At 39.6% G+C, this 240,074-nt stretch overlaps 3 protein-coding genes across 7 annotated transcripts; 1 reads left to right on the top strand and 2 right to left on the bottom strand.

Annotated features, from left to right (window-relative positions):
• The first annotated feature begins 35,497 nt into the window (after positions 1-35,497).
• LOC104024861 (oncostatin-M-specific receptor subunit beta) lies at positions 35,498-59,140 on the top strand. The gene is made up of 17 exons (XM_075726551.1): positions 35,498-35,570; positions 38,740-38,903; positions 41,576-41,735; positions 43,309-43,590; positions 44,197-44,326; positions 45,685-45,842; positions 48,067-48,203; positions 49,414-49,573; positions 50,047-50,123; positions 50,551-50,785; positions 51,410-51,592; positions 52,777-52,878; positions 53,323-53,502; positions 55,224-55,388; positions 56,940-57,018; positions 57,296-57,368; positions 58,369-59,140. Exons 1-17 carry the CDS (start codon positions 35,498-35,500, stop codon positions 58,816-58,818), a joined length of 2,808 nt encoding a protein of 935 aa, XP_075582666.1. The 3' UTR covers positions 58,819-59,140.
• Positions 59,141-64,503: 5,363 nt separating this feature from the next.
• Positions 64,504-156,738, bottom strand: RICTOR (RPTOR independent companion of MTOR complex 2). The gene is made up of 38 exons (XM_075725892.1): positions 156,691-156,738; positions 156,482-156,529; positions 138,452-138,549; positions 126,391-126,455; positions 120,964-121,095; positions 119,866-119,929; positions 115,404-115,530; positions 114,265-114,434; positions 113,949-114,016; positions 112,923-112,990; positions 109,671-109,753; positions 108,812-108,899; positions 107,496-107,586; positions 107,293-107,359; positions 107,107-107,187; positions 105,149-105,249; positions 102,472-102,634; positions 101,966-102,067; positions 99,469-99,515; positions 97,057-97,192; positions 96,280-96,479; positions 95,136-95,262; positions 89,137-89,301; positions 88,605-88,681; positions 88,409-88,487; positions 87,451-87,560; positions 84,741-84,828; positions 83,870-83,962; positions 82,874-82,980; positions 81,978-82,207; positions 80,166-81,195; positions 76,485-76,662; positions 75,159-75,243; positions 73,547-73,780; positions 69,972-70,124; positions 69,126-69,249; positions 68,079-68,217; positions 64,504-66,673 (listed from the first exon to the last, which is right to left on the bottom strand). The coding sequence occupies exons 3-38, from the start codon at positions 138,533-138,535 to the stop codon at positions 66,599-66,601; spliced, it is 5,031 nt and encodes a 1,676-aa protein (XP_075582007.1). The 5' UTR covers positions 138,536-138,549; positions 156,482-156,529; positions 156,691-156,738; the 3' UTR covers positions 64,504-66,598.
• An 11,694-nt stretch (positions 156,739-168,432) lies between these two features.
• On the bottom strand, positions 168,433-212,261 carry FYB1 (FYN binding protein 1). Of its 5 annotated transcripts, none has more exons than XM_075726486.1 (18): positions 211,093-212,261; positions 194,610-194,790; positions 192,081-192,130; positions 190,947-190,966; positions 190,113-190,159; positions 188,521-188,638; positions 186,664-186,820; positions 184,307-184,451; positions 181,415-181,443; positions 180,175-180,244; positions 179,482-179,622; positions 178,775-178,806; positions 177,655-177,724; positions 176,147-176,252; positions 175,678-175,840; positions 171,149-171,182; positions 169,980-170,011; positions 168,433-169,197 (listed from the first exon to the last, which is right to left on the bottom strand). In XM_075726486.1, exons 1-18 carry the CDS (start codon positions 212,207-212,209, stop codon positions 169,175-169,177), a joined length of 2,535 nt encoding a protein of 844 aa, XP_075582601.1. In that variant the 5' UTR covers positions 212,210-212,261; the 3' UTR covers positions 168,433-169,174. The 5 variants fall into 5 exon arrangements, with proteins under 5 accessions (XP_075582601.1, XP_075582600.1, XP_075582602.1 ...); XM_075726485.1 differs by having other exon boundaries at positions 177,616-177,724; XM_075726487.1 differs by having other exon boundaries at positions 190,947-190,967; positions 192,073-192,130.
• Positions 212,262-240,074: the final 27,813 nt, after the last annotated feature.

Here is a 240,074-nt window from a genome sequence, read left to right on the forward strand (position 1 = left end):
ACAAGACTGGCCCCAAAACAGAGCCCTGGGGAACACTGCTTCTGACCGGTCACCAACTAAGAGAGACTGACAAGCTATAGAAAGGTACCTCAAAAAGTCTTTGATTGGTGGTGGAAATACCTTATACTGAGGGAGTTATTAGACCATCATATGGCCATTCAAAGCAGCCTAGAACATGGATCCACTCACCTCTTACTCCCAAAGGATTTGAATGTAACCTGCAAGCCATTTACAGATACCCATGGTAGTAATAACAACCTAATGGTTTATTCACAATATGCTAACCTGGGGGGGATTCAAATGACACAAGAAAAGCAACACAGATGAGATCTTTTGGTATCCTTAGATTGTGACTGGTGATTGTAACAGATGAAGACATATTTTAGCCAAAATACAAATCTTGCATCAGTGAAACCTGGGTCACAGAAAGTTAAGAAATGTAAGCGTTTTTAACCCATTAGGTCACACAGGTTTTGAAGTTTGAATATAATCCTGCAGAACAAAACCTTTCTGGATATAATGAATCTCTTTAAAATTGTTAGTTCAAATACTCCAGGTGTTGGTCCCACTGTTTGCTGCTTATACTAAAACATCTTTATTTTCTACTGTCTCTCATCCATTTTTTCCTCCTTGCCTAACATTCACACAACTACACTCCATTTTCACTGAGATATGCTGAGATATCCACCATTAGGTAAGCTATTGGGCAAATTTCATAGTAGCTTTCAAGGCATTTTATTACTGCACGTTGCCACAAAGAAAGCGTGCAGCTATGGGCAACCACAACAGAGTTATTGTGATCCTCTGATCCCTTCCTGTGACTCAAAATGAGCCAAAACCAGGGCAACCACAAACTCTTCAAAGTACATCTAAGCATCCACTAGGCACTCAAAGGATTAACGATGTCAACTACACAAGAAAAAAATAACTTGTCTCTCACCATTCCTCTTCTCCTCCCACATAGGATGTTTGGGATAGCTGCAAGATAACATTCACTGAGGCCAAAACAGAAAAACCGATATTGTAAAGTTGTCATTCATGTATTCTCATGTAGGGTTTTTGCATCCTTCAGAAAAATTTTTGGGTTAATAGAATCAGTGAGAAAGCAGATTCTTGATTTCTTCTCTATGTCTGCTAGGAATAAGAACAAACTATTATACATGTAAAGTTATGAGTTGGTAACTGGAAGGTCATTCAGTGTCTGGGACAAGAGACAGAAGTTGATAGTGAAGCAGTGGATCAGTAACGATACACAAAGGATTGCCCTATCTGATCAGAAAATCACATGGAGTAACAAAGAAAAGAGGAGAAAGATGTTGAGAGGAAGTGAAAGAAGAGCATATTCTACATGATTGTGTCATCAGCAAGTAAGACTCGGTGTTTCCATTATGTCATTAGATTTATCAGCTAAGTTTTGAGTCATAAACCATGGTAGAAAACCTCCAGTAATCATGAGTTCCCTGGCATAATCTCGATGTACCACATACCATAGAAACTGAAGAACAATTCCTAGTGGAGACAGAGAATGATCCAAGGCCCACTACCTAATCAGTAAAAACAAGCTCACTGTGTGACCCATTTAGTAGAATAAACCCAGATATACTAATAATTTGTCCAGTTGTTTTAATTGATATTTAATTCACCATATTGCTCATAGATCTTTCCAACCTTAAACTGTTTGCTGGTAAACTTGATAGCACTCTTAACCTTCTCAGAAATCCACTACATTTCCCACACTCTTCTGATATAACACCACCTAGTCTCTCAAGTCAATAACCTAGGAATTAACATTGACCACCCTCTCCTGTGTCTTTACCTGCAGGTTAGGTCTAAATTTTAAGCATGCTTTCCACATAACACTTCTACAACTTAGCCTCTTCTAGCTATATAGCTAGCTAAAACTCTTCTGAAGACTCCTGTCTCCCATGTCAGCCACTAAGAAATTCCCCTTTCCAGCCTTGCACAGCTTGACCTGCTCATATCTATCAAGTATTCTATTGCCACCATTTTGTCTTTGTCTTTCGTTTTGGCTCATTACCTTTCTTTCTGTACCACACCCCTGACCTCCCTTCTTTGTGATATCAAATATCTTTTCTTTCAAGGCCTTTCATGGACTAACCCAAGCATAGACAACCTTGCTGACCCTTAAACTAGAGGGCTAGGAACCACAAGACACTCACCATATCCCTCAGAGAGCTGTGTGGAGAAAGAGTATAGTTCTACAAAGATGACAGTGGCTCCCCAGGAGACCCACAATTCTGTCTGTGGTTTGGGGTTGAGCTGGGTCCTAGCATTATCTCACAGTGCCAGCTTCAGAAACCCTTGCTGGCTTACTTTCTCCCACAGAGAGAAGCTGAGAATACTCAGCAGCCTGTTCCAGCCCAGCCCTGGTAACATGACATACACCTAGAATGGAAGCCATGCTTGAGCAGCTGAGAAATGCATGTAGTGTGTTTGCTTCCCCAGAGCACCTTCACACTCAATACCATAAGGCTGTTGAAATTTCAGCCATAGCTAGACTGTCATATAATCCTGCTACCATTACTTACCACATAACAAATATTGTTTCTTTGTGCTTCCCTTTCTTCATATAGTCATCAGCGGTCTTTAAAATTCCACAGCTGTTTGGAGTTCACATTTATTTTGTCCAATATTTGTGCAGGACCTGGCATAGAGGAGATTGAGGTTCCAGGAGAGAACTTCCTCAATAATTTAAACACTTACCTATTGTTGGCTTTTTCCATCAGGGTACCTTACCACTCAAACTCCAGAATATTTCCTCATGCGTCTTTCTGCATGTATCTCTTATGATTGCACTGCACAAAGTGTGTGGACACTGGTTCAGTAAAACTGGCTCAATAAAAATGCCTAAGTATTTGCTGTTCTAAAGCAGCATCACCTTGGTTCATACTTCTGTATGCACCCAGTTTCTTTCAGTTGCTATTGTCTCCTGTGGAATACTGCTGTTACTTTCCTTCTGGTCTAAACCTGCCAGAAACAGTTCTGTAGTGGTTGAAAGCACCACAAAAAGCTGGCATAGCTCTGGCAATTTTTAGAGTAGAAACAGAATGCTAACAGAATGCTACCAAAGCGGATCTAAACCAGCTCTTTCCTTAACCCCATGATGGGACAAGCAGATTATCCTGGAACAAGTTACAAACATGAGCTGCAAATGCTGATATGAACTGTGTGCTGCAATTCTTGGGATTTGTGCAGAATTAGCTTGTTAAGCAATTGCACTTCTAGGTCACAGCAGAGCCTGGCAGCAGAGAGCTAACACCAATGTGTCTGCACACAAAGGAGTAGGCCACATCACATTGAGATGCCTGAAGCTGCCCCATGCTATAGAAATAGATTGTAGTGAAGGGCTTACGTCTGCCACATAAAGGTTTTCATGGCCTCTCGCTCTCTTCAATACCCCTCTGTTGTGTTCAGCTTTTGTGCTTATCCTGTGTCTCAGAGCAGACAGGAGATGTTTTGCTTGCAGGCACTCAGCTCTCACTGTGGTGTTTACAGAGTGTTGGTAACTTCTGCAAGCCATTTTAGGAGTCGAAATCTACCAAAAAAAAAAAAAAAATGAAAGAAGGAAATGGATTTTTCCTACTATCCATTACTGCCTGGATGCTAATAGCTTTATCCTGCCAGTGGCTGAGAATCTCCTGGAAGGAAGTGAGTTCCCTCATTATTTTAATGTAATTTGAGTGCACTCAATGCCTTGCAAAGGCACTTGACACCTCACAGGAGCAGATGCTAAATGTTCAGTACATTAACCATCTGACTGTTACCCTCAACCTTTTTGATAATTGGGGTTATTTAAAATGCCACACACTGCTGCTCAAATATTGATAACTCCTATCCTGACCTCTTCTAAAGAATATAAATAACTCATTAATCATCACTTAGTTATCTTCTGCAAATAATGCATGAGATGGACACTTATCTTGAGCTTTTTATGTAAACAATATTCTCTGTCTGAGAAACTAGCAGTCTGCTACAACCTAATTTGGCAACAAGAAATTATTCCATTTAATGCTTACTAAGTATCTTCACAAAACTACCCAGGTAGTTCTTCTGAGTTTTTCCAAGCAAACCAGAATTTTTTCACTACTAGCCTCAGCTTTCTTTTTTATGGTAGATGGAGGAAGTATTGAGGGTATACTAATAATGTATTTTCAGAAATTTTTTCTTTTCCATGGGGAAAAAAGCTGACATTGAGGATTTCTTTAATGTTTGGTAAGTATTTGGAGACAGTGGTTTATTGGTATACAAAACATCTATAAACACACCCCTGTGGTATTCAAGAGGGCAGTAAGAATGAAATAAACTCTAATTTTCCCAAATTAGAAGCAGCCAAACTCTGTTCATCCTCAGATACACTTCTGCTTGGAAGGCAATGTACAAAAAATGAGAAAAGTATTTGTGTTGTTTTGTCCAGAAAGTACCTTGGAAGCTTTTCTATGTGGACTTTTACTTGGATGAGTACGAAAAATCATGAATCAGAAAAGCCACAAAAAGCAGTGAGATTCTCCCACATTAATCAATGCATCGATGTGTCAGTAAACATATGAGGCTGTGGAAATTTACAGGAATTCGCAGACCTTAAAATGCCTGAAAACTTTAATGCATTAACCTACTGCGCCACCTAGCCTTGCCTGGGGGACATCTTCTGCTGGAATCTGTTGTCATGGAACAGTGTATCAATCAAGAAGTGCATTTAAGTATTGAGTACACAGTGCAATGCTTCCCTGGGTAAAATACTCTAGTGTGAGAGTGATATTTTGCTAGCTTGTGTTTCTTGTCTTGGAAAGCTTTATAGCTAAATCAGAAAAGCTACCCATATAGAAAAAGACTTGATCTGCCAGCCCCTTACGTCAGCAGAGAAAAAAGCCATCGTACTGACAAGTGATACAAGTCCAAGCTTGTGTGTGGTCTATAGTCCAGTGCAAACACACCCTACATCAGCAGAAAAGCCACCAATTGGCAGCACTTTTTTTTTGTCAGGGAAGCAGTGTGCACAGTGAAGACGACAGAACTTTTCTCTAGTGTAAGTTGTATCACCAGCAGAGGCTTGCTGATATGACACTAGGGTTGGAATAGCTGGTGTAGAAATGCCCATAATCATAGAACCATTGGATCATAGAATCATAGAATCATTTAGGTTGGAAAAGACCTTTAAGATCATCAAGTCCAACCATTAACCTAACACTACCAAGTCTGCCACTAAACCAATTAAGGGTAGAGTAATAATTAATTTCATGTTTCCTGGCCTGGTGGCTGGTTTATTTTTTAATGAAGGTAAAACCAGGAATCACTAAGGTTGGAAAGGACCTCTAAAATCATCAGTCCAACCATCAACCCAACACCACCATGCCTACTAAACCATGTCCCAAAGTGCCACGTCTACATGTTTTTTAAACACCTCCAGGGATGGTGAATTCACCACCTCTCTGGGCAGCCTGTTCCAATGCTTGACGACTCTTTCCGTGAAGAAATTTCTCCTACTTTCCAGCCTAAACCTCCCTGATGCAACTTGAGGCCATTTCCTCTCATCCTATTGGTAGTTACTTGGGAGAAGAGACCAACACCCACCTCACTACAACCTCCTTTCAGGGAGTTGGAGAGAGTGATAAGGTCTCCCCTCAGCCTCCTCTTCTCCGGGCTAAACAACCCCAGTTCCCTCAGCCGCTCCTCATAAGACCTGTGCTCCACACCCTTCACCAGCCTTGTTGCCCTTCTCTGAACACGCTCCAGCACCTCAATGTCTTTCTTGTATTGAGGGGCCCAAAACTGGACACAGTATTCCAGGTGCGGCCTCACCAGTGCCGAGTACAGGGGGACAATCACCTCCCTGCTCCTGGTGGCCACACTATTCCTGATACAAGCCAGGATGCTGTTGGCCTTCTTGGCCACGTGGGCACACTGCTGGCTCATCTTCAGCCGGCTGTCAACCAACATCCCCAGGTCTTTTCCGCTGGGCAGCTTTCCGGCCACTCTTCCCCAAGCCTGGAGCATTGCATGGGGTTGTTGTGACCCAAGTGCAGGACCCGGCACTTGGCTTTGTTGAACCTCATACAGTTGGCCTCAGCCCATCGGTCCAGCCTGTCCAGATCCCTCCGCAGGGCCATCCTACCCTCCAGCAGATCGACACTCCCACCCAGTTTGGTGTCATCTGCAAACTCACTGAGGGTGCACTCAATCCCTTCATCCAGATCGTTGACAAAGATATTAAACAAGACTGGCCCCAAAACTAAGCCCTGTGGAATCTTGTGACTGGTTGCCAACTGGATTTAACTCCATTCACCACAACTCTCTGGGCTCGGCCATCCAGCCAGTTTTTTACCCAACAAAGAGTACACCTGTCCAGGCTATGAGCTGCCAGCTTCCCAAGGAGAATGCTGTGAGAGGTGGTGTCAAAGATTTTACTAAAGTCCAGGTAGATGACATCCACAGCATCTCCCTCATCTACTAGGCAGGTCACCTGGTCATAGAAGGAGATCAGGTTGGTCAAGCAGGACCTGCCTTTCATGAACCCATGCTGGCTAGGCCTGATCATCTGGTTGACCTGCACATGCCTGTTGAGCGCACTCAAGATGATCTGCTCCATAATCTTCCCCGGCACTGAGGTCAGGCCGGTAGTTGCCCGAATCCTTCTTCTGCCCCTTCTTATAGATGGGTGTCACACTGGCAAGCCTCCAGTCGTCTGGGACCTCCCCTGTTAACCAGGACTGCTGGTAGATGATGGAGAGTGGCTTGGCAAGTTCCTCCACCAGCTCCCTCAGTACTCTTGAGTGGATCACATTTGCTAACCTCAAGTCAAGCGGGACCTCCTCAGTTAGCCAGGGCTGCTGATAAAGGATGGAAAGTGGCTTGGTGAGCACTGCCACCAGCTCCCTCAGTACTCTTGGGTGGATCCCATCCAGCCCCATTGACTTGTGTGTGTCTAAGTGCTGTAGCAAGTCACTAACCATTTCCCCTTGGATTATGGGGGCTTTGTTCTGCTCCCTGTCCCTGTCTTCCAGCTCAGGGCGCTGGGTACCCAGAGAACAACTGGTCTTACTATTAAAGACTGAGGCAAAGAAGGCATTAAGTACCTCAGCCTTTTCCTCAGCCTTTGCCACTGTGTTTCCCCCCGCATCCAATAAAGGACAGAGATTCTCCTTAGTCCTCCTTTTGTTGTTAATGTAGTTGTAGAAACATTTTTATTGTCTTTTACTGCAGTAGCCAGATTAAGTTCCAGCTGGGCTTTGGCCCTTCTAATTTTCTCCCTGCATAGCCTCACGACATCCTTGTAGTCCTCCTGAGTGGCCTGCCCCTTCTTCCAAAGGTCATAAACTCTCCTTTTTTTTTCCTGACTTCCAGCCAAAGCTCTCTGTTCAGCCAGGCTGGTCTTCTTCCCTGCCGGCTCATCTTTCGGCACGTGGGAACAGCCTGCTCCTGCAACTTTAAGATTTCCTTCTTGAAGAATGTCATCCTTCCTGGACTCCTTTGCTCCTCAGGACTGCCTCCCAAGGGACTCTGTCAGCCAGTCTCCTAAACAGGCCGAAGTCTGCCCTCCGGAAGTCCAAGGTAGCAGTTCTGCTGACCCCCCTCCTTACTTCTCCAAGAATTGAAAACTCTATCATTTTGTGATCGCTGTGCCCAAAGCAGCCTCCAACCACCGCATCACCCACAAGTCCTTCTCTGTTCACAAACAACAGGTCCAGCGAGGCACCTTCCCTAGTTGGCTCACTCACCAGCTGTGTCAGGAAGTTATCTTCCACACATTCCAGGAACCTCCAAAAGTGTTTCCTCTTTGTTGTATTGTATTTCCAGCAGACATCTGGTAGGTTGAAGTCCCCCATGAGAACAAGGGCTAGCAATCATGAGACTTCTCCCAGGTGCTTATAGAATATTTTGCCTGCCTCTTTATCCTGGTTGGGCAGTCTATAACAGACTCTCACCATGGTATCTGTCTTCTTGGCCTCCCCCCTGATTCTTACCCATAAACACTCAACCCTATCATCACCATCACCAAGCCTAGACAAACAATACACTTCTCAACATACAGGCTACCCCACTGCCTCTCCCTCCTTGCCTATCCTTTCTGAAGAGTTTAGAGCCATCCATTGCAGCACTTCAGTTGTGCAACTCATCCCACCATGTTTCCTTGACAGCAACTATATCATAGTTTTTGTGCTGGACAATGGCTTCCAGCTCCTCTTGTTTGTTGCCCAGTCCCCTGAAGCCAGGACAATACTTGTGAGTATGCTCACAAACAGCTGTAATGACATATTCTTTGGGCTGTTCCTTCCAAAGTGTGCCTCCTCCCTAGTTAATGGTCATTAACTGGCACTATCAGCCACAGAGATCCTAACTCCTGGCACTCCACAGAGTTTCTGATTGTTTGGCACTCCCAGTTGACTACTTCAGGATGTGCTTCTAATGTGCCCTCTTCCACAAGCTAGACTTCCTCAGCCTGGCCTAGATGCACTGCTCAACACAACATTGGCTTTGCCACAGAGATTCTTTCATTCAGCATGGCAGGTAGGAAACACTGCACTAAATGTCAGCCATCAAACCACTGAGCCTAACCATCCAAAGAATCCAAGCTGCAATTTTCTTTAAATAATATAGCCAATATTTTATACATTATACTATGCATTCACATTATATTATCTTCTTTTGTGAATTTATGATTAATTTCTAATTGATTAACTACCTTATTCATTCACTAAATACACATTCAAGTTTCAACCAGTAATTGCACTATTCATGGTGTATGACTTTAATATCTGAGAATCTGCATTAGGTTTGTCATCTGGGATGTCTTAACACCTTATAAAGAAAGGACTCTGATTGTTGATGACGTATTTTGAGTTATACAGCATCTGAGAAAGCTTACCTGCCCTTCTAGAGCTTGATTCTGCTTTCCATGAACTTTCTACTGAACAAGACTTTCCAGGAACTTTTTACTGAACAAGACTTTCCAGGAACAATCTAAGCCAAGACATGGGACAAAACAAACTTCATTTTTTTCATTTATATCACCAAAGGTCTTAGAAAGCCCATTTCCAATTCATTTTATTGACTATTGTGAACTGATATATAAGTAGGTATACAAAGGTGGAGTTACCATTTGAAGATGCTGCTTTCAGTTGTTCACTCATTTGAAAAACTCAGTTGTGCTGGAATTTTCTATGCCAGTTGTCTGTTGTAGGCTGCTGTGTGTTTTTTTAACTTCAGCCCAAATGACTTACCAGTTTCTGAGAATGATATTTAAAGAAAATCTGGAGACTGTTTACAGCTGTTCCACTACCCCCAATGCTTGATACAGTGGAAATCACCACACTCATTTTAAATAACTAGCAGAGAGGCCTGAAATCATCTGGCTGCAGCAAGCCCATTTAGCCTGCTAGTTCAGATTTCTCAATTCAGTCTACAGTAGACATACCCTGAAACTGTGTGTAAATGAAATAATTCTTTTACGGGTTAGAATAGCATAGCATTAATTTGGGAAAGCAGAACACCTATGGAAACAACTGGTTTTTTGTAGCAAGCCAACACTCATCCTGTGAGAAACAGTCCTTTGCCTCAGTCTCATTTGTGTAACTATCTGGCAGAGAAGCATGCCTGTATTCCATCATCTCCTGTCAGTGGCTTGTTGTGTCCCAGAAGTCAGGAATGGCCTTAGGCTAGTCCCATGCCACCAGAGGGACTTTTGCAGACAAGTAAACTATGTGTCATCTCTTGCTAGCTGCTGTCTCCAACTGGAATGCTGGATTTTGCATCTGGAAGCATTACTGTTCATACACTGATATGGCCCCAGAGTTCATTCTTACATCCCTGATTTTTGCTCTGCAAATGCTGGGCAAAAAGGGACCTCATCCTACTCCATTACTGCCTTCTTTCCCCAATGCCTTGTCCGATTCTCCTCTGGTTACCCCAGTTTCATCTGTGCTGAATAATAATAGGTATCAACTAGTGCTCCTTTACTATTATTGGCTTCAGTGGGAAATACCAATGATTTCTCCATAAGATATTGGGCAGAAGAATTCTTATCTGTTCTTACATCAGAGTGAAAGTCCATAGCACAGCAACAATCCACAGGGAACCTTCTTCTCCTCCTTCCGGGTATGCCCAACTCCATTATACAATCACTCAAAAAGGGCTGTTGTATCTGGACATGAGAGACAGTTCTGTATACATGACCAGAATAAGTGCATGGAAGTCTAATGTAACCATAAAAGTCATCAAGTAGCCTTGCTACCACTATAACTAATGTTCTGATCACACAGACAGAAATCCTGGGCCCCTTTTTCATCCTAGTAAACTTTCTCACAGGAAAAAAATATGTATCCAGAATATTTGAGCACACAATCTCAATATAGACAGTGGAGCAACTACTTTGTTCCAGCACGCTGTGCTGTTTACTCTCCTATCCTGGAACGTCCCATCACACTCTCTATATTTTATTAGTCCAGCACTCCAAATATGGAATGAATTTTAACCAGTGACTCCCATGTAAGTAAAAATGTTTGCTCTTGATGTCTCTTTGTCCAGTTTACCACAAGATGGTAGCAGAGTTTCTCCTAAGAAAAACTAATCTGAAAATAATACTGTGTGTGTCTCAAATTTGGGACCCAGAGAGTGGGTGGTTTTGAGCTTAATCTCTTTGGGATGAACCAGTAAACCACACAGTCACCTAAAGAGGCTCTTAGGTAGAAGCTAATTCCCCCTCTGGAATCCCATCTAGGTATCCATCAACCTGAAAGTCTGAATACACTTGGCATCTCTTCATGCAAGTTCCCTGAGCACCTAGTCTTCCTATGCACAGAATTGTTTCAGTGTGAGGAGCCCACAGCCTGCACAAATACTTCCAAGGTCAAAATCTAGGTGGGGAAATTCCCAGGAAGTTAATTTCTCAGGGAATGACCATTGCATGTTGCACATACTTGTCCCTCACAGGAAGATGTTGAGGTCACCCTCTTTTAAAATGTGAAGGCACACAGTCCTTTTATAATAGCCTACTGACCAGAATGCTCAACCTCAAAGTAAAGAGAAGGACTCAATTCTCTCTTCAGCTGAAAGAAGTTCAAATACATGCTTGAACAATCCCAAAGAATGACTAAAGGCACAGAGCTAAGGGTGGTGTAAATGGAGACTGCCACTGCCCTCCAGTTAAGGATACATCATTGTACAGAAAGACACAGGAGCTCATGGGAATTGGAGAGGCAGCCTACTCGTGCCTCATGCAATCTGACAGGAAAGAATAATACTGGGAGATGAGCAGGTTAGAATTTATCTACTCAGAGGAGAAACTAGGACTTTTAAAGGTACTTAGAAGACGCTGCTCTAGACCCCAAACAACCTCAGGGGTAAATAAGTGCCTAAATGGTGTAAGTACTCATTAGTTAGTGATGAATCTTTTACTGTGCCCAGCTGAACCCAACTGCATTTCTAATACCACTAGAAAATTTTGGTAGCATTGGCATCTTTAGTTTCCAAGTAAGGTAAGGGGAGAAAAGGTGGGAGATAATTTAGATTAAATTGATGTACATAAATTTGGATTTTATGACATCATGGATAAGGACCATAAACAAAAAGATTATAGAGAATAATTTTTTTTAGCTTCTGAGCTGGGTTTGAATACTGCAGAATAACTAAGCTGGAGCCTTTCCATTTGACAATTGAGGGAAAATAAATATGGAAGATCTACAGAATAAGTGAACTTCATGTATCTCATGGGGAAATGGACCTTGTGAATAAAAGCAGAACTGAAATAATTAAGCAATATATAACCATGTATATACATATGTTGTTGTTTAAAACCACCCAGCAACCAAGCACCACACAGCCGCTCACTTGCCATCCCCTCAGTGGTGGGATGGGGGAGAGAACTGGAAGGGCAAGAGTAAGAAAACTCATGGGTTGAGATAATAACATTTTAATAATTGAAATAAAATAAAACAAAAAAACCATACTAATAATAATAATAATAATAATAATAATAATAATAATACAGTGAAAAGGAAAACAACAAAAAGAGGAACAAAACACAGGAAAAACAACTGATGCAACTGCTCACCACCTGCCAACCAATGTCCAGCCCTTCCCTGAGCAGCAATCACTGCCCCCCAACCAACTTCCCCCAGTTTATATACTGAACATGATGCCATATTATATGGAATAGCCCTTTGGCCAGTTTGGGTCAGCTGTCCTGGCTGTGCCCCCTCACAGCTTCTCACTGGCAGGACATGAGAAGCTGAAAAGTCCTTGACCAGTGTAAGCACTGCTTAGCAACAACTAAAACATCAGTGTGTTACCAGCATTATTCTCATACTAAATCCAAAACACAGCACTATGCCAGCTACTAGGAAGAAAATTAACTCTATCCCAGCCAAAACCAGGACAGTATCCACCCCATACTCTATACCATCTACTTCATGCCCAGGTCCCACACTTTCCAGTACACCCCAATTAATCACCACCACTTTCCCTGTATTTTGATGGATACACACAGGTATCATTTCCTTAGCCTATGGGCCTTCCCTCTAAAATGTCCGTTGAGTTCATTTAGTCCATGACTTTGGGCTCCATCTGTCATCACAGTCCCTCAGGGCAGGAGGGATGGTGTGTGGTGTTGGATTGCCGCATGCTGAAGACAGTTCCGGTTCCATTATCGGTGCACATTGCTCGGTTTCATCAAAGTTCATTCTTCATTTATCTAGGCGATTCTTACTGTAATATGTTGATAAGGCATAGAGCAACCATAAAAGTGATGGCATACAGTATTACATAGTAATTAATATTATACCATTCAGTTCATTGGCTGTTTTCACCCAAAATCAAATTCCATTGAGGTACACATTGGACTTCCCCATCCTTTCGCATTACCCACCAAGTGCACTCAGGTCCTTGAGGAAGAGCAATCCCATGGATGGGTTTGCCTTTGCCAGAGGCAGGAATAACCCAGACTGTCTCCCCCAGCATATTTTTTATGTGCACTACAGGGACTTTATCCTCTTCTACAGTACGTAAGGGTTTTGATTAAGCAGGGCCAGCTCGATTGGCAGATCCCCTAGTGTTGACTAACCAGGTGGCATGGGGCATGGGATGTGTTTCCAGCCATCCCGTGGTTGCTTCCACCACTGTAAGCACATGGCACTTGCCTTGGCAGGTTTGTGGGAGTGTGATATAATCAATCTGCCAGGCCTCCCCATATTTATATTTCAGCCATCATCCTCCATACCACAGAGGCTGTAACCGCTTGGCTTGCTTGATTGCAGTGCATGTTTCACATTCATGGATAACCTGTGCAATAGTGTCCATGGTCACGTCCACCCCTCGATCACAAGCCCATCTGTATATTGCATCTCTTTCTTGATGGCCTGAGGTGTCGTGGGCTCACCAAGTTGCCAATAGTTCACCCTTACTTTGCCAGTCCAGATCCACCTGAGCCACTTCAATCTTAGCAGCCTGATCCACCTGCTGGTTCTTTTGATGTTCCTCAGTGGCCCGACTTGTGGGTACGTGAACATCTACGTGACAAAGTTTTACAACCAGGTTCTCTACCCGGGCAGCGCTATCTTGCCACAATGCAGCAGCCCCAATGGGTTTGCCTCTGTGCTGCCAGTTGTTCTGCTTCCATTGCTGTAACTGCCTCCCCCCCGCCCCGGTCATTTGCCACCATCCATGAGTCAGTATAAAGTACTGGCCGTTTTTCTCGTTCAGCAATATCCAAAGCCAGCTGGAAGGCTTCCACCTCTGCAAGATGACTGGATTCACCTTCTCCTTCAGCAGTTTCTGCAACTTGTTGTATAGGACTCCATACAGCAGCCTTCCACCTCCGATGCTTTCCTACAAGACAACAGGACCCATCAGTGAACAGGGCATGTTGCTTCTCATTTTCTGGCAGTTTATTATACAGTGGGGCCTCTTCAGCATGCGTCACCTCCTCCTCTGGCAATATTCCAAAATCTTTGCCTTCTGGACAGTCCGTGATCACTTCCACGATTCCTGGGCAACTGGGGTTTCCTATTTGACCCCACTGTGTGATCAGTGTGGCCCACTTACTTCACGTAGCATCAGTGACATGATGTGTACAGGGGATCCTCCCTTTGAACAGCCAGCCCAGCACCCACAGTCAGGGTGCCAGCAGGAGCTGTGCTTCAGTACCAACCACTTCCGAAGCAGCTCGAACCCCTTTTTATGCTGCCAGTATCTCCTTCTCACTTGGAGTATAGCGGACCTCGGATCCTCTGTATCCCCAACTCCAAAACCCTAGGGGTCGACCTGGCATCTCCCCTGGTGCTTTCTGCCAGAGGCTCCAAGTAGGGCTGTTCTTCCCGGCTGAGGTCTACAGCATGTTTTTTACATCTTGGCCTGCCCGGACTGGCCCAAGGGCTACTGCATGAATTCTCTCTTGTTTAATTTGTTCAAAGGCTTGTTGTTGTTCTGGGCCCCATTTGAAATCATTCTTCTTCTGGGTCACATGATAGAGAGGGCTTACAATCAGACTGTAATTTGAAATACGCATTCGCCAAAAACCCACAACACCTAAAAAAGCTTGCGTTTCCTTTTTGCTAGTTGGTGGAGACATGGCTGTTATTTTGTTGGTGACATTGACTGGGATGTGACGACATCCATCTTGCCATTTGTCCTGGTTTTGGCTGGGATAGAGTTAATTTTCTTCCTAGCAGCAGGCATAGTGCTGTGTTTTGGATTTAGTAGGAGAAGAATGTTGATAACATGCTGATGTTTTTAGTTGTTGCTGAGTACTGCTTATGCTAGTCAAGGACTTTTTCAGTTTCCCATGCTCTGCCAGGCGCACAAGAAGCTGGGAGGGGGCACAGCCAGAATAGTTGATCCAAACTGACCCAAGGGCTATTCCATACCGTATGACGTCATGCTCAGTATATAAACTGGGGGGGGGTTGGCCAGGGAGCAGGGATCGCTGCTCGGGAACTGGCTGGGTATCGGTCGGTGGGTGGTGAGCAATTGCATTGTGCATCACTTGCTTCGTGTATCATTATTATTATTATCATTATTATACTGTTACTATTAGCATTACTATTTTACTTTATTTCAATTATTAAACTGTTCTTATCTCAACCCAGGAGTGTTTCTCACTCTTACTCCTCCGATTCTCTCCCCCATCCCATCGGGGTAGGGGGAGTGAGCGAGCGGCTGCGTGGTGCTTAGTTGCTGGCTGGTACTAAACCACGACAGTCCTTTTTATTCCTTTATTCCTAAAAATTGGATCTCCTGTGCAGGTCCCTTGACCTTACTTTGTTCTATGGCAAAACCAGCTTTCAGAAGAATTTGGACTATTTTCTTCCCTTTCTCAAAAACCTTTTCTGGGCTTCACCCCCATAGAATGATGTCATCAACGTACAGCAAATGTTCTGGAGCCTCATCCTGCTCTGGTGCAGTCTGGATCAGTCCATGGCAAATGGTGGGGCTGTGCTTCCACCCCTGGGGCAGTCGGTTCCAGGTGTACTGAACACCCCTCCAAGTGAAAGCAAACTGTGTCCTGCACTCTGCCGCCAAAGAGATTGAGAAAAATGCATTAGCAATATCATTTGTGGCATTCCACTTGGCTGCCTTTGACTCTAGTTCATATTGAAGTTCTAGGATGTCTGGCACAGCAGCACTCAGCGGCAGTGTGACTTCATTCAGGCCATGACAATCTATTGTTTGTCTCCACTCTCTCCATTAGACTTTTGCACTGGCCATATGGGACTGTTAAAGGGTGAGCGAGTCTTGCTGATCACTCCCTGGCTCTCCAGTCAATGAACCAGCTTATGGATGGGAATCAGGGAGTCTCAGTTGGTGCGATACTGCCATCGGTATCTGTTGTGGTGGTAATTGGCACCTGTTGTTCTTTGACCCTCAGCAACCCTGCAAGAGAAGGGTCCTCTGAGAGACCGGGCAAGGTGGACAGCTGTTTAATTTCCTCTGTCTCCAAGGCAGCTATACCAAAAGCCCACCGGTACCCTTTTGGGTCCTTGAAATACCCTCTCCTGAGGTAGTCTATGCCAAAGATGCATGGAGCCTCTGGGCCAGTCACAGTGGGGTGCTTTTGCCACTCATTCCCAGTTAGGCTCACTTCAGCTTCCAGTACAGTTAGCTGTTGGGATCCCCCTGTCACTCCAGAAATACAGATGGGTTCTGTCCCTGTATAGCTTGATGGCATTAGGGTGCACTGTGCACCAGTGTCCACTAGAGCCTTCTACTCCTGTGGGTCTGATGTGCCAGGCCATCGAATCCACACAGTCCAGTAAACCCAGTTGTCCCCTTCCTCCATCTGTCTGGAGGCAGGGCCCCTCTAATACTGGTCATAGTATTCGTTGTTCACTTCTTGTAAATGTGAATCAGAAGTCTCTTCATTAAGCTCAGAAGTAAGATCAGCCTTTCTACTCTGTATGGGGCACTGCCCACTGCAAACTGGAGCAGCAATTTTCCTGGAAGAACCCCTTTTTGTGATTGTTTTTCCTTGTACCTCATGTACCTGTGCCTTTATAGGGTCAAGGTAGATTTTCCATCCCACTTCCTCATGTCCCCTCTGTGGTCACGCAGTTAAAACTACAGGGTATCCCATGGTGTGTGCTCTCTATATTGTTTCTCTTGAGCAGAGGAACACCTAGTCCTAACAGCTGAGATATTGGTCCATACAGGTGGGGAGTAGGATCTATCCTCTTTGAGTTGCTGGGCCTTCCGGGACAGTTTCTCCACAGCCAAGACAAGGGAGGAAGAGAGACTTTCTCTGTATTGCCAGAGATAGCCAGCCAATTCATCCAGTTTGTCCACTCTGTCTTTCCAGGTCATTACTGTCAATGAGTTGGCACGCAATGATGGTGCACTCCGTATAACCTTCTGCCACATGGGTCACGTGCACCTGACTTCATCTGGATCTTTAGATAACTGCTTGTTGTTCAGGTCACTATAAATCACCAGCACAGCTAATTCCCTCAGGTACTGGATACCTCTCTCTCTGGCAGTCCACTTGCCTGGGTGACATATAACTTCTTCCTTGAAGGGATACCTTTCCTTCACACCTGACAGGAGTCGTCTCCAGAGGCTGAGGACTTGCGCCCCTTTTCCAATCGCTTTGTCAACGCCCCCTTCCCTAGAAAGGGATTCCAGCTGCTTGGCTTCCCTACCCTCTAATTCCAGGCTGCTGGCCCTGTAATGGAGCAGCCAGGTTATAATGTATTTGCCTGGACAACAGCTGAAATCTTTTCGCATATCTTGCAGCTCCCTCAGGGATAGAGACAGGGTGGTTACTGTCTTGTTTATGAGTTTTTTGTCTTTGTCCTCCTGTTCTTCTGGTGGCACTGCTTTAGATTAGTCTGCCTCCTCACCATTGAGACAGTATGCTTCTTCCTCCTGCTCCCTCTTAGGAGGAGCTTCTTCATCCCTTTCTAAACGAGCTGACTTCCACTTCCAAGATTTCTTCTTGTTTATGGGGATGACTGGTACTGGCATGGGTTGGTTCCCTGGTTTAGCTGCAGTGCCTGTTGCCCGGGTTGGAGTAACCGCAGTGCCTGTCACAGGGGTTGGAGTAGCTGCAGTGCCTGTTGGTTTGTTTTCCCTCTCTTTTCCCTGAGGGTGCTGCATAATACTGAGCAGTGTTTGGTTGCTACTCACCAGGGCCCAGCACAGTGTGATTAGTTGTGCCTCACTGGAATAACCATGGCTTTTTTTTTTTTCCCCCAAGCATTCTATCACTTCATCAGGATCCTGTAGTTGTTTGGGAGTGAAGTTCCAGATCATTGGAGGGGAGAAGTTCTCTAAGTACCTACCTGTATTCTCCCACATGCTGTGCCACCCATGACTGCCCAGCCTTGGTGCAGATGTCTGGATAATTTATTGAAATAGTTGTTTAAACCTAAACAAGACCTGAAACGTATTCAGGAGACACAGCAATAGAAGCATGCTGGTTTGAACATCCCAAGGATATTCAAAATTCTCGAGAGCTGGTGTAACTAGCCTGAAGGAGAAAGGGAGGGTGAAAGAATGGGGGAAAGCATGCCCCCCTCGCCCGCCCCATCTTCCCCACACATTGGGTCTCCGAGGGGAGAAAGTGAAGAGTGTCATTATTAATAATTTCCGACAGATGGCGCCCGAGGTACGGAGATAACAGCAATACCAACTACAAATACTAAATGAGTTTTTTTGACTAGGGACATTATCGTAAATCGATGTTACAAAGTATAGTAAGATGATAATCCCGATCCACCTCCCAGAGGCGATAAACAGCACCGCAGGGAATGCATACTGTGAGTGAGGAATTATGTAATACAACCACGTGCACAAATAAAACAGCATAGTGACCAGCGAATATGAAACTAATATAATGAATGCTTACAACAAATTTTTTTTTACATGCTCAGGTCAGATCTGCCATTATCTCAAACTCTTCGTGCCCCATGTTGGGCGCCAAAAAGGACTGCCATGGTTTAACCCCAGTTGGCAACCAAGAACCACCCAGCCGCTGGCTCACCCTCCCCGCCCCGGTGGGATGGGGGAGAGAAACGGAAGGGCAGGACTAAGGAAACTCATGGGTTGAGATAAGAACAGTTTAATAATTGAAACAAAATAAAACAAAATAAAATTATGACGGTGATGATGATGATGATGACAACGACGACGACGAAAATGATGATGATGATGATAATAATAATAATTTATTATTATTATTATTATTATTGCAGTGAAAAGGAAAACAACAAAAGGAGGAACAAAACCCAAGAAAATAAAATTGATGCAACTGCTCACCACCTGCCAACTAATGTCCAGCCCTTCCCCGAGCAGTGATCGCTGCCCCCCAACCAACTCCCCCCAGTTTATATACTGAGCATGACACCATATGGTATGGAATAGCCCTTTGGCCAGTTTGGGTCAGCTGTCCTGGCTGTGCCCCCTCACAGCTTTTTGTGCACCTGGCAGAGCACGGGAACCTGAAAAGTCCTTGACTAGCATAAGCAGTACTTAGCAACAACTAAAACATCAGTGTGTTATCAACAGTATTCTCATACTAAATCCAAAACACAGCACTATGGTAGCTACTAGGAAGAAAATTATCTCTATCCCAGCTGAAACCAGGACAACATAAAAAAGTGACTAGAGATTATGTATTAATTCTAATGTTGATATTTCCTCACATTTAATTGCTTTTTCATCTTAATAACAATTGTTTAACATAGGGATTTTTGTGCAATTATTAGCTAAGGCAAATAATAATTTTTTCTTCAGTAATCTCGTAATTTATTTATGCTACTTTGCTTTTCATTCTTTAGAACAAATCTACACTTGTTACATATTGACTGAGATCAGATTATACGTATGTAACACCTGCACCATCTCTTGTTAGGAACCACAATTATTACTTGATCAAGAGATATGCCTGGAGGAGACTGTTGGTGGAACCACACAAATTTGTGTACAATACACTGTAATTCAATACAAGCTCAAGCTTTGCCCTTTACAGCGACCTCGCACAGGCACAGTGGAAATGTCTATAAGAAGCTCAAAGCTTATTTGCGTGGGACACTCAGGATGCACCCGAAAACAAGTGCAGACAATTATATCATTCCTCCCTCCTATATTTTATGAGACAGTTCAGATTGGCAGCGAGGAATCCTAGCTTGACTCCAAGCTGAGAAGCCTACTGAGAAGCAAAGAATATTAGCTCAGTCCAACACTAATATGGCTATACATTTTCAATTATTTTCCTCTGCAGCTGTGGGATGACCAAAATTACTCCCAGAGGAACTCCATGGATACTGCTGAAAACCTCTTGGTATTCTGGCTGCACTAAACGGTACACCTGAAATTGCTCACTCCAGTGCAGTGCAGCTCAAGAATACTTCACTGTCCTTTACTCTGAAAGAGTATTTCTGCAACTACTGATTCTAAATAGAAATTGTTCCTGGCTGGGAATTAAATCTTGCATGAGGAACACCATATATGGAAAACAATGGTTTGCTTTACTTTGGTTTTGGAAGTTGCCACTGTGCAGTCAGAAAGCAGTTAGCGGTGGCTCACTGTTAAGAAGGAACAAGGTCTTGAGTGGAGTTGGAAAGATCTGTCCTGGCTGTCAGCAGTCAACAATCTGTCTGATAAAACAGAAGATGCCTAGGATTTCCAAATTACATGAAGCTAAGAAGGATCACAAGCACATCAGAAAACAGGATTAAGATTCAAAAGCATCTTGACAAATCAGAGAAATGGTGTCTCAATAGGGAAAGTGCAAGGTTGTAGTCTTAAGCAGAAATAATTGAACAAACAGGAAAGAAGAGTTGGCAAGATAAAATGATCTGTGGCTTACAGAACATCAGAGGTGGATCTTAAATAAACAAAGTTCTGCTTCTGAAGAAACAGCAAATACACAGACAGGTAGGAACAGAAGTGTCATCTGTAAGTAAATATGATGTTGATAAGGCTCCTGTTGGGAGTGCTGTGTCCTCCATTTCTTCTTTCAGAACCGGACTTCAAGACAGGTGTGAATAGCAGTGATCATGATCAGTGTTCTTTAAATCACCAAAAGAACTGAGCTTGTTTAGCCTAGAGAGGGCTGAAGGGGTCTTGTTATTAATCTTCAATATTTCAAAGGCTGCTGTAAAAGAGAAAAGTGTAGCTTGGTCTCTATTAGTTTGTAGGCAGACAGTGGTGGGTATAAAGAGCTAGGATTTCTGTTTTACATATGAGACAACTTTCTACCGCTAAGGGATAGTTAGGTCCTAGCCAGAGACTGCCTTGGAAGGCAGTGGAGTTTCTGGCAGTGGAAGTTTTTAAGAAAAACTTCTGGCAATCAGGATATGGGTGTGATTCATTCTGCTTTGGGGCTAAGGATAGCCTCTTTCATGCTATGTTAAATGCAAATTTACAACTGAAAGGACTTCAAGCTTTTTCATACAAATTAGTGGCTTTTAATAAGAGAGTCCACATCTCTAGTAAACTGTCCAGAAACTCATGCATATGATCATTAACTACCTGGAATCCAAAACTCTTGAAATACAGACTAATATTTCTGCTCTACTTTAAATAATATAGTAAGGGAAAGTCTTTCATTGCATTGGTTAATGAGGAACTTTTAACCACCCCATTTCTCTTGTTTCAAGTCTTTGATTCAGTGCCTAACAAATGGAATTCTTTTTTGTACATTCTGTTTGCAGATTTTTTTTTTGTTTTCCTTTGAAATGGTCCTGTTAATGCAGATAGCATTGTTCCAATGGCTTACTTTCTTCCGAAAAGGATTGAGAAAACAGAAAATTACCTTTTTATTACTCATAAGGGGCCCATTTACTGCTCCATATAAGTGAGTAGGGGTAACAATTATTAGTATACCAACATCAGTGGTAGATTTTGTAAATGCTGGAAGTAGATTATGTAACATTACAAGCACATTGTTGAACACAGATCTCAATAGAGAAAAAATTAGTTTTAGATGCCGAGAGGCTACAGAAACTTGATGTGTGAAAGGGGAAATATTCTATATTCTGTAGGTACAGCTGATACTAAAATATTGAAAATACATAGTTTAAATAAAGCAGTTCTAAAATTAGTATGGCTAAAGTTAAGAAAGTGAAAATGGAAATTCAAGCTTAATACTACCAGCAGCAGCCTCTCTTCTCTGCTAGTGAGTTAATTCATTTATCCCTTATTTATTTATTAATCAACTTACTTATCTGTTTATTTTAAAGTTGGGATTAAAATATCCTCCTGGTGTTCATGTCCAGTTATACCATACTGCACAGCAGCAAAAGCCGGAGGCAGTCTTTGGTCTGAAAACTGACAAGAGAATCAAAAAAAAAAGGAAATACTATTACTTTCAATTAATGAAGGAAAGCTGACTCATGGAGATTAAGTGGCATGACTATTTTTCTATTCAGAACCCTAGCCAAGCTATTCTTCCCTCTTAGGCCAGGTTATTTTCTCTGTCTAGCCAGCCATCAGCTAGGATTTGCAAAATATGCAAAAAATCTGAATATTTTCCCCTGACTTGTTTAATTTTTTTACCCCAGAATTCTGCACAGGTGAATTCTTCGTGAGTACAACCCTACATTGCCTGAGTTGTAGGCAGACAATGTGGAGTATTGCTAGCACAGGCATTTATATCAACAATCCCTGTCCAAAGGAAGACACAAAGATGCCCATGTGCGCACCCCCCCCACCTCACGCCTCTCTTGTTGCCTGCTGATTTGTCTGATACCTTTTATCTTCCAAACAGCATTGCTGCGGTTTTGCTAGTGTTATATATTCTGTGGACTTGCTGTTTAAAATCCAAATTTTGGTGTGTTGCCAGTTAATATTTCTTACACTAGTCCAATAGAATGCTGTAGTTTCCTTAATGGTAATCATTTCAGGACTTGCCTTCCTAAAGCAGAAGCTCAAAACTCTTCACATGAGTGTTGCTACTGATGAAACTTGCAAATATTTGTATCTGGAGAATGCAAAGAAAAAAAAGACATGACTAAAGGATGACGGATAATGGAGGCAGCCAACGGACACGGCAGTCTGTGCAGCAGTCTCCAGGCTCTGCCTGTAAATTGTCTTCATCTTATGGGAACTGGCTCTGCCTGTAAATTTTCTGGATCTTATGGGAACTTCTTCTGGGTCACTGGAGAACTCCTGGGAACTCTTTCAGGAACTTCAGGGTATCTACTGCTGCCAGGACAAGATAGCTGCAGGAGGCCTTGACTTCTAACAAGGTCTAACAACTCCTAATGAGTTCTGTCACCTATTCATGATAAAAAGGTTCTTTGAGCTCTTGTCTCCAGCTGACTGACTAGGGAGGATGCTAGAGACGCCTAGCTTAGTACAGCTCACCAGAACTCCCCGATTCTACAGGTACAAAAGCCTGAATCACCAACTGTGCTGAAGCAGGGACAGGCAGCATCTGTGTGCATTAGGTTGGGAAATGGAGACTCCCATGATAGCAAAGGCTGGAAGTTTGTGACTTCTGGCACCAGGAGGATGTCTCCTTCTCTGCCTGCAGATCTGCAACTACAGAATAGGCTCTGTGTCCTGGAAGCAGATGAGGGCCTGGGAACTGTTTAACAAAGCATCAGAAGAGCCAGCAGAGCCTAAGCATGTGGAGGGTGAGTCACAGCGGGAGGGTCCCTGCTATGGGGGATGGAGGCTCTTATCTGCTGACCTAACCTGCTGTTCAGGGAGGTCTTCTATTTGCTGGAGGCTTGGATCCAGGACATTGTGGAGAGACTGCTTAGGCTTCCCTGGCACTGAGACTAGTATCCCATGCTGATCTTCTATGTGGGCACCAATGGTACTGTGAGGGGAGATTCTGAGTCTATGAAGTGTGACCACCTGCCTCTGGAGGTTAGACCCAAGGGCAAGGAGGCTCAGGCAGTATCTCCTCAATCCTGACAGTGAAGGGGAAAGGTGCCCTCATTGAGTGGAGAATTCTGTAGGTCAATACATGTTTGCACAGCTAGTGTCAAGAGTAAGGAATCAGCTTTTATGACCAAGGGATGCTTGCTAAGCATTGAGGACTGCTAGGAGGAGATGAGAGCAACCTGACTAAGTGGAGCAAAAGAATATTTGCCGACAGGTTGGCCATCCTGACAAGAGCTTTAAACTAGGAATGATGAGGAGAGAGGTGATAACTGACAATGAAGTGAGGGAAGGTGGACTGGGTTAGCAACCAAAGGGTGCCCGCCCCAAGCTTATGCACACAAATAGGGAAGCTGAAAGGACACCATTATGGGGGAAGCTTTCACATTTTGGGGGGAATTATCACACCCGGGTGTCCACCTGAAGTGATGCTATGCTAATGAACAAACAGGAGGCATTAGAGAGCTCTGTGTGCTGAGGCAGGGCTATGATACTGCCTTTCATCAGCAGCAAGGAGACTGTAATACTGTGTCCCAGTTCAAGAGAGATGTTGAGAAACAGGAGAAGATATAGCAGAGGGGTATCAAGACTGTTAGTGACCTAGAGAACATGAACTAGAAGCCTGGTTAGTTTCCCAAAGAGGAGGCTAAGGGACCACCTAAAGGCAACCTACAACTACCTGAAAGACAGTTACAAAGCAGACAGGCAACTCTTCTTGGTGGTGGCAGGTGGCACAAGATAACATGAGGCAACAGTCACAAATTGTGGTCTGGGATGCTGCGGTTGGACATTAGGAAAACTTTGCCCCTAGGAAGAAAGTGCAGCGCTACAACAGGTCACCTAGGAAGGTTCTGAAATTGCCTTTCTTGGAGGCTTTCAAGACTTACCAGGCAGATGAAGTCCTCCTTTGAATGGGAGGACTGTTATGGCCCCTCTTGGTGTTGTGGATGGGCGATTTAGACCGCTTAAAGAACAACAGCCAAAAGTATCAGCGAAAGTGGCTTTATTGAAATAGATGCTGTAAAAGTGCAACTTAACAAAATTCAATGGCAAGGTTCACTCTATTACTTACTGCACAAAGGATGTAACAATGATTCAAAGTTACCAATACAAAAATCAAAGTTGCCAGTACAAAAATTTTAGTGCACTATAATACCAGGTTATGCGCAGCACTGGTCACTTACCAAAGATCTGCAGTTGGCAGGAGGTCTCTCTGCCTCAAGGAGCAACCTTGAGAGGTGTCCCAGCTAAGGGGAGATTGCCATGCAGCCAGCTGCTTATCAGGGAGAGCTCAAAGAAAGCTCACTTAGGCTGTCATATTCATGGAATAAAGTGGTTGGCTTGCAGTCAAATTACATGTAATGGGAAAGGTATGCATGAGACTCCTTGTACCCACAACTTTCTTTGTTCCTTGATAAATGAGTCTTGGAAATGCCACCTGCTATTCATGTGTTAATCGCATGATCAGTGTTCCAAGCTCACCATGTCACTCTGTTCCTTTGCAAGTTTTCAGAGAACAGATTGGAACTAGAGAAGTTCTTGGCCTGGTTACAGCTTAGGCCTTTACCTCCTTTGGAGCCTGTAGGCAACTACCACTAGTTTGGTTAAGGAGTTGAGTCCATCTGCCACACTTAGTCAGTTTGTTCAGGTACTTTTAGCCAGGCACAGAGACTTTGCAAGACGAACATACATAATTCAAAATAAAGCAGTTAGTTATTGGCTAACACACAGAAGAGCTAGCTAGGGTTTAATGAGCTATTAGACTAAGCATTAGATGTGCCACTCATGTTAAGCTACCCAGGAAGTCTTTGCTGGGCAGGCAGGTGTAAGTCAAAAGGGGAAGGGTCACTTCCCATGGCTCTCTGGAAAGGATTCCCAGCATTGCCAAGCTGCCACCTTCCACCAGCTCCATCAACACTGGTAACATGACACAATGATTCCCAGCTAGTCCCCAACTAGACTGGCTAGCTTGACCAGGCTTCCCCAGGTGATTTTTCCCTTTAGGATTATATACGTTTTCATGCTGGCACTTTCCCTCTGAAATCCCTGAACTACCAATGATCTCACGTCAACAGCCCTACTTCTGTCTGTACTTTCAACTTTCTTATCTCTCTACAGATGTTCTCACAGCTCTCTCATAGCAGTCTTGATCAAGGTTATGCAGCTATGGCATATCAGAGCTGGGCTGTGGATATATGTACAGAGGCAACTAAGCACCTCAGAGAGGTGGGTCAAAATTCAGAGCTGTAGTCACAGAGAAAGAGGGTCTCATGTTGGATTGGATGTCTTCTTCTAGTCCTTTCCAAACTACATTGCTATGATTTGGTATATAAAGAAATTGGGCACCTAACTTGGGACTTTAAATTCTGTAAACACTGTGACACTTGGCACATTGCAGTGCCAAGTTCTTTTGCAGATTTACCTTTGTTCTTTTCTTTCTGTTTGAGTTTTCCCGCCTCAAATATGAGAAATCTCAAATTTGCTTTTTGAAACACTTTCTGAGCAGGCATGAAAATTCCTTATAGACATTATTCAATAACTTGTTAGGTTTTTGGGTACTAATTAGTGCCTTGAACATTATTTCTAGACAGCAGTGAGTTCAAATGTTCATAAGTCTGGAGCACTCAAAGGATAAGCTATTACATTGTTCATTCTGGAACTTCTGGATTGTGTGGATCAGTGTGCAAAAGCAGCATCAGAGATTATTGCTGCTACCCAAGGAGAGGCAAGAGAGGGCTGAACATCTGTAATTCACAGGAGAGTTGAAATGATTCAGATAATGTTAAATATATAACAGATTTTAACAGGTATCTCCAGTAAAGGCCTAAAAGAAGAAACATTTTCAAACACAAAGGAGGGGGTTCAAAGCAGAAAAATGACTTATTATCTTTAAAATAGTATGTGCAAAAATTTTCCACACCTACATTAAAAGACAAAAAGGGGTGCAATGACACACCTTCAAATTACAAAGTGCTAGAACTAAGCTGTCTCAATCTATTCCCTTTAGTTTTCATTACATGATACTAAGCCATTTTTCCCATCAGATTCCCTAATGCACAAAATCCCCATGTTTTATCTATTGCATATTATTCAAATACTACTTTCAAATATAGAATTGCTAAATTTCCAGTAAGCTTTTCTAATTATGCTGTCTAAAAACATTAGAGGAAAGAACTTATTAGGATATTACAGAGAGTTGTTAATAAGCATAAAGGAAAAAAACCCAACAACAAAAAGCCCAAATTTTTGGCATCCAGTTTTAGACATCTGTGATTTACATTTTTGGTAAAACTAAGCAGTTAGATGACTTTCATGTACGTACTCCTCTGAGTTCTGACACGACAGTAAATGTCTGGTTCTAGTGCCTCCAGACCAGCACACAGGCAATGAAAAATGAGGAACTACTGACCTCTGTGAAAAGTTCAGTTTACATGACTCACGCAACATGCACAGGAACTCTGTGGAAGAAATGGATGTAATTGTTCAGACTAAAGTTCTGAAGAACAAAGCTATCCTTTGACTAGAAATCATTTGCTTGATTAGAAAGCAAAAGCATTATGAGAAAATGGAAAACGTTGACTAAAGAAGCAGGGCGTTACTCAACAGGGGAAGTATGAGGTATCACTGCAATACAAAGAGGCAGAGAACAGCTGGCTAGATGGCAATTCAGAAGAAAAGGATCAAAGTGCTTAAGTGGATCACAAGCAAAGTGTAAGCTGGCAGCAGTATGCTGTTATAAAAAAAGGCAAACTAGATATCAATACCGCCTGAAAGGCAGAACACTTCCCAGTCCACATCCTTCTGAAAAAAAGCAACGAAGCTTCATGAATTTGAGACAATCCAAAGGAGAGTGAGGAAAACAGTGTCTTAATAGGTATATTACATTTAACCTACAAACGTAGGTTAAGACGACCTTTTTTATGCAGAAGTGCTACAAACCAGAGAAACCTTCACCGCAAACACCCTGAAAAGGATAACACAGGTTTAAGCAAAACTGTCTCATGGCTACACCTGATGGAAGCAGAGACCCGGGCAGCTCGCAGCACACCCTGCCTCTCTGAATGTCTTACCAGGGCCTGTCAGATGGGGACCCGCGGATGAAGGTCAGGGCAGCAGACGCAGCAAACTCCTGATCTCCCTTCCTGCCTTACGGTCCCGCGATTTTGGGAGTGGAGCGCTTGACTTTGCGAGCCATAACCCCCCTTACCGCGGTGTCCGGGTGGGGTTGGGTCGGCCGGCGGCGCGCGAGGCGGTGGCGCCGCACCCGGCCGGTGACGGCCTCGCCCCCAGCGCTGCCGCAAGCCCCCGGCGGCCTCCTCGGCCCGCCCGCCCGGGTGGCCAGAGCCACCGGCCCCGTGCCTCGCCGCCAGACCACGGAGACACGGGAGCCCTGGGGCCGCGGCACCGGAGGCACGGATGTCTTGGAGACATCACTCCTACGTGCGGTTTCTGACCAAGTCGGGACTGGGAGGATCGCGACCGTGTGCATTGGCACGAAGTGACCGTTCTCTGCCCCTCACGGGCCTCTCAGGCTAACGCCGCCTGTGCTCCTCTCCCCGCTCGGCCCCTGTCCCCGGCTGGCCCCAGGCCCTGCGGCCCCTCCTCGCCCTGGGGGCAGCGGGGCGGCCCGGCCGCCGCCGCCCGACCTCCCCTCCGCGGGCGCCCGTTCCCTCGAGGAGGGGGCAGATGGCGGCAGGCGCTGCGGCGAGGAGGCGGGCCGGCCCGCGCCCTGCCTTTGGGAGGGCAGCCAAGGGAACCGGCCGCGCTTCCCGGAGCAGGGGGGGAAATTCCCGAGACGCTGCTCACCCGGCCTCCGGGAGGCGGGAGGAGGCGCCGCGCCGCCCGGCCCGGGGGTGGAGGCGGAGGCGGAGGCAGGGCCGCGCACGGCCGCGCCGCAGCTCTTCCCGGCACCGACCAGGGGGGCCGGCGCGTCCCGCTGCCCGCCCGGCGGGGACCCGTCTGCCCCGCGTTCCTGAGGGAGCTGCTCGGCGGCTGCAGGTGAGTTGCGCCGGTCTCTCCCCGTCGCGGCAGGGACGCCTCCGTCCACCTCCGCCACCCCGGCGCCTTTTTTGAAACGCTTCGTGGAGTTTTTACTTTGAGTTTTAGTCCTCCTGGTGACCGCTATGCCCTCGTCACCCTTCGCCTGCCCTTGAAGCCCCGTTTTTCCAGGCATCCCTCGGCACGGCGGGGGCGGGAGGGCTGCGGGAGGGAGCGGAGCCGGAGCCGGCGTCGGCACCTCGGCATCGTCGTCCGCGTCCTGCTCCTTCATCCTCCTCCTTCATCATCCTTCTTAGAATCATAGCATCGTTTAGGTTGGAAAAGACCTTTAAGATCATCCAGTCCAACCATTAACCTATACTACCAAGTCTACTCTAAACCAATCAAGGTAGACTAGACTTCTTCATCCTCCTCCTTCATCCTCCTCCTTCATCCTCCTCCTTCATAGTCCTCCTTCATAGTCCTCCTTCATCCTCCTCCTTCATCTTCCTCCTTCATCCTCCAGAGACAGACTGCCACGGCAGCACCTTCACTTACCTTTGAATTTAACGTGGTTTAGGACCTCACAACCTTCTCTGCTTTCAAGATGTCACTGCTTAACTGCAGCATAAATCTGCTGGTTTGACCTGAGCAAAAATTACTGAGGTGAGGGTACACCGTGGGATGAGGATGCTGCTCCTGCCAGGTAGTTAGGTTTGGTTTTAATGTCTGCTGTTGCTGCTACTTCGAGAAGGTGTTGACTTGCTCAGAAGTGCAAGCCCAGACCTTTAAAATCCAGCATCATACAAAGAAAAAGTGTTGCTCCTGCTTTCTTTTAAGCAGCTGAACCCTGTTGTTTAATCTCAAAACCATCGGAGTAAATGAGAATACATCATAAATTCAAGTGTGGTTTCTGCATTCTTTGGAGTTTGGCTATTTTTCTGGCATAACCTTTTTATCTCTCTTTTTATCTAAATACTGCATGCCTAGACCAGTCCCTATTCCGGCAGAGTAAACCGGATCCTAACCGTGTTACAAGTAGATCATGCGTGAAAACATGGTAAAATTACTCTTCCTGTTGGTATGACTCACACCACCACGTTAATGCTACTCCTTCCCTACAATTGTTAGCATTTGCTTTCTGATGGGGCAGGAGTTTGTTACATAGTTTATTGAGTACTTTACATTTTTAGACCCCATTTTTTGCTGTTTAATTGCTTTTTTGTTTGGATTCCAGCCTTCATGGGACCATGAAATACATAATGTTTTCCCGTTTTGGCAAAGCTCTTTAGAGAACCAACAGCATGCATCAAGAGCTTTCTATTTATCAAAAAACAGGAGATAAAACTATCCCTAAGTGATCAAATTATTACATGCCTATTAGACCTTAATTACAGAAATTCCTTTCTTCCATGTGTAGCCTTTTAAACCTGTTGCTCGCCCATTAGATCACAAGGGCTTATTAGGAGCTTTCAGTGTCTTATACACGGATGTATTTTTTGTGCTAAGTGTAATTGAAACCATCTTTAGAATTGCTTGGGAGAAGAGAGCCTCAGTACAAGGACTAAAGGAAGGGTTCATCCGCTTTAGAATTTGGTGTCTCAGCTGTTCATTTTTTTCAGAATTGTTGCAAATTAAATTTTCTATAAATAGTGTGATGTTTATTTTGAAGAGGGATCTATTTAGTTGTAGGATGCTTTGGCAGATGCTGCTTTACCAATACGCAATAGGTTTCCGAAGACTTGACACTGCTCCCTGTTTCAAGTAAAGCTGCCTCAGTTGGATGTCAGCTCTGCAATGTTGATTTTGCAAGGGATATCACATTGGGGACTGCAGGAATCAGGAGAGCACACACACACTTCAGTGCAGAGTCTTTGTACAAATCATTGACTTAGGGCATTCTAGCTCATTTTGGCACTTACCTAGTTATCTGTTTCTTTAAGAAGAAAAAACAAGTCTAGAGGATGAGTTAGTCTGCCTATGGTATGGCTTACTTTCTAGGGGTGCCTCTTTCTCTTTGGTGGCTGTGGAAGAAGTTTGTTAGGTTTTGGCACTAAACTCATCAGTTATGTTAGCAACCTTGTACTGCATGGTATGAACTTGAATTGTGATTCTTGTCCTCAGTCTGTCTGTCTATGAAGTAGAGGGAATGAGAACATAGGATGAAAAATTTGGTATAAATCCAAAGTAGTAGTAGTATTGTGTTTGCCTCACTGACAGTTCTCTTCCATGTTTGGTTTAGGAAAATCTGTTCGATCAGTAGTGTTTATGATTTGGTGTCCCTATGTAACACTCTCCTTTAAATGCATAAAGTTTTCTGGATCCTAGCAGCTAAAAACTTTCTTTTCCCAGCCTGTGTACAGGCTTTGGTTCATTTGAGGATGTGGGTTGCAACTGGCAGCTGTTTTAAATAAGCAAAGCAAAGGGCACTGAGAGAGAAAAGTTGTATGAAGTATGATTTGAAATATGCGGCTTTAGGAAGACTGATACAAAACAGATTGACTCTGTGGTCAGCTAATACTAGATGTTCATAGCAGGGGCTTCCTTTTCTAACAAACATATGTGGGTATTCCAGGCACTGCAGCAGTATGTGTACCGTATAGCTCCAACTCCCAGCCAATGACTCCTGAGCACTATGAGCCTGATCTTGAAAGAGGTTTCAGTTGAATTTTAGTGCTTTAATGCCTTTGAAGAGAGGTTTGACCAAATGTTTGTCTTAGGCATGTCTACCAGATGAATAATGGGGATTTCTTTTTCCTTGCATCCATGGCATCACGAAAGCATTGGCCTGGACAGGACTTCAGGGATCATCTAAGCCAGCCTTTTGTTCTGAAGGAGAAATAGTTTACCTGGAGATATTTATTTAGAGTATTCGCAGACTGCCTACTGAAGGAGATTTCATCTCTTCCCAAGGTAATTCGCTCCTGTGCCGTCTCCACTTCTTGAGTGACTGCTCTTTAATTGTCAGGTCTCTGAACAATTTCTGTTGCTGCTAAATATTATTGCAATTGCCACCAGGTCTCCAGAATGGTCCTGTTGTATTGATGTGTCTTATCAGTACTGAATTAATTTCAAGTTAGGCTGGGGAGTCCTGAATCCATTTGTATCTGTGCTGTCACACCCCAGCTTACATTTCTCCAACGGGAAGAATTAACAAGCAGACTATGTATTCATGAGTTAAAAAAATCTGTCAGTGATACAGGTTACAGACTGACAAGACTAAGCAAGTCTGCTTTATATCCTCCATAGATGTTGAATTTTTAGAAGGGTGAAGAATATACGGTAAAATGAAAAAGTTCTTGCTCGGGTAACTTCTGACAGATCATTTTGTGTCCAGCCATCCTCAATTTACGGCTTAGTATTATTCCCCATTTTATAGATCATTTCACAGTGTGTCCCAATAATCAGATTCATCACAGAAATTAGAACTGTAACTACTGTTGTTAATGATGGCAGAGAATGAGAGCTTAAGGGAGTGATTATTTCCTTCTGTTTGGCACTTACGAGGCCATATCGAAATTACTGTGTCCAGTTTTGGGCTCACAGTAAGACTGACAGACTGGACTGTGTCCAGCAGAGAGACACCCGGAGGCTTTGGAGGCTGGAGCACATGTAGTTGTCACTGAAAGAGCTGAGTTTGCTTAGCCTTGAGAAGAGAAAGGTAAGGGCAGCTCTAACTTGCAGTGCTTGCCTAACTAATGGGAAGTTACTGAGAAGACAGAGCTAAACATTTTGCAGCGGTGTACAGCAAAAGGGCAAGAAGAAATGGGCACAAATTGTAGCAAGGAAAATATAAGGAGAAAAATGAATATGTGAATTAAGGAGAATATAAGCAGGAAAAACTTTCACAGTAAGGGTGGTTAAGTACTGGTACAAGTTGCCCAGAGAAGTTGTGGAATCTTCATCCTTGGAGTTCTTCAGAACTCAGCTGGACAAACTGCTCTGTGATTCTGTAATCGATGAGACAAATGCCATTGCAAAACTATCTTAATGACAAAAGTAACTAGAAAGGACAAAGCATTCAAATTATGTGTCTGCAGTGCATATTCAAAATCATTGGCACGAGAGCTTCTTGTTCTCACCTCCAATTCATGGAAACAAAGTACACAGGCATTCCAGGTTGGAGCATGGTGACAAAACATGACTGCTTTTAGGCTTAAAAAAAAAGTCAGCAGTGATTCATTCTCAGATTAAGAACTCTGGCATGCTAGTGTGGTATTTATATCCTTTCAGACTGGCAAATCTGAACCAAGCTATTCACCAGAACAGTGGTTGTGATGGTCACTTTTCTTGTGGCATATGATAGTTGCTCACTGTTTCTCAGAGGTAGTACTTTGCTTCTTTCAGGGTGATGAATTATTTAAATACCTAAAAACCTTCCCTGGCTGCCTGTCTTCATTCCTTTTGTTGTTCAATTATTTTCACTTTTGGCAATGATATAGTTAATCTATTATAATTGTGGGTTTTTTTAAATTAAATTGATAATGTATTTTGTACAGCTGTTTTGATTCTCTTTTAATCTTTGTAACCAAGACACAGATTTTTAAATGATGATTTATAACAGTACTTAATTATTGATAATACAGAATAAGTGCTTGATATTAGTTGGTAGTAGTTACTGTATGTAATTAATTTGTTAGTCATAGGCAGAATTTTCTGCATAAAGATGATTTATGTCAAAATATTACTCATATATTAAAGACTGTATTTCTTTTTTCTTGAATAGTATTTCATTTACTGAAATTTACTTCATGTTCTCTTGTTAGAGAATTCCAGAACTTTTCCCATGAAAACTGGTCTGATAAAGTTGTGATACATATTACCACAATTTATTATACAGTATTAAACTAGATTACTAACATACTGGATAATAAAAAGCATTGTAGCTGTCCAAAATATGTTTATATTCTAATGGTCATTTATTACACTGCCCTTTAGTAGCGTACGGCATTTGTACTGTGCATCAGTAAGTGATCTAGGCTGTGTCATCAGTGAACCAACAGTGTAAATGACTGGAGAGAGAGAGTTAAATTAGATATTTATTTCAGTACAATATTTGAGAATGCCTTTTAAGAGCAGAAAAGAGTTTGGATTTGTTTTCCAAATAGGAAGTTATTTAAACAAATAGTCTCAGATGTCATGACTTCCACAATACTTTCCCACTGTATTTAATGTTGGATTTAAGTGATACATGACAAATAGGGCAAATAGCTTTGTGTCCAACCCCAAAGATGTTTACAAAATCAGGAGTGCTGTGGGGCCAGGTTTTTATCATGCTGATATAATTAAGTCAGGAGTTATGCCACCAAACCTAACTGGCCGCCCTTGTATTAAATTGGTCTTAGAGCAGAGAGTCAACTCTCTTAACTTTAAAGGCAGTTCAATTTTCAATCTTTTTTCTGGACAAGGGCATGTAAGATTTGGCTTTGTGTCTCAATATTCGTTTCATGTAATTCAAAAGAATAACAATCTACTGAGGAGTTACCAGATGTTTTAACATAACCTGCCTTGGATAGACTTCTTGTTTCACTTGCCACTCATTGCTCTATAACAAAGAGCCATTCTATTGTGTTTATTCCAGACAAAACATAAAATTAATTATTTTGCCTTTTAGATATTAAATTTGATCAGGTGATAAAAGAAGTCTAAACTTAGAAAATCTGTAAAGAAGCAGTTTCCATAAGTCAGTTCTTGAAACAGTCTATTAGTTGCATGTGAATTAGGCCTAGTTTTTCAAAAATATTTAGATCCTTTCTTCATGTTGATTTCACTGTTTTCCAAATACTTTTGAGGATATTGGTATAATGGCAAGAAAGACTGCAGAAGCCTATACATTAGGCAAGGCTCAGCTCTTAAATATGGGGTCTCCATGTGAAGCATTCGTGCTCACAAGGAAAAAGTTGGGGCACACTGCAGCAAGGCTGCTTGTTACGAGCGTTGAGCCCCAAGTTGCAGTGCTGCATGTAGGACTCTTCTGCATTTCCATGTGACCCTTAGAAATGGGGGGCGGGGGGGAAGTTTGAAATCTTTTCTTTTGATCCTTTGGAGAAATTCAGAGCTTCTCAAAACCAATGAATCTATGGCAGGGTCATTAAACTTAAAGTGTCTGCAGTTCTGAGGTATTAAATTGGAGATTTTCTGCCAGGAAGAAATTCTGAAGTGAATTCCTGGCCCTTCTGAAATCAGTAAATTTTCTGTCCTTGTCTTTAGTGGGGACAGAAGGTCATCCTGGTTATCTGTCCTGCTAAGCAGTTTCAACTTCTGTTATGGAAGCAGTGGCAGAAGACTCTTTATCAGTATTCTACACAGCTCCAGCAATGTAAAAAGTGGAAATTAAGATAGCTGTATCCACAGTCCTGTTCCTGTTGTTTGGACTCCTGTACCCTCTGTGCCTGAGTGCTTTTAACCATACTGCTGCTGGAGTCTGCAGGTGATTAATGTCTTACGAGATCTGACATACGATCAGTCCCTCAGGACTGGACTGTGCAAGTCAAACAGAGTTTCATCCTGTCACAATGTGAGTGTAAAAGCTGTAAAAAGAATGCTAGCTAGAGCTATGTGGTGCTTGAGATGACAGTCCTTCTAGGAATGGAACTTGCTAAGACTTTGATATGTGTATTTCAACTCCAGTCTAACTACAGCCCTCCACATAGTGTCCTGGGTGCTGGCAAAGGTCAAGACCATGCTTGCCAAAGTCTGCTGGATTCATCAGTCAGGCTCTAGGTGGAGTAGAAACCACAAGGCCTTTTGCACCTTTGATGCTTTTTTTTTCCCCCCTTGTTAGTATGGATATCGTGTTACTTTTGCATAAGGAAAGCCAAAATACATCAGGACAAACTTTTTTTTTAATATTCCTTAGAAGTAAGTGGAGGGAAAACTTTAAAGACACTGTGTGTTTTATTTGTTTAGATTAAATTGAACTTTTTGAGTGTGGTGTATTTTCCCCTATGCTGTAACCAGGGCCTAAAAACAAGAGGGCTTTTCATTCCTTATCTTTCTTTGTCCATGCTTCCTGATTTTCTCTTAAACTGCCTGGAGTCTGTGTGGTTGGGCTTTTATTTATTCACTCTTAAATACAGTAATATTATCTGGACTATTGTCTGGCATGCATTTCTCGTAAAAGAAACAAATAAATAGAAATGTCTTCTTTCCTGGTAAGTCTTGTGCAGGAAAAGGTGGATGAATGATGAATCACTTCATGGTTCTGGCAGTACTGCTCCCCCTGAGGACTTGCTACACTACATACTCAGAGCAAGGTAAATGTCTGAACATTTGCTTTTTTTATTTGCAAGCGATCTACAACAGCTGAAGCTTTTGACTTGCTCATTTGTAAGTCTCCTGTGATTAAGCAACATGTTAACATGCTTAATCAAATGATTCTCTTTGGTAAAGTGATGAAGCAACTTGTATAATTACTTTTTGTAACCCCATCATGCAAAATTGCCTGTTGAATCAATAACTTGCAATGATGTGAAGCCAGAGTGTATTTATTTGTCTGCTCCCCCTGTCTCATGTTTTGCATCTGTAGTCTGTCATGTTCAACTAATTTATTTCCTCTTTGACAACTTTTAATGCTTTTCTACCTCTTCACTTTCTCTTTTTTGTTTGTCTCACCCATGAAAACTTCAGCATTGCTGTTGGCTCTTTTCTGATTGTGCCACAAGACTCCAGGATCAGATTTTTATTTCTTACACTTCACATATGTATCCAATACAAAGAAAAAAGCAAATATGTGTATTCAGAGGGAACAAAGTTGATTATAAGTATAACTTTCCAGGAGGCTGTGTATTTTAAGGTGAAAGTACTGCTTACACACTTGGTGCTGGCAGTAGCATTGCATTGGGCATGACACCATTAAAAGAAAAGAAAGGAATGAATATTTTTAATTGACTTTTCTGTGACCACCATTAAGAAGGCAGAGCTTACCAGACTATAGTCTGCATTACAGAAGTTGTATCGCCTTAATTAAATTAGTGAAGGAGGCAGAGGGGTGGTTTGTTGTATAAATGTACTTGTTATCATACTGAAGGGGGTAATATATCTATTTCAGACTTTTTTGCGTCTCTTCAACCTTGAAATTCACGTGTTCACACTCCATTCACCCAAGATGCCAGTTCCTCAGTTTTGAGACTCTTATTACCAATGCCCCTAGAGTGGCAAAACTTTGTGATGCAGGCAAGTCCAAACACTTACTGCATTACAGTAACTTGGCCACTTGTTTTCACATGCAGTTGTTCAGGGATAAAATTAGTTTCTGCTGTCAATCATAAAGCTATTCATATAGTCTTGAGTTAGCTTTCAAGTTAAAACAAGTGTTAAGATGCCTTGATTATTTAAATTTGCTAGGAGGGGAAGATTATAACTGTGAATGCTACAAATATTTCTACATGTGTAAATTATACTACAAAAGTCTTTAAGTCCCACATTGTAACTCAGTGGTCTTCAAGATCTTGGGTATATCCTTAACTATATTGTTAGTTTATTGGTACTGTGTGTAAGCCCTGACTGGTGATGTAGACTGTCTTATGCCAGCCTCTGAGGAAAACAAAGTTGTGTGAGGTCTGAAGTAATATGTCATCTAACTAAAAGGAGATAGTGGAGGGACATTTGTACAGATGAAGAAAAACCCAGAAACTAATAAGACCTTTGTTTTTTTGTCAAGTTAATTAAGTGTAGCAGGTGAAGATATTCTCCATGGTGAGAAAAGGGATGAGGTTTTAGCTTGGACAAAAAGAGACAGATGTAGAGAGAGAAGCAAGCTCATCATCAATGCAGTAGGCATAGTAGTGACACTTGCAATTAGAATTGGCTAGAGAAGGAGCAGAGAAGAGGATAGGGAAATTCAGAAGATATGCAGATGTTTCTTTTAATGGTGCACCCTGAAAAAGGAAAGGGTTTCTGCCAACTGGCTGGCTTTTCTTTCAGGCATATTTGTTTCCTTCCCCTGGGAGTCAGTGGGTGAAGCACGTCTGGGAGAAATGCTGGAGGTGGCAGTTTTGTGAGAAGGAGCTGCTGAGGTCTCTCAATCCAGAATGTCCCTGAGGACTGTGGCTGTAGTGGGGCAGGAATGCCCAAAATGAGTTCTGTTTTATTAAAACATACAGTTATTTCTGTGATTTCTTTTCTGTGTCCTGGTCAGTATAAGCACTCTGACCCCATAACAAGGAGAAGCATCTTGGAAAGCAACTGTGGCAAAAGAAAAAGCCTAGTGACTTGGCCATTTCAGTTCCCTGGCTTCATTAACAACTGGATAAATATTAGGGTTTTTTTTGTTGTTTGTTTGTGTATTTTTCAGGAAGAAGAGAAGATACAGATCAGTGAGTGCCATATTTCATCTCTTCCAAGAGTTAGGGGGGTTTTGGGAGGGGTGACAGAGCAAGCATCTAAAAAGAGGGACCACGCATAAGGTGATCTGTAGTTTTCAGCAGGCCAGTCTTCTTAAGGGGCCTTTCCTTTCCTGACACCAAAAGGGACTTCAGTCTGACTTTTAAACTTTATTTTATTCTGGGAATTAACTCCAGACCGACGAAAGGGTGGAGGTGCCATTATAACTAGGTGTCTAGTTCCAGTAGAAGAATCCACAGCCCTGACTAAAGTACCTAAGCTCTGTGTAGAGAGACCAGGAATGTGCCTAATACTGGACTGTCATCTGAGCTAGCTAGTGGAGGGAAACTCTTAACCTATCCTATTCAAATACTTGATTTGCATTAACTAATTTAATCTTAATTAGGTCAGAGAGCAAAATTGAGCCTGTATTTTCTGCCCTAGTAATGAGACAGCTTATGGGGGTTGGGATTTCTTGGGATTTAGTCCCTGTTAATACATTATGTTGTTCCTCTTCATAAGATTGCCGGGGGAGGTTTAGGTTGGATATTAGGAAAAATTTCTTCACGGAAAGGGTAGTCAAGCATTGGAAGAGGCTGCCCAGAGAGGTGGTGGAGTCACCATCCCTGGAAGTGTTCAAAAAACGGGTAGATGTGGCACTCTGGGACATGGTTTAGTGTAGTCTACCCTTAATTGGTTTAGTGTGGACTTGGTAGTGTAGGTTAATGGTTGGACTGGATGATCTTAAAGGTCTTTTCCAACCTAAATGATTCTATGATTCTATGATTATAAACGGATGGATCAATATTCCCATAAAGTAGCTAGTAAATTGAGGTCATAAAGAAATTAAAGCGCATACCCAATGTCATGGTGGGGGGGCTATTGAATAGTTTCAGGAACCTCATTCTAGCCTGCTGATGCCTTAAGATGAAGGATTATCTGTGCTTTTGATATCAACAGCAGGGGTCTTGATCACTTTTTTTTCCCTTAGAGCTGTCTGGTGTGGAACCTATCTTACCTTTAACCACTGTTGTTTCAGATCTGCTTTGTAACTTAGCTAAACATTAACATTTATGTGTCCTTTTTGTAAATGTGTCCTAGAATCCACTGTGTATCCAGTAACACACCTTAACGTTTCCAAGGATTTGGCTCTTCAGCGGCTGCTGGTGGAATGGGATGTTGGCAAGTCAGCACATGATGCTGAGCTGGCAATGTCTTTTGAAATACAAGTCCGTCGAACAGATGAAACTACTACTGTGTGGACAGTAAGTGTATTTTAGAAAAAGATATATTAGTTATTTACAATATAAAAGAAGCTGAAGGAAAATCAATGTTCAGATGCATATGCAGGTAGCTTTGCTGTATAGGTTTATGATTTACAACATAGTATTTACAAAACTGTACTAGAAATACCTCCGTATTTCACTAGGTGCCAGACCTGGTCTAATGGTATGCCCAGTTCTTGTGCAAAAAAAAAAAAATTGTTCTGGTGAAGAAGTCTTTTCCACCTGTGCAGAATGTAGATATGCCTTGTATACCCTTATTGAGGGATTGTGGTGGGCAGACTTAAGAGATCTGATTTTGAAAGCCTCTGTTTGCCTTTCAAGGTGCAGATCCCATAAGCAGCCTCCCAGAAACATCCCTTCCATTGCTCCTAAAGGCAGTCTTTTTTGTAGCATGATTACTACCCTTCAGTGGGTACTGACTGACCATGAGTCACGTTGCTGCAACTCCTCTCACCTTATGAACCCAATAGTAGTCTCAGTATGAGCAAAGCCTTTTAAGCCCTGTACTTGGCCCTGTTAGCAGTGACGTTATACCCACCTCTTCCAGTTAAGGAAGAGGTAGTGATGTCTCTTTTGCAAAGTCCCTATCCTGCTAGTTTTGCTTAACACCTAAACCAACCAAATTTTCTGAAGAGGTGGAGATCATCCAAATCATAAGCTTAGGCCTGCTCCCAGTGCTTTCCCCAGTTTGTGACTTCAGTGTGAGAACTTTTGTCTCCAAAGAAAATGTCCTCTCCTTTGGATCTGACAAAATCTTTTGGGAACTAACGCATGTTTTAGGGATATTATTATCTATTATGAATCATCTGCTGATTGAACTATGGAAGAATATGAAATGCACATGTTAAAACTCAGTAAAACTGGAAAACTGCTCTAGCTCATTTAAAGCTGCTATTTGTGAGAAAGCACATAAAGCAGAGAAGGGCTTATTTTTCTGAAACCACAAGTCTATAAAATAAGGTGGGCACTGTTAAGAATCACAACTTACTCTGATCAGCCAAGTTGGTAGTATTTTTGTATTCCGAGTTGAAGAACCACATCTTCATTGCAGATGTTCAGAAGATTTTGACCACTTTGATAATGGGGTAGGATTTTTAACACCCCTTGAGTAGATCGAATCCTGAAGTCAGAAACTGAGGCCATATAGCTACAAACAATTCAGTGTTTCTTTGGAATATCTTTCCAACAAACTGTTATTAACTTGCTAGAAGAAAGAAAGATTTTTTCAAATTCAAGACACAGTTTATTCTGTTACTAATAATAAAAATGACAAGGAAAATAAACAGGGTATTTTGGATGTCACTACTACACAGGAATGTATTTGCTTCTGTGCTTTTCTGAAGAATGTGTACCAATAAAGAAACGCATGAGTCTGCTCATACCAAAGCTTGGACAGTCTGTATAAATTCCAAAGCAGTGACTACATTCGTCAGTGCTGTAACTGAGAAATTAAATTGTAAACTGATTGCAGAGTTTTTCTCAGAGTGGTGGTATTATGAAAGTGCAGGTGTTGCTGATGGAAAACAGTAATGGAGAACAGTTTTCTAGTTGTCAGTGTGAGCCAAGGCTCATATGAGCAGCACAGATCTATATGCTGAGAATCTGCCACAGTTGCTTTAAGAATTACTGAAATGTATGTTCTGTTCTAAAATGTATTCATAATTACAGGTAATTAATAGAATTTTTTGAGCCTTTTTTTTTTCTGCTTCTTATGGGCTCTCATGCCAGGGGAGATTCACACTTGGGGTTCATTTTCATCTGTCTGTCTGTGTGACTATATTGTGCCCTGGTTAGTTTGAGTTGCTGTGCCATGTATTGGTGCAGCTCATTTAGTGCCCAGGTGGGCCTTAGTAGCTACATGCTGAGAGAAATTTGTAGGATATCTTCTCTTAGAGAGCAGCAGAGCATTTTATACTTTTTGCTGTTTGTCTGCATTTGCATAACTCAATATAAAAATGTTTGCCAAATTACAGAGCATTTAGCTCTCATGATTTTTGAACTCCAGTTTATATTTTAGGCTGTTCTTCTGTTACCTTCATGGAGGTCTAACAGTTTTGGATATATTTTTTCACGTTTCTTGCATGTTCATATTACAGCAGTCAAGCATTTTGGGGAAGTCAGCAGGTATTTTCCTACTCTGCCTGTCACTGATGGCAGTACTGTCCACAGATGCTGTGCCTCAGGACTACAATGAGGTATCATCTGCATAAATCCTTACTGGCCAGTGCAGACTTCTGCTGTAATTCAGAGCCAGGGATATGTAACCCCGAGCATTAGACAAGGTGCATTTGCAGGCAGCAGCATCTGTGCATGCTACTACTCATGTAATAGCAGGCACAAATAACCCACTGAATGTCTCTGAGAGTGAATCCATTTCATGAGAAGCAAGGCCTGACTCACAACTGTGTCATCAGAATCAAGTACTCTTGCAGCACATCAGTCACTCCACCGCTGCCAGTACAGATTTGTAAGCAGTTACTTAGCTTACTTAGTTACTTAGTGTGATCTCAAGTGGGATTTCAGGGAGAGATTTTTCAAAAGCATTTTCATCCTTTGAGCTTTCTCTCTCTCTCATTGCTTTTGATTGTATTTCCAAAGTGTCTTCTCATCACTGTGTTTTCAATACTTTGCCTTCTGGCCTTTGTTTGTAGGAATTTCATAACGTCACACTTGATAAATCAGGAAAGTCTCTTCATTGGATATGGGATTCAGACTTACCTTTGGAGTGTATGCCACACTCGGTGAGAATCAGGAGCAAAGCAGAAGCATCAAAAATCTGGAGTCAGTGGAGTCTGTGGGAGACTGTCCTGGGTAAGCAAAACAAGACTTTGCAATATTGGTTTTATTTTTTCCAGTACAAAGCTAGATTGTAATTCACCAGTGACTGTAATGGTGAAGTCCAATTCAGGAGAGATGGTATCAAATCAAGAATCCATTCTGAATTCTTTAATCTCTAAGCACTAACCAACTCTTTTTTTGGGGGGGCAATAATAGCAATGCTTCAGCCATTGTTTCAATTTGCAAACTATCTTCCTAGGCTAGTAGACCAAAAGTTTTAGAGCTTTTTTTGCCCGCACATTAAAACAAAGCAGGACATAGAGTGGCATGGGATCTTGGATAGGCTCTAGTGTAGACTATCACCAGGTCAGATGCAGCCCTGGCCCAGACTGGGGGAGAGGAGAGGAAGCATGTAGATATGCCTACATCATCTGATGCAAGTGTTGCTTTTGTCTGAGGATCACAGCTTTGATTAGTACTAAAGAATCAGAGAGGAGCAAGTCAGCTCCTGATGTCACTTGGAATGAACTGTGAATTATATGAGAGTAAACAGGGAGTGAACCAATAATGTAATTAATGATATCACAAAAACTTTTTTTTTTCTCCCGATTACAGTGTCTTACTAGAACAGTTTGGTTTCCAGAGAATTTGGTTTAAACAAAATATGTACCTGCTTTAGAAAAAATTACTACAGTGATTTTGTAAAGAAATACTATTCTCGTTTGGAGCAGCAAGGGCTTTTAGTTATGGGAGACATCATAGATAGTAGAAGTTTCACAGGTCTGTATACTTGGATTGTGGCATGTAAATAGCCCATCTTCCTCACCTTATATAATCGGAAATAGGGTGCAAGACTCCCTTTCTTTCTCACCAACCTCAATCTTTGAGATTTTATTCTTTCAATTGAAATTTGCTAGGGATCAAAAATACTATTTCTTTGCCACAAACTGATCCTGCATTACAGACCTGATTTAAAGCTCTCTGAAAGATAGTGAGTCTAGACTTCCATCAGATTTTTGGATCAGATCTTGAGAGCATTTGATCTCCAAACTGTGCAAAAGCCTGTGAGTCACTTAAATCGCACTAAGTTTTGCATCCAGTGAGGAGTCCAACATTGAAAGCCATAGGAGTCTCATTCCAAGCTGAGTATCCCCTTACTGATCTGATTCATTCAATGTTGACCCCTTTTAGCTGAGCTCTGCTTGAGCTTCAGAACATGATGTTTTTCTAGTCCGCTACTTATAATCTTCAAAAGCAAGCATTTTGGCTATAAGCATCAGCCTGTTCATAGGTGCAGGAGGTAGTGTTCATCTGTAAGGGCAGTTCCTGAGTGCACACTCTTTGTTTCCCCTAAGTGAAAGGCAGTGAGATGGATTTAGTCTCTTAGGTAGTTTGTTGGACTACATTATATGTTTATGGCTTTAGGAGAAATAGAGGTATGTTTACATGTGAAGTTGATCTCTGTATGGGGAAGAATAGTAAATAAAATCCACGAATGGATAATACAACTATAGCAGATTTTTGTGTAAATGCTTGGTCATGTGTTCTGGTTGAAGGCTGCTGCCATGAGCAAATTTTGAAATGGTTTTTACGTATTAATTTGCAGGCCTGGACACTTCAAATACCAGTGGACCACAAATCTTTCCAAATGAAAAAATTGTAGAGGAAGGCTCTGACATCACTCTTTGTTGCATTGGAAGGAAAGGTCAAATCATTAAGAAATTCTTCCTAGGCGCAGCTCTTCATGTTTTCAATCACATAAACAGACAAGTTGGACTTCTCACTGTGAAAGATGTGGCACATCAAAAAGTGCCTCAGATCACTGTCTACTGTCAAGAGTCTTGCAATGAAGAGCAATGCTATGATCATACAGTTTTGTTTGTGGGTAGTAAGTGAATGCTTTATTACGGTTCTATTTTCCTCTTGCTATTAAGTCAAGAATGGCTGTGGGGAATGGGGGGAGAAAAAAAAAAGCTTGCTGTAAGTTGTCATTGTCCTGTCATGTCCAGCTAAACTGTTTAATGTCTGACTTCAGATCTGTACACTTGCATGTAGAAGGCATGAAAGAATAGCATTATATGTGTTCAGATTAATCTCATTAATTCATCCTAGGACAAGTGTCTGATTTTTAAATATACCTACCCATTTAGGAGTTCAGCTTCATTGTCTGTTTGCATGTGGTAAAAATTCAGCACAGTCCGCCTTTTGAAGGCTAGTAGCAATTTTTACAGATAGAAAACAATACAGATTAAATTAATGAATGTAAAAAATAACAACATACAGAAGAGTTTGGACTGCAATTAATTTATGGTGTTATCCTGATTTTCTCTGCAGAGTTGTCATTGAATAAGTATAATTGAAATAATAACATCTGTAGTAAACCAGACTTTGTACATATCCATTATTTCTAGTTTGTTAATACAGTAAAAAGGTTGATGACTTTTGCCTTGACTGCCGTACTGTTGGTGTTTTTTTGGTTATTCCCTCTGACAAGAACCACCTGATAGACCTAATGATTTTTCCTGCCAAACTCAAGATATGAGAACAGTAACATGTACTTGGAGCCAAGGAGGAGACACCTATCTTTATGGGCGTCATTCACCAAAATACACCTTGTCTGAAGAGTAAGTCTCCTCATTGTTATATTAACTCTGGCCTGTGCTGTACAGAACAGTCAAGTCCTTTCCTTTAAAGTCTGTGGAAATGTTTTTTATCCTTGTTGCAATTAGCTGCCTGCCTCTTCCCAGCTCACTGATCCACTTATTTAACAAAGTTTGAGCAGTGCAGAACTGCTCTGAATGACTATATATATATATATATATACTATATAATGACTATATATATCTCTATATCTATAACAAAGTAGCGGGTCCATCAGACCAGGTTCTGCTTGATAAAGCTTGTTCTAACCATTAGTTTGGGTTAATTTGTTTGGATCTCTTTCAGTAACTATGAAGACACCCTCCAATCAGGATATAGATAACTTAAAAGTATAATGTAATTATTGGGTAACACACATAGAGATAACTAGGATTTAATCAGCTGGTAGGCTGAGTATTAGTGTGTTCACAATCCATTGCCACTAATGCTTACTCAAACTGATGATTCCCAGCTAACCTTCAGTTAGCCTGATTAGCCTAATCTAGTTCTTTTTCTTTAGGATTTCATAACTTCACATGCTGGTGTTTTCCTTCTTGAGTCCTTGAGCTACTGATGAGCCTATCTCAAAAATCCTACTTCGGTCTATAATTCCTATAATTTCAGCTTTTGTATTTTTTTGTAAAATCTGTCTGCAGACTTTCTCATAGCTTGCTCTTAGCGGTCTGAGTCAAGGTTACACAGCTGTGGCGTATCAGGTCTGGCCATTGGCTTCTTGCTACAGAGGCATCTAAATGAGAGGGGAGGGGCTTTACAGCAGGGCCTGCAGAGAAGGGGAAACTCATAAAACAGGACAGATGCCTCATCACCACAACAATTTTCATCAAAAGACCTCTCAGAAGGCAGGTCATTGTTGTGTATACCTTAATGGTCTCTGCATCATTCACATCCATTAAGATACTGTGATGGTGATTTAAAAATGGAAGGTTAGAAGATGCACTTGAAATTACTGCTTCATTTAAAAGCATAATGGTAGACATGGGAATGGCTTAATTCCTGGCAAATAAGTCCCTAGTTTAGAATTTCCATGAGGAAATCACTAAAAACAATTTAGCTGTATCCTAAAAGGATAAAGTAAACTTAGCTGTATCTTAAAAGCATAAAGTAAACTTAGACTTGGAAGAAAACTTTCTTCTAATTGTAAGAATACCTATATTCATCCTACTTCAGGCTAGGGGAAGGAACTGGGTGGCTTCTTATAGTTCCCCTCATCCTTTCTTTTTATGATGCTGTATTCTAGTTGGGCATCAAAAATTTCAACATCTATGTCGATTGTACATTATGGAAAAATGTCTTTCTCTCTTTTCTCCCCCTTCTTTGATAGGTTTTCCCGAAAAACGATACCGTGCACAGTAAGCTGTTCTGAGCAGTGCTCGTGTTCTTGGGATATAGGCCAGCAGAGGCTCTGTAATATCACAGTGACTGTGGAAAACCCACTGGGAAAGAAAACTGCCATGGATGTTTTTGATGTAACTCACAGAAGTAAGGTCTTTTCTGTGCCTTTGTTGAGGTTTTTTTTGTTGCAGGCCTTGTCCTCCTTCTGATCGTAATACTTGAGTGCCCCAGTTTAAAGTATGGAAGTCCTTGATTTTTATCTTCACAGTTTTTATTAGTTATCTGTCCCTGTGCTATAGTTATCTGCTGTCTCTTCAGTTTCAGCTTTGCAAAGTTATGTTAACAGTAGAAAACAGCTTCACTCCAAAGGTTGGATTTGGTTATTGAAATGATCCCTTAATGCTTCAAAATCTGCTGCTTTACTGAAGCCCATTCGTAGCATAGGAAGCAACATGATACAAGGTTATAAAATAGGCAGTTCAAGAAAAATATCTGTGTAGGTTACTTGGGAATTCAGTTGTTTCTCCAAAATATTATTGCTGATGTTACTGTCTTTCCAAAATAAAATGGAGATGCACATTTTGAAAAGCGGGTAAATAAAATTACTAACACCTCTCCAAATGAGATGTGATACAGATGTAAGCAGCTATTGCCTGGAAAGAGCTGATAGTACTAACCTGTCTTGGTGTTAACATGGGACAGTAATGTCCACTGTGCTACTGTAAGGGAGGAGGAGTAGTTATGAGTGAAATAAAACAGGTTCTTCTGTGAGCGATAACTGATGGCTGTGGTTCCTTCTTCCCTATTGGTTGTGTCCTTTATCACAGTGTGTGCCAGGTCCCATAAGTTCCTATCTACTCCTGCCTTAAAACACCTGGGTATTTCCTGTGTCTTCAACAGTATTTCCAGTTATTCTTATGCCCTCTAGCCCTATCACATCCACCGTAGTGTCCTGTGGCCGCCTTACCTGTTTGAAGAAGCAGGAGGCAACATGCGCTTTGCTTACTTCTGAAGCTGACAGGCTGATGGTCGAGAGGTTGCTGGTGTAATTGCTGCATTCTGGCAGCACTTCCTTCCTCAGAGGCACTGATTACAGTTTTTCTAGACACGCTTTTTCATACGACTTGTAGGAACATATGTTAAATGCCTGTCTCTGTTAAATTTGTCTCAGAGAGGCATGAGAGTTAAAAAAGTTGATTATTTGATTGTTTGGGGGTGGAAGAAGTAGAGCAGGGAGAAAGTGGAGGAGTAAACTATCAGGTTGTAGTGAGACAACACAGTATTATAAACTAAGTTTTCATGGGCAATCAGGCTAAAATAGGTTACGTTCAATGTGCTAAGTACATTAAAGTTTTACTACAATTTTCTTTTTCCAGTTCTAGTGAGTGTGACAAGTTAAAGAAATTATGTATAGTATTTATGATGAGTTAACCTTTCAAATAGTGATTGCTCTGAAGTCCTTTATGTTTTCTCTGATCCTGGACATATTTACAGTAGAATTTGCCTTACTTAAAGGATGTCAGCAAGTAAAGCAAAACTGAAATCCATCATTTCCAATTCTGCATGTGGTAGCTGGGACCTTCTGTATCAAACACAAGTGCCTCTGAGTCTGGAAATCCTCCAATTGTAATTCATGGTCCATGAAGTTCTAGGATAATGGCCAAAGCTGTAAACATACTACTCACTCGCATTGCCATGTCTTCTTCCTTACAATTGGACTGATAATTTGGGAGAGTTTGAGATCTGCTGCTCTCACAGAATACTGCTTAACATAGCAGTGAAGGATCTCAGAAATCTTTTGGAAGAAGTTACATTGTCAGTGTTTACTAGAGGGTAACTACTGGCAGGAGTCAATGTATGAGTTGTAAATAAAATTTCTGGTGAAAAGGGTGGATTCTGCAGTGTAGAAATGTGGCAAACAGTACTCACCATGCTACATCAGGAGCCTTTTCCAGGCCCTGGATTAGAAAATTTTATGGGATTTGCCATAAAAGTCTCTGACTTTTTTTGTTTGTGATGTTCTAAAATATGTCCAAGTCAGCACAAGGGGCTCTTTAAATCTTGTATAACATTTACTTACATTTACATTCTGAAATTAATTTTTCTGATTTATATCTGCTTCAAGGCCAGGTGAGATGGGGCTTTGAGCAACCTGCTCTAGTGGGAGATGTCCCTTGGCAGGGGGGTTGGAACTAGATGATCTTTAAGGTCCCTTCCAACCCAAACCATTCTAGGATTCTATGATTCTCCTAGACTGGCAGAAAAAAATCTGTATTTCTTACTTGCTTTTACTACTCAGCTAAAATACCTTAAAATACTTTTGCATGTATTTTATATTTTACAAGAGCTAACCCAGATTTTCCATTGGCAGTTTATCCCGCTGCACCTTTCCAGCTGTGGGAAGAATGTACAGATACAGAAATCACATTATATTGGAAACATCCAAACAAAGGAATTGAACTGTTTTGTCAGACTGAAGTGCTCCAACCTGATGGGAAAGTAGAACTGGTATGAAACCTGAATTTCATACACAAAAACATAGCGAGTATCTTTTTGATGTGAAATTAAAAAATAATTCCCCACCAATATAAATACACTCTAAATCTTGTGAACATGTTGATGTGTCTGTTTTCTGGATTTTTTTGCTCCCAAGCTGTACACTGATGAGATCCATGTGGGCAGCCATTGCTGGCACTAATTCATACTCCCAACAGTTCCTATGATGCTGGCTGAAGTGTACAGTGTGACTGGTCTGCATATGTGGCTCTGTCCTCTGCTGGATGGGTTCTGAGATTTGTTGAAGGAAATTAAAATACTTATGGGCCTTATAATTGCTGTTAGCTATTGCTAATCTTGGTTTGTCATGTTTTTATTACCCATATCATCTTACATACAAATGGTGGAGAGGTGTGTTGAAGGCTTTTTTTATATTAATCCAGGAGCTTTCTGTGTACTATTGACTGTACTTGATGGTAGTGTTTCTAGTGAGGGAACCCTAGAACAGTTTTTCTTCCCATCCTCTTCCATCTCCTTGAAGATGTAGACTCTTTGTCTTGTTCCACCTCTTTCACAAATGGTGAGGCTGACTGACTCTTTGCATGCATACTCTGGTTTCTCTGTAGCCCTCTTCTTGTGAAGGCACCTTGCCTCTAGCATATTAAAAAGGCATTATGAAGATTGGGATCAAGCTGTGTTCTGTCTTAAGTATTGCTCAAGAGCTGTTGGATCACATGGCTGCTGCAGTTGACCATTGCAGGAGACAGTTTAGAGGAGAGGCTTAAAAGTGTGCTCACTTTTTGACTCTTAACAGAACTCACCCTGTCTCTTAGGAGGGAATGGGGGAAAAGGTTGGGGGAAAAAATGGAAAGAAAAGGTAGCTGTAGCTGCTGTACATGAACTGAGTAAGAGACCCAGATTCTGTGAGGATGAGGTCTCAGTAAATTCCCTCCTTGATGTAAAGAGGAGTCATTTGACAGGTTGTGAGTGACTCCTACTCAGACAGTTACACAGAGACGGCTTGCAGACCTCTTTTTGGATCTCCCAGTCTTTTGATCTTGTGCATATCTTTTTTTCCTTTACTATTTTCCATTATTATGTTTTCTGAGTCATGCTTAACTGGCTATTGTTGGATATAGGGGAAGAACTGTATTTTCAGACAAAAACCTCTTGCTAATGAAGCTGAACTGAGCTCTCATTGTTCTGTTTTTCCGTCTTGCAGCATAATAGTTCAGACAGACATCTGCATTATGCCAGCATCACCCTGGGTGGACTGCAGCCATACACTGAATACACAGCTAGAGTACACTGTGGAGCAGCTAAGCATTTCTGGAGGTGGAGTGAATGGAGCGAAGCCCGAACCATCAGAACAAAGGAAGCAAGTATGTCCAGCCTGTTGAGAAGGGAAGCTTGAAGGATGTTCTTCGCTTGCCACCTCTGTTTGGGCCTGTTGCACACATAAAAGTAGAAGCACACTAAACAAACTTTAAGAAGGTGGCTTCTTAAACAACTCTCATCCTACCTGCTAGTCTCTGCCATTTCACCCATTTCCAGTGGGAAATCCAGATGACTGGGAGGACGGACAGACTGAGTTACAGTGTTCTGGGAGGGCTGAAGGAACAGTGCAACTGGGAACTGCAAGCAAAGACAAGATTTTCTAGAGAAATGAACCAGGCATTCATTCAGAAAAAAAAATGAATGGAGAAAGACGTTAAAGGATAATGTTTTGACAAGACCTGGGAGTGATGGGGAAAAAAGGGTTTTGGGACTGGAATTCCTTCAAATGGGAGGAAGCAATTAAACAGTTTATCCTTTCTGCACGTAGAGCATTTTTGTTTTGCTGTATTTATTGCAGCTCCATCAGGGAAACTGGACATCTGGAAAGAAATTACACCAGTTCTGGGAGGGCGGAATGTGACCTTGTTCTGGAAGGTGAGACATCGGTACAGAAATGGAAACAAAACCCTTCATAAAGGGGTTGGAAAATCCTCCCATGAACTTGTAAACAAGTTTGTGTGCACTTCATAGCAATTCAGTATGAAAATGTCTTTAAGAATCTAAGACAAATATTATATATAACATATTTCAGAACATATGTAGCTGTATGATGCTGTGCTGTCCTGGCATTTCAGCCATATACTTCTGTTTTTCTAAGTATTATAACAAGACAAATCCCATTACTGAGATTTCTGCATTTCTGTTTCAACCAGTATATGTATGCATGTATGGAAACAAGTGTTTCTGTTTTTACAGGAATAATACATCCAATTAGTTGTTTAAAATTCTAAATGTTCCTCTCCTACTTTTTCAGCAAAATTTAATAAGTAATTGGTGTCTACCCCCATAACTTTTTCCCTAGCAAGCACCAAGTTTTCGAGCAAATGGAAGAAGCATTTCATATGAAGTAACCTGGGAAAAAGTAGAAGATGGCTCTAAGCCTGAAAGCATCTCCTTTTCATCAGTCTGCAATAGCACAAGGATTTCCATTGATAACCATTCCTATAGAATCAGTATCATGGCAAAGAACAATGTTAATTATTCACTTCCTTCAGTATTGATCATCCCTAGAGCTACAGGTAACAGTAGGAGTATTTGCAGTTAGATTGCCATTATGAGAGTTTTGTTTCTACCTATTTTAAGCACACTGATAATTTATCATTTGGGGGGAACAAATTAACCTGGCCTCACATCACTGTGTGATGTGTTAACTTACATCACTGCTATCTGGAAATTATTAATGGATTGTTGCCTACAGGGTGGTAACTGTATGTATATTAAGCTGAAGTGCCTTGATCCATCCCTTACAACAGGAAGTCTGTTTTGTACAGGCAGTCTCCACAGAGCAAAACACATTTAGCCTTAAACTAGGGCCTCAGGCCTGTGGCAGGTGCCGTGAAGGTGCAGCCAGTGCCTTGCAGGGAACTCTTGTGTGTGATTAGCCTCTTGTGACGTTCTGTTTATGACGCCAGGTTTCTGCAGTTGAGTTCTTGTTATGACTATATAGTAATAATCACTGGATGTTTTTTGAGCTGTCAGCTTTCAGCATACAAAGAAATCAGCTTTCAGCATGTGAAAGATCCCATATGCCTGATAGTGAAGGAACACGACTATTTTATTATTGTTTTAACAGCTTAGAATAGAAACTATATTGATCTTCATTTATGAATCTGAAATCTCATGCAGGAAAATAGTAAGAGACTCTGTTTTTTCATTCCTAGGCACTGAAGAGCTTAAAGAAGAACAGGTTAATGGTACAGATGATGGCATTTTTATTTCCTGGGAGCCCAGACATATCTATGATGGTTACATTATCGATTGGTGTAACTTTCCAATGTTGCAGCCTTGTGATTTGCAGTGGAAGAGATTTGGGCCCAACATTTCCAGTGCTCTGATCAACTCAGGTGAAAGCCGAACAATTTTTCTTTCTGATATCTGTGCAGCAATCTTTCATGCTGTGGGCATTAATTGAATTTAGGAACCAAATCCTGTGGAATATTGAAGTCTGTGCAGTGTAGGTGTAATTCTTCAAAGGCATGTGGCCTCATGTTTTGCCTAGCAAATGAATTAGACACCACAAATATGCCAGCACCATTAAGCCTTGGAAGTCAGCATAGCATTTTAGAAAAGTCAGCACAGTATTATAGAAAAAAACCTCTCCTGAGTAGCTTGTAGTAACATCTTGAAGGACGATGGTGAGGTTAATGAAGGAGTTAAAAATCTTTTAGCAAAAGAGATGCAAAATGGAGCTCTGCCATAACTGTAACATGGGTCAGAAGTTTAGACTTGAGCAATTTAACGTCCACGGTGCAGCTAGAAGTTTAGTGCTGTCAGTGTGCCACAAACAATGTGTCTCAGCACCAGTCTTTGCTTAGGAGCAGTTGTGTGTTTTTTATCCCAGTGGTGGCCATTAGACTTAAATCCTTTCTGGCTGTGTGAAAGTTGCTCTGATATACTTCCACAGCTGCAAGAATATAGCCTTCCTGGAGTCTCTTGAGCTGACAGTTCACTTTGGAATGAAACATGTTTCAACAAAATTTGACTGAATGCATTTCAATATGCAAGAAAGGAACCACACTTCAATTCATACAAACACATGGGAGCCTGCGTCCTTACTGAAGGAGAGTGTGGTAACACATGGAAAAAATGTCCGGTTCTTTAGTGGGTTGCACTTGGTTAATCCAAATGGGAGTGGTTGTCCGTGAGGATAACATGGAATCCTGATGCATATGTCCACATTAAACAGTCCAAAACACGACCTTTGCCTGTGCCAGGAATGGAAATGAAATTATCTTGCTCTTTGATGCATTTGGAGTCTGTTGTGCACTCATCTTGAATACTCTAGGGCAACAAAAATATATTAACCCCCCCCCCCCATTCTCTCCTTCAGACAGAATAAGTGTGTTCAATTCAAATTATACACACTAAGACTTGGTTTACTCTGTCTCCTTCAGTTGCTTTAATAGCACAATAGCACACAAAGATGATTTCTAATGGATTATAGACCTCTGTAGAAAGCAGTTAATTAAAAGTAAAACCAAAAGAGAAACCATAACCTATTTTTGTAATCAGTTCCTCTATTTTCTAGCTGCGTTTGTTCCGGGGGTGAGATACAACTTCCACATATATGGATCTGTTGCTAATATAGCCTCCTTACTGGAGAAGAAGACTGGTTATCTCAGGGAGCTACGTAAGTTGACAGCATATTTAGGGGTTGTGTATTTGCTAAATTCATCTGTCACAAACAGAAGAATGCCACAGCCTTCCTCCTGCAACTAGCTAAAAAGGTATTTGCCATGTTGTTTCTGTATTATCAGTGAAGCATTTAAAAGTTGTACAACAACACACTCAGCCCTACATCGAGGACATTTGACTAATGCAGTGACCAGGTAGAGTCCTTGTTAATTAGAATAGCTAAACAAACCTGTGATTAGCAGTCACTGTTTTGTGTATAATACGGACTGCATGAAGGCTCGGTAAAGTTGACAGTTTTTGTGGAGCACTTTGGCTTTGTTCAGCTTTTAAATACAAGTAAGATAGAAACACCACATGGGAATTTAGACATTTTTCAAGTGAAGAGGTGAACGTTCTTGAAGAATAATGGCAAGTTTAACTTGAATTTCCTTTCTTCCAGCTCCTCTGCTTGATCCTGTTGTGGAAAAAGTTGAACTGACTTTCAACGCAGTAACACTATCTTGGGATTCTTACTGCACAAATGAGTCACAGTCTGGTTTTGTAAGAGGCTACCATGTTTATGTGTCACCTGTACAAGAAGACTGCAGTTTGAAAGGATCCGAAAAACATGTTCTTCCAGGTAACTGACCTCTGGGATTTAGGAATCTGTGTTGTTGATATAGGTGGAAGACTTTATGGCTATTGCTGATACTGCAGCCTCTTAGAAAGTTCACATTAGGCAGGCAAATTGTCTCTTTAGGCAATATATAGATTTCAACACCTGTTGCTTTTGATTCCTCTCTAATGCTTGAGGTGCTAATGGGCGGAAGTGGGTCCTGGCTTTATACAGATTTATAGCCCTCATCCTGTTGTCCATAGCTCCTTTTAACTCCAGTGTGAGCTCCAGAAAAGATTCTTGCAGTACTGTAGGAGGAATCAAGTTTCTGCCTCTTGTGATCTGAGTTCTGGATGAATTTTGAAAACATCTGTTTGTGGTCTACTTGGATGAGAGTCATAGGAAGCACGTTAGTTTTACAAGGATTTGGGGTATTTTAGAAACAGATGGGATACAATTTATTTCCTTCAGAATTGGAGCACTGTGTAAATTCCCCATTTAAATTCTTTTATAGTGAAAGTATTTGTGGCTGTGCTCCACAGTGAAGTTTCTTCAGCAGAACTGAGCTGTGGGGTGGCACAAAGCCATGTTTAAACTTTTATATCTCATCTTCGTGCTCCACACTCAAAACTGCTCCAGATGACTTTGCTCCATTATAATTTTGAGATGTTTCCAACATGTTCAAGGATATTTTTTTTTTTCCTTGCCTCTTCTTCTAGTTGGGTAATGTCCTGTATCCAGCCGTTCTGCTGATCAGATGAGTAGCAGGTTGAAAGGCTTAGTTTGAACTGAAGGAGGCTTATGTGGGAGTTCCTGTCAGAACTAAACTAACCATAGAAGCATCATAATACTGCAAGTAATCCCAATTAGACTTCAGAATGTTTAAATTGAAGTTTTCCTGCTTCCCAGTTTGTCTGAGCTAGCAGACAAGGGGTGGGACTGGGAACAGGAGGATTAAGCTAACCCTTTTCTCCCTGCGGTCTGGAGTTGCACAATAGAGAGGCAAAGAGTTTTTTTCCGGCAGACATTCTTGCTTTCGATTCTCTTCAAAGAACTTGACCTAAGCCTGAGGGCTACAGGATTCCGGCAAAAAAGGAAATGCCAAAACCCAAATCATTCTGGTAAAAAGCTCTAGTAAAAGGAAATTAAAATGAACACTTGCAGCTTTTGACGGCAAGTTATTAGGTGGTCTGCCAGAGGATGGGCAATGCTGTGGACAGTCCGTTAGAAGGGATGTGAATTCAGCCCAGTGGCAATGAGTCACAATGCATCATCCTTCTCAGAAGAAAGTGGATTGCAAATGTTCTGTTATTTCAGTGGTGTAGCAGTCTCATCTAAGCTGATTTGTTAGATTTTCAGGAGACCTTATTGCAACCTTTCAATACTTAAAGGGAGCTTATAAGAATAGATGGAGAGAGACTTTTTACCAGTGCCTGTACTGATAGGACAAGGGGTAACCATTTTAAACTAAAAGAGGGCAGATTTAGATTAGACATAAGGAAGAAATTTTTTACTTTCAGAGTGGTGGGACACTGGAAGAGGTTGCCCAGAGAAGTTGTGGATGCCCTGTCCCTGGAAGTGTTCAAGGTCAGGTTGCATGGGGCTTTGAGCAACCTTGTCTAGTGAAAGGTGCCCCTGTCCATGGCAGAGAGGTTGGAACTAGATGATCTGTAAAGGTCTCTTCCAACCCAAACAATTCTGTGATTCTCTAATTCTGTGATTCTGTCTTATCTGTTTCATTTCAGATGATTCGGTGCTATGTAAATACACAATTGAAAACCCAGAAGAAAAGAGATACACCGTGAAACACCTATTGTCAAACACAAAATACAAACTAGTGGTTAAAGCATATACAGGTGGAGGAGAGACTCCCATTGTTAACTTTATATACATAGATACACCATTGAACTGTGAGTATTGGCCGTGGAAAATTTGTCTTCTAGCAGAAGGATAGGATGATTTAAACGTTTAGAATAGTCTTCCTTTCTCAAGGGAGAACATTTAATTCAATGTAACATGCACTTGAGAAAGGATCCAACTGAGAAACGAAATGTGCATACCAACATGGCATTTTGATACTGTTAAGTAGCTATGTATTTTTTATTTTAGAATGAAAATAACTTTACACCCTTATTTAAGTCTTACATCTTTCTGGGAAATAGCTTAATAAATGCATATTTGCATGACTAGTGAGTCCTGTTTGCTAGGATGCATTGAGGAATTGCATTTGGATTTAACTAGTTTTCTAATACAGGAAAAGCTACAGACCTGTGTGCAAACAGGCAATTTCTGTTTGGACTCTTGAACTTCTAATGTTGATTCTTATTCTCATCAGTCTTTAAATCCATTGCCAAGTTAACTCCTTCATAAGTCAATAAGAAGGGATTGTTGGGTTGAGCATTGGTGTTTCCTAGGTGGGCAGATTTGATCATCAAAGCAGAACAGGAAATCACTTGCCTGTAGTTCTGTTCCCTTGAAAATACCACTCACCAGTTGTGGTTTTAAACTTATGATCCAAATTGCAGATGCCTGGTATTGAAAAATTTGTTGGGGGTGGAGGTGAAGGGGTAGGAAAGGGTGAAGCATTGGCTCATGCAAGGAGCCTTCATGTTTTAGGCTAACTAGGAGAACAGTTTCTAAACCCTCATGGTACCCTCACAGAGGCAGTTCTGCCTCTTACACCCATGTTCCAGCTCTGATTAGCCAGCCTTCTCTTTTGCAGGCACAGACATTTGTACAGCCATGCAGGGAATCAAAATGGGGGCTTAATTAACCCAGAAAAGATAAAAGAAGAATGTAAAACCTGTCCATTCCCTGGTGTGGTGTGTAATAGGGACACACAAACCGCTGGCGCAGAGCAAGAGGGCACTGGCCAGGGCAGAGGGAGAGCGAACTAGTGCTCCCCCTCAGCCTGCTTATTATAGCCTCAAGTGTTCATGAAAAACATAGCCCAAGGCTGTGTCTCCCAACTAGAAGGAAATACTGAGATTCTTGTGTCAGCATAAATCCTAGGAGAACATGAACACTTGTGTAGTGTCTGTCATGGCTGTACAAATGATCCATCCATACCAGAGGTGCAGAGGTTCTGGCAATATCTCCTGGTAAAAATCTGTCATCTTTGGGGATCTGAGAGAAAACCTAAAACAAATAGTTAAGTGAGGTTATAATTGTCTTAACTTTTGGAAATTTAGCCTTATAGTTAAGATGCCAGCATGAGGGCAAATTAAAAGCAACCTAGTAATAATGCAATTTTGGTAAAGGAAATCAAGGTCCAAAGACTTAGTATCCCAGAACTTCCAGCCAAACTAGCTTGCAACCATGGACCATGCAGTTTTACTGTGGAGTTAGTGGCAGGTATCCCATGTGGGCTTGATGCTGTTTTTGTCCCAGAAACTCAGCCTATATTGACTTTAACAGGTGAGAAGTTGAAAACAAATTTTTAAAGTATTTTTCTTTCACAGCAAACATGCTGTACCTTCTAGTCCTGCTAGTGATAGTTCCAGCACTAGTAGCAACTATATGCCGCTGGAAGATCAAGTGGTAAGTTATAATGTATTTTTCTGTTGTAGAGAGAGAACATAACTACCATAATTCACAAACCACAGCTGCAGCTTGTTGCTTCCAGCCTGTTGTAAGGCCTCATTAATTTTTTCCTTTGGCTGCCCAACTGTGTGGATATTGTATTTGGCTTGCAGCATTTCTGAGACGCTCATCATCTGCTGCTGTTTCTGTACCCATCTACGTGTGGCTTCTGCTGGTAGAATATGCTTTGATGAGGGGAAAAAAAAGGTCATTTGTTTTGCTATCTTATTTACAGGGTGAAAGAGTGCTGCTGTCCTCTAATACCTAGTCCTAACAAGAGCAAAGTGCTGTCATTTAAAGAGTTTAAGGTAAGATCACTGAAAAGTTAGTATTTTTAATTTTTCCATTCTTTGATTAGTAAAGTTTCAGAAAAATATTTTTCTTGTGTTGACTACATTTAAAAATGAGTGACACTTATTTTACAGAAATTAACATAATTTACTATCATCATTTAGTGGAAAACTGTCCTTTTGATATTCATGTGACTCTGCAGTGATGAGTTTATATTCTGCAGTCTATTCCTGCAAAAAGTGAAAGCATACTGGAGAATAAATTAAACCTTTTGAGACAGCAGGTGATTCTTCCAGTCTTGCTGTTCAAAACCCAGCACTGTCTGAACACAGCAGAGCAGACCGCGCACTTCGCTGCAGCTTGTGCACCCTCGCTGCCCACTCCTCCTGCCCCACCCCTCCCTCTGCTGTAGGGCACAGCAGTGAAGCACTTGTGGGCCCTTGGGAGGATGCAGGGGGTTCTGCCAGGTCTGGCTGGGAGGAAAGGATGGGCCAAAGGCCTTCAACAACTTCTGTAGGCCCTTCGAACCGGGAGCTGCTGCTTCCATGCTGGGTGCAAGGGGGTCTCAAAACCAGGAGCAGGTCTTTACCCTGGCGCACGCGGAGCTGCTGCCGTTTCTGCTGCCAGTGTTCACTGAACACTAGCACCAGGGAGAAGAGTCTGTGCAACCTAACCGCCCGTGCTGCTGCCTTCCAGGTGCTGGTGGTTCACACTAAAAACTGCACGCATCAGAAACCTGGCAAAGTCTTGAAAGTAGAGGGACATGGTTCCTTCTTCAAATGTAGTCATATTGAACTTAAAAAAGAAATCTTTAAATAAATACTCTGATAAATTCCACATAAAATACAGCTTCTATTGAACACTGTATACATATGTTTTCCTTGAAATTCTGTTCACTTAATTGAAAATCCAAACTAAAAAAATTATACTATTAGAAGTGCTTGAAGTAATCACTCCCTTTCCTTTACTCTGGCTTCTTTCATTGAGCAAATTTTTTGGTTTGTGACTCTCTTGTAGATCAGTTCTGAGAAAGTACTGAAAATCAGTGACTGCATTCCTGACATGCTAGCAGTGGACAGTAAGGCCGAAGCCCAGAAGTTACATCCATGGAGCCAGTTGTCTTCCATGCCAACAGAAGATAAGATTGACAGCCAGAATTCTTCCTGGATTTACCCTAAAGAAAATGAAGAGAGAGACATTACACCCACACCTACACCTCAGACTCATACTTGGTTTGAAAATTTTGCTTATTCTTCTCATCTTGCAGTTGAATCTGACCGCTATCAAACACCAGAGACAATAGAAGCAAGCAAGCCAGAACTGTCAATAGTGCTGTACCAGCCACATTACTACTTTGATATTTTTAATCAAAATGCTGCCTCAACACTGAAAGAAACAGCTGGCAGAAAGACTGGTCTGAGATATGTTTCACAAACAGATGTGCACTGCCTAGGGAGGAGGCTTTGATGTGCTCTTCTCCATTGAGTCCATCCAGTGTTTGGTTACACAATATAAGTAAGAATTTCTAAACCCACAACTTCGCCTTTTGATGAAGGCTTTCACAAGCCCAACTGTCTTACTTCTGTTAATGCTGCAAAGCTCTTCTTTCAGCACTAGTTTAAAAATACTGACTTGTGCACAGGAATGATGCTTGGTATGGTTTCATCACAAGTTACAGGCATTATATAAGATTTACAGGCTGTTTTGTGGCCTGTGTTATGTAGAAGTTTAGATCACAGCAGTTCCTCATAGCCTGATGCAAAGAACTACTGTATTAAAAATTTATTCAGAAAGTAGACGAGCAAGTTAAAACAAGCGGGTAGGTGGTTGTGCTCAAGGAGTGTATTTCACCTGCAGTATTCTGTGTGTGCTTACTACGTGCTCTGGCCACCCCAGGCAGTGTGTATTGAGCAGCTGTGCGTTACCCGGCTTTGGAGTCTGCCTCAGCCCAGTAACACGGTGGGGGGGAGGGGGTTGTATTTTTCTCTCTCTCAGATGGTGCAAGGAATCAGCATGGTAGGATTACCTGCATTCAGTGTGGTGCATTACTGAAAGATTAGAAGGAACTGAAGGAGTGCTACCCTGTGCACCAAAAGCCAATGATCATCTTGCTTTTAGTTTACCTGTCTTCTAACTACACTTGGTGGGCAAAAGAGTACAGAAAACAGATTTTTATAGTACAGGCCCCTGTTAGTGGGCTGCCACTCCCATTTCTGGTCACTGGGGTGCCTCACTTCTGCCTTCTCTGCCTGGAAGATATGCCTACCTTTTAAAGTCTTAACCAAAATCCTCTTAACTAAACAAAGAAATGTGTAGAGTTAAGTGGAAGGGAACTGTTTTTCCAGCAGGACACACATGTTTGCAGAGGTGTTACATGGCACTGTCTCTCTGCTTGTGCACACAAACTGAATGTCTTTTGGCATTAACCCCTGCACTTAGGTAGCAAGCCGCAGCCAACCAGGTAAGCAAACATGGTAGTCAGATGCATAGGTGTATGAATCCCATTTTGCGAAGAACATCGTATTCAGGTTGCATATCACAGCTAGATCTTCCAACACTACTTTTGCATGTATTTAAAAAAAAAAAATATTATAATGCTCAGAATCCCTACAGGCAGCGGTGAATTTGGTCTTCCATTTTGATTTTAGAAATTGTACATTTATAATGAAGAAGAGTAGCTGGAATTGTATCTGAAAGTCTCATCAGATTGACCTCCGTAGTGCACAAGGAACCCTTTGGTTTTTCCTAATTATGATGCTGTCTGGAATCTTTCACAAATAAAAAAATTCAACTTAAGAGCACAGAAAGGAAAAATGAAATGTTTTTACAATTTGATCTTCAGCTAATTTGTTAAAATGCAGTTACTAGTCTTCCCTATGTTTAACTAGGTAATCACACTTCCTAAAATCTAAGCAGCTGCAGACAGAAATGAGTTTTGATACTGAATCACATCTAGGTTTTATATTGTTGTAATGTCCATGAGCTGTGTTGCACCAGGGTAACCAACAAGACCTGACACAGACTTTAGCTGAGACTGCCAGAGGGAGAAATCTTCAGGCAGGCAAAGGTGAGGTACAAAGGTACACACTCACAGATGGCTAATTGTGGTTAGAGTCAACGCACACTGTGCTGTGTCCACATGTAGGTTGCACAGCTTTTTTTAAAAAAAAAAAAAAAGCACTATGGTCCTTCATTTTGGCCATCAGATGGTGGGGTAAGGAAACATGGCTGGTCACCTTTAGCTGAACTGCAGTTCGGACAGAGAAAGGGAAGCAAGAGAGGAGGCTGATGCTGTTCGATGGAGACAGCCCAGAGAAACTTTTCCTGCCTTTACATTACTCTCCTTTGAGTTACAGTGAATTTGAAAGTTTGATAGCACAGTATCTTTACAACTTGGAACATTTCCTTCTCCAGAGTGTCTCATCACATCATATGGTACTTGTGTAGTTTAAAAGCTGTATTGCTGGAAAAAAGGCCAATAAACAGAAAACAGCTGTTTTGCTACTACCAAAATAAAACTTCCTAGCTGTGCATTTCAAAAAAATGCCTGTTTATTTAAAAAGGTTTGAAAGGTATCCTAAATCAAGAGTTACACATCTAAAGAATTCTGATACAGAAGTCAGTCAAAAAAGGCAGACTCTCCCACAAAACATTTTAAATTTCAACATGCTGCAGTTCCTCATGCCAGAGGAGAGCTGTAACAAAGCGCAAATTCCTACTTTTGGAAAAGCTGCTGTTGCTGGGGCTTGGCTGGAGTGATTCAGCCCCGGGAGCGAGCAGAGGGGTGTGCGTGCAGGGCAGGACGTAGCCAGCTGTGCCTTCCTGATGGTGGGGGAGACACCTGGGCCAGTGGACCTTCCCTGGTCTCTCCTGGGGGAGATCCTGGACTGATGAAACTTAAATTATCTGGAAGCAAGGAGATGCTTTACTGGGTACCAGATTGCTTGGTGAGGTGGTAAGAAGTTAGCTCCTCTCTACCTACAAACGTTCCTGCTTGCTGGCCCCAGCGGGTGGCCTTTCATGAAACCACCTCTGCTTAAAAGCACCCAAACAGAGGATTCCAAGGAGGATGACTTCGTGCCAGTCAAAAGGTACAGTCTGGGCACTAGAACTAAAGATTCAAAAAGTATTTTTGTGTGGGTGGGGAGGCATGTGTAATTTTTGTATTTAAGGCATGTCTTGCACTAATGGTTGAATGAGTTAAAACCTGTAAACTTCTGTCTTTTTTTTTTGTTGATAATTCAACTTTCACAGCTGTTGTTGAAATGCTAATACTTAAACCATCACATAATGGAAAATTATTAATACTCAGTATCAGTATGCTAATTTTTAAAATAAAAATGGTGTACAAACTATTAAAGAGTCCCCTTCTACAAGACATCTTACAAAGCATTAATGTAAAATATATTTTTGTCAAAAATACATTTTTTGGAAAGCTTCAGGTTGCTCTAGTTAATTAGTAACTTACAAATATAAATAAAATTCCAACCCATTTCCAGGGCTGAGAGGTATGTAAGAGACCAGAACAACTGCAAGAAGTTTAAGTACATTTTATTAACAATGCATCCCTTTGATAAGATTACGCTTCAGGAGGCTTTTAATGCCCATTGACATGAACTGTACACACTATACAAAAGAAGAAAAAAAAACATAAAACCACAAAAAAAAAAAATCAAGGTGGGCAATAGCATTTTGGGACAAGCCTCTGTTTAAATTATACACAGCTCAATGCAATATTCTTACGGAAAATATATAAATACTTTTTCTTTCTATGTTACAGGTATACAATATAAATCAGATTTCAATGTCTGTTCAGTGACCTACAAACACTAGAACCTCCAAATATGTAGCAGCGTATTACTAAATAAGAAAAGACCACACTGGACAGGGAGAGTAAGTCTTGAGATTTTCCTTGATCCCTTCCCTCCTCAGAATGTCAATTTAGATAATCTCTTGTAATGCAGTTTTAGGTATGCTGACAGCCCAGTGTTGGAACATTTTTTTCAATTAAATCTACAAAATGTCTGCCTTTTCCCCCCTTAGACACTGCATCTTGTGCTAAAACACCCTACTGAGTGGCAAAATGGCATGTTACACTTTTTGGCATAAATTACACTTCTCAAATAAAATAGTGTATTTTACAAAGCAACTCAAGCAAAATGTGCAATTTCTGCGTGCTGTGGCATTGCTATCCATCTATGTTACAAAAATAATCCAAAGAAAATCCACATTCTTTACTGAAAATACAAATCTGTTGAAAAAAACTATACAGGGAACCAGGATCAGCATTTAAACAAAAACCAATGAGATGGGGAAGCTTCTAGCGAAATACAAACATGGTTTCTAGCACATTCCCAAAGTTCTTCTACAGTTCTCAGATTTTACTCTCACCTAGTATACCTTTAATAAGCACGTAATAGAAGTGTAACTGAAAAAAAAAGTTATGGGACCTGCTTTCAGCTGGCTCCAGTGAAGCTCTGAGTAACATGGCTTCTGTGCAGCCCTGCCAGGAGGCGAGCAGAGACCTCAAAGATGTTCTGAAGCCTGGCAAGAATTCTTCCACTGCATTTGCTCAGCCTGAGCTCACATTCACTTTCAAGGTAACCCCAGCTTCCTGCAGTCCAAAAAAGCCAAATACCAAGTCCAGGACACAGACCATGAAAGTTGTTATAGGTTTTTTTCAGTCTCTCACTGCAAATTACAACTCGAATTCAAGACCACTACATGTGTTTCAAAATAAAATGATACAAAGATGAGCAGGATTCTCACTGCTGCCTTTTTAAATGTTTGTAAGGGCAGTTTACCTCAGTGTGCCAAGCCACCATGCCCTAAACTACCGAATACTTCAGCACTTCATTGTGTCTTGGGAAAAAACAACAAAACCCAGCAAGAGCACATTTAGGGTACGTATGTCAGGTCAAGTAAGAACCATCACATGAGCAAAAAGCAACTCTTTCAAATACAACATGCCAAGGGCCCAACATACAAGTTAGGCACCTCAAAGCCTGATCATCTCCAGCTCCAAGTGATGTCCACAACAGCTGGGAGCATTTGGCATCTCTGAATTTCAGACAGCTGAAAACGTTTCCCTCTCCAAAAGAACAGTTGCAGCAGCCAGCTTTGTCCTCCTCCCTGCTCAGTGGAGAGAAACAGGAAAGGAACTGGGAGCCCTTTAGCTAGCTTTCTGCCCTTTGGAAAGTGCTATCCCTTTCCACTGACTGTAAAAGGGGACTAAGAGAATTAGCCAGCTAATGTTGTAGACTAAATACGACTAGTTTCACAGCCAGCCCCTCCTTCCCACAAAGTCTTTTGCCTCAGAGCTGAGTATTTTCTGTTAGCATGTTGAATCATTCAGTTTTCTTTGCCACAGCAACCAAACTGTATTTGTACATAGTGTAAGTGAACGCTATATGCTTTACCATTTATTTGACAGCATCGCCAATCATTTGAATTGGAAAAATACAAAGCGGGTGGTCTGTCAGCTTCCCTTGCAAACCCTTCTAGGAGAAGTGGAAGGATTCTTTATTAGGGTTAATATAAGCACAATTTTTATTTACTACTGTTCTATTTTGAAGTTTTATCATGAAGCAAATAAAACCCCAAAATAAGAACTTTGAAAGGGATATTTTAAAAAAGAAATCTATAGAATTAGAAATTCAGTTTGTAATTAGGCCAATATCAAATTCCTTCAATAACAGCATCATTTGCCAATTAAAATGAAACATTAATATGAGCTTAACATAAATATGAAAATTAATTTTAGAAATGTTGTATGTTACGTACAGTACAGACTTTTACATCCTTGATGCATACTTGTTGAAATCTACTGACACTCATACACTTGGGGGCGGGGGGAAGGAAGGAAATCACATTTTATAACTGAATTTGCAGCAATAATTTGTACGTCAAGTCTCTGTTGTCATGGATCCCCACAGAAGCAAATACTTCAGAACACATAAGCATTTCAGGATGGAGATTCTTTCAAAAGTATATTGACATTGCTTTTGCTTACCTTTTTATAATCAGAGGCCTTCCTGTGGTGCTTTCTACATTAAGTGCTATGGGTTAAACTGGTAACAAATGAATGAAGTCTGGGTTTCTTTCTTTGTTTTTGTTTGTTTGTTTGTTTTTTAAATACAGGTGATAAAACTTGTTTATTTTGCTTTAACTGCAGAAAAATAACATGGAGTTGTTTGATGTAGCCCCATCTAGTTATTAAAACAAATCTCTCATACTCTAGCCTAACTGAGGTAGTGTTTGAAACTACTGTATAAGATATGCTAGCCCCGTTTTTGGGAAAACTACATTATTTCCTTTGGAGTTTATACCACTATTTGGTCTACTGTTACTGACATTTTGGTTTTACAGAAGCATGTATTTCCTATGACCAGAGAAGTCCAATAGTTACTGGTGTGGTATGTTTCCAGAGCATTTCAAACATGCCTTGACACACAGATACATTATTTGTGTCACTGACAACAGAAGAGTTGAATCAGTTTCTTTTTGTCCTTCTTTCAGTGGGAACTCATGAAAAGATAATCTCAGGAACTAAATGTGACTGTGAGCAGCAACGTACAGTCTGCTTTACCAGAACCTGATGGTATGCTCTGCACATAAGAACTCAGTGAAGTGATAGCTACAAAGCAGTGCTTGTATCGCAAGATGAAATTTCCAATAAGAACAAATAAATTCTACTTTTCACTAGGAACGTATTTTACTGTTCACAGGACTACTTACTGAAATCTTGAGTAGCATAGCTAGAACAGTTATGAGCATCAGGATAATTTCACTTATCTTAAGTATTAATCTGACAATTATAAAAAATGGTAGAAGTGAATGGATAAAAATACTTTCTACTTAGTACAGTCCAGCTGAATTATTCACCTATATCAAAATCAAAGGGTAACCCCTTCTGTTACAGGCATTCTAACAATGGTGGCCATGCTACTGTATATACACATTTGCATATATTTATATTACCTTTGTATAAAGGCTTCTGAATCTTTAGATCCATGGTAAAAGTGATGGGGATTCTTACTTTTTTTTTTTTTTAAGCTTGCACTCATTAATTTAGAAACTTCACTAGTAACACGATAGAGGCAACTATTTCAGTCATTAACAGTCACTGTATCATTCAACTTTTGCAACAAGTCTTAAATACCAGTATAAAATAGTAAGTACTGCTGCTCCAAAATTTGCTACTTAAGGCTTTTCACTACAATTATTAGTACTATCTGATGCTTGATCACTCATCCACTGAAAATTCAAATAAACCTTTGTTTTTATAAAAGGCTGTTTCCATGGAACTTTGAAAACACTCATATATGTCTTCTCATGAAAGCAGCAATGATTAAATGTCTTCAAGTTTAGTTTATACAGTATTCATTTATCTGATACAAATCATGCTTTTTAAAGGATTTTAGTTAAGAGTAAGACCAACATTCGTACTATATGAGCATGAGTGTAGAAACTGCAACACATGCATATCATTCAGGGAAAACAATCTGATTTCAGCATTTTAAGTTTAAATGATTTGTTATTTTTAAAATCAAAAACTGTAGTGAAAATCCTTAACTGGTTCAGATAAGGTACATGTACGTATATGTAATGAAATTGGAGAGACTGCTAACAAAATGACTTACAACTATAGCAATATTAAAATAACTTAAAGGAAACCTCAGATTCACAGAGGCTTTTCTTTCTGTCTGAAGTTACAAACCCCCAAGTAGTGTTATAAACAGTACAAAAACCAACAGAGAAGGGCTAACATTAATCCCCTGGTGTCCACGATTACAGCACAGCTCCCCATTGCTGGCAATGGAATGCACCCTCATCTCTCTGATTCCTGGTATCCAGGCTTTAAAAAGCAAGGCATCATTCTGCTTCTCTGGAACAGAATCAGAAGTCAATCAAAAAAGATGTCTCTGTATTTTGTCGGGTTTTTTTTTTGTTTTTATATTTATGGTAAAAAATGAAATGAAAACTTGTGGAGGTGTTCAGTGCTCGGCTCTTGCATATACTGGTAATTACTATTATTAAAACTATGGTAATGTTTAATAACTCCCCAAAGGGCTCAAAATACTGGGGCAGTAATTGGTTGAGGAAGAAAGTTTTCAGTTCAGTCTTCAGGTACCAGTAGCTTCTGGAACAGTCTAGACGATGATGCTCCAAGCTTTTTATCCAGTCAGTCAGAGGTTGTCTGAGGATTTCAGAAAGTCTATATGCAATGCACTGTGTAAGACAGAGGTCAGGATTCAGCTGATGTATCAATTACTGGCTGTTTTGATGGTGTTGCTAAAATAGCCTCTGCTTCTTCATGCATCTAAAAGACAGACAGATAAAGTACTAATGTTGTTAGAGATTCTACTAGAGAGGTATCATAAAATGGTTTCCTTTAAGACATATCTGAAAGCGTCTTCTATTCAGAACATGAAACCTACACCCAGCTTGCACATGTTGGTGCGTTCAAAGCATTCATAGAATCATAGAATCGTTTAGGTTGGAAAACACCTTTAAGATCATCAAGTCGAACCATTAACCCAACACTACCAAGTCCATCACCAAACCAATGAAGGGTAGAGTAGCATTTCATGTTTCCTGGCTTGGTGGCTGGATTATTTATAATGAAAGTAAAAACTAGGAATCATTAAGATTGCAAAGGACCTCTAAAACCATCATTCCAATCATCAACTCAACACCACTAAATCATTCCCGAAGTGCCATGTCTACCTGTTTTTTTGAACACCTCTATGGATGGTGACTCCACCACCTCTCTGGGCAGCCTGTTCCAATGCTTGACCACTCTTTCCGTAAAGAAATTTCTCCTAATTTCCAACCTAAACTTCCCCTGATGCAGCTTGAGGCCATTTCCTCTCATCCTATCGCTAACTACCTGGGAGAAGAGACCAACACCCACCTCACTGCAACCTCCTTTCAGGCAGTTGTAGAGAGCGATAAGGTCTCCCCTCAGCCTCCTCTTCTCCAGGCTAAACAACCCCAGTTCCCTCAGCCGCTCCTCATAAGACCTGTGCTCCACACCCTTCACCAGCTTTGTTGCCCTTCTCTGGACACGTTCCAGCACCTCAATGTCTTTCTTGTATTGAGGGGCCCAAAAACTGGACAGAGTATTTGAGGTGCGGCCTCACCAGTGCCAAGTACAGGGGGACAATCACCTCCCTGCTCCTGCTGGCCACACCATTCCCGATACAAGTCAGGATGCTGTTGGCCTTCTTGGCCACGTGGGCACACTGCTGGCTCATCTTCAGCCGGCTGTTGACCAGCACCCCCAGGTCCTTTTTGGCCAGGCAGCTTTGCAGCCACTCTTCCCCAAGCCTGTAGCGTTGCACGGGGTTGTTCTGACCCAAGTGCAGGACCTGGCATTTGGCCTTGTTAAACCTCTTACTGTTGGCCTCGGCCCATCAATCCAGCCTGTCCAGATCCCTCTGCAGGGCCATCCTACCCACGAGCAGATCGACACTCCCACCCAGTCTGGTGTCATCTGCAAACTTACTGAGGGCGCACTCAATCCCCTCATCCAGATAGTTGACAAAGATATTAAACAAGACTGGCCCCAAAACGGAGCCCTGGGGAACACTGCTTGCGACCAGCCGCCAACTGGATTTAACTCCATTCACCACTACCCTCTGGACTCGGCTACCCAACCAGTTTCTTACCCAGTGAAGAGTACACCCATCCAAGCCATGAGCTGCCAGCTTCCCTCCACTTACTTGCAAGAACTGTACATCTTGAAAGAGCTCCTGAATGAACCTTCGAGATGGAAGTCGAAATGTACAATGTGCTAACAAGTACGACACCTCTGAGTAAAGGCATATGTCATCAAATGCTTGAGGATACTTCTCCTTAATTCTGAAAAACAGAAAACCCGAAATTTTTTAAGTCTTGAACAGATTTCCATAATACTATAAAAATCTGTTCAATTAGATTTTGATTGTCATTGTTAACAAAGTAGAACTCTTCAATAACAGGCATTATAAATTCTGGATCTGACGAAGCAAGAAAATCAGAACAGACAACATTACTTTGTACCAAACTGGAAGAAATCTATATTAATGAGATGAAACAGAATATATAATTTGAAAGTTGTACAGAATTGCTGAGATCATCTAGTCTTAAAATAACAGATGCAGAAAGAGAACAGCGTATCTAAGAATTGGCATTCAGATGTACAGCAGTAATAAAATATACAGAAAAGCTAACTTAATTACCTGTAAGCATTTTCAAACTAAAATGAGCATTTCTGCATTTTCTTTTACAGTTGTATGTCAGTTTCCAATGTCACTAGCCCAGAAACCTACATGTTTTAATTATAAATTAGGTCCCTGGACTTATATTCCTGTATTTTAATATTATTTTTTCTATAAATTAAGTCCAGTAGTTGTACTGGTGCTCAAAGCAAGTGTTTCTCAAGAAGTTACTTTCAGTTTGTTATTCTGCTTATCTGATATATATTATTTGGCACAAGTAACAAAAAATAATTATCGTTTCTTTTTTAAAGATGCAGATATACTGGGTATGTACTGAAATATCACTACAATTGACCTACTGATTTTAAAAAAGACTAGGAAGAGTAAGAAATTAAGGAACTGAGCAAAAGCACTAAAATAAATTCTTTGCTGTGCTTTTATGTTACATTCAATCATATCTGCTTGACAATTTTTTCAGAAGTCAGAAATAAGGTTAATCACTATCCCAGAGATCTTAGGGAATACATACAACTAAATGTTGCTAAAATGTCTGAAATCTATGGAACTTACGTGAGGAGTCCGGTTTCATGGCCCTTAGTTCCTACTGAACTACTCAGATTGATCACTAAACGTAAGACTTCTTTCCGCAGAAGTATTCTGCACACTGGTGTATCATCTGGGATTGATTTTACTCCTGGGAAAACAAATTAAACAGTATGGAGTTTAAACAGAATAGTCTTTAATTGCGCTAATCTTATGCCACGTAAGTCTGTTTTAGCATTCCATAAACATACACACACGCATGCACGTGTATTTACATACATATTCTGAACTATCAACAAGGATCTCCACTGAAATGAAAACTTTAAAAAAATACTATTTTCAGGAATTTTAACACAGAAATATTTAAAAAAGGTAAACTACCATTTCATAAATGGAAAAACCTGTAAGATTCAATTATGGTGCTATCTCTACCATTAAATCACATTTTGGACTGGACAAGTGATTACCTGCTCTGTTTCTATCAGATGCTGGAGAAGTTAGCAACCAGCTACTTAAATTATGATAATTCAAAATGTAAAACACAAGCCTAAAAAAGAAATGTCTTTCTCTTTACAAAAATTCAGTAATTTTTTTTTTTTTTTAAAAACTAACACCAGTATGGGGGAAAAAGGCAATAAGGATGTTGGATACAGAGCTATTTAACAGCCTACAGAAATGCTGCATAGCAAAAGGAGAGGAGTTTAAAAGTGTGTTCTCCCACCTGGAGATGATTGTTGGTTTTATTTTTTTTTTTTTTAAATAATGAGCATTACTTTGTTGCACTATGTATAAATGAAATACTATTTTTCCACAATACCTAAAAAATACTTTAAGGGTTATAGTCTCTAATAATCACAAGGCTTTCAAACTTACCTAGTACAAGATCTGTACTCTTGGTACTGCTAGCTGAACCATGGGATACTGCATCACTACAGCCTGAAATTCCAGAAAATTTGGAGGAATGCACATCTAAGTGATTGTGTATGGTCTGCCCACACCAGTCAGTATATGGAATGTCTGAAAAATCTGACATAAACAAGGTATTGCATCTTCGTTATTCACATTTTTCCTCACTTCAAATGCTTTTCTTATTTTTCAACAATGGTAAGCATGCAAGACACTGATGCACTAAGTACTAGTGCATATAAACCAGCTGGAAACTAGATGTTGGATTTTGGACAAATCATATCAAAATGGCTAAAAATCACTTTTTTTGCATCTTAAAATACTCAGGTGAAAATACTCAACTCTTTTAGACACTGACAGAAGCCTAAAAACCATCATCACACATAGAGCTCTTCACAGAATCATAGAATGCTTTGGGTTGGAAGAGACCTGTCCTGGTTTTGGCTGGCATAGAGTTAATTTTCTTCCTAGTAGCTGGCATAGTGCTGTGTTTTGGATTTAGGATGAGAAGAATGCTGATAACACACTGATGTCTTAGTTGTTGCTAAGTACTGCTTATGCTAGTCAAGGACTTTTCAGCTTCCCATGCTCTGCCAGGTGCACAAAAAGCTGGGAGGGGGCACAGCCAGGACAGCTGACCCAAACTGGCCAAAGGGCTATTCCATACCATACGACGTCATGCTCAGTATAGAAACTGGGGGGGGTTGGCTAGGGGGCAGTGATTGCTGCTCAGGAACTGGCTGGGTATTGGTTGGTGGGTGGTGAGCAATTGCATTGTGCATCACTTCCTTTGTATATTATTATTATATTGTTATTATTATCATTACTATTTTACTTTATTTCAATTATTAAACTGTTCTTATCTCAACCCAGGAGTTTTTCTCACTCTTACTCCTCCGATTCTCTCTCCCATCCCACTGGGGCAGGTGGAGTGAGCAAGCAGCTGCATGGTGCTTAGTTGTTGGCTGGGGCTAAACCATGACAGGACCTTTAGAGATCATCCAGCCCAACCCCCCTGCAGTGAGCAGGGACAGCTTTAACCAGATCAGGTTGCTCAGAGCCCCGTCCAACCTGACCTGGAATGTTGCCAGGGATGGGGCCCCCACTGCCTCTCTGGGCAACCTGTTCCAGTGCTTCACCAACCTCATTGTAAAAAATTTCTTCCTTATATCCAGTCTAAATCTGTTCTTCTTTAGTTTAAAACCATTATTCCTTGTCCTGTCACAACAGGCCTTGCTAAAAAGATTCTCCCCATCCTTTCTATAGGCCCCTTTTTAAGTACTGAAAGGCTGCAATAAGGTCTCCTCGCAGCCTTCTCTTCTCCAGGCTGAACAACCCCATCTCTCTCAGCCTGTCCTTATGGAGAGGTGCTCCAGTCCTCAGAGGAGGTGGCCCTCCTCTGGACCCGCTCCAACAGGTCCATGCCTTTCCTGTGCTGAGGGGCTCCAGAGCTGGATGCAGTACTCCAGGTGATGTCTTACCAGAGCAGAGGGGCAGAATCACCTCCCTTGACCTGCTGGCTATGCTTCGTTTGATGCAGCCCAGAATACAGTTGGCTTTCTGGGCTGCAAGCGCACATTGTTGGCTCATGTCCAGCTTTTCATCCACCAGTACCCCCAAGTCCTTCTCCGCAGGGCTGTTCTCAATCCCTTCATCCCCCAGCCTGTATCGATACTGGGGGTTGCCCCAACCCAGGTGCAGGACCTTGCACTTGGCCTTGTTGAACCTCATGAGGTTCACACAGGTCCACCTCTCCAGCTTCTCCAGGTCCCTTTGGTGTGTCAAATGCACCACTCAGCTTGGTGTCATCTGCAAACTTGCTGAGGGTACGCTCAATCCCACTGTCCATGTCATTGATGAAGATGTTAAACAGCATTGATCCCAGTATGGACCCCTGAGGGACACCACTTGTCACTGGTCCCCATGTGGACATTGAGCCGTTGACCACTCCCCTCTGGATGTGACCATCCAGCCAATTCCTTATCCACTGAACGGTCCACCCATCAAATCCATATCTCCCCAATTTAGAGAGAAGGATGCTCTGAGGGACTGTGTCGAGCGCTTTACAGAAGTCCAGACAGATGACATTCGTTACTTTTCCCTTGTCCACTGATGGAGTCACTCCTTCATAGAAAGCCGCTAGGTTGGTCAGACAGGACTTGCCCTTGGTGAATCCATGCTGGCTGTCTTGAATCACCTCCCTGTCCTCCATGTGCTTCAGCATATCTTCTAGGAGGATCTGCTCCATGATCTTCCCAAGCACAGAGGTGAGGCTGACAGGTCGGTATTTCCCAGGGTCCTCCTTTCCACCTTTTGTAAAAATGGGTGCAATGTTCCCCTTTTTCCAGTCTCCAGGGACTTCACCTGACTCTTATTGACATATCCATGCTCAGTTTTATATAACATAATAAAGATGCTCCTGCATATGCAGGTGTTCATACAATTATCACAGGTGTTGCAACAAGGGCTCTGACTTTATCAACAGAAAGATGTGTCAAGTAAGATTCTTCTGGGAGGTCTCACTATCCACAGCCTTCGGCATTTTGGATTTAAAGAGATGAATATAAAATCCAAGTTTTTAATTTTGCACAGTTAACAGAACCACAGAAAAACACAGGTCTGAAGGGACTCCTGGAGATCACCTAGTTCAACCCGTTGCTCAAAGAAGGGTTCACCTCAAAATGAAATTAGGTTACACTGTGAAGAGTTTCCCCTTATGTTCAACTGAATTTCTATTCCTACAGCACATGTTTGCGGCCTCCTGTCTTTTGGCTGTGTGCCTCTGACAAGAGCCTGGCTCACCTGTAATCCCCTTATGCTACTTGAAGGCTACAGCTGGGATTTTATTTGCCATCCCTTCTCAATACTGAACTCAAGCTCAAACTCAATTCTCTGGGCCATTCCTCATATTTTGTATATCATCCCCCTTGCCAACGGTACTCTTTATGTGTTACTATCCGAATGTGTAACATTGTTGTAAAACATTGAAGATTCCTACTAAGCATCTATTACTGGATTATCTTTTTATTACAGACGTTGTAAAAAGGCATGCAACTGGAAGCTCTGCAGAAGAGGTTAGGAAAAAAAATTCTGAATCTGATCTGAATCTCAAAATACAAAGGAAGATGACTAAATCACAGAAATTACAGCTCAACTTCAACAGACTCCTCAGATTTCCTTCATTTTGTTTTGTGGTACAGACTTGCTTGAAAGTCAGACTTTGGATTAGTTTGACAGCAAGCACCAGTTTTCAGGACATGGATTTTAAGTCCTAAATAAAGTTTCAAATTTTATATTTTGATAAGCTCTTAGAAATATTTAAAAAACCATGCAGGCACCTAGTCATACTAACAGCACTAGAAATTGAAAAGCTGGAAATAACCATAGAAATACCACTAGTTGCAGTGAGCTTATTACAAAAAATTAATTTCAAGGTCAATAGTCAGTAAGAAAACACCCTTAAAGATTAATCAATTTTGAAGATGAACAAAATTCAGTATTTTCACTCAGTTTTATCACATTTCCCCACAAGGAACACTAACCTGTACGACTATAGGAAGAGTTCATTTTGTTGTTAGGCTGATAACCCAGTATTTGAATGCAGACACAGTAAAGGCAGTTTTCATCTGTGTGCTCCTGTAGCCCTGTATCCTCCGTATTTTCTAAAAACTGAGAAGCATCTGAACGGCTGGTATTCATTATTTCTGTGAGACTGATCTGCTGTCGGAGCATCTGAAAAGGGCTTTTGACAACATCACTTGTACCTGATGGAAGACCTGTAGATAAGCAATTAGATATCAGAGAAAAACAAAACCAAGTAAACAACATTATTTCAATTAAATTCCCCTTTTAAGCCCTTTAAGGCTGGGGAGGGTGTGTGTGTGTGAAGATCTAGAAACTTTTTTTGAGTGGTTAAGCTCCCAAGATTGTTAGCATTCAGAAAACAGACATCACATTTTAGTCCCAGCTTATCACATATAACAAAACATTGCAAAGGACAGAATTCAACCTCTCAACACACATACTGTAAGACGGTATGTGGTAAATCCTGCCATTATATCAACATTAGTAATACCCATGCAATACTAATACGTTACTAACTTTCATAGTGTCAAACAAGATTAATACAACAATATGCCAGATGTTTAAATGACACATGCACCAATGAACACAGAAACACAATTTTAAAAACTGTAACTTAGTGCCTGTAATAGGAAGAAACTACACTTAACAACGCAGTAACGAGCAGAAGACACTTCAGTGATACGCTCTTCCCTGGGTGGAAGATACCAACAAATACAGTTTTGAACAAGAGTTACTTTACACTGAAACTTAGCAAACTACAGAAACACACTTTCAGGAAAATCAGCTTTATATATGACATTAACACCACAAACAAAACAAACAACAACAAAAAAAATCAGTAAGGTGTGTCTATTTGGATGTTCAAAGTGCTTGTAATAACATTCCAGTTAACTAGGAGGCAAGACAACAGCTAACCTGTACTACTTTAGGACCAGTTTCAACGCTTCTTTTTCAGTTGTCATACTGAAAAGATACTATTGACACCCTACAGATTTCTGACTACTCTGGAGTAAAAAGGTAGTGCATTCCAGAACAAGCCAGGCATTGCAGAGCACGTGCAATTCTCTTGCACCATGTCCCATCACCTCTGCTGATCAACTGTCATGGAAACATGACAGAAAGACAAAACACACTTTCTGAAATACACACCTAACATCTTTATTGGTTCCTATAAATTCAAGTGTAACCAAAGGGATGTCAAAGCGTAACAGCTCAATATGTAGCATACATATTTTATCTTGGCTTAAATTGTGTTACTTTCTTTAATGCAGTATCACTACCAGTCTTTGATTAGTATTAGCTCGTATTATAATCGAGGATATGTGGACTCTCCTCCTTTGTTTATTAGAGCAGGACCAAGCTTATGTTGCTTTGAAGCAAACGCACATTATCTCAAACCAAACAAAACAGGGAATTAATGGCCTGCTATCCTGAATCCAGAACATGGGTCTCAAAACTTAACAGCTAAAAATAACCTCTTCTGTAAAGAAAAATCAACAAATAAACCAATGCCCCACCCAATGTACAAATAAACAACAGAAATGTACAGGAGAGGAACAAAAACAGTACCTCCTGCATCAGGTGCAAAGACCCTAGCTCCACGGTCATCAAATGGAGGTGTGGTTTTCTTCTGGAAATACGGAGTTTCCTTTATCTGGAATATTCAAGTGAAAACTCAAATTAGCACAGGTGATAATCATATACAAAGGAAAAACAGATTTTATGAGGCAATAATGTCCATTTTTTACTTCAGGAGAAAGATCTCATTAGAGGAGGAAGTTAGGAATGGGCTCCCGAGTACTAAAGAAAAGCCAAGGAGAAAAACATACATTTGCGAATGAACATTTTTAAGTAAGGCTTATGAGCAGTCAGTAAATGTTAAAACAGTGGTGACAGGCTGTAAGGAAACCAGTGACCCAGAAGTGGCGATTAATGACCTATCCATGATCACTCTACACCACTGTAGATCTCAGGAGAGCAGTGCAAAAACACCCAGGACATCTAAAATGTTGCCTGTAAGACGTTGTAGAGTCAAGAGAGAAGAAATGAAGCAACATAAAGATGCCACATAGACTGTGAAGGAGGAAAAGCAGTCATGTCAAAAGGGGGAATAGAAGCAGGTATGATGGAAAATCTTGCCTTTGCTCTAGCTTTAGTGATTTTTTGAGGTCAGTAAGAAAGTAATTTTGGTTTGAAAGACAAAGACTAAATAAACTAAAGATAAGGAAGCCCACTGATTTACCTTTGACATAGACCATGTCCTAGTTTTGACAATTAAATAACAGAATATTAAATTCTGTGATGCATCAATTTGTTAGATGGGAATGTGTTTTAACCAAGTAGAAAGAGGAAGCCAATTGGTAAAGACACTTAAAATAATCTGGTTTAACTTAAACATATATATATATATCTGTGAGGTTAAGTAAAGACAATATAAGTCAATGCTATGATGATACATATACAAATAAATTAATATTTAACCAAGATCATGATAGCAGAAAGTTAACTGTGATTAGGCACATCATTTATGGCTGACCAATGAACATACCAATTATTTGGCTAAAGAGGTATTAACAAATGTCTACAGACTGTGCTAATTTTAGTATAAAAGCTAGCTGTCAACTAAAAAACTTATGACAGCATATTTATGTTACCATTGTTTAACACTATTCTAACCTAGTCTGTGCCATTACTTGCCTAATAATACAAAACTAGTGATTTTCTGTGAACAGGGTTAAAAAATAAATTCTTGTTCTCCAAAATGCATTCCTTGAAAGTACCACATCTGTTTTTCTTCATTTCTCTAGAGCTGATCTATTCTGATGAGAATGCAACAGTTGACTACCTTTCAATATAAGAATGCAAATGAACCCTTGTAAGTTGTCACATACATACCTGAAATATTTCATTGATATCCACTGGGAGAGCAAGGCCAATGTAATCATCAGAGCTACCATACGTAGCATTAGAAACCATGGAGCGAACAGAAGAGGAACGCTGAAGTGTGTTTTGGTTAATAGGACTTAATAAATCTTCTTTATCTAATGAAGCATAACTTAAAGCTTTCATGAACCTGTAACATTGAAATAATAAATCACAATCTTGGTAAATCTCTCATTCTGGCACATTACAATTAAGAAGGACTGCTGACACAAAGACTATCCTCATCTTCCCATTGCAGAACCCAAAGCTTGCTACTCTGTCAAATTACAGCTATAGGCTCATTGTTTTCTCCTGTCTCACATTGCATGGTTTGGCAGTTCCTTGAGTAAAACTTTTTTCTTTGAAAGTCCTAGGACAGGGACTTGAAGGACAGCAGGATGGAACTTGTGCTTGATGGGCTGCCAACCCTGCAAACCCACAAATTTTCTCCAACCTACCAGGCTTCGAAGATTTACAGCCCAGACATGGTAAGTAAAGATTTAGGCTTTTAAACTGCTAACTGCCTCATTTTGAAATGTACCTATACACTGAGCATACTTTCCCTGGATATTCACAAACTCTGAGCTGAGCAGGCACATCCCTGCAAATGCAAAGCTTGAGCCTGCTAAGCTACCAGCCATGTAAGCAAGGAACATTTTTTTCCTGTACTGTAAAGGAAGTACCCGTTAGGTCACCCAAGCATGGAGGAAGAATTTGCTCAACATGAATGCACAAAGAACAAACTTGAACATGCGCAGCAAGCAGAGCTGACTGTGACAAGCAGCCCAAGAAACAAAGAAAGAAACAGGTTGGGAAAATGAGACAGGAGAGAGGAGGCTGGAGAACAGGTCTTCAGTGCTGATCAGAGTCCTGATCATGGAAATTTCACATTTGGCCATCTGTCATTTTACCTCTCATTGAAGATAAAATCCTATACAAGTTTTCTGCTAATCAACCTATGTAGATGGTCTACATGCAGTGGATTAAAGCTTCCTAGTAAAAAGAGACACACCTCAGGAACAGTAAATTTTTATTATATTACTGCATGTTACTATACATTGGGAGGTAAAGTACAGTAAACATTTGATTTCTTGCCTTTCTGCCTTAGAAGTAATTTTCTATCATTTTTTGTTTTAGATGGGCAATTAAAATTTCTTCTTATCCCTAGCAGGGTAACAGATTTATACTGAGGTAAAATTAAATTATCAAGGTTTGACCATGTAAGGTTCAAGACATTATTATGCAATGGGAATGCGCAGAACACAAATTATAGGGTATCAATAGTTTTCTTGCTACTAACTAATTCTGACCATTGTTAACGACAGTAGCAGTGGACTTTCAAGTTACACCAGGGGAGGTTTAGATTGGATTTTAGGAAAAAATTCTTCACTGAAAGGGTTGTCAAGCATTGGAACAGGCTGCCCAGGGAAGTGATGGAGTCACCATCCCTGGAGGTATTTAAAAGATGCGTAGATGTGGTGCTCAGGGATACGGCTTAGTGGTGGACTTGGCAGTGTTAGGTTAACAGTTGGACTTCGTGATCTTAAGGGTCTTTTCCAAGCTACATGATTCTAAAATCCAAGAAGTTACCAAGTGCATTAGTTACTTCATAATAAAGCATTCTACAACTACTCTCAAGATAAAATTCAAGTATTAATCCTAAACATTTGTCCCTGCTTTTCCTGGAAAAGCTAACAGATATATCATTAGTAGTGATAAACACTTTCACGAAAGCATGTCTGCAGGTGATCGGGTGAGAGCCATGATCAGGACTTGAGACATGCACCTTAACATTTTTGGCTGGTCTTTACAGACAGAGGTGGAAAATTTAGCCTCCCAGAATAAGTTATGCAAAGAAATAAGCTTTCCAGCCTTTTCAAGGTAAAGAACAACAATGCAAAAACCAATTTACAGCTGCTAGTTGCTATGAACACATGAATTTGTCAATGAAGCATGAATCAAAGAAATTTTTCTGAAGACTGACAGAAAAATAGCCTTGGCAGACAAAAAGGACAGAGTATTTCTTTCCAATTTATTGCTTAAACAGCAGTTAAGGACAATATTTAGCTGGAAGTAGTAGCATACTCTGAAATTAAAAGGACCACAATCATTCAGTGCAGACACTCAGCTGTAAGCAGTAAGAAAAACACATATACCAGTTAAAGCATAGTCCTTCCACTCAATTATATTACTAATCCAACACAATCTCTTGCAATATATATGCCTGCCATTTTTTATCCTTCTCAGAGATACGAGCACTCCACCCATTTCAGTTCAATATTAAACAGGTCAGCTCAAATCCTTCAGCCTAACCACTGATATGAGATCATGAACAGCTAAGCACCAGGAATACTGTTAGTATTACATTGCACGCAGAGTCTCAGGACACAAATCCACTGCAGCAAGGCTGCTTTGCGTATCAAGGGCACGACTGCAACAAATGGTACATTACTACAGCCACAACAGAACCTGTACTGCCAATGAAATGACACTGATTTGTTCCTGCATTAGCACAGGAAGCCAGTGACAGAGCAAGGAACAGCACTTCTGATTTCCAGGACAGTACAGCTTAACTACTGAATCACCCTTAATTTAATCAGCACACTCAGTCTAGTTCTAACTTAATCAAACAAAAGAAACAAAACCTATCTTTTATGGTACCTTTGCAGAATCATGTGAAAATATCAACACATGAATGTTGCTCTTAATTAGGACAAAAATGCATAGTAATAAACAGGCACTATATACACTCAGCTGGGTATGCAGAGAGCAGTTCAGCAACTGGGCATTTGCTGTTCTGCGCAGTAAGCAGATGACTGATGTACTGGTAGCTTCTCCCCTTTCTCTCATCTGAGAGAGGATGTTTAGGTAAGAACAGAGATAGAAAGGGTCTTTTCCCTTTCAATAGCAATGTGAAAATCCAACGCAGTAGCTAAAAGATGATTTGAAAGGAAAATTTTGGTAGAAGAGCTTTTAAGAGATAGTTGTTAAGTGACTTGTAGCTGCTGGAAACAGTGTCAATGTCACAAGCTAGGTAACTTATGTAACTATCCAATTAGTCTTCTCAAAAATAAAGAGGTGAAACTGCCATCTAAAAATAAACTCTGAATAAAATCTTTGCTCTGTTGTAGCAAAGAAGCCAAACTCACATTCCTATCAGTGGTATCAGTATCTCACCACTGGCCTAAATGCCACAGTGAACATGAATATAGCATATTGGCAGGAGCCCCTATCCTAAAACCTCACAAAATGACATTGGGAAAATTCTCTTCCGAAATACAGCTCTGATGACATGGGCAATTTTGTGTGATTGCAACTTCAGTAATGTTAGCAGTGTAACTGCATTTAAATATTAAAAAAGTTAAACAGGAAGCAAATGTGACAAACGGAAACATTTTCCTTTGTCACTAACAGCATTAAAAGGGTTGAGCACAGCTATGAAAGCTGGGCTTTTCTGACGCACTTACAAACTTGAGAATTCTCATTCTATTACATTATTCTCCTAATATCAATACTGCTTTCAGTAAAGTTATGAATCATCCTGCAACAGCTGTCACTTTTAGGTGAAGCTGAAAAAATATTAGAAAGATACTCTTCTTATTTAATTGCTTTTACAGCTTTGAAGAAAGAAATGAGCACGTAATAATCTCTTACCGGCTTGGGGTTAGCCTAGAATCCAGGCTGCCAGACTTCATGGTAATAGTGTCAGTAAACAGCACGTCCTTTGCTGGAGATGCTAGGGCTTCTGAATGAGACAGTGAAGGATGCATTCTCTGCTGTTGTAAGCGTTTTAGTGTAGCATAGCCAAAGGCATCTCGAGAACTTGTGTAGCTAAAGTTATAGTCAGCAAGACTTTTTATCGTAGCAAGAGAAGGTGCTTTAAGAGACTGGGCTCTTCGGGGAAGTGTATGAGAAGACCCTGGTGGTACGAGGGATACAGAGTTGGATTTTGAGAGAGGAAGGTGGTTAGACTGTGGTGTTGAACAGTGACTTGGTTTAACTGTTTTTGTGCTTACCACCGTACTCAAACTTCCACAGTCAGTATCTACATTTGTAGTGTCCACACCTACAGTCTCCCTCGAAGGGCTAGAGCTCATTGAGCTTATACCACTTGTTGTGGTATCTGTATTAAAACTTAAGCTACGACTCTTGAAATGTGTTTGCGCAGTACCATCTCCTATTAGCCTTTCTCTGCTTGTGTTTTCCCGGTGAATTTCATTTCCAAGACCTTTTGGCAGCTTCAGATCATTTTCTCCAATACTTGGGGTACTATCTGTATCTTCCATGTGCTTACTTCCAACAAAAGAAGTTTCTAATCGTAAAGTCTGGATTTTAGGAACTCTGAAAACAGGGTTGAATTCTTCCCCAGCAGGAAAGTCTATGCTACCAGAAGGTTCTGTTACTGTACGATTTCGCCTCAGGCCTGATTTACTGTCAGATGATGTCAGCTTTCCTCCTTTTGGATCACTGCTACTTCTGTGTTTTTTATTAGGTAGAGTAAGAGAGTTTAGAATGCGATTTTTGACAAGTCTACTAGAAGAAAAAAAAGGAAAGGGACTACGGTCTTTGTCCTTTGAAGGTCCAGGTCTGTCATAAAATATTTGTTCTGCATCTTCAGTAATATCTAGGAAGAACGTACTAGTGGAAGTACTACCAAAACGGTCATCCTCCATGATGAACATACCTGAAATTATATGAGACTTTGTCACTAAAAATGGACATTTCTTTAAAATGTATAAACTATGTTGTGAAAAAGTAAGCAATTCTGTAGAAGCCAAAGTGGGAGACTATGCAATTTACTGCAATCTTAAGTCAAAATTTTTTCTGCAGAACTTAGTAGTGTAAATTAAGTATCTTGAGGAGTATCTGAGCTGAAGGTCTCATTGCTTCAAAAGAAAAGCCATATTGTATTATTTCAGTGCAAATATCCAACTACTAAACTTAGCTCTCTTTTAATGATATCTAAATATGGTATATTCTTGGATTTAAATTCCAACTATCCATAGCAAATTTAGAATGTATTAGATACACAAAATATACAAGAATTTAAATGCAGCAATACTCTCTGTGTGTGTATATACACCCAGAACACAGGTATTTATATTCCAGAATATTCCTTTGAGGACAGCCAAGTAAATGTATTTTTGTACCTAAGCATGGAGATTTCTGCAGGGTATTAGAGCAAGCTGCCATGACTTGACATAAAAACTAGTAACTTACCCTGATGTTAAAATTTCTTGCTTCTACACAAAACGTAAACCTAAGACACTGTTCTCTTCCCTCTCACTTGTCTACAACTCTCTGAATGCATATAACTGTCCCTTTGCTTGCACTCTTCTTTCTTGCAAATAGCACCTTTACACCATTTGCCTGAACCTCATCCTGCCAAAAGGTTGGTAAGAACACCAAAATGCTGTTTTGTGGTGGGTTTTGGGGTGGTGGTTTGTTTGTTTTGTTATTACTTACTTGAGGGAGCAGATTCACTTTCACTATTATGCCTAGAACTGGTGGACTCAGAGTTCAAGCTAAGAGTGCTGGGTATAGAAGAAAGTTCGTTGCAGAGCTGCTCCATGTCATCAGGGACCACTGGCCAAGGCTGTCTACGACTGTGTCTCACTGCATCCCAGTTGTGATGCTTCAAAATATCACATCCTTGCTTAGTTTTGGCTATTAGACCAAGCACGTAGACACAGGTTCTGTATTTAATGTATATATAGAAAAAAGAGCAACAATAATAGCATCCAATTTAACTAAACTTATTTCTCTTTTGAAAGGAAACAGTTTCAAAACAATTCAACAGAAACTTCACAAAACTGCCAAGTAGCTTCTTGTTCATTTTCATTTGTAAATTAATGGAAGCTCAAGAAATGCACTAAAACATCCGAGAACAATACGCTATTAAAAAAAACCCTAATTTTACAAGAGCCTGATTACATAAAGTAGAAAAGTACCTTTGTTTTTAAAAAAATAAGAGGACAAACATTAATGCAGTAGCAATATTAGGCAAATGACCATCTATTTATGCTTTCAAAGATTCAAAAAAGATCTTGAATAAAAATGATGGAATAATAAATTGATTCCAACAGACATAAGTAGCAAATATTTTAACTGTTTTTTGAAAAAGGAGAAAAGCATTATGTATCTTTTTCATAGGTTTAATTTGCTTACTGCATGTTTCTTCAGACTTCCTATACAATTCTGCGATTGTATAGGACTGAGATTGATAACTCAGTCATCAATGATCTTTAATAACTGATTTCCAAGGGTGTGCAAAACTATATTCATGTAAATTATGTAAGGCTTTTTGAAAACCCATGGCAACTACCATCTGTAAGTTTTATGTATAAATCAGATACACATACCCTCTAACAGAGAGAACCTCACAATGCTGAGCAAGTGCCATTATATCAGGAATTACATTCTCCTCTTGAAGCAAGTTAAGACCCCAGTTTGATGATCCAATATTGCCCTGGAATAGAAGTTTGTCAAATAAGTTTTGATTTTGGTGTGATCTGCAGCACTATCAGTGTAAAGCTTTTGACATTTTTATTTGTTGGTAGTACAGTTTCAAACCACTTCTCAAAGCAATTAGAGATTTGAGCACCCTTTTTGGCATTTCCTAGTTGGGCAAATCCAAAAACGGACTCAGCACGCTATGTGTAATACCTAAAACTGTGCACAGTTAACTACTATGTACTCCTCATTTTACCAATTCTACTACAGCCAGCAGTATGATCTCGGTTTACTCATTTGACATTTCTCTTACACAGGCATTTTATGACATACCTACAATACCTTCCAGTAATAGCCACCTTGGACATATGTTCCAAAATAAACTTTGGGGAAGACAAGAAAGAAGCAGATGAACAGTTGAGGTGGCAAACCAAACTTAGATGTGTAGCGCTGAAAGGCACAGACATTAGGTTTTTACCTATCCCAAGCAGCAGGGGTGTCATGACTGTATATATTCACATACATCAACAGTGGCAGCCAACTTTCTTCCAGAAACACTGAATTTTGGACCACCACAGTAAATACATTAAAATCAGACCACAGCAACTTGTAACTACTGGTACCATACTAATGTTGTTGCTACATGTGGCAATCTGTTCTTTTTATTTGTTAAAAAAGAAAAAAGAAGACAGAGGGACTATTAAAAAAAAAGAATCAGAACAAAAAAGGTGCCGTGAACCATCTTCAACTGGAAGTCCAGTTAGGGTACAGAATGCCAACTTGGAAAAATCACACATTTTTTACGACAAAACCCCTAACTATTTTATGGGATTTTGCTTAGCTATTTCAGAATCAAGAGTCACAACAGAACTCAAACAACTCAAGTTTGTAAATCTATTACTAACCAAGGCCCAAAGGGCTGCTTTCAGCTGCTTAATTCCTTCCCACTTATCCAGCATTGGGGAACGAACAGTGTAACTTAGATCTGTAACAATACTCTGAAGGAGAAAAACAGAAGAAAAAAAACTCAGTTGAAAATGAAAAGGACACCTCAAACAGGTTGTCTTGCATTTTTAATAAAAGGTAAAGCACTAATTTGAAGTATGCACCCTAAAATGAACAGTGGTAGTTCTGGATTAATAAGCATAAATCAACAGCAATGGTAATGCAAGTAGAAAATTTTAACCTCACCACTGATTGCATCAAGTTAATTCAGATTTTATAAAGATAACAGATTAATCAGACTAACACACTGCAATATATAAGCCTTCTCAAACTTTTCAAGTATCATATTCAATTCATTACATCATCTTGCAAACCCACATTAAAAGTGAATTCATCTAAGCAACTATGAACTGGCTTAGGGTTTGTTTTACTTGCTTTTCAGAACATTAGAAAGGAGATTTTATTCCCTCATCTCCACGTTTTTGTATGCATAAAAGGATGGGCACAGTTTTACTTGTCACTATACAATTCACTCACAGACTGAAAAATCATTTCTACTGGTGAGTTGCTTTCCATTCTAAGACTTTGCTAGCCATTTTAAGAAAAATGTTGCAAGGTATTTCTCTGATATTTCAGTGTGAGGAAGGAATTGTACATGAGACTAGATGGCAAAGCCTGTCTTCACAACTTTTTGGCCCCATGTAACTTAAGACTTTCATAATCAACTTATTTTACAATGACTGTTTAAATGCCATCTCTTTTAAAACGTATTTTAAAAGGCTTACAGTACTCTTTAAAATCTTTCAAGTTATAAATAGTTATTATCCTCACCTGAGACTCCAATAAATGGCAGCCCGTTTTATGGTGCACCAGTTGGCCATAAAGGTGAACTGGCAGGTAGACGTGTGGTCGCTGTAATCTGGCAGAAAGAGAAATCATATGCTTTCTCAGCAATTACACTGCAGTGTAATGCAGTGAGTTACTCCAGAGTTTTTTCATTTGCAGAGGATTCTTTTGAAGAATTTAGAATAGTCTATTCCAGTTGGAAGGGACCTACAACAATCATCTAGTCCAACTGCCTGACCACTTCAGGGCTGACCAAAAGTTAGAGCATGTTAAGGGCATTGTCCAAATACTTCTTAAACACTGACAGGCTTGGAGCATCAACCACTTCTGTAGGACGCCTGTTCCAGTGTTTGACCACCCTCTCTGAACCATTCCCATGTGTCCTATCACTAGATACCAGGGAGAGCTCAGCACCTCCCTCTTCACGTCCCCTCCTTAGGAAGCTGTAGAGAGCAATGAGGTTGCTCCTTAGCCTCCTTTTCTCCAAACTAGACTAATTCAAAGTCCTTAGTCACTCCTCATAGGATATGCCTTCCAGCCCTTTCACCATCTTTGTTGCTCTCCTCTGGATGCATTCAAGGACCTTCACGTCCTCCTTAAATTCTGGGGCCCAGAACTGCACACAGCACTCAAGGTGGGGCTGCACCAACGCTGAATACAGCGGGATAATCACTTCTTTTGACCAGCTGGTCATGCTGTGTTTGATGCACCTCAAGATGTGGTTTGCTCTCTGGGCTCCCAGGGCACACTGCCGACTCACACTGAGCCTGCTGTCGACCAGCACCCCCAGATCCCTTTCTGCAGGGCTGCTCTCAAGTCACTCCGCTCCCAATTTATACTTGTGCCTAGCATTACTCCATCCTAGGTGCAGAATCTGGCATTTGGACTTGTTAAATTTCATCCCATTAATCATAGCCCAATGCTCCAACCTATCTAGATCCCTCTGCAAGGCCTCCTGTCCCTCAAGAGACTCAACACCGCCTCCCAGCTCGCATCATCAGCAAGCCCGCTAATGGTGCGTTTAACTCCTGCATCCAGATAGTTGATAAATATATTGAACAGAACTGGCCCTAGAATTGAGCCCTGAGGAACACCACTGGTGACTGGTCACCAGCCAGATGTAGCCCCATGCACTACAACCCTTTGAGCCCTGCCCTTCAGCCAGTTCTTCATCCAGCACACTGTGGACCTGCTCATCCCACAGTTGGACGACTTGTCCAGAAGGATGCTGTGAGGAACAGTATCAAAAGCCTTACTAAAATCCACAAAAACTACATCCACCGCGTTCCCTTCATCCACTAGGCGGGTGGTCTTATCATAGAAGGACATCAAATTAGTTGAACAGGACTTTCCCTTTGTGAACCCATTGACTGTGCCTGATGATTGCATTAGTGTGCCTTTCAAGAGTACCCAGTATAATCTTCTCCATAATTTTAACAGGAACTGAGGTTGGACTAACAGGTCTGTAGCTTCCTGGGTCTTACCTTAAGCCCTTTTTTGTAAATTTGAATAACGTTGGCTAGCTTCCAGTCAGCAGGGACAACCCCAGACTCCCAAGACCTTTGGTAGGTGATTGAGAGGGGTCCTGCCATAACATCCACTAGCTCCTTCAGTACTCTGGAATGAATCCCATCAGGCCCCATGGATTTGTGAACATTCAGCTGATACAGCTGGTCCCTTACAATTTCAGTATCCACAAATGGAAACTCACTGTTTCCACAGTTGTGGTCCTCTGACTCAGGGGATGGGACAGCCCAAGGTCTATCAGTATTATTAAAAACTGAGGCAAAAAAGCAGCCTCCACTTTTTCTTCATCCCTATTAATCAGGTGACCATCTTCAAGAAGTATAAGTCCAATGTTTTATTTAGATCTCTTCTTGCTATTAACATACTTAAAAAAGCCCTTCTTATCTGCCACGACACTGGCAAGTTTCCATTGTAATTGTGCTTTGACTTTTTGTGTCTTCTCCCCGCATACATGAACCACAGCTCTACAATCTTCCTGTGAAAGCCAGGACCTTGCTTCCAGAGATCATACAATTTCTTTTTCCTCTTGAGCTCCATGGGGAGCTCCCTGATCATCCAAGCTGGTCTTCTGCCCCACTTGCTTGACTTACGACACAATGGGACTGCCTGCTCCTGTGCTTCTAAAAGGTGGTTCTTAAAAGCTGAACAGCACTCATGGACTCCTAAGCTCTCAAAAGCAGATCCCCAGGGTACTCTGCTAAACAGTTACCTGAGTTTGCTCTCCTGAAGTCCAGGGTAGCAACTTTGCTGTCCTTTTTTCTCTTATTACACTGAAAATTTTATACTCAACCATTTCATGATCACTGAACAGCGTGTAGTCCTCCATCCCAGCACTCCTGCCATGGGACTCATTTCACCAAGTCTCGCTAAGACCAATGACATCGTAGCTCTGGGAACTGATCAATGCTCCCAGTTCATCCTGTTTGTTTCTCACACTGTGTGTGTTGGTGTACAAGCATTTCAGATATGTTCCTGAGCCCCCCATGCAAGCAGGAGTAGCGTAAATGTTCCCACTACCATTGCCACCCTCAGGGGATGTCATGCCAAACCTTGGCTTACCTACTGCAGTCCTGCTGGTATCCCCTTCCCCCACTGATTCTAGTTTAAAGCTCTCTCTCTCGATCAGTCCCACCAGCTTACGCCCAAAGACACATGTTCCCAAATTTACCTTTGGTTGCTCCGACGAACATAGTTATCACCATCAACAGGTTTGCGATATGTTGTAAGTGCTTCATTAAGTTGTTCTTCAATCAATTCAACATACTTTAGGTTATATTCCTAAAAGATGACAGACAAAGGTTGACACAGTACATTAAGTGGTTTATGTTTTTATAGTATGGTACTTTAAGGAAGGAATAGTTGAAGCGCTCCTTAGGAAAAACTGGATTTCTTTATGATCTGAAGGTGGGTCTCACCAAAATTACTGCAATTCATACATACAATGAGTTTGCAAGAGTCAACAATTGATTCCATAATTATTTCAGTGAATTTCTTAAAAAAGGAAGGAAAGAAGGAAATACTTTACATTTGACTTTTAATTTCAGTATTCCTAGAGGTGACAGCTTATAAGATAGTAAAAAAACCTGCCAACAGGAATGAGACCAAACATTTATAATCAATTATGAAAACAAAATAATGTATGAAGAGTTTTGTTCTAGTCATGACAATGATGCATTTTTCTTGATGGTGTTGTGTTCCTATTTAACTCCTGACAACATAAGCTAATTCGATCTTCACAAGCTCTAGATTTAACTTTAATTAGCAACAACCAGAGGTAACAGGTATCTTGAAAAGTAGTATTCCTTTACACACTTCCCTAAATAAGGTCTTACACAACAACCTACTTAGAAAGTTACTACACTCCTGAAATATTTGTTGAAATACCATCATTTTTATAAAAGGTCTGGGTAAATCAAAAGCATGCAAGTACAGAGGAGCTATGGAACTCTAAGTCCCTGTCAACCTTTTTCAGCAAAATCACGTCACTGAGACAATAAATATATTGGCATTAGCAATACACATTTATGAACATGCAATATTTTTAAGAATCTTTGACCTTCTAAAACCTGCATATCCACACCCGTCCTCCTCCTATTATCAAGCACACTTTTTATTCTTAGCATTACCTTTTGCCACTTCTCCATTTGTTTTGTTACATAACCTCTTTCATTTAGATACGAAAACCCCTTTGGGATGGACAGAAACCTGTAAAGTAACATCACACAGTCAGCACTCCACTTAAAACAAATCACATAACTTGAATAAAACAAAACACTTATTGGTTTCCACAGTGTAAAGTCAAACAGCATATTCAACATTTACCTTAGGAGCAGAAGCAAACCCTTGTCTCCAAGATGAGAAAGAGCCGGTTTCATTTGGATAAGGGCATGAAGATTGGCCTAAAATAATTAAAAATGCATAAGGAGTATCTGAGCACAATATAATTCTGAAAAATACATCAATTACAACAATCTGCCAGCAATGAAGCAGCAAGTTTTTCACAAAAGGGAGTATCAAACAGCACTAACCTCATCCTAGTATTATCCACTTTAGGTACCTTCTGTCATGAAATAGGTATTACTTCACAAAAAGTGTAATGATCAAAATAGCTGAATTAGTCTGAATTCATATTTAAAAGTAGGCATAATCCGGAAAGCTACATTTTCTTGTGTTAATACTGCAGTATTTTCAGCAAGGGGGTCCGTATACTATTATGAAGTCCATCAATGACAATCAAGAAAGGAAACAACCAGTAGCTTCTTGCATTCTTTTACTTTTCTACTGCGGGAGGGGGTGGGGAACAGCTTACAGAGTAGCGTAGCAAAATGAGGTTGAAAAGGGAAAGGATGCTCACCTTGTCTTCACATGCCTCATCTAGAATATCAAGTGCCTCAGAAGAAATAGTTTTATTTTTATCGTGTAACTGGGTTACCAGTAACTCAATCCCCCAGTTGCTGAAGAACTCTACATTGGCTCTCAGTAATACTCGTAAGTGTTTTGTTGCATACAACCTGCAGCTCTGCAAAAGTAAGGAAAATGCTTTTTTGAGTGGAAGAAAAATAGCTAACATAATTAACAGCTTATCACTTTTTAAACATACATTTAAATTACCATATTTTACAGCAAGTAGCTGTGATGCACACCTTACATATTAAAACTACAGTCTATTAGAGAGCTATTTGTATCTTATCAAATGGGAAATTTCAGTCTGAGATCACAAGTAACCTGGTCACTGCAAGTCTCCTTGGAAAGCCCCTATCAATTAGTCACTGTGATAGTACCACACAACGTCATCAGGATTAGCAGGAAAAGTACCTTGTAAATAGCCAGTGGAATTGCATATACTTTCATGCACGCAATGTTTTGCAAAAGACTTTAGCAACCAAATATTAGAACCTCTGGGGAATTTATTTTAAGAAATTTTAAATTCTTTCCCAGAAGTATCTGGTCTTGAAAACTTCTTTGAAAACCTTCTAAATAGAAAAATGTTATTTTCTGTAATAAGACAGTTTCCTGACACTTAGTTTACTACTATGAATTTCTCCAAGTGACAGCAGAGTGAAGCAAGTACCTTGTCAGTTCCTGTACTACTGTTCAAAACTTGCTAAATAAAGAGCATAACTGATTAGCACCATTTTCTATTATAAAAAGTGTACACAAAATAGAAGCAAACAGGCTTAATCTACAAGAATTTGCAGTGTTCTGGAGTAAGCACTGAATAACCCTAACAGGAAAGGTGTTATCTGTACTTTGACAGGCATAGCTGGAAAAGACAAAATCAGGTGCCCAAATCTTTCTTCAGGTCTTCAGTCCCTACACCTTTAAGACTATGATAGCTATAACTAAGTAAATTTTCTATATGTTAAAACAGAAACTATCTATGTTGGGATGCATGTGACTATCCATACTCCAAGAGATAGGCAAATTGACCCAGGTTGGACAGCACTGCCTACGTTAACAATATCCTCTGGATTGTTTTTTTTCCCTCCAGAAATACTTGGCAAACAGGACTTGAAAGAAAATGAGAGTAGGAAATGTGAACAGGCATAGTTCATTTGAAAAACCTTGTCCGATTATTTCAAGTATCATGTGCACATTTCTACTTATTCAATATACAGAGGCTTATTTTTTGGAGGGGAGGCAGGAATGACGTAACACACATACCAAGAAAGACTGTGGAACAGTGATTCGCAACTCTGACCTAGGCTGCACAAGCATTTTGAAATGGCTTGCATCCTGTTAGTGGTATGCCTTGTATGTAGAATAGATGACTAGCAGCATATTTATTAAAGATGAGAACAAGAGCTATTATGCCAAAATGATCACTTGATCTAGATGTTAAGCTTATAGAATAACACAATAATATGAAACCAGAATTCAGTGTCATGTAGTTCAAGTGTTAAAATCTGTCTATAAAGAATCGTTGTTACTGCTATAACTACATTGAGTGTGATACAGAGAACAAAAGATAATAATGTTCACTTCCTGAAATACTTCCTGAACATGAATTAATCTATCCAGAGAGCTATTACAGAATTAGAACAATTTTTCTGTTTGGAGAAGGAAAAGATACAAAGGAACTCATGATTCTGATGGGACAATAAAATGGCAAATAAAATTCACTAAAGATAGATTTGAAACGGTAAGATGAATTGAAAAATAATCCCAGCTTTACACACACAACAGGCTCTGAGCCAGCTCCTTCCACCCAGGGAAAAGATCTTGGGGCTAGTATTAGTTAGTTCTGTGGAAGCGTTAGATAGAAGTTCAATGGCAAGCAAAACCACTGAAAGTAAACAGAACAAAATGCATCAGCATTGCCACTAGATGACATCTTGGACACTGTGTACACTTCTGATCTTCCTACCATCATCAGAAAGAAAAAGAAGAACAATTAAAAAGGTGCGAAGAACAGCAGTTCAGGGTTTTAAGTAACTGAAGGTACGGAAAAGGGTCTTTACAACAAGGAATGACTCAACAGACCAAGACATTCAAACCTCAGGCCTGGGACAGCAAAACCACTGCATGCGTTTCCAACAGCTCTAAAGTCTTCAAGCAGGGCCAGAACCTCTGTGCAGCAAGATCACTATGAAGATCACCTGTATCCACCTCCCAGATCAGAGGGGCAAAGCCCAGCATTGCTTTCCAGACGAAGCAAAGTCCTGGCATGTTTTTACTTTTGATGAGAACTGATAGGAAAACCAGTGTAGAGGATATCTGAGGAAACAGACATTCCCCTCTTTCCCTCATGCATGAACTACGTCCAAAACCCAGATAAAGCCCTGTACTGAAGGGCTACTGAATCAGAAGATTCTTAGTTTTACTATAAAGGGCTTTGAGAACCTTGTAAGTGAAGAAACAAGCCAGAGGTCACTATGCTCAGCTGATTACATACAGCTCAGCATAGGTGCCAGTAGACGTAGTATAAGTCTACCCCTTAGCCACCTATAAAGGTAAAATTTTAGGTCATGAACTGTAGCACTTGAGTGCCGGAACACTGGCTACTCTGCTGTTTCTACCATGAACTGGCGGAAAGGCAGCTGAGGCAGTATTAATTTCCTTTAGCATGAATGACCAAAGCACACCTGGAAGTAGGTTAAGATGTGCTTCTGCTTCACTGACCTGCAAGGATATTGCTCTGTAAATGTTTTTGTTGTGTATAGTCACCCCAAAATGCTACTCTCACTTTCTAACGCTAAGCTGGCTACAGAAACTACTTTTCCTTGTTCAGAGACACTCATTAGCAAATGGCTAACAAACTTGCTTCACAGCTCTGGGTAGAGTGAAAAGGTTTAAAAGGTATATGAGGCTATAACTTCAGCTAACCCAAGAAAAAGAGCATCTTCAGCTTTTGAAATAAACAGATAAGGTACTTCATTAACAAACGTCTTGGGGAACTAAAATTTCTGAAGGGAAGAAGCCTTACTGGAGATCATCCTTCTCCCTTACAAAACAGTTTTTCATAGATTATGTCCAGTTCCATACATTTGCATTGCTTTTAAACAGAATTTAGAAGCCAGAAGCAGCATACAGAATAAAATTCACAATTGTCTTCTGGATTATGAATTAATACTCCTCCAGAGACTCACTATACAGGCTCCCCTCACCCTATAAGGTCCTCACCAGAAATCCTTGAAAAGGGAAGGTGGAAGGGCTTGTAAGTGCCTTATTTGAATTGAACTGCATGTTCATTTTTAATCTTAGGATTCACTTGTCCAAGGTGACAGAATGTCGGTTCTGGTAATATTTAAAAATACATTCTCCTTACAGGACAGAGTGGTGAGTGGTATAAACTGTGCCAAGTTTCAATTTTTTCCTATCATGCTTGCTAAATACAAAGGCGTAAATTCTCTTTTGCTGTTGACAATGCTGCTGTTTCAGAATTCCAGTCTGTAAAACCCAGAAAATGGCAGATACCTTTCCCTAACATCTAAACAGAGGTACTTCCAAATTACTCCTCAGCCAGTGGAACTGCTCATGCAAACACCCGTCAGTTCAATATTTCCATATTCTTTCAGGTATCTTATCCCTTTAGAATTGACAGCTGTTTCCACCTCACACGAACGTTTTAATTTCTGCAAGAGACTTGTAGTTTTGCCAATGGCAGTTGTTCAAAAGTACCACTTATACCACTAAGGATACAGTTAATACCAGATTAATCAAAAGGTTTTATCCTTTGGATTAGCTTTTTATGCTTTGATCTTCTGTTGGGAACATGAACACCAGAAACACTGAAGACAAGCGTTTTGTCCAAGAGATGATACTGGCAGTATTGTGTACACCAAGCATTATCAAAGGGTTCTTTGACAGGTCAACATTTTTGCCTTTTTGTCAAGCAGTACTCAGTGAAATTTTCTTTTCAAAATCCCATCGGTTCAGCTTCCACCATAAGAACATATGTGGTTGGGCACACGGTAAAACAGGAAAAGAATTTCTTAAGAAAGTAAATAAATTTTATCCAAATATGACATCATCTGTGGTTGATGCAAACGCAGACCTATTTCTGCTGGCTGAGACAGTCCATTCCATTTGTGATTTTCCTCTTTTAGATGAAATATAGAAAATATTTTCCTATGAATTCCAAGAATTCCAAGCAGGTCAACTAATTCAGGAAACAAAACACCCTGAAGTAGTTTTATCCATCCCTCAAAGTTCACTATGTTTCACAAAGGAAGTCAGACTCTATTTAAGAGGTTCAAACAGTACATTTTCCTTCTTTCTTAGTATCCTGGTAGTAAAAGATTAATTTACATTTGTGATGAACAAACAAGTTTTAATTTTCTTTATATTTCTTAAATGTGTTAATCAAATTCTTTTTTTTTTTTAAAAAAAGAAAATATTGAAGGGATTCTCATGGTATTGTAGTGTACAAAAATCAGGGGTCAGTCTCATCCAGTGCAACACTCAGCTCTAAATAGCAGAATTTAAGTCACAACACATCTCAGCTATGAACTTGCCTGGACATCGCTATGGTTAGAGACCTGCTATACCTGAATACACACCTAACTCTGATATTAAGGACTGCTGACCCATACTGTGTACATATGAGAAAGGTTACACTTTTACTTATAGAGTATGTCAGTGCTTGGCAGTTAGGAAGATATATACTAATAATTCCTATTCTCTTACATTTCAGGAGACTGCCAAAACCAGACAGTTAATCTCTGCTGTTTCCCTAGACAACGTTGCTAGATCCATGCATCAGTGTGAGACTGGGAAATGGAAGCATTAGAACGCAGTAGCCATAGGCTACTAACACAGGCCGAGTTCTTAAAACATCATGGATGTGAGAAGGTATCAGTGTATCTAGCAAAAAAGATCTCTAACTTTACAACTAATTATTTAGGTTTGAGCTCCAAAATTTGCATTCTTAAGTTTCCGAGCCTGTAGAATGTCTCTTAGCTTTCTCCAACGTCCTTGACACCTGTCAAGGTCTGGCATTAAATAGTCATGGTAATGCCAGCAACGAGATCATGATCTCTACTCCTTTTCACAATCCCAAATAGAACAGAACTGAAATGGGTAAACCTGGGGGCTCTACAAGCTTTCTTAATTTCTAAGGTGCCAGAGAGTGATGTCTATCTTATCAATGTCCAAAGTACAAGAAGTGTTTACTACCTAGGGTTCATTAAGCTGAACTACAAATAGATGGAAATTGTATTTTTGGCTATCGTCACTAAGAGCAGCAGTAGTTCTCAACTGCTTTCTTGCTCTGCATATGCTTGGGACAGTATGTTCAGACAGTATCTGCACCCCACTTCAAGCCAGTCTGCTTACAGCTTAGTCATACCTGTATCAGAGTTGAATACCTTCTGGGTTGTTTTTTTTTTTTTTTTGTGTGTGTGTGCGTGTGTCCCGCTAAGATTAAAAAGAAAGTAGAAAAGTATGTCTTTATAGAACATCTGCAAGGAGATCAACCTATCAGTACCTACGTAAAGCTTCTGGTGTAATTATCAAAACACTGTCTACCACTGGAAGGTTAACCTGTTTATTACTGCTAGAAATACACATTTCTGTTTGTGAAAACAATACCTTCATGACTGATTTACTGGCCTAGACAACTATGTTACACTTAGTTTATGCATTTAAAGACTTTAACCCCCTTCATACATGAGAGAAACCTCCATTTGAATGAGTTAATTTCTTGAGCACAAATACAATATATGGTGTGAAGTTCATGGCAAGTTCAAAAGCTACATGAGTAGGAGTTTTATTTCTCTGATTAAAAAAATAAAAAACTTTCTGGATATATAATAGCTTAAAAATTAAGTTACACACTGTCCTGGTTGTTTGAAAAACAAAATAAATGTCTAGTGGCAAATAACAATGGAAAATAAATTGAATCGAACTCACATCAGTAGCTGCTGTCAGGATTTTAGAAAGGATGACTCTTGCTAACCCATCTCTGCTGTAATCCAAACTAGAAACAGTCAATTTTAACAAGTGATCCTGGTTCTTCAAAGAACAAAGATTAAGAAGACTGGGGCATGGAAGAGAAGGGAGAAGAAAATAAAAATTAGTATTTAAACCCAAACGGATTTATTTATTCAATCAATAATCTAAACTCAAGTACTTTGAATTAGATTTTCATTTCTGTAAGCACAGAATACAAAGTAAGTTCTCATATGAAATGGAGTAACTTTAAACTGTTACAGCTGTTAGAGTCAAATGGGGACCAAATAATGCACTGAGCTGCAAGGGAAAAAAACCCAAACCAGCATTTTTTATAATTGCTCTGTAATAATTTTGTCAGCATACTTTAATTAGTGATTATGAGTACAGAAATTAATGTTCATGAAACCCTGTGAACAATTCCTCATTGTAAAACATTCTGTCTATAAAACTTGCCATAAGGTTAGTCCTATTAACTGTCTAGATTTTATTGTAAACCAAGTTTTCTGAAGCCCATAAAAAACTTGCATTCTAATAATCAATGAAAACAACTTAATTAAAAAAAGAGTACCTCAAAACACCTGAATTTTCACTTGATGTTTACTATCAAACTGTTATTAGCCACTAGCCAATTTACTCCCAAAGCAAGGTAAGTTTATTTGTACCTGAACAAAATTTTGAACTTCAGAGCTTCACTGGACTGAAGTTTAAGCACAACAGGCATCATCACATTTCACAAACAGTATGATACCTGCCAGTTTTTGGTGGTTTGTGTGGGTTTTGTTTTGGGTTGGTTTTTTTCCCCACCCTGTCTTTTCAGTACAGTATTATCCTTCCTGATACTGATTTCTGTCAGATAGGCATGGACACAAAGAAATAAGCTATTTTGTGACACAATCACCCATGCCTGTTCAGTTATGACAGATTAAAAGACCCCTTCTCAAAAAAACCCACTGAAAACCCCCACAACTGGAGACCTTTACTTGCAAGTAAATCAAAAGAACTTTAAAGTTTTCAGCCTTAGAGACAGTGGTCCTCATGCACAGTTTAGAATTTTCATAGCTATTACACCTGTAAACACAATTCAAACAATAAAAGCACTCACCACTGAAACACATTACATTTTTCAAGCATTTTCACTCCATGAGGGTGACAAGAGAGAGTACCAAAAAACAGAAAGTAGTGCTGGCTAAGGGTATTTAGTAACCCATTATTTTGAAGACTACGTTCAGGTTTCATTCCTGATGAAGAGTTGAGCCAATGTACAATATCTTTAACCAATTCCTCCAGGTAACCTTGTCCATCCTAACAAAACACAGAGTAATGGCATTTACTAGTAACAAAACTGGGTCTCTCTTCTTTACTGAAATCCATACTTTTAAATTCCTTAAAATGTACAAACACAGTACAGATACAAAACAGAAATGCTGGCTGGCAAACACAATTCAGGCTAAAGAAAAAGGTTCAAGGCAAATAAAAGGAGTTTAGCTTGGAGACATCTTAGGGCCAACTCTATTCTTTCCTGGAAAAGGACTGTTCAATGACATTTTCCTCTGGCCAGAGGCATAAAAGTCTTTAGCACACAACAAGAAAGCAGGTAGAGAAAGGAACGATTACATAGCAAAAATTAAAAACCCCCAAACCCTAACTTGCATTTAATAAAGTTGTATTTAATAAAACTCCTTCTTAAACACAGTCATCTTCCTCAGTGTCTCATCTGGACAATCAAGATTTTAAGTTATATTTATTAATTACACTAATCATTTTAGATTTAACACCCAAAGTCTACAGAAGTCTTTACTACAATTAAGGTTTTTCCTCTAAGTGGCATACATCAGCACTACTCATTCTACCTCCAGTCTTGTAGCTGAAAATTTCTTACCTCTTCTGATTCAAGAAGAAATTCAGTAAACTGACAACCCACCACAGTGAGCTGCTTAGCCTTGGCGTAGTCCAGATCCAGGCTGGCATAAAGTTTACTGCTAGGCTTGTAAAAATACAGCAATCTCCTTACAAACCTACAGAAAGTAAAAAAGAATTTGCTGTTTTTCAATATGACAAGCACAGTGTCACAGTACAAAATGATGATGGTAGAAAAGATATGTTATCACTAAATTATCTTATTGGCAACAAATTTTCAGAAGTTATGCAGCCATACTGTGTGTTATAAAGGGTTTTCTATGCCATGGCTTAAAATAAGCAAAGGAACTCAAAATCTCTATGCTCTTAGAAGCCGTAGCTTCCTTCTCATTCTCATGCTTATAATTTATTCTGCTGTGATTTATCCTGTGCTGAGTTTCAAAGACTATACTATCTAGACTTACAAAGATCTAAAAAAGAATCCATGACACGAGTTTTCCTCATCTATAATAGTTAACGCTACTGTGCAAAATACATTTTTGTGTTCTGCCAGGAAAAGGCCATATTTATTCAGCAACAGTATTTTAATTTGCCTAACTTAAGCATTTCTGAAGCATAACACAGTGATTGCAAATGCAGACTTTCACTTAGGCTTTTTGAAATCATGGTGAGTGATATAGCTTGAGTTTTTCATTGCAGGAATAAATCTTCAGCAAAGAACTCTTAGCCAAAAGATAAACACATATTTGTGCTCCAAAATAACACAGAGTGCTCTGTCTGAAGGTAGATATGTCAAGCATTAAGAAAACTTAACTAAAGTACTGCACCTTTAGTTTAAAAAAGTGAAAGCCACTATGCCCAACTCCAAATGCAGTACCAATTATAAAGGAAATCTGAGGACTTCTTTAAATTTTGTCACATGAAATGTATTTTATTCTGTGTTATTAGCAATAAACATATACTTATTAACACACACATTTATATGCGTGTGTGTATATATGTGTATAGTTCAGTGTGTATATTATGCATGCATATACATGTACATGTGTACACACATTGCATTAACTGTATCTCTATGAAATGAAAGAACCTGTATTAAAAAAATGTGGAATTTCACTTTAACAGCTGTAAGATCATCACAAGAAAACTAACATAAAAAAGTAAACTTATGGAAGGACAAATAAATGTACTTTATACTTCAAAAACAAAGTGTCTGAAAATTTTTTATGATCAGCAGTGAAACGAGAGAGATTTGGGGTGTAATTAGTTATAATTAAACAAGAGCAACAGCATTTTAAAGCCATTAAAGCATCTAACCCACAATTCTGCAGAAAGCATCAATGAACTGTAGAAATTTTACACTTACTCAAGCCTAGATTTTCTCAATTTATTTGGAATTAAATTATTTAGGCACTGAACAATGCTTGAGTGCAGCACAAAACCAGGGAACAGGAACACTGTCCCAGATAGGTAGGTGGAGAGGTGGCTGTGGGTGTCACAGCTGGGACTGCAGACATTGCTTTAGAGAAGCAAAGTCATAAACCACCAGATCTGGAAAATAATCCTTTTACCACAAAGTACAGATTGGCAATTAATTAGGGAATTAAAAAACAGAAAAAATACAAACACGAAATTAAAGCATGGCTATGATTACAATGGGACCTACCACTTATGCTGGAAACACTATGTAAAAGTAGCTCAATTACTTTAATAAGAATTTAAAATGGAGCAGCGTGAGCCTTTCAGCGTATGTTTTAGCTTTAGGTTTTTCCTCAAATTCATGTAGAAGTAGCTTTCCGTGCCTACAAATACAGAACTACTGTTCAAAATAATTTAATCACATCAATTTCTGAAATGCATGTTAAAAGGGACATCCAAGAACTAACAACACTATTACCACATGTGCACAAAAGTAATAAAAATTGTCTTAATGCCAACAGGCATGAAAGGAACCAGAGCTGTACTGTGTTTTAGGTTTTTTTCAAATAGCACATGCTTCCCTTGCCATTAATAGTAACTAGAAATAACTTCCTCTTGTTTTTTGATGAAAGCTGTAACTATGTAACTGTACAACTGTAGAACTATTCTGCCAAAATTTGTCAAGTGCTGACATGAAACACTAATGTATGAAATATCAAAGAGGTAATGCTTTAAGATTTAAAATGAAATAGGGTGTTTGCAAAGCTGGCATGATTCTTGTTAAGGGAATAAATATATGAAGTATCTGTGCACAGAAAATAAACCACTAAAGCTTAAGGACCTGTTTATTTAAAGCAAATATTGCAACCTAATTACCTAAATTTTAATTTTTGCTGCTTATCTGTAGATTAAGTTTTAGAAATGTGACATATCCAAGGAATAGTTTATTGCAGTATTAAAAACCTGTTTTTCCAAATGTCTTTCTTCAAAGGAAGTCTACATAATTTTTACATACCTGTGCAACTGTTCATCTTTATAGTTCCTCAGATTTACATTTGGCCACTAGAAAAACAGCAAATATAGCATTATATGAAACTTGTACATCAGTCCTGGATTAGTCACTAAAATTTACCCATTTCTATTACAGTTATATTTACCTAATAATTAGAAGTATAAGTTTTCTTACATCTAAGGTTACCTACAAAAACCTCTTATTTTATTGAAAGGCCCACACTTCTTGCTCCAAAAACTGTTTGATTTTTTCCTAGAGAAGGACAGGGAATGTCGGTTGCATACTACGTGTACAAGGCCACAATTCTAATGAAAACAGCAAACTATGAAAAGCTAATGAAAGAGAAACAATTTTGCTCAGTTTCTTCTCTGCAAATAATAAAAAAAAAATTATATGCATAACAGGGAAATCATTTTTTGTTGTTTTCACTATTAATCAGATTTGTTTTAAAAATAATAATTATTATGCTATATTAGATAGCTCACTTAAATACTGCTTATTAAAATGGTACTTAAACTCCTCTGTTGATGCTTCATAAAATGTTTTAAGAAGGATCAGATGAAGTCATAATACTCTCTTCTGGACCTATCCTTTCTTCCTATTATATTTGCCCCGGTTTTTACAGCCATCCATTGTCTGTATGGTTTCAGATTTATTTTTGTTGCTACTAGTAAGTATCTTCTTGGAAAGGATGGAAAAAAGTGCATTAAACATTCTTCTTTCCTACGCAATACAGCTCTACATTTCCAATTGGTATACTACTATTAAGACATATAGTGGACTAGTTAATGATTAGTAAAACTGACTACACTAGTAACAGTGCCAGATGAAGTATGAAACTCTACTGTCAACGACAAAGTCGCAATTCCTCCATCCTGACCACTGCCACTTTTGCTGCTCTCTTAGACAGCAAGCTAAGCAAGTAAAAAAGGCAGTGAGGGACCACATGAGATGCAAGTAGTGAGGTGGTTAGAAAGCTGATGCTTCACAACCACGAGGCTGTGACGGAGACAAGAGGTAGGTGAGTAGGCACATGAGATAGCAAAGTCCAAACACTGGAATCTGGATCCTGCTCATTCGAGGACTAAAGATGGACCACTCTGAAACATTATCTTAGTTTATGCTGGTGTTGGGCAGTTTTAACAGGAACGGAAGTGGTTAGAATAAGACCAGAAAACACACAAACTTCTCATTCTGAAAGACAGAAGTCCCTGATTTTGAGACATTAGCAACTGTTTGACAGGACAAATATACTGCTGGGGAGGTCTGAGATAGCAGGGAAACTGGCAGTTTAAACTAAATTTCAGGTAAAAAACCCCACCCACCTTAGTGGTCAACTACATAAAACTTCCATTGTTAAAGCACTACACAGACTAATTAACAGTGAGATTCTGAAAAACAGCTTCTTGATAATTAGTATCTTCAACACTGAATCAGATGTAAAAATATCTATGATTAATAATCATAGATAGGTAGTAATCCAGTAAATCTAGTATCTGCAGTGAAAAGCCTGTAAACAGTGAAATTTGGTGGAGCAATGCTACTGTCATGTACATATTCAGGTCTTTATACTAGACAGGTTCTTGCTCTCTCAAGTTTATCAGTCCCTAAAAAAAATAAATACTTCTTTTTTTTTCATTAAATATAATCTTGATGATGATTGTCACCATTAATCCTTTTTTGTACTTTCACCACCTTTATAACAACACAGTAAAGAAGACGACAGTAAGAAAACGTTACTTGGGGGTAACAACAGAAGGATGGCTTTGATGCACAGAATGACAGGAGCTATGTTGGTTGGAAGACGATACTGAGTACTTGCTAAGAAAATGTTCTTACTCAATAAGTAAGTTTTCTGCTTAAAAAAAGAGGCAGTCTCATAAATATTGTGCATTAAATATATTTAAGATAATGCTCTCCATGTCAGAGATATTTCCTTTATTTTGTAAAACAAAAAACAAATCAATATCGTAATGAACTTGATGCTACGGGAGTATTTGTATTAGTTTGAAACATACAATGAGATTGTATGCTACTGAAGTTTTCACATGTGGCTCGGTCTAAACATCTGAAGTTTGATCTATAACCCTCCACCCTTAACCTTCAGTTCAAGTTTTATATAAAAGTCTGCTATGAAACTGAACGAGGCAGTATCCCTGTGTAGTCTGGACTGAAGTCTAAAGTATTAGCACCTTTAAGTCATTATAGCTAATTCTGTAAAGTCTATTTCTATACAAATAAAGTTATATAAAATTTAATACAGGCTTATTAAGAAATCTGTGCATTTAACTGTAGTGTATTTTTGCATACAGTTTAAGGGTCATATACAAAAAGACTATATCAGCACTGATTAAACCCATGAGATCCTAATTTTCTGAAATAAAACAGATTATGGGATGTAGTATGGAATTAATATTAGAAAGTCAAAACTCACATGTGAAATGGAGATTTTTTTCCAAGCAATTTTGTAAAAATAGTATCACACCCTTTTTAAGCTCACCTTCAGTATGGTCCCTATTAGATTCCAATTCCAGTCAAGGTTCTCTTTATGATTGAGAACTTGGCTGTCTCGAAGATTCATTACAAGTGCTTCTTCTGTATCCTGGAATACAGACATGAAAAACTACAGTAAGTCTCCTTGCATTTTTTTCAGTCTTGTCACATGATATATTTACCATTCATGTAGCAATCATTAAAAGGGCTATACTCCACAGTAATTTGCATTTGAAAGTAAATTGCATGGTTATAGTACTGCATTAATAACCTAATGGTAAGAGACCACAATTGGTCCTAAAAAGCATTAAAAATTACAGTAATTTCACTCCTCAGTTTCTAGAAATGCAATGTAGTACCCACAAGTACCTACAAGACAAATTAAATGAAATACTACAAAGAAATCAAATAAATGGCTCTGAACTAGATGCGAGAGTGAAGCTTGGGAGGCAGGATCTAAGTCTCCAAAATACAAAGTCAAATTCAGTTCTGAAAAATCAGTAGTGGTAATACCTTTAAAATAAAGATGTCTTTCTGCACACGGTACTGATCCCTTTTTTGGTGCGTTGAGATTGCTTTCTGAATAATGTGATCTAAATGGAGGCTGTAAGGTTTAGGTCCTCTTTTCTTCATCTCATGAAAACGTTTTAAGCAGTTCAATGCGGCACTTGCTCGTCTAATAGAAAAAATACTATAATCATTATTTGGCAACTGTTATCCAACTAAGGAGCACCACTGCTACATCTTGAGTAAATAAACACAGCTCAAGAAAGAACTGACCAACAATTCTGAAGCAAATAAAAAGAAAATAATTTTCTTGACAGAATTTTTCATACATCCATAGACCTCAGTCTTGTACTGAAATTATACAGAAAATTATCTTTCAAAATGTCTAGTACTGAAGACTGAGCCTTACTGATAGTTTTTCTTCTACTCTGCAATTAGTGGTGTCTATCAAAGTTCACAGATGATATTGTAAAGTTTAAAGTTGATAAAGTATTGCAAGACATCACAGTAGATAACATTCTGCAGTAAAGTTGAGATTTGAGGGGGCTAGCTTCAGTTTTGACTAACTAAGTATTTCTTGTAAATTCTGGGGTTTTTTTTTTCCCCTAGAGGGTGGCAGGAGTATCAGTAGTATGTTTCCTGCTCCTTATATCTAAACAGTTCAGCAATAGCATGTAAGAAGTTTTGCCAGAAAAGATAGGAAGAAATAGGAATGACAGTTGGCAAGGGCAGAAACAGTTAATTACAAAATACTGGTAGCAGAAAAAACCCCAAACCTCCTGAGCAAATAAAATAAGGAAGTCTAAAAATGAGGAGGTAAGTTTACCTTTCTTCCCCATAAACAAAAATTCTCATAGGGTAGGAGAGTGTTTTTATTTCATATTATCTTCAAACAAATGAATACATTTGAATTTGGCCACTTATCTAAATTACCATAAATTTAACCCATAACAGGGTTTACACTTTTTCAGAGTATGAAACAACGCAGAGTATTGACCAAAACCAAGATCCCTGAATAAAAAAACCCCACTACTTCTACAGAATCACTTTCTTCCAGCAAAAATGGGAATTCTTGTTACTTTATCATGTATATCCACAAATGCCAAAAAGAAAAAAAAAAAAAAGCAGGTAATCCACAAACATATCCCTTCTCTTCTTCATCCTTCCTCTCCTCCCACAGCTTCAAATGAAACATCCTGTGACGGAGTCTCAGATATGCCTCTTTTCAAAAGTAAGTACGTTTTCACATATCAAAATCTCCTACTGACATATAAGACAAAACTAAAAAGCAGAAGAGCACTATATTTCTTGGGAGCACTCTACAAGCAGCATTTATCATTTCACAGTAGCAGTTCAGAAAGATTCTGTAATTTGTCACTGACAACACAATGAAAGACAAAATAGAAAGTTACAATACATTTATCAGAATACTGACATGACAAAGCAGATCAGGAATGGCAAAAGTAATTAATAAAAACATTTCCTGTAATTTACTATTAGGAAAAAACCCAACACACTCAATTTAAAAGGTCTTCTACAAAGAAATGCAAGTAAGAACATTAAGTTACAGAAACACATTTTAAGGACACGTGGATCTATCAAATTATTTGATTCCTTTCCTCAGGAGGTTTAAATTGCATGAATTACCCAGGAGATAGTATTTTGTGACAGAGCACTTCAGAGGTTAAATTGCAAGACAGTAGATGTACAGAGAAATACTAAAAAATAAGTAAAATAAAAAAGCCCATACGTTTTTAAAATCTCAAGATTCAGGTATTTCTAGTTCAAAGAGGAATAAAAACCTTCTATAAACATTTGTTTTTTGAGTCAGATACCTAAATACACCTGATTTGATTGGTACTATGACTGCCAAACAGTTCCCTAATACTGCTTAACTACATGCCACTGCCACTACAGAATGCTGCACGGAATTTAAAATTTCTGTTCATAGATTATTATATTTAAAATGGAACTGAAAGCAACTGGAATAATTCTAAGTGCAAACTTCAAAAGCACCAGAAAGTTTTAACATAATTACTATTGTTACAATCATCATTTTCTTCTGAAGACAAGAAGATTTAAAAAAAAAAAACAAAAAACCAAAAAAAACCCAAAAACAAAACCCACCACAAACAAAACACAAATAGCTACATGCCAATATTACTTTTTTTTGCTCTTGCTCACACTAATGACGACTCACTGACTTGGTCCATTACTATATAATTAGCTATAGATAAACAACAGAGTAAAAAAATTGGTACAGTCTTTTTTAGCTTTGAAAGCTTAATTGTATCAAAATGCCAAAAAAGAAGTGTGAAACAATGGAGAGGTCAAACACAGAACACGTCTGGGATTTTGCTTGGTCAAACAGTGCCTTAGAGTTCATTTAAGAAAAATTCTGTGTAAAAATCTTGCGATCTATGCAAAAGTGTTCTGAAATCCACTATCAAAAATTTCTTTCCAAATTTCTAAATTGTTACTGTAAATACTTTCAGAATGATGCGCTGGAAACTATTTCCCTAGTAAGTGTGACAGAGCATTTCTATATGCATGTGTTTGGTTTCAAATAAAGACAGCAGTGGCTTCAGCCACCAGAAAACTCATAATGTAGGTTTTCACTCAACTGTAGGGGAAAAAGGAGAAGTAAGTATTTTTGCTTTTAAGTGTAACTTAGAATTCTTACAGTCTTTTCTCTTTCATGATGTCAAAAGATGCTGCCATATTCATTAGCGTTGGTAGGCAGTGCAGGTGATGGCTGTGGGAATGAGGAAGAATGGTGTTTGCCTAAAAACCAACAAAAGACCAGTTAGAATAACTTAATTACAATATTTTCAGCCATCTCTTTAGGATCAACATTTGAAGAATCTAGCACTTTTCACAAGATTTTCACAAATGCATGACAAAAAAACCCTACCTTCTGCATAACATCAGAGCAATAACTGCATGTGCCATTTTGAGTATGTGATCTAATTAATCAATCTGAAATACAACTGGAAGTAACTTAAGACAATTTTAGGTTTCAAAGCCTTCTAATCTATATTGTTTGTATTGCTGGTTTTTTAAGTGGTAATATGCAAAAACATGCAAAGCATCACATATCCTTATGTCACGTGTATAAAGTACTAAAAAATCTAAAATCAGAAATACAATTTAAGCTGATGATTTCTATTAAAAACTTTCTGCACAAAAACCATAATGTGATTAATTAACATAACTTCCTAAGTTACTAGACATTTAAGTGCTTTTGTTTTGGGAACCATAGGTAGTTCTGCAAATATTTTTGGAAATTAAAGAATAATGAAGAAAATGAAATTGCTTCAATCTCTTAGAACTAAATAAAAGTAAAAATATTTGTTCAGTATTTTGATAAACAGTCATCTCTGACTAATGAATCATCTCTTCAGAAAACAAGAAAATACCTATGCTTTGCAGGATACTCAAACATCAGTAACAGTCACTCCCATTCAAAAGTATTCCAGAAATCAGAAAAATAGCATACGTTATTACAGATTCCCCTTTATTAACTACATGGCTGATTGAATACTCAAGAAATTCCACCAATTATTTAAACAAAAATCACTGAGGAGACTAAAGAATGGATTTGCTGTGCTTGTGACCCATGCTGCTGAGCTGGTATGTTATAAATCACTGTAGTAACAAGCAACCCTGTATCTGAAGATTGTGATCTTGTTTTCTGGAGCATTAAGCACAACTGAAATGAGTCAACAGTCTTAAGATGCAGACTATGCCTGATAACTCATATTCAAATTTTTGTAAGACAAAGTCACAATCTTAGCATCTCTTATAAAGTAGTTTATTTGGAAAAAAGATTTTAAAAAAACACAAGAAAACTGATCAAAAGGTGTTCTGCTGCATATGCTATCCTTGTCATCAAGAGAGTATGTGAAAATAAAAGAAATCTTTTGCAAGAAAGGTAAATCATATCATTTCACGTATGACTAACAGCTCCTCAGGAGGCTGAAAGGTAGCACTGGAGTGTATATGAAAACAGTAATATCATCTCTATACCAAAACCGTTTAGGTTAAGAGAGAGAAGCTACTGTATGCTAGGCAGAGGGAGGCAGAACAAAGCAAGGTCCCTTCAGCTTCTCTGTAGCAGGGGCTACCCACAATAGCACTGAAAGAGCACTCCACCAAGTCAGAGTTGCCTGAATGAATAGTATCAGGTGTCCCACATCAAGCTGAACATGAAAAAAGTTTCATCTGCCCTAGCCTGTGAGGCAGAAAACCGAACACACTGCCAGACTGCTACCCATCATTCTAAGAAAAGCAAAAATCAGCAATGGTACTTTTCCCAAACACAGTAACTGGCGGGCGAGTTTGAAGGACTCCAGCTTAAAAATACAACTGGCAAGAGGCAAGAAAGCGTACTGGTGAGAGTTTGAGAGCTGAGGACTATCCTTGGAGTAGAACTCCTAGCACTGTCAATACTTTCCAAACAGCCTTCCTGTTAATTCAGTTTCATATATGAAGTGCCAAAAGATGTGATGTAAATTAACCCCTTACTCTGATGAAAAGTAGATGTTTCAAGTTTGTAACACAAACTCAAAGCTATAATAGGAAATACCTATTCACAGCTAGCTACTCATACTACTTATTCTCAGAAAAAGTTTTGCTTACCATATGCAAAAGTTCTCCGAGAAGGATAGTTGCTCTAACAGATACATGGTCATCACTACTTGTGATCACTTCAACCAGACCCTTCAAAGAGTTAAAAAAAATTATTACAACATTTAATGTAACACATTTTAATGTTTATAGCAAAAAAGTAGCAAGCATCTATTCAAACTTGAAGTCATTTGTTACCTCTAGAAGTCCATTGGTAATAAAAGCTGAAAGCACTAAAGCCAAATAATTATCCATGAGATCAGGCCTAAGGAGAAAAAAAAGTACGGAAACAGTTTAGAAAATTCATTTCTTACTGTGTCTGCAAGAAAACAACATATATTTTGTCCGCAACACCACAAAACAAAACCAAGGGTCTAGACTAAGTTAAATTAAATGCTCACCTTGACCTGGCTCGATGGGGTAATATAGTTTTAGCTTCAGCTGCTACAAAGCCATCAGAAAGCCTCCAGCAGTCCTGAAACCTGCCTGGATCTAGAACAAGAAAATATGGACAATGGTAGCTATAACACTGGACTTCATAGTAGTATTTTAACAGTTGTCAGTAGGTAAATAATAGTTCTTGCCAACAAATATTATTTCACGTTTCAAATTACAGAAAATTTTGTCAGAAGGGATCTCTAAGAAGTCATCCAATCCACACTCCTGATCCAAGAAAGGCTAACTTCAAACCTAGGACAAAGATTGTATCTAAGTATCAACAAAACCAATGAAATTTCCCATCCATAAACACTTCACACTCGTTTTACAGAAAATATCATAACACCTAAAATTTTAAAATGTACATCCATATGTTGCAAAGCAGCAAGTTTGCAACAAAGAATGATTTGTTTACTTACAGACGTGGAACAAGGATTAAGCTTTTATAATCAACTGCATGACAAACATTTATAACCAGAGTTTGGAGAAGAGAATTGCTGTAACATTAAAGGCTGAAACCTCTTCCTTTTGGGCTCATACTTTTGCACTGTGAGGCAAAGCAGAGGATACTCTTGGGTTTACAAAGGAGTAATGCTAAAGATAAAAGATTAACTCTGCTAACTATAAAGACATGAAAAAACATACACCTGCCCTAGGAAAAGCCTACTAAAGTGCAGTGGAGATAGCTAGCAGACACACACTATAGAAAAGACTCTGTTTAATAACTTTTCTGTAACATTCATTAATACTTCTACATTACTAATTCTTCTAACAGTTCAAAGAAGTCCAATTTGTAGTAAGGCACCTACACAGTCTTTTGTGTAAATGCTCCATTATGCTCCACTGCTGATCTTTTATCAAACTTACAACACTTAACAGTTGGTAAAGGATTTTAAACAGGACTTCAGAGCACCCAGCAAATTCAACGATGAAACAGTTAATATTGACATAATTTACAATACAGAGGAGATGGTGAAGGGTTCAAATTTGAAGAAGGGTTCAAATTTGCAGAAGGGTTCAAATTTGCAGAAGAGCTTACGAGACAGAAGAGCTTACGAGACAGAAGAGCTTACGAGACAGAAGAGCTTACGAGACAGAAGAGCTTACGAGACAGAAGAGCTTACGAGACAGAAGAGCTTACGAGACAGAAGAGCTTACGAGACAGAAGAGCTTACGAGACAGAAGAGCTTACGAGACAGAAGAGCTTACGAGACAGAAGAGCTTACGAGACAGAAGAGCTTAGACAGAATTCTTATGTGGACTGGTTCTAAACACTTACCTACACTGAGAAGTGCCTCAATAAATTCTTCTGCGATAACAGGGAGAGGAAGGCGAAATATATCATAGAGCACTTCAAGCAGACCTCGCTACCACAAAAAAACAACCCAAAACAAAAAAAAGACACAACAGGAATTTTACAGATTTACAAAAATTGTCCTTTTGTTTACTGTTAATATTGAAGTTGAGATTTCTCTGTTTCTACTGAAGTTGAGATTTCTCTGTTTCTTTTGTTCTTTAAATTATTTGTTTGTCAATTTACTTTACCATTCTCTTCCTGCTTCAGTTTTTTATGCTAAAATTAGTGTATTTGTTTGTGTTCCTTTTTTTGATAACATGCTTATTTTCATAAACTGAAATAATCTGGAGAAGAGAAGAAGGGAAGGGGCTTGTTCACTTTAGAACTGTGCCTTATCGTCACTGTGAATTCTACAGCAGCTCAGGCTACTTGGATTACAGATTTTTAGAATAGTTACTGCTGCCATGATCAACTTCTTCATTTAACAGGCAATTGGGAAAAAACATTTTTATTTATCTCAGATTCAACTCTGATTGTTACGCTTTAAACTCATAACTGCAGCTACTGTGAACTTGCTTTGACTTGTGACCAGAGTAAAAGTTTATTTATGTGCTTTTCTCTCCTCCATTCCCTCCTCTCAGACATACAGGGTGCACTTTCATTCTCACAGGAATTTTATAATGGAATTATAGACTTGAACTTGGAGGTCAAATAAACTCAAGGGTAGTGGTCTCATAGCTGGAGTCTGTGTTTAAACCACTAAATTGTTAAAATGTCAAGAATATGTTAATTAAAATATCTAATATTATTCCTACATCAGTACTAAATATTTATCACCTACCCGTATTTCCATATTCGGTATACAGAGTACTCCAATAAGAGACTGAATCCCAGAATTTCCAGGTTTGCACAGGCTGATAATACCTAGAAAACATTAAATACATAATAATATACCCTCACAGAACAAAAAAAGCCTTAGATATATTGTTAAAATTGATTTCCAGTTTGAGTACAAGCACAGATGACAAAAATTACTAATCATGTTTTCATCTTTATACTGTAAACTCCTTTCTAATCAATATTTAACAAAACTTTCTAATCACTAAACTCCGTTTCCTCATTAAAAACCATAGCTACTTTTGCCCTTTCTACTGTGAACAGTATTTCCAAATTACCTGCAAAAATAACATTTACATGGAAGAAATGGCAGAAAGAAAAGACAAAATTGTCAATAAAGAACGAATCTTACACCTGAAAGATTTGCATCATCTTGGCAGAACTGTGAGAAGTTTCTCCATCAAAAGCTGTATCTTAACCTAAGAAATTATTCAGTTCCTTTTAATCTCAGGTGAATTCTAAACAGTAAGTTTAAACATACTTAGAATAACATTCTCTGTGCACCGTTTTAAACCATCTTTTCCCAAATGACCAGTGCTCATCTCCAGAGGTTTCAACACAATAGATTTAACTTTGCATAAAATCTCAGAGCCTCTCTTATAGTTTGGTCCTTTTACACTGTATTTTTAATATTTCAATATTAAAAGGGAAAACTTCCAAATTGTTTCTAAATGTTACAGAACCACCTAAAGCTTACACCGATTTTCAGCCTCAATTTATATAGTTTCTTCACTAAAAATGCAGCTGCAAAGACAGTAACCTTGCTCACTTCCTTGACCGCTTCTCTTCATGCTTCACAGAGTAAATTAAAACTTACAGAAACATGCTATCCAAAACTATCAAGTTTCTCCAAAACACAACTTTAAATGAACAAAATGTCCAGGTAGCCAAGAAGGCTGCCCAGGTGGCCAAGGCGGCCAACAGCATCCTGGCTTCTATCAGGAATAGTGTGGCCAGCAGGAGCAGGGAGGTGATTGTTCCCCTGTACTCGGCACTGGTGAGGCCGCACCTTCAATGCTGTGTCCAGTTTTGGGCCCCTCAATACAAGAAAGACACTGAGGTGCTGGAGCATGTTCAGAGAAGGGCAATGAAGCTGGTGAGGGGTCTGGAGCACAGGCCTGATGAGGAGCGGCTGAGGGAACTGGGGTTGTTTAGCCTGGAGAAGAGGAGGCTGAGGGGAGACCTTATTGCTCTCTACAACTCCCTGAAAGGAGGTTGTAGTGAGGTGGGTGTTGGTCTCTTCTCCCATGTAGTTAGCGATAGGATGAGAGGAAATGGGCTTAAGCTGCGCCAGGGGAGGTTTAGGTTGGAAATTAGGAAAAATTTCTTTACGGAAAGGGTGGTCAAGCATTGGAACAGGCTGCCCAGAGAAGTGGTGGAGTCACCATCCCTGGAAGTGTTCAAAAAATGGGTAGATGTGGCACTTTGGGACATGGTTTAGTCTAGTCTACCCTTGATTGGCTTAGAGTAGACTTGGTAGAGTAGGTTAATGGTTGGACTGGATGATCTTAAAGGTCTTTTCCAACCTAAACGATTCTATGATTCTACAAAGAATCCAGGTTTGCATACCTTTCTGTCTTAAACATCATAAACAAACCCCAAATGTCATTCTTTAAAAATTACTAAAAGATGAAAAATTTCACCTACTCATCTATTTATTTTCACTAATACAAATTTAACTTAAATGACATGTGCTTTATATGAACTTGAAGAAAGTCCTCAATTTCAAAACTTCCATGTCACAAAAACTTAAGAAATGCACTTGTGGCCACAGACACACTAAGGGCACTTAAATATGTTCCACAGTGCACCTCAGAGGCCTTTTCCAAGAGCTTATCGTGGCCACATTGCAAGTGCAACGCAGGAATAGATTTGGGTGCTGCATGCCCCGATTTTATCTCTAGGGACATGATCGCACATGAGGATAAAAGACATAGTAACCATCACCTGTGAAGAATAACCCAGTCTGGAAAATATAACCCAGTCTGGAAAATAAAGAGAGCAGAACAGTAGAACAGAGTAGATAGTACAGACAGGCAAAAAACCCACCCAAAAAGCCAAAACAAAAGCCAAGAACAACCTCAAACCTGGTTTAGCCACACGTCCTTTGGGAAGACTGACAATGTAAGGACATTTTTGTACTAAAAGTATTTAAGATGTTAGTCTCCTACATAACAAGTAATATAAAAAGGGATGAAGGTGTAACAGTGAGAGTGCCATGGCAAGTAACATATTCCATGACAACTGTTTCTTCAGTCACTTGAACTTTCAGGCATATGCTATTAGTTCTAAGTGTCTGAGTAAGGGAAGATGCAGCAACATTGCTACCAGAAATTGCTTCCTAGGAGTTTCAAAGTTGTCACAAACTTCCCAAGCTTCCTCCTCAAACAAGTGAGAATGAATGTGAGACACTTTTGAATACCTGGATATTAAATTAAGCTTACTAATCATTTTCAGAACATTAAAAAATAAAGCAAATAGTCTTACAATGAAAAAGGCTTTCTATACAGTCTGAATCTTTCCTAAGTTTAGCCTGTAAAACTCCTACCCAAAATTCTGGTAAATAGTTGTATCAACTGATTTAGTTTATTTGCAAGACACTGTCTTGACTAAAAGAATGAACAGTCCCTGAGGCAGTATCTTCATGTTAGATACTGTAATATTACAGAGAAAGGACTTAGAAAAATGCAAAAAAACTTCTTTTTCAATTTCAAAATGTCTCTTACATGAAAAATCCCAAACTACGTCCACGTGCAATTTCTCCTCAGCTATGGCACCTGGTAAAAGCAGGTACTAATGAAACTATTCTGTTGGTATCTCTTCACATAGGCAAAAAGATTTCTTATTTATAGTGGCAGAGCCATCTCAAAGGCAAATTCTTATGATACGATGTTATTTTCAACATCCTGTCACTCATCAAATGTCAAGTACCACCATCAAGTTACAACTTATTCGGGGGGGGGGGGGGTGGCGGCGCCGGCAGGGGAAGCTGCATTGTCAGTAGTTAGTGAAAGAAAACTGTGTGCATCCTCCAATTGTACAGTATCAAAACACTTCTTAGTAACATTGTAGGAAGGTACTGATAGAAATCAGAAACATCAAATGAGACAGATTCTGTGTTTAAACAAACCACTCATACTAGAAAGTAAAATTTCCCTTCCAGTCACCCAGCTTCAAACAAACAAAAAAGTCTTACCTGCCCATGATCGAAATGCTGCCACTATTCCCATTTTACTAGCTAGGAACCGTGCTTCTCTGTCCTCCCTGTCATTAAAACAACAAGTGGCACAATAGAGTTAATTACTATAAAACAGTGTTACTAACACAGCAAGTAAAAAGTAGCTAAATGGGATTTTAGATAGGGGGCAAAATGCAGAGTAAGAGAAATCTATGTATACATATATGTGTGTATATGTATTATGCAATGTGTATACACACACACAAAGATTAGAATTTTTAAGTACTGTTAGTTTTCCTTTTTTAGGGGAGTTTCCACAGTAGGAGGATAACATCACAAAGTAAACACCTGCATGTGGTCAGATGAATCACTCTGCGCCTCCACTGACAGTGAGTCTACAACAGGGATGTAAAGATTTGGACCTTATTCAGTTACCCAAACCTAAGCATCTAATGCCATTTGATAATTAAAAAACCTGAATAATTCAAGTTGGAAGCAATCTCAGGAGGCCTCTAGTCCAAACTCCTGCACAAAGAAGTTGTCAGCTACGAGACCAGACCAGGTTATACTCAAGGCTTTATCCAGTTGGGTCTTAGAAACTCTCAAGGATGAATGCTGCAGCAGGACCTCTCCAGACAGCTTGTTCCAGCACTTGACTGACCTCACAGAAAATTCTGCCCCCCTGCCCTTATATCAAGTTGGAACCTCTCTTGTTTTCATTTCTCTCTGTTGCTTCTTATCCTCCCACCTTTCACCACCATGAAGGACCCTGGCTACATCTTCTTGATAACATCTTCATAGGTATTAGAAAGGCTGCTTTTCAGGGGAGGGTGCCCCCCAATCTTCTCTTCTCCAGGCTAAAGAAGCCTTTTTAAATCTTAAATGCTTAACAGATTTTAGGAAGCAGCACTCTAACCTACTGTATTTAACTTCAAGTAGTTTCGTATTAGGTCATTGCTTTTATTTTCACTTTGGAAAGAAAAATAGTTTAATTCCAATACCATTAACATGACTGGTAGCACAAGTAGCAGCACTAACACTTACTTGAGTTGTCCTTCTGCTGTGTCTGGATTATGCCTGTAGTGAAAATCTGTGTAAGGAGCTAAAATTCGCTAAACAAAAGAAAGACATGCATTACTTTCACATGAGAATACAGTTAAAAGGGTCTTGCCCTTTCCTCAGTCCCACTCCAATCTGTCATGTTATTCCTGCTTTATAAATCATTACGCTCTTAGCCTAAAACGTTTTATTTTAAACATTTGGCACTAACACAGAGGGTGAAATCTGAGATGAAAATTAAACATTTTCATTAGTATACAGTGTTTAATTTCTGTCACTAAACAAGTAAAACTGAACCCACCTCTAATTCTACATCTGCTCGCACATACTGTCGGGTCTTTGGATGATTAATGAGGTGCAAAACTGTAGTTATCAGAGCTTCATTTATTCGGCTTAGCTGACAATCAATCACATTTTTCAAGATGGTACTTAAACCACCCCGAAGAGCCACCACCTCAGGATTCTGAAGTGCTAAACAAAGAAAAACACATCACTTTGGGCAGGGATAGGAAAAAAACATTTCACAGCTTCTAATATGACAAACTTATCTCTTTAGTACATGTATCTTTTCCTCCCTGAACACTGCTGAGGCACAGCTAAAGCTTTTAATGGAACTGAGTGACATTAGCAACGAATTGAGGTTTTGGATTAATTTGTCATGAACAAAATTACTGGTCAGTTAGTCACCACTGTGCAGCAATTTCTGAACTTATTTCCAACTAAGTTTCCATACAGTAGTTTCTGGATTTCCCCACAAAAAGATTTTCTGCTTCACTGGACTGACATGGATAAAATAATTATACTACAATATGAAAGAGTAACAGATTGTTTATTTCTTTAAAATAGAAGTTTGTATCTTGAAAACACTGCTGAAGTTATTTCTCATTGACTGATTTTGAAAAAACTTTAAAAATCAGCACACACATACAAGTATAGGGAGTTAGCATAAACTACTGTTCAGAAAGCCTTTACATGGACACAAATACCGACTTCCAGAAGCCAGCTAACAACAGTACCCACTGTAAAAACTTCTAAAGGAAGATGTTTTGTAGTTCTCTGAACTCTTGTACATTTGTTAGCATCTCATGTATGGATTCTCCCTACTTCCAATCCATTAGTTTTAGAAACATCAACTGCAGCAAGGAAATGTTTGTAAGGTAAATAAAAAATTGGCAAGTTGTAAATGAAGAACAGCACTGGTGACCTTCAGGTACTTCACTTAAGAGATTTTAAGTTAAAGTGATTTTGGTTTCTAGCAAACTAATGACTAAAATCCATGAAACTGACATTAAGAACATTTAGCATCTAATTCATTATTAAACAAATAGCCTTAATTATTTGAATACAATCTATTTAATACTAACCCACAGAAGAGAATCTCTTAGAAAACTGATGACAACCATCTCAAAATTTTTCTTAATTAGCTTTCAGTTATCTTACCTAGTTCACAGATAATGGCTATACATGCTCGAACCATTCTGTCTCTTTCTTGAAGACCATCATTTCCAACTGCTATCAACGAATTAGTAATAGAACTGGGGAACAATGAAGCATTCACAGTGATCATCTGCCAAAAATGAAAGAAAAAGCCCACTGATTTCTTCATAATATTTCTCTAAATAGAGTCACAGATTCACCAGCATTCTGTTTCCTAGATACAACCAGACCAACCACTCCATATATTACTTGGTTGTGTCTGGTGAATCCTCAGAAATGTTTCTTTTGTTCTTGAAGTTCTTTGTCAATTTACTTTACCATTCTCTTCCTGCTTCAGTTTTTTATTTTTGCAGTATTTCATCATAATAGGAAAGGGTTAAAAAGATGACCTGCAGAGAGAACTATGGCCACCTTTTTTGTATTTTTTCCCAAGAATTTATCAGCAAAGAATGCTATCCAGTTACACAGAGTAGATTACAAACTCTTCTAGAAGATTCATTCATACTGAGCAGATTCTTCAATTCCTATACAACTGTTTAATTAGGCAAGACTAACATCTCCTGTTTCGTAGAGAGATCCTTAGATTGCTGCAGACTACAAAAAAGGACAGACTACAAAAAAGGACAGTCAACAGAAGCTGTTATAGTATTTGGAAGGCAACTGTCAGTAACACCCCTAGATCCTCTTGCATAGTACCTGATCTTCCTAGAACTGCAGCGTAATTCAACTTCATCGTAAGTGATACAGCTATGGCACAGAAAAACCACACGCCCCCCTTAAACATGTTAAACTGAAAAGCAAAGATGAAAATAAGACCTGTGTCCATTAATCAAGTCATCTTCAATTAAAAAAAAAAAAAAGGGCAATACATTTGAGAGAATAGAACAACAGCTTTTAATAGCCCATGCTCATTTACACTACTGAAGAGATCCCGCACCATGGCAATCCTCAGCTGCTAGTTTAGGACAAGCAGAATTTACACCAGATTAAGGAGCAAAACCCTGTGCACACATTAAAGGCAAAAAACCCCACTCCAAAGCAACAACCAATGCCATCACTCCTCACCCTCCCCCAAATGAGGCTTTCACTACAAAGTCCAAGTAGCTGTTTGTTCACATTTTTTCATAGTTTGCGAAAATGAAATATACATATCCTCTATACTATGGAACATGAACATCACTAAACAGATGCATTACTAAGGAGGAAGTAGGGTTTTTTTGGTCTGTCTGACTGCTTAAAAGGGAACAATGTAATGTATTATAGCCAGCTCAACCATGTCACATTTTTTTCTACTAATAAATAGAAGTGAGATGTAAAAAAAATACTCAATATCCATCAAACACCTAAAAACTTAAGGCTAGTTTTCTAAGGTTTTGTTTAATATCCCTTTTGCTTCCAACAAAAGCAGGCTTATCTCCATTATTTTTCCAAAATTGTTTTGTCCTATATTCATTTTACAGCTCCCTTAGATGTCTTACAGATATTTGTTCTGACAAAAGGGATTAACTGTTTTACCTTCTTTGCAGAGGATGTTAAAATGAGATCAACCATTATGACAAATACATTGGAACACTTTAACAAGTTTATTTTTAAGATGTGTTTTTGAGAAACTTCTTGTCATACATTATGTTGTCACCCACAAAACAGGAAGCTTTAAGATAGGACTCTAAAGAAATAACAAACTCTGCCCCACCCACATGGTCTTTCACTTTTACAACAGCAAGAAGTAACAAGAATTAGCAATAGAATGGGTCTACCAATCCAGTCTACAAAATTATAACCTTTTTTCCCACTGATATTGACATGTACTTAGTATGAGGACACAAGCAGCCTCTTAAGGCTCTTCTGCTCCATTGTTTTCTTTGGTTTTAAGACATGAGAAGGAAAGATTTCTTTCTTTTAATATTCAATTCCGAGTACGTTAGTAGAATAAATACAAACTTTTGCATTTGCTTTGACTCTGCTCTAGGTATTGAAATACAGTTCTAAAGACCAAGGACAGGTGATGCAAGGCTACTTACAAGCAGCTACGATGAAATAACAAAGACTATGTATTTGATCTCTAAAGATTCCTTTAAAAAAGACAAAGACAGACTGCGGTTCATATTGTACCTAACCCTGACTTCTGCTTTGAAAATAAAACATCCTGCCTATTAAATTATAAAAAAAAAAATGGTCCTGTTGACTTCTATTGGATGGAAAAACGCTTTCTGAAGCAACTTTATGTCATCTTTTTCACAGCTGAAGACACTGCTAAATTGCAAAGCTCTTACTAGGAAATGTGGAGGTGACTACAGTCAACAGACAATGATCCCTCAAAGCCTTAAAAAAAAAAATCAGAAACAAAGTTTAAAAAGTTTAAAGTTGTTTTTCTTTTCTCTTCCTACACTACTTGAACCTGCACATTTTTTAAAGCAAGTTTATCATTAAGTCCCTTTTATAAATTCATAAAACAGGATGAATATTTTATAATTTGTTCTTCTACTCTATGAAAAGGAAAAGAAGAAAGTGAGAGAATGTTTTAAAGTTTTATATCTATGCTATTCTTACACAGGCATTTTTGCTATCAAAAATGACATTAAAGAATTGCATCCAGACTTTGAAGCTGAAAATAATAGTTCTATGATGCTGGTGGAACGCAGTTCAGCTCTTCCATGGCTCACAGTAAATTCCCTCCTGCACAAATGAATTAATTCTTGTTGTTTTATTTGCCATTCATTCTCCTCGGAATCCTGGTATCAAACCACTGAGTCTGATACTGAGGAAGATGAAGAGAGATGGGAGAAGGGCAAGAGCAGGGTAACAAAAAGACAGTGTGAAAATACAGGATGTGCCATTCAGGACGTGTGTCACAGCACTCCTTCTGAGAGTTTCTCAAATACTGACTGCTCTATGCCAATGCATGCTTAACTGCTGTAGCCCAGACAGGACATGAAGAAGGTGTTAACTTTACTGGTAGCCACATCAGGTGGCTTTTTGTTTGTCTGAGATTGTCTTTTAAGAAACGAGGATAGCAAAAGACATTAGGAAACATCTTTCATGAACATAGCTCCCAGCATCAAAGAACCATCAGCATCCCTGTCCAGCATGTACATTCCATGCATCTGCATCTCATGCACAGCATCCTTGTACAATGATAGAGAAAAAGCACTGGTGGTCAGCAGCGTGACTTTTTCATGCTTATCTTGCAGGATCATTTTTTCAAATCAAACTAATGGATTTACTTCTCTTACTTCCTCTTGTTTCTTTCAAGCAAGACAGAAGTCTTTGCACAACTAGGAAATGCTCAAAAAAGCCCAGGAATAATGAGTACAAATTTCAGACCCAAATAAAACCAATTCATTATAAATGTGTTTCCATTCCATCTTCTGATTTAAGTTATTCTGGCTCTATATTGAAGTGCTTTTTTAAAAACAATTTAGCAAAGAACTTTTATAAATTCTGACTTCCTTAACGATCCATTCCTTTGTGGTTGTGGTTTTTGTTTGTTTGGGTTTGGGCATTGTTTTTAAGCTTTAAAACTATTTTTGGCGCATATTGTCTCTTCTCTAAGACAGAAAACAAGTGAATTCATTATAAGAAAAGAAATTGCGTATCAAACTTCTATATTTTCAATCTAAATATAGATATATTAAAAAATGCATATACACACAAAACAGATTAAACACACATAGTGCTTCTCGGGAACCATTCTTCCAAGTACTTCAAAATTTACTCAAGTCTTTGGTAGTTTTCCTAAGATGCCCAGTAGAATTAGAAGAATATAAGCATGACAAAGAATAGTAAAGTCCAGTACAAACGCAGAATACTACATTGCCTGAAAAAAAAAAAAAAACTTTAGTGGCTGTATATGCCAATTTCTCTAGGATGAACTTGAAAATGCAGCTACCACAGCTTCAAACATCTCACATCCATTGGTACACAGTACAGTAACCACTACAGACTTTCTATGTCTTATTGTGTATCTGAGAAAAGAGCTATGGATAGCATCAACCTCTATGGATAAAGCAATAAGGCTAGAAGCATTCCTTCAACTGATTATTCCAGCTACAGCAATTTTCCTCATTTCTCAAGTGGCAGAAAATTTCCCATCTTCGATTCACAGATGCGTAAACACACTATACAATAAACTTAAATCATTAGATGAAACTTAGTAATATGGTTCTTATACTCTTGCATTCATCATTTGGTAAGTTTTTCTTGTCCAGTATGATCTCTATCAAAGGAAAACTAGCAGGATTTTTCTAGCCCACTTGAGATTCTCAGTGTTAAGAGATTAAAATCAAAACAAGTCTCAGCACTACCCTGCCTTCTCTCTTTTGAATGATCACCTATAATTTCTTCTCGCATGATAAAGTAAGGTAAGGTATTAGACACTGTGTGAAAAAAATTGCTAATGGAGAAAACCAGGAGTCAGCAAAACTGACTGGCACAGCTGGTAAGACCACATATAGTTAGATTTTACCTTTCTGACTAATCGAAGTGCTTGTGTTCTTTCTACTTCATTACTCTGCTGTATGTCAATGCACCTAAAATAAGTTAAAAAACACATTTTGTTTATAACACTTTCACCTTAACTGTTAACATCTTGCATTAGTATTTATGCAATTGAATAAACAGAAGAAAAAGAGTATTATGACTGTTTAAAAATTCTGCCTTTCAGCAAGCATACTCATTACAATTGGTCAATTAGCTTCAGTTTATTTTTTTCAGTTATCTTCATTTTAATTAAATCACTAGAATGTTCTCAAATATACAATGGCAAGGCATAACAGCTTTGATAAATATTTTGAGCTAGCTGCATTTGTGATTTCAAGTGAGACTAAACAAAGTATTTGTAATGTTTCACATCAATGTTTTGTGTGTGTTCTCAGATCAGAAGAGTCCTTTTGCTCCAACAAAATTAAACAGCACACTAAAACTGACTGTGTGTATATTTATAAACAGAAACACACACATCTGTATGAGTATATTAAAGCCAACAAGATTTTAACAAAGTAAGCACTAGAAATGCTAATATTTACATCTACGCATCTTGCTGATCTTACTATGTCATTGTTAGTTTGCCCTTTGGCATTCTTCTGTTGTGTCATGGGTTATACTTATACCACAAATTCCTGTGCATGAACTACTTTTTAGCCCTGACTTTGTACTAGGGGCTCCGAAGCAATATGACAGTACAAAGAATCAGAACAACTCCCATAGAACAACTTAAGACATGAAAATTGCTGATGTTTCAACCTTCTAGTAACACCAGATTAATTTATAATTAGATTAGTTTATAATCATAAACTAATGGCATTTGTAATTGAAAAACACATAAATTTTTTAGATTACTCATAGTATATCATATGTTAGGATAGCATTTTATTGGATTAGCTGGTGTGATGTAGTATCCTATTTTTAAAGGACTTTATTCATATTGATGAAAAATGGCTTTTATAAAACTATGTATCAAGAATGGAAGAGGATATGAAAACACCTTTTCTCACCTGTCTCAACCATGAAAAGGCAAGTGATTTACAGTTGTACACTTTACAGCAAGAAGGAAGAGAAAAATTACCTGGCTATCAAGTAATCCACTTTCAACTTTAGCACCTTCTGGAGAATATTGGAGTCTCGAATGAGATAGCGGAGGGCTCGCAATCCTGCTGCTCGCACCTCTTTTGCTTCATTTAGTAAAGCTAACCGCAGACTACAATGAAGGAAACAAAGAGGACAAACATTTACTTAGCAGCAGGTAGACTTCATCTGACATGCAGGTACTACCTACTCATTCAGGTAGTATATAAACTACCTATATATAAATAAAAAGTGTTTTTTAAAAAAGAAAATGTTCTGCATTAATTTTGTCTTTGAGAGATTCACCTGTACAGCCTAGAAGGCAAACCTTCACCCCACCAGCATATGTAGACAATATATTAATCTGAAAAAGCCACAAACCGTTGTTTTTCCCCAAAGAACAGCTTGTACATCCATGAAGTGATATATCACCAAGACCTGTATATGACTTGTTATTTGACAAAACAGCTGAGCACGATATTAGTCCAAGAAAATTAACAGGTAGAGAGCATTTCCTCCTCTGCCTGACTGCCAAGCCTTAAGTATAAGTCCTCAAAACAATGTCTTGGCACCTAGTAAAGACAAATTTGCACCTGAATTATAAGCACCACTTAGTAAAGATGTTATGTTGCCACAGAATCATAGAATCGTCTAGGTTGGAAAAGACCTTTAAGATCATCCAGTCCAACCATTAACCTACTCTACCAAGCCCACCTAAACCAATCAAGGGTAGACTAGACTAAACCATATCCCGAAGTGCCACATCTACATGTTTTTTGAACACCTCCAGGGATGGTGACTCCACCACCTCTCTCAGCAGCCTCTTCCAATGCTTGACAACCCTTTCCGTAAAGAAAGTTTTCCTAATAGCCAATCTAAACGTCCCCTGATGCACCTTGAGCCCATTTCCTCTCATCCTATCGCTAGCTACTTGGGAGAAGAGACCAACACCCACCTCACTACTACCTCCTTTCAGGGAGTTGGAGAGAGCGATAAGGTCTCCCCTCAGCCTCCTCTTCTCCAGGCTAAACAACCCCAGTTCCCTCAGCCGCTCCTCATAAGACTTGTTCTCCAGACCCTTCACCAGCCTTGTTGCCCGTCTCTGAACACGCTCCAGCACCTCAATGTCTTTCTTGTATTGAGGGGCCCAAAACTGGACACAGCATTGAAGGTGCGGCCTCACCAGTGCCGAGTACAGGGGAACAATCACCTCCCTGCTCCTGCTGGCCACAGCATTCCTGATGCAAGCCAGGATGCTGTTGGCCGCCTTGGCCACCTGGCCATGTTATATTCCTCTAAAAAAAAAAAGCTGTACCAGAGGAGAGATTTGTTTCCAAACTCATTCAAGAAAAGCAGACAAGTAACTCTTCAATTGTACTGAGTAAATAATAGGTATTCTTTAGATCATGATCACTTTTTTTCTAGTTTTGCAGCTTTGCAGAGATGGAAGTCTGAGAGATGAGCACATAAGACCCAGTTCTACTCAACAGTGTTTTTTCTATTTGGACTTTTACCTCACAGTTTAGAATTGGTTTGGATATGCCAGTTTAAGACACTTCAACAGAGTTTCCTTTTAGGGCAGAAGTTACTTATTACTCATGCAAACAGTGTTGTTGCTATCCATGACATTTCTTACTAGGACAGCCAAATACAAAATCTGGATTTTTTTCCCCCCTCAGCACTATCTTTAAATAGTGAGAATGCAATGAAAATATACAGCTAGCCAGAAAGATACAGACCTAAAATAAAGGCCATAAAGATCCATAAAGGTTCAATGAAAGCAATGATATATGAAAGGCTGAACAAAAATATCCCCATAAAAAAAAACCCCTAAACAAAACCACTCACCAGTCAATGACTGAACTGCAAAACCCTGAGAGAAACCTGACCATATAAAGACAATGAAGATACGCTAAAGCAGGCAGAAAACAAAATACGTAGGAAAACCTATGTGCGTATGTCTGTATCTGTCTATGTGTTCTGACTTCTCAGCTGTACCACAAGGAAAAAACTTGAAAAATTACAATTGGACCCACTGGATAACCCAAAAGGAAAAGGAGAAGGAATGAAGCAAATAAGAGACTGACAGAGGTATGACAGAAACAAGTATTTTCTTCACAGTAAGTCACTGCTTTAGAGATCTGCATGAAGATTCCTATCTTAAGGTCTTTTTTATTATACAAAATAAATACAATTTAGACTAAGAAGTGAAAATGATGGAAGAACTGGAGGAAATCTACCGGTAAGTATTGTTAGCGGCCTATTAAGCTTCACATCTAGGTGTTTGGAAAGAACATTAACATGAACTATCTGCACATATTTGCTAGCACTGAATTATAAATGGTAGTGGTCAAAATGGAGACAAGACAATAAACAAGGTCTATACAAAAAGGATTGCAAAGGGCATCCAGAGGACTGTTTATGATCTTAACACAAAATCACATTGAAATAAAACTGTCTAGCCATGTGAAGCACCCAGTAGAGTTTACACAAACTATATTCTACTCATCTTTTGAAAGACTTGGAAGGAGTTATTACAATAGTGTATAAAAAGGCACAAGGTGTTGCTGAAAATTGTGTTAAGGGATATAAAGAGATTATAGAGTGATGAAAAGTAGTTTCATAAATCAAAACCTGAGAAGATGAATTCAGAGAGGAAGGTAAATGGAAGATTTTTTATCCGGACAATTTTATCCAGGTTCACAATCTCCTTTTGTAGGCAGTATTCAGTATTTAGCAGAAATACAGAGGGCAACATAGTTTATATTAATAAGAATAGGATAGGGACATAGTTTATATTAATAAGAATAGGATAGGGTTATGATAAAACTTCAAGGGAACTTAAAAATTATCTGTATGCATAGTTAACAAGATGAAGAAAACTAAAGACTGTTAGACGTGACATCAAGACAAAAAAAGTGTTATAAACCCTTGCTGTAAGATTTTAAAATAGACATCAGATCAAGAAAATAATTTTGGTACACACACTCCACGTGCATCTGTGGCTGAAAGTGCCAAAAAGACATCATGATTGTGTAAGAGAAAAGTAAGCGCAATACTACTTGCCCCAGTATTTTAAGTGTCACTGCAGAAATGAAAATAACTTCCTAAAACAGCAGGCTGATAAAGAGGTATGGAAGAACTAATGAAAGATGGAATAAGAGAGGGTATTCACTACCTATTACAGGATTATTCTCGCACTTCTTCTAAAGCATCTCAACCATTTACTACAGAAAGATAACCACGGTTTTGACAAATCTCTGTTTGATCCAGCCAGGTAATCACGAATATTCTGAATTTTGCTTTTACGGCCAAAGCCTCTTGGCACATTACTAAAAGACCTCAAAAGTTTCTGAGGCCTACCAACACTCCATTTTCTTCATGGCTCAAGGCTTCCTCTCATCTGTCAATGGTATGGTGCTCTGGGAACCAGGAAGACCCATCTACACTGGGAATGACAACAAGATGTGCCACTATTATCTCCATCTGCTGGCAGGAAGAAACTATAATCAGGCACCTGGACTAACAAAATTCTAAAAAGAGAATGACTTCTAAAAAACAGATCTCTAAGTTGAGAATAACTGCAATTATTGCAGATTGCAACTGTCTTTGGTTTGGGTAAATATTCTATCAAGGTTACCAACCCCAAAACCAAGAACTTTATAGGAAATCTATCGTTATTCTTGAAATCATTGATTCCCTTTTAGTTTAATGCTTTAAGGATAGCCATTCTTACTTCACAAATGCAGAAAACTCAAAGTATTTCTTGCATCCAAATAACTTTTCATGTTTTCAAAGAAAAACAAGTTGTTCTGTAGAACAAAAAGGGTTTCCCTATGGAAATCTAAGATAACGTTGGGAACATCAGCAGAGGAAATTACAGAACTTGCATGTTATCTCCAAAGGAATATATGTGCTAGCACACCTGAACGTCATTTACAAAATTAATTAAAAAGTTCCATATTTGCAAGCTACTCAGAATGGCTGCATGGCAAAATAATCTGCAAACAGAATACTACTGCAGAATGGCTACAAGTCTCTGGAGCAAAATTTTTAAATATGCCTGAAAAGTCTGTATTTCATGAAAACAATCCATCCTATGAATATTTCTGAAGAATGACCAGTCAGCATGAGTATGGCTGTTAAAATGTGAGTCTTTGAATGGTATCCTTGAGTTTGACAATTATCACTGCAGCAGAATAACCTACATACATGCATAAAAAATTTGCTTCTTATGTACATACATAGAGGAACCACTGGACTGACAAAGTAACAACACCAACCAAGATAATTTTCCTGCTATAAGTATTTTTATTTTCTTTGATAAGTCATTTTTGGCATTTTTCTAAGTAGGAAGCTATTTTTCTTCATGTGTCTGCTAAGAACAACATTTTTCTCTCTTCCTTATCTATATCCGTAATTTTGTTTGGATTAGCAGATCTTTCTGCAAACTTCTTCCTATAAAAACAAACACTAGTATTTGCATAACCTTTTAAGACTTGTATTTAAAAATGTTTGGTAAAGAACTCCAAATTTTGAAGTTATACTCTTAAGTGATGTTTAGTCCCATCATAAAGCACTGTAATAGATTACATAAATAAGCTCAGAAGATGATAAACTATTAAAGCCTACAGCAAAATATGTATTCACAAAAATATACTAACATTTTTTAATTTTTTAGTTCTAGCAAGGAAAATCAGTTGTACTTAAGAAAACAACTTACAATATTTCCACAAGAAATCACACAAGTTTTTCCAACATTTTACTTAAGTGACTAGCGTTTCTAAGCTTGCTTTCCTAAGTCAGATAACTAACTTGAAAGAACATAAAATCATATTAAGTACTATATCTTAGTTGTTTCTGCCACCAATTCTGAGCATCAGGACAAATTTACCAATGTCTGTGTAAAAACACAGAAGTTCTGGAAATAAGCATGTAGTTACTTTTGACTGTCAGAAATGGCAACAAAATACAGAAAAATTCCACTTGAACATACATACACAAGGGCATTTCAGTAGCAAAGAAAGCAATGCTACCAGACATATACACACACCAAATTAACATGAAAGGTTTATCTTTAAATCCTGATTCTACATCAAGAGTATGCTCTAAATTCTGTAGGTGCATTTTTAGTAAAAGTGCCTTCTGCAAGTACTGAGATATTTAGAGGTATTTTTACATCTGTAAGGAATATAATAAAGAAATGGACACTTTTGACTTGGAAGTTTTTTCCCCTCTCTGCCCGAAAACAAATAATGTATTTCTGATTTTACTCATTAAAATATTTGTAAGGTATATGTTTGCATCATAAAATTTCAAACACATTAGAAATACAAAATACTTCTCAAAAGTACAAATAAAGTTTATTTAATTGCACCTAGAACAATTAAAGTACCCTACTATTACTCTAGTGCTCCTTACTACTTACCATATTATGATGCTGTCATACGTAAAACCTAGCTTTTCTTCAGCATGGCCAGTATTACAAAGAAGCTGAAAATAAAAGAAAACATCTATTATAACTCGTTAAAAATGACTATGTAAAACTGTAGATTTGTGGCAATGCTTTCAAAGAAACCTGAGAAATTTTATTCATGACAAGGGGAAGCATACCAGCTTCAAACTTCCCTGAGAATTCTGCTGTCAGTATTCTGTTCCTATATATGCCAGACGCACACAAATCTGCGGCCTCATACTAGACATAAGTTTGCACAATTGTGTAAGCTACCTACTGCTCAGTTTTTCAACTCCAGGTTGCTCCTCTTGCTGCCTTTAAACTCTTTTCTGAAGAGCCACTAATTCGGCAATTGGTAACCTCAGCAGAGATGAAAAAGACTGAAGTCAAAGCACATCTACATTCAGCAAGAGGGCTCAGGTCACAGTTTTGAAGCAAAGATTGACACTGATGGCCCATTGTCATATTTTGCCACAGCAGCACAGGCACAGAAAAAAAAAAAAATAAAAATCAGAAGGCATTGCTAATGGTAAGTGTCCTGTAACTGACATTTGGCATGGCCTGCCATTGATTCCATAGAACTTGCACCTGTGAAAAAATCAGGGCAAATGTTGAATTTATGCACACAAAAAGACACCTATAAACTCAGAAATTCTGAACATTTCAACCATATCTATCCATTTTGAACACAAGACTGAAGATTTGCAAGTCCAGTTTTTACATCCAAAAGGAGCAATCTAGTGTGCGCCAATATTTTAGCCTGAGGAAAGGAAAACAGTCTCTTCTATAGGAAGAGCTGATGCTGTTCTCCTTTTCAAGAATGCAAAGAAGCTAAAATTGTAAAATACTTTATTATCACATCCAAATTGCAAAGCACTTTTCCAAGCACTTCCAAAAACTCAACTGACTAATACTGATCGCAATAGCTTTGCACTCTGTCCTCTCTTTTCGTAACGTGCACGTGTTCAGTTCTGAGCCAGCATGGTATTAACAGTTTCTCCTCGGTGAAGAATTCAGGAAGTGTTTGTACTAATTACTGAATACCTCTGCTCTGAAAGTATTAAAATATATAAAAACCTGTGCCTCATTCTTTACATGTATTTACTGCTAACAATAAGAAATTTATAATAAACTAATTGAACAGTTAAATTAAGGCTACTGTAAGTTGAAATATTTAACATGTTCCGTGCTCCCATTCTACTGTTCACCTCCATCTGAAAAAACAGCATACCACACAGAAACTCTGCTTTTAAGTAAACCCATTTTATTAGCATGATGGTTTAAATTCAAACAATACTTAGGCTTATGCTCAACAAGTCCAAATTCTTCTAAGGCTCACATCACATTTTAAGAAATTATTTTTCATATTGTGAGAAAAACGCAGAGTGATAATGCTGAAATCCAAAGTTGTTAATGAAACAGATTATTTGAGCCCAAATGTGGAGCTGATCCAGGACAATATAATAATCTAGGTTAGTTAAAATAGTTTAGGTTTTGCATTTTTCTTAACAGTGGGTATAACCAAAATTATTACAAATCTTAAGCTATTACATAATCTCTTTTCCCCCACCTTTCAAATTTAAGTGATAATAAAACTAGACAATTGTGCATTAACTGGTTATGACAGTATGTCACTTCCTAGCATCAATCTATTTTATGCCATGTTGTTGGACTGCCTAAGGCCACCACTGCTGCTTTAGCATTTCTATTGACATCTTATGAACTGTACAAATTGGCTGGCAGAGTAAGCTAAACCGTGTGAGAAGGTAGTGAGTAAAAACAGTTCATTGTTCAGTTTCGGACAAGTACATCAATAGTTGTTTAGGCTCATCATTTATACATCTAAACCTCCTCCCATCATTCCACCCCAGACACAAATGAGAAATCCTAATTTAACATACCAGATTATCCTCAACAGTCTTTTTTCCTACTTAAAAAAAAAAAAATCACAGAATTATAGTTCTGATGTAGGAAAAAACATTTTGAAAAAACTACTATTGTATGCACTAGTGCATTTCTGAAGTGAGTCTCCTATCATCGCACTTACCATTGGTTTGCATCTTGAGTGGTTCTGAGATGAAACTAAAGCAGATGATGTGTTTCAGGAACCCACCTGACTTGCTGCAATTCCTAAAGAGTGTTCAGTTCACTGGACCAGCTCTAGTCTAGTTGTCAGTAACCATTCTTACCAAGTGCATACAGCATGGTTATTAGCTCCTCAATATGAACTGTTTTCCTCGATACATGCGCTGCTTATACCCTCACTGATGTACAAAGAAACTCGACCTAATCTTGAAACTCAAATATAGTCATGTAATCTGACAATAGTTGTAACTTTCATCAAGTTTAACTGCTGTGTGGATACAATTTTTTGAATATGATGGTAATTATTATCAAAGTCTTTGATGATGTCTGTGCTTACACGTGAAATACTTCTCACACAGAATGAACAGGAAAAAATTGGCTAAAAAAATAGGGACAAGATTAGCTACTTTAGCTATTAATTTACTCTCATTCCAATGGGCCACCACTACTTATGTATTGGCTTTCTTTTCAATTTACATGCAGTAGTGTGCTTACAGGATTTCCAGCTAGAAAAGAATTTAAGAGATGGACTGCAAGATCAGAATTCACAATGTTTCAGTGATATGAAAGGAGTCCCAAAACTCAGTAAGAAAAGTCAATTAAATAAAAGGAAGAGCTTATCATGTCCCTCAGGGTACCACACATTAATAGACACATAAAACCTGAAAGGAGTCTAGCAGAGAAATAAAAAACATCCAGAAAAGTTTCACAATGTTAAATACAAAAAAAGCATGCACCATGGGCCAAAAGACGAGATGGCAGGGAAGAAGACCAGCCTGGCTGAACAGAGAGCTTTGGCTGGAACTCAGGAAAAAAAGGAGAGTTTATGACCTTTGGAAGAAGGGGCAGGCCACTCAGGAGGACTACAAGGATGTCGTGAGGCTATGCAGGGAGAAAATTAGAAGGGCCAAAGCCCAGCTAGAACTTAATCTGGCTACTGCGGTAAAAGACAATAAAAATGTTTCTATAAATACATTAACAACAAAAGGAGGACTAAGGAGAATCTCCATCTGTTATTGGAATACAGGGGGAAACACAGTGGCAAAGGCTGAGGAAAAGGCTGAGGTACTTAATGCCTTCTTTGCCTCAGTCTTTAATAGTAAGACCAGTTGTTCTCTGGGTACCCAGCACCCTGAGCTGGAAGAAAGGGATGGGGAGCAGAACGAAGCCCCCATAATACAAGGGGAAATGATTAGCAGCCTGCGACAGCACTTAGACACACACAAGTCAATGGGGCTGGATGGGATCCACCCAAGGGTACTGAGGGAGCTGGTGGCAGCGCTCACCAAGCCACGTTCTGCCCTTTATCAGCAGTCCTGGCTAACTGGGGAGGTCCCAGTTGACTGCAGGTTAGCAAATGTGACACCCATCTACAAGAAGGGCCAGAAGGAGGATGTGGGGAACTACAACCATGTCAGTTTGACCTCAGTGCCACAGAAGGTTATGGAGCAGATGACTGTGAGTGCTCATCACACAGCATGTACAGGACAACCAGAGGATCAGGCCCAGCCAGCATGGGTTCATGAAAGGCAGGTCCTGCTTGACCAACCTGATCTCTTTCTATGACAAGGTGACCCGCTTAGTGGATGAGGGAAAGACTGTGGATGTTGTCTACCTGGACTTTAGTAAAGCCTTTGACACCATTTCCCACAGCATTCTCCTGGAGAAACTGGCTGCTCATGGCCTGGACAGGTATACACTTTGCTGGGTAAAAAACTGGCTGGATGGCCAGGCCCAAAGAGCTGTGGTGAATGGAGTTAAGTCCAGTTGGCAGCTGGTCACAAGCAGTGTTCCCCAGGGCTCCGTTTTGGGGCCAGTCTTGTTTAATATCTTTATCAACGATCTGGATGAGGGGATTGAGTGCGCCCTCAGTAAGTTTGCAGATGACACCAAATTGGGTGGGAGTGTCGATCTGCTGGAGGGTAGGATGGCCCTGCAGAGGGATCTGGACAGGCTGGATTGATGGGCCGAGGCCAACAGTAAGAGGTTTAACAAGGCCAAGTGTCGGGTCCTGCACTTGGGTCACAACAACCCCATGCAATGCTCCAGGCTTGGGGAAGAGTGGCTGCAAAGCTGCCTGGCCAAAAAGGACCTGGGGGTGTTGGTTGACAGCTGAAGATGAGCCAGCAGTGTGCCCATGTGGCCAAGAAGGCCAACAGCATCCTGGCTTGTATCAGGAATAGTGTGGCCAGCAGGAGCAGGGAGGTGATTGTCCCCCTGTACTTGGCACTGGTGAGGCTGCACCTGGAATACTGTGTCCAGTTTTGGGCCACTCAGTACAAGAAAGACATTGAGGTGCTGGAGCATGTTCAGAGAAGGGCAATGAAGCTGGTGAAGGGTCTGGAGAACAAGTCTTATGAGGAGCAGCTGAGGGAACTGGGGTTGTTTAGCCTGGAGAAGAGGAGGCTGAGGGGAGACCTTACCGCTCTCTACGACTGCCCAAAAGGAGGTTGTAGTGAGGTGGGTGTTGGGCTCTTCTCCCCAAGCAAGAAGGGATAAGAAAAGAAGAAATGGGGTCAAGCTGCATCAGGGGAGGTTTAGATTGGCTATTAGGAAAAGTTTCTTTGTGGAAAGGGTAGCGAAGCATTGGAACAGGCTGCCAGGGAAGCGGTGGAGTCACCATCCCTGGACGTACTTAAAAGACATGTAGATGTGGCACTTTGGGACACAGTTTAGTGCAGGACTTGGCAGTGTTATGTTAACAATTAGACTCAATGATCTTAAAGGTCTTTTCCAACCTAAACGATTGTGTGATTCTATGATTTATAAGTAACAGCAAACTAGAAACTAAATGAGTTACTGTGATGTCATGTCAGGAAAAAAAAGGAGGAAATTTTACCTTTGAAATACTAATAGGACTGGATTATGTTTAAGATTAAGAGACCTTTTTTTCTACTTCACAGGCTGCTCTCAAAACTGCACAAAGAACAAAATTTTGGGTGCCACATTTTACGAGCAGACAAACTGGAAAAAGTGCAGCAGACAAATGTACAAGGCAGCTAGGAAATACACCCATGAAGGCTGAGACAGTGGGTTTATTTAGTCTAGGAAAAAAACAAACTGGCAAAAATAAGGTTGGATTGATATATGCTTAAAAGGGGAAAAAAAAAAGTCATGGAAGCTGCTATAAAGAAGATACTGTTCAGCTGGTGTCAATGCTTTGGGTATTTGCTTAGTTATGAATGTCTAGTCTTAAATATATTAAAGGGAAAACTTTGCCACTTTCTTCTCATTTCACTTTCAAACAACATTAAGCAGGTCCAGCAGTGTGCCCACGTGGCCAAGAAGGCCAACAGCATCCTGGCTTGCATCAGGAATAGTGTGGCCAGCAGGAGCAGGGAGGTGATTGTTCCCCTGTACTCGGTGCTGGTGAGGCCGCACCTTCAATGCTGTGTCCAATTTTGGGCCTCAGTACAAGAAGGACATTGAGGTGCTGGAGTGTGTTCAAAGAAAGGCAACGAAGCTGGTGAAGGGTCTGAAGCACAGGTCTTATGAGGAGCGGCTGAGGGAACTGGGGTTTAGTCTGGAGGAGGCTGGGGCAGCGAGGGGGGGGGAGTGGGGGGCGGCGGACACACCCCTTATTGCTCTCTCCAACTCCCTGAAAGGAGGTTGTAGTGAGGTGGGTGTTGGGCTCTTCTCCCAAGTAACAAGAGACAGGACGAGAGGAAATGGGCTCAAGGTGCATCAGGGGACGTTTAGATTGGCTATTAGGAAAACTTTCTTGACGGAAAGGGTTGTCAAGCATTGGAACAGGCTGCCCAGAGAGGTGGTGGAGTCACCATCCCTGGAGGTGTTCAAAAAACATGTAGACGTGGCACTCTGGGACATGGTTTAGTGGGCATGGTGGTGTTGGGTTGATGGTTGGACTGATGGTCTTAGAGGTCCTTTCCAATCTTAATGATTCCTAGTTTTTACTTTCATTAAAAATAATCCAGCCACCAAGCCAGGAAACATGAAATTGCTACTCTACCCTTCATTGGTTTAGTGGTGGACATGGTAGTGTTGGGTTACTGGTTAGACTGGATGATCTTAAAGGTGTTTTCCAACCTAAACGATTCTATGATTCTATGACTCTGGCCCAAATGCAGCGATTTTTGTAGATGGCTGAATTCCTCACAAAGCCAAGTAACTGTCACATGTTTGACTGTAACATTTAACAATTAATATGCATGTCATTGTAGTATAAATTTGTAGGCAAGCAGTACCAGAATACTAAAATCTGCTTTTGGCTACATAGTTATATTTCACTAAAATCACAATGGATTATCATATCATGTAAATGCCTGGAATTTATGCAAATAGACTTTACATCCATATATATCTTATATTGTGTATATATAAAAATATATACATTTTGTATATATTTGATGTATTTATATATATATCACACACACAAACACACGGACTATACTTTGCTTGTTAAAACTGCCAATAAGTCAACTCTAAATTTCAAAATTTGTGATATAATCGTCAATGAATGGGAATAGTACAGACTCTCTGAGGTTATGATTTAATATTAGGACAAAATGGTACTTGCGCTAGGCCAGACAGTGACTTACAGTGAAGGGTTTTTTTTCATGTTTACTGTCAGCTATGAGTTTTTCATGCTACTTGGATGAGTCATAGCAATATGAGTAACACATCAACATGACTTGGAAACAGTAGCTCAAAACAACAAAACCACAGGAGGTCAACAGCATACTCAAGTTAAGTGCACACTGAGACCACTCAAATTTATATTTAACAGAATAGTCACACCAACTACTAGGTAATCTTCTATGCTTCCAAAATGTAATTATTATACTGCAATTTTGGAAATACAGTTTGAACCATCACTGGTAATATTTATGAAGAGATTACTTAGTAGATCCCAGTCTTAAGAGAAGCCCCTACCGAAATTGCAGACTCTAGATTTAGATCCATTAGCTCTCCAGGGTTGTCCCACAACTGAATGTCCCTAAGCAGATGCTCTGTTCCTATCTGCACATACTTCATCATGAGATTTCAAGTTTTCCCCATTGTGGTTTAGCTACTTGGATGAATGTTACAGTCAGTCAACACTGCATTCAGATTCTAAGATACTTGGGTTTTGCAAAGGACAGCCGAGACTCTGAAATGATGGACTATGAATTAGACAGAGACTGAATCAATGAAAGCCTCTATAGCCCCGAACTCAATCCATATCCTAGTGAAATTTAGCGGCATGGTCAAAAGCTAACAGATATACAGAGCAGAGTAGTAGAGCCTCATTATTTAATGACAGAACTAGTTTTGAGCAGATTGAAAATAAAATTTTCCATATCACTGATGCTATTCAATTGCTAAGTTTAAGCTAAAAAGAATTAAGTTTCATTTTGCCCTTAAAGAAGCAACTGTCTTTTTGAATGAAAAATAGAAATCCCTATCTTAATCCTTCCACAATAATCCCTAAAGAAATACTTCAAATCCAAAAGATATTTTCCACTAAGTAAATGCAATTGTACAGTTCCTTCTGGCTTTCAGTAATTTATCACTTACTACTTCTCATGGGGGTGGGGAAAACCCCAAAGAAGTAACCATGATGTTTTGGTATTAATCAGCAGAAGTTGGGAAACTTCAAGGTGCTTGCCTTATGTAGCTGGCCATATAAATTAAAGATAGGTAATCCTGCTCAGTTTACTGAAGCCAAAGGCACATACCGAGCTTGTGAATTACCATGACAACTGAAAGTGTCACTGACCATTTATAGAGTTCAAATCCTCAAACAGTTTTCAAGTCAAAATTCAGGTTAGCTCAAATAGAGATATAGGCAGTTTGAAAGGAACAAGATTATTTTTGTCAGAACAGATTAAGCAGTACTTGATAAACGCTTTTGTCCACAAAACTGCAGCTTCACTTACTAGGTGATGAGCAGCAGATGAGGAGACAAATTTCTAAGTCCGCCACTGCTGCAATTCAGAACTAAACATACCACAGCCTGAGTATCACCAGACTGGGAATGGTAATTTCTTGGAGCAGAAAACTTACATTGCCTGTTGGGCAAGAACAACCCATGTTCTGCAGCCCAAGAGCCAAGAACATGAACGTTAAGGTTTTTACTAAGACGTAGTACTAGCTAAAACTTAATAAAATGCAAGTTTTTGTGAACTATCATTTATACAGCATACTTTGCACAGTAAGTATGGGTGCTGTGGGGACTTGAACATCACTAGTTAAAAGGAAACAAATGGAAAGGGAGTACATCTCTTAGGCATGCAAGCTCCACACAAAATACCTGCCTTATGGTATCATTCTTGCAGGTAAAGGAACAAGTCCTGTTGACTGCTGACCACCATTATTTTTAATAACTTTTATTTAAAGTATTTAACTTCTGCATAAAATCATGGAGTCCAGTTCAGTACTAGTTCAGTAATTTTTAAAGAGTGATTACTTTCCTTCGCCTTAAAATACAGAGGGGTGGGGGGAATGAACCCCACCTTAAAAATCTAGTCCTCTTTCAAGGAAAGAAACCTAAACCTAACATGCCTCAGATATCTTGAAATTAATACAGAACTTAATGTCTACCATGATCTCTGTCAGGAAAGTCCATGCTAACTTACATTACTTTTTTCCACATGAATACAAACATTTTGCTTCCCCTGACCAAGAAAGTAGAACAGTATTTCTTCCAAATGTGACATTTGCCCAGTCTTTGAAGGAAAGATCTTGAACAGCTGGGGAGCAACTGCTTAGATGGTGCTGACATTTTCTTTTAAGAATAATAAAATAAAATAATAATATTCCTATTAGGAGAGTTAAATTTTATACCTTTTCTGTATTATCTTATCAGAAATATGCTATAAAAAAAATTCAGAGGTCCTTTCCCTATCCATAGGACAAATATCCTAGGTAACTAGTAGCCTTTCAAAAAGGGACCATAAAATGAAAGGATTTACAGACAAATCAAGTTCATCTTCAATATAATTCCAAGATGGGATACAAACATCCTCAGCTCTTAGCACATCTACCTTCCTCACACTCCTGTCTCACAAAGGGGGAACTGAGACTATATCAATTCATGGTAGAAGACCAGAGTGCAAAAGGAAATAAAACCATCTCCCCCAAGCTCCAGGCTTTCACTCTTAACCACTGGAATGAAAAACACAGAATTGTTCCAACCACAAGGCAGCCAATACAATTTGCAACTTTTGTTCTATTTTCATAATTGCATTTACAGTTCAAACAAAATAGAATTTTCAAAATCAATCGTACAAGTTATACATTTATAAAGCAGATATTCCAGGGAGATGAATATAAAAACAAGTGCTAAACAGTAAATAGAGCAGGATGATTCCCTTATACAGGGTCACTCTGATTCAGGTTATGAACTACAGTCTCTGTCTTCAAAAGTCAAATTTAATTTTAGCAAGTTGCTTTTCACAAATTCATCATTTCTTTCCAGTCTTAAGTCTATTTTATGAAAACCTTCTTTGTGTTTTTGCAAGTCTTTTCCAATTTTAACACCAAGTAAGTATAAAGAACAAATTCTTCAAATATTCAATTATGGAATTACTCAGTTTTCCAAAACTACCTTTTAGAAAGAAATTTTCGTTCATCATTTGATTACAGTATGCATATTTACTAATTTACCACATTTATAGGACCCTAACATCTGAGTTTCAATAGTAAAATCAACACTGTTTTTAAGGTCCATAGTTTCAAATATCAACTTTTCACTAGGAATCCTGCATCTGCAAACATAATCCAGCTCTATAATTTTAAGGCAACCAGAGAATTTGGAAGCACTCACATTTTAAAAAGTTTCCAGATTAGCACAAAAAGGAAACACAGCTATGCATTTGCCTTTTCTAGCAGAATAAAGGAATAAACAGTTTGGAATCTCAGTAAGAACAGCAGCATTTTGTCCATGGTGGATGTCTGACACACACAATAAGGCAATCACGCAAAGAAAAGATTCCAGTGCAAGTAAGTTCAGTTTGTCAGTGATTGCTATGCCCCTACATGTGCGCACAACCAACTCTGAAAATGGAGCATTTACAGATTTATTAATGCACTGGAAGAGAAGTTTATTTGCTACTGTGATTTCATTCTCAGTACTCACCATCCTGCTAACCAAATCCCATACTCTACCACTGAAATGTTGCTCAATCTTAAAAGGGGTGCTTTTAAGAGCCAAGAAGCATACCTACTTTGAATATTATCATGCACATTTGTCCTTCTCGTATCAACTGGTCCCCCAAACCTGCCCTTGAGCATTTTTTCTTTCACTTGAGATTGTCTCAAAACTGTCAAGTAGCCTCCTGGTTATCTTACTATCCTGGTTTCAGCTGGGATAGAGTTAATTTTCTTCCTAGTAGCTGGCATAGTACTGTGTGTTGGATTTAGTAAGAGAATAATAATAACACACTGATGTTCTAGTTGTTGCTAAGTACTGCTTATGCTAGTCAAGGACTTTTCAGCTTCTCATGCTCTGCCAGGTACACAAGAAACTGGGAGGGGGCACAGCCAGGACAGTTTATCCAAACTGACCAAAGGGCTATTCCATACCATAAGACATCACGCTCAGTATATAAACTGGGGGGAGTTGGCTGGGAAGTAGCGACTGCTGCTCAGGGACTGGCTGTGTGTCAGTTGGCGGGTGGTGAGCAATTGCATTGTGCATCACTTCCTTTGTATATTATTATTACTATTATTATTACTACTACTATTTTTACTTTGCTTCAATCATTAAACTGTTCTTAATCTCAACCCAGGAGTTTTCTCACTCTTACTCTTCCAATTCTCTCCCCCATCCCACCAGGGCAGGGGGAGCGCACAAGCAGCTGCATGGTGCTTAGTTGCTGGCTGGGGTTAAACAACAACAGTTACCTAATCATTTGTCACCAGCTCATCTACAATAATAATAATTTAAACCTTACTTTACCCACAAAATTCTCCACTGCTACCTTATTTCTTGGCTACTGCTGATTGTGGGATCCATCCTCTGTCACAGAAACTTGGTTTTTGTCTTCAGGCATGTTGCCGTATCTGTGGAGCTCTATCAGAAAGCTGTACAACCAACCAGATCCTTTTACCAGTCCATCCATTTGGGTAACACTCATGCTGAAGCTCCAATGTCTCATAGCTCACTGACTGCAATGCATTTTTCCCTTGCCTTGACAAATGGAACGCTGGTCCAACCACAACCATTCAGTATGCTACAACAAAACACCCTTTCCTAACTCCCTGCCCACCTCCTATTGGTCCCCTCTGCTCCTCCTCACACGTTCCTCATCACCCAAAAAATGGTACTTGCTCTCCTTCTGAAGGCCTTTCATGGCCTCTTTCTTCAGCCTACACTCTGATCCTGCAGTAAGTTTTTCATTCTTGCCTCCTGTCAGCTTACAATGACAGCTTCCAACATATCTATCATACTTTCAGGCAAGTACTTGTCACATTCCCATAATCTGGAAGCATGTATTTGGAAAAAACAGCTCAAAAATCAGCAATACAGACCACTTCTAGAAATCACCCCTTTAAATCTTTTTCACTGTGAAAACTGCAGTGGAAGTTTGACGGTTGCTATGCTATTAGTGTCCAAAGCACTGCACATCATGCTTAGTGATACAGTCCCCCCCTCACCATACTTTGTCAGTTTACATCCAAAGAGTCTGGCATTTCACATTTTTGATTCAGTTCTGTGGAGCAGGAACCAATCTTTAGCTCTACTTGTGCAACATAGCCCATTAACTGGGAGATATTTCAGGCTTCTAAGCACTAAAATATTAAAAAAAAATCAGCCAGTAGACAAACGTCAGCATAACCCTGTATTCACACATTTCCTTGTCCTTACTTGCTCCTTTGCTCTCCCATAGTACGTTGATTTCAAGTACTGTTCCATGAATCTCCCAGCCAATGTCTGATAAAGCACATACAAAATATTCTGTGACATTCAATACAAAATTTTTTATGACACCATTTGAGATCTTACCTTAGTAAAATTATTCAAGTGACCTAGTTTTCTCATATTTGAAACGCCTTGTAATTTGGCCACATTTTGGAGAATCTCTCTCATATTATCACAGGGTTCTGCAAAAGAAAACAGATTATTAGCAGATACAGTTAAAAAAAAAATCAAAAATCTAAGCATGCATTTAACATGCAGTTTCCTAAATACAGCAGGTACTCTCCTGGTCTTAAATAAGGATGCAGATCATTTTTGCCTCAAGAAGCAACAATTTGATTTATGCTCAGAACCAAAACCAGGCATACCTGAGTTCTCTAGAATAAATGCTAAAGTCCATGGAGGAGAGGGACTCCTATTTTAAAGGAGATTTTAATTGATATCTTAGATTTGCAACTGACAAATCCATTTAGTGTCTGAAACACCAATCCTAACATCTCGTAACTGAACAGCTTTATCCTTAATCCCCTTGTAATTTAAAGACAAGAAGTAAACTTAAAGACAGAAGTAAAAAGATACCATGTTAACTGCCACACCACATGACTTCTTTTTTCCCTCCAGACAAAGCATTGGTGGGATTTTGGGAAGATGGGACTGTCTTCTGCTCTCCGTATTATCCTCTGCCCACAATCACCCTAAACTCACTAGAGGGCTGGGACTTTCCAGTGACATGGGAAGAAGACTACAAGGTAAACAGGGAGATTAGGAACATCTCCTTTCTTCCTAAGGGTCCACCATCCCAACAAAAAGCGCCGAAGCCCCACAAACCAGGATTCAGACACCAACTGATGATCCTGCACTCTGCTGGGAAGTGGAAAAGGACTACCAAACATAGGTAGAAGAGACAATATTGCCCTGCCTTTGGGAATAAGGTTAGGAGTTGAGGCAGACTGGGACAAACAGCACAGAGTGGGGTTGGGCACAGAGAGCTGCACACAGAGCTACTGTAACAGAAACTGCAGTAAGCTCTGTACACAGCAGTATTGCGGTGGGACAGTCTTCAAAGGGAGATGCTTAACTGCAGGGTTCTCGTGCAGTCTTGGATTAGCCACTGTGTGACAGGCACTAAAACACCACTATCAACAGCACTGTGGTTTGAAATAAATGAAATACCAAGGCTATGCTGGAGATGTGAACTGTTAGAAAGTATTATATTACCAAAAAAGAAAAAAATTTTGTTACGTAAAATGAAGTCTTTAGAAAAAGCCTGAAGAGTCCAAACACCAGACATCTGGAAAGCAGCAAAGAGAAGGGTTTTGTGTGTGGTGCCCCACATTAACTTCAGTAAAAGAAACTTTGTTTCCTACTGCAGAATGAACAGCTACAGATGAATTTGTGGCGTACACACAGTCTTTTACTTCCCAGTTCATCCCGAAAGGATATTTGTGTATTTTCCATTACACAAAGGAAATCAAAAGTGTCAGAGATGGAAAGAAAGCACTTCTTCACCACCTCTCTACAAACCAAGCTGAGTTTTTTTAAAATCAACTTCCGTGGTTTAAAAACTTAAAAAAGCAAGAAATTTGAAAAAGCAGACATAACTAGCAATCTCATCAGGATATATCCAGAATGTATTTGGAAATACAAGACCCTGTACTTGCACTACCATCAGGAACACAAGACAGTATTTAAAGATTAACACACCTACAGGTAGGCACATGAATTAAGGTGTGTAAACCTGTAAACCCATTGTAGTCAGTGGAGATCTTGTCTATCAGCCAATGAAGTCAAAAACAATTAACCTGATTAGCTGTAAGATGCCTACTCAAGGGCAAGGTGGATCAATCATATTGACTACACTGCTTATAATGAAACTTTAGCACATGTACAGACATGTTGCTCCCACACCACATAATTGCGATGTTTTTCAGACAAAGGATCAGTGAGATTTTCGGAGAACAAGACAGGCTCCTAAATGTGGGCATCAATCTCAATCATCACCAGCCTGATGTGCAATATCCTTTTCCACAAACCTAAGTCACAGCAATAAGCAAAATCAACTGTTGGATACACAGCCACAAGTACAGAGCGAGCTACCTTGTACTGCAGAACAGTATGCATAGTGAAACTGAACACCCAATAACTTTGAATTTAAACTGGAACATGTGCATGCATCTCTGAATCCCCCACAGCCCAGCCAAAAATAAAAATAAAAATAATCTCTGATATCATTACAGAAATTAGAGACAGTGAAAATCTTACTAGATGCATCCCAAGTTTAAGATTCCTATGCATAGTTCACTTTTCCGGGGCTTAACTCTGCTTGAGAGGTTTGCAATAGCACAAGCCATAGAAACAAGAGAACAAGAGAAACACTGAAAACAAGTAGGTTGGGATAGTTATGGCACTACAAATAGTTTACATCATAGCCCCTAATTTCAAGGGAATATAATAGGAGAGGAAAGTAACTTCCTCATAATTTGGTTTCTCTGAAAATACAGTTTGGCTACACTTTGGCCTGCCTTGGGTTAACAGGTGGTATTTTCCCTGGGCACACCACTTCTGGATCTGTAACATACCCCATTAGGCCACAAGAAAGATCCCAGGTGAGCAGCCTTAGAGCTCTCCAGAATGTTCTACTTCAACTGCCTGGAGAACAAGCAGCAACAATAACTTTCCAAAATGACTGGAAATACGCTTCTAAGTTTTAATTTTGAAAGTACAGACAGCTACAAACTCAGGGTAAGCCTCTACCAAAACTAAGCTCACTATATGGACAGGAAGGACCATGAGACTAGCCCAGGAAACCTCTTGTATGTCACTGGCAATGAACATTTATGTTCAGCTACCTGACAGTGGGCACTAACTCAGAAGTGAGCAAGGCGTGCTGTGCAGAAGGGCAGACAATTTGGTTGTGAAGAAACCAGGACACGATGATGCTACCACTTCCCATGTTAACAATCCTGTAGCAACGGCAGACCTTTATAACGAGGTTGCCTAATTAAAATGTGCACTAAAACCATTTTACTCTATGTGTGTATGAAAAACTGCAGTTACAGCAACTTTTTCTCACATTGTCCTCCTTCTGCTGAGAAAACCCCTCATTTCTAGAGAGACAGAAAAGTCTGAGAGAAACCATCTTTGTACTGCTTAGCAGAGCAGCCAGATATTTCCCAGAAGCCTCACTAGCAGACAAATAATTTGAAGCAAAGTGGGTTCTCCAGTATAAGATCTACAACACCGAGAAAATTGAGAACATGACAGACAGACGTTTCCACTATTGAACTGGTAGTATTAGTACAGCAAGTTAGCTGGCTCACACTTCGATTATATCAACAACACTACTGCTGTAGAAAAAACAAGACAGTAAAGAAATACCCTCTAATAGCATACTACCTCAGAAAGAACTAAGATTACAGAAGCCATTTCAGTCAAGCCTTGGAAGTTTAAAAAAGACTTGAACTGACAAAGAACCTTCTTGCAAAAAATTTCTTCTAAAAAAATTAACGAAAGAACTGTGACTAACGTCAAGGAAAGACTGGCTATGCTGGTCGTCTTCTTCTGGAAATGCATCATGTATTAGAAAGTAGAAAATTTACTTAGTTACTCAAGTGCAGCTCATTTTTATTACAAATAAAGCCAACAGGGAAGGCAGGCAGGCCTAACAGAACTTCAGATGTGGCAGATGTAAAAGAATTTAAACAAAATAACATGACTTCACAGTGGAGCTATAGTCTCTTCCTACTGTCCCTTACATTAAAATCAGCTTGAAAATAGCCTAAATATATTCTGGATTCTACCAACTAAGCCATGTGGCTTTCCTGTAATCAAAGATCAGACCCAGCACTGCATATCTTCCAGTCCCAAAATCCCATGCAACAGCACTGAAGAACATGGATTAATGCAGAAATGAAAAAAACATGGCACAAAATCAGAGACTGATCTCCCAAAAGAAGAAATATCATGGCCTCAACATTTCACTGTCAAGCTTAACAGCTCATGCTGGTGTTGACAAGCACTTCTGGGGTTTTTGGGGGGTTTTGGGTTTTTTTTTTTTAAAGACCCCAGTTCAGACCAGTGCTGCAGAGATTTCTTAGCTCTGATTAACCCTTACTCTTTAGCTCTTCAGAAGTTCTTGCTCTTCCATCTGAAAAAAAGATAAAGAAGAGAACCTATTTGTTATAATTTTAAGACCCCTCAGAAGTCTATTCTTTCCTGACTTACCTCATTTATTACTGAGATGGTGACTCATCTTGAGCTGGCCCATAGCGACAACCAAATATCTTCACATTCTTTCCCATGGTGCTTCTGAGGGTGGAGTTGTGCAAAATGACTGAGCTGATCCTACAGCTTTCTTCTGCCAGAAGACACACAATCCCCTCCCTTACTTTCCTTCCCTTTACCCTGTCCCGCTGTATGATACACTGTACCCTTTACACTACTCCAGCACCCATCAACTTCACATTAAAATAGTTCTGCTAACTAACTCAGCAGAATACTTTTCATTCTTTTGGCTATATTGGTTTTCTGCTAGGTTACCAAGACAAACTGAATACTAAAGTCTTACAAAAATCCACACAGAAGTGGCTGTGCCACTGAGCCATTCACAGGTAGAGTGGTGGAAGCAGGACATACCCTTTCCAGAAAAGGCTCATTAGAAAAATGTCAGACTATCTTTTTTTTTTTTCACCTGCACTTTTACACTTGACAAATTGTCCTGATTAAAGTACACAAAGCCACTTTTCCTCAAATCTCATCTGAAAACTTTTTGATATCTAAAAAAATTTCAAGCCAGCACCCTTGTGTTCTGCAACACCAGCTAAGCTTGCTGATCATTACAGTCTCATTTTCTGTGTATCTGTCTCCTTTTTTTGAACAGCAAGCACTTTGAAGTAGGAGATAGCTTCATTCTGTGTACTTCTGTTACAACACACAGTTTCTCACCCACAACTGTTTGCACTGAATAACACCCAGTACAAATAATGATAATCTTTAGCAGAGAGTGAAATTGGTGTTTTTAAAACCCTAGCCTCAAGAACTCTGTGACTCTCTATGCCTTAAAGTAATTCATAGTTGCGTGTATCTTAAAAATCTTAAAAGTTGTGGTGGTGTTTGTTTTTATACTCTCATGACCTTTTAGGGCTTGGCTCATTTTTTTCACCCCTTCAGGACTGTGACATTGTTTTTCCCCAGCGAGAATCATGATGCATTCTGACAGATCCCATTCTCCACAGAGAAAGAAAACTGTAGAGCTCCAGCTACACAAACCACCTAGCTAATGCAGGGATGAAACAGGACCAGCAACAGCTATATTAGCATAAGTGACAACTCCTTCTGACAGATTTTTGCAGCATTGCTTGACCACATTCAGTACACTAACAGTATGCCAGTTCTATATTCTGTTATACACATGTGAATAAAAGCAAACAAATGGTGGGCTTTAGCACACAAATAATTCAGTAACTCTGAAGTCAGGCATAATGAGTTAAACTGGAGAGTGTATATTTTATATGCATCACTTGGTAGATACTCGGACAGTAGCTGTACACAGTAACCCATGGACATACAGTAAGTAAACTCTCAAGTGAGAGACTGCCCTAGCAGCTGCTATCACACCTACTAGAGTCATAGTGCCAAAAAGTAAAATAAGAGACTAAACACTCCTAAACACTTCTCTTAAAGGAAGTTGTACTTCGCTACAGTTAAGCATTTTATCATTGACTAAGAACACAAGAGATACCTTCCTCTTACTGAAGGAAAGAATCACAATATAGATGGATGAACTTGCTACACACCTCTACATTTATTAAAGATTTTTAAAGTCTAAGTGGGATCCAACTGTATACTGCAAAGCTGCTCTTAGTGGCTTGTTAGCCAAAATAAAGGAAGTTGAGTGAAACACACACCAACTAGAAACATTAATGCACCATTCTCCATTTCCACTAAAACAGTAATGAGTTATCAGTTATTGAAACCAATGAAACTTTAGAAATCAGTTACTTAAAAGGTATCTATGTAAGCCTAGATGACAGGTAGTCAGTCTGCTAAAACACTTTTTATCAACAGTTTTAATAATGAAATGAAACACCAATGAGAAGGCATATTCTGCCATTATCAACTTGCTGGGGGAAAAGAAATCAGGACAATTATGTAATCTCTCATAACATGAAGTATTCTTAATTTACATCCAACTCAAAATGAGGAAACTGAACAGAAGAAAAACAACCAGGTTCTTAAAACAATGGAAGAGAAAGCTACATTAAAAAAGCAAACTGCATGACACAGATCACTCCTGAATTATTTATATTGACACATCAACTCCACTTTGCCAGATTAAAAAAAAATTAGCACATGAACAGTTTACATTCAGCCTATGATTTTCAGAAACACAGTAATACACATTTAGAGTGAAGGTTTGTCTCAATTTACAAGGTGAGAACACAGAAATAACTGTTTGTTTGTAGCATCAAGTTTAGGTAGTTACTATTATGTTGGAAAATGTACTGAATACTAAGTCAGATAGACATCCTCTATGATCACAGTTAAAATTCTGTTATCACACTTGAATCAGTAGGGTGCAAAATACTTTGCACCGGTATAGTGTAATGCATAAGTTTTGCCAAATAATTCCCATAAATTTTAGATTAAAAAACCCACAATGTAATAACAATTCTTAACAATTGAAAGCATCCCCTTGAAAAGTATAGGTGACCAAAACTGGTGATTTCTGCAGAATGCACCAAGAGATTTATTTAGTTTGATTCCTGTAGCTTCCATAGGTGAACCATACATAAAGCACTTACTTTGAATACAACAGAGAAGTTCCAGTAACTCATGTTCATGAAGATAGAAAGAAAATAAAAGCTAAGAACTCAAATTATTTTCACTCTTGCTGCTTAAGAAAGCTATGAGTAGATGAAAGTGGCTCAGTAATATGGAAAAAAGCACACCTCCTCTCTTTCATAGCACTCAGCAAAGAAAGTAAAAGAACTGTTCTCCTTCCTACATCAATCAGGTAGAAATTGACCTTCACATTTATAAAAATGTCTATTAACTAGAAAGCAGTGCAAAAGACAGCATGTCCAAGGCAGGATCCAGGAAGCACTAGAACCTCAGATAAAAAGAAAGTCTTATACCAGGATTACACTTAGTAGTCTAATCCTTCATGTTTAGCTCTGTACGCCTAGACTTGCACGTGTCCTTCTGTAGTAAACAGGAAAATAAAGTTTAAATGCCTACTCTGACTGTACAGACTTCTCTTTTGCAGACGTCCATAATATCATAAATTAAAGGATAATTTTTTTAATATTCCTAAGTACAGATAAAAGTGGCAGGAAACGTACATTCTGGTGTTGCAGTCAGCTTGCAGTGGTGACAGCAGTTCAAAAATGGACCACTTTCCAAATTACTGTCTTACAATCTCAGTATCTTGGTTAGAAATAATATTGTATGTGTAGAAAAGCCATCTTTACATCCTCACCCTTGGTATTATGTTAACTATCACAAGTGTGTGACAGTATATGCCAAATTTGTAGACAGCATTGGTTTACTGCTAAAAACTTCTGAAAAACAGGGTTTATAGTTGAAATGTTAACAGCTTTTCCAGCATCTAATGCTACAGTATTACTACTTAAGCAGAAGCACAGAAGAAAGCTGAAGATTGGCCACAAATTGTTTTGGATTGCTAGAGACAAACTTAGAACACATTCAAACTTTGAACACAGAAAGACAAAATTGAAGGACAATTTCAAAGGACAGCTACAATGCTGATTTGAGGATTAATTATATATAGCTTTTGATAAACAAACTATTTTTTAAATGCTTTATAGCAGTATACAAACTACCGTCCTGTGAGTTTCCTCAAAGATCAATTATGAAAATAACATTAAAGTTAGGACTACATAATGTACCAAGGCAGGTTTAAAAAACTGTTGTTCTTTAAATAACTTCTCTATTCATAGAGAACAAATGTTTGATTTACTCCTCCATTTAAATTTACAATTAGGTCCTCAACTCTCAGGAAGACCTGATGTTAATGCCAAGAATTTTAGCAATCATTCTCGGTATATACAGTCTTTGTGTATTACATACTTCCCCCCCCCCCCCGAAAAAATAATGCCATCTTCCTACAATATTAGATACACAACTCTTAACTACTGCACTCTATGATGACTAAAACCAAGCTGAGATTATAGTCTCCTACCAAAATCCCTCTCATGACCACTCTGTAGTGAAACAGAAATATCAATTATTCCAGAATACACAGTTAAACTCTAGAAGAACTTGCTCTAAAAAAGTTTATGTTTAAAAGAAAAAGGGAAAGGAAAAAGATGCCAAAAAACACAAAGGAAAGCACAAAATACTGAAGGCTAGGAAATGATCCATAGCAGTGCAACTACACATTTGTTTGCCCTGTTGTTCTACTCTCGACTCTGCATCAATTATCAACTGCTGTCAAAGACAGGACACAAGGCTAGAGTGACCCAGTACAGCTGTTCTTAGGCTCAAAAGCCAATAAAAGGCTGGAGGATAAGCCTTTCCCAGATTCACAACATTGGTCATGTTGGTATACAAATCAAATTAATAGTTTACAGAACATCAACTATGAATTTGAATGGCGAATATGAGTTTATTGTAACGGTTTAGAAAACTATCTTCAATTCCTCCAACCCATTTTCTTCTTTTCTGCCACCAATTCTAGAAACAGAAAGTTCAGGACAGTCACAATTTTTAGTTGCTTTAACAAAAGATATACTGTTACTGCTTCAGATCATGCAACTACTGTTTGGTAAGCACATCAGGCAAATCTCCTTTCAAAACTACTCAAAAGAATTCTAATCATGTATTTCTCTGAATATTATCAAAAACTGACAAGCAAGTTAATAATAATAACATTGACATTAGAAGAAAATTTGTGAAAGGGAGAAATATGGTCATATCTAAGAATATTTTCCCAATTAACATTTTGATTTTTCTCTGCATCATTTTAACTTGCTCAGGAACCCAAAAATGTAAATGTTGTCCGGTTAAATGGCACTTATATAAACTCCAAGCTGTCAGGAGGTAGCCACTGTCCCCAGAAATACCCTGTTATATAGAGTGTCATGTAACAAGAAAAAGCCTAGCAACATTAGCAGATGTAGGATCACCCAGTTTGCCAACAAAGACATGAATGGCAATTTGGCAAGACATGGAAAGAGCAAAGTAATAACATCCTCAAATTCAGACATTAATAAAGGTAGCACAGCTAGAAACTACAAGTAAGTCACAAACAGCACTAACAGAAGCAGGAAGCCTTTAAACTGTGGCAAATGTGCAATGTGATAACTACCCCCCTTAAAATGCTGTAATGAGAAGATTCCAAAACAGTGCGCAGACCGATGATGCTTGGGAACACCAGTCCCTCATACCAAGGACAGGACGGGTCTCATCTGTCTGTAGCTGTGACTGTTCAAGACTTTCTCCAAAAAAGGTCATTTTCAGAGAAGGGACAGGAAGCATCAAATTTGTAAGTTTCACAACAAGATCTAAGTACAATTGTTTAAACACAGTAGTCACCTAATCTGTTGGTCAATTTCAACTCAGAAAAATCTTATCCCACTGAAGTAACAGGCTAATGTAAGAAAATGAGCCGGAAACACCACATTTATGGAAACAGCAAAATTTTTTCCATTTCTTTTTTTGTATTTCACAAAAAAATCCCAGTAAGTCTACCCATGAGAATCACATATGGTTTGCATAAAGGAGATGAACACATTCTAAATTCTCTAAATATGAGGTTGCTAAAGCTGAATTCTGACTTCACTGATGCTCAGAAGGTAACAAAGGAAAAAGATTACTTACAGATTTAATTTAAAAAAAAAAAACGGTAAGTTTCAGGCAACAGCTGTTCTTGATAGTCTGGTACTTTTATGAAGTAATTATTTTTAAAAATACATGTATTTTTATTTATAGTCTGTGTACACTTCAAGCAGGAAGCCAATCTCTTATGCAGTTGAAATAAACAAAATCCCTGTATTGTTCACCATGTATCTTTACGTAAAGACATTAATGAAATTATTCTTTGTTCCTCTTTCATAATTCTTATATATTTTTCCATAAATCAAGGCCATATTGTTTGCTTTAAATACCTTACCTCTATGCACAAGTATCTCCTACTAATCATTCTGTAGTCTCAACAGCTACAGTTCATTTCACAACAAATAAAATTTATGCAAATGGAGTATAGAGATGTACCTCTTTCATTTTAAACAAACAAGTGCTAACTGACAGTAGCCATTTCAAACATGGGTGAGTAACTGTCCTAGCTCTTCCTTACCATTTTGCCATCCTTTTGGTCTTAACTCACAAGGTTACTCAAAGTATCACTGAAAAACAGCATGAAGTTTTGTTAAGTACCCATTTCTCCAACTAAAAAGGAATTCAGAGTCTTTGTGCTTTTCATTTTACATGTCAGACAATTAAGCGCATTTGATTTCTACAAAATAAGTAAATAATTTTAAAAGTAGCTTTCTGAAATGTTCCAGGAGCAACTACCTGAATAAACAGTCAGATGTAGCCAAAACCGTGGCAATAAATAGCACTTGGACTACTATGAGCTTAGAGAAGTCTAGATAGTGAAGAACAAACCTAGTAAATTTAGAAACAAATTCTCCCCTTTTAGGAAAACTTTCATAATGGTTCTATCACTCAGACTAATTTATTAACGAACAATGTTGATTCCAAGGACATTGCTGTTCAGGTAGAATTTGGGAGACAAGAATTCCTCATAATATTTAGCTACCCAAACCTACTCAGGCCACCATTCAGATGCAGCTTGCTATACTCTGATGATTGTAACAGAAGTGTAAGAACACGAGTCCTACAGAGCTTTCAGGTATGTGCTAACAGTAAAATTCAGTCACATAACTAAGAAAATACCACTGTAAGCAGGGGGTTTTGTTCTTTGGGGTTGGGCTTTTTTTACTGGGTTTTGTGTTCGTTTTTTTACTCCATTTTCTCACTTTCTCACTTATGCATCTTTACCAGCATTCCTCCTCTTCACCAGATGCAAGGATTTGGTGAATATACTCTTCACTAATCATGCTCTGAAGTTTTGCTAACTCCTACATTTTTCCTGATGCATTCTACCCAAATTTTCCATCACCACAACAGATGGTCGGCAAATGAAACAAAAGAACCATTTCCACAGTATACGCTAATACTACAGATTTTTAAACTAGAATAAAGAAAAATACATTTTATTGTGAGAATGAAAGTTATAACCATTTGTCAAGTATCAGCCAGCACTTGTGCAGCAGTATTATGGCACCTTCCCTTCTGTATCAGAACTCATCACAAGTGCTGCTCAGTGTGCAAATTCACCTGCACTATGTTATAAGCATCTGCCTACCCGCATGCAGTCAAAAACACTTCTAATGAAGAGCAAACTTCATATTTTATTGATCTTTTGTGTAGTTATCAAAGCCTCAAGTCACATACATATGTCTTAGCTGTAAGAAGCCAGCTGGTGTTAAGGTAGATGACTTGTGTCATTATTTTTAAAAGTCTCAGGCAGGAGTCTCACTTAGTATGAAAGATAAAAAGCTTATCTGATTTTTCAGTGCATTCCCCCAAACTAGTCAGCCATCATTTCAACATCAATTCTCAAAGCCACCCTGTAACCCTCTTGAACATTGTTCCTTTCTGCAGTGTTTGGGTTTGTATGGATATAGACAGTTAAAAAATGGTTTTTCACTGTAACTGACTATTTCACTTCTTCCCACTTTAAAGAGAAAAAGTCTACCTGATATTGAGCATCTCTTCTATGTTACTAGGAGAAAACTTCCAAGACTGCTAAGTAATTGGTAAAGTATGCATGGAGATCATGAGATTGGGCAAATAAGTGATGCATTTCTTTCTGGGAAGGCTAGCATTGACAGAGCTTCCTTATTTACTGTAATTATGATGAGGGGTGTGTTTCTTTACACAGCATCTACACTGGATAGCCTCTGACAAAAAAAAAAATCCTGAAACTAAGCACCGCATTAATCTCAAAGGGGGGCAGGGTGGAGGGAAGGAAAAAACCTGAAAAACATTTATGACAGACTACAACATTCATATCAAGAAGGCGGCAGAAACTAGAGATTTTGGTACTTCAACAGTTTCAAAGATTCAAATGACGGGGGGGAAAAGCAGAATACTATAATGTTGTGGAAACACAGCCTTGCTTAAACACCTAAGAAGCTATTTATACTGATCCAAATCGCAGAACAATCCCTTTTGTCAAATACAAATAAAAACCACAAGATATTAGAACAGTCATTTTATTCTCTGCCTTTCAGAAAAAAAGTGCTGACACTTGTTGACCAATCTGAAACACAGCAGCAAAAACATAAAGAATCCACCCACAAAAACAAATTTAGAGATGCTGTACGCAAAAACTTTAGGGACAGATATGAAAACAGATCTTGAAAGACACGGTAGTGCCCAGCTCCTGCAGATACCTTAATGCTAGTCATAAGGTTTTAAAATTGCCTTAAGATTTTTCCTTCATCAAAAATGTTGTTTCCGTTTTCAAGAAATGAAAAGTGAAAATATTGTAAGCACATACCATTTTAGTAGTTCTGAGAATTCTTAAGACTATAAAAGCAGTAATACTTTAGGAAGCAAAGCAAAGCCAAAGGTACACAAGTGTTATTAATCTAACCAGGCCAGTGCACTATACAATTCAAAACCAACAGTCAACTAAAGCACAAATGCAGACAGGAAAGCTAAGGGTATACCTTAATTTTGGAGTGCATATATACTCAGCACCTCTTACTTCTAAAACCTACCAAAAGGTTACATGTTGCCCAAAAAGTTAGCAGGTCACTATCTCTGATCACTTCCCCTTTGGTCTTCCTATATTGAAAAAAACCCACCAACGTACAAGAATAACACAGTAGAAATTCTCAGACAGCAAGACAAGTAAGACCTCTCTCCAGCCGTTTTTCAAGTTGCCCATTTATATCTCAGAAGAACTGAAAAAAATGCTACTAATTACCTTCTTGCTCCTATTATCACTTCTGTTACAGATTCATGAACAAGGCAGCAAAAAACCAGCTACTGTGCTGTGAGATCTGGTCTAACACAAGCATCCTGCTATAAGTACCCATCACAATGACAGCGTACTACAAAGCAAGGGTGAAAGGTGCCCACACATTTTGTTTATTTGGGTATTTTTAAAATACCATTTCTACAGTGTGGTGGAACCCCACTTCTCCATATTTTCAAGCTATGTATTGCAAGAGTACACAAAGAACTTAAAGGCTTTCCATAACAGTCTTGCCATCAGTGTGGAAGAACTGCCTTTGAGCCACCAAGAAAGAAGGCACACACCATCTCTGCACTGGTTCCCCACTGCCTTGCTGCAAGCACTCCAAAATGGTGTGTGTGTGTGTGTGTGTCCCCACTACTTGAGCTCTCAGTATCAGACAGGTGCGCATCGTCCCTCCCTGCTTCTTCCATACTGATGAAGGAAGCTGGGAACAGCATGGTCATCAAATCTCAAGCTGAATTTGGAAACAAAATTCATCCAGCCTTCTTTGACTATCCCGCAAATAACCCTTAAAAATGCCCAACATTTTTGTGGGCTGTAAACTGCAAATAGCATCCTGAGATGTTTGCCCTGTGTGCAATGCATTACCATTTGCCATGTGGGCACATGGAATCAGATACAACACGGTTTAAAGTGATGCAAGCACAGTAAGAAAAGTAATACAGTTCAGATGTTGTCGTTAAATGTAACTTCTGTATCTTTTATTTTTACCTACGTGAGAGAAGGAAATGATGGAGAACAGAGGCAAAAAAAAAGGGCATTTTTTCAGATAATATTAGCCAAGTTTGTGAAACTCATTCTCAGGGAGAAGAAAAAAACAGTTCTCAGCTACTTTATTCGTATCTCTCTCGTGTTGTAGCTAGAAGACTCAACATTTACAAAATAGAATTGGCTGTACAATAAAAGTTGCTAAATCAAAGTAGTATCTTGTAATGCACATGTATTAATAATAAATGAAGTACCAACATTGGAGATAGATGTTAATTAAAGCGTATAGTATCAGAAAGTGAAGACTCTTGCCCTCAAAAAGGAGGAAGAAGACATACAGATATGAACAGCACTTGACCATCAGCAGCTGGCACCCTTGTATCTCTCCGAAGCTTCAGTAAGCGAACAAACTCTGAAAAGTTCCTAATAGCCATTGAATGCTCAGAGGTACAGGAATCCAAGAAAACAGGGATCCCTTGAAGAACATTTAAAGGAGCCTGACTACAGATAAGGCACTGTGAGACACAGCTCTCAGCTCAGCAAGTTCTAAACTACTTAGGCCTTCACAACCCAAAGGCAACAGCCTAAACTCCAACAAAGGAAGAGGTGTCAGTCACCCAACAGGATAAGGTAACTCAGTTACAGAGGAGAACAAAGAACTTAGCAGCAAATGAAGCGTGGATTACACAAGGCTTTCACAGTGCCCAGAGCTTTGGGAGGTATATAAGCTTCCATAATTCAGCTTGGCATACCTGTAGAACAGTCAGAAACAAAGATGAATTACACTAAAAGCATATAACACTTGTATCACTGTTACCATGACCGGACTCAATGCAAGAATTCCTACCAAATGCGCTAACCTGGTTGGTAACTTCAGTTGTCCTTTCTGGCCTTAAGAAGTTGCGAGCTTAATTTCAGTAGTCTAATTAAACCAATCTGCCTCATCCCATTGCTAATTCCTTCCAGATGACTGCAATGGGAGTTGCACTGGTGGCGAGTCTGTCCTCCTTTTCCTCTTCTGTTCTATTCTGAGCAGGTAATATAACACAAGGCCAAAACCGGAGTACTCTGAAGCCCAATTACTAATTGCAATTTTTTAGTCAACAGAAGACATGATGTATGACCTTAAGTAGACAAAAGCAATGAGTCTAACCTCTATCTGCAGTTTTTTCTTGCTGTACCAACATTATGCCCAAAAATATTTGTGCTGGGGAGAATTTTTCCAGCATTGATCATCCTTTCAAACTGATTTTCTTTAAGAATATTGTCCCAAAAGAAGATTTATCAGAATCCTCTTAAAACATGGGGTACAGCCAGGGCTGAGTGGCCCGAAAGTTTTTAAAAAAACAAAAAAACCCAACCCACAAAAAACCCACCAACAAAAAAACCCCCAGAAACAGCAAACCAGAGACTTTACATTAACCAGGCTAATGTTGTACATAGAGAGTTCACAAATGCACCACCATATAAAATGCTTTTCATAAGCATTATTATATATCATTTTTAAAAAGGCAGAAGACCAAGAAGCTCCAAAGAGTAAAACAAACCCTACTATACCAGCTGTGGTAAAAATACATAAGAGAACAACATGGTGTTTTCTGGGAAAACAATGGCAACCCTCAAACTACAGCAGCAGAGAAAAGAGCAAACAAAAAGCACGCAGAGAAAGGTAGATCAGCTCTACAAGCAGCAAAGCACTCCCTGAGCCTTACTGCACAAAAAGCCAGGAGGAAGTAGGACCCAAAGCAGCACAAACAAGGCTAGTACCCTCTTAATTCTGAAATACTTAATAACAGCACTGGCCTCGTGCATGGGAAGAGCACAGTTAGTATATAGTCCACAGGTATAGACCATTGAAGGTCTGACTTGTATGCTCTCATGTTCAACAAACTGTCACTAAATAGGAACCTGTTTAAAACAAGGCAATACCAGTATAATTTCACATTTGTAATAAAGAGACCACTGTAACTAGAAGCATATGGCTGAGGGACTGTTCATGGTGATTCTCTACTTTGCTCAAATCAGATATTTCACATTAATCAACACAAAGCTCAGTTGTCTGGGGAAACAAAAAACATTAGAATATTCTTTTAAGTTACTGAAAACATGAGCCCTGTGGAAAACTATGCAATCTGCTCCACACAGTGAATCAAAACACTGTATTATTAGCACAGAATTAGGGTAACAATTTAAAATATTTAAACTAATTGCTTATATAACTATTCTAACAGCTGGAGAAGCAAACATTCATTCTGTTCAGTGTGGAAATCAAGTTATCATCTAGCTTAGTTAATGTCTGGCTGAGCCTTTTTAACATTTTACTTTTGTTTTCTCTTTACAATGAAGTTAATACCACGGATAGCTGTACGATTACTGATCAGTCAGCTATAGTTTCTCTGACAAAAAAACCAAGCCACTTCTTTGATAAGGGGTTCACAACTAAACTTAAAACAGCCTCTTATTCAACTGCAACCACAATAACAACTATTTCATTTTTGTTTTGTTTTTGTTTTTTTTTTTTAAACAGGGGCTCTATACAGTCACAGTGCAAAACATCTATGTTTATATATTCTGCATCTTACCAGAGAGCCTCTTTTACAATATGATACACATGAAGTAATTATACTGCTACTGCTACAGGTCTCCTGGAATCAGTAGGTGGCTGAAAACACCTCACGGCAAAAATCAGTATCATAATGATAGTTGCCTATCGAATTCCTAGTAAAAGATTTCAAACAGACCACATCTAAAAATTACCACCCCAGCATTTACATTTTGTGTATTGTTCTTTCACATCAAAACACTTCATTATGCTACATAACATAAAAAAGTTACTAAAGCCATTCACTAAAATCCTGGTCCTGTAAATTTCCTAGACAGGTAACACTGCTTGCAGTAATAATTGTGTCATGTGTTTGTACTGTTAAGGCCTTTGTCCCACATTTTGTTGACAAAAGTTTCACTTGTTTTGATTTTAAAGACAGTGTCTCACTAAAGCAATCATGTCCATTTGGAGACAGGGTGGGAGGAGACATAAGAGCCTGTTTCTTTAAACTGAAAAAACATCAGCGGTTTTCCCAGGAACTAAAATACACTTGTAAATATGATACGTATACACAGAGATAAGTTTCAGCCCATGGTAAAACTGCTTAATAAAAAAATTCTAAACACAGATCACAGCACGGGAAAAAAAAGAATTAGAGGTGGAATTGCTGATACAGCCTCTTACTAAGCTGAAAACTTTACTACTGCCGCTAATATTTGTACTTCCTTTACATTTCACAGTCCACTTTTATCTCATCAATTCTGTCACTTTCCTGCCTACTTCCTCATAAAATGGATTTATTCAGGACAGCAGCAGTCCTGGATCTCCTGAAGCAGAACAGTTATACTACAAGCATGAACTTCATTGCCTTCCCCAGACAGAGATCTTATGCCCCAGGGAAGATCGTTGCTTCTAGTGGGCCAGTTTGTTTTCTGCATTTTATTTGGCTCTTTAGGAGAGTCTAACCCTTACCTTAGCCCTCAGCAAGGCAAGATGAACTACACATTTGGGTAGAGAACGAGTTCCTATTTGTCCGAGACAAAATCAGTTAGTGTGTAGCAGATGTTATTGTTGCTTCTTCCTCTTATCCCCCCCCTCCCCACACATCTGAGAGCACTGGAGGATGTTTGGAGCAATTTAACAAGTAAACGGGAGATGAGCGCCTTCTGGTCTTACAGCAAGAGGCTCAGGGCAAGCACGGCAGCCAGCCTGCCTAGGACAGGCAGGGATATACGACAAGGGACGGCGGCAGGGCCAGCCGCCACTGCCGAGGCTGCTTCCCGGAGGCGCAGGGCCCGACCCGCCGAGCGGAGCGACGGCCGGAGGGAGCCCCGGCGGCGAGGCCGACAGGCACGGCGGACAGCCCCGCCGCGGGACGGGCGCTGTGAAGAGCCCCGTCTACAAGCAACGGCCTCCTCCGAAAACAACCCCAGAAGCGGCCGAGGAGCCTCTGCCCGCACGCAGGGGCTCTCCTCGCCTGTGGCCAGCGGAGGCCAGCCCTGCGGCCCCGGCACGGCCCCGCGGTGCCCCGCAGCCGGCGGGGGCCTGAGAAGAGGCTTCCACCTACGGGCGGCTCCGCTCACTACAGGGCGCCGGGCAGCCCACCGGCGGCGGGCACCGCCACCCCGCTCCCTCTTCGCCTCACCCCGCCGCCCACCGAGCCCCCGCCGCGGCCCCGCAGCACCAGGCCGCTCGCCGCCGGCGGCTCCCCCCCCCGCCCCGCCCCGCCTCCACCGCGCAGCGAGGGGCAGGCGGCGACCCCCGCCCCGCCGGCCCCCGGCCCTACCTCGGCTGAGATCGAGGGGGACGTTCTCCTCGCCGCTGTCGTTCCGACCTGCGGGGACGGGGGAAAGAGAAGCGCGTTAGGCTGGCGGGGAGGAAGGAGCCGGAGAAAGGGCGGAAGGGAACGGAGGGAGGCGGCTGTGCAGCAGCGTGGACCGAGAGCCGGCGGGAGCGGGGGACAGCTGGCGCCGCGGCCTGCCCGGGCCCCCTTACCTCGGATGCGGAGGTGCCTCAACGAGCGGGCGCGGAGACTCACCGCCATCTTTGCGGCCCCGCAGTCACAACACCGGAAACCTCGCCCGCTCTCGCGAGGAGAAGCCCGCGGAGCCGCCGCCGCCGCGGCCGGCACCCCGCTTCGCTTCCCTCCCCTTCCCTCCCTCCGCCCCGTCGCCGGCGGGAGGAGCGCGGGGGCGGCTGAGGCGGGGCTGTGGCTTGGCCGCCGTCTCCCTCTGCCGCGTCGGAGCGGTGGCCCGCTGGCTCTGAGGCGAGGGGCTTAAGTACTAGAGGGCGGGTAAGGGCTGTCGCTCCTCAGCCTCCCCGGGGCGGTGGTGGAGGGTTCCGCCTGCCTGGCCGCAAGCCTGGGTCACGCTTCCAGCGGCCCCGGGGCGGCGGGGTGGGCGCCCGGGTGTCCACCCGGGCGCCCACCCCGCCGCCCCGGGGCCGCTGGAAGCGTGACTGAGGGAGAAGCACCGCTCCTCAGGGCCGCGGTCGCAAGCGGGCTTCGCCGCGGGGCCTGTCCTCAGGCAGCTCAGCCCCGAGAGGCCGAACCCGCGGGGAAAGGAGGGTGGCGGGAACGAAGGGACACCTGAGGGGGCTTCCCCGCTGCGCCAGAAAACCTGGCGAAATGCCTTCCCACCCACCCCCCCCCCCAGAAGAGCTTGTCCTGCTGGGAACTGGCTTCCGTAACTGCTCTGTCACCACATCTGAAGGTTTTGGTCTGTCAAGTGAATTTTTTTTTTTTTCTTTTGGTTTTGTTTTTTATGAGGTTTTTCCCGCTTAGTTTTCCTTAAGCTGCACTTGCCTTGTGATGAGATGGTAATTCACGTGGGTACGGCATGACCATTGGCTTTGTACGCCGGATGTTTTCTCCACTCCGCGTTTTAATAAGTGCAGTGATTAAAAAGAGGGAAGAAATACCTTTTCGTTACTTTCTTGATTTACTCACGTTGGGTCTCTCTGCAGTCCCAAGTGTTGATCTATCTTACCTTGACATTTGTTAAACTCACCTAATAAGTGTATATAGATTAAAAAAACCAAACGTGAAGTCCCACTATGAGGAACAGTATACTTATATGTACTTTCTCTGGTCCTTTTTAGGCAAAAGTTTGGAGAAGTAGGTAACGCCTTACATTGTGTCCTGATACTTTGGATAGCCATAGCCAAGGCAAGTTCTTGCACCCAGACTTCCCAAATTCACAGGAACAAAACCAGCAAATAATAATCAAATTGAAGTGTAGAAGTCACCAGCCATATAAAAATAACTTCACAAGCTCAGGTAATTGTTTTCCTGTTTTGTAGTAAATAACTTTCCACTTTTGAGCTTTCCTCCTCCCTCTTGAGGTCTTTCAGTTCAGATCCTGCATTACTCATAAAAGTCTGGTTTTATTAAGTATTCATGAACATTAAGTTTCATCTCAAAAATTGTAAATTAGTTTTTACACTGATTGGTGCACTTCTAAAACAATAATACTGATTTAGGAGATTAAAAATAATTATTTGTAAAGCCAGAGTACAAGAACTTTCTGGCATATCAGTTCATGACACACATACAAGAATCTTTTTTTAACAGAATTATGTCAAGTATATTTGATTTCAAATACCATTTTCAACAACTTTCGTATTTTGATTTTTGCTTATTAAATATGAAGCTAATGTTCTTGAAGAACCCCAGGTTCTCAGAGTTAAAAGGTCTAAACAATAAAATCTCATCCATCCATTACACAGGACCAAAGCATATCAAACTTCCTTAAATAGGTTCATCAATATGCCTCAGGGCTGCCCTTTAAAATTTCATGTCCATGGAACCGTTAACTTCCTGAAAATGCCAAATTAACTGCTGCTTGTGGTAGTAATGTTGTATCGTGCTTACTACAAATTCTGCTGGGACTAATTAATTTCACGTAAGCTTTGAAGCACCACTAAGTATTGGCCCTCTGTTAAACTTCGGGATTGGATTTGAATTTGTAATCTGCATGTAAAATGCTTTGGACCCTCATGCTAAATGCTGGTGCCATACAGCACTTATTTCTTCCCTTGTAGATACAAGGTCAGAGACACAATATATTTTAGAAGAACCAGCACATCTTCTTCCAACAAGGGAGAGTAAGAAAAGAGTAGTGTTTAAACTCCAGAGTACTCTTTTGCAGCTTTGTTCCAGCAGATTTTTATATCTGCTTTTTTAATAATCAAATTTTTTTAATAATCAAAATATTTCAATTAACTTGCTGGGCTCCAGTTTTTCTTTTTTTTTTTTTTTTCCCCTAGTTATATTTGAATTATGCAGACAAAATTGAGGTTGTCTCTGATAACGACATGCAAAATAATGCCATAATGTCAGTTATAAGTGGTAACCCACAAGGCTACGTTGAAGGTAGTTTGAGGTATAATTGATATTTGCCACAACTGAGGGGGGGGAAAGAACATTAGATTTTAAAGTTTTTGTTATGGTGAAATGGAAAATAGCAAGTATGCATTAGCCTTAACTACCACTTAGGTACATGGGAGCTCCCCACAGGGAAAAAAAAAAAAAGCATGCTGCAAATTGAGTCTGGCCCTTCAGATGTCATGATCATAGCTGGTATGAGGAGTCCTCACCCTGTGAGAGCAGAGGACATTTTGGGATCTATTTCTGGAACTTTTCCCATGTTCTATTTTCCCATTAATGTGGGGAAAGAGTCACAGAAGTTTAATTAAGAAATAATAAAGGTTCCTTACCTACCAAATTTTCTACACATTTTCATCAGCCATGGTTGCTCCTGAGTGTGCAGGAGGGGAGTACCAGGGTGGGGAGAGGGAACTATTTGGTCCATTTGGAGGAGGGAAATTAATACCAAAGAGAAAATGAACTTCACTGGTGTGATGACTTCTCTATGTCACAAATTACAGTTGATGCACCGTAAGGCAGCTTCTTCAATTTATTATTTTTGTCTTTCAGTGTCTAAATCACTATAAATCAAATCATTATAAATCAAAGAAAAGATGTTTTAATGGCCATATGGGGAATCAGACCAGTTCAATTTTAATTCTTAGTTTATAATTTTATCTGAATATAACTTCTATATAGAGAAGTAAATCTCCTGAAGTGAGGGACAAAGTGTGAAAGCAGAGTTTCCTGTGAGCCGCTCACATACGTATGAGGATGCTCACATGACGTATGAGGACTTGACAACAAACCTCCAGTGTCATCTGGAGGTCTGCAGAGGCAGGTTAATATTGAAACAGTGTTAAGATATGTTCAGTGGTGGATAGGGGCTTCTAAAGTTAGAGCTACATTTTTGTGTGTACATGCAAAGGACTTACGAAGCAACTGCTTTGTTCCATCCTTTTCCAATCAGAAGATTGCCCCTTTTGCCTCCTTGCATGTGGGATTTTGCCAGTGACAGCCTTTTTATATGCCGAATAGGGTTTTGCAGTATGCTGTAGAAGATACTACTATGTGAATTACAGATCCTCCAGATTGAAAATCTAATATGAAGATCAAAGAGAAGAACTTTCCACTTGTTTGCGGTCAAATGAAGAAATATGGGTATGAGGAACAAGCTAGGGGCAGAGCCTTAACTGGCTTAAATTGTTTAAACTCAGTGGAAATGAATAAGGGTGTGCAATTTACACCAGCTGCAGCCTGCCCTTTATGTACACATAGAAGGAGAAAAAACATAAACTTGAATCAATCTATGCAGATAAGAAGTTAACCTATTGAATTCAATTGAGCTACAGTGATTTGTAGTTGAGCATTTTATCTTATCCAAATGTATTTGTAACACTCTTCCTTAATTTGCAGTATCATCCGATTGGTTTTAAATAGATGATAAATCCTGAATGATGGTGGGACAAACAGGAAGAGGAGAAAATCTAGTGAATGAGATCAAAACGTTAAAAAAAAATCATTGCTTCTTTTGCCATCTCTGTATTGTTAGCAAGAATTTTTGTAATCACTCTATTTGTTTAATCTTTTTCTTCACATGAAGCCCATCAAACTGCTTAGGAAAGGATAAGACGAGCTCTATTTTCTGCAGCCAAGAAATACTGGCAACAGAGGTATAAAAAAGGAAGGTATAAAGAAACCATCACTGATTGAATGAAGTATCTCAGAAGTTGATCAGTGGCCAAATACGATAGAAGAACAGGTCTGCACCAAAGATGAGCAGTTACTGGTTTGTCCATTTGATATTGCAAGAATCACTTGACCAGGTTTTTCTTATGTAAAAAAGCCTCAGACTGTAAAAATGTCTGGCTCAGCAGCAGCTCAGTCAGGTCAAGAACAGGTGCTGGTGGGCGTTTGGTTTAGACGTTCTACAGTTTGAGGCAATCAAATACAGCTCATCAGCACATTTTTAGCAGCTGGACAAATGCATAATATCAAACTAAGTTATTGGCAGATCTGTACTACCAGTGGTCACTCTGAAGTAACACACAGGTAGTAGAGCAGAGCTGCACAATGCCTGGCCTGTGGGCAGCCACACACTGGTATCTCAGACCTCCGAGTGCTACACAGTGAGTGTAAAGCAGTAAGAACTTGCACGCCACATCTCCATCCCATGATACAGAGCAATCTGTGGGAGGATGCAGCTGCAGCTCAGGGCTTATGTGCCTGTTGTGCAACGGAAGGCGCTAGGATCTGCTAGGGAGAGGGTTGTGCTGCAAGATTAAAAAGGCTGTCTTCAGAGGATGCAGGAAAGGAAACAAGGGGAAGAAGGTGACCCTACTAGCTGCAGCTTCATCTACATAAATCAAAGGCCTTTAATGAGCCGTTCTTGAGATTTGTGTTCTGTGTCTCTGTAATACAGCAACGAGCGGAAATAGGAAAGGTCCTTCCTCCTGCATATAAAATCAGCTGCCTCCTGGGAACAGTATCTCTTTGCCCTGGGCTCTGCCAGAGGATCTGAGAAAATGTAAATGTGGCCAGAGCTTGGTTGAAAACTTAGCAGAATTTGGGATATCAGGAAGGACAGAGGTCTTGAAACACAAGTGCAGTGTGAAAGCATGGATATTGCATTTTACACACATTTGCTCCCTTGGGAATTAAGCTGACTCCTGGGGTTGCTTGGGGAAGGTGCTGGAGACATGGAGATCCTGTCAATATGTGCTGAGACATCTGTTGACAGCCTTGCACTGGTCCTGAGCGAAAACTGTCCGTTTTGGCCAGTGTGACAGCAGAGACCATCAAGGTCCAGTGCCCAGGGATGTTAATTCCCTGGCGCTGTTTTAAGTGACTAGTATGGATGCAGCTACAGTGCCTAGGCTGTGTGTGGTATAGGCAAGGGGTGGGTTGCCAAACCACTCAGGTTGGAGCAGTACAGAGAATAAGTCAAGAAAAAAGGACCCTAGTGTGTAACCGTTAGGTTTAGGTGAATGCTGAGTGGTTTTTGTTGAACTTTCGAGCCATGTGTTAGTTTTTTGATTCATCCCTTTTGGTCTCATGTTCACCAAGCATCTTGGAGAAAAAGCAAGGGGCAATTTGCAGTTTGTTCCCCAGGGAGGCTGTTTCCACTGGATTTGCTTTTCAGGGTGTGATGGCTCTCCTGGCTGATGTGGTATATTCCTGACATATTCCTATGCTAGCCTTTTCAAGTACAATCCAATAGGTGTATTTCTACATATATTGTTATGGAAAAGGAGTTATATAGATAATATTTTAAGTAGCATTAATACAGTTTGCAAAAGCAACATGATTTGGCTGAGGAAAAATTCCTAACAAAATTTTCAGTTCAGTAAATATTTTTTTCTGGAATTGCCCTGATTTTGGAAACAGCATAATCTAAGTTAATTCATGAATCTCATACCCTTAAATCCAGCTAGAAATAAAAAAAAATTGATAAAATTCTGAATTGATTGCAACTAGGTAAAATGTTAGTATGTCTTCAGTATCCAGTAATGGAAGAAATTAAAAAATGAACATACAGCGCATAGCAGAAAATTATGCAAGAGTAGCAGTAAGTAGCATACTAAAGTGACAACAACCAGCTGCAAAACAGCAGAATGTCAAGTGATGCAACAAGTCCTCCTGATTAACTGGGCAGGTTGCTAACTAGATTGTTAATTAGTGCAACCTCACATTTAGGCACCCATTCATGTAAGATTTTTCACAGCATTCTGCACTGCATAATCCTATTGAAGCTGTGAAAAGCAACAGGTGTTGACTTCGGGTATGGTTGGCATATTAATTAGACCTGAGGAAGAAAACTTTGAAAACCCACAGCTGTTAAGTGTTTCAATCCAAATAAACTCCAGTAATACAGCTGAAGCTGTCTGTAAGGGTAATTTATCATCATCTGATTCAAAATCTGTATGGCAGCAGAAACTATTTTTTCTAAGTCTTCATGGTCTTTTTTTTAAAACTGAGGAAGCCCATTAACATTTTCTTTGGGCACTGCCTGACAGAGGCTGGCTAACATTTTAATAGTAATGCTGTTAAACATCATGGTATCCATACTGAAATATTTGGATACTTGAGGTGCTCAGCAGTCGGTGGATATTGTTAGAACAGGCATCAGTGTTTTACACGGCCTGTAGCAAGTAGCTTGCTGTGAACATTCCTGGCAGTATGGAAAGGAGCAGAAAAAGGGATGGAAAGATAGGAAAGATATCTTTTTTTTTTTTTAATTTAATTTAAGCTGGCAGTAGTAAGATTTACTTATATATAGCATTGCAACTTAAGTACTGAAAAAAACTCCTCCCCCAAATACTGAGGGCAGAAGGAAGGTATGTTTGGCCTGATTTTAAATGCTATGGGATAAACAGCGTAGCATGCAAAATACAAGAATTGTAAGTCTTCTCAGTGGTTCGTGAGTCATAAAACCTCCGCTGGTGTCACCCACAGAGTTAGGAATCTCGCACAAAAAAATAAGCATTTAAACAGAGCAGCTTTTAAAAATGGGGTAAAAATGAAAGTGCCCGCGGCAGGAATGCAGAAGTAGGGGAACAGTTTAAAAGGTTGAAAAGAGAAAGGAACAAGGAAGCAGAAAAGCAAAGGACAGAACGCCATGGTCAGAGGATCAAGGAAAAAAGGAATAATTATAGGGAACAGGAAGTAATCGAGAAAGCAAGTAGAAAAGTACAGAGAACATCTCAGGCGGTGAAAGGAGGCAAGGACAACAAAAAAGTAAGGGTGTCTTTGGATAAATACAGAAGAAGGAACTGGGCTTACCTGTGTGAGCTGGAAGGTATGTGATGACATCGTCCAGGGCAGGAGAACATGAAAGAAGCTGAGATGCGGTCGAAGGGAAGGCAGCTTGGCAGGGTGTCCCTTCTGTCAGCAAGCAAAGGGGACGGGAGCCCCTGTGTTTTGTGTACATTTTCCACCTGAAGTGCACCCACACACAAATGAAGGAGCAGGGAGCTTTTCCTGCTAAGAACTTGAAAATCGGGAATCAGGCCAAAAAAAGAATTAAAAAGCAGGGAAAAAAGCCAGTGCTGATTTTTCTTTTCTTTGTCTCATGATGCTTGAGCTGTGGGATTTGGTGATATTACTGAAATAATGCAAATTGTATAATGTTTCTTAAACCCCTTGGTATCCATCTAACTCACTTTTCATTCATGTTTGTGTTGACGTTTTGCATACTTCCCTTCTGCCTAGCAGTGAACAATTTAAGTTTAAGCAGTATTTATGTGTCCATGTTAAGAAAGAAAATAAACATGCAGTTTCCCATATTCTTTTCAACACGGCCCACAATGTAAAAAAGCCTCGAGCAAGAAACTCTGTACATTTAATAACAGCTTAATCCTCTCTCTCAGAGTGCTTTAGAAGGAGTCAAATAGAGATTATTTAACACATTTGACGTATGTTCAGGAGCCAGCTAGCTAGAAGGAAACACAGAGAAGAAAGGCTTTGCAAGATCATTGTAATTTTTCTCCACCCAACCAAGAAGGGGACCTGGGGCTACCACGCTGCTGCTCTGCACAGGGCTAGGGCATGTTGCGGTGGCACTCTGCAGTACCTGAGTGGCGCACAGATGTCTTCCAGCTGGCTAGGATGCTGGAAACTGCTTAGGCCGACCCTTCAGCTGCATTACTACTACCTTGTTTCTTAGCCAGGCTAAGTAGCCGAGTTGGAGGGCTACGCTGCTATCCTGGGTGAATGGCTTCTGATAGATTAGTTCTTTCAGAACTGGTTTGGGTGTCTCAGCCTGGCATATCCCCATATGCACATAAGGGTTTAATTCTGGCAAAAGCCATAGTCCTGACTCAAAACCATGCCAACAAACTTGCTGTCGACATGGGAATTGGGAGACAGCAAATGACGTAAGTGGAGATAACAATGTAGACCATTCAATTCTAGAATTTGTCCCCAGTTTCTGTTAAGTTTCAGAATATAATCTAAACTATTATTTAAATTACATTTTAATCAGTAGCCCCTGTCTGCTCCCTTTTTATTACTGTAGATTTGGTATATGTGAAATACACATTTTGGATGCTAATACTTTTTAAACACAAGGTATTTTCTCTCTTCTCTTTGTGTTTAACCACAAGTAGAAGCAAGGAAGAGGAAGAGAAAATAGTGAGAGTCCAAATCTAGGAAAGTACTAAAATATAATTAATTTAGCTTTAGCCGTTTGGTTTTATATCCAGGACTGATGGGTATGTGCCACAAATTGTCCTCTGTTCGTGCCTTCCTTTCATACATTAAAAACGGGGATAAAATATTTTCCTGTCTTACAAGATAAATAAATTGCTATTTATGGGAATCTGAGATATCATTGTGATGAATGCCATGAGAAACTAATAATTCTGGGTACAGCATAGGCTTGGGAAGATTTGCACTAAATAAAGGAGTGGCCAGAAACTGAATGAGCAGGGCTGAACAACTGCCTTTTCTGTTAACTCTCATCCAGCCCATGCACTAAATGAGGCGGGGATCCTGTGGAAAAAAATACTGAGCCATCGTGTAATTATAGACTGTGCACACAGCGAAAGACGCATCCACACAAGGAGGCAGAACTGAGGCTGTGCAAATACAAACTCATTTCTTGCACCTCCTAGTGTTTGCTTCACTCTGTAGTGAAGCTGCATGCAAAAGCCTTTCCATGTAGGATGGTCTGGGGGCTGCTATGCAGAAGTCATAAGGGTATCCTTTTACAGGTCCATTAGTTTCCTCAGAAGTTGTCTTATTTGACATAAAATACACACACACACACAGACGCACACATGTGTACACACACCCCTGTTTCTGTCATGAAGTAATGTAGTGGTCAGGAGTAATCTAATTCACAGAGTGAATCTAGGTTCCTCTACTGAATTTTCTTCCCCTTACTAAAGCACTGATCTTCACAGTTGAGGTGGATTGTGCAACAGGATCGCACATAGAGGGTTTTGTTACCACCGTGGGAGGGGTAGCCAAGGGATCTGCAATTCTGCGGATCGAGAATATAAACCTCTTACACAGGAGAGCACAGGAGATCAGCTGCATTCCTACAGTCCAAAGCATGTGGTAACGGCAGAGAAACAAATGCTCTAAAGCTCCTGAATTAGAGCAGTCTTTTTCGCCCTCCCAGTTTTTGTTTTGCTTAGCCTGTTTACTGGGACAGCATAGAGGTACAACACAGATGGAAACCAGCTCTATTTACCTTAACTGCGGTGTTCATGCTGAAGTCTAATTTTTATGTCAATATTTTGATGTTTTCACTGCTGAATGTTTTAGCAGGCACAGCCAAATACTGCAGGATTATAGACTTGAGTTTGGAGAGGGGAAAAATATCAAGAGAGAGAACAGCTTTCCTTTTCTTTCTTTATGACTTCTTTTAAAAGATAATGGAATAAATTAGAGGTGAGAACCCCTTAAAATACAGTCTTGATTAAACTGCCTAAGTATAGATTTTCCTGTCTAGAAGATTTTCTGTTTACATTTCACTTTCTGGATAGTAATTACTGACAAACAAGTCATTAGAGTTGTACTACCTTTGCAGCAATAATAAATTTGATTTTCACTCTGTCAGCTGCTCAGTGATAATTTTCAGAAGTTATTTTTCAGCTACTGCTGTTCTACTTTGGCAGAAGATGATGTACCCACATTTCTTGTCAGAAAGCACACTTTTATTCAGAAAAAAGAAAAAAAATGCATCCAGTGAATGACATTGGTAAAATAATGAAATGAAAAGATACAAAATACCAGTAATTTTTCAATGTGCAGTACCTTATAAATACATTTCAACACCCTGTAACAATCACATTATATTTGATCTGTGCAAACAATACACAGATTTTTAGCTTAAAGTATCTTATGATTATTTCTTTTGATGATTTAATGTATCATAAGACCATTTCAGTCAGTATAATCAGTAAGGAGTCACAGTACTTAAAACACATCAGGGCTAAGAACATGGAAAAGCTACTCAAAATATACGACCAAAAAATCTCACAAAGAATAAAATTCACTTGTTTTTCAGGGGGACAAGAGAGGTTTGTGTTGAAATCTTTTAATGCAAGATACTATATGTTCAAAAGGAAAGTTCCTTTGTTGGTCTTACTGCAACACATGAAGTTCTACTATCAGTTAAAACTAAAGACTGGGCATATATGTTAGAATGTAACACAAACTCTTTTTGAAATAATTAACTGTAAAGCATGAAACTGTTTATCCTATTGTTAACTGACAAGTGGTTGTGTATTTCTCAATGTCTGTGTTCCCTCTCAGTTCTTTGGCGTATCACTAATTTGATGCAGATACCCTCTTGAATGCCCCTGAAAAATAAATAAAACCAACAGCTACATAGCCAAATAACCAGACACATTCATTGTACTTAATATACAAGGTCATGTTTTAAATTTGGGTGCTGGTGCTGATGTTTACACATAAAATTGGTATTTGTATGCCTGGATGCTGGTTGAATAGTAAATATAGAACAGGACACTCAAGTTTGCATTTAGCTTTTCAGTGTATTATCAGTGATTTTAAATACAGTATAAAATAGCTTATAGGCTATTACCTCTACAGTTAATTTTATGTTTGATATCCCCATAGCATTATACCTCCTTAGAGATTTACTGTATTTTGAACCATCAGTAAAAGGCACTTGTGTAAGATGAAATCTCAGCTCTACTGAAGGTAAGATCAGAACTCATGGACTTCAACAGAGCCAAAATTTTTTTATGTTTATAAGCTAAACTTGCTAGTTTGCTACATTGCACTGGTTTGCACAGTGTACCTTACTTCCCGTGAGGATTATAGGAAACTTGATTAGCAAGAGGAGTTGCTGGCACTGATGCAGCCACATTGGTTGGTACAGATTTTTGATTATCTTGCACTACAGCAAAAGCATCACACATTACAGATACATGTTCTATTTTCTGCACATGCTCACCCTCTTTATAGGGAGTTCACTGTAAATGTCTTTTGATTTCCAGTGAGTTCTGGTAAGTGCATGCGAAGTGGTATTTATTATTATAATTCATCCATTCGTTTTACTTTGATTTGCTATTTGCTCATTCAGTCATCACCAATGATCTTTAGGAATAAATGTTGTTTCTACAATGGATAAGCATGGAAATGTTTAACTTCTATACTCATTTAGCTAAGTCTAGTGAAAATATAGTACTTAGAAGAAAAAGGTATTATCAAAATGGTGTGATAAATATACGTATGTATTTAATCTAGAAGTTATTTCCAACCAGTTTATTGTAAGTTATAGGTCCACTTTAATGCCTAAATTACTACAGTGACAACAACAACATATCTTCAAACTAAACAGAATTTAAATCTTAATCTAAATGTTCTGAATATCTGAATATCTGAATAGCAACACTATACTATAAAGTAGACTTTGCTATGGTTTATATCTCAGAGTGCTGTATGTAACACATATAACGTTACTATTTTACTATCAGTATTAGTCGAAAAGTACTTACAAAATGGTAAAATAAATTTTAGAAACTGGTATTCTGTCATTAGTACAATGTAGAAAAAGCAATAGTGGTACATGGCTATACATGTCAGTGTAGCTAACGCTATTGCAGTTGGAATGGCAGGTCAGCAATGTATTGTCTTCTCTGATGCCCACTTTTGATTTCCTGTTTTCATAACAGGATGTTATCCCCAAAGGAAGCATTTCTTTCCAGGATACTGTCCTCTCCAGAGTGGCAGTCTTTGGTGTTTAATAGACCAGAGCCAGAGTAAAGCCTGTTCCCAGGGTTTGTTGTCCTCTGTATCCTTCATAGACCTGAAATGGCCTCTTTGGGTATAGCTAATTGAAGAACTGTTTTTACATGGACTGCCACAAATGTGGAAAGGAAGTGAAAAATTGTAACCTTAACTTTAGCTCATATTCCCTGAATTTTAACTGCTCAGATAAATGGCAATACAAATGTCATACAAAGCAAGGCAGGACAAAACCCTGAAATCCTAAAAAAAGGTTAAGTGTACATTTAGAAGACTGTAACCAATTCACTTGTAATCAGCTTTAGTGACTTCTCTTGCTTTCACAATGAGAAAGTCCAAAATAGATTCTGATCTTCAGTGAAGCTCTTATTTGCATAGAATTCCGCATCAGTCATTATCATAAATGCAATCTGAAATGGAAATAAAATGCAAAAACATTAGTATGGTGTAGTACTTCCACTCAAACATAAAGTTATTTGGTGTAACTGAAAACATATATATATATATATATATTTGGTGTAACTGCTGTTGGCCAACATCATCCTGGCTTGTATCAGGAATAGTGTGGCCAGCAGGAGCAGGGAGGTGATTGTTCCCCTGTACTCGGCGCTGGTGAGGCCACACCTGGAATACTGTGTCCAGTTTTGGGCCCCTCAATACAAGAAAGACATTGAGGTGCTGGAGCATGTTCAGAAAAGGGCAACAAAGCTGGTGAAGGGTCTGGAGCACAGGCCTTCTGAGGAGCGGCTGAGGGAACTGGGGCTGTTTAGCCTGAAGAGGAGGCTGAGGGGAGACCTTATCGCTCTCTCCAACTCCCTGAAAGGAGGTTGTAGTGAGGTGGGTGTTGGTCTCTTCTCCCAAGTAGTTAGCGACAGGACAAGAGGAAATGGGCTTAAGCTGCCCCAGGGGAAGTTTAGGTTGGAAATTAGGAAAAATTTCTTTATGGAAAGAGTGGTCAAGAATTGGAACAGGCTGCCCAGAGAAGTGTTGGAGTCACCATCCCTGGAAGTGTTCAAAAAGCGGGTAGATGTGGCACTTTGGGACATGGTTTAGTCTAGTCTACCCTTGATTGGTTTAGAGTAGACTTGGTAGTGTAGGTTAATGGTTGGACTGGATGATCTTAAAGGTCTTTTCCAACCTAAACGATTCTATGATTCTATAGTTACTGTATTGTTTGAAATGTTCAACATACCATCACCAATGTCGTCATAAATCTCTCCATCACTGTAAATTAAAAAAAAAAAAATTAAAAAATGAGATATCAGATATATATTACTATTTGCATGCAGATACACAATAGTGCAGCAGTATGATGCAGACATGCTATCAAGTAATTAATTTGCTAATTAGGAAAGTGCAACCTTTGTGGTAACAGAACAGTATTGAGCAAGATGGTCAGGTCAAAGGACTTTTAGTGAAGGGTAGAGCTGGATACATTTCTTTCTAACATGAAAGGCTTGCTTTATTAAGAGGTTGGGTTTTTAAATTCATTTTTAAGTAGCTATTCTGACAAACTCATAGAGAAATTTCCATAAAAAATCAAATACTTATGGATTTTTTAAAATGAAAACCAGAAAAAGATGAGTAAAAAAAAATCAGTATGCCCTTGAAATTCTTATTTGTTTCTGTACTTGGCAATGCCATAATGGTTTTGGAGGAGCAGCTTTTTAAACAATGAATTTAGGTAATGTCTATAAATGATACATGCTCCATGAATAGGAATTTTCAAAACACATCACTTAGATACATCAGCAGGCCCATGGAAGCCAATGAGGCTATTTATATATATATGTTAAATGTGTGTCTAAGTGTTTGCAGGCCTCAACTGTAAAAGTGACATCTGATTTGATATTTAAGGATCTAACATAGCGCCCACTGAAGGAAATGGAAAGGCTTTGTCTGATGAGAGTTTTGGGTTAGAACCTAAATGCTTAACTCCTCACAATTATTGGGAGCAACACTGAGCCAAATCTGCTCAATCCCAATAAGACTGAAATAAAAATAAACCTAAAGAAAAATCAGTCCATTTGAGTTAAACATTTGAAAATGGCATCAATACACTTCATCACAATAATGTGCAGTTCAGTAATAGATTCTAGTACCAATAATGCTTAATTTATGTCATTTTTCATGGTTTAAACCAGAGTGTATGGTTAAGCAATGAGGAATGGGGCCCTGGAAAATTTCCATCATGAATGTATGTGACTAATTCTTGAGAAATCTAAACTCCATAAAAATAACTCAATTTGCAGGACTAGAATGACATTCTAAAATAATTACATTTCACTGTTATTTAACAAAGAGTTTAGAACAAAATTGAGCATTACAACAAATTTTTCAAAAAGATCACTTTGTACTTACTTCTCAACTAAATTGCTTCTCAGAACATAGCCATCTGTAAAATTGAAATAGATATGTATTTAAGTTAAATTTAAATATTCATCTTCGTTCTTCTGTTGCTAGCAATAGTGAAATGCAGTTTTTGTCTTTTAGATATTTCAGATGGAAAGACATACTAGATGGATCACAATGTATAATGGATATGTACTTGAGGAAAATTTTGCTATGTCCCATTTTAGTTTTAATTATTCTTATCTGATTGTTTCAAATAACGTGGTGCCTTAGACAGGGAATCAGAATACTACAGTAGCTCAAAGACCAATGAGATGGATACTGTGCCAGGTATGTTACATATTCATAAAATATAATTTATCTGGTTTCGTTGCAATAGTTTGCATTGCGTACAAAACTAGTGCTGAAAGGAGAAAATAGTAATACAGGTTATCCAAGATTAGGTTTTCATCTTATATTTTAGTTTCCTGGTTGCTTGAGAGGGGTGTGAAACAATAGGTATTAACACAAAATATAGTACAGTTCACAAACTATAACAGAAATGTGGTATAATAATAACCACATAATAATATTCATAATAATGAATAACAGAAATATGTATAGTACCCTACAGGGAAAAAAGTCTTTCAAGATGTATACACCAATTAATTATCATTAACTTTAATTGTATAAAAATTTTTAACTGTATCATATTGATAAGAACTGTTTATATAGATAATGGAAATACCTTAGAAAAGCTACTCACTAGTGAATTATTCTATAACTCTGTTGCATTACTAATGGAATCAGATAAAACTACACATATTCTTCTTCAATATATTTAATCTCTTGAAAAAACTACTTGCTGTCTTTGGTAAAATATATCTACTGAAATAGTTGTCAATTGGTATAACACATACAAGCAAAGAGAAAGCCATAATAATAATCACATATTTGTAGGTAAACATTAGTATGTTGGTACAAAATTAGGACAGTTCTAAAGGAGAAATGTGATCTTGTGTTATATTTGAAATCACTATATAAGTTTCTTTCTTTTATTCATTAGGAGGCTTAAATGGTCACACTAAAGTGACAGGTTTTTAGTAATTCATACACAATTCATAGGTTTTAGAATAAATTTATTAGCTTGATATGTAAAGTTCCGTGAATTCTTGGAGTTGCCACTGCTCCATATACTTAGAGGAACCATTATATAGTACAGAAAGTATCAGTTTTCTGCTAGTATTTCTGGTGGCAATCCTTCAGGTCAGTCTACCTGAATCCCCAGATCTTACTGTTTCACCTTAAGGAATTTCCTCCTTCACATGAATTTTTCTTTTCTGATACACAAGACATGAAAGTATCTTTTTTAAAATGCACAGTAATGTCCAGCTAAAGAATCTCATGTTTTGTGTTAAGCCTTTTTTACATCCAAGCCCTAATTTTATTCTAACTGAAATTGTTCTTTTCACTCTCTGTAACTTTACTAGTAGGGGAAACCTCCCTTTGTAAATTGGCATCAGACACAATGAGCTAGTACTCTTCCCAAAAGCTGCTGAATTATCACAGTCTTCAACTGGCCAATGCTTATATATATAAAAATGCCCTATGAATCCTATATAGAATATTGGAAAAGTTGTCTGACAAGACTAATATCCCAAATAGTCCTGCAAATAGTAATAGGTAACTAATTCTTAATACAGCTTTTCTTCATAAAGAAACATTTGCATAATTCATTTTAACTTGGTGTATTTCCATCTAAAAACAGGTAGATATCAGATATTGCTATAAATCTCAAAGGTAAATAAGTTTTTTTTTCAAAATATACTGTATAAATTACTATAAAGTAGATTAGTGATTTGCTCTGTGAACGCCGTAATACATTAAAAACACTGCATTTTTAAAGAAAACTTCTGTCTTGTGTTAGAGCTGAAGTTTACCTAAAAAAGCATTAATTTAATGTGATAATATTTTATTTGACACTAATCTGCTTTAGCTTCTGTTTAAGACTTAACAGTTACATGAATGAAGAAATAGTTTTATGCCTTTAGTATTTGATTGCAGCTATGTAAGATAAAACTTGCTTATTTGCCTGTATTTATATCTTCAGGGTCATGAAGATTTGATACTGCCATAAATTCTATTTTAACTTTTGCCTGCTAAAAATGTTAAACTGCAGGTAATCTTCAATAGTCGAAGAACCCAGTGCTGCAGATTTTCAGTCACCTTCGTATTCTTTCAGGCTGACTGCAAGTCGGTACACACAGGGAAAGCTCTGTCTATTCAGGATATTCTAGCCTGGTTGCCTTTTCTTAGATTTTATTTTCTGGGATAAAGGCATGGAAATTAATTTTTTTTTAAAGATATCATCTTTTTATTTAAGCAGAGTCCAGTAATTTCCAGGACTTCCAAAGTCTCACTGGGAATCATTTAAAATCATTTAGCAAATCTAATCTTTTCTTTTTCTTCTTTTAATTTTCTCACATAAAATACATGAAAGCAAAATTTCTTCGCTTACAGTCATGGTGTACAAACACAGTGTGCTTGCAAGCCAGACGTGCATGTGCCAGTCCTTCTACCGCTGCAAAGCATAATCTAGGTTCTTCTGATGGTCCCTAGCCCCTAAATATGTGGGAGATACAGCCCCTGCTGAACTCACACTCTTTCAAACTTACTAATCCAAAATTACATGTCCAAAGTTTCAGTTTCTAACTATTCATATTTATGTGGCTTCCATGATAGGGAACAAGGCAGCAGGTCAGCACACTCCATCTTGATTACTTAGCACCACTGAAAGCTATGACACATCAGGCCAGCCGCTCTCTTGACAGTGTAAAGGAAGCTTGGAGAGGACACAACGTATATTTTTCACGCACTGAAGTGCATGTATATCCTAATGTTTATGCAAAACCTATGAAAGTGAATTGAAGGGTTTTGTGTATTTCAAAAGGTACGTGGGTAACAGTAAGGCATCAGTAAGAATGAATTCAAGAAGGTAAATGAGAATCAGTTCCTTGTTTCACTTTTGAAATTTCAAATCATTTCATAACAAAGTAAGTGTTAGCAGAATACATCCTAAGATCATCAGCCCTTGCTTAAAAAGGTGGGAAGACATTGTAACATAATTTGTAATTTTGTTTAACTGCCAGTAGAGGCATGAAGCTATGGAAGTGCTTCATAACAATCAAATGGAAGAATTCATATGCAAGAAAGTAACAAAAACATCTTTAATTGTTGATTTTCAGTTTATCTGGCCTTCAAAAGCTGAAATGATAGCTTCAGGATATGAGGAACTAGAGCAACTAAAGCAAATAACCAAAACCGTCATGCACTTAACTGAAGTAGGATTCAAACTTCACTAATTAATGTGAAAATTGACAGAGATCTATTCAGAGGTTTTCAAGGAGGATATTTTTATTTGTTTTGCTCTTTTATTCACAGCAAAGCAGTAGCTCCTGTCACTATTTGAAAGGCTTTGAAGACTATGTGAGGAAAACAGCCAACATGAACTACTTTCTACTTTGTTATTAGCTTGATTCAAAAAATGCAGCATTGAAAGCTGCTCTTTGGGAAGTGGCTACACTAGTGCAATCCATATTTTGAAAAACATGTGTGTTGTTATGCAAGAAATTCTTCTTCACCCTGCAGGCCTGCCAGGAAGGCGGCTATGCTCCAGACCGTAACAGTTGAATACAGAGGGGAAAAAAACCAGAAGTGACTGAATCCCCATCAGAGGTTTATAGTACTGGACTGTCTTCTATATAGGTCAGAGGTAAAAAGTAAAGGTGAGCGGAAGGATGCTGCTACTTTGAACGTAGTCTGTTCCTACACAAAGTGAATTTCATTAGGAGATTTGAAAAGTATTGTAACAGAAGCACATTAAGAAATCCAAACCAACAGTAGAAAGTCCAGACTTCTCCAAAAATGCAAAATCTTCTGCCAATGCACACCCTGGCCAAGGGTTTCAAAGAAGCACTGAAAGGGCTCACGCAGCTCCCAAAACAAGCAGGCAGGCCAATGAGGATATATGCCTTGGATCAGCTGGGGGCTGGGGGGAAGACTCCTAAGCAGTTTCTCCCCCAGCCTGGTGAAAAGATTCAACTCCATCTCTGGCAATCCAAAGTAAGAATATTGTTACTGGTTTTGCCTTGGCTGCAATCAATAGACAAGCGCTCCCCAGAGGTGCAGCAAGGATTTCAATTTTACTAGGTTCTGTGGGGTATCATAGCTATACTCTTTTTGGCAAATAGAGGGAGACAGAAGCAACAAAAACATCTGCTAATCTTAGTTGATGAAAAGAAAGATTTACATAACTAAGTTGTCCTTTTTCTCACATTTGGTATCTCTTGTCCATTTGACTCTTAATTTTTTTAAGGCAAGCGGCTCTTAAAACACAATAATAAAATAATAACAATCTACCACTTGTCAACCACCAGGCAAGGAAAAAGACAAGTGTTAGGCTTTTCTTTAATATGACAGGAAAGAGGGGTTTTTACATGTCCTGACTCAATCATTCTGTGATAATTTGATTTGTACTACAGCTTTTTAATAAAACTTACATTTTCCTTCTTCATTCCTGCACAGGACCTTGGTATCATCTGTACTTTCTATAATTTCAAGAGACTCCCCTGGTTTAACTTGTAAGTCTTTAGGTCCCCATCTTCTCTGGGGCAAATCCTGGGCTACGGTGGTAGAGTAAAGAACTTTAATTTCACCTTCAAACTGCAAAAATAAAGAGAAGCTGGTTAAAAACCATCAATGTAAAGCTTATGATCATGCATTTTTAAGTCCAATATATTCCCATTTATTACTAAATTTTTGAAAATTAGGCAAATAATTGTTTATGCTATGTAGCATGTGCCCACGCTTGCCATTTGGACTTACAAATGCTCAGGTCACTATTTTTACAAGTAGTAATACTTTACCTTTCAAAGGCAAAATAATGGATTATTTACAAATTAGGGGATACAAATTAGAGGACACCATAAAGGTATTTTAATATTTATATTTTATGTGAACAAAACTTACTTTGAACTTTTTTCTGAACTCTTTCTCTTCTCTTTCTATCTTTTTAAGCTTTTGTGCATCTTTTTCATCAGATGTACATTTTCCAAGGCTTGCTGATTTTGATGAACTAAAACAAGAGGTTACAGATAAATACAAAATTAGCAACACATCTGAGTATTGACAACCTTTCTGATAATTTTAGTCAAAATGCATTTGTCTTCATGTGTCTTCAGTATGTTTTGGTTACTTTACAAAACTAATATGGATAATACAATACAGATTTGATTTCAAAAGAAATAGAAAGTTGGGGTTGTCTTTCATACTTTTCTGTTCTAATGAGTTCTGATGTTAATATATCTGTCACATAAGTAAATGTGGAAAGTTACTCGAAGTATCTCATTGCTACAGCAATAAGAACTTGACATCCACCAAAAATAGTTTAGGTAAATGATACCCATCTCTTTAGAATCCCTAGGCAAGGAGCAATTTTTGTGAAGTCTATGTATCTTTGGGCAATAGGCTGAATAACACATCCCACTGTGCGGGCAGCTGGAACATCTTAGCCTTTTGTACAGCAGCTGTTAGTCCTGTGTGCCCATGGAAGACCTTGCTACACCAGGGAATCTGCATTACATTGACCCATTTCAAGTTCTGTCGTTTATTCCACATCCCTGATACTGTTAACCTGTGTCAATGAGCACAGAAGGGTTTCATGCGCTAACTGCCCTTCCTGATGCTGTACCTGGGAATTTAAAGTCTGACTGTACTTTTCGATCCTTCCTGATCTCTGTACGAGATGTGGATGACAGTTTCACTGATGATGAATGTATGTGTGTGTGTGTGAACTAACCTAGATTTGGTTAGGAGGGCCACGTCTTTTCCTTTGTATATACAGTTCAAAGAGCTCTCTCTGTTTTAATGCCTCCAGACTAGATTATTGTAGTGCACTCTGTAACTCCACCTGAGTGGAGTAAGTGACAACAGAATGTGACATGTTGCAGTCATCTTCACAGATGCATCTGTGCTCATAACACATCTGTGCTCCAGAGATGGCCATAACTTCCTGGTCCAGGTTTGAAAGTTTTCCAAGTTGTACACCTCCAGACGTGTTTCATACTTACAACACAGGGCACTATCTCTTTTTCTTTTAAAATACTACAGCAGCTGGGATCCACTACTTATGCTAACAGTCCCCAGATTTTGATAGGAAGAGGACTGCATGCAGAGAATCTAAAATGAAGTACCTTTAGGCCATGCATTCATTTGTACCTCTTGTCTATCAGGGACTGAATTTGTTGAAATTCAAAGCATGCTTATATATTCTATAGTCTAATTATTATTTCAGTCTGAAATGGAGGCAGGGAGCATTCAACTGCCATTGTCAACAGTAGGGTTAGGAGTATTACAAAACCTGACAATACCAAATAAAGCATACATTAGTAGCAATCTGCCTCTAGTAAATACTTAGAAAATGTTTCACAGTGTATTACAGATTTCTAGTCAGGGGAGTAATTCCCATTTTCACTTGCTTGAGTTCAGGTGGTGGATGGGGGAAGTCTGAGGAATCTACGTCATCATAAACATCATTGTCTCCACAATCTGAAACAACAGTGTTGAAAAGAATGGAAAATTATTATGTGATCCTTGACTAGTGAATACATTGTGTTACAATCTATGGTAGTGTAGCTAAGTTGACAAGAAATTGCATCAAGTACGGTAGCATTTATCGTCTATAGTAACTGTGGGTTCTCTGTTTTGCACAATGTACTGTGCAAAACAAACACCAGCCAACCTTTTCAGAGTAAGACTCTTTATTAGTAACAATAGGTATTCACTGATATTTTAATCTTCTTAAGCTGAAGCAAGTTTTAGCACATGTTGGCTAATGCAATAGCCTTTAATCTTTATTCTAATTAGTCCATTTCCCACTGTGTTGCATCGAAGTATATTTCTGGGGTTTGATGTTAATGTATGCTCAGGCACTTCTGTAGCACTCTGGTCAATGCAATGTTGCTTAGAAGTGGCTATGAATCACATGTATGTTAGTTTTTCAGCCTTCTTGCAATGCCAAAGCAGTGAAAAGAATTCTTACCCCAAGAATATACTTTGAATCACTTTCAGCATATTTGTAGAGAGGAAGCAATTGTTCAAATCATCAAATCAATGGCTAGGAGATAAAAGGTTTAGAACTGAGTTCAGGCAACAGCCTCAAAAACTTGCTTTTTATTCCATGGCTGAGCTGACATGTATAAGTATATGCTATCTTACAAAGACACTGCAAGTGATAAAAATAACAACAAGCATCTCTTTCTACTTTTGAAGTCTTGCAGTAAGTGTTTCTTTCCAACTGTATTGGTCCATACTTAATGTCAAATAAAATGACCTAGTAGAAATCTCACATAGAAAAATCATGACTTCTTAAAAAATACATTAAATTGTTTTCTCGAGAGCTTGCAGTGTATTTGTATCTTCTTGTCTGTAGCCAAATCAGTCACAATATTTGAAATTTGTTTGCTGGAACTGGGTAAGCAATGGGAAATCCTGTTTCCTTCCTTGGATGTATTTTTGTGACTAGCATGATACAGAGAATGTATACAGAAAAAAGGATCAGGAGTCAATATGGAGACTGAACAATAGGCTATTAATTACCTTTTCCAAACTGCTTTGTTGAAGGAGACACGCTGGGAAAAAAAGATGCTCATTAAGTATTTATATCACATTAATAGGCTTTTGCATCATTTAAATCATTTAAAAAACTTGCAACACAAGGGCTCCAAGGAATCTCTAGACATTTTGAAGCTCCACTGACACTAGCAATACTCAGGGACTAAATGTATTTTTACCACTGAATTAAAGTAAACTGGTTCAGAACTGAATGAGAAGATGGTGGCAAAACCATCAGTTGCTGATCTAACCTCCAGGCAAGATGGGTAGAAGACAATCTTTGCATTTTTCTGTTTGGCATATTATTCCTAAAATTTGGATAGGACTAGATTTACCAGTTTATCTCAGCTACATTGTACTCATGAGTGAAGTACATTTTAACTGAGGATACAGCATACTTACATCACCAGAGTGGCACAAAGATGATGGACTATTTTAGTGGTCTTCACCAAAAAAAAAATTTTGGTATATTTTAATTACCAGACTTATGCAACAAATACAGCTTGTTAAGAGAATAATTATATTATGCAGGTGAAAAGAAAGGAGGTGAGTATTTTTGCAGAAAAGTATAATCCTGAGCTGCAATTTGATGCATCATTCATCAGGCTGCTGTGAGAACATGTTAGTAGCATGTGATCAATGCTTTATTAGAATTAGTTAATGTGCACTGTGATTTCCTGGCAGACTCTTACAACAAATCTCCATTATCTTCTGCCCCATTGACTTTGGTTGTTTTTTCTCGTACACTTTTCTTTTTGTCATCTTTGACCTTTAGCCTCTTCAAGATTCCCCAGGACCAGATACCATTCTTATCTTCATCCTGTGATACAGACCTTTGGAGTATGCATGCAATTATCATAATGTAAAAGGTAACATTCTTTTCAAAAGGTCTAGGTTAAATTCTCCATTGATGCACATAATTTTCATTAATGCCAACAATGTATATACCACAAGGTGACAACACTTACTAAATGCTAAACACTAAAATGCTAAACTAGAAGTATGTATGCTAGGTCATTTGTAGATATTGAAACATATTCGTAGGTATAGATATTAATCTAGTGGCTTACTGTTTTCATGTTGTTACTCAGCAAGCTAACATTTTAGTTTGTTATTTTTATTTCAGAGCTCTTCTGTCTTGTTGGGGATTTGGGGATTTTCATGACTGCAGCTGCTTTTGCTGACATACCAAAATTGATTACAAAACAAAACTTTTCCAAAAGACCAAAGAACCCTTTTTTCTAGCTTCACGAATCCATCCTGCTGTATATCCACTTGCTGATCATCCTAATACTTGCTAATTTTGCCTAATTCAAAAATCCAAAAAACTGAAATGAAAACACTTTGTTAAAGAAGCAAATTTCTTAAATGATATAAAAACTTACCTAGTTACAGCATCTTCATCATCAATCCCATCATAAATTTCTTGATCAGAAGGAGGAGGTGGGAACATCACTTTAACAGATAAAACAGTCAATTAATGCAATTATATTTAATGCTGCTGAATAGGGTATTCATTACTGGCCTCTTAAGTATGTCAGATGTGTGTGCAGTTTGTGCAGTATCCTTGCAAATGGAATCTTTCTGTAAACCAGCACAGCCTATTTATTAAAACAGTGATTTAGACTTATCTGAATTGGGAATGCCATACACAGCACTTAAATGTGGCATTGCTAATCACAAGAGCACGAATCCTGAAAACAAGCGCATTTACACTCTAGTTGATGACATTCTAAAGGGCTGATTTTGGCCCAGTCATTATGATGACTTTTAAATTTTTGTACGTGACTCGAGTGATGATTGAAGATACCAGACCATCACTCTCAGCAAGTGACACCTTGTGTTCATCCACAGAAGCCAGAGGGAAGTGCAATGTAAGCTCCCCGTTTTGGTCTCAGCTCTGACCTTTGAGCCCCACCTCCTTCAGTGGAGGGTTAGCTCAGTTTCCATGTCCAATTCTAGCCACTGATCAGCGTAATCACTGAAATCTGTACTTAGCTGGCAGCAGCTTCATTCAGCAGTGCCAGGGGATGCTTCTGCCATGACTACTATCTAAACTCTAAGCTGAGAAGATGAGCTGTGCTCTTGTGATCCACAGAGAATGCTACATAAATATATGTGCTACCAAAGGCGAAACTGGGTTTGAATGTGTGTTCTTGACAGTGTGAAACTGCTGCAGTCATACTGGTTAGGACTCCGGAGTATTACTGAAACTGAAGTTCCCCTTTATTCTGTCAACAAAATGAAGCTTTAATTGGTAGTATTACTGGCTATTTCAGAACTGGATTTCTCCTGCACAAAACCTCTTGGTCATGTTGACACTTTGTCAGCAATATCTGTGCTGTTTTATGGGATGATTTACCTTCACACAAAAAAAAGTTTTGTCATCTTCGGGCATGCTTCTGATTCACAGTATTTGAAAACAAAACTTCTTTCTCGCTCAAGTTCCCATAGGCGGAAAGAAAAGTTAATTTGGCCACTATACCTCCTTGTTTGTTGCCTGTTAGCTAACGTTTAGCATGCTTATGGATAATTACTCCATTATTTGGAAGCTGCAGAGGTCTGGATTTGAATGTAAGCAGTACATAGAAACAACTCTCCCCAAAAAGTGTATGTAGAACTTACTTCCAGCTCCACTTTGACCACCACTCTGGCTGGAAAAAGCAAACAAGAGATGTTTTAGAGGAAGACAGTCATGCTTTGGAAAAAGAAAATACCATGGTCACCCATTGCTTTTGTAGTTATTAGTTCTAAAACTTTTGACTTTGGCACTCATCTACATTGCCAGCTGAGCACAACAAACCCCGTGCTGGAAGCTCAGGCACATGCTTGTGTGTTCTATATGGACAACAACTAAATGTGCCATTTCTTTTTTCTCTCTATTTTCACTACACTCACACTGATTTCTTACAGTCAAACAGTAGTTGCATTCTCACTAATGCTAAAGAAGATGTGTCATCTAATTCGTAAGTGAACGAGCTCTTAGATGAGGAGAGATTAACTTTTAGTAGATTCAAGTAAAGCAGGAAAAAATACTCTCTTCTTGGAAATAATTCATTACAGATCAGAAAAAAGTATTTTAAAATATCATTCACAGTAATTTAAATGGTTATAAGAGAGAGAGTTATCAATGCCATCTTTAGTTAATGTAAAAAAAAAAAGGACAGTATTTTATAAGTAAAGCTGTGAAGCAAATTCTCTGCATAAATCAATGAAGATATTTCAAGCCAATGAATGTGCACATTTTCATACAAGCAGAACATTCAGTCCTAATTGTTAGTAATGGTTAGCAACTGTTAGCAATTTCCAATAAAGTGTCATTTTCAAGGAAATGCAAACTGATGTCTACAGCTATAATGATTTGCTATATTTAGAATATATTTTATATTCCTGTTGATATCTTTAAACTAAAGTACAAAATATGACTTAGGATCATAGGGTAATTAATGTTGGAATGTAGTCAAACTTAATGAGAATAAAAATATAATCTGACTGAACACTAGAGAGTGCATTCACACCCTTTAGATTCATCTGTTATGAGGGGATTTTCTTGAGATGAAGTGGTAAACGAATGTATTGCTCAACTAGCTTTCATTGGGTGATGCTTTAAACCTCTGACTGCATGTTTCTGACATTTCAAGGATTTTACATTAGCCCAGTGTTCTAACAGTAATTGAAAAAACACCTGATAGGTTCACAGTAGCTGAGATTATTTTCAGGTCAGAGCCTTACTTAAATTTATACATCAAAACAAGATATTTGTTAAACTCTTGTGCCAAGAAATCCTGAAATCCAACAGCCCTAGTCACTTAGTAATTTTGGAATATTAACAATACTACCAATAATGAGGTAATACTGTTTGGTCAAGAGGCTTTTTTTAGTATGGCATTCTTACACTGGTTTCAAAACATGTTGATGTATGTCAGACCTTCCAACAATTCATGCTCATGAACTGAACAGAATGCTATTAATCACCAGAGAAGATGAAAATGTCAAAATACAGCTTAAAGGATTTAATGAATCTGAGCCATTAATTCATCCTTCCAAGTTCCTTACATTGTTATTTTAATATGCAACAGTGTAAGTATTCTTGTTTGCTTTTGAATTCAATAAATTTTCTAAATTCCTTGCATTGAGGTGGTTAATTGTAATGTTTGCCATAGTGAAAAGGATTGACCAAAGATACTTCTGCAATGAAGTACCTCATGCTCAGATTACCTAAAACCTAGAACAACTACAGCAACTCTTCTGGCTGGGTTATGATGCTATGAGACCAATGTGCAGGGAGGAAAACATATTGAGCAACCTTGAAACATATCAGATGCAAAACTATATTGGTTGCTTAAAGAATGCCAGCCTGAAGGCAGATCTTTCCAAGTGCTGTCTCTGGAGCTCGTGGGGATGTTCTAGCAGCTGAAGATCAGCTGCACCCAGCAGCCAGCCAGCTGTGTTCCTTTATTCCAGCCAGGCCTCTAGGTTAAGGTGCTAGGAAGCAGTAAAAGCACGTGTAAGGGCTGAGTGTTTGAAAATGATTGTCCTACACATCAAAATCCTCAACACCCATATGCAGATGTCTTATCTGAGTCCTGGGGTATGTGTTTCTGCACATCAGGACATGTAATGGAGAATGAGCACTGGTTTGTTGCATCACATGACAGAAGCAGACTTTTATATGAGGTCGGATAACAGAGGTACTGCTGTCATGTTGGGTCATGTGATAGCCTTGAGCTTTGTCACAAGATCGCTAGGGTATTTCCCTGCCAGCATGTTTTATACGCTGCTGGAGATGGCAATTCTCTAGCTGCAGATCTATTTGATGTGAAAAATATGGCTTATTGAAGTAGAGAATCTGCAATGTAGCACTGCATTGCAAATACACGTGAGACTGTGCCATAGAGGAGAAGCTTCTGATGAAGTCAAAAAAGTATAGCTCATACCCATCTCATGGGATTTTATAGGCCTTATTTTCAGGACTAAACACATTAGCCACACTCTCTTCTGAAGGGCCATCCTAGTCATGCTTCCAGAATTCCCTTTTCTTCAAAAGGAAAGAGGTAGTAAGACTCATTGTTTTGAGAGCAATGAGGGTGATCAGGAGTTCTGCAGTGCAGTGAGTGTTTCCATTGCTTTTAGAGTCTTATTCTTGCATGTTAGAAAAGGCAGTATGTGACTTCAGAATAAAGAAAAAGAAGAGAGAGGGAGGGAAGAGAATTGCACTTCCCACAAGTGATTTGTAATCCTGCATCTTTTGCATTTTGTTCTCTTTTGGACTGCAGTGCTGTAGGTCCTCTTCCAGTAGTATGGATTCCTCCTGAGTATGAGTGCTTATTGATGCTGGATTCCCCAAATCCATTCTTTTTCCTCTGACTACTTCAGTTTGAATAGCTCAGTTACATGTTTCTGATATAAATGGTTGTTCTTTTGTGACAAGAGTCTGCTTTGTTCTTGTAAAATTTCCCCTGTCTAGGCTGACTGGGGTGAATCATTGGTTGCTTTTCATGCATTCCTTATACATACCTGCTAATACTGTCCTGCTCTCCAACATCATCATACACTTCTTGGTCACTGTCTGGATGTTTCACAGCAGCTCTGGTAGATGGTTGTTGCTTTCTTTTTAAAGAATCATAATCAATCTCCACCATGGTTGTTTTAATGTATCCATCTAAATGAATGAAACCGTGTGATTAGGCAGAGATCGTTTTAAACCTTGTGGTAAAGGGATGAGCTTAACAGAAGGTTCAGAACCAGTGATTGAATTGTTTTATATGATCTCTGAAAACTTTCAAAGAAATGTCTCATTCCAAGCAGCCTCAGCTCAAGTCTCCATCTGTCTACACAAATACAAATCTCAGATCTGTCTCGGATATCCCCCCAAACCCTGCTCAGCTGGTGTCAAATTAACTTCACCTTTATTTGCTTCTCAACTACCGCAGAAGAATTTTCTGTGCAGATGCCAGGAATCACGGCGCAACCTTCCTTTCTCAGCTAACCTTGGGACCACTGCAGTCTCATGGCATATTTTAGGGCAGTCCATGACATAAAGACTCTGACAGGTCATGAAGAGGAAGAGACGCTTTGTTTGTATTGATTTTGCTTCAGGTTGGTAGACACACTGAAGCTGCATCGCTATCCTCTTGTCCCTGGATCTTCACTAAAAAGGTCTCATTATACCCCTGGGTGCAATGGCTCAGGAGAAACTTCTAGCAGAGCAGTTGGCCTGAGATTGGGAACTTCACCTCTGCTACGGGGAATTTTAGACAGGTGTACTGCCTGTACAGGAGAGAACATGAATGGATTTTCTCTAAGGTGAAAAATGCTCATGCATTTCTTGAAAAGGGAAAATCCCCCAGTCCGCTGCTTCTGAGTGAACCCAGTTTTTAGTGTGCTTCCTCTCAAATCTGTAGCGCATTGATTATCTTATTTTATTTAAATGATCAGAACTGATTTTCCTCTGTTGTTTGGTCTTCTTCACAGACCATTACTGGCCTGTGAACACTGAAAGCTGAAGCACTGGTGAAAAAAATTGGACTGTACCAATTGGACTTGACACTTGTCAGTGAGAAGCCTTGTACAGCTTACAGTTTTGATGAGGGAATAATCAGTTTATGAAAAGTAAATTAATTAAAGGTTAATTAATTGACTGCACATGCTCAAAAAAATACCTGTCTCCCAGCCCTCACCAAGTTTGTTGTCCTATGTACAAAATGATCTATGCAAAAGACTTATTTACAAAACTTCAAAGTATCACAGAAAAGCTGATACTGGAACTTACCTCTTGAGATAATCTTGGCCAATCCCCCTGCCCAAGCAGGATCCGCTGTAGTGGGTTGCCCAGGACCATGTCCTGTCAGGTTTTGAAGATCTCCATAGATGGAGACTTCACCACCTCTTTGGGCAAACTGTTCCCTTGCTTGGTCACCCTCACAGTAAGAAAGTGTTTCCTGATGTTCAGACAGAATTTCATGTGTTTCAGTCTGTGCCTGTTGCCTCTTGCACTGTCACTGGGTGCCATTGGCAAAAGCCTGGCTCCATCTTCTTTACACCCTCCCATCAAATATTTATGAATAATTGTAAGATTCCCACCCTGAGCCTTCCCTTCACCAGGCTGAACAGGCCCAGCTCTCTCAGCCTCTCTTCGTATGAGATGCTCCAGTTCCTTAATGTCTTTTTACAACCAGTACTACAAAGTGCTCAGCTGGTATTGGCCAGTTCTACGTGTGTGAACTGCCTTACTGAACCTATTGTCATTTTAGTCTCCTTAAAAATCAAGCAAGTGCTTTTAATAATTTTCATTGATTTTATGGATCAGTCTTTTAATGTCTTTGCTATAACCCAGGAGCCAGATCATCAACCCCTTATCATACTCATAGATCCACTGGTGATATTTATAGAATTAAGAGAAACATCTTGGATTTTGGACAAAATAAAATCTAGAAATCGGTTAGAAACTTTCCATAGGAACAAGACAAACACTTAAAACAGGGCCTTATATTCTCTGCTTCAGTCTTAGGAACACCCATGTTATTTTTAATACAAAGACATGGAAAAATGCGATCCTTGTTACTTGCATGGAGCCAAGTTCTGATGCTATTTGAAGGCTGACATGGAATTACATCTCAACAGGTCCATGAAGATCCCACCATACTGTTCCTAACTTATTCTAGTGCCTGTAGAAGTTCCGTTATGTTACACAATAACTTCCGACTATGAACTAAGCCTTGCATGCCAGCTAAGGACAGGAGGGTGAGTTGTGGTAATTGTTTACTTTGGTGGCCAGTGACTCAGCCTTGGTAAGGCTACTCCTTGGTGTAATGCTCACGTTTGCTGTCATACAGTGAAAACATACAGGACCACAGTGAAGAAACAGAACTCACAACATCCTTTTATCCTGCCCAGCCACTTTCCTTCTGGGTTGTCTGTGAGGCGAATGATTTCAATCTCATCCCCCTGTTTGACAGTCAGCTCATTCTTGCCTCCCTTGTGGTCAACGCAAGCTCGTGCCTGATGAAGGACTTGGATGGGTCCCGTTAACTGCAGAGAAGAAACAACAAAAGAAATCACAGATACGGAAAAATGGATTCTTTCCCAAACATTCAGACAAAAGAGAAAATAACTGTAATGATGATTATTCATTTTGTTGATATTTAAAATAGTCTAGGCAAATAAACAGAAAGGCATCACTCCTGTCCCCAACTACCCAGTTTAAATTAATAATCAGGAATGGAAGGAGAGGGCAACAGCATAGTAGTAGGGCAGGTGAAGAAGTGATTGGCAAAATCACAGAAATACAACAACTAAAACCAACAGGCTAGCCTATGGAGCCTTTCAGAGGTTCAGAAAACAGACACGTATTTAATTCCAGTGGGCAGCTCCATGCAGTTCCAGCTGAACTACTCACATGAGTAAATGTCCATTAACATAAATAAGTCTACCACATAATTTTCTGTGTTTACAATTCTACTCTATAAATGGTCCTACAAGTACTCACAAGAAATGAACACACTATTTACTGGAATTCAGGATTCTGTTTGCGAGATCTTTAGTATATGTTATGGAGAAACCACTTTGAATTTTAGTATCTGTGGCTTTAAGATATATGTGATCTTGCAGAGGCATGTGGCTGTTGACAGTTATACACTAGCTCAGGAATATCTATCCTGTATAGGTGGCAAAGAAATGGGAAAGAAAACATGCACTAAAATATATTTGTTTGCATTTAAGAATAATAACACAACATACTTCAATGGCCGCAACTAAGCAGTCTGCAGTCTGAAAGCATTCAGTGCACTAATGCCTACACTTCACAGGAGTAGTCTGAAAAATAGACTTGGGGCCTGACAAATGCCAGCTAACCCACTATCATTAACTATTAGTATTTCCTTTTAATATTTGCTCCTCAACTCATGTCAGTCTCTCCACAGCAGACCGAGGCCATGATGTGAGAGAATCACCATGGTTTTTCTGTGTACAGAGCATAATAGGAAGAAAAACAAAGCTGCCCACTGTGTACAATAACACTGAAAGAAGCACAGTAGAGCATTGTGAACAGGCATTAGTTAACAGAAAATGACTAGCAGATTTGTAAACTATGGTAGCATGCTGACCACCAGCTGTATAAAAATGATATAAAATAGAAAGAACTGTCTCATCATTTAGCCCCTAGGCTTTGACAGTGACTGTAGCTCCCCTGTAGCTCCCCTACACATGCCCTATTCCCTTCCTCCCCATTTAGGCTAGAAGTCCTTTTAAGTCTCTTTAGACCCAGGCAAGGGCAATGTGTTGCAATATAATGTTGAAATCTCTTAAGGGCTGGATACTGTTGTATCTCACTCCAGTGAAGCAAAAATACACTAGGTACATGGGAGCCAATGTCCACTTTTATTAAGGACTTTTGATGCTATTCTAGTGATGTAAATCCTTTTTAAACAGAAAAGTGAAAGGAAATGTTTTTAAGGCTTTTTTACATAGAAAGAACATGAGAAGGGAATTTAACAAATACTATATAAGCACTGAAAAAATGTCTTTGCCCTCAGTCAAAGTCTGGCCTGAAGTCAAGCATATGCCAAACATAAAAGGGTAGCTTAAACCTTTATTCAGGTTTATCCAGGTGCTTGAACTACCTATCATAACAAATAGTTTTGTAGCCAGCTGAAAAGTGTATTTTGAACTCAACAATGCTAAATAATGCTGCTTACATGTCTTTGGCCAGATTAAAAAAACCCAAAGCTTACTTTGAACTTCTTCCTCATTTCCTGCTCTTTCTTTTCTTTTTCCTTTTGTTCTTTCTTTTCTTGGTCCATTCTTCTCTTTTCTTCCTTGTCCCGCTTCTTCTCTTTTCCCTTTGATGATCTGAAAGTGCATTGCCAGGACTGAATATAGCGGTGAAGCAAATCTCACTACAGCTTCCTTACCCAAGGTTAACAAAGAACTACATGTAATGGAAAAAGACATCTCCCAGTGAAATAAAACCTACAGACTCTAAACCATAGCGTGGCTGCAACAGCTAGAGTAAGCAGTCTTTTCTCTTCTATTACATATATAATTTAAAGTGGCTGTCCTCAAGAGGACAGTACACCAGAAAAGGTTATCTGGAGGTAAGAGACTGGCTCTGCATATGCATGCCCAGACATGTCTGAGCTTATTTTGGCAAGCAATTTTGGAAACTGGTAGCAGTCTAGGAGTTGTGGCACTGGCGGCAGCTGTTAAATATTTACCCAGGCCATCAGTGGGTGATGCAGCCTGAACTGAAGCCTGAGCTGGACTACAGTTTTAAATTGCAACCTATTCCAGAAGTCTACACAAATGACAGTCAGACTTCTGCACTGCATCATGAATGTGCCTATCAGGCCAGGGTGCATCGCTTGCTGTGCCTCATGTACTGGGTGGTACTGAGACCTGGGCCCTGGGATGTAATTAGGACTACAGCTACAGCTCTGCCATATGCTGCCAATGGTTTGGCTGGAAGACCTATGCGTTACAAACCCTATGCATTATGAACCCTACAGAACTGATTCAGTGAGGCTCCCTCCTCTTCCTTTTATGGTAGTTTTGCTAAACTGATATGCTCAAATTATACTGGAAAAAAAAAAAAAGACTGCATGAGGTTCACTTGTTTTGGTTATATAGTTTTAAAATTATCTATTTTCAAAGGGAATTCAACAATAAATTTTTGCTGAAAGTCATTCTACATCTGAAACAAGGTATTTTTGTGTAGGAACTTTAGACTGTTGCTTATTCCAAGGGAATTAGAGCTTTTCTTTGGCTATTGTCATACAGTGAATCCCACACATTTAGACATTAGCAGGGCAAGAGACTCCTCAAAATAAAGGGCTAAATGGCAGAAGAATGACCAGAGCTCGTATCCTGGCTCTGTAGCTATGCCAGGAGACTCAGGCCATGAGAACTGTAAATCCAGCCTCTCATAGGAGTTCTAAGTGTATTTATCTAGAAAGCAAAAAAAACAACCACAACAAAAGATCTATGTAGGACAATAGTACCTAGGGGCTGAGCTTATTTTTCCTCCTAGGCTGTAATTCCAAACAGTGATTCAGACATGTTCCTTTGATCAGAAATCAGACTTCTGTTATCTAGATCACAGTAACCACATGGTTCTATTGCAGGAATTTTTCCAGCTCAGGTCATAGCAGATCTAAGTAGGGAAGAACCTGTGAACAACCTGACTTTCTCTAGGTGAAATGAATGGACACAATAATGCCAGGCAGAGACTGCAGTGGAATCACACTTTTGTGCCGGATTAAGTTATCTTTGTTAGCAAGCTTTTAGTAATAAAGATGCAATAGGTTATAGAGCTTAAAATTACTACCTGATGTCATTTATGTCTTCATACATCTCTCCATCACTTTCTTGGCCCTATAAGAAAAATTCAGTTTTCAATGGCCTGGATACATTTGGAAAGACATAAAGAAAATGGACTTGCTATGTAAACTTCATACAAACTATATAAAAACATTTACAGCAAAATGTAAATAGAAATTAATTTCATCTTCCCAAACCAAGTTATTACATTATTCAAACCCACTATTCTTTTTTTCTGACTTTGTTTTTATGATACCACAACTACAAAGTCCTGGATTGTTACAATCACAAAAACACATTGCTTAATCCAAAGTGGGTGTTTTAATTGCAATGTTAGTCCTGGAAAACCTTTGTCTGTGTCGATAATTGCACTGCTGTGATGAAGGTGCCAGGGTTAGCAGTAGCTAAACTGGAACACTAGGGATCTAAATAGGACTCAGATTAGGGTCCCAGAGACTGGTTTAGTCCTAACACAGCCAGGTACTTAAAGACATGATACAAACCTGTGCTTATCTTAAACAAGTGGTTTATTACTAGGATAGAACAGGGCCTTTGTTTCTGGAAAATTTCAGTGACATGAAATGTCAGTGGAAATAGAAGGGGTGGCTTTGCTTTTTTTTAAATCAATTTTTGGTGTCTAGCCAGCTTTGATAATTAGTTCCAGTTTGCTCTGCTTTCCCAGTTTTATTTCTGTCCTTCACAATAAGTGCGTGCTTCTACAATTTACTGTCAATATACTGGATTCATTCTGCAATTAATTTTCTAATGCATTGAAGCCATTTTACTAAATTTGTAAATTTGTGCTAAAAAGGATAGGTTCATCATGGAGGATAACACTTACCCCCTCTGTATTTCCATGACCTATATGACAAAAAAATAAAACCAGGGTATTTATTTTTTGCTGTGCAGAAAATAATTCATTCTAGCATTAACTATTTACAAACTGTTAATAATGCTAGTGATATTAACTAGAAATATGTGCAGGGTCCTGGCTTTTAATGAGGGCATGAATGCAAAAATCAGAGTTTTTTCAGGTTGCTTTTGTAATACACTGTAAAGTAGAAATATCTACAAAATAGCATGTTTCACCATGTATTTTTAAAAGTGGAAAATTTGTTTTAAAGATTCTTTGTGACATTGATGAACTTACGTATGTATTTGTTTACAAAAATGCCTGTTTGTACAAGAAAGTTGTCGTTAAAAACCTAATAAATCCAAACAGACCTCAAAGAACTTGCTTGCACCAGCCCAAGAGCTGAATAAGGAGGCCAAAGGCTCTTGTGCTAAGCCAGCCTTTACCCTGGGCTGCAGGAGAAGAAACTGTGAATCTCCTGCTTCCTCCTTACTCTGCAGGTAGTTAGGTAAGAAAAGAGCTTGGGCTCAGTTTCAGCTCAATAGTCCACATTGCTGTATGGCAGAGATGGCTAGCACACTAAACGATGCGTACTGTGCCTGGCACAGACCAAGTCCTCTCGAGGAGAGATCAGGAGGCAGATTGAAATTCTTTGTATCACAGTTTGCTTCTCTGGCTGCTCCTGGTACAACACAGTGACTCACTGCCTCTTATTGAAGGCAGACCACAAAGCGACATTAAAAGCACAGTCAACAACTTTTTTTTTAATCAAGTAGAAAACAATGCCTGCTTCACCAGAGCACACAACTTCAACCCTGAAAGAGTAGCATTCATTTTGGTTTAGTTTTAAAAATCTGATAATTTACAGTCCCAGCATATTTCCAACCAAATGGGGGGGGGGGGGGGGGTGAGAGGAGATATTTAAAGCAGTTCCTGAGAGTCTGTCATAATAATTATAGAAGTTAGTGTTATGAAACAACCATCTTCACCCATAAAACTGCAGAATAAGCATAATTAGTTACAGAAGTCACTCATGAATACAATAAGCTTTTGCTTATCTTATAAATGCAATATGCTTACAGCTTCATATAGGTGCCATTAATTAAACTGTATGCATCTTACCTTGTGAAACAAATTCAACATCATCATAATTTTCTTCATTGTCTGGACTTCTGTAAATATAAAAAAGTGGACATGTGAAACCTGTGAAGATGGTTTTATGATTGCATTTTTCATTCACCATTGTTTTGGTGCTTTTTTCAGCTATTTTATACAATGGCTGGACAGTCTGTTGAGCCCTATATGCTACTTAAGTACCTACGAGATTCCCTAAATTGTTCTTCCTGACTGTGACTCGGTTTTTCACATGGGGCCACCTTGATCCTGAGTATAAAAGGAGAAAATGAGCCAAAGGCACTCATATACAAGGCAGATGAGTGTGGTATGAAAAATATAATAGGCAGATGGGCTGACTGAATGGAAAGAATCTGTTGGGCTTTTTAACCATCTTCGCAGGTGCAGGCTTCTTACACAATGCACAAGCAGAACGCCAGACTTTTGTACAATGTTAAATATAGCTCCAAGACTTGCTCCTTGACTTGTAGAGCTTAAAGACTAAACAAGGGACAAGGGAAACAGTGGTATAGGGTTAGGCCAGGTAAAAGGTCTCCGATGTTGTTAGATTTAAAAGCGCTGTCAAACTGAGAGAAGCAAGAAATTGAGAATGTAACTAATAATAACATCAGGGACTTTTAACTTTATAATAGAATAGTTGAAAGAAAACTAGGGCTGACAGTCATGATCAAAGAGGTGTAATCAAAGAAAGAACTTGAAAGCAGAAAGTGATCTTTTAAAATTGGTTTGACGGAGAAAGCACCGAGACAGGGTGAAAGAAAACGTGTCAGCACCCAGGCACACGTTTTCAGCTCTGGGGAGAGTCCAGAGGGCCCGCAGGAACAGGAGAGCGGAAGGACAAACTGGCGGTCAATTTCGCAGGTCCCTGGAGGCGAAGATGACGCGCTTGGCCCCCAAGCGTTTGGCAAGGAGGCCAGCAAGGAGAGCAGCCGGGAGGGCAGCACGGAGGGCAGCCGGGGAGGGGCAGCCGGGAGGGGCAGCCGGGGAGGGCAGCAGGGGAGGGGCAGCAGGGGAGGGGCAGCAGGGGAGGGCAGCAGGGGAGGGCAGCCGGGAGGGGCAGCCGGGGAGGGGCAGCCGGGAGGGCAGCAGGGGAAGGCAGCGGGGGAAGGGCAGCGGGGGAGGGGCAGCCGGGGAGGGCAGCGGGGGAGGGGCAGCCGGGGAGGGGCAGCAGGGGAGGGCAGCCGGGAGGGCAGCAGGGGAGGGCAGCCGGGGAGGGGCAGCAAGGAGAGCAGTCGGGAGGGCAGCAGGGGAGGGCAGCGGGGGAGGGGCAGCAGGGGAGGGGCAGCCGGGGAGGGGCCGCAGGGGAGGGGCAGCAGGGGAGGGGCAGCCGGGGAGGGGCAGCCGGGGAGGGCAGCGGGGGAGGGGCAGCCGGGGAGGGGCAGCGGGGGAGGGGCAGCAAGGAGAGCAGTCGGGAGGGCAGCGGGGGAGGGCAGCAGGGGAGGGGCAGCCGGGGAGGGGCCGCAGGGGAGGGGCCGCAGGGGAGGGGCAGCCGGGGAGGGGCAGCCGGGGAGGGCAGCGGGGGAGGGGCAGCGGGGGAGGGGCCGCAGGGGAGGGGCAGCGGGGGAGGGGCAGCCGGGGAGGGGCAGCAGGGAGGGCAGCAGGGAGCGGCCGCCGGCGCCCGGCGCCGCGGCCACCAGGTGGGGCGGTGGCGGCAGCGTGGCGAGGCCGCCCCGGCGGGGCTGCGCCTTTTCCGCCGCCCCCAGCCCAGCGGCAGCAGCGCCGGGCTGGGGTCGCCCCGCCGCCCCGCCCAGAGGGGTCTGCGTGGGGGCGCGCCCCTCTGCAGAGCCTGGTGCGTTCCGCCTGGCTGCCGTGTGCCGCTGCGGGCGGTGACTGCTGCCCAGGGAGCAGCTCGTTATTGGGGCTCCGCTTGTTTCCGGTCAGTTTTGACGATAGACCGAAGTGTTTTTAACTCTTCGTCGCCGGGAGGGTCCCCTTTCCTATGCAGCTCTTGGAAGAAGGATAACGAAAGGATCCGCCCCCCCCCACCCCACCCCCACCGTATGCGACAGAGGCTTCTGAGTGTAATCACGACAGGTCACGGTGCGGCTCCCGCTGCAGTGTCACGACCAGCGCTGAGCTCAGCACCTGCGGCTTGCAAAGCTGCTTCCTGGGGTATCGACCGATAGACCTGACTCTCCTGGCCTTCTTCCCCCAGAAAAATGCAGGGGAAGCTTCAGTTATTGACAAAACTTTCTACCAGCGCACGAAGCCTTTGAACCCTTCTGGATCAAAAAAACCCAGTGGGGTGTCTGTTCCCTCTCCCCTCCCTGTACCAGCAGGGGAGAAAAAAATGTTATAGATAGCCAATTTAGGGAAACAACTGAATAGATGGAGGGTTCAAGCTAATAAAAACGAATTCCAAACAGACCAGGGACAGGGTAGGACAAGGAAAGTGGTGTGCGACCTCACTCCCCCAGAAACCTGGGACACCTGCAGCCTTAATCTGCTGCTGCATCAGCAAAGTAATAGGCAGGAAAAGGTGAGAAAATAAAGGCCTTGGGGTTTATGTTCACTTACGTTGTTTCAGAGCTGGGCTTGATGTTTCTGGGAGGCAGGCTGGGAGCTGCTGGGGCCTGCAGGGACGGGTGAGAGGCTGGTGGAGGAGGTGGCAACTGCATAGCAGAGTGTGGTGGAGGTACAGGTGGAGGGAGTGCTGCTGAGGGAGGTGCTATCTGTTTCAAACCATCAGTTTTAAGGCCTGAAAAAAAGCAGAACAGACTGAGTTTATCAAGCAAACAGACAAGGAAGGAACCTCGCTGTTTACATGAAATGTTAGGATAAAATATCAGTACTGCACACACTCCAGAGCAAATATATTTTGCTGAACCTGCTTCTCAGATATATTTGGTGCCTTATCTTACCAGAGTAGAGAGGCTCCACATAGAAGAACATGCTACCTATAGAAGGCCTTGAAAACGGCTTTGCCAAGACATGAGCAGGACACAAAACCATCAGTTCATCCACTATATAAGCTCTTCTGCTTTAAAACTAAATTATCATTTAATTCTAAAATTTGCTTGAAAAGACCAGCTGCAGAGTTTCACATGAACACTGATGCAGTCTTGCTGGAGTTTTCCTTGTTCAGACACAGAGTTTCAAGGGAAGGGATGAGAGATGAAAAGATGTCTTGGCATTGATTAAGAGGTGTATAGCTCTCTGTACATCCTCAAATACATTTGTAACGTAAGTTTTAAAAGTCTGGACTTAATTTTCTAGCAAGCCCATACTAGAAGAGTGGCAGTTTGAGAAGCTGCACAGAAGCTACACCCTCAACAAACAGCTACAGCCTTAAGAACAAGATGATACAGTGCACCAGGTACAGAAGCCATAGTTACATGTGTGGGCTGGTGTGCATGTGTGCTGCACAGGATTCATGCTCAGTGTACAAGCCACAACCAAACCATAGTAACCATTGCTTTGAGAGTTCATATTGAGAGAAGTTATTCAACACAACTAAATGAAATCACTGTTTGGATGACATGATGTTAAACCTAGAATTTTGCTTCAAGTGTCAAGTGGATTAAAAGCTACCCAGAAAGATTGGTCCCCAGGTATGTGGAGGGAAGTCCAACAAAATCTAAGAAAGAGGAGAGTAGAAGGATAGAGCAAATTCACAGTTCAGTTAAAAACAATTACAATCAAAAAATAAACTCTTGTCTCCTGGAGATTTTCTTCTACTAGTCCACACCTGTATAGTGGGGATTAAAATCTTGTCAAGAAAAAGAAACTTTCACCATGTTGGGGAAAAAAGTGGCTTAAATACAGAACAAGGACAAATATTTAGTAATGCTTAATAACGAGACTGCAAGTTATGAAAACTATTGAAAGAGCTTTCTTTAGCTGCTTGGGAGTCTGAAATTCTGTCTTTTGGATAGACAAGAGAAGGGGCGTTGATAACTATGAGAAGGAGCTCTCATATGTCACACAGAAATCAAAGTGAAATTACCAAGCCTTGACAGTTTTTCTGCTTACTAACAAAGAACTCAAAAATTTCTGGATAAATTTGGCTTCATGGCTGCTTGGAGCAACTTGTCAACATACGTGTCAACAACAGTGCATTTGAAACCCATTAAGTTCCTCCATTACTTAAACAGCAAAATACTAAAAGTCCCAACACTGCTGATTACACAGGTGAATTCTCTGGTGTTTTTGTTAAGTAACATTCATCTTGCAAAAGCAGAGCATTACAATTTAAGATATGCCAAGATTAAGTTGTGTGGTATCACATATCTTTTTGTTCACATATCTTTTTGTCATTTTATTCAAAAGTATAACCCAAAAGTGAAATAATCCTTTCACTTAGTACTGAGGAGGCTACAGCAGGGCTAATGTGTGCCAGCTGGAGAGAGCCCAAAGGAGAAGAGTGAGAATGATTAGAGGTCTAGAAAACATGAGTAATATTGATTATTATTGAGATATTGAACAAATGGTGGTTGCTTAGGAAAATGTGATAAGACTGAGGGTGAACAAAATGAATACCTCTCTGGCAAAGAAGAAAGGGGTAATTTTTTTTTATTTCATTTCCATAGTGGAGAAGACAAGAAGTAATGTGTTTAAAGGCCAGCAACAATTGTTAGGAGACGCTTTCTAATAGTGAAGGTGGAATTTCCATGGTGTGAGGTCCATGTTGAAGAAGTAGGATAAACTTATGGCATGAATAAATTCTAGTACAGTTGTTCTTGCCCTACACATAGGGATCAACCAAATAACTTCTTTACATCCCTTCCAATTCAATAATGACATCCTCTGTTTGTTGTCCTACATTTTACAAGACATCACATTTAAAATACTCGCCCCTATATTGAGCCCAACAGCTAGAGATCTACTAAAATACCATTTTGGCTAAAACTTGTCTTCTAGAAAGATGTCCCACTTGTTTGAAGATGAGAGAAAGAATGTACCGCTACAAAGTCTGTTTGGTTAAGTTTGCTCACTGTTAAAATCTGCATCTTTTTATTTTCTGAGGTCATCAGGCTTCAGGTTCTATTACTTTTATTTCTACCTTTGATTATTGGATCAAAAGCCTTTTTATAACCACTATTTTTCTACTCATAAGGTATTGATACCACTGAACTTAACCAGTATTTCAGATTTCTTTTTGATAACTTTAAAGACCCACCCTTTTAAATCTCATCCCAGGGCATTTTTTTTTTTTTTCCATCTAGCAATTAATTTGTAGCTATTTCTGTAATCTCTCCAATTTTTCCAGCATTGTAAAAGATCTGGCACTGGAATTCTACACAGCATACACTTGTCTGCCACATGCAGTGATGAAAATTACAAGTTGTTCTTCATCTGGCCATGTCTCTACTGATTGCATGCACGGGGTTTCAGTATTTTCTGTGACTGTCATCCCTCCTCCTGTTTTGGAAGTGCAGACACCTGAGTATAAAACTAAGGCCCATTAGCAAAAAGCTTTTATTCAAAAAATTTATGAAGATTCCTTAAGGGTAAAACTCCCAAGAATTTAGGGTTACAGGCTGACAACCATTATGCATTAGGCTTTTCTGTCACATCGTTGTCCTTACTCAACTGTAGAGCTGTTTATGATGTCTAGATTTTTTCCCAAGGCATTATACTACCTCGTTTTGCAGGTATGGTTTAAATTTGTTCATTCTGTATTTGCATTTGAGTAAAGACAATCTTTGTTTAAATAAGCCAAGATTACACATGATTGTGCTCTTGTTGTATCTGACTCTCTGAGGACTGTGTGTTCGCATTTAACTCTTCACAGTCTTTATTCATCAGCAGACTTTGTCAGCTATAATCTCTTATTGTTCTAAAATCCCTGATAAAGATGAATAGCACTGACAATCCAAGCATGTATCAGCAGTTGAATTCTTTTAGGCAGATTCTAACCAAATAAGACAGAAAGGTCTGGGTTTGTTTTTTTTTTTTAATAAATGCCATGTTAATTGGTTTTAATTATACTCTCAAATTTTTGTGTTTTAACAGGGAATCCTATATCAGTTTTTCTGTGGTTATATTTATGTTGCCCTTATACAGTGTTGTGTATATGCAGAACATGCATACATGCATTGTAATCATACAGCATTACTTCATTGTGATTAGTTTGCAGGACTAACGTAAAAATTCTGCTCAAGTCTCTGTTCATAATACTTCTTTCATCTGATGTCTCTCGAGAACCAAATCCAGGCAATAGGAAACTGAGCCAGGAAAGGACACCACATGCATCTTAGATTAAGTGCTTATTTTTAAGTATAAGGGCTAAACAACTTCTCCCTTTTAATTTATGTACATTGCTGGAATCTAACAATAACTAACTGATCATCATATTAATGGAAACACTGCTTTTTTGTTTTCTAACTATTCGAACTGACTCTTCTCTGTCTTTAGAGTTGTAAATACCTACACTTACACTGACTGAGACTGGTGTGGGTGTAAACTGCTTTAGTTTCAATACTGAAAATAATGGCATGAGTTAGGTAGGAAGGTGACATTCAGTATGAAAAAGCTGTTATAATCAGGCCCGCAGAGCCAAAGCTATTGTAATGCTTCAGTAGTGTTTTGTTTCCTATTTTAATCGAGCATTTCATTTTGACTCCAGTTCCATCTTTGTGTCTCTGAGACACTTGGTACTCTGAAGACATGGAAAGGCTCTGTGCTGGTAGTGGAACTGAAGTCAGCCCCAGACACTCAGAACAAAAAATCAAATTGAAACTACATCCTGGCTTCACATGTACCCAAAGCACTCTTATCACAAGAAACAGTATTAAGGGCCATCACTCTGTGGTAGCTTTGACCACTATCGCCTCAGTTTCCAAATAGCCTCTTATCTTTTTTTTGGGACTCTCAGCTTTTTCACACGCTCTACTGCACTGAAGAAACAGATGCAGAAACTGAAGCTCTTCACAAAGAAATGAAAGAACAGATGAAAAGGAATGAGTTCCTCAAAACCTGAGCAGCTGTATAGCAGCTAAGAGAAACTTGCCATAGAAACTGTCCATAGAAAGTACCAAATACCCCATTACGCTGCAGCTTATGATATTAAACTTCTTTAATCGTGCTCAGAGCTTCAGCACTTACAGCAGAACTGCACACAGAACACTGCAAACACTTCTCTTGTGTTCTTGGGGAACCTTCTCAAACAACTTCCATACATGCAGTGACCAAAAGGTCACCTACATTCTTGGAGAATGTTTATTTATCAGGAAGTTCAGGACACTGAGGTTGCCTTGATGTAAAACTTGTGACTTTGACCCTTGCCATTCATAGTTTGTGAATACCTCTTTGGTAGCTAACATAACATCTAGAGAAAGATCCCATCTTCCCTTCATGTCCAGGTATTCTGTGTTCAATAACCTCAGGAGAAATCAACCTGCGTGTAACAATACCCTATAATTTCCATGTCTCTCCTGTGTGAACTCAAAGAGAAACTAGTAAAAAACCCAAAACAAGTCCAGCTTTTTGGAATCTGTGTACTCTATGTAGTGAAAAGCAAGTTTCAGGGCAGGGTGAGAAAAAGATATCTGTTCTCACCTTGCTAAAATCTTCAGTGCTGTCCTGAGATGCTGTCTTACTCTGTCCTGAAATTCTAATACCAGAAATATGTGACAAACTGAAGGGAAATCCCAGCAGTGCCTGGAGTCCTTATTGGAGTAACACATACAACAAGCAGTACTTGGTGGGATAGGAATCTTATGGGAACCAGTACTTTGGCCAAGGCTAGTTGTCCCCAGTCCTTTTCAAAATTCTGAAATAAATTGGACTCGATGTGCAAGGGTGATACAGGCTGCAATACTGACAAAGCTGAAATTACATGTCTCCATTTTTCCCCTCCCTACATACCAGGGTATCTCACTGCTTGGATCAGACATTGGCACATAGATGAAGAACAGTATGTAATTATCAACCTGAGCAGAACAGAAGTAGTCAAAGAAAAAAAAAAACCAAACCATTTTTAGCACTCACACCTGCAGTTCAACATCCATTGGCTGAAGATACAAACCCTGATGACCAATTCAATCTGTATTCCATTAGAATGTGATTACTTGGCACAAAGCTTTTAACTGGCAACAATGATAAATAATAATTTTGATAATCTCCCCTGAAGTAGGTAACTACCCCATCCTGGCAGAGGGTGGTCTGGCTTCAGCTATTCATATTTTTCTCACACCTTGGCTGGACTGCAGAAATAATGTATACCTGCTCTCAAAGTCAATAGTGCTTAAAAAATTCCAGTTAGCTCAGAACAGCTATATTGTATCTTCTCAGCAACACACTCTCTTGCAAATGCGTTAGCCTGGCCTCCAGTCTCTACACAGTCCAGACTTAACTGTGAAGACTTAACTCTTAATTATGTTTAAGGTATCAGGCTGTAGCATCTAAGCCATCCATTGCCTCAACCCAGAAATTTGTAGACCAAGATTGCGTACTAAACAAAACTGGAACTGAAGAGCAATGCATATCACACTACCTTCCCTTTCAAGCTCACTATGATTCCACCTGCTTCACCATAAATATATAACAACAGACATATGTAAGAAAATCCCTTCCATAACAAGGCAGTCTCTTGCACATACAGGGGAAAAACTGTTTCTTCACTTCATATCCTAAAAAGCAGACCATCCTCCTCTTTCTTTGGCCTAGACTGTGGCCTTTGGCAAGACCTTATTCCTTTTGACCCCTGATGCAGTGAGCTACTGATGAGGTGTTGACCCCTTCTGCTCTTATTAATGTAAAGAAAACCTGACAATAATCAGCTACTGCAAGGAGACTCCAAACATTCTGCAGGAAAAAAAAAAAAATGCCTGGAATTTTAAATTTCTTAACAGATTTCTTTAGTTTTTATAAAAAAGGACTTCAGGATTTTTACACTGTCAAAGGCAGTTACACAGTCAAAAGTTTTGCATTTTGAAAGAAGCATCCTTTTATAAAACAAAATGCTTTTGATCTACTCTGCAAATGCAACGTCTGTTTTCAGTTTTACTGCAAAACGTCACCATTTCTACATGCAAGATCTGGGAAGCTTTCTGGGTTTTACAGAGGGTTTGCTAAGAACCTGCAACAACAGCTGCAGCAGCTGATCACCCACTTCCTACTTTATTCATAATGTGCAGAGAGCTGTTCTCTGCTCTGCTTCCCTAACCTGCATATTCATTTAGATACAAGCTCTGGTTTCAGGTTTCATAATTATGCTGCTTTGGAGCTGCTCAAAGTAAGCAGGTAAACTTACAACATTACTGAAGCTCAGTGCTTTTGATTATGCTGTTGTCAGACATAACAGTAACAACAGAGACACAAAGATTATTGTCTTCCTTGAGTCCAGACCCCACTTCAAGAATGCCCAGTACAATCTTTTCTTCATTTTATTTTCTTTTCTTCTCCTCATTGCTCCTGATTTTACTTCCAGTTAGATGGTAAAGCTGCTTTTTCAGCTTTGTACAAAGGAAATCACCTCCAAAAGAAGCAGGAATTTTGGAGAAAGGGAAAAGGGGAAAATGGAGACCTAATACAGGTCTCCACCTATTTTAAGACTGCTTTGCTGGTCATTGCTCATCATGAAAAAAATGACCAGAGCAGATGGAGAATTTGTCCTTTTTTAAGCAGAACTTTTCATTGATCTCAATTGCAAAATCTTCTTTCCAGAGCAGATGCACAGACTACCTCAAGGGTATTTCACAAAACCCTTAACACCTATTCAATGCCTTATATCTCAAAATTACATAGGGATGACATATTAAGTCCCAGACCACATACCTTGTAGAGGGTTTTTCCCATTCTGTGTGAGAATGTAGAGACAAACAGATGAAGGATAACCGACACCCGAAAGTGAGCATCTAAATCTACATTTAAGGTTGACAGCTGAAAAATATTAAGCATGCATGTAATCCTACTCCCAAAAGAAAACCCACAGGTTTTATCCAAAGTACTTTGGTATGTAAAAGCTTGCAGGACTGAGCCTTATGGTGACTAATTATGAGGTTAGATATTCAGAACGCTTTGTCTGGGCAGTATTGACTGGCATAAGGAAAGTGATTTCAAACTGCAGATGTGTAAGCATATGCAGAAGCTTACCCTTATCTGAAGGGGAACACAAAATTAATTCCCAGTTGAACTGTAGGTGGAACTTTTAATTGTCTGATAAAAAGCCTTAATGATTACTGCTTTTTTAAATAAGAAATATTTATAAACCTGAGCCAGTTAATTTTACATCGCATAGTATCATTTCATATGCAAGAAAAAAGAACAGCAGTTGGAAGTATTGAGAGATGGAGGACATGTAAGATAGCAATAGTTTAAAATAAATCTTTGGTAAATCATTTATATTTGAAAGAGAAGGCAAAAGAAAACACGTACAGTGATGCAAAGGCAAGCAAAAGAAAATGTACTGGAAGAAATGTGCTTAAAATGTGACTTTATTTTCCAAAACAACAAACTGATGAAGGGGTTGATAATTTCATAAACCTATTTTTCAATCTGAAAAATAATTACTTCATACATAGCATGCAATTCTGGTTGAAAATTAATCATAACAGTATTAACACATATATATAAAACATCCGTTGCATAAAAAATTCCCATGCAACAAAGTCTTGTATTCAAATAGTAGGGGTTTGCACATTTTCTTTTCAGGATCTGCAAACAAGGAACATCATTGTTCCAAATGCACACATTTTAGGATGGTTCAGTTCTGAGTGGAAACCGACGACCTCAGAAATGTTCATTAATAAAATGAACCTTTTAGGATAAAATTAATTGTTAGTATAATGTTTCAAAAGCTTCCTAACATCATTACTATGAAATGCTTAATATTTTGTTTGTCTCTATTAGTACTGAATATTTACTTTAGTATTTAATAATTAAGATCAAAGCTTTCGGGTATGACTGGCTGTATAATGAACGATTTGGATGACTAACTTAATTAGTCAACTTATTAACTTGTGCATTGTTACCCATGTAATGCAACCAAATGATGAGGATTCAGTAGAAGTGTTTCTTCCTGTGAACCAAAATAGGTCTAGGAAATAAAAAGATGTAAATACTTGCTCCACTATTTATATATTGTCTCAAATTCAAATATTGTGCATGCTGCATAGGTTTTTCCTCTGTGAGACACTAAAGAAATATTATTTAAATGATACAGAGAAATTAAGACTTCCCAGCTCAAAGAGAAATTTCAGTATGTATCAAACCAAATATATGAGAAGTATATGCCAAACATCCTTGTAATTATGAGTAAACAGAATACAAAGCAATTTTTTCAGAGCTAGCTAAACACGAGACCTTCAGGGTTCAAGATGCATTCTCCAATAACAGTACCAGCAACATGTCCAGAACTTCATCACCACAATACTTTTGCATATCTGGGAAAAAAGGTGGGTTTTTTTCCAGCTTTACCATAAAGCTGTCTGTAAAGTAATGTGATATTCCAGGTATACTTCATTGCTACAATTAGCTGCAAAGTAGATTTTCAGGAAAATATGTATCAACTTAAAGAATGAGAAACTTTCAGCCAGTTCATACCATTCTTATCAAGCTCAAAATTGGTATTCACATTATTTTCTGGGATATGGGTGGGTTTCAGAATACTTGCAGCTTTGGTACAGCAGAGCTACTTGTGTACTGCAACCCAGGTAATGCAACCAAATGATGAAGGTTCATCAAAAGTGTTTCTTCATGTGAATCAAAATACGTGTAGGAAATAACAAGATTTCAAAAACTAAAACAGTGAAACATAATTAAGCAGAGAGAATTACTCAGTTCCATCAGTTATACTGTTTTTCTCTCTAGCAGTTTCCTTTCTGTTACCTTCCATGATAAAGTCATAGCTGTCTTTTTTTTTTTCCCTTACAAATTCTCCTTTCTAACTAGTGTTCTCAACACTCCTTCACAAAGACTCCTTTCATATGTGGTGTAATCCCAAAGACATTGTGCTAAACCCATCCAGCACTGACCCTGCTAGCAGGTGGACACTGGTTTCTAATACAGTATAACAGGTCATGTGTTTTATTCAGTCCTTTGCAGAAGTCCAGACCTACTGAGAGAACATGTTAGACATATACTTTCATTCAAAACAGAAGTGGCCTCAAAACAATTCAAACTGCATGTCAACGTGTATTTGGAATTGCTAGTAAGTGATTGTTTAGGCTTACTCAACAGAATTAACATGGGGCATTCACATGGTTTATCTTCAGAGTCCTAAATTCTGCATCTTAGATTCTGAAGTCTCCGCTCAGAAATGATTATAGCTGACTCAATGGGATTTAGCATAGTCAACTGCAGGAATTAGAATTCATACACAGGCTGTAACAAGTGTATACATGAGAAAAATATATTTCTGTGCCTCCATACTATGATATAAAACAACCTATATGTTACTCTTACTTTTACTAGAATCGGATCGTCTGGGAGGGAACAAGTATGCCACATAAGGCCTAACAAACAAAAATGGAGATTTTTAGGGGAAGATCTATGAATGTGCCAATTGCAGAAGCTATGACAATTCACAGCTGAGAAATGTCCTCTGGTGGTTTATTGATGGATACATTTTATTCCTTTTTACCTAAAAATATACATTAAGTTATTTGAAAGATACTTCAGACTGTTGTAACTATGGAAATAATCAAGGGCGATGAGTTTAAATACTAATTTGCAATGTTTTTTTGTGTACTTCTGCTTTGTAAGGCACAGCAACATCAAGTTGTACCCAGAAAAATCTTCTTCAGGGAAATACTAAATGTTGGTTTCCTTCAAGACTTGTTTTATCTGTAACTTTGATTTCCTTAGGCAGATAAATAACTTGCCTCATTTATATTTCTATCAGGATGGTTGCATTAATTTTTAAATTGCAGTGATTTATCTTTTTCAGTGCTGTAAACCATACTAGCAGTTTAATTCGTAGTCTAGTCCACATATGTTAGCAGAGTTACATGGTGAATCCTTGACCAATTAAAGGTAATGCTTCAAAAACTTCAGTGTGGCAGGGTTTCGTCCATAGCATTAATATTCTTTGCTGTGGAGGTTCTCAAAAAATCTGAAAAATTTTCACTCTGACTGAAGCAGACTGAAAGCATATGTCCACTCTTTGCTTATTGAAAAATTCAGTCTTACATGCATATTCTGTAATTATGGTGCATGTAATTATAGCTGGATAATGAAGATGTGAGCAAAAAGACTGAGGGAAATTTAATTCAGCTGGTCTTTTGGAACTTAAAGGTTGAACTATTGAAAGATGGCCTAAGAAATAATATTGAAATTAGAAAGGCATTAAAACCTCTTTTTTGAAACTGACCTTGTACCAATTCCATGAGCAAGACAACTCCTTTGGGGTCAGACCCACACAGGTGATGTAATTGCACTTGTACCAAGTTATGTCCATTGTGTGAGATTTCATATGCTGCAGTCTGATTTTCATCATAAATGCACAACTTTGACTATATTTCATCTGAACATTGTTCTTCAGTTCTAGGAACTTCAAGAATTGGCTCTCCTGTTTCTCAGAGGTATAAAATATTTCAGTATAATGCTGCTGAAAGAATTGTTTGAGATCTCTCACTTTCAGAGAAGAAGAGAGAGGAAGGTCCTTAGGGGAAAGCTGAAGAGCTTTTACATTCATTTCCACTAAAACCTACATAAAACTACTCATCCAGATTTTGTAGCTGCTTTCAAGCAGATCCAGCAAAGTTAAATTCTTGGCAGATCTGTGTGATCATAATTTCAACTTCACCTCCATAGTTTTCAGGTAAATGTATGGGGGACCAATAATAATAGACATCAACATCATGAAATCTAATAAAAGACTAGGTAGAGAGCCTTGAAGGTCTTCAAATTCCCACAAATAGTCTCACTTCAGTACATTTTTTATATCACTTAAAACTCAACATTTTATCTATGTATAGCAAAGTCCAGGCATTATGTTGCACCTAATTATCATGCTATTCTGAAATTATAATTTTGACACTTTCTTGGGCTGTACAGGGTTTTATGGCATGCTACAGGTGACCTGTGCAAACAGAGGCATCACATCATTACACACAGCTACCCCGACTCCACCCTGAACAGTGTTGTTTGATATCATCACCTACTTTTAGTTTCACCTGTCTTAGAAAGAGATAATTTGGCTCAAGCTACAATTCTTTTTATCACCTACACCTTAATACTGAGCTGTTGTGTAGCTTTATCAAATATACCACTGAGATAAAAAAAGGAAAACCTACATTGACCTTTTAAGTCCAGGTTCTGCAGTAAACAGCCGTGACATCCTGTGATAAAAAAAATCCCCTGTTCTTTATAACTTTGGAAGCTTCTGTTTCATCTTGCCAGCAAGTAAGAACAACAACTGGCTGGTTGTAAGGGGCTTTGCAAAGGCAGTTAAGACATTTACTGTCCTCAGGAGTGGTGCTTGATTGTTAATTAGTTTGCCAACAGACTGTTGTGGTAACTTTGACCACGCACCTCAAATTTTAATTCCTCCTTTCTCTCTGATTGTTTCTTTGTTTCTCTCTGTCCTACCCAACTCAAATAGCCGTGTCACTGTGTGGGTACACAGTCCATTGCAGAACAGAACCTCAACAAGGACTGCAGACACAACCATAACCCTAATTATAAATCATGAGAATTTTCTTACATATCTTCTTTTCTCCTAGATTCCGTACAGTTTCTTTTTGTTTCTCCCTGCATGGCTCAAAATATTCTCCCTAGCTGAAGCCCCAGTGTTGATCATTCAAGAGGTGTTTGAAGGTGTTTAGAGTGCTGGGGACTCTGAGCCTTCAGCTGACTTTATGTGGGTGGCCATCTGTACACACACGATCCCACTGAGGTCAGCCCAGGTGCAGTTCTCCTCTGAAAGCAACGGTATGGTTGTGGCCTCACATGGAAAGCTGTCAGCAAAATGAGTTTGCCTCTCTTCTTTTTTCTAACAAAGCTCTGTTTACACTTTGGGTGTCTATTATAAAACAGTATCATTAGTATTGTTTTCTGAATCTAGAAAGCACATATGCATCTCATTGATTCTAAGCTGACGTAAATATGATCTGCTCTCAGGGAAAATTGTTGTAATGGGACATGACACAGGAATTTACCAGAATGCCATGTATTCACAGGCCCAGACAAGGATTTCTTAAAGCCTGCTTTCACTGGAAAAATAGTAATGCATCAATAGTCAAACTTTCCTCAGCAAGACACTTGTATCTACAGAAGATTTACCATGAAAAGTTTTTCAGGACCAGGTGAAAATTTCTAATCCAAAGCAAGACCAACTCCAAACCAGCATCCCTTAGTATTCATGCAGGCATGATGGACAGTTTAAATCTTCTGCCACACATGACTAAGACTGCTGCATCTAAGGTAGGTCCTTCAGCCTCTAACATTTAAAGTTATTTCATGCCCAGTGAATACTTGATTATGAAAAAACAGTAAAACAGCTTTCATGGCGAAGGATAACAACCAAAAAAAAGGGGTGAATTGATACTTCTGAGAAAGCCAAGTTCGAACTCATGGTTTAAATCAGGCAATACAAGGTTTTCTGCACCCTAGGCACATGCCTCTAACACAGGTATAACAACTGGCATGTGTGGAGCTTTTCTCTTCTCAAAGCACAACACAAAGCCTAACTTTTGCCCTAGTACAGATCAAAACCCCCAAAGGCTAGATCTCAGAAAGCTTTGCTGGATGGGAAAACCATTTCCATTTGCTTGTTCTTTTTACTCAGCACCTGAATCACAGCAGCAAATTAAACTGTGGCAAGCTGCTGTTTATCAGGACAAAGTAATGAGCAGGAGGAATTTGTGCTGTGGGGGTGGCATCTTCCTGACATGACTTTGATTCTTGAAATGACAGTTAAAAAAAAACCCAATACAATTCCGTTTAACTGCCTTTCCAAAGCAGGTAGGTTTTGTCACTTGAGTTTAACGTTCCAAGAAACCCAGCAACAATGAATAACTTTATTGAGCTGAAAATGAGTTTGATTCAGTCTAGAACACCTGTTCTCTCCACCAGAACTGTTCTTCGGAGAGTTCTGGCCACAAAGAAATGAGCTGCATTAATTAAAGCCAAACAGAACATCAGGGTCTACATGCCAGCTCTACAGGGGAAGGCCACTAAGTTTAGGGCCACTATGAACAGCTTTGTATTGATGTGGTTTCTAAATCTTACACTGACCCAAAGACTGTGAAGTAGAAAAGACCATGTCTGCCCCTTCCATTCTACTTAGTTGGGTGTGTATTTTGCAACATGTTTGGAGAACAACCTATGCCACCGCACTGGGCGGCTCCATCCTTAGCTCATGTTCCCAGCGCGACTCATCCAGGCTGGTGGCTGCACTAGTGCTGGTTAGTGACAACTGGAGATCCTCCTTCTAGCAAAAGTTCTGGTATTATCCTTATGACCCTGTTCACAGTATTCATTTTACATGTATAGGATAAATATTTCTAACCCTCAGTTTTAAAAAGAAGATGAAAAAAATCTTTGTGCCTATAACTGCACAGGAACCAGAAAAAAAATTTGAATAAACAACAAACAAACAAACAAACAAAATAATTCCTCCATAAAATACAAAAATGTATTTTTAAAAAATTAATTGCAGTTTTGGGTATTTCCAGCCTTCATCAGGACTTCTCAAGGTTCTAGCTAGCAAAGCTTTTATTGGTTTTGCTTAATCAAAACATTTGCTGGTGTCATGTGCTGAAAATGCTGCCTTTCCATTTTGAGACTGCTCTGGGCACTTGAGTAAAGCCAGTCATTCCGAACAGTGCTCTATGGAGAAAGGGCAGCTGCTCAAACTGTTGTATATTGGCATATTTCTTTTAAAGACATACAAAAATTTACACCATTTGAGGATCTGGCCCTGGTCGTGGATTTGTGAGAACATTTCCATAACTGTAGGGTAACACAGGAAAATCAGAATGTAGCAGCTGACAAGAAAGTACATTTTATGTTACTGATACCCTCCTAATTTTTGAGTTGAACTAGTAATAACAGAGTATATAGTTGCATGCACACTCTGTGTTTATAGTGTGGCTTTTTGTCTTTAGAGAAAGTCAACTCTGAGCTTTTTCATCCGGTCACAACCCCTTTGAATATCTTCTGTTTCAGGAAGACCAGTCTTATGTGCATTCAAAACTGCTGAAGCACAAGCCATACTGTATTCTAAATACAGAACGCACAAGGACAAATTTTGTGTCAATTAAATTACCTGAATGTACCTGATGTACTGTACATGCACAGTGTGGAGTTATTCAGAGCATCTATTGTCAGCTACGTTAGGCATCTGACTTTAATGCTCTGAATTACACCATTGCGTATCTCCCTTTCCCACTGACTACACTGAAAATTGAACAGTCTGAGTTTGATCTGTTTAATTAAATCTAAGAGAGATGGTTAAGGCAGACTAATGTAGGTGAAATGCCCCTCATTATCAGAAATTACTTAGCTGTGTGTATCACCTGACACAATTAGTTGCAGGACATAACTGGTTAAAATTACTTGAGCTAAAAAATATATGTGAGGATTGAATATATTCTTTGCTTCCTGAGCTCAATGCAGGCAGCAATGCATTAAGGGAAAAAAAAAAAAAAAAGAAGAAGAAATAAATGAATGCCTCCTAAATACAAAAATCTAACACAATAATTTTTTTTTTTTTTTTTTTCTGTTCTTGTTTCTCTCATGCACCAAGATCAAGAACAGCTTCCCTCTGGACTCATACAACTTAAAACTTTGATTTTAAAATGTGATCAGAATTTCTTATGCAATCATAGTTCCTAGCACCTGGTGCTATAAGAAAAAAGAGAATGCCTCCTTCAGCTACTATAAAACTTGTAACAGAAATGTGTCAATTGGTATCACCTATTCCAGCTGGAGTGGATGATTTTAACTTTTTAGAATTGTCAAAGAGTGCCTAAAAGCTTTGCAGGAAAACCTTAACCCAAAAGTTTGAAATACAGGTAATTTAAGGGAGAATTAAAGACATTGAGGACCTCTGCAAAACTGAACTCTCCTTCAAGGAGGTCACAGTGGATATATGGGTCTAACTTTAGGAAACTACATTTTTGTATGAGATTTTCAAGGGCACACTTTGAGTGCCTCAGAAACAGCTTATGTTGTTGTTGCAACTTGTCTTGTGCGGTGAAAGGAACCTGTTGAAGCAGAACTCTTTGCGGGAGTGGAGTAACAGCAATTTCTTTTTTTCACAGGTATTGGTGTGCTTCCAGATATTTCAAATGTATTTACAGAAGCTGTCATCACACACAAGACCATCTCAAATTTTACAGAAACCTAGTGACAAGCCTTAATATTCATGCCTGGATTATGGCCGTCAGAAAGTTCAGAGGCTTAGTTCTTCACAAAAATAGTGAGGCAGAGCCTCAGGTGCTATTAACTGCCACACTACTGAAGTCATGCAAACCTGACAGAAAACATTAAGTCCAGGAGATGCTTTTGGAGTCTGGATTCAGATCTGGATATAAAATGCACGGAGCTCCACAGGGAAACCAATTGATTCTGTAATTTTGCACAGTGTTCTACCTTCTAAACAAACTTTAAAATACAGCAACTTACAGGGTCATGCTGTGATTAGTCGTTGAGAAAAGCGAAAAAGAAAAAAAAAAAAAAGTGTGGTTACTAGAGGTTGTAGTATATCATTTTGGTGGCCCTCAAGCTGTGCCCAGGAAGTTACTGTCAAGAACCAGACATACAACATTAACATCTCATTTATAGGCAGTCAGGACTTAAATGTCTGTTGAGAAAAATACTTAAGATTACTGATACAAGTTACAGCTACATCTAAGTAGTTTTAAAAACCAAATAAACTCAACACGGAAAGCATTCATCCTGCACTTTATTGCTGAGGGAGGGAGAATATAATTTTACTTTCTGTCCTATACAAAAGAGACACAAGTATAGGTTAAAGCTTTAAGGGGTTGTCTGATGCACAAGTCTCATTTTGTTTCTGAACAGAAGAGAGGATTCCACCTGAAATGAACTGGGTACTAAATGCATAAAAAAGCCCATACCCAAGAATGCAAGAACAGAAAGAACTCACTGTCTTTTGGGCTGCTCTTCTGGAACCTTTCCAGGTCCACGCTGGGGGGTCTGCTGGGCTTCTGTGGGGGCTGGCCCAGCTTGAACAGCGGGGGCAAGGCTTTCCGCTTGGGGGTTCCTGAGCTCCTGTCCCCATCCTCTTTCTCTTGTGATCCACCTGATGGCCTTCCTACAGCAAGAGCTGTGTTCATCTTACGGAACTTAGAGGAAGAAGAACCTGATTCTTCCTGGATGATTTTGTTGAGAAAGATGTTCTTGGCAGCACTCATTCCCTTTTCTTCAGTCTTTTCCTCCACGTTTTTGGGGGTGCCTTGAGATGAGCTGGACCAGTGGCCAGTAGGCTTCAGAGCTATGTTAGAAAAATGACTGCCTGCAGCTTCTGCAGCACAGTTACTATTTTCATCCATTTCCTTTGCTGCTTTAAATGAGTGTAGATTTGGTCTAGGGCCTGATAGTCCTTTTTGCAGAAAAACATTTTTATTAGAAGTGTCTTCATTGTGGGAAACCTCATGGTTTTGAGAAGGTTTCTGTGCAAGAGGTGGTTTAGAGAAAGGAGGCTTGGGCTCGTTTTCTTGTGTTGCAGACATGAACTTTTCCTTAACTCCAGTTACTTTTGAAAATGCTGGTTTTCCCTCACTCTCCTGTGATGCAAAATTTGAATTTGGTTTTGTTCCCAGAGGAATTTTTTCTTTCTCATGAGGAGCAGAGTTAAGGAACTTGTTCCCTGCAGGTTTTGGATACAGAGGCTTTGGCTCTTCTTTTGCCAGATCACTGGTTTTGGTGGGGGGTTTAGTGCATCCACCTTTTCCATCATTTTCTCTGTTAGTTGCCTGAAGCTGAACCCCAAATCTTTGTGCAACCGGTTTCAAATATGGGGGCTTTGGATCCTTCTCTGTTTTATCATCAATTGAAGGCTTGACCCCCAGGGGAGGCTTAGGATGAACAGGTTTGTGAAAGGTGGGTCCTGAAGAAGTTGCATTTCCTTGACTTGCAAATTTCTCAAGTGCTGCTTTCCTTGTCTGTAATCCCATATGGCTAGGTTGTCCTGGGACTTTGAAGGGTCGACTGTTACCAGAAACAGCCTCTGTAGGGTTGTTACCTGTGTTAAATTTCGCCATGAGTGACTTCACATCTGTCTTGCCATCCTGCAAGCACAAAGAAGAGAAAAAGAAAGAGCAGCAATGAGAAAGTCCCTGTTGCAATGTTCACACATACTGTACTTTAAAGAGTTTCCTGGTCTGAGGCTTGTAGTACTGCTGATTGGCTGTGGAGATATTGTAGCACATCTTCCTGTAGGGTTAGAGAAGCTGAGCATTTTGTTATATCCTTGCTGTGGTTATACAATCTTTTAAAATTTTCAGTGCAGGTACTGCCTTTAGAGAGTGGTCATGCAGCTCCTTTTGGGCCTACTATAATTTCTGTTTATTTCTGGAATCGGGAACTGAACACCTAGTAAATATAAGAAAACACATGCTATTTTAAATTAATGTATGCCTAAAAATAAGTGTCCTGCAGTGAGAAGCATAGGCTGTACTAGAACCTGTGTTATGTACCAGACTAGAGTTATTCCTGCCAACTCTTTGGAGAACTGCAAGTTCCTTTGTGAAAACAGGAATTCTTCCATTTTGGGGTGTGTGTGTCAGTTTTTCTTTCATTTCTCAGCAATTTTCTTCTCTGCTGCTCCCCCCACCTTCACTTTGTTTCTCTTCTCCATTTTGTATTGGAAAAATCCTGTCCATGTGTGTATGGAAAATGAAAATATGTGGAGTAAAATAAGAAGAAATGGCAATCAGGACAGCCAGATACTGTCAAATATACTTAAATTCTTGGTGAAAGAAAAAAAAAAAAAAGTTGAACAATTCCAAGCAGATAAAACCCTACTTCATTCAAAAAAGTTTTAATTGGTAATCCCTATTCAATAACTTTCAGGACCAGTCTTTAGTATGAACTGAGAGAAAAAGCTCAATACATTTGAATTCCTTAAAATTAAAACACAGCGCAGTGAAGGATGGGGGCAAAGGGGAGTGAGCTCGTCCCACTGCGCTGGGCTGGGGCCACCTTTGGGTTCCAGGAGACCTCTGCAGCAGGGAGTCCTTTCCCAGCCTGCAGTGGCAGCAGGGGTGCAGCTACGGCAGATACATTGGTGTGTGTGATTCGCAGCTTGTTTAAGTGGGATCTGGTTTGTGTGTGGAAGTTAAAATGTAAGACTAATGCTATAAAGCACGGATGTTATAACTAGGAAGGGCTCTGAATCATTTGTTTGGAAACAAAGGAGTATCACTACAAAGCACAATAAACAGGTGTCTGAAAAAATTTTAGAAAGAGGTTGAAGAATGAACTTTGTCTTCACTCAGTACAGTTCAGCAAGTGTTCAGTAATCTTTTTTTACTTCATTAACAAGAGCTTCTAAATTGGGGGTTCTCTCTGTTTGCCTTCTGTTTGGTTGTATCACATTACATGAATTGCCTGTTATGTTGGAATAGTTTTACCTGTGACTTCTGCAACTTAAAGTTAACTTTCCCAGTCTTTCAGTATCAGCAAGAAATTCATTTTTCCCGAACTGTTTGTATTATACTGCAAAGTTACTCACTATAAATGCAGCCAAAATAAGATAGACATATATGACACTTATCCCCAGAACACGGTATTGTTATCTCTTTTGCACATACAGGGAAGGCAGGAAGTACACATTTACTATGGAGATTATCAGGTTTAAGCCATCTATTGCTGGTTGACGCATACGCACTCACACACACAGAATTACACTGCATAGATATGTATATGTATCACTAATCATTCAAGATTTCTCCCACAATACCTTGAAAAGCACTGATTTTACCCACTTAAACAGAAAGTTAAGCTAATTGCAATGCCAGAAAAAATAACAAAGCCTTTTGTCTCTGATCCCTTTTGACTTTGTACTAATGCATGCTTTTTTTTTAATGTCTGTAACAAAATCTAAACCATCAGAGATACTATAACTTTACCTCAGTGTATCAAGTCTTCAGAACTTATAAACTACAATCTGATCAGCTGCTTGGCCAACTCAGCAGCTCATTTCTTTTGAAAATTATAGCAATAAATTGATTCTTCTGCTACCTCTTCCATTGGAAATTTAAGAAAACGCACTGTGTCAAACTACAGTAATGTAAATGTTCTGGACAAGAGACATTCAGCATGTAGACATTTTGGAAGCTGGAAATGTGGCTTTGAAGAAACTTTTCATGTTATGATATAAGGTTTCTGAGTTTTCTACATCTTTGCAATAGCAAGATCTGTTATATTTATACACGCTTTCAAATGCACTGAACCATTCACTACTGCCATGTTAGGACTCTCAATGGATTTCTTTTAATAAATTTCTTGCCAGTACTGTGAACAAACCTTGCCCTAGTCATGCAGATTTGCAAGCTTTTCAGGAGTAAAAAGCTCATGGGCATCTAGAATATTTTACAATCAGAAATGTAGCCTCTCTCATTTACTTGCAGTGAGTAGTAAGTGGTAAAGGTAACACTAAGAATCAGAAGAGAGTAAGAAACTCCGTGAAATCTTTCTGCTTCTCTTTAACATATATCACCAGTTCCTGCTTTCATAAGCTACATTATACTAGAAGCCTTGTTGTGGATTCTAATGCATAACCTGACTGGCCAGGTAGACAGATGGGGAACTAGGAAAAAGAGAGAACCTTTCATTTGTGGCCCTGCTCATAGAGTAATCCCCGCAATTTCTGTGTTTCCCTTCCCAGAAGTGACAGCAGTTACCTATTCCATTAGCACATACAATAGGTTGTAAATCATGAAATGGGAACTTGGAAAGATTCTGAAGTGAGATTAAGTTCACCCTACCCTTCCCCTCTAAAGTGCAAAGTGCCTGTGGGACAGAGGAGTCTCATGCAAGAAGTACTTGGGTTATTTTCTGAACTTTCTCTTTGTGCTGTATTGGGAAACTCAGTGCAAAATATTTTAGCCTCTGAGCTTCTGATCTGAACTGGAAGCAGCACATAAGGTGCACAGTAACATTTGCTTTGATATGAGGTGGTTTCATTATTCAAATGTGTTTGCTCAAATCTAGAACAATACCCAGGTTTTAGTTCCCATGCCATAGATTCATCAAGGAGATTTGTATACGCAGTGCTTTCCCAGCCTCCCACTGCCTTCGACAGAGACTTGCACAGATACGAAGATACACTTGTACAGAATTCTTCCACAACTAGATCTTAATTACACCTCAGTGTAAACAAATGCAATTCTTCATTATTTATAATATAATTGCACATTTCTCTACAGAAGTACAGTGTAATAAGAACACAAGAAATAAAAAGGTTCCAACTATTCTTCCTGAATTTACTGTGAATATTCCAGTCTCAAGTAACAGCTTGATCAAAAAACCCTGTTTGTTTTGTTTTGGCATAAATGTGCTCTCATTATTTACTTTCCGCTCTTGGTGAAGCCAAAAGATCATTTCACTTCAACTTTCCCTTGTGGTTGCTCTTTCTTCAAACAGCAACACTGGATCAATAAAAGGAATAGCAGATGAAATAAAGATTATAAAGCTATCCCTTTAAGAAGAAAAGTGTGTATACTCATGTGAAAGTCAAATAACCGGAGCAGCTGATAACCACTAAGGGAATTGAGCTCTAACCCATGGACAGTATATAAGGAGTAAGGAACTGGACAGAAAAAGCAAAGAAAAGGACATATGAAGTTATAGGAAAATACAGATCTGAAAATTATTTGGCAACTTTATAAAGGCCTGATTTAACTTCTACTGAAATTAATGGATTTGAGAGAGCTTAGCTGCTTGCACAAGATGCTAGTGCCATTCTGAATCTGTGATAAATTATTGCTTGACTATTTCCTTTTCCAACAGAAAGACTTCAGAATTATCATTATGCAACTTTGTTGTTTCCAGAAGAGATAAATTATTTCCAAGTTGCTGTTCTTCCCCTTGAATCTAGTTATAATTATTAGTTAGAGAAGAGTCCCTCTAATAGTGAGTGCAGCATTTGGAAAGTGGAGTTAAGATGTGCAATACTCTTGTACCTATGAACATAGGCAGCAGAAGTATGAAAAGAAGGCAGAAAGACAGCTTCTGTCCAAACAAAAAGACTTGCTAATACAGTGGTTGGTAAACAAGAGAAACGAGCCCTCATCAGGTACTAAATAATGAAGAGGCAGGCTATTCTGCTGTCTGGGGTTTTTTGAAAGGCAGACTTCTAGGATGGAGACAATAGACAAATCTAAGGGATTCCCCGGTAGGAGGCTGGCAGCCTCTATGTTATCCTGAGAGCATCATTTCAAACATCCTTCTAACACCAGCAAGACAAAACCAGCACACTCATGAGGACATGCGGTTGTCAAAATTAGACAAGACAGTGTTCCAGCCTGGTCACATTGTATTCTGTGTCTTTTCCATTGTACATTCCTCTGCACCTTTGTTGTCCCTTTCTTGTCACTTTTTCTCATCTTTTACCTAATCATAAGATCAACTACATCATATTGCAGGAACATGAGAGGACAATATAGTTCATCCACTCCAGGTCTGAGACCAGGACCAGTAAAGGCATAAGGCTTGACCAGAACAGCCAGATGACATCCCAGCTTGGTCCCAAACTATTGCTGTCGCAGCCTGTGCACCAGGCCAAAGCATCTATCCATGCACGGTCATCTCTTCATCCTATGTCCTGGTAAGTTCAACACAAAGTTTCTTTTATTTTCTTGCTTCTTTTTGGTACCTGTCTACATCAAAATCAGAAAAACTATCAACCATTGGCAACTCAGTCTTCAACAACAGAAGCCTGGCAGCTTCAATTTTCCACCAAGAATTTCTATCCGATAAAAACAAACTAACTAATATCCCTTTCTGAAAAAGGATTACAATTGTTTTTCACATGTCTTTATATAAGCATGGAGTTTCATGGTACTTAATAATTTTGGCTTTTAAAATTATTGGTCTCAACAGCTTTCAGAATCATGTAAATTTTCTAGTGAGTCTGTCCAGAAATTAGACAGATACCTCTTCACTCAGAACCTTATTTATATACAGTGTATACAGTGGCTGCCTTATGAATGTCTTTGATTTGACTCTGGTTATTCCACTAAAGCCAACATAACATCTCCAAGTCTCAAGGAAGAAAAACTTGAGTTTCTGCCACAGAAAAGTTCCTACCATTATTTCTAGAATTTCAAGATCCCATATGATTTTAAAGGAAATTTTGTGCAGTTTTAAGAGATTGACTACCTTTCTGACTCACTGCTGGAAAGAAAAACATTTTCCATGACCCACTACAAACAAAATACATACACTGATATCTCAATCCAGAGTATGGTATGTTAAAAAATACCCCACCCACAAACTAACCAGCCACAAATAATGTGAAAGGAATTACTACAAAATAATTGCCTTTAAGTGACACCATTTTTGTTATTATTCAAAATGCAAAGGTCACTTAAATTGGACTGATCTTAGTAAAATTTCAGGGAACCAAACAAAACTCTACGAGTGAAAAGTCCATTTTGTCAGCTTGGCACCTTTTCAGCTCCGTAATTAATTGTAAGTAAAATCTACAATTAAAATTTCCAGTTATATGAGGTTATATGTAATACCTGGTACTGATTCTATTTCTACTGGAACTTTGCATGTTTATTTCTAAGACAAAAACATACAACAATTTACCTGGATTCCCCAAAGCTCTCCAATATTTTGATACAGGCGGAAAAACTGTCTCCCTCAATCAGACAATCCACGGGTGTATCACCTTAACAGCCTGGTCTGTTTGCTAAGAGGAGTTCTGCTTCTCAGCGAGGGTTTGCATAAGAATGCTGCGTGTGGGTTTCATTATCAGAATCGGTAGAGAAAACTGCTCTCCTCAGGATATTAGGCAAGAAGCGGTGGGGGAAAAGGGAACTAAAATGTGTTCAGACTGTTCGGCTGCTGCCATCAGCAGTATTCACCATGTGATATCTAGAACTATAGCATTTATCCCATATTGTGGAGTCCTGTGAAGCTATATTGTGGAATACAAGCTTGGGTCTCTACAGAATAATGGTTAATGAAATGTGTGTGGTAATGACAAGCATGAAGACAAGAGTGGACCGACCTCTTGGGTCATCAGGTCTAGTCCCCTGCTGCAATTGAGAGTCACTGCATACATTTCCTCTCATCAGGTGGCAGCTAATGTGTTTGCTTGCTCCCATCTTTGCCAGTAGGATCTCAAGAGTTTCTGCTGGCCATTTTTTTAAAGCTTTTGCTACATGGAGATTTTTTTTTTTTTTTAAACTATGATAATACGTTTCTTTGGCCCTTCTGCCTGTGAGTTCATTAGGCAAACCAAAGACTTTGAAGGATGATATAGGATAGGAAAACCAATATTGAGAAAATAAGCTTCACAAGACATTCTAAACCTGTGTTTGTGCTGAAGGTAAACCCAAACAATGAAAGTGGAACCCTCTACTAAATACTCAGTGAAGTTCCTGGAGCTCTGCATGGGGATTAGACTGCAGAAGAAAAATTGTGTGGTTTTGAGCTTCATAAAAGGTTGTTTGACTCTGCCTCATTGTCTATCACTTCTCCTTCTGCACAAGTCAGTATTTTTTGAAACATTTTTGTGTGTCAAAATAAAGCATTGGAAGTGCTTGATATTTCCCACTTAATTTTACAAAAACTTATATCTTAGCTAGTTCAGAAGTTTATTGGAGTGCTGGATGGAGCTTCTTTGAGTTAAAAACACTGCCACATGATTTATATTTGCCACTTGCCAATGATAATTATTTTTTTTGTTACATAATGCAATGTTTCTTCTTAGTGAGAGAAATGCAGTTCTTTATGCTATTCATTCTGCTAAATACTGTATTTTATCTAGGAAATCCAATTTATTTGTGAAAATAAACAATCATCACTGATGATGAAGCATTTATTAATATGAAGGCAGATTAGACTTTGTTACTGTTGCTATTCTATCTGGCAGTCTTCACAACTGTTTTAAGGTGCTAACTGTAGCAATATAGTCATTTTGCATGGATAAACACTGCTGCAAGGATTGGCACACAGTATCAGTGCTAGACAAATCATTCAATGATCAAAGAACGAGCTCATCTTTGCAACTCAGAATGCTAGACAGTTCTTGTCATCTTCTCTTTCATCTAATACACAGAAATAAATATATCCCTAACTGATAGAATGCTGCTGAGAATATAAATTGCAACAAAAGTAACCGTTTATGTTGTGAAATTGCTGTGAAACTTGCCCAACTAAAATGTCTACCATATGCTTCATTTTACACTTGCACGTGCAACAACTGCCTGGATCCTCTCTGTTTTTTCCACTTATTCTGTGAAGGATATTTTTGAGCGATTTGAGGGAATTAGCTATTTTTAGGTGAAGAAAGAATCTGAAGGAATTAATATTTTAACAAACAGGACCCGCAAGCCTGAAAACAACTCATAGATATTTTGCCTATTTTATTTTTCACAAAAACAACAGCAGCAGAAGCAACAAAATCACAAGATTATATTCAAGCAAGACAAGAATATCAATAATGAGAATGGCTTCTCATGTATAAGCATGCCATTCCAGACTCCATGTAGACCAAAACCAGCATCTAAATCCCAGCATAGCAATAGTGTGTTACTGTTAACATGTGCAACTTGTATGACTGCAGCCTTAAGTATTTTTTTTTATCAGAGCATCTACTCAACTTTCTGTTTCCAGGTACCTTTGGGAAAAGTGGCTGCTTAAGAATTACATTTGTCAAAAGAGGGAAAAAAAAGGGGGAGAAAAAGACACTCACTGAGTTTCTCTGCCATAAGTGCTAGTCTATCTTTTTAAGGTATCTTTCACCTACTGATGTTGTTCTGTGCTCTGAAATGGTTTGAAAGGTCTGGCGCTCCCATCTGAACACCTCTGGATTTCCAATTCAGTGCTCACAAAGAATGTCATAGTCAGGATCTTGTTACCTCCACAGCTGTGTCAGTACCGTTGTTGGAGGTGGTGTAAACTGAAGTGACATGATACAAAATAAAAATACCTTTTTTTCTTTCCATGTTGTTTTTAACCTGCTTCATTTCACTGATCTTAGTCTATTATATGATCCCAAAACAGGCAAGACAGCATAACAGAATTAGTGGTGAGTGAGGGTGGGAGAAGAAAAAGACAGAAATGGTTGGCTGGGGCAGGCAATCCTTAAACCATGTATATATAGTGAAAAAAAAGTACATGGGTGAGCACCTTTGGATAGGTGCATTAATATCATTATAGCAAGTTTGACAATCTCCTTCCTAAGTCAGAATAGTGTTGCTCCATATAGCTGTAATATACAACACATGCAAATATGTGGAGTGTTCAGCCAGAGAAAGTGAATGTTAGCAGTTTTTTCACTGAAACTTCTCTTCCTGCCTCCTCCTCACTCTCATGGGGCTTTTGCCTCCTGGTGGCAGGCTGGGAGCAGCAGCAGAAATGACATATTTCTCCATTGATAATCTCTTTGTACTTCAAAGATAATACTTGTACTAGGAGAGTTACAGTCTACCTGGTTTCATACTGCTCCTGGTTAGCAGTTCTGCTTAGCAATGCTGTGCCACTCCCCAGAGTTAGGAGTTCTGGGTAAAAGTGCCACCCCACCGTGGTGGTGATCCTGTTACAGAGTCACTTTGAAAAAGTACCTGATTTTCAGTAAAAACTTGATATTCCTGAACACTGGCAGGAGCTTCTGCCTGCAATTGCTACAGCATGCTATGAGAACAAATGTTTCTTGTAGAATCAGTCTATGTTATCTTTGTGTCTGCAGACAGGGCTAGACTTCCTGAAAAAATGTGTTGTTGCATTTCCATCGGGTTGCCATTTGAAGGTGGTTTTACTATTTCTGACAGAAGTTTGATGTGGTCATGAGTGAATTAGCAGCATTCTCTCATGTCTACATGCACCGTCATGGTTATGGGAACAATTGGGCTTTCTAGATACTGTTTGTGGGCAGCTGACACACAGGATTCCCTGAAAGCTCCTCAAGTCAATACTGTGACTCTTTCACATTGTCATAATTCAATTCCTATAATCTTATAGCTGTTAACTATTATTACTATATTGATATTTGTCTAAACAAGGAGTGCAGAAATAGTTTCCGCTGTTTGTATTTTTCTATCCTAGAGAAAGGTAGAATTGGCAAATTGAAGAAAGAAGTCAAACAACGCTGGCAGAGTCTCCTTACCCCAACTGTACTTTGTGAAGGACATATTTCTGTCATGAAGGAAAGCCCAGTGTACTCCACAGCATTACAGGCAGGTGCATGTTAAAGTTCCTGGTTTTCTGCTTGGGTGTATGCACTGTAATAAATCACTCCTTCCAGAGCACAGTCCTTCCCGTGGACATCTAAAGCTAATGCAAAGCACCTGCCATACAAAACAATCTTACATGTGAAAAGTCCCAAGTCTTTCTTTTTTGTGACTTGACCTTAGAAGAGCGCTGTTGGCTCAAATCTTAAGCAATTATTCAGGATCTGACTGTCATGTTCCACCAAATTACTCATCTTCACTGCCCTGCACTCCCCCCTCTATGCCCTGCCCCTGGGCTGTCCCTCAGTGCCCCCTGCCATGTTGCAGGCTCTTCCCTGCCCCTTTTGCTGCAAAGCCCAGTCATGCAGGTGGCTCACATTAAGCAGCTTTTAAATTAGGCTTTTTTGCCCTGCCAGCTCTGTGGCTTTTGCTGATGTCGGTGCTCCTGTGTTCTGTCTGCCTGGATTCAGCAGCATGAGTTCAGGGAGAATTGAAAGCAGTGCAGCAGTAGAAAACACTCCAGACCAAATGGGAACACCAGGCCTTTGCTAAACCCTCCACAGGCACCAGAAAACCCTCTAAAAAGTGCAGAGTTCACCATGGCGGTCAAGAGCCCTGATGCATACAGGCACAGCTCTGTGAAGCATGGGCTGGGAGGACTCACAGATCTTGCCACAGCACCAACACCCCTCACATCCGACAGCTTGTGCCTCATTGAGGGCCACAGCTGATCACCAGTGGTAGCTTGATTAGATGATTTAATGAGCTAAATTGCAGGTGATGTGCATGTAGCTGCGATAACTGTGTTTGCAGCAACCAACTCCTGGTCTGAGGCAAGGGGATGTGGAGAGCTCCTTGTGGCCATCTTGGTAAGGCAAGCAAGCTGGCTGGGAAGTTGCTAGAAGCTATGTATGGGGGGAAATCAGTAGAGACTAGAGTGAGAAGGAAGATGGAAGAGTATGGCAGGGCTAATGGGAGCTGGGCACAAGCAGTTTGTTTGCGGAAAGGAGTTCTGGCAGCTGGGGAGGGTGGGTAGCCTTTTGCCTGCCCTCATGACATTGTGCTCCCTCAGCCCCTCTCCCCATACCTCAGCAGCAGCCATGTCTGTGCCCTGCTTTCCCCCACCATGAGCTCATGGGGCCCTGCCTCGCTCTGTGCCTCCCTGCTGGGGCTCGGCCTGTCATGGAGGGACCCAGGGCTGGCTGGACGCTGGCAAGCCTGAGAGCGGGGGGGCAGCCATCTTCGCAGCTGCTGTCAGCAGCATCCTTGCACCCAGGGAGAGGAGAAGAGAGGGAGCCTGCACTGGGGGAAGGGGAGATTGGGTGGGAAGAGAGGGAGGAAAAAACAACTTTCTCAAGGAAGAAGTAGCTTCAGTTTCCTCCCTGTATACCCTCGTGTAAAGGGTTGGGCAGGGGATTATACACTGGCCTGGCTTCCCCCTTAGCACCCCCCCAGCTGCTGATACCATGAGGAAGAGGAAGTGGAAAAGCAAGAGGAACAGACAGCTTTAGCAAAACACCCCTGACTTCCCTTTCTCCTCAACATGTCCTTCCCTGCCTCTGCCTGGTAGGCAAACAAGTGTTGCAAGAACATGCAAATACCTTGCCAGGAGTTCTGCAAACCCTGTGGGAGGGAGAGAGGGATCTTTCTGGACACCCCATGCTTTCACACTCAAACTTAACACCCTCCTTTGCTGCCCTCTCATATGTTAAACCCCCACCAACTCTCCAAGCCACATCTGCTTTTAGTGCAGAGAAGCCAAACAGAAACCCATGTTTCCTCAAAAGCATCCCAGCTCCAGTCAGGGTCCTGCTCTCTCTGTTTGCCCTTCTGCACTAGCTTATGGAGGCACAGAGGACTCGCAGCTGATGTCTGTGCCTCTTCAGGTATCACCTAGCTCAGTTATCATGAGCTTTCTCTGGGAAGTGGGTAGCGGCCTTTACTCTTCAAAACCTCCTCCTTAAACCTCTGAAGAAAAAGATTCAGATGAAAGCAATTTAGACTCTGTTAATGTCATATGATTTCTTACCAACAGCTCTTCAGTCTTTTCCATTTGAAAAGTGGAAGATCAGACCTACATTTGGTAGCTATTGTCCAAATCATACCAGAGGTGGTCAGGCTGCTTTTGCTTTAAAAATATGTTTGCTTAAAAAAAATAATTTCTAAAACAGATTTTCATGGTCAATTTTGATAAGTCAAGCAATTCCTGATAAAGTTAAGACAAAAATGCTTTTTAATGAAATGCAGTTGACATCTTTCTGTACTTTATGTGCTCTCAAGAAAGTACCTGTCACAAGTAAGGCCAAATTTGAAAACATCTGAAACAGAAAATGAAGACTGAAGTTAAATTCTCAGTTGCCATGAATCTTGCACTGCTCTGCCTCTGCACCCTTTCGTGGTGCTTCTGTGACAATTAGTATTAGTATAACTGCAACTAATAATTTTAGAGTGTCTTCTTGTGGTCTTGGATTTTAACTTTTTAGTTACTATATATGCTGTATTACAAGTATTTTTATATTCTAAAGCATGAACAGTGCAAGGCCAAATTTAAAAAAAAAAAAAAAAAAAATCAGTGCTTTGCAGTTTAACCTGATTTATATAGTAGAAATTCTATCTGTGTTGCCGTTAAACCTTCCTGGCTTATTTTGTTAAGTCATTTTTCCCAGGCAGTCACAGCTAAAGAGTCTGTGTATCATTAACAGGTTTCAGAAAATAGATGGTTACTTTCTTATGCAAGTCCTGTTGACTCACTGAAGAGCAGGATAGGGAAGAAAAACTCTCTTCTTTCCAGGCTGGAACTCCTTTTCTTCTGCCTTTGTTGCCACAAATAACACAAGAAGTGTCCAACAAGGAGCTGCTCTGTAGAGCTCAGCAAATGCCATGCTCACCTGGGTGAGACACCATGTAACACTGATCTCTGATATAATTCTGTAATGTCTCTTTTTTTTTGTAACTAATGTAGTACTTTGCACTTGGGAGTATTTACAAAAATCTCTATTACATCCTTCATCTTTTAACAGCAAACTTCTCAACAGATGACAAATGTACATAAACAGGAACTAATTTTAGCAAGGCTTCACAATTTCAAGTACGGTTAATCCAGCATCAGCTATTTTTATCTATGTCTTATGAAGTTTTTTTCAGTTTCTTATCCTTTGCACTGAGAAATTTTTTGAAAAATATTGCTGATGCTAGTAGATCCAGCTGATTTGCAAAGGCCAGAAAGGGAAAGGTGCTAAGCACTTTCATGGATTTTGTCCTTCAGTAGCATTTAATGACCTCTTTATAGATTCTCCGCTCTCAGAGTTCATAAGCAGTGCAAACCCATACAGAGCATTTGGTGAAAAGTGTTGTGTACTATTAGCAGTTTGTGAACTGCTTCAAAATGAGATGTAGCACTCAGGGTTGGACCAGATGATCTTTTTGAGGTCCCTTGAACCTGAGCTATTCTATGATTCTGTGATAGCAGTGACTCTCAGTTTTGCTTGCGGTTCGTTCTGTTGAAACACTACCTCTTGACCTGAACTGCAGGATAAAGTGCCTCCATGCAAGTAATTAGTGTGCTTATCACATGGCTGAAGAGAGCCTTCACACACAAGTAACTACCCATCAGCTGTAACTTGCTGGATTCTGCAGCTGGACCACCAGCTCCCTGTTTCCCAGTCTGTTCCATGAGTTCAGTGAGTGCAGAGACTCTGAGCGCTGGCTGAGAGTGCAGGATCAAGGCCAAAGCAAAGTGAAACAGGGCAGTGTGACAGGATGCAGTTAGGGTTCTTTTTTGTAGAGCTAAAGCTGTGTTGTAAGGAGGTAGGGAACAGATTGGGATCCCAGTTTGTGTGTAGTATCAGCTGGGAGGAAGAGGATGTAGAGTAAGGATCTGGGTTGTGGAAGGGAAGATGTATGACAGAAGAGTGGGGGAAGGAAGACAAGAACACATTTCATGTCCAGCTACTGCCACTGTGCAAACCTGTGTCGGTCTGGCATGCATTCTTTCTTGCTACAGACCCATTCTACGTATTTATAAATGATCGTTCATCCGTTTGCCACACATCCTATGCCCCGTTTCTGCAACTCCTCCTGTAAGTCAACAGTTTAACCACATCAGTAGAAAATTCACAACAGAAAAAATGAGCCTATGCTGTCACGGTGTTCAGTCATCTCGACTAGTTGTACGTTCTGAGGAAGTAATATGTTCTCACTGTTGGTGTGGGGCATGGGACACCTAACAATTACACTTTTAAGCTGTTTCCCTAAAAGGCTAGAAGCCCATGTAATGACCTCTACTATTTTTCACTGCAGTTTATAAAGGCACCTCACCCACCTCCCCTCAGGTATGCTGCTATGGAAGTTGAAGACTGTTCTATATCATGTGTCACAGAAAAAATACAGATTAAAAATATTCAAGGAAAGGAAAGAAAATGAGAGAAAAGGAATGGAACTGGGATATGGGAGGAGAGATGCTTTTCTATCCAGATCATTTCACTGGTTGAGGTTACAGGACACAGCATTTGTACTAGCAATACAAAGAAACACAGGATTAGAGTAACTGCATGAGAGGAGTGCTAGGGTGAGGAGTCCCTAAACTACTGTTGCAGTGGAGGATAAGGAAGGTAGGAATGCACCCTTCGAATATAGCTTCAGGACAGCTTTGTTGGTTAGAGAGGAATAAGCAAAATGCAAACATAGCGTAATTTCTGTGCTACACATGGGCAGAATCATTCTTACTCCCATCTCCCAGCCAGTGCCGTACTGCAAGGTCTCCTGTATAAGCCTTTTGTTCTTTTTTATACTTTTCTTCCTGAACTGTCTGACCGGTTGCAGGACTGGTCAAACCTCAGAATTGCTTTCATGTAAGCAATCTCACATTCTCTAGTGTGAATTTTCTTGTGTGAGCAACACATTTTCAAGGATTGTCAGACATGAATTCAGGCATCTGGAAAAATGTTCAATCCAGAATGTTAAAGTTTAATGAAAAATAAATGCAGCCCTTTATATGATTTCTTAGTTTAGTACAATTCCTGACATCAGTAACAAAGACAATGATGTGGCCTAAATAACAGCAAAGAGCATGCTCCCACAGCATAAACATTTCAAAACAAAAAATAACTTCAGAAATGTTCCCATGGGAGTTTAATCAAAGACGATAAAGTTTAAAAATGAAAACCCATTTTAATCCAAACATCTTTAAAAAGAATGTTTCAACAAAAATATTCCTAAGCCCTTCTGCTTAGGATTTGCTTAATGCCTAACATCCTTTTTATGGCCTGATCCTTTGGCCTTTTAAAACATCTTCTTTTGACTATCAGTGAATTCTGATCCCTGATCCTTAGCAGGTGATAGCAGGTTGGTCACAAAGCCTGCTGGCTTTGAAGTGACTGGTTAGCCTGTGATATAAATCCATAAACAAAAGAAATGGAAAGTTAGGTTAAATAAGAATGCATTCATCTGTGCAATCACAGCAGAAAAACAAGATGAGTTTTCCATCTGCTGAGAGTCCTTTTGGTAAAGTCAACTTAGGCAGAGAGCATACAGAAGCCCCATATTCTGAAGCCTTGCTGGTACAGTCAGAGTTTCCTCCTTCAAAAACAATATTTCTTCCTTCCTGCCCTACTCTCCCATCTTTTTCTGAGACTCCCCTATCTTCTGCCAACCTCACTTTTCCCCCTTTTATCCCATAATTGGAATCTGCTACCTGGGAAATGAGAGGTAAGTGAGCCATGTGTCCCCTCTTCCATTATACACCTGCCCTGCAGCCAGGTGAATCTCCCCTTTCAGCTATTGAGCGGAAGGGAACCTTAATTCGTGCAGCACTTTCTCTGTACAATTCCTCTGTGTGTATGTTTTCCATGGTGTCATTCCCGGGTGCTTGAACAATGGTGACCTCTAATGGAGGAGCCATTCCTGTTACAAATTGTAGGCTCAGAGCATAATTTAAGTAGGCGGGGGAGGGTGGGGGGGGGGTGGGGGGGGTGGGGATGGCTCTGGAAGTCATCTTGTCCAACTCTCTGCTCAGAGCAGGGCCAGCATCCCCAGATTGTTCAGAGCATCCTTCAGCTGGGTTTTGACTACATGCAAGGATGGAGAATCTGCAGCCCCCCTAGGCTGTCCCGGTATTTGATTTCCCTCACTGTTAAAAGAAAAAAAAAAAAGGAAAAAAAAAAAAAAAGAAAGAAAAAAAGAAACTAATTGGAATTTTCCTTTTTTTTTGCATAGTGTTTGCAGTGCCTGTTGTTCCTATTGCCTCTCATTTAATCCCTGTGCATCTCTGAGATGAGTCTGACACCCTCCCATTAGATATTTGAAGACAGCAATAAAGTCTCTGCTTTACCTTATCTCCAGGCTGAACAGGCCCAGTTCTCTCAGCTTCTTGTTGGTCATGTGTCCTAGTTCCCTGATCACCTACTGCGAGCACAATGAATTGGATTGTTGCTGTTATGTCTGCTCAGTGCCTGCCTGCTGCCTTGCTTCAGAGGCAGAGAAGTTATGGCTGCTTTCTTAACATTAATTGTGGAAATTTATTTGCCTACCAAGTCTATTACTTGCAGGCACTTGAATCTGCTGTTTACAGGGTATGTGTGAATGAGGAAGGGAAATCCAGCAGGGTTTCTTTCAGTTTTGCTGTCTCCTCACAGAGGCTACAAGCCATGACAGATAAGGAGGCAGCACATACCAGCCTTTCTGCTCCAACGGCTAAAGTCTATGGCAAAAATCAAATTTTTCATTTTGTTGTTGTGCAGGATCACACTGCCAAATTTGTTGCTGAGCACTGGATAGATTGAAAGGTAAGGCTGTTCTGTTGGACATCCATTAAAGGACGGGCCATGGGGTAGATCATTGATTGTACAGGATACTTCTATTGTGGAGGATAGGACAACTACTCACTGTGGTGGGAAGAAGAGCAGCAGGAAGCAGAAAGGCACCAATGGTAGGCTAAGGCAGGTCCATTTATTGATTGTTCATTCTTGTGGGCTAGCGCATAAATTTGAGCCCTAGCAACTGCTTTTAGAGGCTGAGGAAAGGGGATTTGATGGAAAACTCATGTCATGTAAGGAGAACATTCAGGTCAAAGGAAACCTAGTGATGGAATAATGAATGAATTAGAGACTGAGGTCCAAAAAAGGGTAAGGTGGGACCAGCTGTAGAGACAGGATCATTGGGGCATAAACTGCAGGGCCTGTAGACACTTTAAGAGATAAAAGGGATTGTCAAAAGGATCTGGAAAATAGCTAAAAAAATTACTAAGAGACGGAGCAGATCAATGGTTGTGGCTAAATTTTTGTTTTGAGAGGTTTTGTACAGGAGAAATAAATAAGAGCCTGGGGATATGATTTCCAAATATTTCTCTTCTCCAAGGAGAACAAGAAAATCCAAGCTCCCTATCACTCATCTTCAGATTCAAAATACAGATGCCCTCAGAGGTTTAGAGAAGGATCATGGTATTGTAGAGGTGGTGACGCTTCTCCAAAACTTTGTTACACAAGCGACTAATGGGAAGAAAAGCTGTTAGAGATATGTCAGCAGAAGTGAAAAGAACAGCCAGTCATGGCTGTAAATCCAAGTTGCACAAGATCCTCTGATCCCCATTTCATTCTGTGAAAATGTAAGCCCCCCCAAAATGGTTAAAAAATATTTTTTTGATTGAATTTGGCAAATTCCTTATGTGCCCCATTTTTAAGCATGTGTAATAAATTGTTCTCATGAATTTTCCATACCTTTCAGTGATGACATTACAAGTTGGGGGCCATCATTCACAACTTCAGTGCAAGAACATAGGTGAGGTTTATTTTTGTACATTTCTGTGTAATTTTTCAATTCCTAATTTTCAGTGTACTCCAACCTTTGCATTGATGGATGCTGCTGAAGGCAGCTGCTATTTTTGTTCATTTAAGATTTTTCCTGTTAAGAGTCCTGAACTCTGATGGAGGATTACTTTTATTCTTTTTTAGTTTGTTGGATTTGTTTCTTAATTAGAATACAAAACAGTATGAATGTTCTCTTCATAAGATAAAAATAGCTAAAAAAGATTACTTTTTATTGAAACAAACCCACAAATCCCATCAGGTTCTTAATCCCAGACTATTGATTCAAGTAGAGATGACTTACTGATAAATGTTAATACTTTGCATTTACATCTTACAACAAAAAATAAAAAGGTGCACCTTTAGATATCCTTGTGTTATTTGTCTTAAACTATCAGGAGACATTCACAATATACTTACATGAGATAGGTCTGGAATAAACGATCACAAAAAGTTCTCATATCAATATAAATATTTAAATGACAGTCCATTATCAAAAGAAAAAGGATATTAGGACAAATGCTGCTAATTCCCACCTTTGAGTATATCTGTAGAGAAAGGCAGTAGCTTTAATAAATGGTGATCAAACACAGTTTTAAGGAAAGGAATCAAGGTGTGGAAGCTTTTTCTTGAAAGCAAAGTGTTTTGGGTTTTTTTTTCCCAATTCCTTCAAACACCTTTGCTTTTAAAAATGCAGAAGTCTTGGCAGTACTGGAGAAAGGGAGCTGGAAGCCCTGCATTAACTTGTGTAACTGACACATAAAATCCAACATTTTTCATGTTATAGTTCAGGTGGCAAAGAGAAAGATTGGGGTAATTTTGTATCTTAGAGTGAAATAAGTAAATATGGTCCATTCTGTATCAGCTTCAAATTTACATTTGCTTATTAATGCGATTTATCTTTGTCTAATTTACATACCTAACACCTTTTCCTGTCTTAGCCTTTTCTTTCCACATCAGGAATAGGAAAAACCCTAAGGGATGGAGGTTGTATGAAGGTTCAGCAAATGTACTGTTGTTCTGAATTTTAGGGGTCTCTGCAAGTCTGTGTTTTGTCCAAGTTGCAACATACAGGAGTGGGGGAGGTTGGATTTCATTCCATTCCTCTTAAATAGGCCAAGATGTTGCCTGATTTCAGTGTGATTGGGCTAAGCATAACTGTGGCTGGATGTAGAAAGTCCTGGTTTGCCAATAGTTTTCCTTAATAATGTCATGGGGCTCTCATTAACATGTTGCAATAATATCAGGGGCTCTCAAGTTGGTGGCAAGACACTGTAATTGTGCCTGGCTCACAAAGACAATAGTATCCTGAACACTTTGTATTCTTAGCCCTGTGAGTTGTGTTTTGCACAAACCAATTTCAAAATCTGCTGTGTTCCCAGTTATGCAAGACACCTGGACCTGCTGGTCTTCTGTGGCTATCTGAAGACCAGTGACCTCAGTGGTCTTTGCAGGAAGGTAGAGGTCCCTTTTCCTTGTGAGACTGGTCTTTCTGAGTGTGATTAGACCTTCAACCTTCATATAATCAACTATCATGTGTTCCTGTGCAGAATCAGTAGGACTCCATTGGGACACAAAAGTTGGCTGTAAAATATTGCACTGAAAGACAAGGACTTTTTTTTTTTTTTGGTCTGGTGAAACTAGTGATCTTATAATGTATTGTGATGGCCTTCTATCCCTCATACACCTATTTTTTTCCCATACCAGAGGATAATTAGAGGTATCCCTGTGCTTGGAGGAATGGAGTTCTTTCTTTTTAAAAATGATCAGCTAGTCTTTACTTTCCTATACTTGTATGTAGTTTTCAGAAAACACAGCCCAAGGTGTGTGAAACCCACAGCTCTCCTATAGTTCCCTAAACACCAGACCAAAGGTGGTTAGTGGTTGATGGTAGAACTTTCCATCTCTGTTTTGATGGTGATTTGCTTTGTGTGAAAGATGTGAGGATTCTTCAGCTCAGAGAAAGGTAAAGTACCTCTCTAGCCTAGTAATTACAGCACTCAGAATTGCGTAGACTTAGTTTCAATGCACTGCTCCAAATGCGGCTTAGGTTTTTTTAAGACATGACCAGAACTAACTTTTTCCAACATGTCTGCCTCAGTCACTGAACCATTGAACCATTGGTATGGTGATGCAGCAGTGCTTCCAAATGGGCCTGCTAAATCTGATGAGACAGAGAAGATTACCTCATTTGTGAACCTGAAGGAATGAGGCAGAAGCCCTCTTAAATGGGGAATACCATACTGATGGAATGCTACAGTTTTAAAATCTAATTAGGATCATTGCAGAACATGGCTGCACTAGACACTGTATTCTTAAACACACAAAGCTTTATGCTGCTCCTCATGGAGGTATAAGAACCCTTGGCTATCTCTGGATTTTCTATGGAAAATGGATTTTCTTTCAGTCTGGGCCTTCCCTACAATACAAGGGGAAAGGCAAAGAAAGATTCTTAGAAACCAGCATCTCAGCTGGGCCACCTTAGGCGAGTGAGTTAGCACTGGGAAAGTTTATAAGAAAAAGCAGGTTCAACTGACTGAAGGCTGATATGCTGTTCCACACTGTGCTAGATGTAGAAACCTCTCCTCTTTAGAGGAATTTCTCCATTCCTCATGTTTCATGAAGATGTTGGCCCAAGTACTTGTCAAAGTTATATCACCAGTTTATGGAGATTTTGATCTGGTATAACTCCTTGGGTACCTCTGAATAGCTTTGCATTGTGCAGTGTGGACATTCCCTTAAGACATCCAGAGTTAGGTGGCAGATGAATATCAACTCTGAAAATTCTTCCTAAATGATGGACCTAGGTGCCTAAATGATGGGCATAGGTGCTGAAGGAGGCACCTTTCAGGATTAGATTAACAGACTTGGTTGACAGGGGAAGCATTCAAAATGCTAACAGTTAAATTGTACACAAAAATAACACAGCAGACGATCTTAGCAAGCATATCAAGAAACAAACATCCCTAGCTCTGAGCTAATCCTTAATGTATTTCTGACTCCTTTCTGTCACTTTATATGCCTGAATAATGTCTAAGGATATGTGCCTTATTCCACTTTTGGCTATGCATACTTAGGCCCTCTCTTTCAAAAGAATAACCCAAGGGGGCACTTCCTTCATTAACGAACAGATGGAGAGGGCTGTGAGTCCCTTCCTAGCAGTTAGGAGTAGGGGTTTCAGTGTCAGCTTCCAAAATTGCTATGTAATGTACAATGTAACCATTTATGAATAGGAAGAAGCTTTTTCTGACCATCCATTTAAGTAGACCACTTCACTAAATGTCCATATTTTCTGGGTGACAAAAATTTGGTCCCAAAGGATTGATATATTTTGACTACCCTGGAAGAAGACAAAACCCTTTCCAACATGAATGCTACAGAGCTACAGCACTGAGCCCTGACTGAGTTATCTCAGGGCAAGTTATGGTACAATAGCTGTTCTCCAGAAATTGCCTGTGTAGAGACTTGTTGTCTATAGTCATATAAGGTGATTGCCACAATTAATAAGGTGATGCCACAATTTAAATGGAAAGTTAGTAACACTGATGAGGCAACGTGAATGTCTTCCAAACTGAGATACCTGGAAAATGTGCTGCACCTCACTTTTTAACTGCTGTTCTAGCTCTGTCTGGATGTTATGACTAAATAGATCCCAGCAGTCCTGTCTGCTTTTCTGTATCTCCTCCCCTCCCCTCCCCTCCCCTTCCCTCCCCTCCCCTCCCTTCCCCCCACTCCCCTCCTCTCTCCTCTTCCTTTCCCCTCCTCTCTCCTCTTCCTTTCCCTTCCTTTCCCTTCCTTTCCCTTCCTTTCCCTTCCTTTCCCTTCCTTTCCCTTCCTTTCCCTTCCCTTCCCTTCCCTTCCCTTCCCTTCCCTTCCCTTCCCTTCCCTTCCCTTCCCTTCCCTTCCCTTCCCTTCCCTTCCCTTCCCTTCCCTTCCCTTCCCTTCCCTTCCCTTCCCTTCCCTTCCCTTCCCTTCCCTTCCCTTCCCTTCCCTTCCCTTCCCTTCCCTTCCCTTCCCTTCCCTTCCCTTCCCTTCCCTTCCCTTCCCTTCCCTTCCCTTCCCTTCCCTTCCCTTCCCTTCCCTTCCCTTCCCTTCCCTTCCCTTCCCTTCCCTTCCCTTCCCTTCCCTTCCCTTCTTCCCAAAAAAAAAAAGGTAAGTCCAAATAGATCAACCAAATTCCTTGGTTGGTCATATCTGCATCAGAAGATTTATGTGAATTCTCATGCCTCAAAAATTCTTTTGCTTCTTATAGTATATCTGAGAACTACCAGTATCACTGCAAGAATACAGGCATGTTAAGGACTATTTCTCTAGGTCAGAAACCAACGCAGCTTGTCTTGGCTTGAAGTCGAAGGATAATGCAACCTTTTTCCTTTGTGTTCATCAGCTTCAATCTCATATGAAGCTACACCTGCCGGCAACTGTTATTGTAGTTCTAGTATTTTTTCATCTGATATTATATCTAAGCATTTTGGTTTAAACTTGGCTCCGTTATGATCGTCAGAAATGAAATAGTGAATTCTATGTTTTTGTCCTCATTTGAATCTCAGGATTCTGCAGACCCAGCTCTGCTCCTTCCATCTCTTCCTGTATGCACTAAAACCAGAGCCAGCCTCAGCCAGATTATGCCCACTCTCATGTTCAAAAGGTTCATTGACTTTTTTGGTAGGAATAAGTCTGTCTTCCCAACCATTCCAACCTCTGTCTACTGTAAAACTGCCAGAAAACAAACTTTACTACATTACTTCTCATTCCACCTTCTTCAGTTACTTGTTTTGCTGTCCTCCTAAATTTTTTTTCCTGTCTTCTCATATTGCTATAATATTAATTTTCACCTGTGCAACATCAAAGCAAAGACCAAAGAATGTGATTTGCTTCCTTGGTGAGGCTTCTGGATTGTCTGTGATGCAAAGATGAAAGCACTCCTTTCCCTATTAGTGGTATATAACATTGTCAGGGAAATACAGTAACCATATGAATTCATGGTTTGCATTACTTTCAATTGTCATTCATATTTGGATTCAGAGAAAACAACCTGGAGCTTTGAAAAGATTTAAACAAAGAAGTGAAACTGTTAATTGTTGCTTATTTTCAAACTGCATTTGGCAACGGCAGAAGTCCTGTGTTCAACACATTTGCATATTTACATACTGTTTCTAAACAAACCCTTTTGTGAAAGCAGCTAGACACTTGAATCATGCCAGAAGAGTAACTGTGTGTTTGCCTTGCATATTTTAATGCAGGGTTTTGCAAATACAAAAGCTCCATGTATATTTGGGCTCCTGAATGACTAGCTCAAGTTAAAGAATTTCTGCAGCAACCAGAAATCAGCAGGCAACAGCACAGCAAGGTGCTAGTTTGGTAGAAGTGTTGGCCCTATTCAGATCCCATTTATCCATACATAAATCCAGAGTAAGTCAAGTGACTTGAATTGAATTATCGGCATAAACAAACACAGTATTTTGCCCTTTAGTACTTGCTTCTACACAGTGGGATTCATTACAACAGAAATAAATATAATAAGAAATATCTGCTTTATATTTTAAATATAAAAAGTATTACTTATGTAGACACTTTAAGGCCATTGCTTCAGATTCAGTAAGAATTTGGTCATTGTGTAAAACAGACAAACTCAACCAAAACCCTCCGAACTTAATGAAGCATTGTTAAATGTGAACTGTATTCTGCATTTAATCCTATTTCATATTGCCATTTTTCAAGTGCTACTTGCAATGGGCAAATTTAGACCTTTTTCGCATTAAGATACTGAATTCTATATAGCTTGGGTTCCTCTCTAAGTTTTGTGGGATACCTTTTTTCTCTTGAAACAAGATTGATAGCTTCAATTAAAGAATACCTCTTTAATAATACTACCTCCAGGGAAAAATTGCTTTATTTGGGCAGATGTACCATGATAAAAGTATACAAGCTAAACTAAAGATGGCCTGAAAAGCTATTCAGATTTCACACTTTTCAACATTTATCTGTAAAATCACTTCTCTCAAAATTATTGATTTTGTTCATTAATAAAATACTTATAAAACCAGACACATATATAGAGACTGGAATTTTAAGAAACTGTCTTTTTAAGGAAACAAATTCTACAGATTAGTGAAAAAAAAAAAGTGACTATAAATGCATAAATCTTGAATGGGGTTTTTTCCCCCTTTGTTTTAGTTACAAAGTACTTCTGAGTCAAAGTAAGGTAGCGCAATTGCTTTCTGGAAATCTAATTAAAAGGCCGGACACATTCCCATTTCTTGCATGGTGTCACATTAACACTTGACTGTGGAATTCCTCTAGATACAGAAACTAATTTGTTGGCTTAGCCTTGGAAGAAGCTGTTTTCTCTTCCTTAATTTTGAAGGCCAGAATCAGTAAGTCACATACAAACCAGTTCACATGATGGAGCTAAAAAAACTAAAAAGTTTCTTCATGCCCTCAAAAGCAGGAAGTCAGCCACAAGGAACTGAATTGAAAACTGTTAGAAATATGTTTAAAGTTTTACAGTCACATCCACTGCAGTTTTAGTACTAAATCTTATGCATCCATGTAATAAAAAATAAATGAATAGAGCTCTGTACTTACCATGGTTTCGGGCTGTCTGTCTCCACAAGTCTGCTAAAGAGTATGTACTGTACTACAGAGAGTCAAAAATGTTCTTTGTCCTTTACTGTGCACTTCCTTTTTTTTGCAAGTGTATGTGGTCTATCCAGCCTTCACAGGAAAAGATATCAGCAAAATCCTTGTTTTGCATGTTATCAGAGACCTAACAGAATTTTTAGCAGCATTTGTTTGGGATACACTGCACCACTGTGAAGGACGAATGACAGTGAATGAGCATTCATTCATTATATGACCTCCAAGATTATAATGAAAAACAGGTCTATGCTGATGAGAAAATTACATAGTTATGCTTTCATTAATCTTTGACTGAATTAAAAGGGCAAATATATTTTGTTTTTGTCTTTCATACTTGAGGTTCCCAAATTTTCATGTATTCGGACTTTACTACCAAGCCCATGCGTGTCTCCTCCTGGCTTGGATTTTCATAAATGTTTAAAATCTGAAGTAATTTTCTTCCTCTAATAAGCTGAACTATGTTTCTGTGAATTAACCTTTGACTATTCAGCTCTTCATAGCTGATACTATCAGAAAAATAGGGTTGTGCTGGTCTGACAGGATATTAAAGTTCTGCACTGCTGCAGACTTCCTATGCACAAAAATTGAAGGAAGAAAGGGCATATGGCCATAAACCTCACTGAGCTGGATCTAGCAAAGAAAGCTAAAACAGAGGGCTAAATGAAAAGAGATGAAGGAAGGAAGAAGAGCAGTGAAGTACATGCTGAATGTGGGGGCAGGGGAGGAGGGGGGCACTGGTATATTTTGGGTGATGTCCAACTACTAAATACAAAAATCAGTCGAGTTTTCAATAAGCCAGCTTCTCTGTATGAAACAGTGGGGGACAAATACAAATGATGGTAAGGTAACAGAAAATACCATATCTGTGTCACAAGAAAGATTTAAACTGCATTCTGTGATGAAATCAGGATTTCCCCATAATCTCAGTACTAGAGCACTGAAAGGTTTGTTGCATTGCTGTAAGTCCCAAACCACTGGTTTTCAATTAAAATTTCAATCCAGTATATCAGTATTATCTATTATACAGCTAATAGCAAATACCACTACAGATACCTATAGTGGCAATTAGCAAACATATCACCTATTTTCTAAAATGCAGAAAATTACTAGGGCAGCTACAGGCCTATTTGTTTGAGCACAACATTATGCAACTCTAAGAACAGATTTGAAAAAATAATTTGAAAGAGAAAATATTAGGTATATGTAGTTACATTTAAGGTAGGTTCCATTAAAGATGGATTATGTCTGAATAAATATCTGTTTTACAAAGTTTAACAGGCATTTTAGGTGAAGGTAATACAATTAACTTCATCTATCTAGATTTAAGCAGAGTATTTCATATAATGCCCTTTCTTGAATTTTAAGTGATGAGAATCGGGAGAGGATGTGACCTATCAGAAAGACTGCAAGGTAGATAAGGAGCTGGCTAAAGCAACATCAGTTTGGAAGTGGAAGGGGAATTCCTGAGTGTAACTGGGATTACTAGCGGTGTTCTGCAGGTATAGGTCATGGGACTGATCCTGCTCATTACTTGGGTCAGGAGTCTGGTTCAAGACCTGGGCCTATACCAATGTTATCTGAGGAGGTACTAAACTGAATGGTTCTACTAATACTGGGGAGAATCAGGTCATTACACAGAAAGAATGAGAAGACTGTGTATTGGAGGGATAGAAGTCAAGAGTTTAATAATAAAGTCATATACTTAGGGCTAAGAACAAGAATTTTTGCTCTGAGCCAGGGAGACAATAAATGTGAGTCACTAACATGACATGCACATGTGAAAAGTGCATGTGATTTGAGTGCACAGTAGGCATATGGTTTTTAGGAGATAAAAGAAAAGAATTTGTGTAGACCACTGATGAGAGCTCATTTAGAGTATTGTGTGCAGTTCTAGTCAACTATGTTGAGTGACCATGAATTTAAACTGAGACAGGTATGGGTGAAGTCTTCTGGTATTAGCAAAAGGACTTCCTGGCTTCTGAAAGGACACTAAAAGAACTTGTCTTGTCTCACTTAAGTGCAGATGAAATGGCTATGACAAGTTCTGTAAGTATCAAGGAAGAATGATTATTTATACTAAAAAATAAAGGATTGAAATCAAATGGGTATACATAGGTTGTGAGTACATTTAAAGTGGGAGTTAGACAAAATTTTATATTAATTTATATTCATTCATATTCAGTAATGATCTTCCAGAAAGGATAGAGGATGAAGGAGATCAGTAAGGCTTCCGTATGCTACATAAGCAATTTATGAAAGAGACTTAATGACAAGACAGGGAGGATTCTGATGTTAGGAAAAAAAATTGTCAGATGGAGAATGCTAACTGTACTGGAAAGATGCTTGGTCAGCATATCTTGTCACATTGAGGGTTAAATCTCAGACTATGGTAGGTTTCCCTAGGCTTATCCTATTTTTATTTTTTTTAATCCAGGAATATTTGCATGTGCAGCTCCTGGGGAATTGCTCTGTCTGTTAGGGATTTCCTGACATCTGATAGCTCTGCTCTTGATGAAGACTCCTGCTGTTCCCACAGTGAGGCAGTTAACATCAGATCTTCCACCAAGAGCAGCTTTACTCCAGGTGCACAGTGCAGCAAAGTACCTAAGTGTTAGTTCTGAGGCTTTCTGAAATGTCCCAGGGAGACTGCAGGGGTGCTAGGTGCATATGTGCTTCATCCATTGAGAAAATCCTGTGTTTGCACTTGCAAACATTAATTAGTGGAAGCCTGTTAATTAGTGGAAACCTATTTCCACTTCTGTGGTGTGAAGGGAACTGTTCATGGTGGCAGAAACCTGTGGAAGGCCTTTTTTGGTCTGCCTTTGTAGCACAGGGTGTGATTCACTTTCTTTGGTCCTCAGTACACTTTCACTTTTTGAATGCTCTCCTACCACAGGGGCCTGGGAAACAGTTTTCTCTCCTGCTTTCTTTTGTAATGCTTGGTCTTTAGTACTAAAAGTCTTCAGGGTCACCTGTGGTGGGCAGGAGGCAGGTAAAGAAGATTTCAGAAGACTCTTCCTCTGACCTGGACTGCAAGTATGCGAAGGACTGATCTCATTGATCTGATGGTTTTTATCATTCCTGTGTTTCCAAAACACTCAGCCCTCATATACCTTTGTTCTTAGCTTTTTAAAATAAATCTGTTTTCTTGTATCTTGCTTCCATGTAGATCTTCTGGTGTCTAGTAGAATAGCTAAGTTAACATTAATGCCTTTTCCTCAACAGGGACACTAATTTCTTCTTGTTTTCTCAAAAAGTTTTTCATGAAACTTCTTTGAGAACTATACTTCCTCCCCAGCCCAAACAAATTGCTGAAGATAATGACTCTCCCAGGTTCTTTACTAACAATGTACCATCCATCAGCTAATGTTACGTATGTTATTCTGATACTCATGCTAGATGTGAATTCTTGAAAATCAGTTGGAAAACATAGAAGCATAGAATGCTTTGGGTTGGAAGGGACCTTTAGAGGTCATCTAGCCCAACCCCCCTGCCGTGAGAGAGACAGCTTTAACCAGATCAGGTTGCTCAGAGCCCCATCCAACCTGACCTTGAATCTTTCTAGGGATGGGGCCCCCACTGCCTCTCTGGGCAACCTGTTCCAGTGTTTCACCACCCTCATTGTAAAACATTTCTTCCTTATATCCAGTCTAAATCTATTCTTCTTTAGTTTAAATCCATTATTCCTTGTTCTGTCACAACAGGCCTTGCTAAAAAGATTCTCCCCATCCTTCTTATAGGCCCCTTTTAAGTACTGAAAGGTCTCCCCGCAGCCTTCTCTTCTCCAGGATGAACAACCCCAACTCTCTCAGCCTGGCCTTGTGGGAGAGGTGCTCCAGTCCTCAGAGGAGGTGGCCCTCCTCTGGACCCGCTCCAACAGGTCCATGCCTTTCCTGTGCTGAGGGCTCCAGAGCTGGACACAGTACTCCAGATGAGGTATCACCAGAGCAGAGTAGAGGGGCAGAATCACTTCCCGTGATCTGCTGGCCATGCTTCGTTTGATGCAGCCCAGGATACAGCTGGCTTTCTGGGTTGCAGATGCATATTGTTGGCTCATGTCCAGCTTTTCATCTACCAATACCCCCAAGACCTTTTTGGCAGGGCTGCTCTCAATCCCTTCATCCCCCAGCCTGTATTGATACTGGGGCTGCCCTGACCCAGGTGCAGGACCTTGCACTTGGCCTTGTTGAACCTCATGAGGTTCACACAGGCCCACCTCTCCAGCTTGTCCAGGTTCCTCTGGATGGCATCCTGTCCCTCAGGTGTGTCAACTGCAC

The sequence above is a fragment of the Pelecanus crispus genome, chromosome Z, assembly GCF_030463565.1.
Source record: "Pelecanus crispus isolate bPelCri1 chromosome Z, bPelCri1.pri, whole genome shotgun sequence".
In the NCBI taxonomy this organism is placed as follows: domain Eukaryota; kingdom Metazoa; phylum Chordata; class Aves; order Pelecaniformes; family Pelecanidae; genus Pelecanus; species Pelecanus crispus.

Bases quoted from the DNA above. Each gene is read 5' to 3' on its own strand.
- LOC104024861 (XM_075726551.1), top strand. From the start codon at position 35,498: ATGATGAATCACTTCATGGTTCTGGCAGTACTGCTCCCCCTGAGGACT. The intron at 50,124-50,550 runs GTGAGACATCGG...CTTTTTCCCTAG, and splicing joins ATGTGACCTTGTTCTGGAAG to CAAGCACCAAGTTTTCGAGC. The intron at 57,019-57,295 runs GTAAGTTATAAT...TCTTATTTACAG, and splicing joins TGCCGCTGGAAGATCAAGTG to GGTGAAAGAGTGCTGCTGTC.
- RICTOR (XM_075725892.1), bottom strand. From the start codon at position 138,535: ATGAGAGAGATTCTCCAAAATGTGGCCAAATTACAAGGCGTTTCAAAT. The intron at 119,930-120,963 runs GTAATTTTTCTC...AACTTATTTTAG, and splicing joins GTGGATTACTTGATAGCCAG to GTGCATTGACATACAGCAGA. The intron at 114,017-114,264 runs GTGGGTTCAGTT...TCTTTTGTTTAG, and splicing joins GAGCAGATGTAGAATTAGAG to CGAATTTTAGCTCCTTACAC.
- FYB1 (XM_075726485.1), bottom strand. From the start codon at position 212,209: ATGGCGAAATTTAACACAGGTAACAACCCTACAGAGGCTGTTTCTGGT. The intron at 177,725-178,774 runs GTAATTAATAGC...CTGTTGTTTCAG, and splicing joins AACAAAGCAGTTTGGAAAAG to ATTGTGGAGACAATGATGTT. The intron at 175,841-176,146 runs GTAAGTTTTGTT...TTATTTTTGCAG, and splicing joins AGTTCAGAAAAAAGTTCAAA to TTTGAAGGTGAAATTAAAGT.